This window comes from Macrotis lagotis, chromosome 1 (genome assembly GCF_037893015.1).
Source record: "Macrotis lagotis isolate mMagLag1 chromosome 1, bilby.v1.9.chrom.fasta, whole genome shotgun sequence".
In the NCBI taxonomy this organism is placed as follows: Eukaryota; Metazoa; Chordata; class Mammalia; order Peramelemorphia; family Peramelidae; genus Macrotis; species Macrotis lagotis.
The window spans coordinates 583993596-584281953 of NC_133658.1; the positions used below are offsets into that span (position 1 = coordinate 583993596).

General features: G+C 37.2%; 2 protein-coding genes across 4 annotated transcripts in view; both read right to left on the minus strand.

The window, feature by feature from the left end:
- Window positions 1-11706, minus strand: part of RAB6B (RAB6B, member RAS oncogene family) — a 168709-nt gene extending 157003 nt beyond the window's left edge. Inside the window, exon 1 of the mRNA XM_074214802.1 lies at window positions 11414-11706. Within this exon, the coding sequence (XP_074070903.1) occupies window positions 11414-11483 (70 nt within the window). The 5' untranslated portion in view covers window positions 11484-11706. The remainder of the gene's footprint in view (window positions 1-11413) is intronic.
- Window positions 11707-55373: 43667 nt separating this feature from the next.
- SLCO2A1 (solute carrier organic anion transporter family member 2A1) lies at window positions 55374-210723 on the minus strand. Of its 3 annotated transcripts, none has more exons than XM_074214804.1 (14): window positions 210205-210716; window positions 135086-135223; window positions 127954-128116; window positions 96299-96523; window positions 91868-91966; window positions 88662-88798; window positions 86393-86471; window positions 85224-85388; window positions 81720-81909; window positions 76846-77011; window positions 74946-75112; window positions 69460-69524; window positions 59192-59315; window positions 55374-55616 (listed from the first exon to the last, which is right to left on the minus strand). In XM_074214804.1, the coding sequence occupies exons 1-14, from the start codon at window positions 210286-210288 to the stop codon at window positions 55496-55498; spliced, it is 1923 nt and encodes a 640-aa protein (XP_074070905.1). In that variant the 5' UTR covers window positions 210289-210716; the 3' UTR covers window positions 55374-55495. The 3 variants fall into 3 exon arrangements, with proteins under 3 accessions (XP_074070905.1, XP_074070906.1, XP_074070907.1); XM_074214805.1 differs by lacking the exon at window positions 210205-210716 and adding an exon at window positions 137822-138221; XM_074214806.1 differs by lacking the exon at window positions 55374-55616 and adding an exon at window positions 62715-62762 and having other exon boundaries at window positions 59232-59315; window positions 210205-210723.
- Between the last annotated feature and the right edge of the window lie 77635 nt (window positions 210724-288358).

A 288358-nucleotide genomic window follows, 5' to 3' on the forward strand; every position in this document is an offset into this window, starting at 1 on the left:
GGCAAACCTCTCCATTATCTTTGCCAAAAAAATCCCATGAACAGCCTTTAAATGCTATGGTCCACAGATCACAAAGATTTTGACATGACTGAAGATTCAAAAATAACAGACCTTCCAAAGGTCAAATCCCTCTGAAGATAGTACCATCCATTTCCCAGGATCCTCCCATATTTTGATAATGGCTATTTAGTACAGAGTGGAACTATTATCCATAGTCTTTTTACTTTCTTTCCTATGTGGGAAGATTGCCTTCTCTTAGATTTTTTTCAATTAGGACTTCTGTTCATGAAAATGAACACTGTCATTGTGCTAACCTCACTGCATCCCTTTTGGGTAGGGAGTAGAGTAGTAGAAGTAGTCATAGAAGGAAAAGGGTCACAATAAAATACTGAAAAAATACACAGACAAGAACAGAAATAAATTCAAAAGGGGACAAGGACAAACAAGGCAATGTTCTTACTGATTTAAATTTAATACATTTTAAAAAAACAAACTGAACATATTAAATATTTCTCACATATGATCTTTTTATGTATAAGGAATGCTCAAGTTTATTGTTGAAGTTAATAATTTTTTAAAAACTACACTTTTAAAAAAATCCTAGCCATTACCATCTCATATAGTTTCTAAAACCAAATTTTTGCCTTCCTCCAAATTAATTATACTAAAGGCATATCTGTAAATCCAAATTTTGTATATTTTAAAAAATGACAATTTTTTCCTTCTTAAAAGAAACATCATTTTCCTGGGAAAGTCATGATTATATCTCGGGATCCTTAATTTTCATATACCTTCTGCCTCTTCACATAGGCAATTGGTTTGACTTTATAGATTTGGTTTTCTGTTCATTTCCTCCTACATACTGTGCCTACAATTTGGATAAGCTGCCACCAGAAAGAGAGCAGGGTTTTCATTACCCAGTCTTATGAGCTAAGCATCCACCAACATTTCTAATTGAAAAATATAGATTAACATTCTCTTCAACTCAATTACACTTTTTCTCTATAAAAGGAACTTTTAATTAAGACACTATGACATCAATATTAACTAATCACGAATTATTACAAGTTTAAAAGGTGATATACAATTCAGAGGAAATTCTAAAAGCAATCTGGAAATATTAAGAGTAGAAATACAAACACTGAGGTATAATTAGATATCTAGATGCTCCTTAATAGTTATGAATCTAAATTCTCTTTCCCTCTACTGCTTTAAACAGAAGTCTCTCTTCTGTGGTATTTCAAGTCTCAAAGTCTCCAGGAACAGAATTAAATTTCCCCTGTAGCCTTTCTTTCAGCCCTAATAAGAGGGCCTTGCCTTTGATTACTTTCAGTTAATTCCAGAAAAAAACCATTCCCTAAACACTGATTTGGGACTCCTGCATCTTCCTTCCAAAGTCTTAAACAGAAAGAAAAAAGAAAAAAAAAGATTATGACGTCTTATGCCTTTATAGTTATCAATGTGACATTCCTATGGCCATTTTTTTCCAGTCAGATTTTCCTAAATTTGAACATTTCTCTTAAACTTAGGTTAACACTTTGAGGTCCCTAAATGTTGTTATTCCTTATCTCAATCAAATGAGTTGATTTGACTGACTACAGCCATGTCAGAATAGGATATGTTAGTACTCTGTAGAATACTACTTTCTGTTAAGGGATAGAGAGTTAGAAAAACCAAACCCAAATGAAAAATTAACTTTTTTAAAAGTTCCTTTAAAGACATCCCCAAAAAACTGAAGATAGGACAATATTTTCTATTATCAGATTCATGCCATATCCCTCCCCCTCAATTCTGAAAAGCTGAGTTACTTAATGAAATGCTGCAAAATTTCTAAATCAACCAAACTGTTTGTGTGAAAGACCACCTAAAAAGATAATGTGGATATTTTCACTCTGGATACCTGTCAGCATCTACCTTTCATGAATTTTACTGTTCTACCTGTAAATGTTTTAACTTCTTTAATATTCTGTCTGGTATTTATCCACTTTTGAGAAGGCAAAGATATTTGTTCATCTGTCCATCCATCCAACTATCTATCCAACCATTTAGTATCTGTGTACACAGTATTTAATATCTGTGTACACAATACTCTCCTAAGAAGGATACAACGATGTACAATACAAGCCCTGATTCTCAAGGAGTATAAAATATAGTCTAGTGCAGGAATTCCTAACTTTTTTGGTGATGAACTCTTGTGAAATCTACACACCCCTTTCCAGAATAATATATTTTAAAGCATAAAATCAAATATATAGAATTGCAAAGAAAAAAGCAATTTTACTGTATATATTGCATTGTACCAATTTATATTCAAGCATATTGAAATACAGTTATCAAAATGTTTTTAAAAAGTTCATTTTCCTAGGATTAAAACCCCCAGCTCTATTAGCATGAACTGATTTTAATGTAACCAAAGAAAACTTACAACATAGTTGTCTGACATTTAACTATACACATAATTGTTATTTTGTTATGCAGTAATTTTAAGTGGTAAGCAATTCATGTTAAATAGGCACCATATGACTATAATTAGTTTTACTTTTACATAGACAAACCACATTTTCTTCTTGCTTTGTCTGTTTTCTACTATCACAATGTCAGTTTCCCCTAATACCAGGTACAGTTTAATTTTCATAGCACACACATTAAAATGTAAAGTTCTTTTGTCTTCCCAAAAGTCACTGTTGTCTGGGTACATCCTTCTATCCTCCCAACACCTCTTCATACCACCCAAAAAGCTTCAATGATGAGGGCTCTGGACCACCAACTACAGCTTAGAAAAAGCCTGAAACTAGAAGTTCCCAACAATAGGCCCCCAACAAACAAAATTAAATTCTTTAGTTCAGACACACTTACTACCTTGTTGACCTTGGACGAATCACTTTACCCTATTTGCCTCTGTTTCCTCATCTGTAAAATAAACCAAAGATAGAAATGGCAAATACTCCAGTCTATTTGCCAAAAAAAGCCCAAAAGGGATCTTGGAGAGTCAGATTTGACTGAAACAAATCAACAACATCCAAAGCCAAGCCAGTTCCATTCTTCTCTTCCACAAACCCATCCTCCTTAGGAAAGTCTTCCTGAGTCTCTCTAAATTAAGAAGGTGGTAATGGAAAGAGCACTAACTCTGAGGTCAAAGGGCTTTGGTTCAAATCCTACCTCAGATCATTATTACCAATAGGCAAATCCCTCAACTTCCTCAGTTCTCTCATCTTAAAAACTGGGTTGGGGGGGGGCGTTTCTGGAGTCCTTCTGAGATCTATATCAATGGTCTTTCAACCAAAACAGACTTGAGTCCTAAAATAATCAGATTTCAAGGTAAAGGGAGGATTTTTGTCCTCTCTCTCACCCACAAACTATGTAATCAACTGAAACTTAAAGTATTACAATGCAAATGAGATTCTTTTCTTTCTTGAGGCAGAGTTAGACAGCAGTGCCTAAAGTGGGGAGGTGAGAGCAACATTCAAAGCTTCAAAAAGAGCCATGGAACAGAAGCAGTTGGTTAGAGAGCAAACTCAATTTTTTTCCTAACACTTTTTTTTATCAAACTTGTTAAGATTCTCTTTGAGTGAAAGAGAAGCATTGAAGAAAGATTATATGGAACATATAGCAACTTATATAGTTTATAGGGTATATTGAATCTAGCTCTTTTTGATGATAATCATTTTCTAGGTCAAAAAAACACAAGGGGAAAAGTCTGAAAAGCTAAGCTGCACTGTAACACTTATTGTCATTTAGTATTGACATTGTTTTACAATATGTCAATTAATGAGATCAACAACAATCTAAAAGGGTTCAGCCTAACAATCCATACCAGAAAAACCAAGTGGATGAAAAATGCTTCTTGTCAAGACTAATATGCAGTTTGATGAACAGGTAATTCAGCTGGTACATCAGCATATGTCTTGGACAAACATTACCTATGGACTATACTCTGAATACAGAACTTATTGGGAGGGAAAAAGCAGACTGCGTTTAATTTGGAAAATTGTAGAGGCTTTTGACAATCCCAAAACATTTCCTTAAAAAAAAACTTTTTCAGCATCAGTTTTCTATTGCTGATTTTATATGACTATGAATCTGGGAACATCACAATCTCTGATGAATCAAGAATCTAAATTAAAGCACAATGGAAAGACATTTATTGAGTGTAACTATATCAAATTATGTACCATAAATGCATATAATATATTGTCCAGGAAAAATGCAATGAGAAAGGGAGGTGGACCTGGACATATATTGAAATCAAGGGATAACAGGGAGATGTTGCACTGGGAGAATGTTAAAAGATCTTGAAGAAGCCCTCCAGCCCACTTGATAGATTCTTTAAGGAGAATTTATGAGGAGACATGGACAAAAATCACAAAGAATAAAAGATTTGAATGAATTATGATCCACACCAGTGGTGTTTAATAAAAACAGATCCCTGTAGATATAATGAAGACTATCCTTTTGGTGATAACCAATTCTTCTCTTCCACCAAGAACTAAACACAGAGACATAAATATAAGGAGAGGATGAATTTGGGTTAGGTTCATGCAGAACTTCCCAATCATGAAGAGGTCAAAGTACAGTGAAATGGGTTTTTAAAGGAAACACTTTCCTTCTGGGAAGTTCTTAAAAATCAGCAGAGTCATCATCATCTATTGGGATTCTGTCGACAAATTAGTATGGTTTAGACATAGCCATTCCTTAAGGCTCAGGGACTGATTGACTGACCTCTAAGGCCAAAGATAAGAAAGTGTTTCTATCCTTCAAAGTTAACTTTACAATAGCATCTTCATCATACATAGTCCCATTCTCTAGGAATCTTCAAATTTGTCTTTGGACATACTCTTGTCCTGCTCCAATGGAGAAAATGGACAAAGAAATGAAATCTTTCCCCATTTTATATAAAGAGCAACTGAGATATAGAGAAAAAATTTCTAACTTTCAGATCAAATGGATACTGAGTAGGATCAATACTAAAATGGTCTGTCTTTTAAAAATGGTTTTAAATATTATTGATAGTCTCAAAATAAAAAAACAGAAAATAAGAGAAGAGTTCATTCTTGATCCAAAATTGACCTCTTTCCATTATTTTGCTACCCACCTCATCAATCAGTTGATATTTATTAGATATTTATTTTGTACCTTGGCACTGTATTAGATGGTGAAAAAATAAATACTGAAATCAAACCCTCCTGATCCTGAGGAAGGAGGAGAGGAGTATATTATCTCCTGGAGGAGACAATATACAAACATATTTAGCTAGAAGAAGAGATGAAAAATAACTACAAAGTATTTTGAAGGAGAGAGACACTACCACCTGGGAGATCAGGAAAGGATTCATTCATGTAAGGGGTAGCATGTGAACTGAGATTTGAAATGCTCATCAGAAATTCTGAGAAAATTGTTTTTCCTATATGATAGTGAGCCTCATTCAGACATGATTAGACACCAAATTCCAAATATTCTCAAAAAACCAAACCAATGTATTCACTATATTCAAGAGTGTTTATGAGTTTGACCTCAAAGAGAGAAAAGACAAATTAAAACTTTGAGTAAGTAGATGTTACAAAGTCATATATCATTCATTCCTTACCAAATGACAATAACTGCCAAATTGTGAGCTCCATGAAGATGGGATCCTATTTCATTTTTATTTGCCCAACACAGTTCATTGCATTTAGGAAGTAGACATTTAATAAACATCGATTGAATGAATGACTTAATGTTAACCAAACAATGGCGAATACCATTACCTATTTGGAGGCACATACCATGTGAATGGCATCTAGGTGGCTCAGTCGATAAAGAGTCTGGACCTGGAGACAGGAGGATCCGAGTTCAAATTTGGCCTCAGATACTTACTAGCTATGTTAAGTTCTGAGATGGGCAAGTCATCTAACCCTGTTTTTAGATGTTTCCTGATCTACAAAATGAGCTGGAGAAGGAAATGGCAAACCAATGCAATATCTTTGCCAAGAAATGCCCAGATGGGGTTGCAAAGAATCTGATAAGACTAAAATCACTCAACACCACCACCGCTATGAGAATGGCTAATTTGATCCCTCTCTTCAAAGCAGTTCATTATATTCATTGCCAATCATTTCCTTAGTCCTTGTTGACCTGATTTTCTTTAGGAATGCAACAAGCCAGTGATAGATAATCCACATGGTTTTAGCCAGATTCTGAATCTGTATCTGTCTTGACTCTCTCTCATGATGTAGCAATTAAGCTATTTGTTTCCATCCTTGGTTTTGAGACAAATAAAACGAAATCTTCATGCTGCCATTTTGGTTTCACCACTTCCAAAGTACCTCTTCTTGCCAGTTATACTTAAATGAGTGGAGAGCAAAATTGGCCATTAGCTGTTCCCTTTTCCCCTCTGGAAATCACATGATTACCCTGCCCCTAACTGAAAGAAGGGTTCTTTGGGGTTCCCCTCTGTCTGAGGTGAATCTTGGTTCCTCTTTTTTTCAATCTCCTTGTCCTATAACCTATTACAAACAGGGAAATGGATATTCCTCTATCTACATTTTGTATGTAGATAGGGTTTACATACTATCTCCTCCGTTAGACTGTAAGCACCTTGAGAATAGTGATTGTGTTCTACTTTTATTTGAATCCCCAGTGTTTAGGATAGAGTTTAGCACATAGTTGTCGACAGCTACTATTAAGCATTTCATTAATAACTCAATACATCTGATTATCTTAGTCATTCTGGGCTTGATCGTCCATTTGGATTATCTACTTCCTTGATTGTTCCTCTTCCTCCCAGTTATTCATGGATCAAAACAAACATTCTATAAGAAGGAGTTTAAAATAGTTGACCAAAATAGAAAATTTTGTGACCTGTGGATTTCTGGTCTCCTTCATTAGGGCCAATCATGAACATCAATTGAATTTAACAAACATTTATTGATCTCCCATTGTGGACAAGACAAGATGAATAAATGAGATCTATTTATAATAAATGGAATGACTTTTTCTCCATTTGCTTCACAAACAGGAAGGCACCAGATTACACAGAGAACAGAAAAAAGTCAAGCTCACATGGATATCAATTTGCCCAACAAGTATATTCTTCACTAAATAGTGGATAAATAATTTGTCTGTCAATAGAATCCTATTTCCTAATGATAAACATGATTATTTCTGCATGTATGGTTATTACAGCTTTAAAACAAAAAGGGATCTTAGAGATTATCACTTCAACTCCACCTCATTTTATAGATTAGGAGGTTTAAGGAAGGTTAAAGGGATGGGGGAAGGGGAAGAAGCAAGCATTTATTGAGTACCTACTATGTGCCAGACATTTTATAAATATCTCATTTGATCCTCACAACAATCTTGGGAGATAGGAAAATAGTTAATAATGGGAATTATTCCCCATTTTACAGATGAGGAAACTGAAGCAGACAGAAATTAAGAGATTTGTCTGGAGTTGAGGGCAGATTGGAACTCAGGTCTCCCACACTCCAGGGTTAACGCTCTATCCTTTGCCACCTTAGCTACTTTGTTCAAAGCATTATAGGAAATAAGTATTCAAACCTGAATCCTAAGACAGAAAATATTGACTTACACTTAGTCTATATATATAGACTAATGTGTATAAGATGGTCACTATATAATGTAATATATATTCCATTATTTTTATTATGGAAAATTAGAATATGTCTAGAATAGAGAATTTAAGACCTGGGAGAGTTCTTAGAGATCCTCCTTAATTTTGCATATGTGGCATCCCATATCTGGAATGCCCTCCCTCCAAAAGCCTACCCAGGGAATTCCTGTTTCCTTCTGAACATTGCTCAGGTACCCCTTCCTAATGAGTCCTTTGCTGGTGCTCCATTTGTTTGTGATTGTTTCCTCCTGCCATTATTTTTCTATTACTTTGTATATTCTTTGTATTTATATGTTTATATATGTGTGTATTTATATGTGTATATATATATACACACATTATATAGACATAATTGTACATTCAGATATATACATGTAAATATGTGTGTATGTATACTCTTTTGAGGTTAGATATTATTTTAGCAATTTATTTTTTTTACCCTTATGCCTAGCACAGTATCTTGTACATAGTAGGCACTTAACAATTTATTTTGAATTCAACCGAATTACTGGAATGAGAGACTGGGTGACTTACTCAAAGTCATACAGCTATTTAGTAGTATAGCCAGAACTATACTTCTAGATTTGGGGTCTCTGGGCTCTCAGTTCTGTATTTTCTCCAATACCCAATTTCTTTATTTACATTTCTGTGAGCTCTTTTTTGTCAGCCAAATATTAACATGTAAAAGAATTAAAGAAACCATTTTAAGGCACACCAATATTGAAAGAGGGCTTTTGAAATGGAAATAATCTTTTTTTTTAATTTTGTTAATTTGATCAATTTTCTTAAGACCTGGTGGTTGTACCTTGTCCTGGGGTGTGAGTTATGCCCTAAAAGGAGAATTCTTTAAAAAATTGTATTACTTTTTAAAATAAGTTTTCTTAATTGAAAAACTTATCTTTTCAATCATTTTTCCTACCTGTTTTCTCTTAATTTCTCTTTAGTTTTCCATCTCTCACTTATGAATTTTCTAATCTTTCCTACCTCTCTTAGACTCTGTGCTTTTCCCAAGTCAAGGTCACCTTTTAAAGACCCCAGAATTTGGTACCAGCTAGTGAGTCACCTGAATGGGAATTGGAAGATCTGGATACTAGTGCTGGTTCTGTTCACTTATCCTTGTGACCTGGGGCAAGTCACCTTTTTTGGGCCTCATTTTCTTTATCTGTAAAATAAGGGAGTTGGATTGAATACTCTTTCAAGGTCCTTACCCAGTTTATCCTCAATAATCAGTGATCTAAGTAGTTTACAAAGCTTCCACTCAAGCTATGGAATGATGAAATAAGATGAAGATTTTTTTTCAAACTCAGACTAAAAGCCCTTTCCCCTTAGGATATTTCTGCTGCAATATATGTTCATAGGACCATCTTTAGAGTTGGAATTCTCTGTAATTTAACTCCTACATTTTACAGATAAGGAAACTGAGGTTCAGGAAGAGTGACTTGCCCAAGGTTGTCAAGATAGCTGGGTAAGGTTTTGAGCCCACATTCTTTGACTTCTAAAACAGCACTCTTCCCCCAGCAGCACATCACCTCCTTTATACATATGGAAACTCCCCGTCCTCTGAACAACCTAGAACATGGATCCCAGGTAAATAGAATAGATCTCAAGCTGGAAAGAACCTATATACTTACTTCCAATCAGAGAAAAAGAAAGACCAACTCAGTGAAAATGTTATCTGAGTGAAGATGAAAAATTCCACTAATGGAGTTCCTGTCCCTCTGGCAGATGAGTTCTCCCTTAGAAATATCAAATTAAGCCCAAGGAGAAAACACCCAAGTCTTCTATTGATAGCATTTGTAACCATCTCCTGAGTTTCAGTTCCCGGCCTGTGCTCAGACTTTAAATGCATCCAGGAAGCTGAGAGGATAGCAGTCTCTCAGCCCTAAGGCCGCAGACCGCCACACCCACTCTCGGAGCTGTCAGTGTGCTTGGTCCCTCACACAGGCTCAAAATACCAAACAATGTTATCTATGAAGAAGAAAATGGGATCCCTATAAGGATAAGAGTGATACTGGTGATAAGATGTGGAGTTCTGGGAAAGGTTGGGGGTGAGAGTCCCATCTTTTCACATAGTTCATGGATGCTCTTAGCTGAAAGGGGACCACTGGCTCTGTCATGAACAGGACTCTAGCTTGTTTCTTATAAAAGCAACTATACCCTAACATCCAGTTCCCAAATGCTGTGGGCCCTTCACATTCCTTTCTCTGATGTCAAAAACCAAATCAGAAATCAAACTAAGCACTCATCCTACCCATAGCTCCCCCTCCAAAAGGGTCCTAAAAGATCAGAGATGGAGAGAAATACAGAGGTCCACCAGCTTTACCTCTGCAATTTACAGATGAGGAAGGAGGCCCAGAGAGGTTAAGTTACCCAAGGTCACACAGCTAATAGGACCCAGGAGTAGAACCCAAGGGTCCCTAAATCTCAGCCCACTTTCTACACACCCTCAGTCCCCCCCCCAATACCTCTTGCTCCCTTTCTCCTTCTTGTGTCTCCTGAAACTGCCCTTGTCATCCTCCAACAGAAAATTGGCTCTTATAGGCCAAGAGCCAAAGAGAGGGGCAGCCCCTCCTGTGGCACAGCAGGCAAGAGAAGCAGCAGATTCAGCTGGTCATCTCTAGACAGGTCTGGTCCATGGGTTGCTTCCTTCTCTTTTGCCCTCCCAGCCCCCTCCCCTGGAGATGTTTTCTTCTCTGTTATTTATGATGAGAGGTGGCAGGGAGGAATGACATGCTCACACACTTGGTGGAAGGACCAGGGTGTGTCTCCTCTCTCCTTTCTTTGCAGAACCAGAGCAGCACAAATCTCTTGGGAGCACTCTGATTCTCCCCACCTGATGCCCCCTCCCACCCCCCACCCCCCAAAACCCCTCTTCTCCTCCTGCCTTCCTCAGGGCACCTCTAGCCAGAAGCCTGACAGGTAAGAAACAATAAATCTCATCGTCATCACCTAAGGACCCCCCCCCTTCAACCCCCAGAAACAAACACAAGGCTAGGAGAGATGGCCAGTACTACTATGCCCAATCTGAGGTGAGATAGGCAAGAGATTAATGTTGAAGCTACTTCCTCAAACCCCGGTCTCTCCAATCTTCCTGACGGAACAGAAAGATTAGCAAGTTTCTAGGGGTTCCCCCACCTCTTTCCCTGAAACCAATTTTGGCTGGGGTGATATGTGGGGGTGGGAGTGAGGGTGTTAATATTCTTCTCCTTCCCCCTTTTCTCCCATGCCTTGGAGAGCCACGCTTGAGATCCCGGCGGCGCCTGGCCCTGGGGTGGCGGTGCCCCCTCTCCACGTCGGGGCACATCATCAGGCATTTTCGCCTAAGACGCGTCGCCCTCCCCCCATCTTTCCCTTCCCCACACCCCCCAAAGCGGTCCGGGTGCGCCCTGAGCCCAAGCCCTAGAGGCTGGATAAAAGGGATGGGGCTGCCCCAAGCCCACTCCCTTCGGGGTCCCAGCCCAGCCGGTTCCAGAGCGCTCGCAGCCCAAGCTGCCGCACTGTGCAGAGCGGTCAGCAGACCCGGAGTCCATTTCCAGCCTCCAGCCTCCAGCCCTACCAGCCCCCGGCCCTGCCGGCCCCCATCTCCCTGGCCACCCTCGTGCCCGGGGGCCACTCTGAGCGTTTTCTTTCCTTTGTGTATGGGCAGAGGGGGGCTAGGGTGAGGTGCCGGGTGGGGGGAAGTGGGGCCCAAGGGTGAAGGAAGGTGTGCATCACAACTGCAGGGAGGTAGAGGGATGGAAGGTAGAGAATTCAAAGTGGCACCAGACTTCGCTTCCAGCCCTGGTACCTAAGCCGGGTACTCACCGCTTTGCTCCCCCAGGAAGACCAATTTGAATTTTCTCAATGGGTTCCCAAAATCTCCTCCAGCGGACATGGTGTTGGCTCTGGGGTGAAGGGAGAGGAGGAGAAGGAGTAAAAGAGAAGGACTGTGAAGAAGAGGAAAGGAAAGAGGAGGAGGAAGAGGAGGAGGAGGAGGAGGAGGAGGAGGAGGAGGAGGAGGAGGAGGAGGAGGAGGAGGAGGAGGAGGAGGAGGAGGAGGAGGAGGATGAAGAAGAGAGGGAGGCTACGATCTGGAAGGGGGAAGGGCTGGCTGCAAGCGTTCCTGGCTCTGCAGCTTCCCCCTGGTCCCCTGACTCCGGCTGCGTTTTGGAAGGAGGAGGAGGAAGAGGAGGAGGAAGGGCGGAGGAGGATGCGGAGGACGACCCGGGATGCCGCCGGCACGGGCTGCGGGGCTGGGAGGCAGGGCGCGGCGTCCGGAGCGCCGACGGCCAGAGCAGAGGGATGGGGATGCTGAGGCAGTGTGATCTCGGCGAGCCGGGGGCTGGAGCTGCTCCCCTCCCCTCCTCCAGCGCCTGCGCCCTGTCGGTTCTCTCCCATCCTCTCTGATGTCATGCAGGACCGACAAGCCAATGCAGTGCTGCAGGGAGGCTTTGCCTAATGCATCTGAAAGGAGCAGAGGATGGCTGGGTCACTGTCTCCCCAGCCGCCCCTGCTGCCGCCCCTGCTGCCCCCTCTGCTAGAGGGGGCAGGCAGCACGCCTCGGACCTCCGAGCCAGCAGGCTGCCCTGATGCTTCGCCTCCTCACCCCTTTACTGCCTTGCTGCCACCCTCCCCCTTTGGAACCCAGGAAAGCAGCAGAGAGTGGGAGAGAGATATTTATTTCCGACAATGTCAAGCTAAATCTATCTGCATTACTCCAGATCAAAGGGGAAGAAACCCATGAATTAGACACCAATATACACCACAGCTGAGTCCATCTAGGAGAGAAAATGGAGAGAGAGAGAGAGAGAGAGAGAGAGAGAGAGAGAGAGAGAGAGAGAGAGAGAGAGAGAGAGAGAGAGACTGAGGGGAAGAGGTCATTCCTTCTCCTTTTAGATATCTCCAACCTCCACCCTTTTCTCCACACAATGCTGAGGAAAGATAAGGTCACTAGTTAGGAGTATACTGTACAACCTCAAAACCAGAAAACATTTTCATTTGAATCTCAAATAGAGTCACTGGGATGTATGAAAAGTAGGAGGAAGCTAAAAGCTATAAATTCAGTAATACTCAACTCCACCACCCTACAATGTGGCTCACACAAAATTCTATCATCTTTTAGAAAATAATTGGAGTTGGGGTTTCTGAATCCCAGAGTCCAGGTTCTGAGAACTCAAAAGATGATATAGTCCTCTGTCTCTTGCAGCCAAAAGAAATGTTCCCAACCCTTCCCAGAGAGAGAAGAGACAGTGTTTGTCTTTCAAGGTCCCTAGAGGAGATTAAAACGTCTTCTTGGATTGTCAGTTCCAGTGACTGATGGGCCATCATTTCTCAGAAGATACTTCCCCTTGCGTCCTGAATCTCTCCTCACCACCCTGTTCTTTAATATCCTGCTTTCTCAGGAGCATTGAAAGCCTCCAGCAAAACAATCCAGGTTTGGGCAGAAGAAATTAACAAAAGGAATAAGAGACTCCTCTGGCAGAATTTTCTCCCCATCCTAAATTGCTTGGCCTGTTCTTTCTCAGAGTTCCTTCCAGAATATAACACACAGATCAATGAGCTAGAGTAAGAGTATTGAGAGTAATTTTTCATCTGCTCAAGGGGAGGTACCAAGCAACATCCAATATGAACTGATAGGTGTTGACTTTGATGAAATAATATTGTCACCCCTCTCCTTCCTACTTCTGTGTCAGGAGTCTTGTGCCTCCTCAAAGGGACATAATGTTTTTACAGTGTCCCTAAACCTTCTTACTGCAGAAGAAATACTTTCAGATTTCAATGGATCTGGGATATCATCAGTGTAAAAATTCTCTCTGTCAGAGCAGGTTTCTTACTTTCTTATTCTCATTGTCTCCCATAAATTTCCCCTAAAAAGATTCCCATTATATGCTATAGGTCTTCAGGTGTTTTGAACTGGTTTTGTGTTATAGAACTTTTGGGCAGTCTGGTAAAGCCTAAATCTTCTCAGCATTAGGTTTTTAGATGCATAAAATAAAATGCATAGGATTGCCAAAAGAAACAATTCTATGGAAATATAGTTATCAAAATATTTTCAAAAATCCAGTTTATGGACATTCAGGTTAAGAACTGCTCTAGACATTTTTTCTTTCATGTTTCTTGGATAACAATGGAAAACAATTGTTCCACTATTGCCTGTTACTTAAGACACACATGACTATCCCATCCCTCATCTGATCACACAGTTCTTCAATAATATGCCTTTGTGGTACTTGATCAGAAATTGTCTTTGGAAATAGGTTCAACCCACTTGCATACACCATACATCTCTCCATAGCCCTTTGAGTTAACCTGAAATTTTGATTGTTGGTCCAATATCCACAATTATGTACCATTGCCAGTAGAACATGAAGTCTGCTTGTTTGTTCTTTAAAAATTGGTCTTTGAGTCAGGAAGCTGCTTGGGATTGTTAATAATCTGTTCTGTTCATTTTTCACTCAAGTTGCATCTTTAGCAAGCACTTAGTAAACACCTACTATTCACCAAAGATTGTGCTAAGCACTAGACCATTTAATTTTAAGGCAAATATCCTTTGAGAAATCGTGAATTTCATAGAGAAAGCTCCAATAATATTCTGAAGTTTGATGTTATCTGTAAATTGAGCATCTGGAGGAATTCACTATCCTTTGGAATCACTTTTATATTTGGACATTGAACTGAAAGATTGAGTGGACAAGTGATGAGAAACTTTGGTAAGCATATGTCTTCCTGCATTATGCCTCTAAGAGAGTTAGGGAACAAAGTTATCCCCATGATGGCATTTATTAAAGAATCTTTTATGATCATAATGTACACATGAGAAATTCTTTGCTGAATAGAATAATTTTTATTGTGACCAACAAACAATAAATGCAAGAGAACCTTGTATATTTTGTCCCTTTCTGTCAGTTATGTGACTATAACATGTGATCTGAAAGAGTATCATCTGTGAAAGCCTGACTATTCCTCTCATATTTTCATCAAAGATAAACTTGATATATGTTCTTCATTCTCATAAACATTTTATAAAGATGAGAAAGTGGGAATATAGGTCAGGAGTTATTGATGTTTTCTCTTTCACCTTTTTTTTAAAAAAAAAATAGTAATGTTCATGATTTTTTACTCTCTTTCTTTTGGTATCTTCTCCTCCCTGATATATCTTATAAAATAACTTCTCAATGCAATCAAGATTCTATCACTTCCAAATGTGAATTTGTTCTGTGTGTACTTGGTCTGTCCCAGCTAATCTTTTCAACTTTACTTTCTAAAGTGAAATTTCAATTTCTTTATATATTGCACCAGGCACAAGGACAGTAGGATCCAAATATGGTGAATCCTCTGTCTTTGATGGGGGGGAATGGTGTTATAGAAATACTGGGAGCTTTCTTCTATTTTCTATTGGTTTCATGTTCTCCTAGTTTCATCCATCAGTGATTTGGGGATGATATGGTTCACTTGAGTCTTTTAGGCTAATCTTGTTTTTCAAAATAGACTAATTTTCACTTTCATGACTTTTCATTGCTTTATAAGGGTATGAAATTCATAATCATCTGCTAACCTTCAGAGTGTTTTCCAAAAGAACCTTTTGCTAATATTCTCTTTGACTGCTACCTCTTTTCACTTGGCAAAAGGGCTGTTTGTTGGACAAAGTAGTTTAAGAACTCTTTGGACTTCTCATTGTGGTGACTTTTTTATGTTTTAACTTTTTGAGGAAGTGATGATAATCAAGTTAGTACCTTTGCCTTTTTCCATTTTCCATTCATTCATTCACTCATTCATTAACAAGTATTTATTAAGTACATATACTCCTGTGGATGCTAAATTCAATCCACCTAACTTTCAGTTATTCTGTTTCAGGTCCAAATAACTGCCCATCTGTAGTTATACCACAAATATACATACTGATATATTAATCCAATGGAATGATCATCTAACTACAGATCATGATCTGAATAACAGACATTTTTATCTAAGCCAAAAAAGTGGTAGAGAAATGCATGGTAGGTACCAGTAAAATGCAGCATGTTTTCAGTGACTTTTGTGTTCCAACTGACCTATACTGAAAATTTAGCATAATTTTCAAAGGAAAAAAATCATTAAAAGATTTCAGAACTCTGATGACCAACTTCAGAGTTGGTACAGCATTCTTCTCGTCTTTTGTCAAAAAAAAGGTGGGGGGACTATTAATATAAAATAATGCATACATTTTTCAAACATTGCCATTGTGCTAATTACATTTGCTTAACTGCATTTTTAATACAAGGGATGATTATTTTTTAAAATCAAAAATATACTTTTTATTTTATTTATTTTATATTTTGGTAATTTTTTCAGCATTCATTCATTTGCAAATTTATAAGTTACATATTTTTCTAACACCCTCCCTTCCCTTTCCCCTCCCCTAGATGGCAAGCAGTCTGATAAAAGTTGTACATATACATTTCTGTTTAATATATTTACATATTTGACATTTGTATAAGAGGAATTAGGACTAAGGGAAAGGAAAGAAAACATGAAATAGGAAGGAAAAGCATATTTTAAAAAGTGAGGACAATATAGATTCAGATTTGGTAGGGTTTTTTTTGGTTGTTTTTCTGTCCCTGGATCTGAATGGTATTGTTCGTAACAGGTCTCCCTGGATTGTCCTTATTTTCTGAACTTCTGAGAGGAACAGTTGTCCATCATAGTTGATCAGCTCACAATGTTGTTGCTAATGTGTACAGTATTCTCTTGGTTCTGCTCCCTTCATTCAGTTTTAATTCATGTAATTCTTTCCCGATTTCTCTAAAGTTTGACTACTCATGCTTTCTTTTTTTTTTTATTACTTTAACTTTATTTTATTTCATTTTTTTAGGATTTTGCAAGGCAAATGGGGTTAAGTGGCTTGCCCAAGGCCACACAGCTAGGTAATTATTAAGTGTCTGAGGTCGGATTTGAACTCAGGTACTCCTTACTCCAGGGCCAGTGCTCTATCCACTGTGCCACCTAGCTGCCCCTATTCATGCTTTCTTATAGAACAATAGACCATATTCATATATCATAATCTGTTCAGTTGTTCCCCAATTGATGAGTATCCCTTCAATTCCCAATTCTTTGTCACTACAAAAAGGGCTACTATAAATATTTTTGAATTGTGGGATATTTCCCAATATTTATGATTTCTTTTAATATAAGCCTAGAATTGGTATTGCTAGGTCAAAGGGTATGATAAGTTCTATTGCTCTTTGGGCATAGTTCTAGATTGCTTTTGAGAATGGTTGGATCAGTTCACAACTCCACCAACAATGCATTAATGTCCCAATTTTTCCACATCTTCTCAACACTGATCATTTTCCTTTTTTGTCATCTTAGTCAAGCTGAAAGGTATGAGGTGCTATCTCATAGTTATTTTAATTTGTATTTATCTAATCAATAATGATTTAGAATATGTTTTCATATGACTATATATAGCTTTAATTTCTCCATATGAAAACTTCCTGTTCATATCCTTTAACCATTTATCACTTGGGGAATGACTTGTATTTTTATAAATTTGATTCAGTTCTTCATATATTTTGAAAATAAGACCTTTATCAGAAACACTATGAAAATTATTTTCCAGATATGTTTTCCTTCTAATTTTTGCTGCATTGATTTTATTAGTGCAAAAGTCTTTTAATTTTTTTATAGTCAAAATCATCCATTTTTGCAATTTATAATATTCTCTATTTCTTGTGGGCAATAAATTTCTCCCCTTTTCAAAGATCTGATAGTATTTCTTGATCTCTTAATTGGTCTATGATATTGCCCTTTATGTCTAAATGCTGTACCTATTTTGACCTTATTTTAGTGGATTGAGGTCTAGTTTTTGTCATACTATTTTTCAGTTTTCCCAGCAGTTTTTGGTTGAAAAGTAAGTTCTTTAATACTTTTAGGTTTGTCAAACAGTAGATTACTGTAGTAATTTACTACTGTTCCTTTGTACCTATTCTAATCCACTGGTTCATTACTCTATTTCTTAACCAGTATCAGGCAGCTTTGATGACTGCCATTTTATAGTATAGTTTTAAATCTGGTACAGCTAGACCACCTCCCTTTGCATTTTTTCCTTCAGTCCCTTAATATTCTTAATCTTTTCCAGCTGAATATTGTTACCATTTTTCTAGCTCTATCCTTTGCATAAACCTTAGAATAATTAGTAATTTTTATCTCCCATATTCTTTTTTGTTATTGTTGTTTTTGGAAGGCAGTGGAGTTAAGTGAATTGCTCAGGGTCACACAGCTAGGTAATTATTAAGTGTCTGATACTCAATTTGAACTCAAGTCCTCTTGACTCCAGGTCTGGTGCTTTATCCTAGCTGCCCCTTTTTCTAGCTCAGTAAAATAGTTTTTTGGTTGTTTGATTGGTATGACACAGAATAAGTAATTTACTTTGGATAGAATTGTCATTTTTATTATATTAGCTCAGTTTACCATGAGCAGTCATGTTTTTCCAATTGTTTCAACCTGATTTTATTTGTATGAAAGTATTTTATAATTGTATTCATACAGTTTCTGACTTTGTCTTGGGAGGTAGATTCCCAAGTATTTTATATTGTTTACAGTTACTTTAAGTAGAATTTCTCTATCTCAAGGAATGACTCTAATGGAGGGGCATGTTGTATGAAGGAGTAATAATTGGGAAATCAGTAATGAAAGGAAATAAAGTATTTCTTTAAATAAAATTCATAAGGGATGTTATTGAGGAAAAATATATTACCTATAAAAGAAGTCATGCTAATTGTGTTGTGCTAGTTCAGGATAACAGATAGATAGTCTGAGTCCTATGTTGTATCATCTAAATGTAAAAAGACCTGGAGAACACACCCAGCATATTGATAGGAACCTCTAGGGGAGAATTATAGAAGGATATGGATAAGAATTCCACAGAACCAGAAGTCACAGTTGTTTTGTGGTCTGTACCACAGATACAATACCATTACTTCCATCAAATGAGATATTGGTATTGAACCATTGATGAAGGAGTTAATGATTTTTTAGGTTACTCTCCTCCTAAGGGAATTAATTTTTTTTAAGGAAGAAGACAAATTAATACAAAGGAATAAGCATATAATGGTAGAATTTCAGCAACCAGGTAACCTAGCTGTTTAGGAGTACAAGAGGAGAGAAAACTTTCCAGCAAACCAAAATCAAAATACCTACTCTTTTTTAAAATTTATTTTTATTAAAGATATTATTTGAGTTTTACAATTTCCCCCCAATCTTGCTTCCCTCCCCCCATCCCACGGAAAGCACTCTGTCAGTCTTTATTTTGTTTCCATGTTGTACCTTGATCCAAATTGGGTGTGATGAGAGAGAAATCATATCCTTAAAGAAGAGAAGTCTCAGAGGTAACAAGATCAGATAATAAGATATCTGGTTTTTTTTTCTAAATTAAAGGGAATAGTCCTTGCACTTTGTTCAAATTCCACAGCTCCTTATCTGGATACAGATGGCACTCTCCTTTGCAGACAGCACAAAATTGTTCCTGATTGTTGCACTGATGGAATGAGTGAGTTCTTCAAGGTTGAATATCACTCCCATGTTGCTGTTAGGGTGTACAATATTTTTCTGGTTCTGCTCATCTCACTCAGCATCAGTTCATGCAAATCCCTCCAGGCTTCCCTGAAATCCTGTCCCTCTAATAGAACAATAGTGTTCCATGACATACATATACCACAGTTTGCTAAGCCATTCTCCAATTGAAGGACATTTACTTGATTTCCAATTCTTTGCCAAAATACCTACTCTTAAAACTGATTCTTGGGGCAGCTAGGTGGTGCAGTGGATAGAGTACCAGCCCTGGAGTCAAGAGTACCTGGGTTCAAATTGGGTCTCAGACACTTAATAATTACCTAGCTGTGTGGCCTTGGGCAAGCCACTTAACCCCATTGCCTTGCAAAAAAAAAACTAAAAAAAAACCCAACGGATTTTTTTATCTTCACTTGTATCAAATACTCTGTTCAGCTCTGGGTATCGCAATTTTAGAAGAAAATTAACAACTTAGAGTGAGTGCAGGAGAGGATAGATAGGTAGACAGATAGACAGACAAATACATAAGATAGATAGATAGATAGATAGATAGATAGATAGATAGATAGATAGATAGATAGATAGATAGAGATAGATGAATAGATGATGAATGGATGGATGGATAGAATGAGATAGACATAGCTAGATAGACATTTCCTTCCTCCTATTGAACAATTGCTCAAAAATCAAATGTAAAACTCTTAGAACAAATTTATCTATATGTATATATATATATATATAATATATATGTATGTATGTCAGCAAAAGAAATTTCCACATTATTCATGTTCAAAATATGTTTTTAATCTATATTTTAAGTTCATCACCTCTCTGGCAGGAGATGAGTGGCATATTTCATCTTTAATCCTTTGAACTTGCGACTTCTCTTTGCATTGATCAGGGTTCTAAAATCTTTCAAAATTATTTTTCTCTCTAATATATGATCATGCTATGTTCATTTCTCTCTTCATTATTTCATATAAGTCTTCCTAGGTTCTTCTAAAATAGTCTTGTTCATCATTTCTTATAGTTCAAAAGTATTCTAATATATTCTAATAGTTTGTTTAGCCATTCTCCAGTTGATGAGCACCCTCTTATTTTCCAGTACTTTATCGTCATGAAAATGATTGCTATAAATAATAATCTATCTATCTAATTCTATATATATGTATATCTGTATATACATATATGTATATACAGATATATATGTATATATATAATATATATGTATATATGAAATCTTCTTCTTTCTTTAATTTCCTTAGAATATAGGTCCAGAACTCACACAGTTAGGTCACAGGATATGGCCAATTTAATAACTTTATGGGCATAACGCCAAATTGTTTTCCAAAATGACTGGACCAATTCACAGCTTCAGTAACAGTACGTAAGTGTACTTGTTTTTCTGCAGTCCATCCAACATTTGTCATTTTCTTCATTTGTCATCTTTGCCCAGGGATGGGCAGGAGGTCGAACCTCAGAGTTGTTTTAATTTACATTTAGTTAATTATTAGTGCTTTGGAGCATTTTTAATATAATTATCAACAGCTTGGATTCTTCCTTTCAAAGCTGTCTGTTTATATTCTCAGGCTATTTATCTACTGAAAAAAATTACATTTTAATGAGACAAATCAATATATAAAGGGGTCCTGTAAATGGGAAGAAGAGGGAGTAAAGGGTACCTGCATGGGGGCATTATGAAGAGATTGTAGAGGCCTGAACCGCATCAAAATAAGGTAAAAGTTCATTTTTAGAGAAACTTGGATGATTAGAGGACTTGAAATGACAATCTATAATCATAAGTATAAACAATGAGTTGATTGACAATACTAGATTGGAAGGATGGTTTTAGATGTTTAGACTGGGAAAAAAAAACTAAAGATGGGACATGCTGTTTAGTTGTTTTCAGTCACATCCAATGAACTCTTTGTGACTCCATTTGGGATTTTCTTGGCAAAGATACTGGAACAGTTTTCCATTTCCTTCTCAGCTCATTTTACGGATAAAAGACCTGTGAGGAAAAGTTAAATGACTCCTTCAGGGTCACACAGCTAGAAAGTGTCTGAGGCTGGATTTGAAGTTAAGAAGATGAATCTACCTAACAGGTTAAAATAATGTTTGTGTTTCATTCTCGAAGAATGACATTAGGGAAATGATGCCATGACAAGCATATGAATTGGATCTGAGTGAGGGAGGTTGTGCTAAATCACCAGCTTCTGTTTCTCCTCCACAACCATCTGACCAGATATGAATGAGAACAACTGGAGATGGCCCTGAATGGGAAACCATCAGGGTTAAGTGACTTGCTCAGGGTCACACAGCTAGTAAGAGTCCAGTGTCTGAGGCTGGATTTGAACTTCCATTCTCATGACTCCAAGGTCTGTGATCTGTCCACTGTGCCACCTACCTGCCCATTAGGGTAAAATCCTAGAAAAGTGAAGTGGCAAGAAAATTATATGCAGAAGAGGATCCATTGGTATGAACCTAAAATGTGACCAACTGTGAAAAGATTGATAACAAAGGAAGACTCCAGAAATAGATAGAAATAGGTTTCATTATCTTAGAGACAAAACCGGAAGGCATCCAAGAGCTGCTTGCCTTTGTTGACAGGAACCTATCCATGGCTACTAAATGTACCCAAACATGGAGCACTGAGGGAAGTTAAATGATTTCTTACAATCTTCTTACTAGCATATGGCTTGAACTCCTTGAAAAATATTTCAAATCATAATCATAGTTGAAAGATATCACAGTGATTATCTAACTTGACTCAGAAAAGAATCCCCATTATAACATACCTGACAAGAATTCATCCAACCTTTACCAGATGAAGGGGGAGCACAAATAAAGATCTCAACCATTTTGCATTAGTCTAATTCTTACAATTATTTTCCTGATAGCAAGCACATGCTTGTTTCTTTGTAACTTATACTCATTGATCCTGGTGTTGCTCTTTGAGGTTCAAGAAAAGCAATCCCTCTGTTCACTCTTCCACCAGGCAGCCAATCAAGTTTTTGAAGACAGCTACCCTGTCCCCCTTTGAATCTTCTCTTCTTCAGGCTAAACATCACAAGTTCCTTCAACTAATTTACACGTGACATAGACCCAAAGTTCTTTCTCATTCTGGCTGCGTCTCTTAGAAGATATCCAGTTTAGCAATGTGCTTCCAATATCTGGCATCATACTCTTTACTTGCTAATCACTTTGCACATCATTTCCCCCCTTCCAATTTCTTTGCTTTCAATGTCCAACAGTAAGAATCTATGATCTTTTGATCTTCAGTTTCTTGTCCAAGACTTTGTAATCATTATCAATACTTCCTGGCTTTTATTTTAAAAGTATCATTTGTGTCCATGTGAATAGTTAGAGACTAGTAGTCATCTTTTTTTTGACAAGACTTTGAAGGTGTTCTCTAATGTTTTGAAAGCATGCTCCAGGAAAACAATAGACTTTTCTTTTATTGTATCAGGTTGATAAATAATTACTACAGTTTTACCTGAGCAGGATGACACCAGTCACTATTATTCTTTTCTTTATCCTCTGGATAGATCTATAGATATCCTCTGGAAGATCTATTATCTGATAGATTTTGTTGCTTAATCATTTCTTGGAGGACAAGGAACTGCTTTGCCCCAATTTCATTGTATTTAATCACCTGGAGTGTGAAGAGACATCCCTGAGACTTTCTACCTTCTTAGATAAGAGACTAGGTTATGCCTAGACCTTGGAGTGCTGTAGTAGTAATGCATACATCACATATGCAATGCAAGTCATTAAAAATGTTGCATATTCTTCATACTGATTAAGATCTTAGTTTATTTTTTAAATGCACAACTAGATGACCCAGTGAACAGAGTACTAGGACTGGCGTCAGAAAGACTTGAGTTCAAATGCAACCCCAGATGCTTCCTAACTGTGTGACCCTGGGCAAGTCCCTTAACCCTGTTTACCTCAGTTTTCTCATCTGTAAAATAAGCTGGAGAAGGAAATGTTAGACCATTCCAGGGTGTTTGCCAAGAAAACCCCAAATGGTTAACGGAGAGTAGAACATGACTAAACAACAACAAATTATTTTTAATTATATATGTGGTTACATAGCACCTTAAAAGGTACTTTGAGACCTTCACAACCTCTTAACAATATGATAGGCCTATCCAAATTTCTTTGATTTATGTCAAAATTATACTTTCTTTTCCTTTTCTTATTAACAATCATTAATTGAATGTTTATTATGTATCAGGCACTATGTAAAGTTTAGGAAATAAAAAAATGAAAAAATACTCCTGGTCTTTAAAGTATATGCATTCTAGTTGGGGGAGACAACACATAATATACAAGATACAGAGAATATATGGAAGGCAACAATGGAGGGGAAAGTATATATGAGGGACCAGGAAAGGTCCCTTGCAGAAAACAACATTTGAGATGAGTCTTGAAGGGAGCCATGGATTCTAAAAGGCATGGGGGGCAGCCAATGGAAAGAGAGAGATGTGCTTTGGGGAAAATAGGTAGGCCAAGAAAGCTGGATAATAAAGTACATTTTCTTGCATCAAGATGCAAGAAAACTGAAAAAGTAGCAAAGTGCCGGGTTGTGAGGTTTTAAATTCCAAAGAAATTTATATTTGATCCTGGAGATAGTGAAGGATGACTAGAATCTATTAAATGAACATGGTCAGAAGTGAACTGTAGGAAAATCATTTTGGCAGTAGTATGGAGGATGAATTGGAATGGGGAGGGACTTGACATAGAAAAGTTAATTAGGAAGCTATTGAATAGCATAGGTGAATGATGATAAGAGCCTGGGATGATGTGTGGCAATGGGAGAGAGGGAAATAAATACAAGAGATGTAATAAAGGTAGAAATGACAAGATTTGGCAGTTTACTGGCTTTAATCTTACATTTATTTAATGGATTTGTTATTATCACCAGCTAACTTTGCAAATTTTTAACTTATGTTTTCTTCCTTATTTTACCTTGCCAACTACCTTCTGATTTTTATTCTCTCTGAATCCTATGGATCTTTACTTCCTTTTTCTTTTATTCTCCTTCCTCCTCCTTCAGTTAAAATTCTTCCCCTCTACCTTATCCTCAAATTCTCCTAAATTTCTCTTCCTCAAAATTCAATCTCTGACCTTCTTCACAAATTCAACTTCCCCCTCAAAAAATACATTCACATTTTTTCCTCCCTTTATTCACCTTAAGTCCATGTCTCCTTCACTGTTATTTTTCCTCAACTTTCTTTCATAAAGGTCAGAAATAGAAACCAATTTTCTTTTATATTCTGTCAGTTCAAAGATTGTTCTTGGTAAAGAAATAAGTAAAGTAAGAGTTGAACAGTCTTGGTTTCTCTCTATTATTCATTATCATTGTACTTTCTGCTCTGAATAGTGCATCTATCCCTTCTTTGATCTTTTTTCTTGCTCTCAACATGACTTTTTAAAAAGCTCTCTTTGTTGTCCTTAACATTCATTACTAGCTTTTTGCTCATTCTGAAGTTTCAGCACTTCTATTATTATTCATACATTTTTATAGTGATTTTGACAATTGGTTTAATAATAAATCCTTCCTCAAAGGCCCCTGGTGGCAGAACCCCACAGTGTAGTAAAAGCCTGTTTAGCCTTAACAGTTAGCCAAAAGTGCTAGCAACAAATAAAATACAGACATGAGGATCTCATTTTCCAACATATACAAAGAGAAAGGAATATTTTCCAGTGATCAACAGAGAAAATTCTGTGCTTGTGTTCCTGACACTTACTAGGAAAAGTTATCTGTGCCCAAACTACAAGTGAAATTTCCTACCAGAAAGAGGAACTCCAAAAGAGTCATGTCTTTTGAGACCATGAATTATTTCTCACAAGATGTTTTCAAGCAAAGGTTTGAGAATCACTTGTTGGATATTTTGTAGAGGGGTTTTTGATAGCTACACATTGGATGAGATGTCCTGTGAGATTCCTTCAAATTCTTAAATTCATGATAGTGAATGGTCTGTAAGAATACTTCTCCACTCTTGAGACTGAAAGAATGGAAGAACAACTTAGAAGAAATAGAAAACAAAGGAAAATGAAATTGAAGTGACAAAAGAGAATTCTAACTTGTGTCATTGAGAATTAGTGAGATAAGTGAGATAAGAGATATGATAACAAAGAGTGGAACATGATTAAACAACAACAAATTATTTTTAATTATATTTGTGTTTACACATCACCTTTAAGGGTGCTTTGAGACCTTCATAGACTCTTAACAATATGATAGGCATAGCCAAATCCAAGAATTGGTGGGATACGACTTATGACTGAAATGTATCAATAGAACAGTGCACTTCATCCAAAAAGAATTCACTGGGTACAAAAAATACAGAAGATACATATGAGGAAATTCATGAACTGAATGGAACTATCACAGAAAAGAGCATTTGGTTGAAGGGAAAAAGAGAAGTAATATTGTGGTATGAGTATCCTAAAGATTCCCTGGCCAGAAAGAAATAATGAATGATGAGTAAACCAATAATCTTGACTTATATTCTGCAATGTATTGTTAAAGGAATATTTATAGCCAAAAAAGAAAACTGATCCCAAAGAACCATCATGGTTCCACCAAAAATAGGCATGTCATATTAAATCCCTTTCCTTTTTAACAAAGTTACTAGAGTAAGGTCAAAGTAATTCTATTAAACTAAATTTTAGCTAAGTATTTGACAAAGCCTTTCATATTTTTCTCTTGGATAAGATGGAGAGATACAAGTTAGAAGACAATAGTGCAGTTTGCTGGATTTGGAACAGGTTGAAGGACTGTACCCAAAGGATAATCAATGCTAGCTCAATGTCAAACAAGACAATGGTAATGTGCACTAGGGATCTGACCTTGTTAGAAGCCATCTAATATAATTCCCTTCCCTCTTTTATTTGCAACCTCAAAACTCTTCTACATCATTATCTTTTCTCTGCTACTTCACTCCTAAGATATAATCGTCAAATCAATTGCCCTACTTTTTCATTTGCTTCTATGACTTCCCTTCATCCTCTGTAGTGTGATCCTTCCAAAAGTCCATTATCTTGATCATCTCCAATCACATATTATCCATATGTGCTGTCCATAAATATGTGAAGACTTCATTACTCCTTTGGGAAAAAACCTTTAGATTGAGACTGTTTTCTCAAGTTATTATCCCTTTATCTCAGTGGCTTCCAAACTTTTTTGGAGATGATCAGTTTATATGAGTGTAAATTATATGTATTCATCATAATGCTAACATATAATGCTAAAAATATAGATAAAATAGAAATCTCAAAGGATGAGATAAAATGAGATAACCATTCAAAATATTTTATTTGTTAATGGCATGCAATTTTTTGCTTTAATTAAATTATAACTAGTAATAGTTTAATAAGAGCAATGTAATTGTGCTTCATTATTTTTATACATATGTATTTATTTTTTGTTTTTGCAAGGCAGTGGTGTTCATTGACTCGCCCAAGGTCACACAGCTAGGTAATTAGAAAGTATCTGAGGCCTATTTGAACTCAGGTCCTCCTGATTCCAGGACCAGTACTCTATCCACTGCGCCACCTAGTGTGCTTTATTATTTTTTTTAAAAAAATTTGTTTTTTTAAAAAAGTTGTTTGTTTTGATTCTTGGTTTGAATGGCTAAATTAACTGAAAATGAATCTCACCAAGATTACTAGAGTCAAATGGGAAAAGTAGACAATTGTGGCTGTACTTTCTAAATGACGATTCTCATTTTTCAATCTCATCTACCTATTATGAAAAAAATTTGTGCTAGTAAACTTACATTTTTTGTGACCATAACTTGTTTTTTGTACACTAATCAGACATATTTTCATATTTCTAACTAATGTGCCTAAAACCCACCAAAATCTAGTGTTTGGAAGATCTTTAAACAGGTTAGAAAATTTTTGCCCTGGTTTTTTAAATATGTAGAGATTAGGCTTTTTTTGATAGGTGAAATGCATACACATAATTTTCACCAAAAAAGCTTAATTTTTAAGATGTCTTGCTAATTAATCATGATGGCTTTATAATCTTCTTAGTTAATATCTCAAGCACAAATATACATTTAGAGATAGTTCATTGTTAACAATAGTGGGTGTAAATCCATAATAATCTTGTTGATAATTTTGAATTATTTTGTCTGACCTTGTCAGATCTTAATAACTTGACATTGTTTTTATTTCATACTATGAGTGACAAAGAGACTGAACTAAGAGAGACATCTTTATCATTATCTTACTATTCATTTGTTCTCATTGTCAATATTATCTTTAATCTAAGGTTATTTTTTAAACCACTTGTCTATTTTGTGACCATTAGTTTATTCAAAACTAGTCAAAACAATCTGTAAATCCACTTAGCTGGGTGCATATAAACTATAATTACACGTGATTTAATATCTACTTGATAGGACATCTCCAGTGAAGTATCCTTATCCCAGGGATCTCTTTTAGTCCCTAGATGATTTAATATTTTTAACAATGGCTTGGATAAAGATCTATATGGCAAAGATCATATTTGCAGATGACAGAAAACTAGAAAGGGCAGCTAACATTCTAGATAACAGAATCAGCAACCAAGAAGATCATGACAATATACAATTTTGGGCCAAAAAGACTAAGATGAAATTTAATAGGAATGAATCTCAAGTCTCACACTTGGATTCAAATAATCAGCTTCCTAAACATTATTTGGTTTCATTGGTCTATGAACTCAATATGAATCAACATTATACTATGGAAACGGTCAAAGTTAATGCATTCATACTTTAAAGCAAATATAATGTCCAGGATTAATGTTGTAATCATTCTTTTGTACTTTGCCGTGGTAAAAATGCATCTAGAGTATTATGTACAGCTTCGAACACCATATTTTAGGAAAGACCACAATAGTAAATTGGAGAGTACCAAGGAGTGTATCCATGATGCTGTAGTGCTTTGACTCCATTCTACATGAGAATGTATTTAAGTAATTAGTCTCATTTATTTAAATAGAGGAGTCTTGTTGAAGAAATTGTAACTTTCTCCAAGTTTTGTGATTCCAGTATTCAAAAACTACTGAGGCTACCTAATTGCCTCTAGGATAAGGGGGGAAAAAAGCAAACCACCTCCTCAACTTGGTCTTTAAAAAGCCTCCCACAACTTGGCTCTTACCTACCTTTAGAAATTGACAACTCATCATTTTTCTTCATGGAAACCAGATAGATCATTGTAAATTAATCAGACTTTTCAGTATTATTTTAATGTACATTATCGTAGTCATTTTCCATAGTATTCTCCTGATTTTGCTTACTACACTCTGTTTCAATTCATACAAGTTTTCTTATGCTTCTCTGAACCATTCATATCCAACAAAGAATATTTATTTTATTCAGTATTTAGTTGTATCTTTGTACCATAATCCTCATGTGTGTTTTTAGAATACAGTTGAGTCATATATCACAATTTGTCCAACCATTCCATGACATAAAAGATAGTTATATTTTGTCAAGAAAAAATTAGTGATATGAATATTTTGGTATACTTGGGTGGATGAGGGGTGTGTGTGTGTGTGTGTGTGTGTGTGTGTGTGTGAGATAGTAATTGCTTTTGAGAAAAATGCTACAGTCTCTGTAATTGTTTGATTGAAGATAAGTAGGTCCTTTCCTTAAAAAAAATTATTAATCCTGATCTGTTTTCTTTATTCTTAGCCTCTCTTTTCTTTCCCTTTCTATCTTTGATTGTGATTTTTCTTTCGCTTTAGGTAAACAACCCAATCAGAGAAAAATTTATTATAAGTCATTTATTCTTGTTAAAACAAATCATTGGTCTGGCTCCATCTGAAACTGTAGACTTCATTGTACATCTTTAGTCCACCACCTTTCTGTCAAGAGTTTTGTAGCTGTGCTTTATCATCACTCCTCAGAAAACACCCTTGCTCACTGAAGTAATCAGGGTTATTTTTCTTTATAATATTGTTATTATATAAATTGCTCTTTCTGTTCTAGACGCATCACTCTACATAAGTTCATACAAGTCTACCCAGGTATCTAGAAAACTGTTCATTTTATCATTTTTTATGCACAAAATTACATTCATAAATCATAATTTGTTTAGCCAATTACCTATTGATGGGCACCCCTTTGGTTTCTAATATTTTTCTACCACAAAAAGAGACTCTATAAGTAGTTTGTTCATATATTCTTGGTCCCTTTACTCTTTCTTTCATCTCTTGGCAGTTATCATCCTTGTAATGGTATTGCTGGGTCAAAGGACATGCCCAATTTAGGGACTTTTGGCTCATAGCTCCAAATTGCTTTCCAGAGTAACTGAACAAATTCATATCCCCATCTAATACTCAATCTTACAAACTCTTGTCCCTACCTCTACTCATCTATATCCTCCCTGACTGTTGGTCAGGTTCTCTCCCTTACCTCTCAAATCTTCACTCAATTCCTGCTGTTTCTTCTATTTAAAAAGAGATATCTTCTTTATGTTTCCAGAGAATCTGGTATAATTTCAATTTGTATTTAAATTCTTGCATCACAACATATTGGTATGGTATTGATAACTATTGGGTTAGTACATTAGTGCATATATCTTGTCACTACAGATGGACCATGAGCTGGGCCTAGATTTGAATAACAAGAGGCTAGTGGCTTGAATTGTATTTGGGAAATTGTGTAGAACTAACAATAATTTCAACCTATTATCTATTGCCAAAATCTATTTTTAAACATTCCCATGATATTCTCCTATGACACTATATGGTTGTTAATCATGCAGCAATCTGATCTTAAATATGTCACCAATTCAGGAAACCCAAAGGCTACAGTGGGGAAAAATAGACTGAAATACATTACCAATAAGTATTTGCTTGCATACACGGTATAAAAGAAATTGCATCAAAGACATGTTGATCAAGATAAGTCAGTCACGTAGCCAACACTATACCCAAATACTGTACCCATATGGGCAAAATATTAAAAGCCACAAACTTTTTTCTAATTTGTTGGGCAAATACTCTAGGAAAAGTTTCTGGAAAAGAATGCTATTGTGATATAAGAAATAATACAAGGGACAGTTTAAGAGAATTCTAGGAAGACATATCAACTGACACAGAATGAAGTGAATAGAACCAGATGAACAATTTATGCATTAACAAGAATATTTAAAAAAAAATACTTTGAAAGACTTAAGAATTCTGATTAACCATGATTCCAGAAGAATGACCAATCACTTCCTGACAGAGAGGTTATAGATTTAAGATGTAAAATGAGACTTATATTTTCAGATATAACTCATGTGGGAGCTTGTTTTATTTTACCATGTAATTTTATTTGACTGAAAAGATTCAGAGACAAACAAAAAAAGGATATTGTTTGTCTCTTAACCTTTCCAGTTTGCGAGAGAGAAAATAAATGAATTTTAGTACAAAGGGTAAAATAACAAAAATTACAGAACAAAAAAAATTCCTATGGAAGGACATGAATAAGATTCATTCAGGATGAGAAGGTATGGATGAACTGTTAACTATACCAGTTGAAGAAATATTCACACTAATAAGGTAATGGATTTGTCATAACATTAAAATAATCCTTTATATATGACAGCCTCAATATATCTTTATTATTCTGGTATCTAGAGCTATAGAAATCCTTAGAAGTCATAGCCCTGTTACCCATGTTATTTCTACCTATAATTATGAACATAAAAATGTCATTGGACTATAACTTCTTTATTATTTGAGAAAAATATGCTTTATATTTCCCAACTGCTTTCTTGCATTCTTCTAAGATGATCCAATATTGATGATTTTGATAATTAGAATGGATGCTCTCTAAAGTCTTCTCTAGTCCTAAAACTATGGTACTATTTGGTTCTATTGATCTATGGGAGACATTACCCCCAGCACACTCAGAGGTAACTAATTACATTCCTTCATGTCAATCCAATATGAAAAAAATAATAAACCTATAGTGTTGAGAACCAGATCAAGGGCCTGGGCTATTAACAACTGAAGCATGTTTAGGAATCTATACCTTATTATCTATCAGGTATCAGGCAGGGTCATAACAAAGGGAGTGATTGCAGAACAGCTAGTTAGATAGCAAGTTTAAGGTGTGGTTCATGGCAGAAAGAAGGCAAAGTGTTCTAATTCATTGACTTAAGGAGGGAAAAAAATCTATAAATTGAGGCTTTTCAGTACTCTAGATATCCCCATGGGAACTGAGTTGTTTTGAAGGAGATAGTAACCCAAGTCTACTTTCCTGTGATTGCCCCTTAAAAGGAACTCACTGTTTATTAAAGGGATCTTACCTAGTAATGTTGTTGTAGTTTGTTGTTCCAAGTTATGAATTCCATGTCTCTGCAGATGCTTGGTGAATCAGTGCCATCTGGTCATACTCTCCTTCTCTTTATTACTCTGGCTTTAGTAACAGATCTACTGATTGGACAAGACAAGGGCGTTTGGCTTATTTAGCACCATAAGTGGCTAGGGAACTAGAGATGCCAAACCAGCTGAGCCTACCTAACCTTTGAACATCTGGAAGAGCCTCAGCAAATGGAGAGAGAAAGTAGGTCCTGAAAGCAGGATCAGCCAAATTGAGACCATAAGAGGTTAGATGAGAAAAAAGGAGCAAAAAGACTGAGTTGTTTTGCTGATGGGACTAATCATAATTTGGCCTAAATTTAGAAGATCTAAGGTTATGTTCACATACACAAAGTGAAGTAAGAAATTGAAACAATATCTAACTAATTTAGATCTGAATTACGGACTGAAATTGATGTAAATAAAAGTGACTTTCTTTCCTTCCCTTCCCTTCTTCCTTTCCTAATTTTTTATTATTTCCCTTAAGAGTCTACATCTTTTATCTTAAACATAATTTTTAAGAAATCCAGCTCTGCTCTATCAGTTATCTCCTTCTTGGATTGGTTTAGTACTAAATCTATTAAATAATTCAAGCAGTATCATCATTTTTATTAAATTTTTGTGGTCAGTCACATACATTGGATATTCCTCCAGTCATTTAAATTATTCTTTATTTCTTTTTAGACTATGCTGTAATTATATTTATATGTAATCCATGAATATTCCTTAGTAGATTGACTTCCAGATATCTTGTACATTTTTGTGGTTATTTCAAATGGTACTTCCTTTTCTATTATGTCCTCCTGGATTTTATTATTGCTTTACAGAAATTATGTTAATATTTGTGTTTCTTTTGTGCTCTATTACTTTACTGAAATTATTGGTTTCTTTGTTTATTCTCTGATATTTTTCTGTGCAAACCATCAAATAAGAAATAAGAACAGTTTTATCTCTTCTTTGTCTGTTTTTATAATTTCTTTCTCTTGTTTTATTGTTATCATTAGCATTTCTAGAATGATATCAAATAGCAATGGGAAAGGGGGACATTCTTGCATAAATCCTAAATTTATTGGGAAAATTTCTAATCTTTTTCATTGTGTATAAAGCTAACTTTTGGTTTTAGGTATATACTTTTTAATCACATTAAAAAAAGATTCTTCTATGTTGATTCCAGTTCTATATCTTTGATCCTATGGTCTATTCTTTCCTCATTCCCCCAAAATGATTTCATCTCCTACTTTATGGAGAAAACTGAGGGCATGTGAACTCCCTCAACTCTCTTCGTTCACTCCGGTAAGCTTCTCAATGTCTTCTTCTATTCTCCCTTATAGTCTCTAAGGAAGAGGTAGTCGTTCTCTTTGCTAAAATTAACCCTTATACTCTTAAAATTAACCCTTAACTCTATATCATCTGCTTCTGCCTTCTTTATGGTCTTGTTCTATTAATAATTTATTTCTCATACATCTTCAGTCTTTTCCTCTCTACTGCCACTGTCACCTCATTATATATACATATATATAAATATATGCACATATATACATACATACACACATATATTTTTATATATATACACACACACATTTCTAGATATAGATATATACACTGTGTTTTGGACAATCCAAAAGTCACTTAAATTATCTGCATATGAGATGGAAAACTATTTGTGGGATTTGCTTCAAATGAAATAGTGGAAAATGATCAATTTCTCCATCTCTCTTCCTCAGCTCAGAATGCATCCATCCCTCTTCCTTCTTCTAAATTCATAATGTGTGGATTCAGAGTCACTCACAAGTTTAGATTCAGCCTAAAATGGATTCAAGGCAATTCATACAGGATCCTTACTTTGGCCTTGGATGGGGGTCAATTATGGGATGGAAAAAAGAATGAAATAGTCAAGTACATCCCTAAGAGCTCTTCATTCAAAATATAAATCTTTATAACCCTATTGCTAAGCTTAGTCATTATAATTATATAACATTCATTTCACAGTATTGTTTTTATGTTTATATTGTTGCAGTCATTGTGTATGTTGTTTTCCTAATTCTACCCTCTGTATCAATTCATATAACTCTCCTCAAATTTCCCTGAATCACTGGAGTTCTCTTTGATTTTTCTCTCTGTTACTCTGAATATCAAATTAGTTACCAAATCCCATTGATTCTATAGCCACAGTATCTCTTGAACTCTTTCCTTACACTCTATTATTTCTGCTAATTTAGGTACTTCTCTTTCTAACCTAGATTACTGAAATTGTCTCCTGACTGGTTTTCTAATTTCAAGCCATTCTCTTTACATAACACTGCCTGAATGATCTTTCATATAAATATAGGATCTCTGAATTAGAAAGGACCATAGGGTTCATTTGGTATTACACATGCCCAACAGAAACTTTTTCCATAGCATCTCTTCTCAAGTTTAACTTTCCAGCCTCATTTCACATTACCTGCCCTTCACATACTTTATGTCCCATCAAAATTTTACCATTTTCTATCCTTTCTTCTCATCCTGGTCTCTCCCATTTTTCTGCTGTTGCCCACATCATTCCCTCATATCTGGAATGCAAATTTCCCACTGTCTCTCCATATGTTGAAGCTTTTTCCTTTCTTCAGGGTAAAATTTAAGACCTACCTCTTCCATGAAAATGATTTTGATTCCTCATGTGAAACAAGACCTCTCTTTCCTCAAATTTTTTGTGGCATTTTGCCTGGATCTCTTTTTGGCACTTGTCACACTCTCTCATCAAACATAGTTAATTTTATAATTGAAAATAGTCCATGAGATTGTAAGCTCTATACGAATAGTATCTGCATTATACCCATCTTTGTATTCCTGGATTCTGGCAGTGTCTTGAACACAGAAGATGGCTAATAGGTCTTTGTCTTTTGAAAGGTAATGGTAATATTATTGAAAAGAAAACTCACATTTTAGTCATGCTTTGAATTTGTTATATCATTTTGCAGGTGAGGAAAGCACATACAGGAGATTAATTTGTCCAGTACTTCCTGAAAAGTCATCTTATTCTTTGTAATCAAATATTTTGTTGACAGAAGCTATATCTTAGGTTTCTGTATTCTAAAATGGAAGTGAAATGAAGAGCTCTTAGGGAAGTACTTGTTTCATTCTTTTTCCATTCCATCCCTGATCCCCAGCCAAAGTCGAAGTAAGGATGCTGAACCCAAAGAAGTGAGATGGCCAGCTATGAATTTTGGGGAATACATTTTATTACCAATAACTATGTGGGGATACTTCCTTAAAGCATGTAGCCCCGAGTGTCCAGAGAACAAGGCTTTTATAGTATTGGGGGGGGGGGGTATTGTGAGCAAGCAGGATACAGAAGCAGAGATAGCAGTTAGATATATTTCCTTATTGGACAGATAATTACTAAATAGAAAGAATCCTGTAATCCTAGGCCTCTTACAGGCTTAGGACGTGTGGAATGTGATGTGCTATAGGTCCAGCTACATCTGGGGAATGGGGAGATAATCACGGGAAGAGTCAGGAATTTTCAGACACAGCAAAAGGACCAGGTATATAAGAACATTTCTTAAGTCCAAGATAGGTTCTGTGACCCACCCCCCACATCTGTGCCTTATCAGTATGTTTCCAGACCTAAAAGTCAAATTCATATTTCTAAGGAGAATCCAAAAAATATCAAGGACCCCTTTTACATGAATATTAATGTACTTCAGGATGAGATCTCTAGGATCTATTTTAGGCTTAATCTAAACTTGTGGGCAACTTTGAATCCATCCATTATGAATTTAGAATGAGGAAGAGGGATGGAGGCAGAAGGATGGAGAAATTGGCCAGTTTCCACTGTTTCATTTGAAGTAAATCTCACAAATAGTCTGCCATCCCATATGCAGATAATATAATTGACTTTTGGATTGTCCAAAACAATTCCTTTCTCTTAGCTGTATAATTCAATTTGAGTTAATAAACATTTACTAAGCACCTGCTATATATATATGGGACACTTTCCCATTTACCAAGTATATAAAAAAATTAAAAAGTCCTTACCTAAAAGGAGTTTACATTGGGAAAAGAAAGGGAGAAGAAATACAATATATATGCAGAGAAGTAAACACAATGAACGCACAATGATAGAAATTAAATTCCAGAGAAAAGGTGGAGTGGAGGCAAATTAGAGAAGATAGTGCTGAGGAAGTGATTCCTGAGCTGTGCTTTGCAAGAACTCAGGGATTTTGTGAGGTAAAAATGAGAATGCCAAAAGATGTCTATAAAATAATGTGGTTAAAACAACATTTCTCATCCACTGAAAACCTACTTAGACCTGAATGGGAGCTCCATCCCTAGAAGAAGCCTCAGACAGAAAAGGAAGCTTGATCAGACAGAACCCTGGAAATAGTACCATATTCCCCACCCACCCAAATAAGACTGGTTCTTAGATTAATTTTTGCTCCAAAAAATGCATCAGGGTTTGTTTTCAGGAGATATCTGATCAACAGTCATTCCTGTGAGAATCATTATTTGATTTATTCTTCTCTCTGCAGGAAGCTCTTCATGTCTTTAGCTCAGTAAGGGCTGGCTGAATCCCAGACTAGCAGACCGTTTTGGCCATCTTGCAAAACAAGGGGCAGAATTAAATTGATCCACTTTCTTATATAACCGTTTGTGCGTACCAGACTTTTTTGGTTTCAAGAACACAAATGCCTGAAATAAGTTCAATTTTACCTTTCTTGCTCTTAGTGATGATTAGAGGTGGGGGTTTCTTTGCACCTAGACATTATCAAATGCTTATATTATTCCTGCCATGTGTCTGTATCGCAATTGGTCATTTGGCAATAAGTTTCAAATTCATATATTTACATGGGCATTTACCTTTGGATATTTACAAATTCTAAATTATCATTTATATTATCATTTATTTTAAGTATTAATATTAATTAAATTATTTGTTTATTTTTAACTATATTTTTTTTTATAATTTTGTCATTTGATATGTCCCTTGTGTGTTGCAACTGATATACTAAATGCATCCTCTGGCTGACAAACTTAGCTGGGGCTTATTTGGGGGACACAACTTTTCTTACCAGCACCCTGAAAAAAATCAAGCTAGGGTATATTTTCTGGTTAGTTTCAGGGAAATATAGAGAGGAGTTCCATCTTTGTCTGAAGCAGGGTTAGAGGTCATGAAGAGGGTTATGCTCCCCACATTTCCTTTTGGACCTGTTATCAGTAGGAAGGAGACATTTGGTGAACACTAATTATGAGTCAGACAATGCGCTAAGTGACAAGATGACAAGATAATAAGCAAAAGGAGAGCCAGTTCTTTCCCTTTAGGGAATGATTCCTAGATCCTTCCTTTAAAAAAACGGAAAAGCTGAAAGGAATTCTCCAATGGAACAAGGGCTCTATGGGGCAAAGGGATGTTCCAGGATGAGATCAAAGGGAATAAGGGAACTTCCATGGGAGAAAAATTGGAGACAGAAGCAGTCACAAGAGGAATGAGGCAGTCTTCATCTCAGGAGGGTAACTTTTTTGTAGGCTAGTCTTTAGAGAGAGAAGCAATAGTTTACCCTTAGGTGAGATCATTCTCTCCTAGATGAGATTTCATCTTACTCTTGAGTCCCCTGATTGCCTTATTCATTATTAAGTGTTGAGCTGGAGGGAAGCAGAGCTGATTGAGATTAAACTGTTACCCTCCCAACCTAGGTTGGATTATTCTTCTTCAAAACAGCCAGAAAAAGTATCTGTCATCTTTATGTGTATATATATCAGCTAGATGAAACTGTGTATAGAGTGCTGAGCCTGGACTCAGAAAGACTCATCTTCCTGAGTTCAAATTAGGTCTGAGATCCTTACTGGCTGTGTGACCTTGGGCAAGTTGTTAACCCTGTTTGCCTCAATTTTCTTATCTGTAAAATGAATGGGGAAGGAAATGGTAAAACCTCCCAATGTCCCAAGGGGACCACAAAACATTGGACGCAACTGAACAATAACATAATATCTGATGTTTAATAGATAGGTATAATTTTGCCCCCAGTATCTTTCTCTCTCTCTCTTTTGTTTAACTGATATTTTATTTTTCCAAATACATGTTATGAAAGTTTTTCAACATTCATCCATATATATATATGTATATTTTTAAGTTACAAAATTTCCTTCCACCTTCCCTTCCCACCCCTTTCCCCTCAGCAGTGAACAGTCAGGTTAATATTGTACATATACCTTGTGTTAAACGTGTTTACTGATCAGTCATATTCAGTATGAGAAAATAGGATAAAGGGAGAGAAATATATGGGATATTTTTTAAAAAGTGAATGTAGTGTTCACCAGATTCTGAAGGCTTTTGTTTTGTTTTGTTTTTCTTCCTCTGGATGGGGATAGCATTGTCCATAGCCAGTCTAATAGGATTGCCCTAACTCTTTGGACTGTTGAGAGGAGCTGTGTCCACCAAGGTTGATTATCTCACAATGCTGATGTTAATGTGTACATTTTTCTCTTAGCATCAGATCCCATAATTCATTCCATGCTTCTCTAGAGTCCAACCATTTATGGTTCCTTATAGAAAATTAGTATTCCATAATATTTATATGCCATAACTTGTTTAGCCACTCACCAATTGATGGGCATTCCTTCAATCTCCAATTCTTTGCCACTACAAAAAGAACTGCTGTGAATATTTTGTAACATGTAGGACTTTTCCTATTATTTTTTATGATTTCTTCTGGATATAGGCCTAGAATTTGGAATAACTGGGTCAAAGGGAATGAACAGTTTTTATTGCTCTTTGGTTTCATATTGTTCTCCAGAATGGTTGGGTGAGTTCACAACTCCACTTAGCAATGCATTAATGTTCCTATCCCCCCACAGCTTCTCCAATATTGATCATTTCCCCTTGTCATCTTAGCCAATCAGATAGGCATGAGATGATAGCCTCATAGTTGTTTTAATTTGCATTTCTCTAATCAATAATGATTTAGAACATTTTTTTCATATGTTTATATATAGTTTTAATTTCTTCCTTTGAAAATTGTCTGGTTATATTCTTTGACCATTTATCAATTGGGAATGACTTGGAACCTTATAAATTTGATGCAATTCTTCATATATTTTAGAAATGAGATTTTCCCCAGTTTTCTGCTTTCCTTCTGATTTTGGCACCATTGATTTTATTAGTGCAAAAAATTTTTAATTTAATATAGTCAAAATCATTCATTTTGCAGTCATAAATTTGTCCCCTTTCCAAGAATATTTTTTGTTCTATTAATTTATCTATTATGTCGCCCTTTATGTCTAAATCCTATATGCATTTTGACCTTATTTTGGTATAGGGTGTGAGATGTGGGTCTATGCATAGTTTTTGCCATACTATTTTCCAGTTTTTGCAACAATTTTTGTCAAATAGTGAGCTGATGTCTTTGGTTTTGTCAAACAGTAGATTACTGTAGTCATTTACTACTATTTTTTTAAACCTATCCTAATCCACTGATCCATTTACTCTATTTCTTAACCAGTACCAGTACCATAGTTTTGAAATCTGCCACTTTATAGGATAGTTTCAGATATGGTAGAACCAGGTCATCTTCCTTTACATTTTTTTCATCCGTTCCTTTGCTATTCTTGACCTTTTTTTTTGCTCCAGATGAATTTTTTTACTATTTTTCCTAGCTCTGTTAAATAGTTATTTGGTACTTTGATTGCTATGACACTGAATAAATAAATTTATTTGGGTAAAATTGTTATTTTTATTATATTAGCTTGACTGAACCTGAGCAATTAACATTTTTTCCAGTTATTTAGATCTGACTTTATTTCGGTGAGAAGTACTTTATAATTGTGTTCATATAGTTTCTGAGTTTGTCTTGGGAAATAGATTCCCAAGTATTTAATGTTGTCTACAGTTGCTTTAAATGGAATTTCTCTATCTCTTGCTCTTGGGTTTTGTTCTTCATATATAGAAATGCTGATGATTTATGTGGGTTTATTTTATATCCTGCTACTTTGCTGAATTTGTTGTTTCCGGGAGTTTTTAAGATGATTTTCTGGGTTTTCTAAGTATACCATCATATCATCTGCAAAGAGTGAAAGCTTTGCTTCCTCATTGCCAATTCTGATTCTTTTGATTTCTTTTTTCTTCTCTTATTGGTAAAGTTAACATTTCTAATACTACATTGAACAGTAATAGTGATAATGGGCATCCCTTGATCTTATTGGAAATGCTCCGAGTTTATCCCCATTACATATGATATTTGTTGATGGTTTTAGATAGATAATACTTATTTTAAGGAAAACTCCATTTATTCCTAAACTTTCTAGTGTTTTTAATAGGGATGGATGTTATATTTTATCAAAGGCTTTTCCAGCATTTGTTGAGATAATCATATGATTTCTGTTGGTTTGGCTATTGATATGTTCAATTATGTTGAGTTTTTTCCTAATATTGAACCATCCCTTCCTACCTGGTAGAAATCCTACCTGATCATGGTTGTATTTTCCTAGTAACAACTTGCTGCAGTCTCACTGCTAAAATTTTATTTAAGATTTTTGCATCAATGTTCATTAGGGAGATTGGCCTTTAATTTTCTTTGTCTGTTTTAGTTCTTACTGGTTAAGGTATCAGCTCCATGTTAGTGTCATAAAAGGAATCTGGCAGAACTCCTTCTTCTCCTATTTTTTAAAAATAGTTTATGTAGAATAGGAATTAATTGTTCCTTAAATATTTGGTAGAATTCACTTGTAAATCCCTCTGAACCTGGAGATTTTTTCCCTTAGGGATTTATTGATGGCTTCTTCAGGTTCTTTTTCCTGAAGTGGAGTTATTTGAGTATGTTACTTTGTCTTCTGTTAATCTGGGCAGTTTATATTTTGTAAATATTCATCCTTTTCACTCAAGTTATCGAATGTATTGCTCTGCAAAGTAGCTCCAAATTATCTCTTTCATTTTCTCCTCATCAGTGGTTAGTTTACCATATTCATTTTTGATACTTTGTAATTTTATTATCTTCTTTTTTAATTAGATTAACCAAATGCTTATCTATTTTATTGACTTTTTCATAAAACCAACTCTTAGTTTTATTTATGAGATCAATGGTTTTCTTGCTTACAATTTTATTAATCTCTCCCTTGATTTTCTTTTTTTTTTTAAATTTAGGAGCGGGGATCCCCCAATCACAGTTATTCTCCTACTCTTAACAAAGGTTGTTGATACAAGTCTGGATGTTGATGCAAGTCTGGGTTCCCATGATCCTAAAGTCTTTCTGTAAGAGTAAGTAACCTTGAAGTAATCTTGACAGAAGGTGAAAATTCAAAAAAAAAACCCCAAATACAAGAGGATAGATGGCATTCTAAAAGTGGAAGACAGTTTATCCAAAGGTCCAGGAATAAGTCATTTAGTATAAGGTTTGGAAATCATAATTAGACCAGTTTAGCTGGAATACAGATTGCATAAATGGGAGTTTTATAAATTAAGTCTGAAGTGGTAGACAGGGAAGTCAGAATATGGAGGGTTTAAAATGCCTATCAAATATGGGGATGAGACAAATAGTTGTTGAATGAGTGGGAGTACTGGTTAACATGTGGGATGTTGGGGTGGCTCCATCAGGTTCCAAATAGATCACAAGAGACTAGAGTAATGGGAAAAAAATTAATAAAACAAACTTTGATAGACAAATATTCTGTGCTTAGGTTAAAAAAAACAACAATTGAGCAAGTACATGATGGAGGGAGATACTTTTAGATAGCAGTTAATAAAACAAAACAAAAAAACTCAGGGAGTTTTAATATCCTGAAGTCTCAATATCAATATTGTGACATAGCAACCAAAAAGGCTTTTGCAATAATATGCATTAATAGAAATATAGTGTCCAGAATGAAGGAGGTGAGTATCTTGTGATATCCTGATCAGACAGTTTCTGGATTATTGTGTTCAGTTCTGGGGCTACATTTAATAAGTATATCAACAAATGGAATCATGTCCTAGGGAAAGCAACCAGTTATAGGAAATAATGATATTTAACTTGAAGATAACCCTTGAAGAAATTAAAGTGGAGACAAAAGAACATGAATCCAGTCTTCTTTGAAAGAGAAAGTCTATGTGGGTTCTGCTTGGCCTCTCAGACTGGAACTAAAACCAATGGATGGACATTCTTGATCACAAGACACAGGAAGGTAGATATTCCACATTGATGATTATGATGTTTGTCCTTCATTCTCTAAGAAGACCAGGACCTCAGGGAAGTGATGCCACAACAAGCTAGTGAATTGAATTTCAAAGAGGAATTGCTATGCTAGGTCTCACTTTTTCTTCCTGAACCATCTGGATGCAAGGCAATTAGAGTTAAGTGACTTGCCCAAGGTCACATAGCTGGTAAATGTTAACTGTCTGAGGTCACATTTGAATTCAGTTCCTCCTGATTCCAGGACTAGTATTCTGTTCATTGTAATATCCCACATTAAAGAAGGACTCAATAATTAGGACTTTTTGTGAAGTTTCTCATCAACAGAAGTCATTAAGTAGAATCCAAATGCCACCTGACCTGCTATTGTAGAATGGATCAATAGTTTAGGTAAAGATTGACCAAGTCATGAATGAAACTCCATTACAGTAAGCTTGATCAATTTTATTTGGTTTAGAAAAATATGATGTTGGGCAAAGCAACCTCATATAATAGTTGATTTCAAAGAAATAGTCAGATGGTTTCACTGGAACAATGTCATAAATTCCAAGACAACTATGTGTTGGTCTATAAAAGATTTGGAAATTCTTTACAGTGGCCTGGGCACTCAGGAGTATGCTGGAATCATCTCAAATTGATTTGGGAGGACCAGTTGTTAATTTTCAATGTGGTAACAGCAATAATACAATGATGATCAACTGTGAAAGATTTAACTACTCTAATCAATACAGTGATTTATGACAATTCCAAAGGACCTATGATGAAAAATGTTATTCCTCTTCAAAGGAGACTTCCACAGAGAGAGTTGATGAAGTCAGGGTGCAGATTGAAATTCATTTTTTCACTTTGTTTTCCCTTCCTTTCCCTCCCTCCCTCCCTTCCTTCCTTCCTCCCTTCCTTCCTTTTTTGCAACATAGTTAGTATGGAAATTTTTTTAAGACTTCACATGTAAAAAGGGTACCATACATATTGCCTACTTTCTCAGTGCATGGGGGAGGGATTGGATGGAGGAACAGAATTTGGAACTCACAATTTTAGAAATACAAATAAGTAAATTGATGAAAGAAAAATTTTGAAAAATCATGAGCATTTGCATCTCAGAAATCAGTGAACCTCAAATCAGAACTTGACTGGTTTTGTTACTTGTTTAGACTTATGGTGAAGGAAAAAGTTAATAATACAGGTTAAACTTAAAAATGTGTTGTGTCTGTGAAAAGCCCCTTCCATCTACTCCAATGCCTTCATTTGAAAGAGAAGACAGAAATACAGAGAAGTGGCTCGCCTAAGAGCATATACATGGAAATAAGAATTAAGGGTATGATTTGAACTCATGTCTTTTGCCTTTAGAAGAAAGCATACTTTCCTATCTCTAATAAACAATCAAGGCTCTAGAACTCAGAGAGCCAAGAGGATCTCTTCAGAGTAAGGATTAGACTTGAGAAAATGTTGAGTAGGACATTACTGCTCACTTCCAAGGAGATCTAGCCCAGGGGTTCTTCACTTTTATTGTGTCACAGACTCCCTTAGGCAGTCTCATGAACCAGTCTATAGACTCTTCTGAGAAGAATGTTTTTAAATGCATGAAATAAAATAGACAAGCCAATTATACTAAAATAGTCAAAAAATTTCTTAAAAGTTCACAGGTTCTTGGAGGCAGCTAGGTAGTACAGTGGATAGAGTACCAGCCCTGGAGTCAGAAGGACCTGAGTTCAAATCCAACCTTATGGTCGGGGAGAGTAGGGGAGAGACCCAATCTCTCAGATGCTTAATAATTACCTAGCTGTGTGACCATGGGCAAGTCACTTAACCCAACATTGCCTTGCAAAAATTAAAAAAATAAAATAAAGTAATTTTTAAAAGTTCACAGGTCCTCAGATTAAAAGTCCCTGAAAAGTGAAAAGAAATCACTGCCTTTGGGAAGGTTTTGATCATGGGTTTTGCTCCAAGTTAATTCGGGAATAATTGGAGGTACATAGGATTGGAGGAAAATTTGATAGCATCATGATTCTTTTCCTAGAGAGCATTTGGTTTTTGTCACAACTACTTCATAGGGATATTAATTGTCAGGATTAGTGATCATATTAATAAGTGTAGAGTAATGAAAGCACTGCTGGACCAGAAAAGAGAAATCCAAGTTCAAATTCTGTCTCTGATTGTAAGTTCCTTAAGGGCAGGGGCAGTCTTTTTTTTTTTCTTTTTCTATCCTCCGCCCTTAGCAAAGTGGCTGGTATATTTTGATTGAATTATTGATAATTATGTGACTTTATCTCTGGACTTTAGTATAAATTGGAAACACCAAGGTTAAAGTACCTTCCTCACAGGGCTGTTTTGAAGATCTGTAAAAAAATTTTAAATGCTGAAGGCTGGCTCTAAATGTTAGTAGTATGAAGCTGTGGCTATCTCACAACTTTGGGCAGATATTCCTATAGTAGAATATTAGCTAGAGCAGACCTATGCTAGAAATGATCCCCACTTTAGATCTTTCCAGGGATGTTTCTGCCGGATTTGGAGGTTCAATAAATTAGAATTAGCACAAGAAACTGCTTTAGAATTGACCTTCAAATTCCTGCCCTGTGATTCAGGACAATGCAAAGCAGTGATGCTTAGAAAGGTAAATCCTGCCATCTAGTGGCAGCTTGCTGAGATGCCTAGAAACCATCTAATTCAAACCCCTCTTACAGATAAGCAAATTAACCACAATTTATTTACTAGCTGTATGACTTAGGGCAAGACACTTCACTCTATTTGCCTCAGTTTCTTCAGCTGTAAAATGAACTGGAGAAAGAAATAACAGACCAGTATCTTTGCCAAGAAAACCCCAAATGAAGTCACGAAAAGCCAGACATGATTGAAATGAATGAACAAGAGTAAAGCCCAGACTTTTCTTAAGGTGACATGACACAGAGAGTTAAGTATCATAGGCAGAATAGGAATACAAATCTCTTGACTTTACAATCATTCTCTAACTTGCATTGACTTCTACACAACTTTCACTTAAATTAGGGATTCTTAACCTTTTTTATATATTATAAACCCCTTTGGAAATTTGGTGAAGTTATTTGAACTCCTTTCAGAATAGTTTCTAAATGTATAAAATGCAAAGGTTACAAATTAATTCTATTGAAATACAGTTATCAAGTAGTGATATTCACTAATAGAGGAATGGACCTAAAGTCAGGAGCAACTGAGTTCAAATGGGACCTCAGATACTCAGTAGCTGTGTGATTCTGGAGAAGTTTCTTGCCTCAAAAGAAAGGAAAACAGTAAGCAATTTTTAAAAATACAAGATCAGAGGTCAGATTTGATTAAAAATAAGCAACTTAAAGGGGCATCATTGAAAGTTGGACCTGTATATCTCTAATTCAAACAAACTGAAAATTTTAAAGTTCCTTCCTGCTCATGTCTGAGGAGCTTAGCATTCAAAACTGGAAAGGACCCAGATATTATTTAGTATATTCCTTCTCATTTTTCAACTGAGGAACCTGAAGTCTAGGGAATTGAAATAACTTTCTTGAAATCATAGGAAATAAAGAGAATCAGAATCAAGTCATGAGATCATAGATCTAAGGCTGTAAGGAAACTAGATTATCTAGTCTAGTCTAACCCTTTTCATTTTATGAAGGAAGAAACTCAGGCTTTGGAGGCTAAATGATTTGCCCAGTATTGTATATGCAATATACAGTGGAAGTATAGTATGAATCTCACTGTCCCTTCCCTGTCTTCTCTATTACTGCCTTTTTCAGGTGTCATATTTGCTTACAATGACTTTTTTTTAAGAAGATAGAGAGGAAGTAGGAAGACCATTTTGAAAGCATTCATTAAACAAGGGGAAAGTTTTCATTTGGAGGCTGGTGAGCAGATGAAAAAATAAATGAGTTAAAGCTGCAGCGAAAAAAATTTAGGTTAAAGCCCAAGATGGGTTTCCAAGAGATGACATGGAGTCCTGCCCTGGGTAACATTTAAAGTCTACCAGGCCACCATCTGGGATAGCTTAGGTGGAGCAGAGGCCATGTTTCATTTCAATTAACTTAGTAGAAAGCCAAAACAGTCTGTTAACCACTTCCAGTTTCTCTCCAATCATGTAATGGATTGGGGGAGGAGGTGCAAGACAAGGCCCTGACTTATAAATGGGCTTGACTCCAAAAGTTCATTTGTAAGTCAGTTCTTTGGAACTCAGTCAGCATTTTCTTATAATAACACTGTTATATGAAGTGATCAGGTTCCTAACTGACCCTCTAGAATCCAATTTAACTCTCATCTGGCATGGAATTTTAGTTTAAGTCTATCTAATGGAAAAGAATAATGGTTTTGTAGTCTAGAGGACTGAGTTCAAATCCTTGTTCAGAATAAGGTAGATTTAGAGCTGGAGGGACTCTCTTCATTTTGCATAATATGAAACTGAGGCAGAGAAAGTTTAAGTGACTTGCCTAGGGTCATGCATCTAGTAAGTATCTGGGGTAGAATCTGAACCTAGGTCTTCCTGGATCCAAGGACAACTTCCTTCACAATGTTATACTACTTCTCAAGGAATACTTACTATTATGACCAAGAGCAAGTCGACTGAGTAATAAGAGCCAACCACAGGATATGCATGGGGATCAGTTTGCTCTCCGGCCCATTCTAGAAGCGCACATATGCTTTGGCCCTTTGCTTTGAACATGAGTGACCAGGGGATAGTGCTTGGTACCTGGTCCCTCTGAGTAGAGGAGAAAGTGTTATAAAGGACTTTCATGAGCCAGAGGAGTCACTCCCTCAAACTATAAATAAGGGAAAGAGGAGAAAAGTTCCCTTCTCTTTCTATGAAACTTCTTTGATGGATCAAATCCAATTCCAGATCTCCTTTAGACTCAGACTTATGGGGGCGGCTAGGCTGTGCAATGGATAGAGCACTGACCCTGGAGTCAGGAGTACCTGAGTTCAAATCCAACCTCAGACACTTAGTAATTACCCAGCTCTGTGGCCTTGGGCAAGCCACTTAATCCTATTGCCTTGCAAAAACCCTAAAAAAAAAAAAAAGACTTAGACTTATGAAAAGAAGTTAGGTCATCACCTGGCTTGCACATGACAGCTGGAACACATGCTAGTCTTTGTCACTTGTAACTAGACCTCAAGTCCCTGACTGCCCCTTCTTTTTCTTTATCTATAAAATAGTTAGGAGGAGGGAGAGGAATCGTGGGGCTATTATGAAAATTGTAATTATAAGCTGTTGTTACTAGGATTAATAACTAGAAGGAATTTTAAAAATTATCTGAGTTCTTATTGTACACCCTAACAGCACCATGGGGGGACGATCAACCCTGATGGACTTGCTCATTCCATCCATGCAACAATTCTGGGGTATCTGAGAAAAAATTGTAGAGTTTGAACAAAGACTAAAGACTATTAGCTTTAATTTAGGAAAGAAATCCATTATCTTACTATGTAATTTTGCTATCTTTTATACTTTGTTTCTCTTCCTTAAGGATATGATTTCCCTCTCATCACATTCAACTCAGATCCTTGTATACCATGGAAACAATGTAAAGACTAACAGACTGCCTTCTGTGGGGGCTGGGGGGAGGGAAGCAAGAATAGGGGGAAAATTGTAAAACTCAAAATAAATACAATCTTTTGTTTTTTAGGTTTTTGCAAGGCAAATGGGGTTAAATGGCTTGCCCAAGGCCACACAGCTAGGTAATTATTAAGTGTCTGAGACCAGATTTGAACTCAGGTACTCCTGACTCCAAGGCTGGTGTTTTATCCACTACGCCACCTAGCCACCCCTACAATCTTTCTTAAAAAAAAAAAAAAAAGATTATCTGAGTTCTTAATGAAGGAGGAAACTGAGGTATAGAATGCCTCACATAGGGAGTAAATGGCAGTGATAAGCTTTTAATCCAGATTCCCCTTCACCTCACATCCAGTGCTCTTAGCATTATATCACACTTGTACTGAATGATCATATGCCGCAGGCCTGAGATGGGGGAAGATGGGATAGGAGAGGGTAAGGAACTAGAGTTGAGAGTTTAGGAGGGAAGGAATAAGGATGAAGAGTGGGGATGGTGAAGCATATGCCTGAGTCTCTGGTGTGGAAGGAAGCAAGATCTAGAAGGAGGATCCAAGAGCAAAAAGGAATGATTGGGTTTCCTCATCTTCCTTCCTTTTTCATCTCCACAGTGACCACCTGAAGCTATTTCAGAGGGAAAGTGGAAAGGACAGGAAGAGGAACATATAGGATTATCACTTTAGAGCTAAAAAGGAGTGAAGAACTTGTTTAGTTCAGTCCTTTCATTTTACTGATGAGGAATTTTACTGTGTCATTTCAGCCTTGTCCAATTCTTCATGACCCCATTTTGTTTTGATTTTTTGGCAGACATACTGGAATGGTTTGCCATTTCCTTCTCCAGCTTATTTTACAGATGAGGAAACCGAGGCACAGAAGATTAAATGACTTGCCCAAGGCCCAGATAGTAAGTATCTGAGGCCAGATTTGAACTCAGGAAGATGAATCTGGTACTCCATCTACTGTGCTACCCAGATGCCTCCCTGATAAAGAACTAAGGTCTAAGATGTTAAATAGACTTGCCCAGGTTACACAGGAAGTAAGTAGCAGAGTCAGGATTTGAAATTCAGCATGTAGGTCCACTGTTAACTCTTGCCCCTGTTCTGAGTTAGAGTCATTTGTACCCATCCCTATCCAATTCCAAATCCAAGGTTTTCCCCAATCTACCAGATGAGAGTGGGTAGGCCAATCCCTGGCTTCTCTCAAGGAGAAGGGAGAAAATTGTCCTTGAGAATTCAACAATATGGTTCAGTTCATTCTGATGAATATTTATTAAATGTCTATGATATTTGAGGTACCATGCTAACTAAGAACAAAAACAAAACAAAAGCCCGTCACCTTACCAGTTTAAATTCTTCCTGGGTCATATGGCCTGTATACAAATAAGTGTAATGCAAGATAATTTGAGGAGGTACAGACAGAATTATCTGAATTTTTCTATCTGAACATCATAAAAACCATGGATTAGATTTGTGACTTGAGAGGCCTCCTTAGAGCAGAGGATGGATCCTAAAATATAGAGTGGGGGGTGAGTGTGAGTAGCAAAGATATCTTCCTTTGCTTGGGATTCCAGTATAATGGTCCCATGGGCAGAAACCTAGGGATACCATAAGGCAAAGACAGGGGAAATGGTTCCAGGAGAGAAGAAGCCAACCATATGGTGTCTTACTACTTTAATTAATTATTCTGGGTGCAAAATAAGGTTAATTGCTTTTTTATACTTAACACCTAAGAAAATTGATTAGGAGGTTAGGGTGGAATGGTAATTCCTAAATCAAAGTGGGGTGTGGAGCTGAAAGAAGGTTTGAAGTCAACTCTTTTACAACTCTAAAATATCATGAAATAATGCTAGAGCCAGAGAGAATTTTAGGGTTCTATCTCACAAAGGAAGATTCATCTTACTGAATTTGAATTTGAACTTAGGTGTAGTCCAAAGGGATTCAGATGCTATGAACTTCTTAATGTTGTGTTTTGATCAATTCAATCAGGGTTAAGTGACTTGCCCAAGGCCATACAACTAGAAAGTGTCTCAGTTTGGATTTGAACTGGAATCCCCCCCCCACTCCAGAATTCTAACCTATATACAATGCAATAACCATTGTACCAGCTAGCTACCCCCAAATGCCATCAACTTATTGATTGGCTTAGAGAGAAGAGAATTTAGCGACCCCCTCTTCCCCCTCGATCTGGTCCTTTTTTTTTTTTTAGTTTTTTTGCAAGGCAATGGGGTTAAGTGGCTTGCCCAAGGCCACACAGGTAGATAATTAAGTGTCTGAATCTGGATTTGAACTCAGGTCCTCCTGACTGCAGGGCCGGTGCTTTATGCACTGCGCCACCTAGCCGCCCCTGGTCCTTTTCTTTTTATGGAGAAGAAAACAGAAGAGCAGAATCAGTGTCAAAGCAGGGACAACATCTCAGGTCTCCTCTCTCCTGGGTCAGTTCTCTTACAATCAAGTTTTTGAAATTCGACTTTCTTAGGCAAGGATATTCCCAAACACAGCTCCTGTTCTCATGAATCAGAACAAGCAGGTGAGTACGAAGAGAAGGATCCTTCTGGCATGTCCTTGCTGAGTTCACCCAACCCAACTCGCCAAACTTTCCTGGTCTTAGCTGTGGGCCAGGGATCCACTGACCCAGCATGTCCTCCCTGTTCTTCTTGCCCAGGGCAACAGAAACACTTGATGGTACCTTGGGTTCCAGCCCCACCTGTGGTTAAGAAGAGGCTTCCTGTGACCTCTGCCCTTACTCCCCCTCACCCAGAGAACTCAGCCCCAAAGCTGGAACCTCCATGATGGGACAAACATGCTGACCTTGAACTTGGGAGGCTTGTATTTGAATCCTGACTTGCCATTTATTTCCTTTATGACTGAATCCTTTCCATATTTGAGAAAAAGGAAACATGAGAGGTTCTCCTTGGGTCACAGCCAAGATTCCTTTACCTTTTCCTTTCTTTTCTCTTTTTGTTTTTGGGGTTTTGTTTTTGCTCTTTAGTCTTCCTTTTTCCTTCTATCTCTTTCCTTCAACTGACTATAATATACTTTCGTTTTTTAGTTTTTGCAAGGCAATGGGGTTGCGACTTGCCCAAAGCCATACAATCAAGTAAGTATTAAGTATCGGGTCTGTGCTCTCTATCCACTGTGCTACCTAGCTGCCCTAATATAGATACTTTTGTTCTTCATTCACATTTGGCTCTTTGTGACTCCATTTGGGGTTTTCTTGGCAAAGATGCTGGAGTGGTTGGACATTTCCTTCTCCAGTTCATTTTACAGATGAGGAAACTAAGGCAAGCAGGGTTAAGTGACATAATTACTTGACCCCAGGGATGCACTGAAAACCTTTTGTCCAAAAAACAGCCTATCCAAGTTCAGACAGGCTTATTACCAGGTTGACTTCTGGGTAATGACCCTTTTTGGAATTAGTATCTCTTGAAGAAATCTTCAACAAAGACAAAAAGACCTTGAAATCCACATCAATGAAATGGTGTACTCATTATCAGTCAATGTCCCAATCCGTCAAGTGTTGAAATCTTAATATTATTCATCATTATATTGCTTAGACAGTGATATGAACTCGATAAGATGAGACCCCTTTTAACTCAAAGAGATATGTAGATAAAAGATAGCTAGAAAATTAATGGAATTTTGTCAATCCTTTTATTTAGCCTTATTTTCATGTTGCTAAAAGAATTCCATCAACCCCTGTGTTTAACCTCTTGTGACCTATTCCTGGTTGATGAATTCAAAGATGATTGGGGATTGCTTACCAGATTAGAAAATGAAATTCCCTTTGTCTACCTAATTTATGATTACATAGCCCTTAATAGCTAAGGGCTATATGACTATTTATTGGACTATTGTTTGGATAGAGTCATCCTTCTGGGACCTATTAAACATACAGCTTCATTTCCACTGACCAACTTAAGATGATTGCACACTAAGTGGCAGAGAAGTAGTTAAATGTGACTCTTTGTATGTTTCTGATATGAGTGATTACATCCACATGTATTATATATATATTATTCTGTAAACACTTCAGTTCAACCCACTGAGAATGAGGATTTATCTAAGTTCCTGAAACCTAACTCCCCAAAGTATTTCATGTTCTCATTTATTAATTAAAAAACTAATGAAATGCACAGCTTATATTTCTCTTGGAAATATAACTGACTGTAGAATAAATTTCTTTATATTTGTGCAGTGCTTAATTATTTTTTTCCTCACCAGTGAAAAGTTTCCCATCTCAATCTCATTAGGATGTCTTTCTTAGCAGGATTTTCTACCATATTAGTTTCTGAGTAAAGGCATCCAGGAAACTAATTTCACAAGTTAGAAGTCATTTTTCCTACATCCCCACTGCTTTTTTGAAACTCTTGGAGACATTTTCAGATGACGCTAGGGAGTGAAACTCAAACCAATGTTAGTGTTCTTTCATCAGTAGTATGGATCAAAACTGTGGGAAGGAGTTTTAAATTATTGACAAAGGATCAACTGATTAGTTGATAAACCCTGAGAGCCTACTATGTACTCAGGCTTGCTGAGGTATTTGGATTAATTATGGATTTCATTTTTTCCTGATCCCCTTGGCAACAGACCACTGAGAATAATTGGATTGTGAAAACCTCAAGATATCTAGAACTCCTTGGGCAATGAATTGCTTTGGATAGCCAAGTTTTCTGGATGTCTCATTCTCCCTTAGGAGGACCAGAGGGTTTTCATTTTAATTTTGGATGGAAATTTTTCTAAACTATATTGCAGACATCCCTGCCTTGTTAAACATAGTGTACTAAATCTGTTTCAGCTTTAATGGCTCAGGGTCATCATTATGAATATCAAATGTTGAATTGTGTTCAAATAAAAATATACTTAGAAATTGGGGATGGGGAAGGGCAAAGGTGTAGAGGAGAAGCTATTTGGTTCTAAGATATGTCTAGGCTGCTGGTTTTTAGCATTTGTAAGTGCTAAACCTAAAAACAAATATAAATTTTATCTGCTTTTCTCTTTTCAATAACAAATATGAATCTCCCCATTGTATCAAGGGTTAACATCCTAGAGGAGTAAGATTTCACATGCTTTGTGGAGGTCTTTAACATAACTGATAAGGCAGAAAGGTTCTCGAGTTGGGAGGAGACATTCCTCTGGGTATGCCCTCCTGGACATGTCTGATATAGAGTTCCATCCCAAGTGCTCCCTTGATGGACAAGTCAGAAGCAACTTTTTCAGATCCTGCCTCCTGTTAGTGGAATTGTATAAGAATCCCTTTCCAAAACTCCATTTTGAGTCTGATTTTCCAGCCAGGCATGCCTGCATAATCATCAAGCTTAGAGAAATTTATTAAGTGCATATGTTAACCTAATTTTGTTATTCTTTCTTGAGATCAAACTCCAGAGGCTAATGTTTGTCCCTTGTTAGGACAAACATAGGGGATTAGTACCATCTTTAATTTTTTATTAAGACCAAATTCATGGAGGCCATCAGTGGTTTTCTATTTATTCCTTTTCTTTCAGCAGTCTAGCATAGATGATAGTGTGAGAACTGAAGGCAGGGAGATTTGAGTGTAAATCTGGCCTCAGACCCTTATTAGCTTTATGATCCTGGGTAGATCACTTTATCCTGTGTGTTTTCTCAACTATAAAATGAGAATAATTACAGTACTTGTTTCCCAGAGTTGTTGGGATGATCAAATGAAATAATGTTTATAAAGCACCTTGCAAACCTTAAAGTGTTATAAAAATGCTAGCTATTATTTCTTTGTGTATCAGTAGATCTGCCTATAGCAGTCCATTTGTTCTCCCTTGAAATTTGCTGGTTTTTTAAATCTGCTATCACCTTGGAAACTAGATGACTAGGCTTATTAGAACACAGTGTAAAGTATGAGTAAATCATCTTTAAGTGGGATTCTGAGGAAAGGTCATAGACTTTATTGCACAGACAATGATTTTGGTAATCCTTGAGACTTTTTCTTTTTCTTTTTAAATTTACTTCCCATCCATGATTGCTTTTTTGGCTAAGATAATGAAGTTGTCAGTTGCCTGAATTCTAGATAAGTGACATATTACAGTCCTTGACTCAATGAGCATTTTATACTCAAGTCAGGGAAGTGTTTTCTTTCCTCCTATCTCCAACAAATGCTGTCATGTCTATTATTTCTTTTTTATTTTCATGTCATTCTAGTGAGATATATTTTTATATCCATTTTACAGAGAGGTTAAGTAGGGATGCATTCAACATGTTCCAGTGGCAACAGTCATTCTAGAACCAACCCAACAAATCTAGTGGGAGAGGATAAGCATCTATTGTTCTCTCATTGCTTTTAGCCTCTATCAAGGACAATGACATTTGTAAATTCATTCATATGATAGAAATTAGGTCCAATAAAACCCAAGTGGATTTTGTGCCTATTTTTAAAATTATATTTGGAGGATTCCTAGAATGCGATAAACAGATAATACATTATACAACTAACAATAAAATAATATCATTCATAAAGGTATAGAGAAGGGGAATTTGCTACCAATTTTTTCAGTATTTTTGATAATTTTCTTTATCTGCTGAAGGCAGCAGACAGGGGAGTTAAGTTAAATCAAAACAGAAAAACAGAGGTCATCTGCAGAACTAATTACTATCCCTCAAATCTGTGACTTCTGCTCTTCACCCTGGTGATGATGAAAGATATCCTTTTATCCTAATTCTAAATCTCTATCTAACCTTGAGTATTTATTTTTCTCATACTCATGTATAGTAGGAAGCCTTCCAATTCTGCATAGCACAAATAAGATAGACATGGTTTTAAACATGTTTATAATTACAGATATGCTTGAAGATAAGTATAGTTAGGTCCCAATGCCAGTGAGGGTGACATATCTACTAATATACAGTTTGTGGGTGCAAACTTTCTTTTAAGGCTCCTGCCTTTTGAGGTTACTGACCTCCAACACATCACTTCCTTCATTAACATCTCATATTTGCTCCATTTCTTTCTTCATTTTTCTTTGCAGCCTGATGTTTGGGAAGAAAATCCTTTGCATTGCAGATTCAACTCTCTGCCCTGGTCCAAAGGAAATCTGAAAGATCCTAGCTCCTCTGAAATAGGACTTTATGAGTGTGTTCTCCCTTCTCCTTTCAATCCAGAGGAGCGTTAGCTTCTTCCAAATGAAAATAGGATTGGAATGAACTGAAGTGACAGGTGGGGGAGGGCAGGGGAGGGAAACCAAATAGTTCTGCTTCCCTTCACATCTTCACCACAATAAGGCCTCATTCTTTGGTTTGAGGTGAATCCCCAGAACATCAGACACAAAAACCACAAAAAATACAAAATTGACCTTGACATTAACATTTCATATTTGGACAATCTATCATGGAGGATGTCTGCTTCTGATGCATTCCATCAGTGAGAATGATGAGGGAGAAGTGATTAGCATGAATTCCATTTCCTGCAAGTTTCTAAAATGACCTCTATTAGGGTCTCTTAGAGTGCCTCTTAGAGGCATTTTAAGACAAAATTTTTGAGGGACCTTTCCTTCTTGGGCACCTGGTTGGATTGGCTAAAATCAGGAGGATGTAAAATCACTGAGAATTTTTTCTACAGAGCAGTGGAGGTTCCAAAATAGCAAGAGGATGAGAGGGGCTGGCATCAGGTCCCTCTGCACCCACTTGCTCCTAGTTCCATCCATGGTCCCCCAACTCAACTTCCTTTCTCTTTCTCACTTTCCTGAGGGTGTCTCAAGTACCTACAACAGCCAAAATATTAAGTCCTAAGTGATTATTTGCAAAGAATCAATACATTCCTTTATCTCTTTCAGAAAGGGAAATAACCACCCTGTGTCACCAACAAAGTGCTTCTAGCCCAGAAAGAAAATCAGTATTCTGTATCTTAGAAAGCTAGAGTCTCAGATTGTGCCATATGTTGCAATTCCCTTCTTTGAGGGGCCAAATTCTATTTCTCTGGATATCAGCATGTCCAAGAATAAAGTTCCAGTCAAATCCTGAGAAATGACTGGTTGACAGGCACTCTACTGAGGTGAGAGTTCTGAATAAGGGACTAACCTTTGACTCCATATCCCATGGAAACTGGAGAATCCTTGCCCAAGGGTTATATGGCAGTACAGATCAGATACACATTTATAGAGCTCAGTTAAGTAGAACACGTTTTTGAAAAAATAAAGAATGGCCAGTTTTTCTTCTCTCTTTCCCAGCCACAAAAAAGAAAAATGATTTATTACCTTTAATAAATGACAGTTTGGGGGGGGCTTGGGGTTGGGAGGGGGGAGGTAACTTGCAGTCCTGTTCTTCTGGAGGTCACAGCTGAGTAAATGAAGAATGCTAAATCAGTCCAGATGCTTTTTCTTGTACGTTATACTCTTTATTTTTCTTCACCTTCCAGCTGATGAAGATGAGCAACAGTAAGCCTAAGGCTTTGTAGCCCATCTGCAGTCCCAAGTAACTGCCAAGAGAAAAGAGAAAAGGTCATTAGAGGAAAAGGTTCTCTGCTTTTATGGAAAGTCTTTTTCACTAGTCCCTTAGACTAATTAAATAGACTTAGAGACTATTTAATCCAAACTTTATCACAGTTAAGGAAACCAAAGATCAGAAAGGTTCAATCAGTCACTTAGGTAGAAAATGGCAACATTGACATTATAATGATAATAGCACCTATATTGCCTTTTAGAGTTGGCAAAATATATCATTTTATTTGATGTTCACAACCTGTAAGGCAGGTCATTTTATAGATAGAGAAAGTGAGATTGCAAGAGGTTAAATAATATCATTATCGTCATCATCATCATCATCATCACATTACTTCTGTAGCACTTTAAGGTTTACAAAATACTTTGCAAATATTTCATCTTATCCTGACAGCAAACCTGGTATTGTCATTATTATTATTATTATTATTATTATTATTATTATTATTATTATAGATGGAGAAACTGAGACTGTCAGAGGTTAAGTGATGTTGTCATCAACATATTATTTCTATAGCACTTTAAAGTTTACAAAAATCTCATCTTATTCTGACAGCAAATCTGGAATGAGGGTATCGTTAATTTTTCCCTCTGTAGATGAAGAAACTGAAGCATGGGTATGAAAAAGATAAAATGTTTTACCCAGTGTCACATACCAAATACAAAACTCTTTTCTAATGCACCCTACAGTGTCCTTAGAAGGTTACTGCTAACAAAACAATGCTGAAAGTTCCAGAGGACATCATCAGGCCAGGCTTATATGGAAATAAGTAATCTAATCTCCCAAATGGTCTTTATTCCTAAAATCAGTAGATTTTTTTTATTATTATTATTTCAGACTCTAAAGGTAATGACTTTTCATCTGCATATTTAGCTCTTGTCCCTGAACTTTAGGATCATAGGATCATGGGGACTTCAGTACTATCTAGTCCAATTCCTTCCTTTTAACTCCATCACCTCTTCCCTACTTTCCTTCAGAGTCCTTTATGACCCTCAGTGAGTGAAATAAAGTGGAAGGATAGCAAGACTTCATCAAGTTCCCCAAGTGCTGTCAAGAATAGCCCAAATAATCATATTACTGGACTTTATCTTGTAATCTTCAGGACTGGCCAGGGTGAAAAATAGAAGCAGCATTGAAAAGGAATCAAGATGGGGGTGGCCAGGTGGCACAGCAGATAGAGCACCAGCCCTGGAGTCAGAAGTCCCTGAGTTCAAATCTGACCTCAGACACATAATAATTACCTAGCTGTGTGACCTTGGGCCACTTAACCCCATTGCCTTGCAAAAAAAACCTAAAAAAAAAAAGAATGCATTCAATTTTGGAGGCATCTAGGTGGCACAGTGGATAAAGCACCAGCCCTGGAGTCAGGAGTACCTGGGTTCAAATCCGGTCTTAGACATTTAATAATTACCTAGCTGTGTGGCCTTGAGCAAGCCACTTAACACCATTTGCTTTGCAAAAACCTAAAAAAAAAAGGGAATCAAGAGACAGGTATTCAGTCTTGCCTCTTCTACTTATGATTGTGTATGGTTTGGAAAAGATCATTTCCCCTGGCTGGCTTCAATTTATCTACTTGTAAAGTAAGGGGATTGGACTGGATGTTTTCCAATGTCTCTTCCAGTTTGAACAAAAGATAATTCCTATGGAAGCCATTTTTTTCTCTATGTCCTTAAAAGTGTGTGTTTTGAAGTTCAGTTTCATAGTTCAAAAATACTGATTAAAGGGAGAAACCACTGTGGAGAATCTTATCACCACTATCTTTAGTTGTTGACTAAATGTCACCAATAGGTAGTTGGGGAAGCAATTCTTCTTCATCCCCTCCCTGACCACTGATCCTGCTTCCAGCTCAGCCCAACAACTTCCTCTTCCAGGGTAGACAAGCCAGCCTAGATCATGAGGGAGACAGGAGACAGAATTTTCTAGGCAAGTCGAGCCACCTCCATCACCACCACCTTGACTATCATATCTCCTCAGACCCTGATGGAGATGGCCCAGCATCCTGAGCCCAAGAGCCTTGACAATGCTTCCAATCATCATCTAGGAAGCAATCTCTGTGGTGATATAACCCAACAATTGCTCTTACAGATACTGTGACCACAGCTTCTGAAGACCCAGAGAAGAAAGTTCTACTCTCCAAGTCATTGGCACTGTCAAACGACTGATAACAGAAAAGGATATGATTTCATCAGTTAAAATGACCTTAAAGAAAAGTCATGACCATCTTGTCTGCCACTGTAACTGCTGTTCCTATCTACAGAATGAAAGGGATTGGTCCAGATGACCTCTGACCTATGATTCTATAATCCTCTCCTTCCCTTCGCTAAACCCTAAGGACAGTGAGACTTTTTCATCTGACTTCCAGTTGAAACTTTCCATATATCTTGTCTCCCACTATAATGGGAGATCTTCAAGAGAAGGGATTGTATTACTTTGCCCACAGTGAACATTTAATAAGTGGCTTATTCAAGGAAGTTAGGTGGGGATATGAAAAGGACACTGAACCTGAAGTTAGAAACATTCCTGCTCCTGAGTTCAAATCTGGCCTCAGACACTTATCAGCAGTATGACTCTGGGCAAGTCATTTAACCTTGTTAGACTCAGTTTCTTCATCTGTAAAATGAGCTGAAGAAGAAAATAGCAGACCACTCCATTATCTTTGTGAGGATACAAATTGGGTCACAAAGAGTCAAATACAACTGAAATTATATATCACAAGAACAAAAAAGTGTTTTATTTATTCAAAAAAAGAGAAAGTTTTAAAGTGGGTGCACTGGGGATGTCTTATAAGCTAGTTTTTCAGTCTAACAGCTTTGGAACCTGAAAAGATTAGCACTAGCTTCTCCATATCTTTAGGATGTTCTCACTCATCCCTGAATGAATAGATTTTTTTCTTTGCTTTCCACAGAAACAGGGCAAGAGATCAGAATAACCTTCTACAATGCTGCTTTCAAAATACATTTTTCTCTTGCCTCCTCCTTTCTCCTCTCTCCTTTTGCCTATGGAATAGAGGAAAGAAGACTTGAGTTCAAATCTTTTCTCAGATTTACTAGCTGTATGACTTTAGGCAAGTCACCTAATCTCTCTTAGCCTTAGTTTTCTCACCTATAAAAAAAATCTATGATTCTATAGTCCTTCCCTCTTTTTTCTGAATCTAAACTAAAAACAGAAATAAAAAAAAATCAAGCAAAGGCAGATTCATTTTCTTTAGGCCTGAGGCAGATGATAATGCTATGGATAGAGTACTGGACCTGGAGTCAGGAAGATTTCAGTTTAAATCTGGCCTTAGCTGTGTGACCCTGGGAAGTCACTTCACCTCTGCCTGTCTCAGTTTCTTTAACTACAAAATGGGGATCAGAATCCCTTTATAGGGTTGTTGTGAGGATCACATGAGATAATATTTGTAAATTATTATCAGGCACAGTGCCTGACCAAATAGTAGAATCAATATAAATGTGTATTCCCTCCCCACCCTCTACTTGTAGATATGCAATAGGCACATCTGGAAAAATTCTTCCCCACACCATCCTGTAGGCATCCCTCCATTTCTATCACCTGCTGCGAAAAGAGTCGTTGTCATAATAAATGCAGGCCCCTTTCTTTCCTGAGCACAATGTGTTCCACCGGATGCAGGAGTAATCAATAGTAAGGCCATACAGGGCTGGAGAGGGTAACCAGGCTGTCAGAAAACAAGAAAAGAAAAAAAAAAATTCAGAAAACTAGAAAATCCCAAGTTAAATATTTGCTGCAAGAGGTGAGGAATCTTGGCAGCCCTGGCTGTCCTAGGGGACTTCTAAATGTTGTAGTCACTTTGTAGAACATTCTTTTTCTTTAAAGGGAAAACTCGACAGAAATCCCATCAGAGAATGGCTCTTTTTCCCCAAGGGGATCTCTTTAAAGACAAGTATCTTTTCATGAATTGTGGTTTCCTCTTGAAACAGAAGAAAGGAACAGATCAGGGTCACATTCATTCATTCATTCAACACAGTGAGTCTTGGAAGTTGGGTCAAGTGCCAGTCGAAAGATATGAAAACATTGTTAAGAGTCACACTTGCAGCAAATGGGATTTGCACAGACCCTATCTGGCCAGGAACTCAAACCCTTTCTGAAACCTTCCTGCACCTGTTGTAAGACTGGGAAGGGGGCAAGACTACATCTTCCTGTTTTACTGATAGTCACTGGGGTGTTTAAAGGGTTCCAGGAGAATTAGGAAGAGAACAGAACTCATCAACTTTGAATCACAGAATTCTGGAACATAAGGGCAGGGAAGGACCTCAGAAATCATTTAAGTCGATTCTCTCATTTTACAGATGAGTAAAATGAGGCTCAGAGAGATGAAATGACTTATTCAGACAGAACCTATGTCTCTTGCTCCCTTGGTTCAGTGATCTTCCTGTAATATTACACTGGAGAATTATTTTGTATTCACTCTGTAGATACAGAGTTTTGCAAAAGTCTTAATGCTTTAGCATTGTTTTTTTTATTTTTTAGGGGGAAGTCAGTTTTTGCATTATGTCACTGGGATACCCCCATATTTACAGACTAATCATAAGGTAATAGGCTTAAAACTTCACTGAGACTTTGGGGATGCCCAATATTTTTTTATATGCATATATGTGTACATTGTGTTTCCCTTAATAGAATATAGGCTCCTTGAAGGTAGGAGACTGTTATATTTCTCTTTGTAGATTCAGGAACTAGCACACTGCTTAGCATATAGCAGGTACTTAAGATTGATTTTGTAGACAGATGACATCTGAGGTAGCTTTGGTTAGTTAATTCAATGATAAGTATATATATATATATATATATATATATATATATATAATATTAAAATATAAAGTGTCTAGCACAGAATAAAGTTGGAAACTTGAATTAATGGAAAACTGTGGCTAAATTATAAAGAATACAGAAAGCGCCTTCCCTTCCCCTTTTAGTGATGAAACAACATGCAAATTAGTATTCTTTAAAATATATAACACTGAGATAGTTATATGGTTGTGTCCAGCCAGAGGACTGAGAGCTCTATTAAATTGTCCTAAACAGAACTAAATAGATCAGATGTAATTAGAGAAAGTTGCTCCATGACTGATTTAAGAATTTATAAGAAGCCAATTCTTCCCTTTGCCCATCCCCCACACTACCATACTCACTACCATATTTTCTAGGAGAGGGAAATTAGCATGAAAAGAGAATCATAATCTCTACTTTGCTCCATTTGAAACTAAGTCCAGATGGAAAAAATTTCTATCAGTATGCACTAGGAGGTAATTTTAAACCTGCCCAAGTTTAAAAATACTGGGCATTTTTATATGTTAGACCCAAATTGCATTCTTTGGCGATGAGTACAATCCTGCCAAGCCTTAACTTTATAACTTTGGCCATTTTGAGTGATCTTAGCTCAAATTTAGAGGGAAAAAGAAAGAAAAAACATAAAAAACAAACTTTCCAAATAAACCTTTCTGTAGTCACAGAAAAGGTCATTTTGTTTTTCAAGTTCATTGGAGGTAGCAAGGACTCAACAGATTTAGCTCAAATTTAAGCTTTCTTTTAAGTTATTTCAAGAATGGAAAGTTTCAGTCTCCACAGGGAGATTTTGGATAAAGTTTAATTGAATGAAAACAAGAAGTTGTAATGAGAGCAGGTCTTCTGCTATTCTGATGGTTCTTTTCACCCTAAACCATATACAATGTGCATTTTATTTTGGTCTGAGAAGGTAAGAAACAAACTAATTGACCCATGAGACTAAGGAGAAGACAAAAATGTAATGATATAGAAAGAACCCTGGATTCCAAAACACTGCGTCATTCCTAATTGCTTCAATTTTCCCAACAAGTCCTAAGAAAATGATCTTTCCTTCCTATTCTCCTTAGGTAGTCCTTTCTTTGTCTTTTTTTCTGATCCTTGAAGATACTGTCTCATATGGCCCTTCTGTTAATATCATAAAAGATTTCACCTTTTACTGTTGAGAGAAGATTGAGACCATTTAGTTTAAACTCCCTCAAAAACTTCCATCTTTTCATTATCCCTACATTGATCCTCTCTTTCCTTCCAGACTTAGAGTAGGTTTTTTCCCTACTCTAAAACTACTCCCTTCTCTCTAGACACCATCCCTTTTACTTGTCCTATGACCTCATTCTCATTATCATTCCCTCTTTATCTAGAATCTTCAGTCTTCCTTTGCAGGGGCTCCTCTATGTCTTCAAGCATATTTACTGTCTTTGAAAACTTCCAGCACCTAAGATAGAACCTTGCACAAAGTAGAATCTTAGAAAATATGTCTTGAATTAATTTGGCTTGATCCCGTCTTGCTTTTTATGGCCAAACTTCTTGAACTGGTATGGCCTACATCCCTACTACTTTTACTTTCTATCCATCTATTCCTTGCTTAACTGGATGCAAGTTCTAACCTTCTTACCCTTATTTCTATCTTAAGTACTATTTTAAAGTTTTATAAGTGACCTTCTTACCAAATCTTAAGGTTTTTCTTAGATTCTATTCTCCATGTGGTACAGTAGAAAGAGTAGAAAAAAACCTGGATTTGAATCCCTGCTCTCCATTTACTACCTGTGTGATTTGGGCAAATTATTATTAATAAGCTTCAGTTTTATTATATGTAAAAAACAGGACATTGGACTTGATCAGTGGTGTCAACCTCAAATAGAAATAGATCCCTGTGGATGGTATATTGACTTAGAAGACCACAAATTAACATTATCTATGTTGTATTGTATTTTTATTTATTTTTTTTATACATTTCCCAATTACATATTAATCTGTTCAGAGCTGCACTTGGGAGTGGGTTATGAGTTTAAGACCTTTGAACTAAATGGCCTCTAAGACTCTTCTAAACTTAAAATCTATGATTCTATGGATTATCATTGGTAGTATGACCACCTTCCACATTGTCAAATGAAATTATTCTCCTCCTTGATTTTTAATTTGATATTTTTTTAATGTTTAAGCCTAGTTGTGGTATAACTGGGTCAAATGATATGCATATTTCTGGGTATCATTCAAATTGTTTTCCAGAATGACTAGACAAATTCATATCTTTGCTAACAGGACACTAGCATACCTGTTTTCCCACAATCCCTCTTTTGTCATCTTTGCTGTAAGATGATAGCTGTAAGATGAAATTTCAGAGTTGTTATAATTTGCATTTCTCTAATTATGAGTGATTTAGATCATTTTCTAAATAATTATTTCATAATAATTATTTCCATATCATTATTCCATGTAACAATAATTGAGAGTTTACCTGTCTTCCTTTGAAAACTGTTTAAATACACAAACATTTGTCTACTGAGCTTTCGTGGTTTCCCACAATTCAATATTTTCTGGTTTTCCTCCTCTCTCTGACTATTCATTTCTGTCAATTTTTCTTCTACCTCTACTTTCTTCTGTTATCTACAAATATCTCCCTAGGGTAGTATGGGTATCTGTCCTCACTCTTGAGCTTTTGCTTTTCCTCCATATTCTATCCCTCAATATATTTCTAAAATTTCAACTGTCTTAATATTAATGACATCCTAAAGACACCTAAATCTCTATCTCCAGTCCTAAACATTCACCTCTCTCCCAATCCTTGACAACTAGTTTGCCAACAGAACATTTCCATATAATGTACCACCTTACTGACATGTACCAAATTGGTCCGTTTTTTTTTTTTAGGTTTTTTGCAAGGCAAACAGGGTTAAGTGGCTTGCCCAAGGCCACACAGCTAGGTAATTATGAAGTGTCTGAGACCGGATTTGAACCCAGGAACTCCTGACTCCTGGGCCGGTGCTTTATGCACTGCGCCACCTAGCCGCCCCAACATGTACCAAATTGAACTTCCCATACCAATTACATTTTCAGATTGTCCCATTTCTTATAGGGTTTCATACTATTCTTGTACTCTCCCCTACCTGGAATGCTACCCTTTCTCATCTTCCTCCCCTGCTTCTCTAGCTTCCTTTAAGTCCCAGTTCCCAATTCTTGTTAATTCTAGTGCCTTCCTTTTGTTATTTTAGATTTATCCAGTGTATATCTTATTTGCACATTTGCATGCTGTCTTCCCCATGAAATTGTGAGGTACTCAAGGGCAGGAATTTTCTTTTTTTCCTTTTTTTTAAATCCCCACTGTTTAGTGCAGTGCCTAAGACATTGTAGGTGCTTAATAAAAGCACCAGGTTAGAAATTTCATCATCTTTGAACTCTGTCCTCCTGACTGGAGTTATATCACCACCTAGTTGCCCACATATAAATAGTCAATAAATTAAAGATATTAAATGAAATAGGTGATAATCTTTAAGAGCATAAATTACCAAAATTCAGATGAAAATAAATTGATAAGTACAAGTAATTCCTCCCACCAAAACAATTCTCCTCCAAATGGGTTCATGAGAGAATTTTTTAGCATTCCAAACCTTATAGCCCCTGTATTACATAAATTATTCACAAATATGGAGGATCAGCTTAGATTCAATGTTCATAATTTAGAGCTAGAAGCAACCTCAGGGATTCTTGTCAATTTTATACTTTTTAAATTAACAACAAAAAGATAATTTTAACTCTTAATTATAGTGCCTCTTTTAAAAATCTTGAATTCTGATTTGATTTTTTCTCTTTTAAAAAATTCATCTTGGGGCAGCTAGGTGGCGCAGTGGATAGAGCACCGGCCCTGGAGTCAGGAGTACCTGAGTTCAAATCCGGTTTCAGACACTTAATAATTACCTAGCTGTGTGGCCTTGGGCAAGCCACTTAACCCCATTTGCCTTGAAAAAACCTAAACCCCCCCAAAAAAATTCATCTACCTTCTTTAGTGATGATTAGTAGTGAGAGATTTAAAGTATATATATATATATATATATATATATATATATATATATATATATGTATATATTTTAAAGTTCTGATTATTCAGACTATCTGGAACTCTTCCCTAACTGCTTCAAGGGATCTTTTTGATTTGGAGGTTTTGTTCATAAATTCTTTGAGGTTTTGTTGATTTTTGAAAGATCTTCTTCTGCCTTCTAATGATATGCTAAAACTTGCAGTTTTATATGCTAAAACTTTTGAGTTCTAATCCTATGCCTTTAAGATTAGAGTATATTTTTGTCTAGTTTTTGTCTTTCTCATATTGTAATTGAGATGTCTGATGATATTCCAATTCTTTTTATGGGCCATTTCTCTTTTCCTTGCACTTAAAAAAGTCATACTTGCCTTTATAATTTTGAAATTTAATAATTATTTGCTTTGGAGACTTACACTAAAGATTATTTCTCTATATTGAAGGCCAATAAATTCTTTGAACTTGCAAAGTAGTGCCTATTCTTGTCCATTCTGAAAAGTTTTCTCTAATTAGTTCCCCAAATATAGTTTCTGCTTTTTTTCTGTCTTCAAACTTCCCTGGGAGCTCAATGCCTACAGTTCAAACATCTCATTCTATCTTCCAAGTATTTTATTTTGCCCTGTATATTCATTAGTTTCTTTTAAATTTCTTTTATATTCTATGCTTATTCTTTAGTTGATTTTATCATCCATTAAGCTTTGTTTGATTAAATTTATTCTGCCCTTTGTTACTTCTATTGATGTTTTAAGTAATTATATTACTTTCTATTTTTTACACAAAATTGTCCTTTTATCTCTTCCCATGTATCCCCCTTCTACCAATAGAGCCTTCATTTAATATATTCATTAACTGATTTAATTTCTTCTTTGTGTTTCTTCCAGTATTCTTTAGCATATACTTCGGTAGAAATTGTATTCCTAGCATCTTTTGTGTTATAGAATATTTCATGTCATTGTGGTTTTTTTCCCTTTGAGTTTCTCTTATCCATTAAGTTTTCATTTTTATTTTCCTTGCATGAAGGATTTCTCTCTTTCATATTCCATTTTTTCTTTCAGTCTCTGTTTCCTCTCTATTTCCCCTTTCCTTTCCTTCACCTTCCTATTCCTCTCTTTCCCGAACTACTCAGAGAGTAGTTCTCTGTCTGTCTCCCCCCTTCCTCTCCCCCCCCCCCCCCAGAAAGAGTAGTTAGGTATTTTTGATACACCTTGTAGGCTTCTCCCTCAGGGGTCTGTACATTGACTCTCTATCACCTTTTCACTCTTTCCAAGTTTGGTCCTCTTTCCTCCCAGGTCAGCAACAGACGTGGAAGTTGTTGTTTCTCTTGAGCAACTGCTAGATCTCACTGAATTCTACTCTAACTTTTGTGTTTATTTCCCAATTATTTTATCCTCTATGGTAGAGGAATCAGACATGGCTTGGGGACCACATGTAGACTGCAGTGTTCCAGGATGTAGCCAGCACCAGATGAAATTTAATATCTAGCTGATTTTAATGTGTTGATGTGCTAATAAAAAAGAAACACATAACATGTGTGGTTCTCTAAGACACTGCACAGTTCTCAGGGATCCTTATGGATGATTTAGTGGCCCCCTTTTCTATGTGAATTTGATAGCACTGATCTAGACAATTCTTCTAATATTATGAGTTTTAACCTTTCTCAAGACAAACTATCTTGCATCTGCCAAAATAGACACAAGAACTATATAAACAAAAATATGAAATGCTTTTTCATACAAATAAAGTCATTCTAAATAATTGAAGTGACATTTATTGTTCATGGGAAAGTAAAAGCAAAATACTTTTTTTAAGACTATCTTCCCTAATTTATTTATTCAATGTCATCCCAGTTAAATTACTAAAAAATTATTGTACTTGTTAGAAAACAAATAACAAAACTCATTTGGAAGAACAAAAGATCAGGAACTTCAAAGTAACTAGAGGGAAAAAGATGTAAAGGAAGTAGACTCAGCAATATCAGACAAGGTATATAAGATGTTGAAGTCTAAAATAAATCATTTCAATTATTTTAAGTTAAAACTTATGTTTTACTTTGATTCAGAACCATGGGTTTTTCCTCCATCACACTATCTACCAATGTTTGTGTCTTCTTACTGGCTCTTCCCCTTGCCTCGGATTCTTTCCTCCCTTCCTTATGTCTCCTGGCTTACTTTAAGACTCACCTCCAATCCCACCTGTTCATCCTTTGCTGATAGGACATTCTCTCTGAGATCGCCACAGTCATTTACTTTATCAATATTTTGTTTCTCTATGGATATTTACAAGCTTTTCCCCTCATTAGAATGTAAGTTCCTTGAGGACAGGCACTGTGCTTCCTTTCTTTGATTTCCCAGTTCTTGATACAATGAATTTTAGATATTAAGTACTTAAGTGACTAAAAATTCTTCCCTTCCCCTAACTTATTTCTGGAATCTTTCTTGCAAGAAACTTTCAGTTTCCTTAGAGTCTAGCTTTCCCGGATTTCAGAAATGGGATTCAGTCATATGGTCTTGCTAGAACAGAAGCTTCAAGCATATGGCAATATACTGCCCACAACTCTCCAGATTAAAATCTAATTGGGAAATAATTAACAAAATAAACAAAATACAATAGACCACAAATAATGTGCTTTTCTTAGTCAAGATGCTACTAGATCCTTATTTGTAATTTATGTGTCCTTCCCTCCTACACCTTTTTTATTTGAATTTTTCATCCCTGCGCTAGAGATCCAATCCATCTCCATGACTGCTGAACCTTCTACATATTCAAGTTGCCTTTGGAAGCAAGGGCCAATGCCCAATTCAGCAGGGCCAGTCATCAAACTGGAAATAACAATGAAGGTCTGTGTAAGAATGTACCAAATCCAGGGAGCAGCATTCTTATACAACCATCATGGATCTTTTCTCCTTCAGGATCCTGAAGAGCATCATGCACTGGAGACACCCCTAGAAGTCCCTACCCTTCCCTGTCCTGCTTCAAAGTTGTCAGACAGTGTTGCAGTTAGGGATATCCTTTCCTAGCTATCTCTATTTTCTACTTCCCTTGCCATTCTCCCACCCTTAGGTTTCCTAAATTAAATCACATAGCTTCCCTTGTGTGAGTGAAAATGTGACAAAAAAAAGGCTACGGTTTTGGCTGCTTTAAGTCTTCTCTAAGGTGTTCATTAATCTTCAGAACCCTTGCATTCAAGTAGAACAGCTTTGTTCAGGGTGATTGCAAAAATGCATCTAGCAGAGACATTCTGAGAAGAACCTGTCCCTAAAGGATCCTTATGACTGAGCATAGGACTGCCTGTGATTGCTGCAGTGTCTTGAGGCACTGGGCTCTGGAGGATAGCTTTGGCAGCAAGTTGAAGATGCAGAATCCAGCTTGGAGGGCTATTGTGGGGGGGTGCTTCTATTGGTTTGATAAATTAAGTTCTTATGCAAAGTTTAATGCTTATCAAAGAAATAGGAAATGGTTTCTCTCTTGATGCCTTTTCAATGAATTTCACCCTAGACTGCTACCTGTATTGTTGATTCAGACTCAGTATGGTTTCCACTTTTCTGTCATACCCCTTCCTCTGTCATTGATCATAATCATTCCAGCCTGTTTGTCCTTTCTCTAGAGATATTTGTAGGATGGAGAAGTAGCATGGGATAGCAGAAAGGGCATCCAGTTTAGAGCCAGGGGATAAAGGTTCACATAATAGTTGTAGTCTGTGAGACAAGTCCCTCAGCTTCATAATAATGGGCATAATACCTGGCCCAGTTACATCTCAAAAATATAGTAGGGCCCTACTGAGATAAAATATATCAGATACTTTGTAACCATATACTATGACCCTCTTCTCTCAAATCAATCTTCAATGGTTGCCTCTTGTCTCCAGGATCAAATATGGAACCATCTATTTGGCTTTTATTTATTCATTTATTTAAATGTTTGTTTTATTTTTAATTTATGGAATAAAATAAACATTTTCATAACACAGTATAATTAAAAAAAGATTACACATGAAACTGAAAATCTTTTTAAACCTGTCATAACTGAGCCCTTTTGTATCTTTCTTATATCTTATTTGTCAGTCATTTTTTTAGTCATATTTGATTCTTTTAGATCCCACTGGGGTTTTCTTGGCAAAGATACTAGAGTAGTTTGTCATTTCCTTCTCCAGCTCATTTTACAGATGAGGCAACTGAGCCAAAGAGGGTTAAGGGACTTGCCCAGGGTCACACAGCTTATAAGTGTCTGAGTCTAGGTTTGAACTCAGGTCCTTCTGATTTCAGGCCTAGCACTCTATTTATTCCACTGCACCATCTATCTGTCTATCTATCTATGTCTATGTCTATGCCTAAATCTTACATCCTCACCATATATTGCAATTCCATGACACTGACCTCCTTCTTATTCTCCATATACAAAATATTGTCTCCCAAAGTTCAATCATTTTCCCTACAGATTCCATATACCTGGAATTGCTTCCTACCTTATTTCTGACACCTGGCTTCCCTGACTTCCCTCCAGTATCAGTTAAAGTCTTATCTTTTGCAAAAAAGAAAAAAATCTTTCTCTTTTTTATTTACTAACCTTAATAAAAATGATTGTTAATTACCCCAAAATTATATCTCTCGGACTTTTCACTCATCATAGCAATAACCTTCAATGCTAATGCTTCCCCTCTGAGGATCATCTCCAATTAATCCTATATATCCTTTGTTTACATGTTGTCTCCTATGAGCTCCTTTTCTTTTTTTTTTTGTAATTACTAGTGCTTGCCTAGTGGCTTGTACAAAGTAGACTAATGACTAACTGACATGTTAAGAATGGGGCATTCAGGCAGCTAAGTGGCACAGAGAATAGAGCATTGGTCCTGTAGTCAGGAGGACCTGAGTTCAAATGTTACCTCAGACATTTAATAATTACCTAGCTGTGTGACCTTGCAAAAGTCACTTAACCCTATTACCTTGCCCCCCAAAAAACCTCCAAAAGAATGGGGTACTCAGGTACTTACCCAACAACCTCATCATCAAGAACTGGACACCTATAGCAAATGACTTTTCTTCCTGATTCACCACCCTATGGAGGAAATCAAGAGTTAGGCCTGGTAAAAATATAGGTGAGTGTCTAGGGCTGCTATCACACAAGTCAGAACTGGCCTCTCTATAGTAAACTCTGCCAAAGAAGTTTGCAACAGGACATTGTTTTATTAGAGCCTTTTCTTACTCTATCATGACCCAGGCAGAATTTCCTTTGGGAAAAAAAATACATAGGGAAAAGGAAAGATAAAAACCACCCATTTAAAGTAGCTGCTCTGAACAATGTTGTTCAGTTGTCTGACTTCTTGACCCCATTTGGGTTTTCTTGGTAAAGGTACTTGGAGTGGTTTGCCATTTTCTTTTCCAGCTCATTTTACATATGAGGAAACCAGAGCAAAAGGAGTTAAGTGACTTGCCCAGGGTCACACAGATTTTTGAGGCCAGATCTGAACTCAGGTTTACCTGATTCCAGGCCAGGCAATCTATTCACTCTGCCACCAAATTGCCTGAGCTACATACACCAAAAAGATGTTGTGAGGCTCTAATTAGATAAAATAAGTCAAATATTTTGTAACAATAAACTGTAACTCCCCCTCTCACTTCAGTAAACTGAAGTGTCTCATTTTCACATCTAGGAGCAAATATAAAAATTATCTATTTCATATCTAAAACACATATAAATATCTACATCTTACCCAGAGAATAAGGCAGCAATTCCCATAATGTTTTGTCATCTATATTTGTCATGATGAAAGTAGAATACTCTTTCCCTACCAATAGATTTTTAACTACCTGATTTATGATGACTCAGAAGCTGTCTCTTCTTCCAAATCCTATGTTTTTTTCCTTGCTTTATAAGGGCAGGAACTCTTTAATATTCTTTTCTTAAATAAATTAATGTAAAAATGCATAAATAAATAAATGGACAAATGAATGAATGAATGAACCTCATCAGACTCATACAGTGGAAAGAGTTATAGATTTGGAGAATCTGGATTGGAATCTCAGCTTCATCACCTTACTCATGAGGTCCTATAAAAGTTAGCTAACCTCCCTGAGTCCCCATTATCTTTCCAGAAAATATGGAGATTGGACTAAATTAATTTTAAGGTCCTGTATAACTCTAAATGTACAATTCAATGATCCCCTAACATAATCACAGCTCCTGTATTTTGAGAATTAAAGATCTTTAGTGTGAACTAGTTAAAATAAAGCTCATTTAAGACTGTGCATGTGAATGTCCATGGAGGACAAGGATAAAAGGATTCCCCCAGATACTCCTCAAACATCATTTAAACAATTAATTTTATCCTTCCTGCCCCTATTAAATATTTATGGAAGTGCTAACCCTTGGTAAAATGGATTAATTTGGGATTTCACTCTTCTATCTACCTTTCAAGGGAGTTTCTGGCAAGATGGGAAACTGAGACCATCAGGGTTGTTGTTTGTCCTTCATTGTCAAAAACATCCATGACATTAGGAAAATGATGCCATGACATACAAGTGAGAGGCCATTAGGATAAAAGTAGGTACAGTGTACATAAATCTTTGGGTAGGATCTGACTATATATGTTTATTTATTTGGAAAAAGGGAGAGCTAAAAAGCAGAGAAAAGGGCCATGCAAAAGTTTTGTGTGATTTTCTGAGGGGCAGAACTAGAATCAATGAGCAGAAATCATGGTGGGACTGGAGAGTTCAATTCAAAATAAGGAAGAACTTTCTAGCCAATTAAGTTCCAAAGGGAGGAGAGAGCGGCAGTGTGACATTGTAAGATGGACAGCTGGTTTTGGAGACCTTGGTTTTAATTCTGCCTCAGGTATGTACTGACTGTATGAGTAAATCACTTAATCTCTCAAAGACCATAAACTGAAGAGAAGGGGCTGATTCTCATTGGTAGAGAAAGTCACTCACCTGGAGTTCCTAGTAGAGAGATTACTAGTACAGTCACAAAATAGCAATGAAAATGGGAGGTTCTGCTTAGTAAGATAATGAAGTTTCTCTTCATTGAAGTTATCCAAGAATATTGAGGGATTCAAGGAATCATGGTGTAGTGGAGAGAGAACCTCTCTTAGGAGCAGGGAGATGTGAGTCTGAGTTTCACATCTTATATGTATTGCCTTCTCCCATTATCTCCTCCACCCCAGTCTCACAGAAGGTGGTGACCTCTTTCTCCTTTTCAAGAAAACCCCTCTACATGTACAAGTGGTCCTATCTTTCTGAGGATGAACTATCTATCTCAGGACGATCTATCTCTTCTTCTCCCCCCTCCCCCTCCCCCTCCCCCTCCCCCAGCAAATTGCCCTTCTCTAGCATCCTTGTAATTCTTGCTTATTCAGTCAAGGCTCCATAGACAACACTGTTCATGGGGTTTTCTTAGCAAAGATACGGGAATGGTTTACAATTTTCTCCTCCAGTTCATCTGACAAATGGATAAATTGAGGCAAACAGGGTTAAATGACTTGTCCAGGGTCATACCACTATAAGTGTCTAGGGCCAAATTTGAACTCAGGTCTTTCTGACTCCAGGTCTAGCATTCTATCCACTGTGCCACCTTAACTGCCTTATTCCCTATTCTCAATTGCCCTTATCATCCCTATTCTCTCACTTCAATCATTCCTTTCTGGTGACTTCTCTTCAATCTATAAACATGCTCACATCTACTCCATGACCAAAAATCCCTCTCAGCTGATCTTGTTAATCATGCATAGTCTCTTCTCCTATTCCATTCTATCCCACTAGCATTGCATATCTCTTTTCCCTTTTGTAACTAAACTAAGCTACAGTTGGCACTTCCACTTCTGACTTCATCACACCACTAAAACTTCTTTCTCCAAAATCATTGATGATTCTTTATTGCCAAATCAAATGGCTTTTTCTCAGTCCTCAGCCTTTTGGACTTCTCTACAGCCCAAGAAGTAGTGGGTTGATTACCCCTTTCTCCTTGATACTCTACATTCTGGGGGGCGGGGGGGTCCAAAAGTCTTAGCATATTGACATTAAACCGAATTCAGACTTTTAGTGATATATATATCTAAAAGAAGTTAAATCATTCACTTTCAATCTTGTTAGAGACCTGTTAGAAATGTTGTAGAGTAAGAATAACAATAGCTAGGTGGTGCAGTGGATAAAGCACCGGCCCTGGAGTCAGGAGTACCTGGGTTCAAATCCAGTCTCAGACACTTAATGATTACCTAGCTGTGTGGCCTTGGGCAAGCCACTTACCCCCATTTGGCTTGCCAAAATCTAAAAAAAAATAAATAAATAACAATAGCTAGCAAATATCAACTCATCTGCTACTCACAACAACCCTAGGAAATAGATACCATTATTATCTTAATTTTACAGATGAAGAAACTGAGACAAATAGAAGCTAAGTGATTTGCCAAGGGTCACCTACAGCTAATAAGTATCTGGGGGAGGTCTTCCTGACTCCAGGTCCAGTATCTCCTTCCCCTGAGCTACTTCACTGCCTCTGGCAAACTAGTTTAACTCTAAACTCCCTCCTACCTCTAAGAGCAATGAGTTTGTACTTTATTGAAAAGGAGTGGCAGATTATTAGAGAAAACTAACTGTCCACTTTAGCATAGTAGATTTTGATTATGAAGCTGGAATAAAGGGCCAAGTAGGAATCAGAGAAACTATCCACTCTGGTAGCTTTCCAAGAAACATTGAGAGGCTGTTGAATCACAAAACAGAATGCCAAAACCATATGGACCAGAGGGATCCTTTTTTAGACAAACCATTTTATAGATGAGCAAACTGAGGGCCATAGATATGAAATGACAGGTCACACAAATACTAAGTAACACAGTCCAATTGTGTTCTCAAAAACTTCCATCTTTATCCTGGGAAGAAAAAGGACCTAGTCTCTTTTGATTAGAGAAGAAAATCTAAATATTGGGAAATTTAAGGGAGGTTAAAAAAAAGCATTCTATCCACTGTGCTACCCTAACTGACCCCTATTATCCCTATTTGCTCAATCCCAATAAGTTATTTTGGAATTATTGCTAAGGAACTGAGCAAAGGAAGAAAGGCATTAGGAAGAAACTGAGTTGTTTGAACTAGGACGAGGTCACTCCAGGGTCATCCCCTGGAAAACAGCATTTTAGAAGCATTTTAATGCCAACCGAAACCTGACGCCTTTCCCCTTTTTTTTGTCTTTGGCTGGACTGTTGGTTTTCTTGCTTAAGGATTTAATGTTCATTCTTCTCACGAGTTGGGCTCAAGAGGCCTCACCCTGAGGTTATTTCCGGATTTTCTTTACCTCTCTGGTTTGGGTTACAGTTCTCCTGTCTCTAAGTTTCTCTATGGATTGATCTGTTCTTTCAGCTGCATCTTCCCCTCCCTCTCCCCTTTTCCCTTCTGCCCAGTCACCATCAGTTTAGGACTTTCACCTTTTCTTTCTCCTTAAGTACTGAATCCTCACATCCAATTTATTTGCCAGAGAATCATTTCATTTTTTTAAATACTTAACCCCACACACCTCTCAATCAAAAGACCTGAGGCTAGAGACCAGATGAAATTCTGTTTTGTTGTTGTGTCTATCTCTTCCAGATCCCATATGGAGTTTTCTAGGCAAAAATAAGAGAGTGATTTGCCATTTCCTATTATGGTTCCTTTTGCATTTGGGGAAGCAGGGTTAAGTGACTTAACCAGCATCACCCAACTATTTAAGTGTCTGAGGATAGATTTGAACTCAGGAAGTCCAGTGCTCTGTCCACTGTGCCAGCTAACTGTCCTGAGATTCTGCTTTAGGTATAGTCAAAGAGAAGAATGACTGAGAAGGAGCATGGTGGAGTGAACAGAGGGCTAGGCTTTACAGAAACGAAGATCTGGTTCAAATTCTATCTTTTACTTGAAAAGTAAAAGTGTGTGACAATGGGTATTTCTTAATTATCCTCAATCTTAGGTAGCTCTCTAAGATGTATTTATAAAGGCAAAGCTGGATTGGAATCTCTGTTATGGTAACAAAGATCATCATTTCACAGATGAGTAAAATGAGGTCCAGGACCAGGTGGAATAGTGGTTCAGAGTCCTGTATGTGGAAATATGAAGACCTGAGTTCAAATCCTGCCTTTGATACTTACTGGCTAGTAATCCTGGACAATTCCCTTAAATTCTTTTAGCCTCAGTTTCCTCTTCATGAAAATAGGGATGTCAACCCCTATCTCAAAGTGCTCTTTTGAGGATTAAATGTGCTAACATTTGTAAAATGCTTTGTGAAACAAATATATTATATAAGTTAGCTATTAGTGCTCTTTCCCATAGCATTAACCCAGTATCAGGACAGAACTTTGGATAAACAAGGAAAAGAAGGAAAAAAAGAGAGAAAATAAAAAGTAAGAAGAAGTGCAAAGAAAGGACAAGGAAGGACAAGAAAACTTTCAAAACTCTTTCACTGGGAAAAAAATAAAAAATAGAATAAAATAACATTTTTAAAAAAGCTTTCAGGTTCACTTACCTCAAGACCATCATGTAGAGAGGATTGTGGGAAACACAGGCAATCAAGGAGACCAAGGAGATGAGGAAGATGGTGGGGAGGAGGAAGTAAGCACAGGGCATTGGACATGATCCTGTCTTGGCTGAAGAGTTATCACCCAGGATACAGGTGCAGTTGAAATAATTTATCTATTGCATTGATAAGGGCAAAAGGTGAATTTTTTAATTAATTCAATCAATATTAAGTACAGGACTTACAAAGAAAGTAAAAAAAAACAGTCTCTGCTTTCAGAGAATTCACAGTCTAAGGGGAGACAAAATTCAACTAAGGCCTGGATGATTTCATTGTATCTGTCAATCAAAAGCTTTTCTTTTTAGATTTTTGCAAGGCAAATGGGGTTAAGTGGCTTGCCCAAGGCCACACAGCTAGGTAATTATTGTCTGAGACTGGATTTGAACCCAGGTACTCCTGACTCCAGGGCCGGTGCTCTATCTACTGGGCCACCTAGCCGTCCATTCAAAAGCTTTTTTACATAGCTTTTTCTACCAAACTGACCCAAGAGATAGGGTCTAATAAAGTCAGGGATACCACAAGACATTAAATTACTGGGTTCTTGTCAATTCCAGGGGCTAAGCACTATTTTGTTGGAGTTAAGGGCATTTGGGAATATCTTGGAAGGGAGGTTATTGTGCAGACAGAGCCAGAGAAAAAATTGCACTCTTATGAAAGAAGGAATAGAAGAAAGAAAGAAGGAAGGAAGAAAGGAAGGGGAGGAAAGAAGAAAGAGAGGATTAAAGGGTAGAAAGGAGAAGAGAGAAAAGAAGGGGAAAGGGAAGAAAGTAGGAGGGAGCAAGGAAGGAAGGTAGCGTGGGAGGAAGGAAAGAAGGAAGGAAAGAGGGAAGGGGAGGAAGGAAAGAAGGAAAGATGGAAGAGATGAAAGGAAGGAGGGGAGGAGAAAAAGAAGGAAGGAAGGAGGGAATGAAGGAAAGAAGAGATGGAATGAAGGAGGGAAAGAAGGAAGAAAAGGAAGAAAGGGAGGGAGGGGGAATTGAGAAAAGAGAGAGAAGGAAAAAAGAAGAAAGGAAGGAAGGAAGCATTAATTAAGCACTTACAATGTACCAGACACTGCGCTGAGAACTTTGCAGATATGGAGTCATTTTGTGCTATTACCAATCCTGGGGGGATATTATACTTGAGGGAACTAAAGCAGCAGAGGTTGGGTGACTTGCCCAGGATCACACAGCTAATTAAAGTGTCTGAGGTCAGATTTGAAATCCAGTCTTCCTGACTCTAGGTCCAGGAGTCTCTTCATCTAGCTGCCTTATGCATAATAGGAAAAGCATTAGATCTGGCACATCGATAGATCTAGGTTTAAACTCTTCCACTGGTTATTTAAATTAAATAAACCATTTTATTTCTGTGAGTCTCATTTTTTTTTTCCACAGCAAATCCCATAGCAATAACAGTACTAGTGGATAGAAAATCAGACCTAGAAACAGGAAGATCTGTAGTCAAGTCTTGTTCTAGCAAAAAAACAGCAAAAAACTAGGCTGAATCATTTAGCTTCCCAGAGTCCTGAACTACTAAGACAAGAAGTTGCAAAGAACCTGAATATATAATTTGGTAGATGTAACTGAATCTTTAGAAATTCATCTTCTAGGGGCAACTAGGTGGTACAATAGATAGAGACCTGACCCTGGAGTCAGGAGGACATGAGTTCAAATCCAACCTGAGACAGTTACTAGCTGTGTGACCCAGGTGAAGTCACTTAACACCAATTGTATCAAAAAAAAAGTTCCCTCTACCAATGAAATCTTAGTTCCAATTCCATTCTGAGTTATTGTCTTTGCAGTGAGCTCTAAAGCCTGATAGAAGTCTAAGGTGTTATCACAGTCTGCCTAGAATCTATGCTATTCCTTACCTGTGGTTTTGAATTCACCAAGCTGATGTTGAAGTTCATACAACCAGCATGACAGGGGGAAATGTACTCAATCCCATTGGATCCACAGACGGGGTGGAAGATAGAATCAGGACATGAACAATTCTTACGACATTCTAGCGGTCCACGATTTATAGAACTTGGTGTGCTGCCAATAAAACAGGAAATACGGCATAAAACAGAGCAAAACAAAACAAAGCACCCAACAATTCACTCTCCATTGCCCCTACCAATAAAAAAAAATCTTGCCCTTTGTATGTTCTCAGCCTGCCTAATATCCCTGTCTCTGTTTGTCTTGGGTGGTTGCCATACTGGGTTCTGTCCAATTCAGAGGTAGCCTAGCAGAGTGGAGAGAGCCCTGGATTTGAAATTGGGAAGATGTAAATTCAGGCATTTATGAAGAAGATAATGCTGGGAAAGTCAGTGAAACTCTATGTGCCTCAGTTTCCTTATCTGTAAAAAGAAGTTGAACCTGATGATCTCTTAGGTCCTTCTCAGCTCCAAATCATACATGGACAATGAATATGCTACTAGTTCTTTGTACTCGCCTTCATTCTTGTTCAGTACCACTACATTTATATCTCATTGTGTATCTATCCCTAACTGAATAGCCCTACAGGATTGGAAAACACCCAAGAGTCCATGGAAGAGAAGACAGAGTCCCAAATAATTGTGATCTTGAAATGGTAGCTTCAATATACATGCATACACAGATGTTGTTTTATACATCTATCTGTCTGTCTGTCTGTTTGTCTGTCTGTCTAGTATCTATCCATTTATTGCTCTGTCCAAGGGAAGCTAGATGGTATGGTGAATAAAGCACTGGCCCTGGAGTCAAGAAGGCTGAGTTCAAATCTGGCCTGAGACACTTGACACTTAATACTACTTGACCTTGGGCAAGTCTCTTAACCCTGATTGTCTCATATCCAGGGCCATCTCAAGTTGTCCTGATTCATACGTGACCACTGGATCCAGATGGCTTTGGAGGAGAAAGTGAGGCAAGTGACTAAACACAGCAACACAGCGCCCTCTCACTCAAATCCAATTCAGGTGCATAGTATGGCCCCTCTCTGATGTAATGGTCTTTTTCAAGAATAAAGGACAAATATCAGCTTTATCATCATCCTCATCAAAACAATCATTTACCTTATCTATCTGCTTCATCTCTCTGTCTTCTATCCAACTCTATCATCTTTCTATCTATCTATCTGTTTCTAACCATCTATGTATCTATCTTCTATCATCTTTCAAATTATTTTCAATTTTATTTATCTTGGGCATGAGTATTTCTATATTTGTCCTATCTTTATATTAGAAATTATGAATTCCAATCTGTAGTGTAACCAGTAGCTAATTCATTGCTTTCTGGGGAGAGTAGAGGTAAATGGTGACAGAGAAGTATGATAGCTTTAATTACTATTCACCTGCTCTACCAGGGAAAGTATGGAATACATGCCAAACATGATGCCCCGTGATAAAATATTGGGTTATATCAGTGAGTATTCCCACTAATTTTTAAGATACGTGCAGATACATGTATACTAAGTGGTCTTTTCTTTCTTTACCATATTCTAAACTCCCTTGGTGGAAAAACAGTGAAAAGAGCCTAAAGAACCCCAGCATGTTGGGGTGTATCCAAATTATCTTTGTAACATAATAGTAGGACTCAATAGTTTGGCTCACAGTGGGAAATTGTGGAATATTATGGACAAATAACAAAGAATGCTGATTCCATTCATTTGATCTGCCTCATATTTCTTATCAAGAACAGTGAGATAGTAAGCTCTAAGGACTTATCAGTGAGATGGCAGGCAATAAAGGACTCTGAGCATATAGCAGGCTCTCAATAAATACATTCTGAATTGAATACTTGTTGAATTAGAACAGTGTAAAACACAGGAGACAGTATAGAAGGAGCACTGTTTTAGGAACGGGAACTGGATTCAAATATTACCTTTGATTTTTACTGACTGAATAAACTTGGGCAAATTACTTAACCTTACTAAACCTTAGTTTCTAAATCTTTTAAATAAGTAGTTAAGTCTAAAAGGCCTAAGAGGAACTTATAGCTCTATAACTAGTGTCCTAATCTTTGACATAGAATATCCAATCAGAGGTGTCAAACTCAAGGTCTGAAGGTTGAATTCTCTCCTTCCCATCCTGCCCACCCTCAATGAATCAGCCAAATTAAAATGTAATTTGTTGTTGTTATTGTTCAGTCATGTCCAACTCTTCATGACCCCCCATTTGGGATTTTCTTGGCAAAGAAGCTAGAGTAGTTTGACATTTCATTTTCAAGAGAATTTTACAGATGAGGAACTGTAAATTTTTGTAAATCTCATTGTCCAAAATGTACTTGGGAAATGTTTAATAAAATAAACAAAAAATATAATGAAATATAGATAATGTTAATTTGTGGCTTTTTAGGTCAAAATAAAATCTATAATAATTCTTTTCTACTTGAGTTTGACAACACTGTATCAAATGGTTCTGTACAAATATGATATTCTGATTTCATAGAAATTTCATTGGAATTTTTATGGAGTTTCATGGAAATGGAAATATTTAATTCAACAAGTTTGTATGTACAGAGTATATACTATATATATATATATATATATATGTGTGTGTGTGTGTGTGTGTGTGTGTGTGTATACACACACACAGTATATACTGTGTTAGGTACTGGAAAAGATAAAAACATTAGATAAAACGATTATTTACTCAATTAGATATTATCAGTTGAAAATTAAAATGCAAAGTAATATCTAAATGTACAAAAAGGGTGAGGAAAAAAATAAACCCATGCTATATGAGTCCTAGTAAACAGTTAGGTAGCACAAATGAATAGAGTACTAGGGTCATGAAGAGTTATACATGACTGAAATGACTGAACAACAACACATATGAGTCTAGATAATAGAAAAGTCATGACTGTCTTAGGAAGGGAAAAATCAAGGTAGACCATGGGAGTGGTCACATTTGAACTATGCTTCTAAAGGCAGCATGGTACAGTGAGGGGAAAAAAATCAATCACTCCAGAGTCAGAGGAACTGGATTCGAATTCTCCCTCTGATAATACTTCCATATCCTTGAGCAAGTCATTTAATCTTCCTGGGTCTTGGTTTCCTCATCTATAAAAATGAGAATATTAGATTAGATGGCCTTTGAGATCCCTTCCTCCTTTAAATCTGCAACCCTGTGACTGTGGTAAGAATTCTGCAGGTAAGAAGGAAGAAGGACAATCAGGAGGACATTCTTTGTGATTCTGTATGGGGTTTTCTTGGCAAAATAGTTTGCCATTTCCTTCTTCAGTTAATATTAAAGATAATGAAAGTAAGACAAACAGGGTTAAAGTGACAGGGTCACACTGCTAGGAAGTGTCAGAACTCAGACACCAGACCAAACTCTATCCAATGAACCACCTAGCTACTTCTGTCTGGTACATAGTAAGTGCTTAATTAATGTTTAATAATTGCTGAATAATTGTGCCAAGGTGAACAAGTTGATCCCATCAGAGCTCAGATGATATGGCCATAGAAAAGATAAACTCTGAGAGAAGCTAAGTTTCCTTGGTTTGCTCCAACCAAGTCACTCTGACTCTGGGTTGAGAAAGATCATTAATATGGATCTGGGAAGGACCTTTCAGGTCTCTGAGTTCTACTTTTCATTTTCACAGATAAGCAAATTGAGACCCTGAGGGATCTGTCATATAGCTAGTTAGAAAATATCCAAGGAATGATCGAAACTTAGGTCTTCTTGCCTACAAAATCAATATTCAGATCGCACTGTTGCCCTAAATTGGAATATAAGAAACATTAAGCTCCTCACTCTTCATATTCCTCTGTCTTCCCAAGTTTGGAAGAACTCTTAACTGGAGAGCAACAAGGATCCTTCTAAATCTAATCTATGAGTCAGATATATATACTAAGTTTCCTTATGTTAGTACAGCACTTCTCAAACTTTTGAATCATAGGATCTCTTACACTCTTAAAACTAATTAAGATTGAGAGCTCTCAAGGAGCTTTTTGTTCATGTGAACTATATCTAGTAATATTTTACTATAGCATAAATTGAAATGCATAACTTTTTTAAATGTTTACATATTAATTCATTGCTAACAAACCAATTATGTAGACATATAAAAACACACTTTTATAAAAATAATCTGTTCCCCCAAAAAGGATCTATGAGAATAGCAGCATTGTTTTACATATTTTTATAAACAATTTGGCTTAAATAGAATACAGCTGGAGAAGTAACTGCTTCTATATTCAATATGCTGTTATATGGTGCTTTGGTTGAAGTATTTGAAGAAAATTCAGCCTCACACAGATCTCACAGAAGAGTCTTAAAGATTTCCAGAGTCCTGGAGTCTACACTCTAGAGAATCATGTGTAACATTAACTAAATTCAAAACATAACTAAATCAGTGCTTGATAAATACTTGCTGAACTGATCACTGCTTTTATTGAGTGTCTGTGATATTTTCTGACCTATTTCAAGATGTTTGTCTCATTGCTTCTCAATTACCTAAAGTTATTCTCATCAGCACTGGGCTTAGACTAAATAAAAATTCTTTCTGGTTTCTGTCTGTCAATACTTCCCAGGAATCTGTTTATTAAGTTGAGGCATTCTGTTTTTAAAACAGAAGAGCAACATTGACTGCTAGTAGTACACTGTGGGCACCAGATTCTTTTTTTAACCCTACAATAGTTCAAGGTTAAAGGACAAAGAAAAAGAAAAAGTAAAGAGAAGAAAAAAGAATACAAAAACATGGCACAGTGGAAGGAGAGTTGGACCTAAAGTCAGATAGAGTCTCCTTTTTCTCTGATTCCTTATTTCTCTGATGTTACCTTATTGAGTTAACCTCCTCAATGGTTGGTGTAGAGCAGCCCATGAAGAACAAAGGAAGACAGAGTAACATGGATAGAGTAATAATGAATGTAGCCACACGGGGGATAACTTGAAGGGAGAATACAAAGCGCTTCATAAGGATGCCCCCAAATAGCATCCCCAAGGCAGCTGCTGGGAGATTCACAGAACCTGTGGATAAAAAATGACAACAATTATATTGACAATAATCCTTTCACATGAATATAGGAGAGAAAAATGTAGTGTGATGAGGAAGTTGAAATTAAAATCAAGAAGATCATTAGTTCTCATACCAATGAAATCACAAATCTAGTATACCTATTTTAAAGATGAAGAAATTGAGGGTAAGATAGTCTAAAGGATTTGCTTGTCCACAGACACATGGCTGGTAAGTTTCTTTCTTTGCTCGAAATTTTATTTTATTTTTTGGAGGCAATCTGCATTAATTTGTTCAGGATCACACAGCTAGTGTGTGTCTGAGGCAGGATTCAAACTCGTGTTTTTCTGACTCCAATTTTTATGCATCATCCACTATACTTTGTTGTTTTTTAATCTTGCAGACATGTCTGACTCTTCACGACCCCATTACATGACAGGCCCTTCTATCTTCCACCATCTCTCAAAGTCTGCCCAAATTCATGTTTGGTTGCTTCCATTATACTATCTATCCATCTCCTCCTCTGCTGTCAGTCCCCTTTTTTCTTTTGCCTTCTATTTTTGCTAACCTCAGGGACTTTTCCCATGGGTCCTGTCTTCTCATTAAGCTTCAACTTCAACTTTGACATCTGACTCTAGCTGTCCTATAAAGGGTCCTTAATCCAGAATATAAAGGCAGGAGTGAAGAGGAGTCAGAGAAACAACAACTAAGTCCCTTGCTCCAATCATTACAGAAATCTCTAAGCCAAAATAGATTTTTATTCAGTTGTCTATTTAAGGGTTAAGGTATCACTACTTGTAGTTTTATAATGTTTGTATTGCTTGAGGTATTCAGTAAAATGTGTTTGTCAATTCCTTTGAGTGGGAAGTTTCCTGAGGACAAGGATTTTTTTTATATATCTCTCTACTGTCATCCCACCATACTAATCATAAATCAATCAATTCCAACCGCAAAAGAGTCACAACCACTGCCTAATAATGCAAATCACTTGCATTAGAATCACACATTTTTAAGTTACAGGGGAGCTTTAATTATTGGGTTCAAAGTGTGTTTTGATCCTCAGAAAAGCCATTTATCATATCATATCTCACTTTTCTCTACGCAGTTGAACTTGTTAACTTCCAAGATTTCTTACAGTGCTAAATCTAAAAGACCACCTCCATCTTACAGATGAAGGTACAAACAAATTGAGGTGAAACAGTTTTGTACAAATGCCTACCAAGTAGCCCAGATACAGATAGAACCTGGTCTTTTAACTCAGAAGCATTTATTTCGCTGTCAGTTGGCTGGCGAGAGTGTTTTTGAGTCTTTGGAAGTGCTGGTTTTGTCACAGTTTTGAAAGATTTTGTACAAACAGAACTAATGCAGTTAAAATTAGAAAGGAGATGGCAAAATGGAGGGGGGGAAATCTTTGCATTAAGTTTCTCTGACAAAGATCTAATGTCCAAGATATAAAAGGAACTGATTCAAATATATGAGAGTAAATGTCATTCTCCAGTAGATAAATGATCAAAGGCTGTGAACTGGCAGTTTTTCAAAGGAAGAAATCCAAGCTATCAACAACCATATGAAAAATGTTCCAAATCACTACTTGCCTGGCTTCCTTTAAATCTCAACTAAAATCCCTTCTTTTTAAAAAAAAAGACTTTCCTAACCCCCCCCTTAAATATATATTTTACTTCTGCTAATTTTTCCTATTTATTCTGTATTTAGCTTATTTTGTATATATTTGGGTATTGTCTCCCCCATTAGACTACAGGCTCCTTGAAAGCAGGGCCTGTCTTTTAGCTCTTTTTGTTATCCTCATTCTCCACACAGTTTCTGGAAATAAATGTTAATTGAATGATTAAAACACTAATTAAGAAAAATACAATCTAAGACCACTCTGAATTTCTACCTCACCTCCATCAGATTGGTAAAAAGTGATAATCATCAGAAGAGTTGTAGGAAAACAGGAACATTATTACACTATAGGAAGTAGTCATTTGGTCTAGCTATTCTAGAGAGCAATTCCGAGTTACACTAAGCTAGGGGTTTCCCTTTGACCCAGTGATGCTAATACCAGGTCTGTAAAGAGATCAAGTGAGCAGAAGGAACTATATTTACAGATATATTTAGAACAGTTCTTTTCACAGTGGCATAGACCTGAAAACTAAAAAGTGCCTGTCAGCTGTGGAATAGCTAAACAAATTATAGTTGATAGATATTATGAATGGTGTCAGACAAACCTTGGAAGACTGGTCTGGAATGATCCAGACTTAAGTGAGTGGAACCCAGAGATTAATTTAGAGTATAAATTGATTTATTGTATAAATTTTATATATTAACAACATTGTAAGGAGGAAAAAAGCATTGAAAACTCAAGAACTCTAATCAGTACAGTGACCAACCATGATACCAAAGAGATGGTGATTCTATACACTAGCTTTCTACCTCCTCCTGACCCAGAGGTAATAAACTCAAGGCAAAGAATAAGATAGATATTTTCAGCCATGGTCAAAGTAAGGATTTGTTTTGCTTGACTATGCTTATCTGATACAAGTGGTTTTTTCTCTTTCTTTCAAATAGAGCTGGGTGGGGTATAATTGGACTTGGAATGAGGAGATAGCAATGAATTTACCAAAATGGAAAGAAAATGTAAGAGAAGATGGTCATTGAAGTATTTTAAATAATGCATAATAGAGAACAGAATGAAGGTCAGTAGGAAACAAACAGGACAGTTTTAGAGATAACATGCTGAATGGATTATATGTTTAAAAAGAAAAGCAAGCTAGTCATAAATCAGATTTGCGGCTTCATGTTTGGTTCTGTTTTTCTGTTCTGCTTTGTATATGGAAGTGCTCATCATATTTAATGTTGGTTAATTTAGGAATTTTTAAAAATTACAAAAGAAATGTCAATGTAACAAAGAGTGAGCAATGTTTTGCCAGTTCTAAATTATATCCCATCTTCCCCTGTGATTGTTCCAAAGGTCATATGCCGTTTGAATTCTAATGGATGCCCAGTCTTTCTGAGGGCCATGAGGTGGGGAGGAAGCCTCCTTATAACCTCCTCCCTGACAGGAAAAGGAAACCTCTTAGACTTAAGACTTCTGACTAGAAACAGTTAGGGTCCCAGAGTCTGTCTGGCCCAGACCTTTCCTGATTGTTGACTAGGAAAGAGGTACTTAAAGTTCTTTCCTCTCAGAAATTCCTCACCCTCATTTTTTTTCCCCCTTAATGTGTCATTTCATATTTTCAGTGTTTTATCAGTCCCTTGTTCTGGAGCCCCCTCCCTCAGACTCAAGGACCATTTCCCAGTTCTTGGAACCATACTTTTTGGAACTCACCAATGAGAAAGTTGGCATAGGCTAAAGTGGTGCCGTATTGTTTCTCCAGGAATTTATTGAGGAAAGTAGAGAGGCCAGCGATGACTGAGGAGAAGGTGCACTGTGTCAGGACCACCAAGACAAAGAGGGGATTCGTCAGAAGTCTCATGAAAATGCGGGGAAATCCTGAGAACAAACATACATTTATGGCAGATCCCAATCTCTCAAATGAAGAGTTTTTTTTAACTTTACAAATAAGACTAAGAAGAGAGAGGCTGTGGGATCTGTTAGGCAGCATACTGATCTCAAAGTCAGGAGAACCTATATTCAAATCTTCTGACACCTTCTGATTGTATAACTTGGATATATTATTTAACTCTCTGTCTCCAAGTAACTTTCTAAGACTAAAAGATACAACACAGAGATCTGTATTGGTGAAGGGAATTCTCTCATCAGGAGTTCCCTGCATCACAAAATTCTCAGAACCCATTCTGCCTCCCTCCACCAAAAACTAAAATCTAAAAGGTATATTTTATCCTTCTTCTTCCATCTTCCATAGAGCATGTCATTATCTCTTTGAAATGGCAAACTTTTCTATTCAAGAATAAGAAATTGAGACACAGAGTAGTTTAATTATTCAGCCAAAATCAAAAAAATTCATGTTCAGAATTATGTGGGATTTAAAAGAAGTCAAGTCACAGACAAATAATATCGATAACTGACATAGAAACAGGTCTCATGGAACTGAAACTGTCTGTCCTTCTTCAGCTATTAAGTAGATGGTGCTGCTCCTTATTACAGCAGGGTAAAACGTATGAGGTAGATGGACTGAACTAATTTTTGACAGGCCAGATGAATTTGAATTTCTCTGCAGGTTTGGGCTTGAATCTAGGTCTCCTGGTTCCCCATTGAAGACTTTTTCCCATGGAATCAAAACAGCTTCCAGAAAAAAGAATCCTTCACCTGAGTTACATGGTTTCTATTGGCTTAGGAATCTGGGGTATCAGCAAGGGGGATTTTCAGACCACCTGCCATTATTTGCTCCACCACATCTTAAAACAGTAAATTCTCAGATCCCTCCAATTCTCAAATTAAGGAGTCCCCCTCCTGCCATCCCACACTCCACTATCCCCAAGCCCATTCCACTGAATGCACTAGAAAATGAAACTGAAGAGCAAGAGATTTTTTACGTTTAATGAAATCTGCCATGGTGATTTTGGGCTTGTTTTCCTCCATCCTCTTCATCTCATCTGATAAAGTGATGGATATCTGATGAGTAAAGAGAAAATTTTTAAGTGTTGATCAGCTCCCTAGTCTCCTCCAGAGTTGACCACTTAAGTCAGGTGGGATGGCTCTATCCTAAGGCTTCCTACCCCCAAACATCATTTCTCCTGGCCACCCAAGATTCTCACCTTAAACAAACAACAATTTTAATGGATGATTCACTTCACTTAACATTTATCATGGCAGTATTTTAATGCCTCACTCCAGTTACATAAGACACCAAGCTGATGAGTCAAAGGATGACAATTTACATATTATTTCACAACAAATCTGCATGTAAAATGCCTAAATCAGAGGTGTACTCATAAATATTTAACAACCAGCTCTATGAAAACCATGCTAAAGTTTTTTAAAAGTTTAATTTGCAGTATTAACATTTTCTCTATCATTTTATATCTAGATAATCAATAAAAGAATAAACTAAGTCCTTGATTTGTAACTTTTGATAATTTCAGAGGTGTAAATCCTTACAATAAAAATTTAACAATCAGCTCTCTAGCCTCTGTGAGTCAACTCTATTATACTACTGGAATATAATCTCCCATTAGCCCATTTCTCTTCTATCTTTCATGACTTCACTTTTTCATAGGAAAAATTCCATGATCTTTTAGCTTCTGTGATACCATGTTCTCTAAGTGCACTGTATTTGAATTCTCTTTTGTTCCCTTGGTCTTTGTGCTCAGTCTCTCTCTCTCTTTCTCCTTCTCTTCCCTCTCTGTCTTTATGTTTTTCTTCACCTCTCTATCTCTATCTCTATCTTTCCCTCTATCTCTCGTTCTCTTCCTTTCACCTCATTAATACCTTTTCATCTTGATAATGATTAGTAGCTTTCTCAAGGTTCTGTCCTAGGTTCTCTTTCCACTCTCCCCTTACCAATTTCATTGCTCACCTACATGGCTTTAATTATCAACTGGACTGATAACTCTCAAATTCATTCTTTAGCCCCAACCTTTACCCTTTTTCTATTCTCCTACCTCTGGAAACCTACAGGGGACTTGAAGGTACATGAGACTCTGAGGGTCCAAAAAAGGAGCTTATCACCTCTCCTACCTCTCCTCCTTTTCCTCCGCCCCCCCTCCATGTCCTTCCAGTCTTCCTCACTAGACTCATGACCTTGGGTTATCATCCTTCCTCTTCTTTATCCTCAGTGTTATTAATTAATCCTTCCAGTCCTTCTACTGTGTCCTCTGGATGCCTCCTTTGTAACCATGTTTCCAATCACTATAAGAACCTCATTAGATCATGGTTGGATTCAATTTAATTCAATAAATATTTAAGTGCCTACTATGTGCTAAGACTGGATTAAGACCATAATCTAGGATTTCAGCTTCCAAATTCTTTCAACTCAAGTATGGATTACAGAACACTAATAAAGTAATCTATCCCAAATGCCATTTTTCTCACATTGATCTTTCTCAAAAACCTTCGAGTCCTCTGTGGCTTAAAATGGGACTAAGTTTAAACTCAGATGGAAATTCAAGGACCTCCACCAATAACTCTTTCTTTCCAGCCTCATTCTAATTATTCCCCAAAAGACATCCCAAGTGGGAATATCTGTTAAGTATTCTCCACATCCAATCCACTAAAGCTCATGCTGTCTTTTGGTTCTCTAATGTCCTCTTCTTTCTCTATGAATTCACTGCTACCATTCTTTTTCAGCCAGAGTTCTGGCTCAGCACTCTGAAGGAGCCTTGATTAACCTATCAACTTATTGTCATGACCAAAATCAGTTCTTCCTTCAATGTGATCTGATTTAAAGGATAATGGATAATACTCTGCCCCAAAGACACAGATTTCTATATGTCACAAAAGTCTGTTTCTTCCTCTCTAAAAAGAAGGTGTTGGACCAGATGATCTTTGAGGTCACTTTCAGCTCTGGTCTTCCATGATTTTGTTTGTTACCCTTATTGGTTTTGCCTCTCTGGGAGTGGGGAAAACATTTTGTAATTAACATTTTAGTTTAAATTAGTTTATAATGAGCCTGAAAGGAACCTTAAAGGTGATCTATAAAGTCTTGACTTACTCATTTTACAAAGAATGAAACTGAGACCCAGAGGGAGCACTTGACTTGTCCAAGGTCACATAAGACAACTAGTGGTAACCCAAGATTCAGAACTCAGTTCTTTTGGCTCACCAGTCCCTTGGAGAAATAGGTACAGACTCTAAGAATCTTACCTGCTCTTTTCTGTGCATGTTTCGTGGGAAGAAAAAAAATGGAAAAGATGTGATGACCAAGCATCCTGAGGAGATGAGGAGGCCTAGCCACCAGGCTCCAATCCATCGAGGATCTCCCGGGTTCAAATCTACAGAAGCTGGAGAGAAGCAAAAATAACAATAAAAATAATCATGACAATGTTGACGATGTGTAACTAACATTTACACAGTGCCTTAAGATTTTTGTAAAGCATTTTATAAGTGATAACTCATTTGATCCCAATAATAACCTTGTGAGGTAATTGAGATAGGTCATCTCCATTTTACAGATAAGGAAACTGATGTTAAATGACTTGCCCAAGCCAGCTAAGGCAGGATTCAAACTCAGGTCATCTTATCTCCAAGTACTATACTTCTAATCACTTCTATCCACCTAAGAAACTCATTGTTCCTACCTGATTTAGAAAGAAATCCTTCTCCCAAATGCTTCCTCAATTTAGACTATTAGATTCATGAAAGAGAAAAAAGCTTCCTAGGTTTGTATTTTAACTTGAAAAATGAGGCTGTGAGAGGAGGTAGCAAAGTGGAAAGAACACTAAATCTGGAGCTGAGGGACTTGAGTTCTTCTGGTACTTACTACATCCATGACCTTGACTTATTCTACCTAGGTTCTACTTCTCTTGGCAGTAAAGTGATGAACTTGAAGTAGCTGACTTTTCAGGGCCTTTCTAGGGGAAGTTATGATCCCAAGATCTGCTCTCACTACTCTTAGAAGTCATCTGGGTCAACCCCTTCATTTTATAGATAAGGAATCCATGACCCAAAAAAGATGAGAGGATTTGTTCTTGGTTACAGGAGTAAAAAAGTATCAGAAGCAGGATATGAGTCAAGATCTGAAATCTCTGAGTTCAAATCTACTTCTCTTTCCATTGAATCATACTATGTCTCATTTACAGAAAGAAGAAAAAAAGACTATTACATGTTATGTGACAGATGCTGAACTAAGCCAGTTTTTTCCCAAATATCTTATTTCATCCTCACAGTAACCTTGGGAGGTAGTAGCTATTGTTATCTCCCTTTTGCAGCTGAGGAAATTGAGGTTGAGTGATTTGCCCTGGGTTTTGAACTCACATTCAGTTCATGAACCCAGACTCAGGTCACCTACCAGCCTGAAGCATTGTATTGAAGCACTGTCTATAGGACATAAACATTTCCCCTTTATCTGAGCAGGGACCTTGAATTCTTTTCTCTTCCAAATTCTGATGCCAGGAAAGGCAATGCTTCATCATCAGACTAAATAGCTACCCTTCCCGTCACACTTCTCTAAAGAAAGAGCATTTGCCATATTATTTAGGATCTTTGAGGGCAACTAAGACTGGGGTCTTCTTTGTGGCCATTTTCACCAGTCTCAGATTCCAGTTACCCAAGTCCTCCCTGTATGCACCTGTATGTTGTGAATAAATCAGGTGATGTTGCCTGAGAGAGTAGAGGGAAGAGAAAGGAAGGAAACAAGAGAGAAGAGGAAGAATTAGAAGGAGAGAGGGAAGAAAACAAAGGAGGAGGGAAGGAGAGAGGAAAGGAAAGAAGGTAGGGAGAGGGAAAGAGGGAAGAAAAGAAGGAAAGAAGGAAGAGAAAAAAGAATGAGAGAGGGAAGAAAAGGAGGTAGGAAAGGAGAGAGAGAAAGAAAAAGGGGAGAGTCTCAGAAATACATCTATTAGCTGAGCTACAGGGAGTCTCAATTTTTTACTTCTCTGTTTTCTACGGAGATCAATTACTTTTCTTGTCAAGCCCCAAAGAGAAATGAGCCTGGAGTCTTTCTGACTAAATGAGGGAAGCACCAGTTAATTGAAGAGGTTGTATAGATTGAATACTTATCCTCTTCTAATTCCTAGGAGGGGATTGACTTCTCTCTGTCCAGTAAATTCTATAATAACTAGGCAAATCAGCCCCGAGATTGATGGCCCCTGTGGGAGGAGAAAATCCATCAGCTCCTTAGAACTTGTGAGAAGTCTTGTCCTTAAATTCTCAAAAGAGCATGGGTAGAACTGTTTTCCCTGCCTTGTCATGAATGTTTATGAGATTACATTCAGATAAAGATTTATAGCTCAAAAAGGACATTCTCTCCATTCTCTTATGACAACTAGGTGGCTAAGTGGGTAGAACCCTGGACCTGAAGTTAAGGAGATATGAGTTCAAATTTGGCATCAGACACTGTAACCCTGGGGAAATCATCTGCCTCAGTTTCCTCAACAGTAAAATGAAGGTAATAGCAGTAACTACTCCCAGGGTTTTGATGAAGATTAAATGAGATATTTGTAAAATACTTTATAAACTTCTTTTATTGTTATTCAGTTGTTTCAATTATGTCTGATTCATGGTGATCCCTTGTTGGATTTTCTTGACAAATATACTAAAGTGGCTTGCCATTTGCTTCTCCAAGTCATTTCACAGATGAGAAAACTGAGGCAGAGACAAGTAAGTGATTTGTCCAAGGTTACACAGCTAATGTTCAAGGTCAGATTAGAACACACTAAGATTCGTCTTCCTGATTCCAAGACCAGTGCTTTATATACTGTGTCAATTAGTTACCTTTTGCAAACCTTAAAATACTACATAAATATCTATTTTGTGCTTCTCATAGCAACCAGGGATGGGGGGTGCATGGTATAGATTTTTATCTTAATCATTTTGTTACTGAGAAAACTGAGGTTCCAAGATGTTAAAGAATTCACTCAAGGTTTCATGGCTGTGAAGTACTTAATGCATTCTTCTTATGAAGATGGGAAGCATGAGAGGTTTGGGATTGGAATTCCCTAGTGATCACCATAATCTCCAAACTGAGAGGCAGCTCAGAGGTGTGGATAGAGGGTCAAACGTGGAGTCAGCAAGAAATTGGAGCAACATATCTCAACACCAAGATCCAGAAACAGGAAGAACTGAGTTTGCATCCCTACTTCAAATGTGCACACAAGGTCACTATTGTGACCTTGGACCATTTAACCTTTCCCAGGCCCAGTTTCCTCATCTATAAAATGGAGACATAGCACCTCTCTCCAAGATTGCCGTAAGAATCAAATGAGATGATTTGTATACAGTTAATTTTAAAAATCTATATAAATATTTACTAGTCCTATTGTTATAACTCATGTTGTTTAGAGTTTGGAGAAATGACTATGAAATGAAAGTATGCAGTGAAATCCTTTACAGATGATTGCCATTCGACTTACCCATATTGACCCTTCCATAATCAACAAAGATTTGTAAGACAACCGACCCCAGCAGGTACCCAAAAGCTGGTCCAAACACAGCAATGGCAAATAAAATTGCTGAAGAAAAAAGAGGAAAATATTAAGTCATGTATTTCACAGAAGGATCCAATCAGAGGAGCAGAGTACAATAAGAATTTAACTTTTCCATCCAAAGGGAAGCAATTATTCAACAATGAAAAAAGAACAAATCGGTCTTAATCCCATGGGCTCTTAGTGTTGGAAGGGACCTCATCAAGGTCAGTCCCTTACCTCAGGCATGACTCTTTCAGCAAAATTACCAACTAGGCATCATTTAGCTTTGGATAGAGGGGTAGTACTTACTACTGGTTAATCTACATGGGGCTAGTGCTGATTGTAAAAGAAGCTTGTTCTTATGTTGAGCTAAAATGTTCCTTGCTGAAATTTCTACCATCAAACAGAGCAAACTTAAACCCTAATTCAAAGTAATTGATTGAAAAACATGCATTTTGTTATAAAGATCTTAATTTTCAAAAACCAAAATTTTTCTTTGCAATTTTTTTTCAATTCTTCATTTATCCCTTCATTTTTCTTTGTCTGTGGAAACTAGGCCACCCAAGTTATTGGTCATTACTTAACTGGGAGAAGTTGCCAGGGGAAGGTGTGGAATTTCTGTGCATCATTCCTTACTAACTTCTATACCACACAGATGGATGTACTGTGCACATTCAAATCTAGGCTATACTTTACACTCCCCTCCTGGCCACCCATGTTGCCACTGCCATTAAATACCAAGAGTAAATAAGACCACCTAAAGACAGACAAGTGAGGGAACTGTGTTTTTTTTCCTTTTAAGGTGTACAGAATAGTGCCTAGCCTAGAGTCAGGAAGACTTATTTTTCTAAGTTCAAATCTGGTCTCAGACACTTACTAGTGACCCTGGGTAAGTCACTTAATCCTGTTTACTCCAGTTTGAGCTGGAGAAGAAAATGGCAAAATGCTCCAGTATCTTTGCCAAGAAAACCCCAAAGAAGTCACAAAAAGTTGGACATGACTGAAAAATGACTGAACAACATTAATTATTATTACACAGTGGAAAAATTTACCATTTTTATATATAGTGATTTAAGTTTTACAAGTTTTTTATTTATTTTTATTGACTTTTTACAAGACAATGGTTTAAGTGACTTGCCCAAGGTCAGCTAGGAAATTATTGAGTGTCTGAGACCAGATTTGACCTCAGGTCCTCCTGACTCCAGAGACAGTGCTCTATTCACTAGGCTAACTAGCTGCCCCTACAAATGGGTTTCTTATAATAATACATTAAGATAGGAGGAACTACTTGATTTGGTGGATAGAACATTGACCTTGGAGTCAGGAGGATGAGTTTGTTTCCAAGCTCACACAATTGATACTAATTAGGTGTGTGTTTCTGGGAAAGTCACTAAACCCTGATTGTCTCTCATTCAGGGCCATCTCCAGTCATCCTGATTGATACCTGGCCACTGGACTCAGATGGCTCTAGAGGAGAAAGTGAGACTGGTGACTTAGCACAACCTCCCCCTCACTCAAATTCAATTCATGTGCTTGTCCTGGTATCACCTCCCTGATGTCATGGTCTTCTTCAAGAACGAAGGACAAACATTATTATTACTGTAAGGTAAGTAGTCCTAGTATTATTGTTCTCATTTTAAGGATGAGGACACTTCAACTCTAATAAGTTAAGCTCCTATTCAATAACTCTGGTGTCTCTGTCAAATCTAAAATCTTCTGTTTGGTTTTTAAAGTATTTCATAACTTGACCCCTTTCTAGTCTTTAAATCTCCCTTACATCCCTCCTGGTCTCTATGTATTGATCTCCTTGACGCTCCTTGAACAAGATGCTCCATTTTCTATCTCTAGGCATTTTTGTTGACTGTCCTCAAGCCTGGAATTCTCTCTCCTCATCTCCTCCTCTTGGCGTCTTTCAAGTCTCAACTAAAAATTCCACCTTCTACAACAAAGGTAGGGAACCTTTTTTCTGCTAAGGGCCATTTGGATATTCATAACATCATTTGTGGGCTATATTTGGTCAAACATTTAATTAATCCACCCCAAAAAAACTTCTAGATTTATGGAATTTCGAGTCTCACCTTCAGTTTCCCTTGCCTGTCAGACCAATACAGCCAGTGGGTCAGAGATTCTCCACCTTGTTCTACAATAAGCCTTTCCCAAATACTCTTAATGCTAATTCTTTTCCTTTAACAATTTTCTCCAATTTCTTCTGTATATAGCTTATTTATATATTAATTGTTTAAATGTCTTCTTCAGTAGTCAATGAGCTCCTTGAGGTCAGGGACTTTTCTTTTGCCTTTGTTTCCAGAATTTAGCACGGTGACTAGCTAATAGTAAGCACTTAACAAATGATTGTTGACTTAATTGACTTATCTCAAGTGACAGGTCCCAGAAAGTGTCTCCTGTGGAATTAGAATATAGTTCTCTGCTGGTGTGTGGTTAGATTTGTCTAGTCTAGGGGACAAGGGACAAAAGGCCATGACTTTAGCATCTCACAAAATGCTTTGAACAAAACAGGTTTTTAATAAATGCTGGATCAGTTTGAAATAGATTAGTTTCTAAACCACTAATCAATCAACCAGTGGATGTTTATTAAATATCTATTCTCTGTCAGATACTATCTGAGTCTCTAGAGCTACAAGTTCAGAGTGAAGCAATCCCTACTTATAAGACATTAACATTCTAATAGGCAAGACCAGTACATATAAAAATATGTGTAGATTAGATATGAAGTTAATAAATTCATATATTTTATATTTGTACACACAAAGTAATTAAAGACAGGGTAGTTTTGGAGGGGAAAACACTATTATTTGGGGAATGAGAAAAGGCATCATGCACAAAATGGCCCTTGGGCTAAATCTTAAAGGAAGAAAAAGACTGTGGCAGAGCTAAGGAGAGAGTTGCACTCTAGTTATATGGGCCACCCAATGCAAAGGCATAAAGATAAAAGATAGAGTGCTATTCAGAATAGAGAGGAGGGCAATTTAGCTTCCAACATTGAAAGCATTAAGTCTTTAAGCCTGGGCTCCTACAACTGTTGTTCTTAGAATGAGAAAGGAGGAAATAATACAAAAGGAACAATTAGGAAAACCTTCCCTAAAGCTGTTTATTCTTGTCTGTTCCTTCCCTTGGATGTGCACCATGGTTTCTCAGAGAGCAAAATAGAGGACAAGGTCTAACTCGCCCAGGGATTGGCTGCCAGGATGGTGTTGATCCCCAAGACCAATTCCCATTATATAAATGTAATCATTCTGATGTAATAAGAGTAGCCTATGCCAGAGAGAACAGTCATTGCGACATTTTTAAATGGCTAGGCAGGAAGTATGTCCATGGGAAATGGAAACCACAAAGATCCTAAGGGGCACATCCTTGGTGGCAACAGAATAATTCATGTGCCTGTAATATGGTGATGACAGTAGTCTGGTTAGCATCTGCCCTCCTCAGCAGTGTAGAGTTAGATGAGCTCCTGGGATAAATTTATCAGAGTGGAGAGAGAATAGGGAGTGTAAAAAAAAAAGGAGGAAAAGATTAAGGAAGGCCAACTGATATTTCAGTTAGATATCAGTCATTAGGTAATTTGAGGGTCTTTTTTTGGATTGTTTTTAGTAGACCTATGATTTCATTGGCATAGGAAATTGCCGGTGAAGAATTTCCTCCATCAGTTCAAACTAACTAGTAATTTTGGGATGTGACCAAGAGGTTAAATGACTAGTCCAGGATCATGCAGTCAGCTTGTGTCATAGATAGAACTTGAACCCAGATCTTAATGACTTAAGGCTATCCACTATGCCGCTCTGTCTCTCTAACATCAGGGTCTTTAAAGTTGTAATGGAACATGCATGAAAAGAACTTGGATTTTCAAAAGCTAGGACTGAAATAGGTCACAAAATAACCGAAGGACCCTGTCATTGAGGAATCTCACCTGTGAATTTTCTAAGTCATGGCCTTCTTCACATCATGGCAAACTGTCAACTTTATAAACATGATGCTGAAAGGAACCTCTCAGGTGATTCTTTATTTTATTTTTCTACTTCTAGGTAAGCACAGATTACATGGTTCATAGACCCTTAAAGCTAGAATAGATTTTGGAGCTAAATTAGTACAACTCACTTAATTGTCATGTCGGGAAATGAGGCTGCGTGGTTCAGTAGTTTGCCTCAATTTTTACTAAACTACTTTAGTGAAAGGAATTTCTATTTGGCAAATTACCCAGATTTCTCATTTTCAGGTACCCAGGTGTCACTTGAGACAGTATACTTAGCAAATATCTACTCAAAAGACAAACCATGAAGGCAATTAAAGGTTTAACATAACAACAATTTGAACATCTTCACATTCCAAGGTCTTCCTATTTTCTTCTTGGATGATACTTACAAATGTATAAAGGTGAGTTATTTGGTTCAGCAAAATCATCCACATAGGAGATACCAAAAGGTTGAATGGGGACTGTCCCAATGCCAGCCAATAGTTGAGCTACCACCATCAGGCCCCACATGCTACTGGTCTCCTTCCTGGTATCTTGAAAAACATTCTGACACTTATCTGGAACAAGGTCCGGCCTATTCTTATAGCAGATATCCTGGATTTGGCTGCTGTTTCCTGCAATGATAACGCATCAAATCATTATAACACCACCAGTTATCCTCAAAGATGGCATCACCCAGTTCCTGCTCAGAAATGGTCACCCCTAAGGACAAACATATTGGCAAATTATTAGTCCTTGAAGAAGAGAGATTCTAATAACTGATGTCTTTTCTTTGGTCAAAAGAAAGGCAAAATTCATACAATTAATAAATCATGTTATACATTTTCAAATGAGGTCAATATGGTATTTTGTTTTGCTTGGCTTTGCATATTTGTTAATTAAAAAAATAATTTTTAAAAAATGTCATGTACACATTTCTCAGATAAAGGTCTCATTTTTAAATATATAGGAAACGGAGCTAAATTTATAAATATAACAGCCATCCTCCAATTGATAAATGGGCAAAAATACAAACAGTCAGCTTTCAGAAAAAAAAAGAAATCAAAGTTATTAATCATCACTAGAAAAAAATGTTCTAAATCACTACTGATAATAAAAATTCAAATTAAATACTTCTAATTTCTTACTTCTAACTTCTCAGATTGGCTAAAAAAGGAAAATGACAAATGCTAGAAGGGATGTGGAAAAAATTAGGACACTAATGCATTGTTGGTACAATTGTGAGCTAGTCAAACCATTCAGAAGAACAATTTAGAACTAAGTGCAAAGACTATAAAACTACTAGGTATATATTCCAAAGATTTTTTTAAAATAAAGAAAAAAGATCTATTTGCACAAAAAATTTTATTGTAACTCTTTTTGTAGTGGCAAAGTAAGGGAAATTGAGGCAATGTCCATCAATTAGAGTATGGCTAAATAAAATATGTGATATGATTGTGAGAGAATACTATTGGAATTTTTTTTGTGTTTTTTTGCTGGTCAATGGGGTTAAGTGACTTGTCCAAGGTCACAGAGTTAGGCAATTAGTAAGTATCTGAGCCTGGATTTGAACTCAGGTACTCCTGATTCCAGGTCTGGTGCTCTAATATTATTGGATTTTAAGAAATGATGAGGGGCGGCTAGGTGGCACAGTGGATAAAGTACTGGCCCTGGAGTCAGGAGTACCTGGGTTCAAATCCAGTCTCAGACACTTAATAATTACCTAGCTGTGTGGCCTTGGGCAAGCCACTTACCCCATTTGCCTTGAAAAATCCTAAAAAAAAAAAAAAGAAAAAGAAAAAAGAAATGAGCAAGATGATTTCAGAGAAATCTGGTAAAACTTATATGAACAGATGCCAAATGAGAGCTGAACCAGAACATTATATGCAGTAACAGCAATTTGTATGATGATCAATTATGAAAGAATTATGAAAAGCATGGTTAACCTGATCAAGACAATGATTTAGAACAATTCCAAAGGACCCATGATGAAAATACTATGCACTATGATTTCTCTCTCATCACACTCAATTTGGATCAATGTACAACATGGAAACAATATAAAGACTGACAAATTGCTTTCTGCGGTAGGGTGGGGGTGGGGGAGGGAAGTGAGATTGGGGGGAAAATTGTAAAACTCAAAATAAATAAAATCTTTAAAAAAGAAAAAAATAAACAATTCTTCATGTATATAAAAAAAGAAAATACTATCCACCTCCAGAGAGAAAGAAGTGATAAACTCTGAATGTAATTTGAAGCATACCTTAAAAAAAATTGGGGGCAGTTGGTGGCATAATGAATAGAGTACCAGCCTTGGGGTCAGGAGGACCTTAGTTCAAATGTGGCCACAGACAGACAATAATTGCCTAGCTGTGTGACCTTGGGCAAGTCACTTAACCCCATTGCCTTAAATTTAAAAAAAAACACCTTTCTTCATTATTATTGTTTTATTTTGTTGTATTTTCTTTTGCAACAAGGATGATTTGGAAATATGTTTTGCTTGATCTCACAAGTATAGGAAAAATCAAATTGATTGCCTTCTCAAGGACTGGGGAGAAGTGAGGAGGGAGAGAATTTGGAACTCAAATCTTTTTAAATGATTATTTTAAAAATTTTTTACATATAATTGGGAAATATCTCATGAAATAAATGAAAATAATTTTTAAAACTGTCATAGAATAGTCGCTTTGAGATCTCCAGGAATATAAATCAAGTTATGTAACTGCAAGGTTTTAAATAACATAGAGACCTCACAGACAGAATGACTCATAGAAGACGGATACCAGGCAACATGTGCACTGCCAATCCACTTTGGGATCCTCATCTTTATCTTAAGTTACACATAAAACTGCTCCCAGAAAGTGGACTTTTCAGGTATAACTTGACTGCCAGATGGTTCGCAGCTCTAAGGAGCTGGGATTCATATGCTGTGATGGAGGGAAGGAGGGAGCTAGACCGTCAGAAAGAAGTACCAATCAACCAAGAGCAAAACATTTAAGAAATAAACAGAAGAGAACAGAAAGAAATTCAGGAGACAGAGACAACAAGCAGGGCAATGTTTTTACTACTATGTTAAGTTTATTGTATACTTAAAAAAACAAGCTTTATAACAGAGTTATAATTTTGTATGCAATATTCTTTTTATCTTATTCTATGCATGTGCAAATGTTCATGTTTATCATGCTAATGATGAAAATATTAAAAATTAAATATCCACAAGGACTTTTAAAAAAATGTACCACTCATGAATAGGTAAAATGAAGTTAAATAGGAGATCTGGTAGGGAATACACATTTTATAGAACAACTAATATGTGGCAAGTACTTTCTTAATCCCTTTTTTATAATATTTGAAAATATTTGTAAAATATAAATATCTACAAACATTTGATCCTCACATCAACCTTTGAAGGTGGTGATGTTGTTGATCTGTTTTCAGGTGTGTCCAACTCTTCCTTTTGGGGTTTTCTTGGCAAAAGAGACTAGAATGGTTTGCCATTTCTTCTCCAGCTCATTTCACAGAGGAAGAAACTGAGGCAAACAGAACTAAGAGAACTGGCCAGGGTCACAGTTAAGTGTCTGAGACCAGATTCGAACTCAGAGAGAAGTCTTTCTGATTCCAGAACTCCTCTCTCCCCTACCTACCTTTGAAGACAGATGCTGTGGTTATATTCATTTTACAGCTGAGGCAATGAGGTAAGCAGAGGTCCAGTGGCTTGCCAAAAGTCATATAGCTAAGTGGATTCTGAGGTTGGACAGGTCTGATGGTCTATCTACCGTGCCACCAGCTGTCAAATTAGCAGAAAGCCTTTAGAATTAGCAATAATCCATTGCTCTCTGCATATGCTTCCCAATCCCCTAGGTAAAGGGCTTTGGTCTAACCAGCCTGTTTCACAAGGCAGACAGGTAACACTGACTATAGAGTAGCTAAATTCAAGGTCTATCAGTCTTACTGATAGAATATGAGCATCTCAAGGGCAGGGATTCTTTCACATTTTTGTGTTTGTATCTCTGGTAGTTAGCAGAATGATTGTACTTAATACATGACTGTTGATGGACTAACTATAGTCCAAGGAGGCACTGGATGAATCAAGTTGGGGTTTTCACTCTTTCCAGTCTGGAACAATGGAAATTGAATTCAGAAAGTGAATCCTGCCCCTTTTACTTCTATCTGCAGGATGCTGGGCAATTCACTTAAGATCTCTTCATCTGCAAAATGAGGGTGTTGGTCTCTAAGAGCCTTTCTAGTTCTAAAGCTAAGATCCTGCCATTTGGTTTTTTCATCCTGGGCTCATCAGTTTTCTGGGACCTTTCTGCAAGTGGAAGAGCTGGGATTTAAACTCAATGGTCTGTTTCTAAATTCTTTACTCTCGATTTTCTCCTGTTTCCTTCCCCTTTTGGGAGACCTTATAAATGTGAATTAAATTGAACAGAATTGAATTAGATTTTAGTGAATTGCCTTATGGAACAAGGTGAGAGAAGAGGACTTCTACCTTTTGGGGAAAGTAACTGGAATCTCTGGTCCTACTGTAAGAAAGATTGTGTGTGTGTGTGTGTGTGTGTGTGTGTGTGTGTGTGTGTGTGTACACACACATCTAGAGTATATACTATAAATACATATTATAAATATATGTATACAGATTACACATATACTATATAAATAAATGTGTTTAGGTATATACATATATGTAGCCACAAACATATTACATATATATTACATTATATTATATAGGTGTGAACATAAATACACATACACATATTTTAGGTTTATATATCATATAATATGTATATATGCATATATACAGTATATAAGTGGTATTTATATATTTATGTAATATATTATTTAATCATACATTTATATATCATATATCATAAGTGTATGCACATATACCACTACGTATATAATATATGCAAATTTTTATACTTATTTATATATATTTAATATTATGTGTATATAACTGCACATATACATATTTGCACACATATATTTATGTATACCTCAATAATATATATAACATATAGACAACACATATTTATAAATGTATATATAATACTAAAACATATCTTTATATAATATTACATATATAAATTATATGTGTTATTTCTTGACAAGACCATTATTAGCAATGGATAGAGCACTGACCCTGAAGTCAGGAGCACCTGAGTTCAAATTTGACCTCATATACTTAATACTTGCTTAGCTGAGTGACTACAGACAAGTTAATTAACCCCATTCATTGCCTTGAAAAAAAATCCAAAAAGAAGATTTAAAAATTATTTTCTTCATAATAATAGTCTTGGGAGAAAGGGATTATTATCTCCAGTTTTCATAGGTGAGTCCCAAAGAAATCTTGCCCAGGGTCACTAAGTTGGGTACTCCATATACAGGGTCAGAACAAGAGATTTCTGTTCTACCTTCTCATTTTTCTAAGAAAATTAAGTTCAAGCAAGCTTCCTGGCATTTCTTTTCCCCTAATTCCATCAGAGCAGCTTTCACAGGAGAAAGTACAGAGGAGTAATCAAGGTAGAGGAAGGAGCAGAGCATATGTATCTTTTAAGATGCATCCATAAATCCTTATAGGACCACTGGAATGTTAACCCTGGAAGAGGCCTTAGATGTCATCTCAGACAGCTCTCTCAAAACTGAGGTTACATCCTCTTAAATTTCAGACCCAGCCTTTTCTGGGTAGTCTCCTGCATTAACTGTATAGCCTGGAGGCTCATTCCGACAGTTGACAGGAATCTGGCCTGAATGAAGATAGCTGCATCAGCCCCTCTGTTTTTAATTCGATCCCATCTTAAACAATCAGCATTGTTGATGGTACTCCTCTGGGCTGTGGTCTTTGAGGAGTTTTTGTTTCCATTTCCTTCCCTTTTAAAAAAAATGTTTTTCTTCATTGCAATGGAAACGGCTGACATACAATTTCTTGTTCCATAAGGCAATTCACTAAATTCTAATTCAATTCAATTCAATTTAATTCACATTTATAAGACCTCCCAAAAGGGGAAGGAAACATGATAAAATGGAAAGAGTAAAGAATTTAGAAACAGATGACTGTGGTTTAAATCCCACTTCTGCCACTTGTAGAAAGGTCCCACTAACTATGACTATGAGTAAATCATTTGACTCTTCTTAGTTTTGTTTTCTGTCAAATGGGAGAGATGGACCAGCTGACCCTCTTCCAGTTTCTCTTAGGATCCTAAGAAGCTACTATATATGTTCCTGAATCTCTTTGACTTTGATTAAACATCTTCTGTGGTCAAAGTACTATGCTAGCCATTGTAGAGTATAAACCACTGATCTTGTCTTCAAGTGTCTTATACTCAAGGAGGAGAACTATAGTCCAAATCAAATAGAGTCAATCATTAAGCAAGGACTTATTAATAAGGACTTGGGATACAAAGAAAGGCAAAAAAACCAGTCCCTGTCTTCAAAGAATTTTCAGTCTGCTGGAGGAAGACAACTATGTACAAACAAAGAATAAACAGGATAAATAGGAAATTGTTTTGTCCTTTGTTTTTGAAGAAGACCAATGACATAGAATGATGTCTTGATTTCCATATAAACTGCATTTTAAATGAGGCAGAGCGGCACAAAGTGATTAACCTCATTCTCTCTTCCAGTCAACAAAGTCCAATGACAGGACAAAAATCAACACAACTGGTGATGTCCCAGGATGCAACTGATAACCTTGGTATCTTCTATGTCTGACCCATCCCATCTCTAAACTCTCCACAGACACCTTCAAGGGATTGGAACAAATTTTTCTCATCCATCCAGAAATAATAACCAAAGGGAAGGCAATGCCATTAAGAGGGATTAGAAAAGACTTCCTGAAGAAGGTAAAATTTTATCTGACTCTAGAAGAAATCCAGGGATGCCAGGAGACAGAAGTGAGGGAGAGTCTTTCAGGCATGGAAAACAACAAGTGAAAACACCTGGAGAAAAGAGTGGTTGGTTGGTTGGTTGGTTGGTTGTTTTTTGCAGGAATGTCAAGGAAGTCAGTGTCCTGCACAGAGGAGAATGTGGAGAGAATGTAAGGTGGTAACTTAACCAGTCTCAGAATCCAAATGACAGGACATGAGTTCAAGTCCTAAATCTTCATCATATTGGATGTGAGACCTGAAAAACTCACTGAACATCACAGTGAGCTGGCTAGTTAAGATGATAAATTACTTATCTGCCCTGGTAATGGGAATTTCCTCTCTTTACCAATGAAATCACTCATCTAATCTAATGCTTACAAATCAGAGTAGCAGGTGCACAGAACAGGTACAAACAAAATACTCTCAAAGACCAGAAAGGTCATACAGCTAATAAGTGTCTGAGGCCAGATTTGAACTGAGGAAGATGTGTCTTCCTGGTTCCAGGTCTGGCACTCTATCCACTGTGCCACCTACCAACAAGTAATCCAGTTTTTAACAAATCACCAGCAGATCATCCCAAGCTTACAATCAGCTGACAACTGACCAAATAAAGGAAGGTAGGTCCTTGTTGCACCTGCTTCATGCCTGTTAGTTTGATTTTTAATTCATCTTTAGATGAAGTTGATTAATTGATGCTAAATTTGATAAACTGTGAAAAGGCAACAGGCTACACCATTGCATTGATTATTAGTTTTGTTTGCTATCTTGAAACAAGATGGTTGCCAATATATTAGGATTTAATTTAACAGATTTCAATGAAATGTGCAAGGCAGACAGAGAATATAGAGAAATGTCAGGGCACTAACTTGGGTCTGCAATTCTCAGAAGGCACCTGATGCTGGCATTAATAAATAGAGGTTAAGATTTTGTAGGAACTTGGACTATGATGTGTTTATATCTTTATGAAACTTGTAAAATAATGCTTTCTTATTAAGACTAAGGCACAGGACTAGCATGAAAAAGTTGTTCAGACTTTCTATACCTATTCCCCTCTTACAAGCAATGTCTTCTACCACCTTGGTTTTGGGGTAAGACTATGAAAGTTTGTTTATCTACTTTTTATCTGCAACTAATAGATTCCACCCAAATTTGTAATGCTTTCCATAAGTATTCCATAAATAAAAAAGAGGTTCTAAGTACTTCTCTCTTCTCTTTTCCTATCTTCTCCCCTCCCCCATTCTTCTTTTCATTCCTTCTCCCCTTATTTTCTCTCTTCCCTACTTCCCTTTTCCTCCCCTCTTTTTTTCTTTCCTGTTTTCTCCTTTCATCTTTTCTCCCCTACTATCCATTCCTTTTCTTTCCTCCTGACTTCTCTCTCCTCTTCTCCCAACCTTTTCTGTTCTCTTCTCCCTATCCTTTCTTCCCCTCTTCTTTTTCATTTCCTTCTCATATTTCCCTTCAGCTTATCTATCCTCTACTATCCATTCTCCTCTTCCTCCTCACACCTCTTCCCTCTTCACCTTAACCTTGAGATTACACTTCTCTCTCTCTCTCTCTCTCTCTCTCTCTCTCTCTCTCACACACACACACACACACATATCTTCTCTGTTCCCTGCATATAGGCAGGATCTATGATGATTTGATCTTTTAAAAAAAATCATTGGCAAGGAAATAAAAATAATATGCACTTGTCTGATGAGAAGATATCTGTACTAGATACCATTATTTAGAACCTGGTTATTAATCCCATACTAACTGGTATAAGTTTGAGCACTAAGCCAGTTGGTAGTTTCTCTCTCTCTCTCTTCTTTTTTTTTTTTTTTTTTTTTTTAGTTTTTTGCAAGGCAATGGAGTTAAGTGGCTTGTCCACGGTCACACACAGCTAAGCAATTATTAAGTGTCTGAGACTGGATTTGAACTCAGGTATTCCTGACTCCAGGGCCGGTAATCTATCCACTGTGCTACCTAGCTGCCCTAGTAGCTTCTCTTTCATCCAGTAAAATGTGAATACATACATTTATACATATACAAATAAATAAAAAATAATAAAAATACTAACTGGTAATCAGATAGCCCTAATGGCTGAGAGCACTGGACCTGTAGTCAGGAAGGCCCAAGTTTGAACCTTGACTCAGACATCCACTAATGGAATAACTCTGAGCAAATAATTTAAAAATCTCAGACAAAATTTTCTCATCTGTAAAATAGAGATAATAATGACCCCTAATTTATATGGTTGTTAGAATGATCAAATGACATAAAGTATGCGAAATGTTTTACAAAGCTTAAAGCATTAGGTAAATGTGAGTTGTTATTCAAAAAAGGTTATGAAGATTGAGGTAAAAATGTATACAATCCAGCATGAGTGCATAACATGCAAGATGTAGGCATTATAAAGGGGCAACTAGGTGATGCAATGGATCTGCAGTTACAAAGATTCATCATCTTTTCATGTTCAAATTTGGTCTCCAACACTTAATAGCTGTGGTCCCTGGGCAAGTCACTTAACTCTGTTTGCCTCTGTTTACTCATCTATTAAATGATCTGTGGCAAAAGTTGGAAGAAGAGGAAAAAGGGAGTCAGGAGAAAAGGAAAGGAATAGATAGTAGAGGAGAAAAGATTAAAGAAGACAGGAAAGAAGAAAAGGAGGGAAGGAAAGGGAAGTGGGGAAGAGAAAAAGAAAATAAGGGGAAAAGGGACGAAAAGAAGAATGAGGGAAGAAGATAGGAAGAAAGAAGAGAGAATAAAGAGGAAAGGGAAAGGAGGTGGGGAAGAGAGAAAATAAGGGGAGAAAGAATGAGAAGAATAATGGGGGAGGGGAGAAGAAAGGAGAGAAGTACTTAGAACCCTCTTTTTACTTATGATCACTACTCCAGTGTCTTTACAAGACACTCCCCCTGCCCACTGGGCTTACAAAAGAGCTAAAAAATGAACAACAAAAAGTGTTATAAAGGGAAAGTCTTCAGAACAATGGGACACCTCTTTCACTCTCAATTGCTAACTCTCCCTCCTCACAATTACTTTATATTTACTTTGTACATTTTTAAAATGTACTTATCTATGATTTAAAAAAAATTACTTTTCCTAATAGAATAAAAAATCCTTAGGCAAGAATTTTCAGATTTATATCTTTGTTTATAGATGAAACAAACACTGAAAATAGGGAATCGGGAAATCAGAATTCTGAAACCTTCCTTTGCTTTCCATTTATTGTTGGCCTTGAACAAATCACCTGACCTTTCATTTATAAAACTGCCTTATCTATAATATAAGGAGGTTGTACTTGATGACAGTGAAGGTCCCATTCAACTCTGGAAGGGGTGGGGGGGATAGGACTGAAAGAGAGAGCATCATAATATTTAGGTTTTTTATTAGGTCTGGTTCAAGGGGTTAGATTTCCCTGACTCTTGTTGTTTTACTAAATTCACATTTATTAAAACACTGTTGCTGACTTGCAGTTGCAAATTTAATTTTGTGGGACATTTTATGGTCATGAAAACCCATAAAAATGCTGACCAGGTTATTAAGACTACACTGGCCTGTAGCCATGGGGCAAGAGTCCATGCACGAGGGAGTAATGCCACAGAAATCATCCGGTGACTGCATTAAATGGTCAGGATTGGGTATGGTCCAGGGAAGCAAAAGTCTAGGGACCACTAACATTCTACAGCATCCAGAGACATAAGGGAGATAAAACTCTTTCTTAGAGGTTTTTGGTTGTTGGTTTATTTTAATTGAACAAAATATATCCAAATCTTCTGGTTTCTTTTTTTTTTTAACTCTGTTTTGCTTTGTTCACAAACCCCCCTCAAATGGCTTTCATGTCAAACTTCATTTACAAAACACAAACCAATCTTCAAACCAGCCCACCCAGTCCCAGAGCTGACATGAGGTGAAGGGGAGGACCAACCGAATGGACATCAAAGCTTCAGCTGCCATCACCTGTGGGATGCTACTTGCTGCCAGGGAACAACCTCGAGTTGTATCAGAAGTGGCTTGAGAATCAAGGCCAAAAGAACATGTTGGGGTTGTGGGTGTGACATAGCAACAGGAAATGAGTAGGGCTCACTAAGCCTTTTCTTAAGGAGGAATGGATCTTTGTTTTTGTCTTCAGCTCACATACACAATGAGCAATTTCAAAGTATCAGGAGATAACTTGGTGTACAGAAGAGAGCCTCAGATATGGAGTAGGAAGACTTGAGTTCAAATACAGACCCTACTATTTAAAGTCTGCTTGACTTTGGGAAAGTCACTTCATTGCATTTCCTCATCTGTGAAATGAGACTCTTTTCAAAATTGAATCTACTTTCCTCTGATCTCTAGGTAGCTTTTAGTTCGAGATCCTAGGATCTTACATAGAAGACTAACATGTCTCTCCTCTCTCCCTTTTTATTCTTACTGCCAATGTCTCGGTTCTGGTTCTTCTTACCCCACTTAGTTTCATATAACAACAACCAAATAGCTTCCTAATTTGTCTCCCTAACTCCAGTCTTTTCCCTTTCCACTCTATTCTTCCCTCTTTTGTCGGAGTAATCTTTCCAAGACATGGTCTTAATGGGTGACCCTCTCATCTAAAAACCTGCAGTGGATTCCAAGTGCCTACTAATAAAATACAGAATTTCAAGACGCTCCACAATCTAATTCTAAAAATGAAGAAACAAAAGTCAAGGGACAGGGGTGGCTAGGTGGTGCAGTGGATAGAGCATCAGCCCTGGAGTCAGAAGTACCTGAGTTCAAATCTGGCCTCAGACACTTAATAATTACCTAGCTGTGTGGCCTTGGGCATACTAATTACCTAGCTGTGTGGCCTTGGGCAAGCCATTTAACCCCATTGCCTTGCAAACAAATGAAAAAAAATCTAAAAAAAAAGTCAAGGGAGGTTAGATGACTTTTCTATGGGTAGCTAGGTGGATCAAGCACCAGAGGCTAGAGTCAGGAAAACCTGAGTTCAAATGTGACATCAGAGACTTACCCTGGGCAAGTCCCTTAACCTTACTTGCCTCAGTTTCCTCCTCTGTTAAAATGAACTGGAGAAGGAAATGACAAACCACTCCAGTATCTTTATTAAGAAAACCCCAAATAGGATCATAAAGAGTCAGACTTGACCGAAAAATGATTAAAAATTCCTGATCAAAAGATATACAAGTATCTAGTGTCAGAGGTGGGATTCTCTTCAGTCTTCTTTCATCTATGTTATTACTTGCAATTTTCCAATTTGTTCCCTCATCATGGTTGAAACATACTCCTCTCTGGCCCAAACACACATCCATTAAAAATTTTTCTTTCAAGGTTCTGTAAACCACTTTGCTAGAAGTGATCTCCCCTCACTTTTCTTATGCTGTTCTGTTTGACCTCTCCTATGCAATTCATCACCATCATCACTTTAAGGTTTGCCAAGCACCTTTCAAATATTATACTTACAACTCTACAAGTTGAGTGTCAATTTAATTCCCAAGATGGGAAAACTTAGAAGTTAAATGACTTGCCCAAGGCCACTCAGCTTGTAATCACGCTGTAACCTCGTGTATATTTTTCATTCTATGTAGTAAACTCCTTGAGGTTAGGAACCTGTTTTCTGTTTCATGTGCCCAGCTACTAAGAACAATAAGATTCCCTTAATAAATGATATTTGACATAAATTAAATTAAATATCATATTAAAGTACTGTGGGCTGAGGTCCATCCCTTGGGCATTCTAGCTTTGCCATCATCTATGTTTTTTTTTTTAAATAGCCAAATCTAGGACAATCTATTATTTAAGTTTTTACTGTTTCCTTGTACTCTAGCTAGGGATTCCCCATGAAATGAATTATTTGGCAAATATAGGATGCTGTGAGAAAAAAATTAAAGCATAGTCTGTTTAGATAGTTCAAAAGTTCATAGTATTATTGTTACCAAACTGACTTTGGTGACAGGAAGAAGTGAATTCAAATCCTGCTTCTGATGCATAGTAACTCCAAGATGGTTGGGGTGAATCATAGTGTCTCAGTATCCCCAAACAACTTTCTTAATGTCACTGATTGAGGGAACTTCCACACTGAGCAGACCTTACATTACTAAATCATAGTCCCATAAAAACCCTAGTCCATAAAAGATAGCCCATTTAGTTCAGGTAAGTGAGGTGGAAGTAGAATGCAGAATACAGAGGAGGAGGGTAAATAGTTGCCCCTCAAGACAAATTTGGATCTGGTTTCTCCTTCTATTGTGTAGAGGTAGTCTTTCTTACATTTACTAGGGTCCCTATGAGCTGCCATAGTATATATGGTGTTTCTCAGGGAAAGTCTAAACTGGAAGAAGGAAACCCAGCTAATTAACACATGGGACACCATGACAACTGACTTGATGAATAACAGTATCCAGATCTTCTACCAAAGAACATGGGCCATTGACTCCTTTGGACTTCCTAGAATCCCCAGAAACACATTTCCATCTCCATCCATTGAAGATTGGAAATGGTTTTCCCGCCTACTGAATTGCTTTGTGGAAAGTCCATTGGAGTTTCTGGTATTCCCCAACTCCCCTAATCCTAAGAAGGTACCCATAGACTGAGATTTCCAAGGCAATTTGTATACATGTTGGGGAAGGTTTGGGAGAGGGACAAGAGGCCCTTGTGTGAATATGAGAATCTGTTTCTCATCTTCACCAGGAGGGAACTTCTGGAAGACTTTGGGTTCATCAGAGTACATTCTTTCTCTGCCTAATACAAACTAGGCTCTGGGTTAGACCCAATTTTCACAAAGCTGTGAAATGCTAACATGAAACAGGCCAGGACCTTTCCCCTCCTTTAGCTCCCCCAGCCCCACGCCTAGCTGAGAGTGAGTCAACTCTGACTCACTGTGGATCCTAAAATGTTGAATTTCAATTAAACCTCTAGGACCTTTTTGCTGCTTTTGTACACATATGATGGTGAATCATGAATGAACATCTTATATAGAATGGATACAAGAAAGCATCTCTGGTCATAGTGGGCCCCAGTCAGCTTATATAGAGTCCCCAAGGTCATTAAGTTTATAGACAACCTCCCACATCTTTTCTCTGAGTCACTGTCATCCATCTCCTAAGCTGAACCACAGCCTGGAGGGCAACATGGAAGAAAGGAGGAAGGAAGAGAGTCTATAGCAGAGAGAATGATCACATAGATGAAGGAAAAAGAGAGACTAAGGGTAGAATGCAAAGAAATGAGCCTTCATCTTTGTAGGGAGAGTTGAGTGAGAGAAAATAAAGGGTGAGGAACAAAATGCTTATTCAGATATTCTTGAGTGAAAGGAATTCCTGGTCTGGAAACTCTCTACTGATATAGCTATGATACTTACCTGTAACTTTCCTGAGACATGGAGAGGTCAAATAGCTTGCTTGTTATCATGTCAAGGAGTCTTGAACCCAGCTCTCTCTATTTTTATCAATATTATCTCCTATTCTTAACGTCTAGGTACTCTTTGCAGGTATACCTCTCATACTATAAGGTAGTTAATTGGGGCAGCTGGGTGGTACAGGGGATAGGCAAGAAGATCTAAATACAAATCCAAACTCTCATACTATGGGGCCCTAAACAAATGACTTCACCTCTGTCTGCCTCAGTTTCCTCATCTGTAATGGAGATAATAATAGTACCTATAGTACCTATATCCCTAGTTGTTGAGTGTGCTTAGCACAGTGCCTGGACCATGAGTGTTTAATATATATATATATATATATATATATATATATATATATATATATATATATATATATATACGTGTGTGTATGTATAAATATATATTTATACGTATACATGTCTATATGTAGTTACTATTATTATTATTAATTAGATGGAAAGTCATACAATGCTGAGATGAAATAAATTCTTAAATATGTTAGAGAATTCAGATGTTTGGTATTCAATGCCCTTCACAACTTCTAGTCTTCACACCTTTCCAATCTTCTCACCCCTTTCCTCTCTGACACAACCTTTCAATCCAGTGACACTGGTGTCCAGAATGTCCAGTGAACAAGATGCTCTATCTCTCGGCTCCAGGCATTTTTTCTAGCCATCTCTTATACCTGGAAAACTCTCCCTCCTCCACACTGACTCCCTGGCTTCTTTTAAGTTCCAAAATCCTACTTTGTACTGGAAGCCTTCCTCAATCACTTGATTCTAGTGCCTTCCCTCTGTTAATTATCTCCTATTTATCCTCTAGGTAGCTTGCTTTGGATATATGTTTGCATCTTGTCTTCATTAGATTGTAAGCTCCTTGTGGCCAGGGACTATCTTTTGCCTCTTTTTTTGTATGCTAGTACTTAGATCATATTAGTGCCCATAGCAGGCATCAATAAATTGTTATTGACTGATTTGCATACATGCTGCCCCATTCTTGGTGCCCCCTCATACTTCCTAGAGAGTATAGAGGGAACCATCATGGATTTTGGTATCCCTACCCTGTGGTTACTGTTCCCTGTGATTGTATCATTCCCAGGGTTTTACTAAGGGGAGAATTTAGAAGTGGGAGAGAGAGTGGGGGTGGGGAGGAGAGAGAGAGAGAGAGAGAGAGAGAGAGAGAGAGAGAGAGAGAGAGAGTTGTATAGAAACTTTCAAATGTCCAAGTCCCAAAGGGTAAGTACCATGCAATAAAAAGATATGAAAAAGATATTGCTGCTTCCTGCTGTGTTCTTTCCTATAATGGCAAAAATGCCAAGTCCAGGATCATCAATACTCTTGGGAGTCTATTTTAAAATGATTTTGTTCTCTAATGTCCATTTCCTAATTCTTCTAAATTGTCCTCCTTAAAAGATCTTCCTGTAAAAACTAGTAACACCTACAAGTCAACCTAGTGTGGGCAAATCTTAAACTACAGACAAGTTGTTTCCCAAATGTGTGCTTATAGAGCAATTGACATTTTGGAACTCTGTTTTCCCATAATATCACTGTAATGAGCGGGAGCTCATACACAAAAGCCAATTTTACCAAAATGACCTAATGATACTATTTCAGCTAGACCTCATTGCCACATATACTGCCTTTTCTGTGGACAAAAGAATTTTGATTCTCACTCAGGAAAATCTTTCTTCTTAATAAAAGACTGTCTTTTAGAAGTGCGATAGGAAGGAAGAAATAAGAGTCATAGTAATCCTAAGTACTCTAACTTGTTAATTCTCAAAACTTTTATTAACACAGAGAATTGATGAAAAGTAGCAGAAATACCAAAAGATTAGGTAAATGTCTAATTTCAAAACAGTTAGAAGAGTAGATTTCATTTCTGAAAGATTAGAAAAGAAATGATTTCTCCTAACAGAGGTGATGGACTCAAGATGCAAAATGAGACATATTTTTTTGGATATAACTAATTTACAAGGGTTTTATAGATTTCATTTATGGATAAATAATACCCTTGACTCATGGAGTTTTCTTTTTTCTTTTCTATTGGGATAGGGGAAGGAAGAATGAGGGAAAAATTCTTTCTAGTTAAAAAAAAAAAGAAAAAAAATTGTGAAAAGACCAAAGAGGAAAAGAAAATGTTTATTTTTAGAATTAGCATGCTAAACATATATTTATTTACTTCCTTTTTAATATGAGTTATACTTGTTAACAAGTTTGCATTTATCTGTTTTAAATTCCTTCTTTTAAAAAAATTTTCTTTTTTTTGTTTGTTTTACATAACATTCATTTCTAGGAATCTCTCCCTCCCTCCCACCTTAAGGTTGAATCCTCCATTATGACAAAGAAAAATAATTTTAGCAAAAGTAATCACTGTAGTGACCTGACAAATTATGCATCATTATATAAAAGTTGTCTCTCACCTTTTTAGAACAATGGGAGAAGGTGTATATATTCTTGTATATTTTCCAGAAAATTAACTGTTTATAATTATAGACATAATGAATCTTAAATTTTGCAATTTTTAGGGTCACACAGCTAGTAATTATCTGTAATCATATGTGAACTCAGGTTCCCTTGACTGTACCACCTAGCTGCCCCAGCAAGATTTTTGACAAGATTTCTTGATACTTCTGGAGAGGAGCCAAGATGGCACCACAAAGCTAACCTGCTCCCAGACCTTTTCCCTACCAAAGATAAATGAAGCCTCTACTCTTGACATTCACACTACAGATCCCACCAAGAAAAAGAGAAGATTCAAAGAAGTTTTCAACTGTAGACATCATGGAAGGTCTTCAGTGAAGGTGTGTCTCTTTGGGGGAAAAGGGGAAATAAAGTCCAGGAGGTGGGAGAGTGGGAAAGCCAGCAGAGGGCTTTGAGCCACAGGGCAATCCCAATAGCTTAATAATAACAAAGGTCCCAGCAGTTGAGATAGCAAGCAGCAGGGAGGATCCCAATCCTAAACAAAGTCTGAACCCTGAAAACACCAGGGTAAAAGACTGGACTGGGTGGGGAACAAGATTTCTCATAATATCCTTATGGACCAGATATAACATGGCATGTGGAAATTGTAAAGTGATTAGAATCAAAGAACACAGACTCAACTTTCCACTCTATCATTCTCTGAGACACACAAATTATCCCAAGTAGTCAGTGGAATCCTCAGGTTCTAAGTCCTCCATGCTAGCAATGATCAAATGTTCTCAGATAACACCAAGACTCACATTTACATAGCAATTTACTTGTGAAACAGATGGTATAAATATTATCCTCAATTTATAGATAAGAAAATCAAGGCCAAGTAACTTTTCCTAGGTCATCCAGTTAGTAAATGTGAAATCCAAATCATCTGAATGAGATCCAATGCCCTTTTCACTATAACAACATAATAATCTTGGACCATTGTCCCAAGCTATCTATGGGGAGAAACAGAGGCTCCTCTTTGCAAATACCTTCAGATATCCTTTTAAAATTGTAGAAAATGGAATAATAACTATTCCCCATATCACTGAAAAGCTATTTATGGGAACCAAAACTGCATACAATGTATAAATTTCAAAGGAATCAATGACTTCATTTTTCAAATCATATTTTAATTTCAGCTGACCGGATAATCACAAATTCCCTTTTGGGGAAATGAACCTACCCTTTGGCCATTTTTCATAATGTCTCCCTCAAAATTTCTGGGGTATCCTTTATCTTTTCTTCAAATCCAGTTGCTTGAGTATAATGGGTGCCTCTTCTCCCTGAAGTGAGATTTGAACGCAGGACTAATTCTAAGTTTATTGTTCTATCTATCTCACCAAACTGCCTCTTAGAGAATTTTTTTTGAATCTTTTACAAGTAGATAAAACTCTCTTACATGCCTGCATATTTTTGGAGTCTGTTTTTACCCTTTTCTATTAAACATACCATAGAAAACCTGATGTTTTTCTATCATCTTTTTCTTAGTATTTTGTATCTTTTTTCATCAAATGTGAACTTAAAAATTTCCACATTGAATCTAATTACACTAAGTCCTCAAACTTTTTTTTAGTTCTTGCTATTTTTTCCTTTTTTCCTTGTGGGCAATTGAAACAGTCTGATTAATAATAACATCCATATGTTTAATTCTTTTCACTGCTGTCTATTTCCTCCCCTTCAGAGGTTGAATAAACCTAATCCAACAAGGTCGTGTTGCACTGAAGAAACCTCTTTCTTGGGCAGAAAATTTACTACAAAGAACTCCTGTATCTTTACCTCAGTTAGAAGAATTCTGGAATCTCAGAGTTGAAAGTGACCTCAGTGTCCAACCCCTAGTTGAACAAGACACTTTTTACAACTTTGCTACCAACTGGTCATCCAGAATTTGCATGAAGATCTTCAATGAGGCATAATTCATTATTTCCTAAGGCAGCCCTTTTATTTTGGATAATTCTAATTATGTCTGCTGGGCAGTGCAGTGGATAGAGTGCTAGACTTTGAATTTGGGAGGATCCGAGTTTAAATCTGGCCCCAGAAACTTCCTAGCTGTGTAACCCTATGCTAGTCATTTAACCCTGTTTGACTCAGTTTCCTTGTTTATTGGAGAAGGAAATGACTGAACAACAACAATTATGATGACTATTTCCTTCATGAGCCTAAATTTTTCTTTTTGCATCTTCCCCCATTGTTCCTCATTTTGTCTACTTAAATCCTAGTAGAAGTCAACTCCTTTAAAGACTTAAAGACAGTTCCCCTTCTCCCCCTGAATCTTCTTCATAAATATCCCCAGTTCCTTTGACTGGTTCTTATATGATCCAGAGTCCTTTCACCCTCCTGGTACCCCTTCTCTTATTTGTCTCTAACTTAACAATCTTTCCCATCATGTACCCATAGCTGAACATAGATGTGAATATATTAAAGCAAAATAAAATGGGACTATTGCCTCCATATGCCTTGAAGTTAGGTCTCTCAGAGAAGGCCAAGATCACATTATCATTTATATAACAATCATGGTACCTACCAAGTTTCTAGCAAGACCTTAATTGGTGGCTAGAATTATATTTCAGAAGCTTGCTTTTTTTCACAGACAAACAAAAAAATAAATAACCTTATAATGAATATGGAACTCATAATACTCTGGAGAACTCACCCAACAAACTATACTAGAACTAGACCATGATCATAGATGGGACTGCTTTCTACAACAACCCAGTATAATGTTGATCCATAAAGAAATGACCATGGTTTTAATAGATATCACTATTGTAAATACTTATAATCTCCAAATTACATTGGACAAAAAATTTCACAATGTAGAAACAAAGTACAAGACATCAAAATCAAGTGGGAGCAAGAAGAGGTGAATATCCTCCTTTTTGTCAGTGGAATTTTTTTTAACCAAGGATGTTTTCAGGCAGCATACAAAACAGTGCCATCCAAGAGGGGAAACAAAAGGTTATTCATGGACCACAATCCATATGAACTCAATGAACATTAAGTCAGCAAAGAAGAATTGTGTAAATTACTGAGTCAATCAGATTTATTTACAGGGGCTCATTAGAGTGACCTAAGCTAAGTAGTGCAGATGGTATGATGCCTTGAAGCAGTATGGTTCAATGAATGAACATTGGTTTTAGGATCAGAGGATTTAGGTTGAAATCCAATCTTTGTCATTTATTACCCATGGAGCCTTGGACAAGTCACTTAGCTTCCCTAGAACATAGTCTCTCTAAATCTATAAAATGAGAGGAGTGAATTAGGTAGTCTATAAAGTTCCTTCCAGTTCTAGATTTACATTATGATTCTCTGATACTTAGAAAATTCTAGATGACAGATTCATAATCTTTTGTGGAATCACTTTTGTGGGCACTTTTGGCTCATGACTCTAAATCATGAATCAGTTCTCTGAGCTAATCCAATGTGAATTTCTATTTTTTAGGCAACTTTATCCATTAAAACAATAGAATCACAGATTGCAAATCACTTCTAATCAAGTTCCACCCATGACTTCAGAGTCTGGTTAGATCCATGGCTCACCTTCTCAGAATGATAGTTTTAATGGCACATAATTTTATTCATATACATAGGCAAAAAAATTTAATGGCATAAAATGGAAATATAGCTATCAAAAAAGTTATTTTTAAGTTCTCAGATCCCAGGTTAAGAACTTGGTCTAGTGGTCACACAGCTAGTACATGATCATAGGAAGTGCAATCTGGACAAATCCAAACTATGCATGAATCAATTCTCAGAGCTAAGTTGAATTTCTATTTCATAGGTAACTTTAAGCATTAAAACAACAGGATCACAGATCACAAATCTCTACTAAGAGGCTCATACATGACGTCCTAAACTATTTCTCTGCTGCCTTCTCATGCTCTCAACAAGAAGACCTATGTGATTTGTTTAAGACCACAAGGAAGCAAGGGGCAGAACCAGGTGCTGATCTCAGTTCTTGTGACTTCAGGTTCAGCTGGTGTTAAAAACAAAGTTAGAAGGGGCAGATTGGTTTATTAGTTAGAGGCAGAAAGTTCTGATTTCAAACCTTACTTTCCCTATCATCTGTGTGACCCTAGCAAGTTGAAGCTCAATTTTCACCTTAAAGCAAAAAAAAAAAAAAAAAATAGCACTTCACCTGGTGTTATAAGGAGCAAATAAAAAATTGTATTTTAAGTGTGTTTAAAAAATAATCTTAGATATGTCAACTAGTAGTAGAAGGAGTATTAAATCACTATTATTGATATTAATCTACCCACCTCCAGTCAGAGGTAATGTACCTGGAATAAAAATTGAGGCTTTTTTTTTTTTTTACAAAGTTAATGCAGGAATTTGCCTTGCTTCACCATACAAGTTTGCATAGTTTTGTTTTTCTTGTTTTCTCACTGTGGAGGTTGGGGAGTTGAGAAGGAAAAAAATTCAGAGCTGAAAATAAAATTGAATTTAAAAAAATTATTATTAATGTCAATCACAAATTTAAATAGAGTGAACTCAGGGCTGGAAATCTGAGGAGAGGGATTCTATGCCAATGATAACTTCTATTACTTATGTGATTTTTGGCAAATTAAAGTTTCTCTACTCTTACCCACCAAACAGGCATTATTTGACATCAACATTTTCATTCCCTCCAAAGTTTAGATTAAGATAATTCTCCCTAGGGATGTTCTGAGGATAGAATGGGAACCTGCATGAAAAATAGGTTCACAGTATCAAAGAAGACAAAATTGAAAATTTTTTTTAATGATCTGGGCCAATTGTTTTCATTTTACAGATAAGAGAAACTGAGCTCCAGAGAACATATGTGATATGTGATGATGATGATGATAAACATTTATTTAATGCTTTAAAGTTTACACAGAACTTTGCAAATATTGTCTCATTTTATCCTCACAATATCCTTGAGAGGCAGGTGCTACTATTATCTTCATTTTACAGATGAGGAAACTGGGACAGAAGGAAGTTAATGACTTACCCAGGGTCTCCCAGCTGGTAAACATCAGAGGGAGGATTTGAATGACAGCACACAGTGCATCTAAACCCTAGTTGCCTATGATTAGTACAGATAATAATGGAACCAGATTCTAAGTTTCTTGGTGAAAGATAAAGAATTATTGAGTTGTATAGTAACATTTCTTCTGTTGCTTCCCTTTACTAATTTCTAAATTTCCCACAAAATAAAATCTTTGGCACTGTGTGCTGCTGTTTAGCCTAGACAGATTCACAGGGCTTCCTGCCTATGTCTCATCCATTGTCTCTCAGTGCAGATTTTCCTCAAGTTTTGGTCTTTAGACCTTTTTATAGATCACAACCCAACATAACAGATTAACTAATTTCAAAAGTCTTTTCTCTTATCTCCTACAATAAACTGGTAATGTTGACTGGCTTCCTGTCCAAGGAAACTTTTTCATATATTTTGGATACTTAGATACCACTCTGAAATTTTATTAGGTGAGTTGGACCTGTGAAAATTTCCCAAATATTTCTTTCTTGGCTTATTTTCAATATTAGCAATCATTTTTTCAAAAAACAAGATCTTCCTTATTTCTGGAATGTCCACACCCCTTTAAATATTTGGTTATCATGACTTTTCCATTTATTCTCCTGGGGTGACTTTGCTTCTCAGGGAAACAGATGGGAATTTAACAAAAGATAATTATTTCTGTGAATGATATTAATGAGTGATAAATTTCTTATCCCCAGAATCACTAGTGACTTTATGGACATCAGATCAATAAGCATTAATGAGACAGCTACTATGTGCCAAGTCCTATACTAAGAAAGACAAAAAAACAGGGCCTGCTGTCAAGAACTCACAATCTAATGGGGGGGCTGGGGGAGGGGAAGATGGCATACAATGAGTTATGCACATACAAGACTGCTTGCATAAAGTGGGGTTATATTTTGAGACTTGAAGACAGGAAAGCCAGAAGATAGAGGCTGAGAAGGGAAAGAGTGGCAGGCATGGGGTATAGTTGGTGGAATTGGGCAGTCAGTACACATGGATAACCTATATTGACTTGCTGGCCTTCTCTATGGGCAGGGGTGGGGGGTGGGGGATGCATGAGAAGAAAGGAGAAAATTTGGAACCCAAAGTTTAAAATGAATGTTAAAATTGTTTTTACATGTAACTGGGGAAAAATAAAATACTAAATAAGCTATTAAAATTATTGCAAAATGTTAAAAATAAAAAAACGGTCAGATGGAATGTTTTACTTGGGGATCTTACACAAGGTTACGTGCATACTTAGAGTTTTGAGTCTCAATATGGGAACATTTATAGATGTTCAGATGAAATGGGAGAGACAACTTGGCTTAATAGACAGAAAACTATCTTCTGTGAGGTCAGGAAGACCTGAATCTAAGTCTTCCCTCAGAAGCAGAGGGGCCATATTATTGTTGTTCTATAATTTTTTCAGTTGAGTTTTATTCTTCATGACTCCATTTGGGATTTTCTGGACAAAAATACTAGAATGATTGGCCATTTCCTTCTCCAGTTCATTTTACAGATGGGGAAACTGAGGCAAACAGGGTTAAGTGACTTGTCCAAGGTCACACAGCTATAAAGTGTCTGAAGCCATATTTGAACTCAGGAAGATGAGTCTTCCTGACTCAAGGTCAGGTACTCTTCCTTCTGTGTCACCTAGCTATACCCCAAGGGTCATGTTCCCTTGGACAAGTCACAAATTCTTGTACTCTAGGCATTTCTCTAAGACTCTAAATGGCAACTGAGATGCTATCTGCTTTTGAAAAGGGGAGTTTTCACACTAAGGAGTTTCATAAACTGATGAAGGTACAGATAATATAAAAAGAAAGGAAAAAAAAACAAAATAAAACATGTGAAAGGAAGATCCAGGTCTAGACGGAGAAGAGAAGGGTATTAAGATATTTAAGCCATTTTCCTTATAACCAGAGAGTAAAGAGACAATTTGAAGACCATTTACAAGCAAAGAGTCTACAGAAGGTGTGCCTTTGATAAATGTTTGTTGTTCAAATTTGTTAAATGAGCAAACTTTGTAGTCGTGATCATTATTTCTTTCAAATAATATTCTGAAAATGGTTAATTCCACATTTAATTCCAAGATGACAGTCTTCTAGAGAAGGCAATATCTCCTACTTTAAGAGAATAATGGGGGAGGGAGAGCAGCTGGTTAGCACAGTGAATGGAACATTGGCCCCGGGGTCAGGAGGATCTGAGTTCAAATCCAACCTCAGACACTTAATAATTACCTAGCAGTGTGACCTTGGGCAAATCATTTAACCCCACTGTCTTGCAAAAACAGAGAGAGAGAGAGAATGAGAATGAATGAGAATACTGGGGACAGCTATATAAGTGGAGGAGTGGCTAGAGCATCAGCTCTGAAGTCAAGAGTACTTGAGTTCAAATCCAGTCTCAGATACTTACTAGCTGTTTGACCCTGGACAAGTCACTTAACTTTAATTACTTCCAAAAATAGGAAGTACTAAAAGAGCACTGACAACAATAATAATTTGAATTTATTTTAATCATTTTAATAATAACTTGTACATGAAATATTTTAAGATCTTACAAAAAACGTTCCCCATAAGAATACTATATGATGGGCTCAAAGGGTCTAGCTCTAACTTCTATATCTCTGAGCTTTAGTAACCTTATCAGTAAAATTGAGAAACTCTTTTTAGCTCTTTAAATCTGCCAACAAATTATTGATAGAATGTAAAACATTCTGTCAATGGGAGCTGTTGATATCACAAAGTGGCACTCCTATCAGATATTGCCTTGGATGGCTTCTGCAGATGCATGGCATTCTGTATAAATTCCCTTTTGAATGAATTTGAATTTTCTGTGAACCCTACCCTCCACTTCTGTAGATACCACAGTTAGTCACTGTCCTTTTCTTTCTCCATTCCCAAATTTCAAGGAACTAGAAAATCCTCTGATCAGAAATCTTAATGTAGAGTCCATGACCTGGTTTTGTTTGTTTGTTTGTTTTGGGTTTGTTCATTTTTTTTAATAGATAATTATATTCCAATATAATTAATTTCCTTTATAATTCTGTGTATTTTATTTTATACATTTGGAAATATTATTCTGATAAGGAGTTCATGGTCTTAACTAAACTGCCAAAGAGGTCTAGGACACAAATAATTTAATAACCCCTGCTCTATGTATGCTCTCAGAAAAACATGGGACAACTTATATGAATTGATGCAAAGGGAAGTGGGCAGAAAGAGGAGAACAGTGTACACAGTAACAATAATATTGTATGATGAAGAACTGTGAATGACAGTCTCAGAAAAATGATGATCCAAGACAATTCCAAAGGCCTTATGGTGAAAGTGACTATTCATCTCCAGAGAAAGAACTGGAAACAACTCTGAATAAGAGTTGAAGATAGTTTTTCTTTTCTCTGTTTTTCTTGGGGCTTTTATCTTTTTATTTTTCAACATGACTTACATGGAAATGTGTTTTGTATGACTATACATGTATATTCCATGACAAATTGCTTACTTTCTCAATGGGGAAAAGAAAGAGGGAGAGAATTTGTAACTCAGCATTTGAAAAATAATATTAAAATGATTTTTACATATAATTGGGAAAAATAAAATGTTAGATTAAAATTTTTAGAATTGCTTTAGACTAATACCTGAATACCCCTCTGGGAGCAGTCCAATTGCTACTCAGAACTTTGGTTTCTAGGAATAACTCTCTTCCTCTGTGGAAGACCAACCTACCCTATTGTTAGAATTATGTAATGTTTGATACAAACCAAGCTAGACCAGCTATTTTGATTTGTGTTTCCTTAGTGAAATCATGCCTGCTTTCACTACCTCCTAAAGACCTCCTGTAGAAATGGGGAGCTTAGTTCAGAACAAGAAGAGACCTAAGACATAAAATGCAGAGAATTTCCCTCCTGGGTGGGCTGAAGTTAATGTACCATTCCTGGATGAGAAGTCAAGTAATTGTTTTCAGAAGACCTTCCTACAAAGATTGTGTATTGGAAAGAAAATGAGAAAATGATGTGGGTTCATCATAACCTAGGAACCCAGTTCAAATTAAAAATGGAATTTTAGGCAGGGAAATGTGGTGCTGTGTGACTGAGATGGACCTATTTAGCTACCTGGCAGAATGGGTCTTCATGCTCCTAATTTCCTTGAAGAACTTTAACATGTTCTTTAGTGAACAGAAGGCTACGCTTGAGAGTCTGTCCTGCCTTATGAGCTCATGACCCTGATTAAGTCATTTAATATCTCTTAGTCTCAGTTTTCTCATGTGTAAAAATAGAAATAATAATAGTATGTACTTCATGGGGCTGTCATGAGGACCAAATAAGGTAATATATGTAAAGTGCTTTGCAAATCTTAAAGCATTGTATAAATCCTAACTATGATAAATGTCGACTAATTATTAAATAATTTAATTTCATACTGATAGTAATGATAATAATGAAAATAATTAGGAGGGGTGAGGAAAAAAGAGGAAGGAGAAGAAAAAGAAGGAAAAGAATAAAGAAAAGCAGGAGAAGAAGAAAGAGAGGAAGAGAATAAGGAGGGGGAATGGGGAGAGGGAGGAGAAGGGTTAGACATAACAATTCAGAGAAAAAGAGAATTTCATCCACCTTCATTTTCCATAGGCTCCTTATCACCTTCAGGAACTATTTAGTTGTTATGCACTGTTAGGCAGATCAGAGTTTTAAGGTATCACCTTCTTCAAAAACTCAGCCCTTTTGCATTTTGAAGATTTCTTCTGCATCCTTATTGAAAACTTTCTTTGGTATAGTGAAAAGAGCAGTGGAATGGGAGTCAGAGGCCCTGAGTTCTAATCATCACCTATGTGACTTTGTGCAAGCTACTAACCTGTTGTGTCATGTGTTCCAGGCTAAGAGCTATGAAAGGTTAACACAGAAATAGTTATGTGCTTTAACGAGCAAGATGTACTTCATAGCTTAGATAAGGGAGTAGCTGCATGTCTGAGCTAAGGAGGTGTATTCCCAGGCTCAGATAGATAGCGCATTCTGAGATAATTACCTTCTGCACTCTTTATCAAATCACTGTTTGGTTCTCAAAACAATTTTCACTCTGTTTATCAAAACACTGTTTGGTTCTGAAAACAATTACCTAAGACATACACAAGGTATGCATGTGAAAAAAATTCTTGCTAAAACACTTATGTAATTGGTTAAGTAAATGTAGAGTATAAAAGTATGTATCCTGTGATCAATAAATGAACCAGCTTATACATCATATTGATGTCAGCCTGAGTTCCCTCCGCTGGACTCAACACTAACCTGTCTGGACCGTAGCTTACTTATATGTAAAATAAATCTAGGTTTCCTATGATCAACTTTAGGAAAACTACCTTCAACTTAAAACAGAAAGAAATTAATTTCATTCTCATATCAATTATCTTCTCCATATAATCAATATTCTCTCCTGAATTAGGATTATGAGATATGATTAGCATTCTACACCTGCTACTAATCACATAAGCAATAGCCCATCTCACAATTTCCCCATACAAAAATTATCTTTCTATATACTTTCTATACTAGAATATCTCTCCTAAAGTCATCCCCTAATGACTCAACAACATAGTCTGTGATCCTAGATGATGATGACAATGATAATTATGATGATAATAAAAATAATAAGTAATAATACTGTTGTTGATGTTCAGTCATTTTAGTGACTCCATTTCATGATCCCATTTGAGGTTTTCTTGGTAAAGCTATTGGAGTGTTTTGTCATTTCCTTCTTCATCTTGTTTTACAAATGAGAAAAATGAGACAAAGACAAAGGGTTAAGTGACTTTCCCAGGATCTAGTAAGTGTCTGAGGCCAGAAATGAGTCTTCCTGACTCCAAGTCTACCCACTGGCCACTAGCTGCCCCATTACTAATTGTATGACCATGGACAAGTCACTAATCATCTTAGTGCCTTAGACAAATCCTTACAGAGAAGGTCCCAACCTACAGCAGTGGAAGGTGACTCAGGAGCTCCCAATAATAATGAAATGCCAGGTCTAGTGCCTATTCCTGTCCATTTTCTGTTTTCATATCATCTTCATTACTGAAGATATCCTTCCCCTCCTCTTACCTAGTTCAACATCCCTTGCTAACAAAAGAAAAAAGAAAGAAAAAAAGCATGTGGGATGATGAATTCCTGAGAGCATAGTAAACCCTGAAGCTGACCTCCCTAATTGGAAGGATTGTGATCTATATTGAGGCCACTGGTGTGTGAGTATGGGAGGAGGACCCAATATAGAACCTTTGATGCACAGTATACCAACTAGAGCATGGCCAGGTGTGCTAGTGAAGCATTCTCATTGGCCCTTCCCAAAAAGTACATCAAGATCTCCCCAATCCAGCCCACCCTCCTCTTAGTTATCAAAATGATCTTCCCAAAGCCCAGGCCTGACCACATCACTCCTTTACTCAATAAACCCCCATCACCTTCAGGATCAAACATAAAATCTTCTGTTTAACAATCAAAACCCTTAATAATCTGCCTTTCTCCTGACTTTTTCAGTCTTCTTGCATCTTACACTTTGCTATACATACTAAGTCTAGTAGCACTAGCCTCCTTACTGTTCCTTGGACAAGACATTCAATCCTCCATTTTCTGGCCATTGTCATTGGTTGTACTCATTCCTGGGATATTCTCTCTCCTCACCTCCACTTCCTGGATTCCTTCAAGTCCCAATTAAAATTATAGCTTCTGCAGGAAATCTTTCCCCATCCCTAGGTATTGTAATGCCTTCCTTTGAGATGATTTCCAATTTTATATAGTTATTTGCATGTTTCTCCCCTATTAGACTGTGAGATTGTCTTTCATCTTTTTTGGGTACCCACATTTCCTGTTGCATAATCATTGATTGTGAACCAACAAAGAACCAGGGATGGAATCTTGTGTCTTTAAATATTTCTCACTACATATCTCCAAGGCTCAGTCTAGTATCAATCAAACAAGGGATTTGGGCTCAATTATCTCTCAGGTCTCTCAAAGTGCTAACATCTTAGATTGCTGCATAGTTCTACAACCTTGTCCTAGAATAAAAACATATTATACATTGCTTTGGAGAAGTCTAAAATCCTCTGTTGCAGGGTACTGGTTTATTCTTTGAGTGATGCCCTGACGTTCAAGATCTGATCAGAATCATAGGATTTAAAGTTATAAGGGAACTTAAAGGTTATCTAACCATATGATCATAGATTTAGAGCCAGAAGGAACATAAAAAGTCATCTGGTCCAGCCCTCTCATTTCACAGATAAGGATCTGAGGTCCAGGGTGATCAAGTCACTTGCCAAAAGCAAAGAGTAATAAGGGGGGAAAAGGTTAGGGTCAAACCCAAACCCTTTGAAACCAAACCCATTTTAAAATTACTATAACCATTTCAAATTTACTACTGCTACACCATCATTTTTCTTATAAGGTACTTGGTCTGAGTCCACACTCAATGTTCTGGTGATTATTCATAACCTATATAGAAGGTTCTTTCTACCAAGATAGAATAGGATTTGACATTTGGAAGGAAGAGATTTTTTTTCCTTTTTAAATGATTTATTGATGCTCTCTTCTATGATCACTTACCAACACTATCTCTCCTTGTCACTTACAACCCTTCTTTACAAGACACAAGTATAATCGAGTAAAACATATCAACATTTCTACCATACCTTCAAGTGTATGTCTTTTTCCATAAGGGCAGCTAGGTGGTGCAGTGGATAGTCAAGAGGACAGGAGTTCAAATCCGACCTCAGACACGACTCTTACTAGCTGTGTGATCTTGGGCAAGTTATTTAACCCTGATTGCCTCACATCCAGGGCTATCTCCAGTTGTCCTGATTCATATCTGACCACTGGACCCAGATGACTCTGGAGGAGGAAGTGAGGCTGGTGATTTAGCACAGCATCTCCTCACTCAAATCCTATTAATGTGCTTGTCATGGTATCATCTTCCTGATGGGGTGGTCTTCTTTAAAAAGGAAGGACAATAGTTTTATGCTTTCTTCCATACTCCTAGCTCCCACATCTCTACTGAGGAATACCTCGCTAGAAATACTTTGAAAATATGATGGGACACCAATACTATCATTTTACAGATGAAGAAATGAAGGGGGAAAAATTTTGCCTGAGGCTGTTCAACTAGTTGACTTTAGAATCAGTAATGAAACCTAGCTCCATACAATTCTGAACTTTGCCCTGTGTGTCATTTAGCTCTGGGGACTTCACATAATTTATTTATGGGTCTCTAAATCTAGCTACCTCTAGGCTTTTATTGCAGACACTAACAAACAATGTTGACATCAAAGAACAATAGAGACTAAAGCAATAGTTCACATTTCCATAGGGTTTTACCCCTAATAAGAGTCAAAAAACCAGGTTCAAATATTATCTCTATTAGATGGTGTAGCGTATAGAACACTAGACATGGAGTCAGGAAGACCTGAGTTCAAATCCAACCTCAGACACTGAGTATCCCTGGGTGAGTCATTTAACTTCTATTTCCTCAACTGTAAAATGGGGATAATAATAGAACCTACCCCTCAGGTCTGTTGTAGGGATCAAATTAGGTAATACTTATAAATCATTTAATTCAGTAAGTGACACACTTAGTAGGTATTATGTACTACTTATGTACTTATTATTTACTAACTATAATGACCTTAGGCAAATCGCCTAAACTTTGTGAGTCTCAGTTTCCTCATTTATAAAAATAGGAGGTTGAACTAAATAGCATCTGAGATCCTTTCCATCTCTAACTCTATGATCCTCTACCCTTGCCACATGACAACCTTTGCAGGCCGATAGAACTCAACTCATCCTCCCCTATAGGAGTGTCTGGATGGGACTCTCCCCTTACAGATCAGTAAAATTAAGACAGAAAACTTAAAGTGCCTTGCTCAGGAGCAGAGCTGGCAAATGTCAGAAACAGAATTTGAACCAGGACTTCCTGAATGCAAGTAGGTACTCTACCCATCATACTGCAGCGTCTCAATGGTAGACAGTAGAAACATTATTATTATTATCACTTTACGGATGAGTAAACTGAATCTCAAAAAGGATAGCCTAGCTAGGTAAGTAATAGATCCCCATGACTCCAAATTCAGTATTTTTTATTATTTTTTTTTTGCATTAGGGAATAGACATATGGACAAGACCTGGGATTTCAGTGATATAAGGAACTCTCTAGTGAAGAAACACCTACAAACACAGGACAGTCAGCACCCTTTAAGCCACTTATAGCCATAGAGAGCACAGAGAACTTCTACCACTTGCCCAAGGGGTGACATGACTAAACTGTGTCAGAGACAGGATTTGAATTCAATTTTTCCTGATTTTGAGACCAACTCTCTTTATCCTCTACATTAGGAGTTCTTGACATTTCTTTTTGTGTATAACAGACCTCTTTGGAAGCTTAATAAATCCCATGAGGCGGCTAGGTGGTGTAGTGGAAGGTGGCTAGGTGGCGTAGTGGATGGAGCACCAGCCCTGGAGTCAGGAGTACCTGAGTTCAAATCCTGCCTCAGACACTTAATAATGGGGGCGGCTAGGTGGCATAGTGGATAAAGCATCGGCCTTGGAGTCAGGAGTACCTGGGTTCAAATCCAGTCTCAGACACTTAATAATTACCTAGCTGTGTGGCCTTGGGCAAGCCACTTAACCCCATTTGCCTTGAAAAAAAAAAACCTAAAAAAAAAAAATCCCATGAACTCCTTCACAGAATGATTTTAAATGCATAAAACTAAATACACAGGGTAACAAATAATATAATCAATTTTTTCATTTTTCTTTTTAAATTCATTTTAAACTTAAATATATAAAGACAAAAAAGCCTATTTCCATGTACACAGCACAACAAAAAAAGAAAATTCAGGTACTCGACTCCAGGGCTGGTGTTCTATTCACTGTGCTACCTAGTCACCCCCACACTATTTACTTAAAAAAAAATCCTATATAATAATTAGCACACATTGTTTTCAAAGCTATTCTGCTTTTTATATTTCCTTCCAAATTTTTTATTTTCTGCTGTGTACTTTTTACTTTTTTCCTTCTCTTACCCCTCAGAGATAATTACTATTACATCAAAATATTTTTAAAAACAAAATTCAGAATCCATGTCTTTATACTATGCTGCCTTTTGTCCTTTCCACTACACAAGATAAATCTAGAACTTGAAAGAATAAAAAAGTCAGCTCATGAAGAAGCTGGAAGTGGTATTCAGTCCTTTTTTTGATTGACTTTCATATGCATTTTCTGGACCTGAAATAAATCATTTTTAAAAATCAGTTTCTCTTTAAGAAAGGATGAGAATTCTCACTGTTCTAGTGGGACTAGAGCTTGTTTCCACGAGAGATGGGCATCATACATCTCTGGGATAGATTTGGGAGTTTGAGGGGGGAAGTTACTTACCCCTAATAATATGGGTATACTGGTATGGCTCTGAGAGGAAGTGTGGGAGGGTGAGAAGGAAAGCCCCTGTGGCCAGCAGGAGACCCCCAATGCCAATGAGTCGGGGACGGTGAACACGGCTGCCAAAATAACTGACGAAGATGATGAGGATAGCGTTACTGATCTGTGGATGAGAGTAGAGAGCATCATGTGAGATTGGAGCCACCAGGGCTTAGGTAATCCAAAAGGAGAGATCTCCTTATCTCTTCTCCAAAGAAGGTGTCACTTCTGAGGTCAATTAATCAATACATCCACTAGTATGGATTGGTACTTAGTATGTATATGGGGGATACAATGAAAAACAAAAAACAGTGCCTGCTTTCAAGTAGTTTACATTTTAATAGGGGACACAAGATTTATAGAAATAAAGACAAAATAGTAGAGAACATTTATATAATGTTCAGCCAGTTAGGTGGCACAGTGGATAAAGGGTTGGCCTCGAGTCAGAAAGATTCATCTTCTTGAGTTCAAATATGACCTCAGATACATCCTAGTCATATGCCCTAGGTAAGGCACTTAACTCTGTCTCAGTTTCCTCAGCTGTCAAGCAAGCTGTAAAAGGAAATGGCAAACCACTACGGTATCTTTGCCAAGAAAACACCAAATGGGGCTATGAAGAGTCAGACAGGACTGAAAAGACTGACCAAGAGCAGAGAACATTTATTTTGGGCCAGTTACCATATTAAGTCCTTTACAATGACTATTTCATTTGATTCTCAAAACAAGCCTGGGAGGTAGGTGCTACTTTTTTCCTCTTTTTTAAAGAGGACAAGACTGAGGCAAACAGAAGTTAAGTGACTTGCTCAGAGTCAGACAACTAGTGTCTAAGGCTGAATTTTCACTCAGTTCTTCCTGACTCCAGGTCCAGTGCTATATCCATTGCGATAGCTAGCTGCCCAGATAGAAGACAACCTTAGGCAGGGAGGCACTGACTCTGGTAGAGCAGGAAAGGTCTCCCGCAGAAAAGAGCATTTGATCTGAATCTTGAAGGAAACCAAGGATTTTAAAAAGCAGAGGTGAGGGGGCGGAGCCAAGATGGCAGTTATGAAGGCAGCATTTCCCTGGAACTCCTTTCCCCAAAACTCCAAAAGCCAACAAATGATGACTCTAGCCAAAATTTAGAGGGTCAGAACCCATAGAAAGACTGAGTGATACATTTCCCTAGTCCAAGATAACTTAGAATTTTCATGGGATGAACTGATGCTGAGCGAGATGAGCAGAACCAGAAAAACACTGTACACCCTAACAGCAACATGGGGGTGATGATCAACCTTGATGGATTTGCTCATTCCATCAGTGCGACAATCAGGGACAATTTTGGGCTGTCTGTGGTGGAGAATACCATCTGTATCCAGATAAAGAACCATGGAGTTTGAACAAAGTTCAAGGACTATTCCCTTTAATTTAGGGGAAAAAAACATATCTTATTGTCTGAACTTGTTATCTCATATTTTTTGTTTCTTCCTTAAGGATATGATTTCTCTCTCATCACACACAATTTGGGTCAATGTACAACATGGAAACAAAATAAAGACTGACAAATTGCTTTCTATGGTGGGGGGGGTAGTAAGATTGGGGGGAAAATTGTTAAACTCAAAATAAATAAAATCTTTAATTAAAAAAAGACATTCCATGGGAAATGTGTATTTCACCAGAACTGGGAGTTGGAAAAAGCCCCGGGTCTCAACACAGCCTGGAAACAGCTTGACGGGGAGGGGAGAGAATTCTATTACACCAGAATGAGTGTGGAGTGAGGGAGCACAGGCCACAGAACCTGCAGTGAGAATCTGGAGAAAGCAGCCTGCACCCCCAGAGCACAGCCTACAGAAGGTAAGGGGGTCAGGGAAGACTGCAGAAATTTCTCTGCTCTCCCTTGAGGTAGGACTCTGCTGTTTGCCCACACTCAGATCCAGGTTGCAGTTTGGACTTCCATACTAAGATAATCAAGCAGGACACTTCCTTACAACTCCAGGGCAGAGGGAAGTGCTGTGGTCATCTACATATCAAAGCACATGCAAAAGAGCATAAGACCTTGGAGGAGTAAAAAAACCCCAAAGTTTGGAAGTGCTGTAAATTAGGCTGAGGAAATGAGTAAACAACAAAAAGAAGAATCTGACCATAGAGAATTACTTTAGTCCCATGGAAGATCAAAACACATACTCAGATGACAACAAAATCGAAACTTCCACATCCAAAACCTCCAAGAGAAATAGAAAATGGGCTCAGACTATGGATGAGCTCAAAAAAAGACTTTGAAAAGCAATTAAGGGAGGTGGAGGAAAAATTGGGAGGAGAAATGAGAGCACTGCAGAAAAACCATGAAAACCAAATCAACAGATTGGTGAAAGATATATACAAAAAAAATACTGAAGAAAATAATATGTTAAAAACCAGTTTAGGCCAAATGGAAAAAGCAAAACAAAACACAAATGAGGAGAAGAATGTCTTAAAAAGGAGATAAAAAAAGTTCTCTGAAGAAAATAACTTCTTCAAATGCAGACTAGAAGCAAAGGAAGCTGTTGACTTTGCAAGAAATCAGGAAGAAATAAAACTCTTCCAAAAAAAGCCAAAAATTAGAAGAAAATGTGAAATATCTCATTGGAAAAACAACCAACCTCAAAAACATATCCAATAGAAATAATTTAAAAATTATTGGGCTACCTGAAAGTCACAAGCAAGAAAAGAGCTTAGATTTCATTTTTCAAAAAATAATACAGCAAAATTGCTCCAAGACCCTAGAAGCATAGGTAAAATAGAAATTGAGGGAATTCACTGGTCACCTCCTGAAAGAGATCCCAAAAGAAAAACTTCCAAGAATATTATAACCAAATTTTAAAAAACCCAAATCAAAGAGAAAATTCTAAAAGCTGCCAGAAACAAACAATTCAACTACTGAGGCTCCATAGTCAGGATTATACAGGATCTGGCAACATCTACATTAAGAGCTTGTAGGGATTGGAATATAATATTCTGGAAGGCAAAAGATCTTGGTTTACAACCAAGAATCAACTACCCAGCAAAATTGAACATCCTCTTTCAAGGGAAAAGATAGACTTTCAATGAAACAGGGGACTTTCAAACTCTCCTATTGAAACAACCAGAGCTAAACAGAAAGTTTGATCTGTAAGTACAGGACTCAGGTGAACAATAGAGGGTAGATGAGAAGGACTAACTTAATGATACTGAACTGCTTGTGTGGGAAGAAGATATTGATAACTCATATGAACATTCTCATTTATAAGAGCTGTTAGAAGGAGCATATATATATATATATATATATATATATATATATAAATATATATACAGGACACAGGAAAGAATGAAATATAATGGTATAATATAGTAAAAAGATGGACTCAATGAAGTGATAAAGGAAAGTACTGGGAGGAAGGGAAAGGAGATGAAGAAGAAGCTAAGAAATTTCACATAAGAGTCAAGAAAACGTTTTTTTAATGGAGTGGAACAAGGCAAGGAAAGGGGGAATGAGTGAGCCTTCATTCTCATCAGAAATGGCTCAGAGAGAAAATAACATACATACTTAATAGGGTGAGGAAATTTATCTTACCCTAGAGAAAAATGAGAAGAAAGGAATGGGATAAGGGGGAATGAGGGGAGGGAAGTGGGGAATAGGTGATAGAAGAGAGGGAAGATTGAGGGAGAGGGTACTCAGATACAACACACTTTTGGACAGGGCTAGGATAAAAGGGGAGAGAAAATAGAATAAATGAGTATAGGGAGGAATAGAGTAGAGGTACAGCTAGTAATAGTAACTGAGGGAAAAATATTGGAGCAACTTCTCTGGTGGACTTATGATAAAGAAAGCAACTCACCCAAGAGATAGAGCCATTTGGAATCTGAATAGAGACTAAAGTACATTTTTTTTCTCTTACTATTCTTGAGGTTTCTCATCTTCGGGGGGGGGGGGTATTTACTCATAACAAAATTATTGTAATAGTAATAATATTTTTTTTTTAGTTTTTGCAAGGCAATGGGGTTAAGTGGCTTGCCCAAGGCCACACAGCTAGGTAATTATTAAGGGTCTGAGGCCGGATTTGAACTCAGGTACTCCTGACTCCAGGGCCAGTGCTCTATCCACTGTGCCACCTAGCTGCCCCTAATAGTAATAATTTAAATTAAAGTTCGCTTGCAAAAATAAGAAGCAGAGGTAAGAAAAGAGGACATTCTAGGGACAAGGAACATTCAATACAAAGGCTTGGAGGTAGGAAATGGCATTTCAAGTAAAATATTCTGAGAATATTTCCACAAAATGGAAATAATACAACAGATTTATTTACTACAAGAAAGGGTTCTGGAATGGAGAATCAAGAGTAATGAGTCAATGGAAAATGTTTATGATGTGAAAAAAGAAAGGAACAGCAATAAAACATTGAAAAAGAAACGAGCAAAACACAAATAAGTTCTTGAAATAAAACCTTGACCTAGAACTCCAAAACCCAGCCCCTGCTCATATATCTCTTCACTTTACAAAGAGTATGTTTCAGCCTCAAAGAAACTCTCAGAAACTAATGATTTGTAGCCTAAACAACTGACATATCTTCTTATAACTTTGAGAAAAACTTGGGACAAAAGCTGGAAAATCTCCATTCATCAAGTAGTAGAGGAAAAAAAAAAGCAAACCAAAAAACCCAACCCTGGGTTTGAATCCTGATTCTGCTATTGTTATCAGAGTGACTAGAGAAAAGACTTTATCTGTAAGATAATGAAGTTGGATAACATTGGCAAAGATGACAAGAAAGAAAAATCACAAATGCTGATGAGGTTTCAGGTGAACAGGAACACTAATGAACTGTTGGTAGAGCAGTAAATCAATTCAATAATTTTGGAAGGAAATTTGGAGTTGAGCCCCAAAATTTATTAAAATATGCATACTTTTTGATCCAATGACATTTCTACTAGGCCACTATTCCCAAGGAATTCAAAGAGAGAGAAAAAGATCCCATATATATTAGAATGTTTATAATATCACTTTTTGCTATAGCAAAAAAAGTAGAAACTGACAACATGTCCATCAACTGGAAAATAGTTGAACAAGTTGTAGCATGTGACTGTAATGGAACGTTATTCCACAAGAAATGATTAAAGGTCTTCTTTCACAATATGACTAATATGGAAATATGTTAAAGACAATTGTACATGTACAGTCCATATCAGATTGTGCACTGCCATGGGGAGGGGGAAGGGAAAAGAGGATGGTAGAAAAATATGGAACTCAAAAGTTTGCAAAAGTATGAATGTTGAAAACTAGCTTTGTAACTGAAAAAATAAAAAAAATTAAAAAGAAATTATTAAAGGGATAGTTTCAGAGAAACCTAGGAAGGCTTTTGTGAACTGATATAATGATTTTAAGAGATCAGGAAAATAATTATAAAATAACAACAATGTAAAAAATTTTAAAAGACATGAGAAATTGAAGACTCAAAAATTGAAGAATCAAAAGACATTGAAATAATTAGCCATATTTCCAGATAAAAGACAAAGAAGCATGCTTCTCACTTTCTAACAGTTAATGAACTTAAAATGCAAAATAAAATGAATAATGCTTTGCTTTGCACATTTGTTCCTCAAGTTTTGTTTTTTCTTTTATTTATTGGAGGAAATGGAAGGGATAGGAGGAATAACAATAGTTCACCCATCTCTTTCTTCTACCCATCTGAAAAGAGGAGAATGAAATGAAGATCAGAAAAAAAAAATTACAGGAAAACAGACCAGCTAAACATGAACAGAAGATGAAAGCTACATGTTGAATTTATTATATGTTTTAAAAAGAAAAGCAATTTTTATTATAGACCTAAAAAGAAAAAGGATGATGGAAGAGACAGTTTGTTGAAAGAGGAAGAACAATGGGTTTTTCCAAAAAAAGAAAAGAGAGAAATAAAGGAATGTTATAGAAGTACTTTTTAAAGTACAAAGAAGAGACAGAATGAAACACAGACAAGCTAAAAAGGGACACAGGGGAAAGTAAAGTTTTATACTTTAAAAGAAAAGGAGGGTAAGGGTGACAGAATTGGAAAGAACAGTAAATAGAAGGAAACACTGATAAACTGGATAATTTTGAAAGTTATATGTTGATACTGTTAGTAGGTCTATACCCCAATGAAATCAAAGAAAAAGAAAAAGGCCCTATATGTACAACTATATATCTATATATCTCTATGTCTATCTATTTTCAGCTCTTTTTGTGGTGACAAAGAATTGAGGGAATACCCATCAATTGGGGAGTAGCTGAACTCTCATATCAATGAATGGGGAGGAGCTAGATGAAAGGAGAACTCAACATTTTAAAAATTCAATGTCACAATAAAGTATAATTATTTTTTTAAATAATGTATGATGAATTTAATATGTATTTTAAAGAAAAAGTAAGGGGAAGGAATCTGGGTAGAGGATAAAGGATAGTCACAGGATTGCCCTACCCCCAAACAGAGAAGAAAATAAAGAAAATAGCATCATGGAGGCATGATTTTAAAATGCACATATTCAAAAAGACAGAAAGAAGTACAAACCAGACTGCTTTGAAAGTTGCATGTTAAATTAATTCCAAATTTAAGAGAAAAATCAAGCTGCATTTGATAGAAATTTCATGTGCATACTTTTTTCTGACCTACTTTGCGCATAAAAAGCTCATTTTATATGGTTTGTTAAATTTATAATAAAACAAATAAAGTAAATTTCCTTTCCAATTGTATTTAAAAAGGAAGAAAAACAAAAATGAAGTGGAACAGTTGATCATGGAATCATGAAATCATTGGTAAAGCATTGTATTTGAATCTGACTCTACTACTTATGATATGATCTTTTCACCTTCCTGGACCTCAATTTCCCTGTCTATAAAGTGAGGTGATTAGATTATATGTCCTGTGAGGTCCCTTCTAGCTCAAGAGATATAATAATTCTCTAAGCTCCTTTCCAGTTCTAATATTCTTGCCAGCATTCCTTAGAAACTATAGTCAATGCATCCATATGAGCTATCTAATGGGACAGAGCATCATCCATGTCCCCATCCCCAAGTATCTCCCCTTCCCTCCAACTCAGCTCCTCCCCCCTAGGAAATCCAAGATAAGTGGCTACTTACCTCATGTAAACTGGAGATAAAGCCAGAAGAAGAGCTGGAGAGGCCAAAGCGCTTCTCAATGGTGGTGAGGCTGCTCTTGAAATAGGCACTATAGAGGAGCTGACACAATTGTAGGAGCCCTTGACAGAGCACAAACACCTGCCAGAGACAGAATATACAACAATCAGTAAGTCACTCCCATTCTTGAGCAATTCCATCCTCAGTTTCCTCTGACTCTGGGCTTCCTCCTCCACCTTGGACAGAGACCTGATCTAGGAGTCCAGAATTATCTGGGGCTGCTCCCAGCTCCACCAATAACCCTCTAAGTGTTCATTTAACTCTCCTGAATTTGGTTTTCCTCACCTGTAAGAAGTGAGTCTAGTTTAGCAGACCTTTCAATTCTCTTCAAGGTCTAAATACTGTTATATCTACTGTCCCATTGAAAAGGTCAAGTATCCTGGGTGTGATTCAGTGATCTTTGAAAGACCCAGAAGAGAGACATTAAAATGACTATTAATCCACAAAGAAAAGTTGGCAGAATTGAAGTTCTATAAGAAGACAACAAGCATTTTTTTATAAAACAAACCTTTATTAAAAATAACATATAATAAACTGGATCTTTAGCCTGACATGAGTGCAGTAGCAACAAATTTTTTTTTCTCCTTCAAATTTAAGATCTGGGTTTTTTGGAATGTACAAAAAAAGTCAGTTTTAGTAAATTTGTAATGGTTTGACACCATGGTTATTTTTATTTTTCTTGTGTATGTGTGTTGGGGAGAGGGAGAGAACTATGGTGAATTTTATTTATTGCTGCTTAAATAAATTACCAGACACAGTTCAGAGATATGGTGGATCCAAGAATACAAAGTTTTTGTGATGAGGTATCAAAGGGATAAGTTAAAATACAAAAACTTTGGAATTTTAGAAGTGTTAAAAAAGTAATTGAGAGTCACATTTTTATTGTCAGTCTGCCATGTTTTCAGTAATTTGTACAAACTTTTCAGGATTGCACAAAGCTGAGATTAATCTCTTAAGGAGAATTTGAATGAGTGTTTTTAAGCAGATATAAATTATGTACCTTTCCTTTTCCCCCATTGCTCAATATAAATATTGATGTTTTATAGGAACTTTTAAAAATTGGCATGGTTCCAACTGCCATTTTGGACAGTCCAACTCCAGATGCTGCTTTTGAGATGTGCAAGTTACCTGACTAGTTTTTGAAAATGGTCCATAGGTAGATGTTAACATTTTAGGAACATTTTTTAAAATTAATAAACATATTTATGTTAATGCATCAACTAAAATATGACATAACTTCGGAACTTTAATTTAGTTAAAGGAAATATATCAAAGTGATTTAAAATACCTGACTTCATGGTTCAGAGTGCTGGGAGTGTGTGTGTTTGTGTGTGGGTGTGGGTATGGGCATTTCAAAATGGAAATAAGTTGTCTTAAATAGTGAAACAAATAAAATGGCCTTGAGATTTGAGATTTTTTTCTTTACTAACTCTGTGTAAGAGACTGAGTTAGTTGAATTAAGATACTTACAGCCTTAACTACAATTCCAGTGCCTAGCACAGTGCTCTGCATACATTAGGCACTCAGAAAGTGATTAGCAAATTGAATTTCTTGGCTTTTGTCAGTAAGACAACCCTTTTTATTTAATATGTATGAGTGATTTATTTCTCACAAGCATGACTAAAATCAAAGTAAGTGGAGCCCTGAACTTTTGAAATTCCTTCAGAGTTCAGAAACCTTTGGATCCACCATTATCTTATTGCTAGAAATGCACTGATAATGTAAAACATAATTTAAGTGATACAATGTCATACATTTTTACTGTGTATTTTAAAGAAATATCAATAGTCCAGTTTCTTTGTATGACTCTCAGAAGAAACACATCATATTGTTTTCTGGACACATTAAATTTGATGTAAGGAAAAAGTGTATAATAAAGGGATATCAATTAAAAAAATTTTAATAAAAAAATAACATATAACAAATCTCAACAAAAAGTTAAATGAGAAATAACAAAATACATCAACTCTAAGAGCCAAACTATTTATATTTTGATAAAAGGTTTAAAATATATGCATGTTAATAAAAGAATAACAATAATATTTCATTTTGTCTGTGCCTTTCTTGGATTCCCTGGTGCCTTTCTAGAATAGAATAAAAAAACCTAACAAGGTACCAGAAAATTAGGTGAGTAATTAGGGTAGAGTTGAGATGATCTCTGGAATCCAAGGCTAAGGCACCACATTTAATCACCCTGGAAATCTCAGATGCCCAAACTGATTCTCCCAGCTCCATTTGTGGCAGCAGGAACATTATTCCCAACCCATCATATTCTGAGCAGGGGTCCTTAACCCCTTTATGAGCCTTGAATCTCTTTGGCAGTTTGCTGAAGCTTATGACCCCCTTATAAGAATTATGTTTTTAAGTTTATAAGTTAAAATACATGAATTTAGAAAGGAAACCTATTACATTGAAATACAGTTACCAAAATATTTTGAAAGAATGTAAAGTTCATGGATTCCAGGTTAAGAATTCCTGATTTAAGGGGTCCAGATCACCACTAATGATCCCTTGGGCAATATTAATCTTCCAAGGAAAGGAGGTTTTGTGGGAGAAGATAGGAAAGTGATTCCATTTTGTAATTTGATAATTCTCTTTCAATTATTTCAGAACTGGCATCTCAAATGAACTAATTAGTACTATATTCTCATGTTCTTTTATTCCAAAGCTTAGCCTCACTCCTCCAGCACTCCTCATTCCAAGTAATAGAGTCAAAGCCAAGATTCCATATTGCCTCTCCCACTTTGACAAGGTCAACACTTGGAGTGTCCAGTTCTGGGCATGATATGCCTTCACAAGTGGCCATTCCTGTCAGGTAATAGGACAAAAAAAAAGAATTTCAGTCCCATGAAGGAGTAGGAATAAACATTTATATGGTGCCTAATACATTCCAGGCACTCTACTAAATCTTTGTAAATATCTCATTTAATCTTTACAACAACTCTGGGAGATAGGAGCTGTTATTATCCCCAGTTTACAGCTGGAAACAAAGTTAAACAGAGGTTAAGTGACTTGCCCAACTAGTCAGTGAGGTCTGATTTGAACTCAGGCCTTCCTGACTTCAGTTGCAGTGCTAAAGCCATAGTGCAACCTAGTTGCTTCCATGATCTTTATAATGCCCTAACAATTTCAAACCAATTTGTTTTAAGATACTTTCAGCATCTCCCTACCTTAATCCTTGATTTCCCCTCCATATTAAGGTATCAACTTAAAATTTTTTTAAATTATATTTTATTTTTTAATGAATAGAAATCTAATTTTTCCTCCTATCATCACCATCCTCCCAGAAATAAGGAAGGAAGGAAGGAAGGAAGGAAGGAAGGAAGGGAGGGAGGGAGGGAGGGAGGGAGGGAGGGAGGAAGGAAGGAAGGAAGGAAGGAAGGAAGGAAGGAAGGAAGGAAGGAAGGAAGGAAGGAAGGAATATGACTCATTTTGTAACCTGAATCCATCATCTTTCTGTGCAGAGGTAGACAACATGTTTAAGCATTGGCTCATGGAATCATGGTGACTTTGTCTTTAAAATTGTTTTTACAATATTGATATTATAGTATAAATTGTTCTATTCCTGCTCATTTCACTTTGTCTCAGTTTATATAAATCTTTCCATGTCTCTTTGAAATCATCTACTTCCTCATCTATCTCAGCACATTTAATCATCACAATTCATTCACTCATTGATGGCATCCCTTAACTTTCAGCTTGTTTGTTTGGGGTTTTTTTGATACCACAAAGAGAGCTACTATTAATAGCTTTCTACCAATACCTCACCCACCTTCCTTTCCACTGTAGCTTAGGAGCAAAGCAAAACTGATTACTCTTGGGTAGATCTCCATGTTCCTCTTATTCTTAACACTGGTCCAAATTTCAGCTCTGTCACTTACTACCTGGGTGACCTTGGGCAAGTCATCTAACTTATTTGGGCCCAATTAGAATAATTTAAGTTCAGATGGATCTGGAGATATATAGAACAGGACACAGGACACTTAGGTGAAGAGATAACTTCAGAGAAAAGGTTGACTAGATGGATGGACACTCAATAAATATAGATCCATATACCCTGAATTTTTGCCTAGGACACTGGTCGTGACCACAATAGAATAAGAGAGGTTACAAAGGTCAACATCCTGATCCTTTGTTTCTCTTTCAGGATACCTAATCGATAACCAGCATCATTTACATGAAAACTGAAAATTTCCTAGAGGCAGCTTTGTGACATAGTCAATAGAGTGCTAGACCTATAGGCAGGAAGGCCTGAAGTTCAAATCCTGTCTCAGACAATTAATAGTTGTGTGACTAGCAAAATCATTTATCCTCTGTCTGCCTCAGTTTCATCTTCTGTAAAGGGACAGCTAGATGGTACAGTAAATAGAACACCAGCTCTGGAATCAGGAATACCCAGGTTCAAATTGACACTTAACTAGTTATGTGCCCCCGGGCAAGTCACTTATCCCTGATTGCCTTGCATCCAGGATCATCTCCAGTTTCCTTATCCATGTTTGACTACTGGACTCCAAATGCCTCTGGAGGAGAAAGTGAGGCTGGTGATTTAGCACAACTCCCCTTTACTCACATTCAATTCATGTGCTTGTCATGGCATCAACCCCCGATGTTGTAGTCTTCTTCAAGAATGCAGGGGGAAAGGGGGCGGCTAGGTGGCACAGAGGGGCAGCTAGGTGGTGCAGTGGATAGAGCACCGACCTTGGAATCAGGAGTACCTAGGTTCAAATCTGACCTCAGACACTTAATAATTACCTAGCTGTGTGGCCTTGGGAAAGCCACTTAACCCCATTTGCCTTGCAAAAAAAAAAAAAAAACCCTAAAAAAAACACTCTTGCTCATAGGTCATAAAGTTCACTTTCCTCTTTCTGATAAGATACCAGATCAACCCTTCCTAAGTCCCTTCCATCTCAACTCTTTCTCATGCATGTAAGTTCTTGCCACCAAAGTCCTTGGCACTCTTAAATAGTCTAACATCAGAAATGAATGTGATTTTTTTTAAGTTAAATGACATCAAAGAAGAGGCATTACCATTTGTTTTGCTGCTGCACCCTATGAACCATGGGAACTTTCCATTTGACCTGTAACTGAAACGACCTCCATGTGTTGCTTTCCCATAGTAAAATGAGCATCTTAAGAACAGGAGCTGTCTTCAGTTCTATTTCTATCTCCAGTGCTTTGCACAATAAGTGCTTAATAAAAATTCATTCATTCCTGTACACCAGGGAACTCATAACCTGACTGGATCAGTCCCTTTGAAACCTAAAAAAGGAGACTCTAAGACCAGTCCAAGAACATGGCCAAGAGACAAGACTTTCCTCCATTCCAATGTATATAATGTCCTTAAAACCTTCCTGACTCTAGAAGGAAAACAGAAGCTGTTGCAGGGAAGCAAAATCTTTGGAGGAGTAACAAGTGAAGAGTAAGCAGGAGAATATGATAAAGTATGTGTATCCTGTGGTGAGGGGGGAAAAGTTTGTATTGGAAATGGTAGGAGAAAACAAAAGTATAACCATGGCTCTGGATGGGGAGCTTCTGAACTCTTTGTCACTCTATTCAACTCCAGGTTCCAGTACCTCAGAGACATTAGTCTTTTTGTATAGCAGGGTAAGGGTAAATAATGGAAAACAGAATTAAGGAGAGATACAGAAAAAGGAGAAAGAGACAAAGAAACAGAAAGTGAGAGAGAAAGAAAAAGCATAAACAAATCAAAGAGAGTATATACAATGTGAGTGTATTTCAGACTGAAAAATAGAATGTGTGATTATAAATCTTTAGAAGCACTCTGACCACTGCAGAGGCAGGAAACTCCACCCAAGCAAATGCTTCTGTTTTTCTGACCTTATAGACCTGACTTCTGTTAGAATTGGATCTAGGATCTAACTCTGTCTGCAATCCTGAAAAACCACAATGCCATACAGAATAAATACAAGGTAATTAGAGAGGATGTGATTGTCCTTCAGTTTGAAAGAAGACCAAAATAACATCACTAGGTGATGTCTTTTGACTCATGGATAAATTGGATTTATGTGAGGCAAAGTTGCAGTTATTAACCTCACTCTGTCTTTCAAAGAGTCATCAAAGTCAAGATGACTGATGATGGTCATAGATGCAGTAAAAGACATCTTCAATGCCTAATCAATCTCTTAACTCTCCATAGTTCCTACTTTAACTGCCTTCATGATCTTTGGAACAAATTGTTCTTATTTACCCATTGCATTGGGAAAGTCTTTGCATGCTTGGGGTAACCATCCTTCCCACTCACTGATGTTTGAAACTCCTTACTTATCCTCAATTTGGTTTGGCTCGACTGCTGAAACAATTTACGGGGGGGGGGGGGGCATCGCTGAATACACTACAGCTTCTTTGGAGTCAGAGGTGAGAGTTGGGTGAATCAGGTAGACACCAAAGATGAATCAGCATCCTTGAAAAGGGCTCAGCAACCATCACAGTAGAGATATTTGTCCTCCTGAACACCTGAACACCCCTGGAGAAGTATGCACTACACAGGCGAGATTCTTTTAGTACTAAGGGACCTATTTAAACCACAATCTTTTGGCTATCTTTACTGGTCAATTCTGAAACCTAGAGAAATAATGGCTAGCACTGGTGAGTATGCACACACAGACTAGGAACTCTGAGTACTGAGGAATCCTATTGGACTGAGTTTAAATCATAAGCCCACCCTTCTCTCCACCAACAGGTATCACACTTATTTTAAGACTAGGACAGGAGAACATATGGAAATAACTTATTACATAAGGTCTTTTGGACACTGCTAACCTTTCCCATCTCCATGTATCATTCAATAATAGAAAATGATCTGTGAAGACATCCTACTGTGTCAGGCAATGAAAACATTTGAACTTAGGACCAAGATTCTTCACTAAGTTCTACTTAATAAACCCTAAGGAGTCAACCGAAAGCTGGTTGAAACAATTAAATATCAGCAAAGTTGTAGGATATAAAATAAATATGCATAAATCATCAACATTTCCATACAACAGCAATAAAATACAGCAGGAAGAGATAGAAAAACATAATTGAAAAGATGTAATAAACTCTTTAAAATGAAACAAAATTCTTATGCATCTATCTGCCAAGATATACAAAAATATTTAATACAAGCTACAATTTACAGAAATAAAGACAAACTTAAGTAAATGGAGAAGTATTCATTGCTAATGGGTAGGATGAATCCCAAAGTAGCAAATTTCTTTTTAGATTACTTTATAGAATGAGAAAACATTAACAAAGCTCAAGTTGACTCTATATCCATTGTTGGAATCATTATGTGTGTATTATTCATTTGACTCTGCTTTCCTTAGTCTTATCATTTCATACAACTTTGCCATGTTTCTCTGCATTTTGCATATTCATCATTCCCTGTGGTATACTAGTGTCCTATTAATTAATATACAATAATTTATTCAGCTATTTCCCAATTATTGGGCACATATTTAGTTTCCAGGGCAGTTAGGTGGCAAAATGGTTAGATGCCTAGAGTCAAAAAGACATCTTCCTGAGTTCAAACCTGACCCCAGACATTTACTAGCTATGTTATCCTGGACAAATCATTTAATCTTGTTGACCTCAGTTTCCTCATCTGTAAAATGAGTTGGAGAAGGAAATGGCAAACCATTGCAGTATTTAAGAAAATCCAAAATAGGGTCATAAAGAGTCAGATATGACTGAAATAGCACAACAATATTTGGTCTCCACATTTTGCTATCACAACTAATAATGTTATGAGTATTTTTATACATATGAGTCTTTTCTTGCTATCAAAAATTCTCTTGGGATATTGTCTCAGGAGGAGGAACCATTTAGGAACTTTTCTCTCATGATCCCAAATTTGTTTTCTAGAATTGTTGAACTAATTCACTTAAGTATCATCAGTGCCTTTAAATTTGTTTTAATTTAAAAAAAAAATCTATCCATGACTTTTCTTTTTACACAACCTTCATTTCCAAATGACAGCATAAAAAGAAAGAAGCAGGAAAAGCAATTAAGCAAAAGCTACTGAATATATAAACTCTTCTGACTCTCTATGGGATATTTCCCCTTCTTGTAGTTCCCCCACCTCCACCAAGAAGGGTTAAAGTTTTCTGTCTCAACTCTTCTCCTGGACTGTTTGATCATTATAATTGTCAAAATATATAAGTATAGAGCTGAAAGCGATCTTAAAAGTCATCCAAGTCAACCCTCTCATTTTACAGATGAGGAAACTGAGGAACAGAGAAGTTAAGTGATTCTGAAGCAGAATCTTTCTGACTCCAAGCCCAGTATCTTATCCTTTATGCCACCTTGTTGCTTCTTTTACACATTTGGTTTCATTAATTTGTTGTTTCTTCCATATACTTTATTGTATTTGTTATATATCATGTTTTTGCTGTTTTTATTTCACAGCATCATTTCATTAGTCTTCCTATGTTTCTCTGAATTTTTTATTTTATTTCTTATAGAACAATAATATTCCATTACATTCTAGTCACACAACTTGGTTAGTCATTCTGCAAACAAATCTACTTTCTAAAAAATTTCTTTGTCATCACAAAAAGTGCACCTATTAATAGTTTGCTCTATCTGGGACCTAGCTTGAGTCTCTGACCCTCCTTGGAAATATACATACCAAGGGGATCTCTGGAAAGAGAATGTACCTTTCTCTTCAGGGCCCTTCCACTCTGAATTTTTTCATTATTTATCCTTCTCCTTTTCTCCTTTTCTTTTCTTCCCTTTCCTTTCTTCCTCTGTATCTTTTTTCTTCCCCTTCTTTTTTTCCTCTCAGCTCTTAAGTTCAATTCCAATTATCCACACCTACTCCATTCATATCATCAGCCTGATCCTGAATTAACAAGAATGTCTAACAACCACCAACTTTACCAAAATTTGTGGTTAAAGTAGGTGGAGTGGGAGAGAATTGCCTGTCCCAGATTCTTTAACTGAAAGGTACATCTTGTACCAACATTGTTTGGAAATGAGTCTGATGTCTTGACATTTACAGTTAAGACCAGAATTCTTACTCTCCCCAACTCCCCCCCCACACACACACACACACTTGAGATTTCCTGGATGACTTTCTATCCCAGCCCGGAACCTTCTCTCTTTGGGCAAGGTGAGGCAACCTGAGTCTCTTCAGGTCCTGAAGCATTCCAGGGCTATAGTAAACTTGGCAGCATCTTGAAATCCCCAAGCATCAACTTGGTAAGACAGCTAGAAAGCAGGAATGTGGTTTGGGGGCAAGGAAGGGCAAGTAAAGAGACAACAAGCTCCCAAAGTTTTGTAGCCATTTTCCTGGCACAGCACCACAAGTCACAGGGGAAGGTTTCATCTTCTTGGCAAAGACTTTTGATCATCTTCTCTGAAGATTATGTGGAATTATATGCTTCAAAAAAGTTTATGTCTTACATGAAGTAGGAAGATTTTATATTGAGAAATTACTCAATCAGCATGTATTACCTGAAGGTCTGTTCAGAATGGAGAGTGAACCTATCACTACCCTAGAAACTGACTTGGGGAAGATAAAGGCAGAAAGGAGAAGGGAGAATAACAGAACTGAGATTGTTGCATTTTGGTAGCAAAAATCAGGTTTACTGGGTGGATAAATACCAATAATAATCCATAAATTACCTTCATTTAATGATGGAAAAGTTTTTAGAGAAGATAGAATTACAGGAAGTTTTAAGAATGAAATGGAAAATGGGAATTACTTATTAAGTGTGAAGCACTGTGCTAAGAGCTGGGGTACAAATAGAAAACTGAGACAGCTTTTACTCTCAAGGAGCTCATATTCCAGTTGAGGGAAACAACCCATAAAGAAGAGATCATCTTCATAACAGATGGAAAGACCAAGTGGTGCTCAGGCAGGGAAGATGGCAGGATAGATGCCAAGACACAGAGTTCATTGAGGCATAATGATAGGCTAGATGGTCCTCTACCAAGAAGAGTGGATTCAAGGGTTAGAACAGAGTGGGCTATGTCTCTAGCTGAGATGGAAAGAGATGGGGGTGGGTCAGCTTCCATCTGGTAGTGAAAGAAGAAAGAGAATGATGAATGGGGAGCATACTTCTGAACAGTAGGCCAACAAAGAGAATAAATCATCAACCTCCTATAATGACTAGGCTGTGTCAATACCTTACACCTGGGACTCTAAAATTATTTTCTGAAGATATCTGAAATTAAGAAGCCCTATTCTCAGTCTTCTGAGAACATGCTTCCTAGAACCATGCAAGTCAATTCTGCTTGAATTTGGGTTCACATTTACCAAGTCATTTCTATTGGAACTGGCTGTCTACATATGAGAGAAAGGATCTTTTCTCTAGCATGTGCTCCCCATCTGGCAAAGAGCAACTGTATGGTATTGAATTCAAATTCCAACTTTTCCATGGTGTGATCTTGGTCTAGCTAGTTTCCTTCTCTGCATGTCAAGTAGAAAATAAGGAGGTTAGTCTAGGTGTTCCCTATGCAATGACTCTTAAAGGGAAATGACTTGATCAAAGCTATACATTAAAGGGCAGGTGAATATTTAGGAGATAGAGCACTGGGCCTGAAGTCAGGAAGATCTGAGTTCAAATCCAACCTCAGATACTTGCTTTGTGACCCTGGGAAAGTGACTTAAATTTGTTTTCCTCAGTTTCCTCATTTATAAAAATGAGCTGGAGAAGGGAATGGCAAACCATTCCAGTCTTTGCCAAGAAAATCCAAAACTGAAAACAATTGAACAGCTTCCTGATTTCAAGGTTAGCATTCTATCACTATGTCATGTTCTCTCTCATCCCTAATTTCATCTGCTTTCCACAAAGCCCTCTAATTCTCAGCAGCCAAAGACAGAATCATGCAGGACTGGACCATCTGGATGTGAACACCCTTATTTATTTCCAACTTCAAGAAAAGGATCTCTTGGACAAATCAGTTTGAGAACATTGGGTCTTAGTTTACTCATCCATAAAATGAAAGGATCATATAAAATAATTTGTTAGGTCCCTTCTAGTGCCAACATTCTTTAGCTCCATTGACATTTAGCCATTTATCTTCCCTGTTCTCTTAGAAGGAAACTTCTTAAACTAAACCCTCCGCCCTTTTCTCTTTAAACATTCTTTTAAGGGGTGGGGGGCTAGGTGGCACAGTGGATAAAGCACCGGCCCTGGAATCAGGAGTACCTGGGTTCAAATCTGGTCTCAGACACTTAATAATTACCTTAGCTATGTGGATTTGGGCAAGCCACTTAACCCCATTTGCCTTGCAAAAAAAAAAAAAAACTAAACTAAAAAAAACCCCATTCTTTTCATTTTAAATTAAAAAAAAAAATTCCTATAATCCCTAAATCTTCAAATGAAATAAATAAGTACTTTTTAGAAAAGCATTTTTTATTTTTTCCTTCTCAAACATCTTCAATTTCTCCTTTCTGTCTGTCTCCAAATAAGCATTATCTCCCTCATCTTCAAAAGTTAAAAAAATGAACAAACTTAACTAGTCTTCCTCCTCTCTTGGTTGTTGATGTCTGCTGCTTTTTTGCTCATTTTCTCAGACTTTGGTTTCCATCACTCTCCTGAAAATGCTTTTTGTTAGGTATTAAGTTTCTTCTTAGTCCTTTAAAGACCCTTATCTCAGCTTTATACTCCTTGTCCTCCCAGGAGCAATGAAATGCTGTTAAATACTTCCTTTATGAGAATCTCTCTTCTTTCCAACTAAAGACCTAACAAGGGACAGGGATTAAAAAAGATAAAGTGATAATTTGTATTATAAAAAATTTTAAAGGTTTTTTTTGTACAACTTAAACTAAAACAATTCAAATTAGAAAGGAAACATTTGCAATTAATTTTTCTGAAAAGTTCTTATATTCAAGATATATAAGGAACTGATTCAAATTCAGTGTGTTCAAAAGTCTTAGTGCAATTTTAAATAATTAAAGTTTAAATAGTTTTGAGTAGTTTTAAGCTATGAAAGCTTAAGGGCAGATAGGTGTTGCAGTGGATAGAATGCTGAACCTAAAGGGCTGAGTTCAAATTCGACCTTTGTTTGCCTCTGTTTCCTCACCTGTAAAATGAGTTGGAGAAGGAAATGGCAAACTATTCCAGCAACTCTGCCAAGAAAAACCCAAATGAGGTCGCCAAGAGTCTGACATGACTGAAACAAATGTGAAGAGGATTAGGTAAAGAAATAAAGGATAGATGATAATTTAATTAGGAAGATCTGAAAAAATGATAGAACAGTGTCAACCTTGAAGCAAGGTAGCTTGTTTCAAGTTTCTTTCTGAGTCACTAGTGTAATGCAACATTTGTAAGTGAGGTTTAAATTAGAACCAAGACTTTTGGGACATTTGGTGGATAAGAATAAGAGATATTTCCCAAGAGACAAAGAACAACAAATATAAAGGTTATTTAGACAGAATAAAAAGTTCAAGACACATGAAAAATCACTAATAATTAGAAAAATGCACATTAAAACAATTCTGCCACTGACCTCACATCCATCTGACTGACAAAGACAAGAATAGAAGATGGCAAGTGTAAGAAGGGCAGACAAAAGGAAAGTGAATAGAATTCAGAGAAAAATTCATATTGACAACAATATCATAAAAACAAATAACTTTGATTTAGGAACTCCAAACAATTCAGTGACCAGCCGATTCCACAGCTTTCATGAAGATGGACTCCAGGTACAAATTGAGGCTTGAGGAATATAATTTTTTAGATATAGCTAATGCAGAATTTTTTTTTTGTTTTTCTTACTTTCTCAATGGAGGGGGAGGTAGGAAAGAAAAAATTCAGAAATGAAAATAAAATTGAATTTAATCAATAAATAAATATATTTTGTTAAGTATCTGAATCATAGACATAGAACTGGAAGGGATTCCAGCAGTCATATAGTCTAACTCTTTCATTTTACAAATGAGGAAACTGAGACCCAGGGAGGTTAAGTGATTTATCTAATAGAACATCAGTACATTTCAGAGGGAGGATTTGAACCCAAAACTTCTAACTCCAGAGTCAATGTTTTGTTTTTGTTTTTTCTTACTGACCTGATTTTACTCTTTTAGCTTGTAGATACACACAGTTATGATCATTCTTCATGATCATGATGAGACAAAAAAATACAGGGAAACCAAAAGATATGGGAGAGTATCATGTAATATAAAAACACTGGATTTGTGGTCAGGTTAGCTTAGTTTTTGAAACGGAACACATTTGTCTAGATAGCATCTGATTACAGCCAAATATAGTGACACAATCAACTCCCATATCTTATATACTTCTCTTAATAAAGCTTGAGATACATTTTTAGTCTTTTGCTTGACTCATCCCTTCCAATTCATTGAGCATGCAGATTACTACAATACACACACACACCAGAGCTTTTTTCATATGATTATTTCTAGCCAGTTTTTGTTTCATGTATTCATGTAGTGTATTTTTAAATTGATCAAAATTAGATATTTTATATTTATCCCTTTTACATTTCATTGAATTAAATTTGGTCCATAATTCTTTCTTATCAAGAATTCTTGATATTCTAATTTTGTCATCTAGTATACTAGAAAGTGCTTTCAAGATGTGTCAACTGCAAGTTTGATAATCATGTTTCCTAAGTTTGATTCACATTATTTTAAAAAATGTTGGATTAGATTAGTGACTAAGACAGAAACTTGAAGCAAGTCACCTTGCTTCAGGATTGACATTGATCTATCATTTTTCAGATTTTTCTAATTAAATTATCATCTATCCTTTATTTCTTTATGTAAATCAAATGAGATAATGGATATAGAGTATTTTCTAAGTTTAAAAGTAGTTTCAATATCACTTAGTATTAAGTTAAAAATTTGTAGTCAAAAAAATGCAAAGCACTTTAAAGATTACAAAACACTATATAGATACAAGTTTTATTATTTATCTTAGAGTAAACAGACATGGTTTCAAGTCTCAAATCAAGTAATATTAGGTGTGTGACCCTAGACCCTTTACAATTATTGTTCCACTCTTTTTCACTGGTTTATAAGTTTTTATGAACCCATTTGGTGTTTTCTTGGCAAAGCTTTTCCATTTTCTTCTCCAACTCATTATACAGATGAGGAAACTGAGGTAAACAGGGTGAAGTGACTTGCCAGAGGTCACACAGTTAATAAGTGTCTGAGGTCAGATTTGGCTCATCAGAAGATGAGTTTTTCTGATTCCAAGCCTAGCAATCTAGACATTGTGCCATCCTAACTGTCCTTGGGACCAAGCAAAAAGTTTACCCCCTCTTATATATGTTGTATTCAAATATTGATAATTATTATGAACTTCCCCTCCCCCCCACATACATACATACATACATACATATATTTAAGCTTCACCAAGCTATATCAGTTCTTTAACTGGTTTAGCTTTCCTTTAACATGTTCCTCACATGCCATGGACTAAAGTCCCTTTCTCCATTCTGGTTTCACTTCTCTAGATTCTCTCTGGTTTATCAATGGCACCCAGAAATAAACACAATGCTCCAAATCCAGTGCTTTTATCTCAATGTTCTTTCCAGCCTGAAACAACCCAAAGTCAACATTCAATTTCTACAAACATTTCTTAATACCTACTCTTGACTAGCTTATGATAGCTAAATCTGCAGATGTACAATTATAAAGTAAATGTGTCATACATACCCTTAACCCCCCAGAGTAGGCACCCAGCAAAGCTTGTTCATTAGCTGGTTGACTGGGGAATTGAAGGATGTGTGTGCTGAAAAAGAATGGAAGCAACACCAACCAGTCAAATGAATCTTAAAACAGCTTCATGCCCTGAATTGGTCCTGTATTAATGCCCTAGGAACACTAATAAGGCAGAGTGGAGAGAATGGTATAGAAAACCAGTCATCGGCTCAGACTTCTCTGACCGTGGCCCAGCTAAGGCTGGCTGTTCTTTTATCTCTCTCTCTCTCTCTCTCTCTCTCTCTCTCTCTCTCTCTCTCTCTCTCTCTCTCTCTCTCCCTCGTCCTTCCTTATGTCCTGTAACCTTTTTTAATAAATTTTTGTTTTATTTCCACCTGTGCTTTCCTGAGTCTAAATAATGATTCCTCATAGGCATAACCGAACCTAAGTAGCCAGTGGCAGCCAACAAAAGGATTCTCTCTACACAGACTGGGAAGTTGGATTGAGCTCCATAGCACTGTCCTTAGCTCCATGAGCAACAACTGAATTATGATTTTTTTCTGAATCTCTTATACCAAATGGCAGCCTGGAACATTCTTGGTTCTCTTTAGTGCTCAAACCACCTGATGCTCTGGTTTATAAGCTATATAGCTCCAAGACCAGTCTCTACAGGATGCCAACCAGCTGTGTCAGCCAATCATTTCCTGGACCCTGCCTCAACGAAGCCCTCACTGTAATACATTCATCTCCAAATGGACTCTGAAAGGCCCAGAAGACTGGTCCTAATATGACTGAGGTGGGAATGATGCAGGGAAGGAGGAAGAGAATTTGAATGTAACAGAATTTGGGTAGACATGTAAATTGACTCTTGGGATATAAATTGACTTGAAGTAGAGAATTATGATTGTAACAGAAATAATTATAATCTTGGGTGGGGACCCCTCCCCATTCTTAAAGTACCATTGTTTAATGTAAAATTTGTACCCTATCTCCTTGGGTTTTACTCTCTACCTAATTCTAGGTCAAGTATAGGGGAAGGGAGTTCACCTTTTGCCCTCTGGATGAGAGGCAAGATATAAAAACCTGAACTGAACTCAAGTTCAGGGCTGGTTCAGTCTTCCCTGACCATGGCCCAGTCAAGGATGCTTGGCTGTTCTCTCTCTCTCTCTTGTTCTCTCTCTCTCTCTCTCTCTCTCTCTCTCTCCCTTCTTTATGTCTTATAACCTTTTTAATAAATTTTCATTTTATTTCCAAAAAAGAAAACCAGTCATCTTGAATTGCCACTGGACTTTAATGACGGAGAGTGGGGTGAGGACTCCCTTTAAACCAATTGATAAGTAAATCAAGACATCATGCCATGATGTCATTGGTTCTCTTTGAAAACAAAGGATGAAGTAATGAACAGGGAGAGATACCACCAAGAGAACTTTGTTATCTCATATAAAAAGTAATTCATTCTATTCTGGCCAGAAACTCTGATAATCTTCCCCTTCCAGACTGATATTTTTTTTTGTGAAGGCAAACTAGGTCATTTTCTGCCTTAATTTTTGCCTATCACTGAATGGGTAATGACCTAGGAAAATTGAGACCAGGGAATGACCTTAGCTTAAAAAGACCAAATTTTCCCACTGTAACTAGTGCCATCTCCAGTTGTCCTGATTTATATCTTGCCACTGGACTTTGATGAGGAGTGAAGCAGATGACTTTGTGCAGCTTGGCCTCACTTAAATCCAATTCACTTGCAAGATGAGACATCACCCTACTGATGCCATTGATCCTCTTTGAGAATGAGGATGAACAATAACAATAACAAAAATTACAAGGAAGAGATGGAATACTACAAGATAGAACAGAGTACAAGATGGAAAGCAGTAGAGAGAAAGTAAACTACCTTTTTGAGAAGGAAATACTCGAAATGAGAAGATAGTAAGGGAAACCTGGTAGGATTGAGTGTGTTTTTTTAAAATATTTGTTTGTTTTTGTAGAGTTCTTATCTGGTCAAGCAGATCCATGCATTAGGGGGAGGGAAATAAGAGCTTTGATGATCTGGTATACAAATCAAACTTTGTACCTATACATGCTTGAAGCCTATGGGGGAAGGGGTATGCCTGGAGAAACAGTAGATAGTTAATAGTCAAGCTTCTACTCAAGGAAAAAAAGGCTGACTTGGACCTTATTTCAGCAGATGACTCAGAGCACAGCTCCATCCTTTAGTAAGTAAGGGAGACTACTGAGGTCTTTATACCTAGAAATACAACCACCTTGTGAACATTTATAGTGAGTTATTTCATTTGGAAAAGTCACCAAGCAGACATCCTTAAAGAGGAGTCATTGAAGATTTATCAAATATACTATGTCAATAGAATAATTCTATTTGAGTTTTTCATTTGAGGATAATAAAAATCTTTTTGTATCACTTTCATCACTTCCAGATCTTTCCTTCAAACATAAACTGCCTAATGATCTTCCCCACTTCTCCTAATCCTCATGAAATCTGAATGATGACACTGAATATGCCTTTGATTTGCTTAGCATTTTTTTCATTTAGGAAGTCAAAAAAGTTGCTTGCATTATCTCAATAATCCTTTGAGAATTAATAGACTGGAAAGGGCAAAGAAATGTCATTTGGACCATCTAGATCTTTCCCCTGCCTCTAGGCAGAATTGTACCTAACCCTAAACTAGTCTTAAACATCTCCAGAGAGGAACATTGCAAAAGGTCTCTGAAGAAATGAATTCAATTTTTAATAATGTAATACACCTATCTAACACTACATCTTTCTGCTAAAGATAAGCAAACCCATTTTTTTCTCTGTTTGGTTCTACTGAAGATAAATAGAATAGATGCTGCCCTTTAATTGTAATAACCAACACCCTAGATCAAGCTTTTCCTTTTGTGTTGAATAAGAAAGTGACTGAGCCAAGATTTGGCTCTATCCTTCCCATTCACTAAATGAGATTTTCTCATCTGGTCATTACATCTCAAACACAGGAAGCCTGACCTGACAAAGGTGGTTTCACTAAGTCCTCAACTCCTGCTAGTTCTGGTACATGCTTCTTTTGATCTCCAATACCCTTCATTCATTCCGATTCTCTGATTGTCCACTCACTAGATCAATAGTAAGGTAGGTCTTTCTATCTTGCATGTACCTGTTTATTCATGGTGTTGCTTTCTCCATTAAGAGATAAGCTTCTTGAGGGAAGGGACTATTTTTGCCTTTCTTTACCCAGAGAGAAGGAGAAAGAGAGATTTACATATAGATCAATAGAAAGCATTGACATGACATTGTGAGGTTTGCATAGCACTTTATATATTATCTCAGTAGATCCTTACAACAACCCTGGTAGATTTTAATTTTATCATCTGCATTTTACAGATGAGGAAACTGAGGCTGAGACAAGTTGAATGAATTGCTCAGTCATAAAGACAATTAAGTATCTGAGGCCAAATTCAAACTCAGAACTTTCTGACTCAAGTCCAACATATCTATTGTGCCACCCCAGTGGCTCAGAGAGAGCAAAAGAGACAGAGAGAAGAGAGGGATAGAAAAAAGAAGAAATATATAGATACATAAAAAGGTACATATATTGATATATACCTTCATACATGCATGGATAAATAGGATAGATACATCACATAGCATGTTGGTCGATGTTTAACAATGATTCTCAAGGGGGGAAAATGCATACAAGACATTCTTTTAAGTTTCATCAACATTATTCACAATTTTTCTCATCACTTTCTTAAGTCAAGAATGTTAATCAACAAAACAACAAATTAAGTACTTATTTATAGCATTTGCTGGTTTTTGAGACATAAGTATTCATATTGAAAATTTAACAGTCTGCTCCCTGAAGCCCTAGAGCTGGTTCCAGCACATACCTGGATACATCAATGATTAGATAAATAAATAAATGGAAAGATACACAGACCCATGCAGCTATAATATTAATATACAAGATATATACATAGACATATAAATACATACATAGATCTAAATACACATTCAAATATATATATATATACATACATATATATATATATATATATATATATATACATGCATTATGCACAATTAAAAGACATGTTCAAGGGACAAGGAATGTAACTCTGTGGAGATTTCTTGCTCCATTTTTTGAAATGTTAGAACAATGTGGAGAGTCCCGGAAGAGAAGAACCTTGGGGATGACGTCTTTCAAGAGACTAGAAAGGGAGGAGACACTGATCCATGCCCCTGCTCCCACCTTAGATAGAGAAGGGAAGGAAGTCATCTGCATCCTGAAGGGGAAGAGATCACCCTGCAGGGCTTTTGATCTATAATAAGCTGGTCCTTTACCCTTATTTTCTTGGGGAGGGGACTTGGGATCCACACTGGGCCCCTTTCACTCTCAATGTAGAAAGCTCTTTTAAGGCACTATACAGGAAATCAAATATTTTCCCAACCCAGGAAGAACAGCACACAAGATAAAGCCCAGAGATCTCTAACAGTACATTTAGGTTCAAAGCAAGAGGCAGAAGCAGTGCTAATAATAATCATTAGGGGCCTTTGATAAGGGTAGGTCCTACTGTGGCCTTGAAAACATCAGATCAGAACAATCTGTCTGGGGCTTTGCTTGTGAGATCTGATTGAGCAGAAATCTAGGCTAGGCTAACTGAAGAACCCTAAAAATAGGATCCACACCTTTCTCTGGAAAAATTGAAGCACAGTTCTGCCTTCAGGGCAAGGGGTTGTACCAGGTAATCTTGAGTTCCCTTCTGTCTCTCTCAAGCTGATCTCTTGCTGGTTCCAATTCTTCCCCTGGGTTCCTTATCCCACCCCACTCCCCAACCCCATTTCCCCTTCTTGATTTTGCAGTCTTTGCACTGACTTGCCTCTTCCTCATTCTCCTCTCCCTCTCCTATATCCCTAGTCTAGAATGCTCCCCCAACACATCTCCATCTCTTGGAATCCTTGGCTTCTTCCAAGACTCAACTCAAGTGCTACCTTTGCCAAGAATCCTTCCAGGTTCCCCCATTTTCTAGTATTACCTAAAGCTACATTCCAACTATTTTGTGTCTTGTGCAGTCTAAAATAAATGTACATATGCTGTCTCCACATTAGAATCTAAAAATATATGCATATATGCTGTTTCCACATTCCAATGATGTTTTGTCCTTCATTTTAAAGAGGATCAATGGCATCAGGGGTTGATGTTCTGATTCAAATGAATTAGATTTAAGTGAGGAGAGATACAAAGTCATTACTCTCCTTTTCTCTTCCAGAATCTTAGAAGTAGCAGGACACAAGTCAAGACAAATGGTGATGGTCTGGGAGGCAGTGTCTAAGACCTTGGTGTCTTAGAGTCTGACCAAGCTCTAAGCACTCCACAAAAGTACCTTCATGGCTGTTTAGACAGTGTTCTCATCCACTCACTCCACAGAGGGAAGTTTTAACAAACTTGGGGAAGACACCCCTTGTAATTCACCAGGGGGGTTGAGCCTGTCAGTTCCCCTCAAACTGTCTGACAAGACAGTTTTCTTGAGCTGTGGCCGATGCTCATGCTAGTTTCTGGGAGTCACAGGTGAGTTGAATGAAGGTAGATACCAAAGATGGAGGAGCAGCCCTGAAAAGGGCTTGGCAAGCCTTCACCCCAGAGGTGCTAGTCCTCCCTGAGCATCCCATAAACATCCCCCCCCACTTATTAGGATATGAGTGATTTGAAGTCAGGGACTATTCATGTCTTTCTTTGTATCCCCAGAACTTAGCACAGAATTTAGCACAAATTAAATTCTGGTTACATGGATGGTTATTGATGCACTGATCAATTGATTAATCTCAGACCTAGGACCCCATTTTGGTAATTCATAATTTGGATCTTACCCCTTTGAACCACTTAACACTGAGTGTAGTGTCTATGATCTCACTTGATTTCCATTTATTGTTTTTTGGGGTTTTTTTTAGTTTTTGCAAGGCAAAGGGGTTAAGTGGCTGGCCCAAGGTCACACAGCTAGGTAATTATTAAGTGTCTGAGACCAGATTTGAACTCAGGTACTCCTGACTTCAGGGCAGGTGTTCTATCCACTGTGCCACCTAGCTGCCCCGATGATTTCCATTTATATAAATTATATCCCAAATGTAAGCTCCCCAAGGACAGAACTGTTTTTGCTTTTGCTTTGTATCTCTAGCATTGGATATAGCGTCTGGCACATAGGAAGGGCATATTTATGCTGGCTGATTTCTAGTTTGCACCCCAAACCCCTTTAACATAATAAGTCTTATTCTGATGCATCTTTTTTGAATACAACAAAAGAAAAGAAAAAGCCACCCAGTTCTTGGATCTAAGAGAACTACTTCTATAAAGGAGTAGATGAAGATGCCTTTGGAGATATTCAGTTTCAATGTAGTCAGAGATGTAACAGAAATAAAAACAATTGGGTCTGCTAGGTGGCACAGTGGATAAAGCACCGGCCCTGGAGTCAGGAATACCTGGGTTCAAATACAGTCTCAGACACTTAATAATTACCTAGCTGTGTGGCCTTGGGCCAGCCACTTAACCCCATTTGCCTTGCAAAAAAAAAAAAAAAAACTTAAAAAAAGAAATAAAAGCAGTCCCAAAATTTAGGAAACCACCCTTAAAAAAAAGTTTTTTAGGAAAGAAAAATCCCAGTTCCCTTCAGGACATAGAATGCCAGAATACTGAATAGCTCAATTCTTCCTTTTTCCTCAAGTCACAAGGGCAGGAAGAATAGTCTTTGTTTTGCAAAGATGGAAACAGACTAGAAAACGAGAAGGGAGGAGAGGAGAGGAGATTCACTGTAGGTGATTGGCCGTACCTCAAGTCCTACATCTCTCATCCCACTGCTTTCTTCCTTTTCTCTGTTTGACACCTTTTCATGTTGGACTTTTAATTAAAGTATCGTCATATTAGAATTAAAACCAGATTCCAGTTGCTGCCTCTGTTGCTTATCACCCATTTGGCCTTGATCATATTATTGGAACTTTCTGTGCTCAAGCAAGTTACAGATCTAAATTCATCACTATCACTATCACTGGATTCATTCAGGGTAAAACAGAGAAGTCCAAGTTTTGGAGATGACTCTGTGTTGGAATGGAAGGAACATTAGGCAGGGTATCAGGAAATATGGGTTCTAGGCTTGGCTCTGTCCTTAATAATCACAAGCCTTGGGAAATCACTCCAATTCAAAGGGTCATGGGATAGGGATGGATTTGAATATCACAAGTTTTCTAGCTTAGGGACTGTGCTTTCCCTCCCACTTTTTCTATGTTCTTTTCTCTTGGCAAGTTCAAGAGAAAGTTACCATGTCCCAAAAGTATCTTCTGAAACTGCTACTGGAAAGGAACTGATAAAGTTTTGGGCAATCTTCAGCCTCATTGACTTAACAAGGATGTAAAAGAAACAAAATCAGTCCCAAATAGGGAAACCTCATTTAAAAAAATTTTCAGAAAAGCAAATTCCAGTTCCATTTAGGGATTATTGAAAAGGTTCAAATCTTTCCTTTTCCTTATAGCTCAGATAGCAGGGAGAATAGTCTCAAGACTCCCAAGAGAAGAAATGAAATGACACTAAAGTATCAATTTGATGAAAATTATCTGAACAAATCCCCTTACAAAAATTCCCATTTTTTTCCAAGTAACAATGCCAACTGCTGGAGTTTGGAGAATCTAAGGTGGTAAGAGTAATTTTTAAGCTAAGGTATATGGATGCACCCCAAAGGGCAAAATGATTAATTTTAAAATATGTAAGTAAACTTGTAATCATTAAATCAATTGTTTGTTACATGATAAGGTACTGTATGATATATTACCACTATGGTGGTAATATAAATTCCTACCCTTAAGAAGTTTAAAGAACTACAACTCATGTATACATATATATGATCACACACATATATTATGTATGTATATTCATATATATATATATATATATAGAAAATATAGAAAAGCAATTCATTAGTTTGTCTACATATATAAATAGGTGAACTTTGTTACTCATCTTGAATCTTTCCTGGAGACAAATACTAAGCATTTTATAATCCCAATCTTGGAAGAGAGGTGGTAGATTAAATTTGCAGAATGAAACATGCATTTTCATGTGGGAATTTGTTTTGTTTGATTATATGTATCTGTTATAAGGGAAAGTTTTCACTTAGGGAGGCAATTATTAGGGGAATTGAAAAGGTAATGATAGTGACGTGAAAAAAGAAAGAAAATAAAATCAATAAAACATTTGAAACACAGAAGAAAGCAAAAGGAATTTGAGGAGACATAGACAGTTTTGTTACTTCTGTGTTAAATTTAATGTGAAGGTGAGAATCAGATCTTTGATTTCATCTGAAGGAAGCAAGGAAACTTTCTCTGTAACTTAAGAGTTTTAGAGAAATAACTGGAAGACAGGCTAAATCATTTACTCAAGGTCATAGTAGGTCAGAAAGGGAACATGGATGCAGCCCTCCTGCCTCTAAGGCCAGATCTCTATGCACTGTCATGATACTTTAATAAATCAAGTCAATAGCATTTATTATGTCTATTATGTGATAAGCACTAGAGATAGGTGATAAGTGCTAGAGATAAAATTTAAAAGGGCAAAATAAAATAAAAACAGTCTCTGCCCTTTAAAGCTCACAGTCTAATGGGAAACATACAAACAATGATATGCAAACAAACAATATATAAGGTCAATTGGAAAGAATCAGTGGAGGGAAGGCCTTAGAATTAAGTAGGATCAGGAAAGAGTTCTTGAAGAACAGGGATGGGGAATCTTTTTTCTGCGAAAAGGTCATTTGGATATTTATAGCATCATTCACCAATTATATTTGATCAAACATCAAACAAGCTCCTAGATTTAATGAATTTTGAGTCCTGCCTGTAGTTGCTGGCAATGATTTTGCAGGCCTTTTATGACCACCACCCCCACCATAGGATATTCCCTGCCCTTGTTGTAGGTGGGATTTGGGGGGGGCTGTTTGTTTTACAAGGTAATAGGGTTAAGTGACTTGCCCAAGGTCACACAGCTAGGTAATTATTAAGTATCTGAAGCTGCATTTGAATTCAGGTCCTCCTGATTCCGGGAGCCAGTACTCAATACACTGTGCCACCTAGCTACCCTGTAGGTGGGATTACAGGCTTAGAAGAGAGTCAGCAAAAATGCAGAATCAGAAGATGAAATATCTTATGTAAAGAAGACCAGCATCACTGGATTGAAGAGAACATGGGGATGAGAGAGAAGGTGTAAGAATACTGGTGACTAGGAAGGACTTAGGTTATGAAGGGCTCTAAAGGTCAGATTACTGAATATGGAATGGGGAGGAAGAAGTCAAGAATGACTGACTAAAAGCCTCCTCTCAGTCACCAGGAGAAGACGGTACCATGGACAGAACTAGAGACCTTCAACAGAGTTCAATTCAGTTAGAACAGCTGTTGAAACAAACAACCCCTTTCCTTATAGTGAAGACTATATCTTATCTTATCTAAACTTTACTCCCAATACCTATCACCAGACTTTGTACACAGTAAACACCTAATGCTGAATCACATTGAAACATCTAGTCTATATTTGGAGATAAAGATTTGGGACCCAGAAAGCAATGAAGAGAAGGCATTGTTCAAAGCATGTATCCTGACAGGACTTGCTTTTGAGAGGTCATCTGACCCAAGCCTTTCATGAAGAAGCTAGAATAGTTGATGAGTTTGGGGCAGCTATGCACAGTAGATAGAGCACTAATCTTGGAGTCAGGAGGACCTGAGTTCAAATCCAACCTCAGACACTTACTAATTGTGTGACCCTAAGAAGTCAATTAACCACAATTGCCTCCCCCCCCCAAAAAAAGAGAGTAGATGAGATCAATAAAGAAGACTCAAGGATGGGGGAGGGGGAAGGGGGAAAGGGAACCAGCATTTATTAAGGGCCTATGACATGCCAGGTTCTCTGCTATGTGCTTTATAAATAATAGTTCATTTGACAATTGAAAAGAGGACAAAAGAGAAATGTTTAGGGCTTACCTACATATTGACTCCTGGAGGAAAAAGAGAAGCCAGTCAGAAAAAACAAACATTCAGAAAAGTAAGGTCAAGAAAGGCACAGAAAGGGCTAGACAAATTTAATTTACCACATGCTTACATCCCTTACATTCCTTTATTATCTACTGTTCCACCTCACTGCCCATAAATAATATTAATATGTGGCTTTCTAAGTCAATATGTGCCCACAAGGATGTGCATAATTCCATTTTCATTTGAGTCTGACACTTCTAGAGTGTAGAGTGGGGTATTCTATGCAAAATTGATAAAAAATACCACAATATCAATTCCTAACATTAAAGTGAATTATTGATCTGGGTCTTTTAGGACAGTAAACTGCATCTATTTCAGGCAGCTTTTGTTTCAGCAACCCAGTCTTGGGCTAATTCTTTGGTCTAAAATTATCTGACAGGATTGGGAATCAAGAATGATTTTTAAATCGATCTCTTTGACTAGCAATGATTGGAGAAATTCTCCATTCCTTTCTCTCCCCATCTCCCAGACTCTGTTTCTGACCACGGAGGTAGAATAGGGAGAAGAGATGGTCCCTTCCATAAAGAAATTTACAATCAAAAGAGGGAAGAACCTTGGGTATAATAAGTTCAGGCTCAGTCATTGATTAGTTGTGTGACATTGGGCAAGACTTTATGCCTTTGTACTGTCTGTCCCTCATTATTGAAATGTACACCCATCTCACCACCCTCCCCAAATATCTTTCCTTTGCTTCCTAACTCAACTTAGGCTCCATCTTCTAATATAGAAAGCCTTTCCTGATCTCCTGGATATCATAGCTCCCCAACATTATCTTGTACACATTCTGTATTTACTTTTATATAATCATGGTCCCTCCCCAGACAGAATGTAAATTCCATGAGGTTAAGGACCATTTAATTTCTGTGATTTGTATTTCTAGCACCTAGCATAGTGGTAGATGCATAATAAATACTTGATTTATTGATTGACTAATTGAGGAGATGATATTGGAGCTGGTCATTGAAGAAGAAAGACTTCAAGAGGTCATATAGAGTGATTAAAAAAAAGAAAGAAATAGTAGATGGTGAGAATGAAGAGAAGGGAATCCCAGGCAAAGGAGTAGTGTGACCAGTGGCATCAGATATTTGGTGTATTTTGACCAGATTGAAGCTGGATGCTTCTTTCTATTTACTTGTAATTTCTTCCTAACCTTTTTCCTTTTTTTCAGAGTTTCTATTGAGGTCACAGTGATCTCTGGGGAAAACATTAAAAAAAAAAAGCAGACGCCAGACCGGGGTCTCCCCAAGCCACAGACATGCTCACATGCAGAGACATGCACTGTTACACAGAGAGATACTTTCCATAATCCCCTCTTAATCACCTTGACATTTTCCTTCAGAAAGGCTGGGCATTCATAACCATGGGCTGTTTACACAAGACAGTTGATTCTCTTCCAAGCCACACTTGACTCTAAAATAGAGAAACCAGCCCTGGGGAAAGCTTTCACACTCAACTCTGCTTGCCAACTCTTGCAGACCTTTAGCATTCATAGGATAGCATATTTGCAAAGGATGAAGTAAAAATTTGATTGAATACTCAGTTTTTGTTGTCTCCACCAAAGAAAAATGTTAACTTCAATGGTTGGCTTACTTTCTGCCTATGGTTGCAGCTAAATGGAAGAGTAGATCGAAAGCAGTTCTGGAGTCAGGAAGATCTTAGTTCAAATCCAGCCTCAGATAGTTACTAGCTGTATTAATTTATTTATCTCAATTTCCTCAACTGTAAAATTTAGAAAATAATTCCCAGGGTTGTTATGAAGATCAAATGAAATAAAATGTGCAAAACTGAATTCCTAGCATGTTGTTCTTGTTTTTGGTAGTGGTGATGGTGATGTTGGTGATAATGTGGTTGTTGAGTTCAATTCTTGGTGATTTCATTTGGGGTTTTCTTGGCAGAGATATTGGAGTGGTTTGCCATTTCCTTCTTCAGGAAGGGAATTGAAAAAAGTGAAGTGACTTGTCCAGGGTCATACAGCTAGAAAGTATCTGAAATTCAGGTGTAAACTCAAGTCTTCCTAACTTCAGGTCCAGCACTCCAATCACTATGCCAGCTAGCTAGCTTGGCACATTGTAGATGCCTAATGAATGCTTCCTTCTTTCCTCCTCCCTCCCTTTTGTTTTGTTCTTTCTTTTCTTCCTTCTTACAGGATTTATATCTGTAGTAGACTAAGAATAGACTCAACATTGGCACAGAGGTGAAAACTGTAAACAAAGAGCTAGAAGATTCAGGGTTCTAATCCAGCAATGTCTCCACTTAGCTGCATTGGTTTTGTATACTGAGCCACTGTAAAGTGGTGGGTCTGGACAAGATAATCTTTTTGGGCTCCTTTCATTTCTGAAATGTCATGATTTTGGGTAACCTGAGCACAGAATGAATCTTCCCTATCTAGTCCTTTGTCTCTCAAAAAATAAAGTCAGATAACTCTATGCTGTGGGTTATCATTGGCTATCATTGTGTGTCTTATAGAAAAGTCCCTTTCTGCTTCCTGGCTTTCTCTGTCCATGGATGGCAGATATTGTAAATTGTCAAAGTGTAAAATAATAATTTGTATAGCCTTTTTAGGTTTACAAAGCACTATTCAGATATTATTCTGTGTGATTTTGACAGATTTATGAGATAGGTCTTATCAGTATTACTCTAGAAGTGAGTTAATAGAGGCTCAGAGATTAAATGATTTGTAATAAATTAATTACTTAATTACTTATTAATTGAAATGGCAAGTCACACAAATTGTATCAATTTCAAAATATAGCTCCTTTCCCCCTACTTCAAGTCTTGCACACTTTACACTGGACCATACTACCTCTTACAGAGTCACTATGAAGCTGTGATTTTCTTGAATTGTACAGAACTCCTGTAACCATAGTTGCCTATTACTTCTGGTCTTATAGAGAAGAGATTCAGCAACATTTCCATGGGCATTTTCATATGCTGGTCTTTCTGACTCCAAGGCTAGACCTCAATCTACTATATTGATAAATACCATTGCTAGTGATATGAAAGTAATCTTATTCTCATTTTACAGATGAAGAAATGGAAACTCAGAGAAAGGTTCTGTAACAATGCTGAGACCAAAATGGCAGGTTGGTTATCTGATTTATGGCCCTTCATTCTTTCTATTGTACCACACATTCATGATGTAAGTTTTGTAGCACTTAATTCAGATCTTCTGCAAATTAACTCTTAAGTAGACATTTGATGAGCATAATTTGACCCAAATAGGAGCCCTTTTTTGGTTCCTGAAATATCTTCTGAGTGAGGAGGTTCAGTGGGTCAGACAAGGAGCTTTGGAAAGTGAGGGGTTAATAGAGCCCATACTGCCTTACACTGAAGGGCTCTTCCCTAAAACCTTCACATTGTTGGGTCCCTATCACTATTTAAATTTATCTTCATTTTTGGCTTGGAGACTAACCAGATTCTCCCTGACAGATGACAGCCTCTAATCTCTTCCACCCCCTCCTATCTTATCTTCTCTACCATTTTTGAATTTTAATTTGTTTAGCTAACCCAGATCCCTCCCCACCCACTTCAACCACCCCCTAGCACATAACTTTGTATATATCAGAGATTCCCCATAAATATTTGTCAAGTTGACTAATGGGACTCCCTAACAAGTAATTCTCTGCTTTGGTCCTCAGTCACTTCCATCTTTCTTTGACTTCAATTCAACTAAGTCAATTCAATTCAATTAAGAAAACAAGTTCCTCATGTGTAATGACTTGTGCTAAATGAGGAAGAGAAGGAAAGAAGATGGAAATGGAGATGAAGATGGATTTTTTTTTAACAGTCCAATGCTTATCCTGGCATATAAAAAAGACATAAAATTGGTATCTTTAAACTTTAAAAAAATATATTTTTATAACAGTATAATAATTGGTTGATGGGTTCTTGTCCTTCATTATTGTAGAAGATCAAAATGACATCACTATGTTTGAGACAAATTACAATAGTCCAACTGTGGTTGATTAGACCAACTGGTTCAATATAATTAGTTACTTCCTTCATAATGCTAAATATTTTATTTTATTCATTTAAAAACATTTTGAGAAGTAATCTTCACCAGATTGCCAAGGGGTCCATCCCACAAACAAGGTTAAGAACACAGAAAAGCAATAGGGAAATAGAATAGAATAATGGAAAGAGAATGTAATATGACAGACAGGGGACATGGGAGGTATAGATGGATAACTGCTATAAAGTAGAATGTTATATAGGATCCAAGAAGTGTCCTAGCAAAGTACATTAACAAATTCTAAATCATCTGGAATAACAAAAAGTCAAGAATATCAACGGAATTGATGAAAAATAAATGCAAAGAAAGGTGGCTGGCCTAGCTGTTCCAGATCTGAAACTATTATAAAACAGCTGTCATCAAAACTGCCTAATAGTGAATAAGAAATAGAGAAGTGGATCAGTGGATTGGATGAGTTACAAAAGAAACAGTAGTAAAAGACTACACTAATCTACTGTTTGATAAGTCCAAAGACATTAACTTCTTGGATAAGAACTCATTATTTGGCAAGAACTGCCAGAAAACTGGAAAATAGTATGGCAAAAACTAGGCATAGACCCACATCTCACACCCTTTACCAAAATAACATGGAAATGGGTAAAGGATTTAGACATGAAGCATGATACCATTGACAAATTAACAGATCAAGAAATACTCTATCTGTTGGATCTATAGAAAGGGGAGAAATTTATGACCAAACAAGAAATAGAGAAAATTAAAAAACTGCAAAATGGATTATTTTGACTATATTAAATTAGAAGATTCTTGCGCAAATAAAGCCAATGCAGCCAAGATTAGAAGGAATACAGAAAGCTGGGAAATAATTTTCACAGCTAGTGCTTCTGATAAAAGACTCATTTCTAAAACATAAATGGAACTCAACCAAATTTAAAAGATTATAAGTCATTCTCCAATCGATAAATCAAATGATATGAACAGGCACTTTTCAAACAAAGAAATTAAAGTTATTTATAGTCATGTGAAAAAATGCTTCAAATCATTATTGATTACAGACATGCAGAATTAAAACAACTATGAGGTACCATCTTATACCTATCAAATTGGCCAAGATGATAACAAAGGAAAATGATCGATATTGGAAACAATGTTGGAAAATTGGGACATTAATGCACTATTGGGGAGTTGTGAACTGATCCAGCCATTCTGGAGAAGAATCAGGAACTATGCAGAAGCAATAAAACTGATCATAACTTTTTAATCAGGTAATACCAATACTAAGACTATATGCCAAATAAATCATAAAAACATGGGGAAAGTCTCACATGTTCAAAAATATTTATAACAGTTCTTTTTGTAATGGTAAAGAATTAGAAATTGAGGGGATCCCCATCAATTGGGGTATGGCTGAACAAGTTATAGAATATGAATGTTAGAGAATGCTATTATTCTTTGAAAAAATCATGAATGGATGGACTTTAGAGAAGTATGGAAAGACTTGCATGAACTGATGCTAAGTGAAGTGAGCAGAGTCAATTGAACAGTGTACATATTAGCAACATTGTGAGATGATCAATTGTGATGGATACAGCTCCTCTCAGAAGTTAAGAGATCTCAACCCTAAAAGACCTGCTATGGACAATGCCATTCACTTCCAGAGGGGGGAAAACTATGTAGCCTGAATGCATACTATGTTCACTTTTAGAAAAACTTCTTTTATGATTTTTTCCTTCCTTCTTCATGCTTTTTTTTTCTTTCCCATTGGTTCTAATTCCTCTTTCACAACATGACTAATATATAAATATGTTAAATATGAATGTATATGGTCAACTTTTATCAGACTGTTCACTGTCATTGGTGGCAGAGGAGTACAGAAGGGAAAGGGGTAGAAAACTATGGATCACATAAATTTTTAAATAAATGAATGCTGAAAAACTATCATTGTATGTAATTGGAAAAATAAAATACAATTTCATTTTTAAAAAATAGAAAGTGAAGGATTGAAAGGGGGCATACTGCCTTAGACAAAAAGGCCCTTCCCTCAAACTTTCACAGGGTTGGTCCCTTATCGCTCTTTAAATTTATCTTCCTTTTCAGCTTGGAGGCTAACCAGATTCTCCCTGCCAGATGACAATCTCTAATCTCCCTCCCATCTTATCTTTTCTACCCTTTTTGAACTTTAATTTACCTAACTATCCCAGATCTCTCCCCATCTATTCCTACTACCCCCCCAATAGCTTTGTACAGCAGAGATTCCCCATAACCATTTATTAACAAGTCATGGGACTTCTTAACAAGTGATACCCTGCTTTGGTCTTCAGCCACTTCCACCTTTCTTTGACTTCAATTCAATTAAGACAATTTTAAGAAAACAAGTCCCTACTAGGTGCAAAGGCTTGTGCTAAATGAAGAAGAGAAGAAAAGGAGATGGAAATGGATTTTTTTTAATAGTTCAGTGCTTATCCTCAAAAAAAAAAAACCCATATAAATCTGAGGTTTTTAAACTTATTTTTTAAAAATATTTTTATAGGGGTTGGAACCAAGACGTCATCATGAAGGCAGCATTTCCTGGGAACTCCTTCCCCAAAAAACTTCAAAAGTCAACAAATTATGACTCTAGCCAGAATTTAGAGGGGCAGAACCCACAGAAAGAGTGAGTGATACATTTTCCCAGTCCAAGATAACTTAGAAGTTAGAAAACACTTCAGGAAAGGTGTGTTTCACCAGGACTGGGAGTTGGGAAAAGGCCTGGTTGCAGTACAGCCTGGGAACAGCTTGAAGGGGCAGGGAGAGAATTCTGCTACACTAGAATGAGTGTGAAGTAAGGAGCACAGGTTGAAGAATCTGCAGTGAGAATCGGGAGAAACCAGCCTGCACCTCCAGAGCAGCCCACAGATGGTAAGGGGATCAGAGGAGATTGCAGAAATTTCTCTGCTCTCCCTTGGAGCAGGACTCTGCTGTTTGCCCACACTCAGATCCAGGTTGCAGTTTGAGCTTCCATACCTAAGATAGTCAAGCAGGACACCTCCTTACAACTCCAGGGCAGAGGGGAGTGCTGTGGTCATCTACATATCAAAGTACAGGCAAGAGAGCATAAGACTTTGGAAGACTAAAGGACCCAATGGGGTGTCCCAACCACAGAAAATTATTTTAGTCCCATGGAAGATCAAAACACATACTGCGCCACCTAGCCGCCCCGAGTTATTTTCTTCAGAGAGCTTTTTTTTATCTCCTTTTAAAGGCATTCTACTCCTCATTTGCCTTTTGTTTTGCTTTTTCCATTTGGCCTAAACTGGTTTTTTACATATTATTTTCTTAAGTTTTTTTTGTATTTCTTTCAGCCAGGTGTTGATTTGTTTTTCATGATTTTTTCTGCATTGCTCTCATTTCTCCTCCCAATTTTTCCTCCACCTCCCTTAATTGCTTTTCAAAGTCTTTTTTGAGCTCATCCATAGTGTGAGCCCATTTTCTATTTCTCTTGGAGGTTTTGGATACAGAAGCTTTGATTTTATTTTTCATCATCTGAGTATGTATTTTGGTACTCTGTGGGACCAAAGTAATTTTCTATGGCCTGATTGGTTGCACATTTCCTCAGCCCATGACTGATTCCAAAACTCCCAAATCAAAGAAAAAATTCTAAAAGCTGCCAGAAACAAACGATTCAACTACTGAGGCTCCATAGTCAGGATTACACAGGATTTGGCAGCATCTACATTAAAGGCTCAAAGGGATTGGAATATGATATTCTGGAAGGCAAAAGATCTTGGTTTACCACCAAGAATCAAGAGGATGTTCTTTCAGGGGAAAAGATGGACTTTCAATGAAATAGGGGACTTTCAAACTTTCCTAGTGAAACAACCAGAACTGAACAGAAAGTTTGATCTCCAAGTACAGGACTCTTGTGAACCATAGAGGGGGGTGGATGAGAAGGACTAATTATGAGGAACTTAATGATATTGAACTGTTTGTATTCCTGCATAGGAAGAAGATATTGATGACTCATATGAACTTTCTTATTTATAAGAGCTGTTAGAAGGAGCATATATAGACAGGGCATAGGAAGGAGCAGAATATAATGGTACAATACAGTAAAGATGGAGTCAATGGGTGATAAAACAAAGTAGTGGGAGGACGGGAAAGGAGATGAAGAAGAAGCTAAAAAATTTCACATAAGAGTCAAGAAAAAGCTTTTTCAATGGAGTAGAAAGGGGCAAGGCAAGGGGGAACAAGTGAGCCTTCATTCTCATCAGAAATGGCTCAGAGAGGAAATAACATACACACTTAATAGGGTGAGGAAATCTATCTTACCCTAGAGGAAAAATGAGAAGAAAGGGATGGGAATAGGGGAAATGTGGGGAGGAAAGAGGGGAATAGGTGATAGAAGAGAGGGAAGATTGTGGGGGAGGGTACTCAGATACAACACACTTTTGGACAGGGCCAGGATAAAAGGAGGGGGGGGGGAGAGAGAGAGAGAGAGAGAGAGAGAAGAGAGAGAGAGAGAGAGAGAGAGAGAGAGAGAGAGAGAGAGAGAGAGAGAGAATAGAATAAATGAGAGCAGGAAGGAATAGAGTGGAGGGAAATACAGATAGTAAAAGCAACTGTGGGGAAAATATTGAAGCAACTTCTCTGATGGACTTATGATAAACAAAGCAACTCACCCCAGAGACAGAGCCATTTGAATCTGAACACAGACTGAAGTACATTTTTTTTCCTCTCACTCACTGTTCTTGAGGTTTCTCATCTTCTTGGGGGGGGGGGGGTTATATTTACTCTTATAACAAAATTATTGTAAATCTAGATCCTTCACTGAAAAAAACATTTTTATGATTACACTTCAATATGATTAGTTCCCTTTGCAGTGCTAAATATTTTATTTTATTTATCTAAAAACATTTTGAAAACCAGATTGCCAAGGGGGTCCATTCCACAGACAAGGTTAAGAACACTTGTATGTAGTGAAACAATATGGAAATAGGTTAGAGTAATGGAAAGAGAGTATGATATGATAGATAGGAGACAAGGGAGATGCAGATGGATAACTGTTGTAAAGTAAGATATTATAGGAGCCAAGAAGTGTCCTAGCAAAGTACTTTAACAAATTCTGATTCATCTGGAGCTTCAAAAGGTCAAGAATATCAAGGGAATTGATGGAGAAAAATGCTAAGGGAGGTAGTCTAGCTGTTCCAGATCTAAAACTATATTATAAAACAGCAGTCACCAAAACTGCCTAATTATAGATAAGAAATGGATCAGTGGATCAGTGGATTGGATAAGGTACAAAAGAAACAATAGTAAATTTGTATTCTACTGTTTGATAAAAACAAAAGACTATCTAGCTTCTGGGACAAAAACTCACTATTTGACCAAAACTGCTGGGAAAACTGGGAAATAGTATGGCAAAAACTAGGCATGGAGCCACATACCAAAAATAAGGTGGAAATGGGCACAGAACTTAGACATAAAGGGTGATATCATAGACCAATTAAAAGATAAAGAAATTATCTGACAAATCTATGGAAAGGGGAGAAATTTAGGACCAAACAAGAAATAGAGAATGCAAAGGAAAGTATACTATACTTACTTTTTAAAACTTCCTTTAAGTTTTTTCTTTCTTTCTCATGGTTTTTTCCCCATTTAGTTCTAATTCCTCTTTTTTAACATAGTTAATATGGAACTGTGTAAATCACAACTGTCCATGTACAACTTTCCCAGATATTTTGCTGTCAAGAGGAAGGGGGAGGGGAGGAAGGATGGTAGAAAAATTGTGGAACTCATAAACTTGCAAAGGGATGAATGCTCTAAATTACCTTTGCATGTAATTAGAAAAATAAAATAAAGAGTCAAAAAATGGATGAGGAAAGTTAAAGAAACTAAATTTGTAAAAAAATCACATAACAGAAAAATATTATTCAATTGTATTGCAGCAAAGTGATAAGGAAGAAAAAATAAGTCTGATTGGGGGGAGATTATTTTTACCTAAAGCACAGGGAGGACTTCATGAAGGAAGTGGCATCTGAACTATTAAGTTGGTTTTCCTTCCCCCAGTCATGAGCTTCTTCAACCTATCCTCTACCCAGATAACAAATTGATATTCCTAAAACACAGTTCCAATCAGCTCATCCCTTTTTCAGTGGTAATCTACTGAGACTAGGACAAAATATAAACTTCTGTGACTTTCAAAGCCCATCCCAATATACCTACAATCTCTCTCTCAAGGCTTATTGCATGCATGTCTCCTTCACATTCTCTGTGTCATACACAGACTGATTTATTTACCACTTCTTATGCCCAACATTCCATCTCCCATCTCTCATACCTAGAATGCATTTTTTCCTCCCCTCTACCTTAGAAGATCTCTAGCTTCCTGCAATTCTCACCTTCATCCTACCAGATATAAGAAGTCAATCTGGATATCTCCTGTTTTTAACTCCCTCAAATTACTTTGTGGTGACTTGAAACATTTTTTTTTATATTTTCTTATCTATATACATGCTGTTTCCATTTATAATAGAAGTTTCTAGAGGACAGGAACTATTTCATATTTGTCTTTGTAGCCCTGGTGCTCAGCAAATGTTTAGTTCAGAGATTGTTCATTCTTCATTCTTGAAGAGGACCAATAGCATCACGATAGTGATGTCTTGACTTGCAAGTGAATTGGATTTCAATGAAGCAAGACTGTACAAAGTTATCTGCCTCATTCCCTCCTCTAGTCATCTGGATCCATAATAGGCACTTAATAAATACTTGTTGAATTGAATTTGGTCTTTGGAGAAGAAAACATTTCCCAGAGGTAGCTACAAAGAAGGAGTTAAACTGGTATGATGGTAATTCTCCTCCCTTGTGAACCATCAGTAATGCCACTCTCAGGTCAGACTTATAGAATCCAAAGCATGAATGAGACTCCAGGGTGAGGTATCTCAGTGTATACACTTAGATTTAAATGGCACTTAAGGTTTGCTAAGCACTTTTTTTTACAACCACTTTGAGAGGTAGCTATCATAATTAATAATGTCTCTATTTCAGGGTAAACTATTAGAGCTGAAGTGATATTTATAAAGTACTCAGAAAAACTAAGCAATTTTCTCCATCATCACAGTAAGTGACTGATGCCCAAACCAGTTTCTTTCCACTTCATGGACAGTCACTGGGATAAAAATTCACTCTCAGAATTCAGCTTCATTTAGCTTAGTCAAATCTTAAAAACTTGATTCTCTTTTTTTTTCTTTAGGATTTTGCAAGGCAATGGGGTTAAGTGGCTTGCCCAAAGCCACACAGCTAGGCAATTATTAAGTGTCTGAGGCAGGATTTGAACACAGGTACTCCTGACTCCAGGGCTGGTGCTCTATCCACTGCACTACCTAGCTGCCCAAAAACAATTCTTAAAGTGAGTTTCAAGAAAACAAAGTTCTAGACCCAGTTTGACTTCAATTTACCATGTGACTTTAGACAAGTCATCACAACCTTTGGACCCCAATTGTTTTTGGGTGCAAAATAAGAAAGCATTGGATTACATGATCTCTAATATACAGTTCTTAAAGGTTCTTGACATACAACTATTTGGAAGTGCTATTCAATACTAGGCAAGCCACTTTTCTTTTGTGGGACTGCATTTTTTCAGTCTATGAGAAGGAAGGGATAACTAAGATTCTCTCCAACTGTAAAGAATCCATGAGACTTCTTTAATTCTGAATTGCTCTGTCCAAACCCATGAATCCAATTCTTTCTGACCTAGGGTTCTCTCTGCCTTGTCTTCCAGGAAAAAAAAAATGCCTTGTTCTATTTATTAGTCTTATCCAGCCCCAGTCTTCACTCCTCTTACTCCTGTCTCCAAGGAGATAATCTCCCTTCTTTCTGAGTTTTCAAATACTGTATCAACCCCAATTCAGGGCCCTAATCTCCAACCTCAGATTCAATTCCCCTACACTTTTCTGGTCTGCCCAACCCACTCACTTATCATTGCTTCCCTTCTCCTCTGGCCTCCAGCCTTCTAATCGTCTCTTGCTGTTTTCTTCTGCAGTCCCAGAAGCCTGGATTCAAACCTGTCAGCTATCAAACCATGAGTCTTCCAATTAATACTGCAACCATTATAAATTAGCATTTACCAACATACATTTGCATAAAATGTAATTAACCATCTATGTGTCCTTGGGTAAGTCTCTTTCCCTCAGTCTTATTTATCATCTATGAATTGAGGGAATTAGCCTAGATGGTCTCCAAGGTTCTTCGAAAGTTTATCAGCCTAGTACTCCTCTTTATAAGGCATCACATAATGGAGGGGAAATTCCTGGTGTTGGGACTAATACCCTTCCCCTCATTAATGACTAATTGAGGACCTCAGGTGGGTTCTCTTTAGTCATTTCTTACATTTGCTCATAAACAGAAAGACAACCAGGTATGGTGAATAGTGTTCTGCTTCTAGGATAAGAAAAGCCTGGATTTGAATCAACACCTCTGACATGTAATATGTCTGAAGCTAAATGACAGTCTCTTGGAGCCTCAGACTAGTCTCTAAAACTAGTGCTAGACTTTGGAGTCATGGAGACCTGAGTTCAAATCTGCTTCTAACACTTCCAAAGCTATCTAAGGGCAAGTCATCACTGCTCTAAGCCTCAAGCTCCCCTAATACCAAGGTGCCTGGTGGTACTGTGGGGTGTTGGATCTCAGGTCAAGAAAACCTGAATTCAAATCCAGCCTCAGACATACAACTAGATATTGCTTGTCCTTCTTTTTATCTATCTATCTATCTATCTATCTATCTATCTATCTATCTATCTGTCTATCTATGGCAATGGAGTTAAGTGACTTGCCCAAGATCACACAGCTAGGTAATTATTAAGTCCAATTTGAACTCAGATCCTCCTGACTCCAGGGCTGGTGCTCTATCCACTGCAACACCTAGCCGCCCTTGTCTTTCCTTTCAAAGAAGACCAATGACATCTTGACTTGAACCAGTGACATCATAGGTGAGGTCTTGGTTCAGATTTGAATTTGCATTTAAGTGAAAAACAATTATATAATGTCATCAGCCTCACTTTTTCTTCCAGAGTCATCAAAAACCAGTGGCAAGGGTGGCTAGGTGGCTCAGTGGATAGATTACCAGCCCTGGAGTCAGGAGTACCTGAGTTCAAATCCGGCCTCAGACACTTAATAATTACCTAGCTATGTGGCCTTGGGCAAGCCACTTAATCCCATTGCCTTGCAAAAACTTAAAAAAAAAATTAGTGGCAAGATAAAAATCAAGACAACTGGCAATAACTCACTTTGCAGAGGATGACTTTGGAGTCTTCAATGTCTGATCAAGCTCTGAGCCTGCTTCAGTCACCTTCATGGCCATTGAAACAAATTGTTCTCATCCAGTCCATCCACTCAGGCTTGAGGAAGACATCCTCCTAACTCACCAATGGGTTTAAAGCCTATCAATTACCCTCAAGCTGATGTAGTCCATCTGCTGAGATGATTTACTGGAGTATGGACCTGATTGTCCTTCATTCTCAAAGAAGACCATGACATCGAGGAGGTGATGCCATGACAAGCCCATGAATTGGATTGCGGGGGGTGGTGGGGCACTGTGCTAGGTCACCAACCTCTCTTTCTCCTCCAGGACTGGGGTCCAGTGGCCAGATATGATTCAGGACAAATGGAAATGGCCCTGAACGGGAGGTAGTCAGGGTTAAGTGATTTGCCTAAGGTGATACAGCTAGTAAGTGTCAGTGTCTGCGGCCAAATCTGAACTCAGATCCTCCTGATTCCAGGGCTGGTGGACTACCCTCTACACCACCTAGCTGACCTCAAGGAGTTAGAGGTAAGAACTAGGTAAAGGTGGACACCAAAGGGGGATGAGCCTCTTGAAAAGGACCCAGGAAACCCTCCCACCAAAGGTGCTTGGTCCTCTTTAAATATTTCATACACCTTAAGGAAACATATACTCAACAAGTTATTAACCACTGTTGTCTCAATTTCTTCAATTGTATATGGAGGTAATAGTACCGACCTCTCAGGGTTGTCCTGAGGATCAAATGGGATAACATTAATCAACTGTCTACAATTGATGTTATAGCTTGGTTGGTGGAGGGAGTCCCCACAACTGCAAAATCTCAGGTCTTTGACTCCTGATGCTAAGAGCTGAATGTGCCTTCAGTAGTGAATCATTGTCACCTCCTTTATTAAAGAACAGAGGCTGCAAAGTAGCTCACTGATCTCTTCAGCACTTACCCTCGATCATGGCAAAGTCTACTTCCTCTGGTCAAACCATCAGCAATGATTTATGAAGTGCTTATTATGAGCTAGGCTCTGTTATTGCAGTTGGAAGCAAAGTCCCTTCTTTCAAGGTGTTTACACTCTACTGAGAGTGAAACAGGATGGACACAGATCAATAACTATAAAATTCATGTCACGTAATTAGAAGGTACTTGATGTGTGACTCTCGTAGTCAAGGGAATTATGAAAGGCTTCCCTGAAGAAATAGCATTTAAGTTGAACTTTAAAAGGAGATGATGGTCAGAAAAGAGGGTATTCCAAGGATGCAGGATAGCCTGGTAAATTCAGAGATGGAAGATGGGGTGTCTCGTGGGAAGAAAGGGGAAGGGAATAAACATTTCTATGACCTTTTCTATGTTTAGAAAAAACACTGAGATTATCTCACTTGATGCTTACAAAAACTGTCAGGGTTCTTCACCCCATTTTATAATTTAGGAAACTGATACAAATAGCAATTAAGTGACTGGTTCAGAATAACACAGCTAGTAAGTGTCTAAGATGGGCTTTGAACTCATGTCTTCCATTCTCTAATGCTATAACCTAGAAAGAACAAGTGAGCTAGGTAAGATGAACCACAGTGTCTGAAGGGAAATAACCTATTAAGTCAGGAAATAATGTATTAAGTGAGGAAAAGTAGATTGGGATCAAACGACAAAGATATTTGCCTTCTCTCCTAGAGTCAAGAGGGAACCACAGGCACTTTTTGGGCAAGGAAGTAATTCAGGTTAGAGCTTGCTTTAGAACATCACTTTAGCAGCTGTGTGGAAGACAGATTGGAGAAAGAAAAAAGTGGAGTCAGAGTAGCCAATTATGAGGCTAACACAATAAACCAGGTGTGAGAAGACCAGAAAATTCCTATTTCCTCTACATCAGAGTTTAGTCTTCCCTAAAAAACCTCAAAGCTTTCCCTGGGAAAGAGGTAAGAAAGAGTTAAGTACCTCTCTTGTCAGAGTTTCTTGGTTACCCAAAAGGGCAAAAAGGACCATGCATGTAGAATTGGAGGCCTTTTGATTTGGTAGATATTTGAAGACCATTTGAATCACCACACTCCTGCCCTGTTTTCCAGATGTGTTTCCATATGAAGACAAGAGCATCATATCTACAGGAGCTAAGTGCCCCGTCCACTGGTTGTATATCCTAGATTAGGACAAAGTAAATCTGCTTTTATTGACTGTTCAGTGACTTATTTTTGTCTCCAAAGTCTTCTCTGACCTATTCTGACTTCTGGTTTTCAAATCAAAGAATGCGGGCTCAAACTCAAGTTCTTATTCTGTTCTTAGGAAACTATAGTTTTTTCTTTCTCTTTTTTGGGGGGATCATCAGTTTCTTTCAATAAAGGAATGAATTAACTGATTTCAAAGGCCTTTTCTATTTCATTCATGACTGAGGGATTTTTCTCATACTTAACAGAAGGATCAAGCATAAGCAAAAAGAAGCAAAATTAATGCTTTTTGCAGATAACAATGATATAATTAGATAATCCTAAAGATACAACCAAAATTTGAATTGAAACAATGCATAACTCTAGCAACATGGCAGGATATAAAATAAGCCTACATAAATAATCAGGTTTTCTGTATATGTTATCAGCAAAATAAGTTCCATTCAAAATAATTATAGAATATATGAAATATTTAGTAGAAACCTTTTCCAATTCATTCTACAGATGAGGAACTGAGCCTCACTTTGCTTCAGCTAGTTCAATGTTTAGAGTTGTATTATTTTACAATGCCTATTTGTTACAAGGATGGAAGAAAGAATTTGGAGAAAAGAAGAGGTAAGAATAAGGATAATGATGTGTTGCCCCTCCACAAAAAAGAAAAGAGCATCGACAAAACAATTATTATTAAGTTTTTTTTTCATTCACAGAAGACAGCAAAAAGAAGTTCAGGAGATAAAAATAGTACGATAGCTTTTGAAAGAAGTATTAAATGTATTATATACTTTAGAAAACAAAATATACCTAAAGATTTATAGTTTGATATATGATCTTTCTGTTCTTTAAATATGGAAATATGTATGTATACTGATGTTTGGAAAGTTCAGAAAGACAAAAATTAAAATTATCCAAAGGTACTTCTTTATTTTTCCTTCAGATAATTTTAATGTTTTTGTCTTTCTGAATCTTCAGACATCAATATACATGCATATTTCCATATTTAAAGAACAAAGAAAGATTATATTTAAAATATGAAACTTTATTTTCTAAAATATATATAAAAAAGAAATACTCTATCTGTAAATAGACTAAGCTTAGGTACTTATATTTCTTTAAATTTCTAATCTGATTCTAATTTATGCATCATTTTGTTTATACTTAGTAGTTAGAAATTAACTGACTAATCCTTTATCATGTAGTTTATTTTTATAGAAAAAAATTTAAATTTACTAGAATTTTATGCCAATTTTGCTTTTGACCTTAGGTATTCATGTCTACTGAATGCTTAGCAATTACAAAATATGGCAAGAATGTGAATGATGTCAATAAAGATATGAATGAAATAATGATAAAGCAGAGCATGTTGAACAGTCTGTCCTCATGGACTTCAACTATATAAAAATTGGGAAGGAGGGAAAGTGCAGCCTCATTACTTAAAGTTCTCTACCATATAATGCAGTTAAGTCATGATACAGGGAAGAGTATATGTCAAAACTTATAAGGTGATTGAAAATAAATAAAACAGGAAGACTATGTAAAACCTAATTATGTACAAAAGCATTACCTTAATGATTAATTTGGAGTCTGTATGGGGTGAAATTTAATGAGTACTCATACCATGTTTTAAATGCAAAATAAACTTTTTCCAGACTCATGCAACCAAAGGCAACATAGAAGTTACTGTATTGTTTGGTGAAACCTTAAAAGTTCCTAAAGGTAACTCCGTAAATCTCATTCATGCATTCAAAGATTTATCACGGATCCATAGAGTACAAGGGACATGCAGAAAATTCCCATATTTATATATCCATCCCTAGTCTCTCTCCTGAGCTCCAACAGTACAGCATCAATTGTCTGCTGAACATATTAAAAATACTTGCTTCATGGGCATCTTGAATCCAACAAGTTCAAAGCAACTCATCAGCCTTCTTCAAAATCTTCCCCTCCTTCTAACCTACCTTTTTCTTTTACAACTCTAACATTCTTCAGGTGTCCAGATTCACAACCTCAGAGTCATCTTCCACCCCTTTCTCTTTCATATTCAATCAGTTGTCAAGTCTTTTGGATTCTGCCCATTGTATATAAAAACTTGAGACATGGTTTCTAGGTAATTAATAATTTTATTAGTTATGCTAATGAATAATAAAAGGAGTCAATTGGCACCCTTATGGATCCCACTAAATGCTTATATGCCCTTGGAAGGGTGTTTCTGAGGGTGCCAATCAATTCTTATAGTATAATGATAGAACAGATGTTATAATGATAAGTGTACTTATTCTATTTTTTTTTAGGTTTTTGCAAGGCAATGGAGTTAAGTGATCTGCCCAAGGCCACACAGCTAGGTAATTATTAAGTGTCTGAAGCTTTGAACTCAGGTCCTCCTGACTCCAGGGTCGGTGCTCTATCCACTGTACCACCTAGCCACCCCAGTGTACCTATTCTATTGATCACTCTTGCTCTGATCAACAATTGCCTCTCTATATTTCAAAAATACAAAAATGTTAACAAGGATAAAACTTCCGGAAAACTTTTGGAAGTCAAATACGTGATACCATAAATGTTTTTATGGCAAGCCAACCATAAAACAAGAGAAATGTTTGTCCCAAGAAGTTCAGACATACTCCTTTCTCTTGATCTTGGGTTTTTTGTACCCTCTTCTCTCATCATTTGCTTCAAGAGTATATATTCATGGTCTGGTAAAACTTGTTACATTTTGTGTTGAAACAAAATTTTATTAAACAAAGTTTAATCAACCATCATAAGCCAGGAAAATCACTTTTTTAACTCCTCTTCCCATCACTAAGCAATTTAACAAGCAATAATTAAGTGCCTATTGTGTGTATGGAGATATGCACAGAGACAGAGTTTACTCTAACCCAATCAATCCTCTCACAGTACTTAAAAATCTAATAAAAGAATGAAACAGACCATAACTGCATCAAAAATGATGTGACGGCATTTTAGAAAACTGAGAAATAAAACTGTAATATGGGACTGGACTTTGACTCCAAAGATATCTGAATATAAGCATATTTCAAAAATGAGATCACTTTGAAATTAAAAAAATAACCTACAAATAGGAAAAGACACTGAAAATTATATAGTTACTATATTTTTTAAAAATATCATGAAAGTAACTTTTTCATTTCTTTCTATTTAAATGTAATGGTTTTTTTTTTTTTTTTTTTGCAAGGCAATGGGGTTAAGTGGCTTGCCAAAGGCCACAGAGCTAGGTAATTATTAAGTGCCTGAGGCTGGATTTGAACTCAGGTACTCCTGACTCCAGGACCAGTGTGTTATCCACTGCGCCACCTAGCTGCCTCCTAAATGTAATGATTTTTATCTAACATTAATTTTTTCATCTTTACTGCATGCATCTACAATCATATTTAGATTTTTAAATAAGTCAGCTTTCAGAAGATAGTATAGTCAATATAGTCAGTCAATATGGTAATATAAAATAATTTTTCCCCAATTTTTCAGAAATGTCTATTCCTCTCCAACCTATCCCTCCTTCCCCCCAGGGCTTACTTTCTATATATGGCCACATGTTTTTAGAAAAAATAATATTGCTTTTCCCTATATCTGATAATCTCTGCACTCAAAAATGAAAGCTAGAGAAAAATAGAGAAGATTGGGCAGCTAGGTGGCGCAGTAGATAAAGCACGGGCCCTGGAGTCAGGAGTACCTGGGTTCAAATCTAGTCTCAGACACTTAATAATTACCTATCTGTGTGGCCTTGGGCAAGTCACTTAACCCCATTGCCTAGCAAAAACCTAAAAAAAACTACAGAAGACTATATGGGGTACATGATTTCAATGACATGCTTCTGTTTCCATTTTGCATCTGTTTGATTTTTTTCTCAGCTTTATCCAACTTCCTTCTTCCCCTCTCCCATCTTTCCTTGTTCTGTCTTCTATCCTCCTAGTGCTGTTCCATAGAGGCTGATATAAAAGTAGGTCAAGAAAAACAGAATGCCCCCATTTCTCATTCTAATGATTTACCTGGTTTCCTTCCAGTCCCTGCTAAAATCCCACCTTCCCAGGCCTAGTGCCTTCCCTTTGAGATTTCATTCAATTCAATCTGCATATAACTTGTACCTACAGAGTTGTGTGTATGTTATTTCCCCACTCACTAGAATGTGAGCCCCTTGGGATCAGGGACTGCCTTTTTTTTTTCTTTATGTTTTCAGTACTCACTTAAAACAGTATCTGGCACATAATAAATGCTTATTTACTTGATGAATTTCTGGAAATGGAAGCAGTAAGATTAAGACAAGAACAAGTAATTAAGGGCATAAGTACTGGTAATAAAGTGGTGCAGTGGAGATAGAGCATCGGACTCAGAGTCAGGAAGACTCATCTTCCTAAATACAATTCTGGCCTCAGATATTTATGAGCTGTGTGACCCTGACAAGTCACTTAACCCTGTTTGCCTCAGTTTCCTCAACTGTAAAATGAACTGGAGAGGGAAATAATAAAAGCACTCCAGTATCTTTGCCAAGAAATCCTTAAATGGGGTCATGAAAAGTCAGACACAACTGAAATGATTGAATAATAATACCTGGCAAGGAACAGACAGTTTCATCCCTCTCTGTAGATATGTCAACAATGGATAAAAGTAACAAAAAAACTGCTTGAGACAATTTAGATCTTTAGTAAAGTAGCAGGACCCAAAATAAATCCCCCCAAAGCATCAGCATTTCTAGATAGCCATAACAAAATCTAGGAGGAAAATAGAAATAGAAATTCCCTTCAAAATAACTACAAAGTAAATAAAATATCTGGGAGTCAATCTACCAAGACCAATTCAAGTAATATAAATACAATTACAAAATGCTTCAAAAAAATTTAAAAAACAATTTGAGAGATATTAGTTGTTTATGGTTGAGATAGCCAACATAAGGAAAAATGACAAGGATACCTAAATTAACTTATCAATTTAATGCCATGGTAATTCAAGAATCAAGGAATTATTTTTTTAGGCAAAATAATAACAAAATTCATTGGGAAGATTAAAAAGGTCTAAAATCTTAAGGATAAAAAATATGGAAGAGAAATAAGAGCAAAAAGGGAATAGGAATAGATATCAAATTATATTACAAATCAGTAATCATAAAATCTAGTTAATGCTAATTAAAAATTAGTAAGGCAGATCAATAGAAAAGACTAGATAAGCAAGAATCTGAAAAATTCAAACTCAGTAAATAAGTGAACACAAACTACTTGGGGAAGGGCTCCTTATTTGACAAAAATTTCTGATAAAAAAAAAGTATATTCAGACTAGCATCTTAAATATACTACAGTAAGTTCCAACCAGGCAGCAAAATGTTATCTAACTTGAAATTAGGAAGATTTATTTTTGTAGGTTCAAATCCAGCCCACAACACTTAGTAGTTGTATGACCTTGGACAAATCCCTTAACCAATTGCCTCAGTTCCTAAATCTGGGAAATAAGCTAGAGAAGGAAATGGCAAACTACCTTGGTATCTTTGCCAAGAAAACTCTAAAACAGAATCATAAAAGTTGAACATGACTGAAAAATGACAACAAAAATTCCAAATGAATATTCAACTTTATTATAAAAGTCACATCATATGAAAAAATGAATAAAATAAAATAAAATAAAATAAAAAATAAACCACATGTGTGGTTTTGTTTTGCCTGACTATATTTATTTTTTAAATAAATTTTTTGTGGAAGAAGGGAAAGGTGGAAGTGGAGGAGAAATAATGATATAAATATTGATGTTTCCTCCCCCCCCCAAAAAAAAAGAAAGAAAAGGGAAGTTTCAGTGAAAATATTTTTTTTTAAAAACTCCACCACTTGCCCATAAAGAAAACAGAAAGGGGGCAGCTAGGTGGTGTAGTGGGTAAAGCACCAGCCCTGGAGTCAGGAGTACCTGGGTTCAAATCTGGTCTCAGACACTTAATAATTACCTAGCTGTGTGGCCTTGGGCAAGCCACTTAACCCCGTTTGCCTTACAAAAACCTAAAAAAAAAAAAACAGAAAGAAGCTCAAAATGAGATACAGTCAAGACAGGTAGAATTGGTATTACCATGCAAATACACAGAGAAAAATAGATATTAAACAAGTTGTAGTCAAGAAATTCACAAGCAATTCTCTTATTATGTGCTTCATATATGGAAACATTGATGTTTATCAATGTTTGTCAAGTTCATAAAATATAAAATGACAAGAGAAGATGATGCAGCAGAGGGAAAGCTAGAGATGGAAATGGTGAACAGCCTGCTTGGGGGCTAGAGAAATTCTCAGTTCTGAGATGAAAGTGGGAGATCCGTAAAAAGAATCACTTTGGCAGCAAGAAGATAGAAGTTATCAATTTAACTGAAATCTATAGGCACTATTTCTTTTCAGAGTGGATAGCCATCCCTACATTCCAACCTGGACAGGAAAATGGAAACTGGAAACTTTTGTGGAAATGCCAAGGTACCAGGTAACTGCGGGTCCATTTTTGTCCTTTTCAATACAAGAAAATAGGGTGTGTGTGTGTGTGTGTATGTTTGTCTGTGTCTGTATGTTTCTGTGTGTGTGTGTATTTGTTTTGTTTCAGCAATCAAAAAAACACACTTTCCCAGTTCCCACACCCTTTAGGGTTCCAGCTCTTTACCTCAGGGGTCAGGCAAATGGGTGTCACCTGATACTAATCTCTCCGATTGACCAGAAGAGGTCATTCGGTTATAAAAGTCCTTTTCTCCACCATAAAATGTCTAATCTAAGCACAGGAAATAAAAACAACAGTAGACACCAGGGAAAATTAAGAACACTTTTGAGATTACTTTTATTTACTTCACTTTTTATCTCTGAGTTATTAATACCATGAGAAATAACATCTACTATTCCTCCCAGAATATTTTCTACTTTCAAAGTGACCTGAAACTGATATCAAAGCTCATAACCACCTCTGCTCAAGAGAGACATACATACATACATACATATATACATACATACATACATACATATATACATAGTTTCCCCTGTTAGGTAGGATAGTAGATAGGCTGCTAGATTTGGAGTCAAGAAGACCTGGGATCAAATTCTGCCTCCTCTAGCTGCATGTCTCTAAATCACTTAATCTCAGTTTTCTCCTTCATAAAATGAGAATAATAACAGCACCTTCCTCCCAAAAGATTAAAATGAGATCATATTTGTAAAGTGCTTTGAATACTTAAAAGTACTATATAAATGTTAACTATCATCATTAGCGTCAAAATGATGTTAATACTAATAATTATTATTAACCATAATAATAATTCTCATATTTAGACAGGTCTCATCTTTACACAAATATCCCCCTACTGCCCTATCCTACCCTCCCCTTTCTCCTGGGACTTTGTTTTTATGCTCTGAAATATCTACTCCTTCTATTTTTTCCTACTGCAAGTGTCAATATTGACTTGTTTCCAGATGTTGACTCTTATTTCTTATCAGAGACCACAGACATAGGATTTCCTTCTCAGAAATCCCAGCTATCATCCTCTGTTGACTCTGCTAAACTACACTCTTCTCTCAGACATGTCATTAACCAAGGAACCTAAATTCCTGATTGCTAATGTCCTGCTAAATCATCATTTAACACAAAAATCATTTCTCACCCCAGTTAACTAGCTTCTTTTGATTCTGTAAACAGTAGGACAGTATCAGGGCTCCAGATGTGAACTACAAGATTATGAAAGACAATGTGGTAGAGAGAAAAAGATCAGAAGACCAGGGCTCTGCTGCTTACTAACTGGATAATGTCCAAATTAGACAATTTACCTCACCTCCTCAATTTTCTCCTCTGCAAAATGGAGAAGGAATATCAATCTCCCTTGCCTGCTCCTAATGTTGGGAAAATTAAATGCAACTATAGTTGAGAGCATTTTGCAAACCAAAAGTTCTATACAAATATCATAATAATTCCTTAATTAAATAAGGACTGTAGTTTGCTGAAACTGTATATTCATTATCTCATTTGAGCCACACAAGATAAAGTCCAGGACAAGGGCAGGTGCTACCTATCTTATTTCCACTATTGTTTGGTCATGTCTAACTCTTCTAGACCCTGTGGACCATACTGTCCATGGGGTTTTCTTGGCAAAGATATTGGAATGGTTTGCCATTCCCTTCTCCAGTGAATTAAACCAAACAGAGATTAAGTGACTTGCTCAGGGTCACACAGCTAGTGGTGTGTGAGGTCACATTTGAACTCAAATCTTCCTAACTCCAGGCCAAGCTGCTCTATCCACTGAGCCAGGTAGCTGCCTCCCATTATGTTGATTGTAAAAATGAATATTTGGGGTTCCAGGGAGGAAATACTTTCAACCAAAACAGATAGACATATTTTGGCAATTTATGGTCTTTGAAAATAATCCAGAGGTTAAAAGATTTGTTTAGAATCACACAGTCATTTTGGGTCAGAGGCAAGACATGAATTCAGGTCTTCCTCACAGTGGCCAGATAAACTTACATAATAGATATTGTTGTGCAATAAATGAAAATAAGCTTTAATATCACACAAAGCAAGTGACACTCTAATGTCTTTGGTCACTTAAAATAAATTAAAAAACAAAAAATAACTAGTATAGCAAATGTTTATGATAAATAGTATGAACTGCAAAGCATTTTACAATGAATTCTCTCATCTGATTCTCCTAACAATTGTATATGATAGACAATAATATTATTCTCATTTTACAGATGAGAAAAAATGCACCTGAGGGAACTTAAGTGACTTGCTCAGAGTCAACACTGTTAATAGGAATCTGAAACATAATTCAAAGTTCAGCTTCCTGACCCTAAGTCCCACACTTTCCAGGATGTCGCCTACCATCCCTCAGTTGTCAATTTTAAAGCCTTCCTAGATTCACTGAAGCATTTTTTTCTCCCCTTAAACTATCAAAATCATATGTTGTTATTGTTTAAAATTTCTTCTTTCTTGGATTTTCAGTTCAGAACTCCAAAAAAATGACTCAGAGTCAGGAGGACATTGTACAGTGGAGAGGAACAGAGAATCCTTATCTTCCCTGCATTCTAAAACTCATCTGATATTATAATAATCCAAGCTGCAAGCAAGTACCAACAAAACCTGGAAAGGAAATCGTTATCTTATTCAGAGGACCAGGTTTTGAAATGTGGACTAAGACAGTACTATGGAAGGAGCTCTGCATGAAGAGCCAGGAGACCCTGGGGGAACATGGTTGGGGAATGTTCAACTAGTCACATTCTCTCCCTTTTCCTGGTTTTTCCCTAGTTTTCCAAACTAGTAAAATGAGGGGGCTGGACTCTTATCTCTTCCAATTTTGATTTTCCCTGAGGTTAAAATAGCATTAGATATGGCCTAAGTTCTCTTTGGAATTTGCCCTGGGCTCGGGACGAATCTTCCTTTGCCTAACAGTCAAATTGAAAAATGTAATCCATACTATGAACTCCTACCCAGTCTTGCTGCTTCCTCTACCTAAGCTGTTTCAGGGAAGGGTGCTGTGTAAATAGTACCTTGTTAATTTTTCTCCAGTTTTTCAATGGCTATCATTCCCCAAACCATTTTCCTTTTTTTGCTTTTTGAATGCAACTTCAGAAAGATATAGATTGGTCCACCAAATACTCATCCCCTTTGCAAATAGCAAACTCAGGATCCAAACTTTCTGGATGAGGTTGACAATTAGCATCTTTGAGGGCAGTGACAGATTAGCTAGGTAAATACTTTGTTCTTATACACTTTGAGCCCTGGCACATGATTGTAAACAAATTCACCTTTTTATCAGTCCCCTAGGGAAATATAGTTGCAGGCCCAAAGGAAAAGTACAAAAGAATGTGGTCATTTGCTAGAAATAGGTTATATTGCATAATGAAAATTCTATAATTAGGGGTGAATCTTATTCTAAATGGGGAATAGTTTATTGTCTGAGAAATTTTTAAATGTGTACGGGAATGAAGGTAAACATACATTCCAACTGGGCTTCACTGAGCTGGTAGAACTTCTTTCCCCTACTCTTTCAGTACTCCTTGTTCAATTCACCAACTAACTCCCCACCTAAGAAAGGAACATGACACCTTCCTACTGGTCTCAGGCTTGCCAGGGTTCCTAGATATGGATGTTCAAGACCTAAACTTCTAGTAAACTCAGCCCATCAGGGCCCTTTCTAATGCCCAAATAAGTGGTTTAGGGTTAATTAATTCAATTCAACAAATATTAATTAAGCATTTAGTTAGGAGCCAGACCCTTCACTAGATGCCCCAGAGGAAACAAGGACTGTAACATAATGATCCCAATTCTCAATAAGCTTTCTTTCTACCAATATATATACAAACAAGTAAATGAAAAAGTCATTTAAAGTTTTTTTCTTTTTTCTGAAGAAAGAATTAGAGAGAGGAAAAATAGTTGCTTATTCATTGGGAAAAATTTTAATTTAAAAAAAAGGAAAGAGATCGTTTAGGTTATCTCCCCCCTCCCCTTTAAAAGTCACATGGAAATTTTAGCATCATAGTCAGAAGACTGGCCAAGAATTTTTAATCACCACAAAAAGCAAAATCCATTTCTCAAAGGATGATAGTATCTAGAGTTGGGTGGAACTTTAGAAGTAGTCTAATCCTGCTTCTACATTTCACTGAGGGAAAAATAAGGCCTAGAAGAAAAAAATGATTTCCCAGGATCCTAAAACTAATAATTTAGAGAGCTGAGATTAGAGCTGGGAAGTTGGATGAAACATTCAGGGTTCTTTTCACTATACCAGTGAAAATTCTACTGCTAAGACTATATCCTTACAGAAATATATAATGAACTCTGCAATGAGTATAGTTTATTGTATTTAACAATTTTATATCTTCCAGGACTGGAAATAAATCCCTGCTAAATAGGAATAGCTGGATAAAGCTTTTTAAAATTCTCCCTCCCATTAAGAAGATCTGAACCTGTCTGAAGGTATGAATTTCAAGCCCTAAGAGCGGAGGCACCCTACTCCAGGTACAGCTAGAATATGTTGTCAAATTCTAGGTGTCCAATTTAAGGAAGAATATTGCTCCAAAGCAGCTAGGTGGTACAGCCATTCAAGAATCAGGAAGACCTGAGTTCAAATCAGACCTCAGGCACTTACTAGCTGTGTGAGTATAACTTGACTCTCTTTGCCTCAGTTTCCTCATCTGTCAAATTAGCTGAAGAAGGAAGTGGTAAGATACTCCAGTATCTTTATCAAGAAAAACCTAAATGGGATCACAGAGAGTCCATGTGACTGAAAAACAATAGAATAATAACACTTTACTCCAGAGAGGGGCACTAAAATGGTGAGGGAAGTTAAAAATATGCCACAGGAGATTTGATGAAGGAACTAAGATGTTTAGTTTGCAGAAGACTCAAGGGAAGATGTGATTATCTTTAAATTCAGCTCAATCCAACAAAAATTTCTTCTCTGCCAGACATTGTGTTAGGATATAAACAAAATTGTCTCTGCCCCAGAGGAAGTTACATTTAAATACTTGAGGGTTTGTCAGATGGAAGGGGGGATAAGACTTTGTTCTCTTTGGTCCCCAAGGGCAATCTAGTACCAGTGGGAGGAAGTTATTGGAGAAGGTTTAACATAAGAAAAAAATTTCCTCTTGGTTAGAACTGAACAAAACCAAGACAGGGTACTTCTTTAGGATGTTCCCCATCTATAGGTCATCAAGGGGAGGCTGAGCTGAGAATGAATTTCTATTCAGTCTTAAGTAGTCCTAGATCTCTGAGATCTCCTCTGACTCTGAGAGTCTAGGATTGTACATGCAAGTTCAGAAGTGCCCTCTTAACAAATCCTGGTAGTCGTTCTTGGGAAAAATCCCCAAAAACCCAATCCCCAAGAAGATGAAAGTTAAGATGGACATTTGTTTCATGGGAAAATATCCCTTTACTTTCTGTGACATTTTTCTGACTTTTCTCAAAGCAAAGGCTGTGACTGGGCATATTTTGCAAGGTGGCCTAGTAGATAAAGTTCAGGGTCTGAGATCAGAAAGACTCAGCTTCCTAAATTCAAATCTGGCATTGGACACTTCCTAGCTGATTGACCCTGGGCAAGTCACTTAACTCTGTACTGTAACTATTCATCTGCAGAATTAATAGAAGAAAAAGCAAACCACTTCAGGACCTTTGTCAAGAAAACTCAAAAATGGGGTGCCAAAGAGATGGACATAATTGAAAAACAACTTAAAATAATGATAAAATATAATGCACTCTGGACTAGGTATAAACTACAGTAATCTTAGAAAGAATATCTTAGCATCAGAAAGCGCATATTAACATGAGAAGGGGTAGCCTTGTTTGTCATCATCTTTTCAAACTTAATTTCAGCTAACCCCTTTCTCCTTCCCAAAGAAAATCAAAGTCCTGCCTAGAAGAAAAGGTGAGAGAGATAGGAGGAAGGGACAATCTCACTACTCAGCTCAGATATCTCCCCATCTTGTGATTCTGGCAAGTTGAAATAGAGAAAACTATAATCACAAGTCTTTTTTATAAAATGCTTCAAGGCTCACAAAGGCTTTCTTCACAACACAGTGAAAGCTGCAAACTTGAGGAAGAGGTAAAAGCTGAGCCAATGCAGAGAGCATGGACCTCTTGAGGAATGGGGGTACAACAGAGGGACAGCCTATCCTGAAAGCAAGATGAGACACTTGAAACATATTGCACCTTGGAAGCATGATCTCACCCGCTTGTTACAGGCTGTTCTCTCCAGGTTCCAGAGAGCCCTGAACAACATCACCGCCAGCTGCCAACAATCCTCATTTCAGACTGAAATTAAACTTTTAAAAATAGTGACAGTCATGGTTAAACAAACTGTAAGATGTGAATGGAATGGAATATTACTAAGTTATAAAAATAATGAATATAAAGTATTCAGAAAAGCTTGGGAAGACTCACATGAACTGATGCAGAGGAACCAGAACCAGGAAAACAATATGCACAAAGACAATGACAGTGGGGTAGAGGGCACCCAAGGAGTGATGTCTGTTACAAAGGGCATATGATTAGAAGTGGAGAAATTTGAGTTTTAGTACTAATGGAGACAGGAAGACCTGAGTTTGAATTATTCCTCAGAAACTTACTAGTCTTGTGACCCATGGACAAGTCACTTACTCTTTTACAGCCTTAGTCTCCTCATTTGTCAACTGGGTTCTACTAATAGCAGCTACATTGCAGGGTTGTTTGAGGATCAAATAAGAGAACAAATGCAAAATGCTTTGCAAACATTAAAGCATTTTGAAAATGTTAGCTTATATAGATAGGGGTAGCTAGGCAGTGAACTGAATAGAGTACTGAACCTGAAGTCAAAAAGACCTGATATCAGACTTTGGCTATATGACCCTGGATATGTCACTTGATCTGTTTGTCTCGATATTTCCATCTGTAAATTTAGGATAACAATAGCCCTTCCTTGCAAGGTCGTTGTGAGGATCAAATGAAGTAATAATTATGAAATGCTTAGTACAGTGGCTAGTATATAGTAAGTTTTATATAAATGTTATTATTATTATCATCATCTTCATCATCATCATCATCATTATTTTTATTAAACCTTGGGCAAGTCTCAAAATCACTAATGACTTATGTAATGACTGAGGTAAATCATCTCCCCTACCACTCCTTAGAGATCATAAAGAAACAGAGGACAAGAGTGATCGATGAGATCACAGACTTGAAATTCTCCAGACTTCTCCAGGGGATCCCATTGTTGCTGGTACTTTCACCAATGGTGAAGAGAGCAGTGCAACCATGCGTTCCCATTCAATGGCACTTTCATGCATTTCCTCCTATAAAAACCTTGCCAAGGATCTACCCAACCTGCTGATGGGGCTTCCTCTACTTTTCATTCATACTGTGTGAAGACAAATTGGAGCATCGCCCAAAAGCCCTCCCTTTTACTAGAGGACAACTCATCTTTTTTTTCACCCCAAGAAACAAAGAAAAATAAAGTTGAAATCGCTTTGGAAGATATTACAAAGAGTGTTCAAATATCAGATCTCTGATCTTTCCTTTATTAAGAAACCAAAGATTAAAAAGAAAACAGAGTTCTAATCTTCTCTAATTCTACATAGATATGCACACAAACACACCCAAAAACATTGTTTGAATAGCAGCAATAGATCATTTATTTAGCTTTCTCTGGTTTCTTTGAATCAGGGATTTTCCATCTTTTCCTGTCCTTATCATTTTTGAAAGTTTGTTTTCACAACTATTTTATGATTCTAAACTCCCTGCCTCTCCCTCTCATACATACTCTAAAGTTAAAGTTATAGGAATCTGTTCTTTGCAAATAATTCAGCAAAACTAGCAGGACAGCAGTTAAACATGACCATTTTTTTAAAAAGCTAGTGCTCTGAGGCATCCATTTCACCCAAGATTCCTAAACTTTCCCCCCAAATGCCAGTTTCTTCCTCATTCTGGAGTCCAAATGTCCTAAAACAAAGACAGGGCAGGAGAGAGTGGACATTGTTGATACAGTGCAGGCATGAATCACCTTGACCCAGCTGCCTGGAAAGTTACCATAATGTCAGGGGGATTGGTGCTAGATAAGGCAAAATAACAATTCTTAGTAAAGATATAAGATGCTATTTCAGTAAGATTAAAAACTCTGACACAGGCCTTCTGTGCTTTCTGTGCTAGAAGTTACATTATCCCAAGGACTCATTTATAAATACCCCAGATGTATCTGCTTGCTATTTCCCCCAACTACATCAAAAAGGATAAGCTGTACAGTATCATCACCAAGAAGATATTCTACCAATCTTTGTGCTCTCTAATTCTGGTAGAGAAATATAGTAAGGCCACCAATAAAGGAAATGTTCAAGGTGTGGAATGGTAAAAGCTGGGGGCGGGGTTTGCATGCATCTCTTGAATCTATTGGTTCTGAGAAAATATTGGGCAGGTAGGGGGTTCAGTGGATAGAACACAGAGCTTAAAGACAGGAAGATCTGATTTCAAATCTAAGTTCAGACACTTAGTAGTTGGGTGACCCTGGGCAAGTCATTTAACCCTATTTGCCTCAGTTTTCTCATATATAATGAGCTGAAGAAGAAAATGACCAACCACTCCAGTATCTTTGCCAGGAACAACCCAAATGGGATTACAAAGAGTCAGGTATACCTCAAATGACTGAACAAGAACACAAAATGACTTTCTTTTTCAATGGGGAGAGGTAGGTGGGCAAGAGCAAGTAAAATTTAGTGAATTAAAAAAATTCATTTTAATTAATAAAATAAAGAAAATAGCCATTGGATTTGTTGATAAGCCACAATTCCTTTTGGAAACAGCAGTTTCAGGGAAGGCATGGGTACAGAAACAGGGTAACTGGGTAGTAAGTAGGAGAAAAGGTAGCAGATTCAGAGTTCTTGTAAGAAAATGAGGTAAAATAGGGTGAGACCAGGAAGAAATAAAACAGCAAATTGGACCAGGCTCCCTTAGCCACTTGTTTTCTGTCATTTCCCATTAAGTTACCTTTCATTAAACACTGGAGCTAGAAGACATCTAAGAGATTGTCAAGTATAATCTTCTTATATTACAAATGAGATAACTGAGACCCACAGAATTGAAGGGTATTATCCAAGATCATATTACACATTTGAAAAATTCAACCTCCAAAGGAAAGATAGAATGAGACAGAGACAGAGGGGAAAGAAGTACAGGAGGGGGAGGAAGGAAAAGGAAGAGAAAAGGGGAGGATGGGAAAAGGGGAGAGGAGAAGAGGAGGGAAGAAGAAGAAAGATGGAGAAGAGGAGGAAATAAAAGGGGAAGGAATGAGAGGAAAGGAGAGGAAAAGAAAGAGAAGGGAAGAGAAGGAGGGAAAGGAAGAGGGAGAAGAGGAGGGGAAGGGAGACAAGTAAGAGTGACCCTCTTAGTAATCTAGTGAACCTGAATTAGGAGCAGAAAATACTGTTTTTAAGACTGCCCTAATATAACAGTTATTTGGATGAATTGCCTCCATCATCTGATTTCCTAGGAGGTAGCTTATTCACTCAACAAGATCTGACCCATTTTTGGAGTTGAAACCTGGGATCCCAAATAGTAACTATACTTTGAGATCTCAATAGGAAAATAGGGAGGAGGAGGAGGAGGAGCAGGGAAATAGAAAACTTTAAAAAAAAAGTCTTTCAATGAACACATTTCCATAGACTTCAGTCCTGGATTAATCAATTTCTTTCTGTGTGTGTCTGACTCTCCTGTTCTTCCTCTCTCCTCTCTCTCCTTCATCATCTTCCTTCTTCTTCTTCTTCATCATCATCTTCTTCCTTCTTTTTCTCCTCCTCCTCCTCTTCCTCCTTCTTTTCTTCTTCTTCGTCTTCTCTCTCTCTCTCTCTCTCTCTCTCTCTCTCTCTCTCTCTCTCTCTCTCTCTCTCTCTCTCTCCCCCCTCCCCAATTTCCAAACTACTTGAAATGGAAGATTTGACCTATTGTGTTTTGGACATGGGTGGTTGGTCCCTTCTTAAGCTATCTGACAGTTCTCCACTCTTAAGAGCTCACCATATTGATGAGTAAAAGCCAAATTTGGAGTAGTAGCCATCTGTCAGCACACTGCATGCTTAAGAGGTCCAGCAACCTACTTGGTGAACTGGAATTACAGGCATGTTTCATTGCACTCAGCCCTAAGCCCTTTCCTCTTAAATTCATACTGGCATAACCCCACCTTTGTTGTTTTCAGCAAAAAACAAAAATGATTTTATGGAGGTATGGGAGACAGTTCACTCTCTAGGGATATTATTGTCAATGGGCAAACTGCCAATGCTGTTACAGTGGATTCTCCAACTATACTCTGGGGTGTGGTCACAGCACCTTTAATATATCAATAATGCACTCAAATTCTATTGCACAGTGAAGTTATGGCAAAATGCCATTACCTCTTTGGGTGAGGTAAGTCAATCCATCTCTCCAGTTGTTTTCAAATGAGAACGAAGGTAGGAAAATCATCAAAATAACTCTTTTCTACATAAACTGTCTTCTTCATCATCATAAAGGTATCACTTGTAAAAAAAAGATTAAATAATAGAAAACAAGACTTAAAGTATGTTATTTGCTTTGATAAAATTTAATTATATAATGTATGATTAACATCTTTATTTTAGAAATTTAATTAATAATAAAGATAAGTTTAATTGGCCTCCTATTTAAAGTTAATATAGATTAGGAAATATTGGAAGAACCTGTAATTTCATCAGCATGGGGAAGAAATGATCTTTGACTTATTTTAAAAATGCTGGGAAGCTTCCTGAGGTCTCCCCTCCCCCCTCCTCACAGAAATTAAGTAAATTGTACAAGATCTTAGAGCTATTAAGTATCTGAGAAGAGGGCAGTTAGGTGGCAGAGTAAATAGTGTACTGGACCTGAAGTCAGGAAGACTCATCTTCCAGAGTTCAAATGTGCCCTTACACACTTAAGGGACTCTGGACAAGTCACTTAAACCTCAGTAGGCCTCTATTCCCTGATCTGGAAAATAGCAAACCTTTCCAGTATTTTTGTCAAGAAAACTCCCAAAGGAGTCACAGAGTCCAACATGAGTGAATGAACTCAACAACAAGAAAAATCTGAGTATTTAAACATAAGTCCTCCTGTTTGAAGTCTAGCAATCTATATTGGAAACGATGCTCCTGTAAACATATACATTATTTTTTTTAATTTATTTTTTATTCTCATTTTGTACAAATTTTTTTTTACATTAATAAAATATACTTGTTTACAAGTAAACAAAATACCCCTCCCACCATGAATATAGATAGACTTGCTTGGTTGAAAAAGTAAAGGGGAGAGAAAAAAAATTAAAATTAAAAAAATAATAGTAATAATTGTAGGTATGGCCAGGTGGCGCAATGGACGAAGCACCAGCCCTGGAGCCACGAGCACCCGAGCCCATATCCAACCTCATAAACCTAATAGTCACCCAGCCGTGTGACATGCAAGCCAACCAATCCCCACTGCCCTGCAAAAACCAAAAAGAAGGAAAAAAAAGACCCAAAATAAAATAAAATAGTAATAATAGTAGGGGTGGCTGGGTAGTGGACAGAACATTGGCCCTTGAGCCAGGAGCACCTGGGTCCGAATCCAGCCCCAGACACCCAAAGATCACCCTGCTATGTGGCCCCAGGCAGGCCACCCAGCCCCACTTGCCCTGCACCCTCCCCAAATAATCATAACAAAAAATGTGCTTCAGTCTTTGTTCCAACACCAACAACTCTGTCACGGATGGATCACATTCTTTATGATAAGTCCATCACAAAAGTTGCTTCCATATTTCTCCAATGTTTCCATTGCTGATCGCAACTCCCTCCTTTCTTATTTCTCCACTACCATGTACTATATTTTCTCTCTCCTTTCACTATGACTCTGCTGTAGGGTCACTGAGTGGCTCAGCAGACAGATCCCTGGTCCTGGGGCCAAGAAGCCCTGAGCCCCAAAACCACCCTTTGGCCCAGAATCCACCTGGCCCTGTGGTCCTGGGCAGGCCATCCAATCCCAGCCCCTTGCAAGAAGTAAAAAAGAGAATGTGTTATATCTGACCACTCTCCTCCCATGGCCCATCCTCTTCTCCTTTATTCACTTCCCCACCCCTTCCCCCTGCTCCCTGCTCCTTCTCACTCCAGTTGTCTATACCCCATTGAGTATATTTGCTGTTTCCTCTCCTAGCCATCTCTGATGAGAGCAAAGGTTCCCTCATTCCCCCTTGCCTCCCCACTTCCATATCATTGCAATAGCTCATTGTAATAAAAAAAATCTTATTACATGAAATATCTTGGACTATTCCCCCTCTCCTTTTTCCCTCTCCCATTCCACTTCCCTTTTTTTCCTATTGACTCCATTTTTACACCATATTTTATCTTCCAATTCAGCTTTCTCCTGTGCTTCAACTATAAAATCTCCCTCTACCTGCTCTATTAACTGAGATGGTTCATATGAATATTATCAGTATCATTTTTCTATACATTCAGTTCATCCTCATTAAGTCCCTCATATTTCCCCCCTCTCCTCCAATCTCTATGCTTCACCTGAGTCCTGTATCTGAAGATCAAACCTTCTGTTCAGCTCTGGCCATTCCAAGAGGAACCTTTGAAATTCCCCTGGTTCATTGAAAGTCCATCTTTTTCCCTGGAAGAGGACATTCAGCCTTGCTGGGTAGTTCATTCTTGGCTGCATTCTAAGCTCTTTTGCCTTCCGGTATATTGTATTCCAAGCCCTATGAGCTTCCACTGTAGTTGCTGCTAAGTCCTGTGTGATCCTGACTGCAGCTCCACGATATTTGAACTGTGGATGTGAACTTCTGGCTGCTTGTAATATTTTCTCTTTGACTTGAGAGTTCTGGAACTTGGCTATAATATTCCTGGGGGTTGGTTTTTTGGGATCTCTTTCTCGGGGGGATCAGTGGATTCTCTCCATTTCTATTTTGCCCTCTGCTTCTAGAATAGCAGGGCAATTTTCCTGTAGTAATTCTTTGAAAATGATGTCAAGGCTCTTTTCCTGATCATGACTTTCAGGTATTCCAATAATTTTCAAATTATCTTTCCTAAGTCTGTTTTCCATATCAGTTGTTTTTTCAATGAGATATTTCACATTTTCTTCTAATTTTTCATTTTTTTGGTTTTGAAGTATTGATTCCTGATTTCTGGTAAATTCATCAATCTCCCTGAATTCTATTCTTTGTCTGAAGGATTTGTTCTCCTCAGAGAGTTTTCTTATCTCTTTTTCCATCTGGCCAATTTTGCTTTTTAAAGCATTCTTCTCCTCAATAACTTTTTGAACTGTTTTGTCCATTTGACCTAAGCTGGTTTTTAGCATGCTATTTTCTTCAGCATTTTTTTGGATTTCCTTGACTAAGCTGCTGACTTCATTTTCATGTTTTTCCTGAATCTCTCTCTTTTCTTTTCCCACTTTTTCTTCCAACTCCCTCATTTGATTTTCAAAGTCTTTTTTGAGCTCTGTCATAGCCTGAGCCCAATTTCTGTTTTTCTTGGAGTCTTCAGATGCAGGAGCTTGTGCTTCCTCATCTTCAGACTGAGTATTTTGATCCTTCTTGGGCTCATTTGCAAAATATTTCTCAATGGTCTTCCTCTTATTTCTTTGCTTGTTCATTTTCCCAGCCTAAGCCTGAGCTTTTGGGACACTGCCACAAGGGTCTCAGTGTGTGAGGTTCTGTCCTCCCTCCTGGTCTGTGAATGACCATAAGCGCCCCCCCTCTGCCACGGGGCCAAGGTGTGGGGGGCCTGCTGTTGTATGGGGGGGCCTAGACTGCTATCAGGATCTGAATGTGGTCAGAGCCCCAGAGTCCTGTTCCAGGGGCAGAGGACAGAACTCGGCAGTCTCTCTCTCTTCACTCCCCTCCCTCAGCTCAATGGGCTCATGCCCTGGGGGCTCCTGCTTACCCTCCTGCTCCACCTGCTTCTGTTTCCGGGTCTAGCCTGTGGAAAGACCAAGCTGCTTGCTGTGTGCCCTGAGGGCTGGGCTCCATGTGCTTGCTCTGGCAGAGGTCCCCCGCTGTTCCCCCACTTTGTGCCCGGTGCTCCCCAGGGTGCAGCTCAGGAGACTCTCCCGCTGCTGTGAGCCGTGGCTCCTAGTGCCCTGGGGCTGTCTCCAGGAGGCTGAAGTTCTTTCGCTCTGGCGGGCCACCCCTCTGGCTGGCTGCCCCTCCGACCCCAGAGAGCAGAGCCTTTCTGCCCTTTTCAGGTTACCTTGAGTAGGAGAACTGCCTCACTGGGTCCCTTTTGTGGGTTCTGTCTCTCGAAAGTTTAATTAGAGTCCTTAGTTTATGAGTTTTATCAGAGAGCTCCTAAGACTCCATCCCTTCATGTCACCATCTTGGTTCCGCCCTCTACATTTTTTTTTTAAAATAAGATCCTGACCGCAATATGAGCCATGAGCCTAGAGTGATTCTTTCCACAACATTGTATCTGGTTGTCAAAACTCAAATCTAAATTAAGTTCTATTTTTTTTTTTTTTAGTTTAAAGAAAAAGGAACCCAACAAAAGAGAAGTATCAAGGAAACTAGTAAAAAAAAAAAGTCCATCTCCAGAATCACTCTCTGTGCTTCTACCTTCTCTTTGAGCACAGCTAAATGAATGGTACAGTGGAAAGTATGGAGTCAGGAGAACCTGAGTTAAAATCTAACTTAAGACAATTACTAACTCAGAGACCTTGGGCAAGTCACTTATCACTGTTTACCTGTTTTCTCATCTATAAAATGATCTAGAGAAGGAAATGGCAAACCATAGGAGCATCATTACCAAGAATACCCCAAATGGGGTCATGAAGAGTCAGACATGACTGAAACAACTCAACAACAACAAATCTTCCCCTTGGCAACCCCCCTCTCCAAGATGATTAATGCCTTCATATAGTATTCTGGTTTCCCTGATTCTCCCATTTTGATGTCCTTAAAAGGCAGAGTGCCCATATTCTAGACATTTCCTGACCCCTCTACTCACTCTCCTCAGTCACAATGAATAAAATTCCAATTCTTCAGGGCCCACCTCATCTGCCAAACTAATTCTGACCTAAGATTTGAATGTGGTTGAATGTAATCCTTCCAGAATTATTTCACCAGAGATTTCCTTACCTTACTCCAACATTTCTAAAAACTTATCTGGTCATGGAACATTTCAAGGATTGACAGAACCCACAAATACTGCAGTGGGGGTGAGGGTGGGGTGGCATTGGTAAGTCTAGTGGTATTTAATGTCTTTAGAGTAAAAGGAACTAGGGAAAATTAGGGACCAAAAAAGAGGAAATTAAACCCATTTCATACTTTGAAAAATGTCAGCCATAAGTGTTTTAATGCAATTTTGCTTTTCATACTTAAAAGATTCAAATATTCAAAGATCTCTGTGATCCCATGATAGAAATATTTCATTCAATGATGTAGATCATGGCCTAACCATATGCACCCTTGGGTGCAATTACCTTGGGTAATTATCATCCACATTCTATACTCCAAAATTCCCCATAATTAGGTCTACCTGACTTGTTGAGGGCCTTCTCAATTTATGTCAACAACCTAATTATACTGAAGGAACATCCAAGCTGTCCAACAATAATAATTCCTTGCTCTTGCCATAAAATCATCCCATCTTCATTTTAACCCACACATTTCTTTGATTTCAAAGAAATTTAATATGTTAGAAAGGGCAAATGGCTAGCATCAATATTCTCCCATAGGATTCCTTTTCCCATAACCTAGAACATCCAGGTCCTCCAGAGCTGAGTCTGGGGAAAACTATCTTACTGCAAAGGTTAAATTCAATAACCTGAATACTTTCAACACCATCAGAAAGTTAGTAAAGACATTTTTTTCTGTAAGAGGAGAATCAATCTCATATTACCAAGTAGGCAGTTCCATATTTGACAGAGGTAGACAGTGGTATCAACTTATTATTATTTGAATCCCATAAACCAAGATAAACATTTATTCAACATCAAAAATGCATTTAATTTCATTCGTTAAATATTTATTGAGCCCCTACCATGTACAGAGGGATATATAAAAGATAAATAAGACCCAGTATTTGCCCTCAAGGAACTTAAATTTTAAAAATACCCTTTAAAAAAGTTTCCATATATCCACTTCTTTCCCTTCTTCCTTCCCTCCCATTTCCTTCTTTCCTTCCTTCCTTTCTCCCCTCTCCCTCACATATACCTTCCCTCTCTACCTCTCTACTCCCTCTCTGCCTCCCTCCCTCCCTTCGTTCCTTCCTTCCTTCTGTCCTTCCTGCTTCCCTTTCTCCTTCTCTTCCTCTCTCCCAATTCTTATTCTTCCTTACAAGTATTCTTCATCACTATATAATAAAAGGAGCCTCCAGACAGTTCTGTAAATAACTCCATGCCATTTAACTCTAAAGTATTTTCGTTCAACTCATTTATAGAATCCCAGAATCCTTATCTAAAAAAGTTCCAAAGATTCCATCTCCTCTATTCTTCTCCTTCCAGGCATTTAGGATACATTTAATGCTTCCCAAATATCAGTATGCATCAGAGATAAAAGCTTCACTTACATTGAGGTAGTGGGAAGTGGGGAAACTATGACCAAACCTCTTTATTCTCTCCTAGCAAGGTACAGATCCAAGCTTAAGACCTTAATGAACCTGATTTTAGGATTCAGAGTTAGAAAAACCACTTAGTTCAATCTCACTATTTTTTCCAGACAAAGAGCCAGAGATCCAAAGATTTTAGGGGATATTAGCAAGGCTCCACAGAAGCAATTAAGTAGTGGGCCTAAGATTGGAGTCTTTCTTCTTTTTTTAATTCTCAATTACATGAAAAAGTAATTTTTTAGCATTCATTTTTTTTTAAGATTTGGAATTTCAAAATCTTTCCCCTCTCTTCTTCTTCTTCTTCTTTTTTTTTTTTTAGTTTTTGCAAGGAAAATGGGGTTAAGTGGCTTGCCCAAGGCCACACGGCTAGGTAATTATTAAGTGTCTGAGACCGGATTTGAACCCAGGTACTCCTGACTCCAAGGCTGGTGCTTTATCCAGTACGCCACCTAGCCACCCCTCCCCTCTCTTCTTGACAAGAAATTTGATATAGATTATACATATGCAGACATCCAAAGCATATTTCTATATCAGTCATGTTGCAAAAGAGAGCAGACCAAAAAAAACCCAGAAACTAAAATTTAACAAGTATACTTTGATCTGCATTTAGACTCCATCAATTCTTTCTCTAGAGGTAGATGGCATTTTTCATCATAAAAATATATCCTTTGGCATTGTCTTTGATCACTGTATTTCTGAGAAAAGATAAGTCATTCATAGTTGATCATCATATAATATTGCTGTTATTGTAAACAATTTTCTGGTTCTTTGCTTACCTTACTTTACATCAGTTCATATAAGTCTTCCCAGGTTTTTCTGAAAGCATCCTGCTCATCATATCTTTTTTTTGTTTGTTTTTAGTTTTTGCAAGGCAATGGGGTTAAGTGGCTTGCCCAAGGCCACACAGTTACGTAATTCTTAAGTGTCTGAGGCTGGATTTGAACTCAGGTACTCTTGACTCCAGAACTGGTGCTCTATCCACTGTGCCACGTAACTGCCCCCATCATATCTTATAATTACAACAGTATTCCAACACAATTATATATCATAACTTGTTCAATTATTCCCAAACTGATGGTCATCCCCTCATTTTCCAATATTTTGCCACTGCAAGAAAGGCTACTATGAATACTTTTGCACATGCAGTTATTTTTCCCTATTTTGCTATCTCTTTGGGATACAGACCTACTAGTGGTATTGTATTGCTGGATCAAACTATATATGGCTTGGTTGCCCTTTGAGCATAGTTCCAAATTGCTCTCCAGAATGGTTGGATCAATTGACAACTCCACTAACAATGCATGCGTCCCAGTTTTCCTATATCCCATCCAGGAATTGTTTTCCTTTTCTGTCACATTAATCAATCTGATAGAACCTATATCTACTTATTTCAAAACTAGAAGAGATTCCAAAGTGACTTCTAATACACTATCTTTGGTGTCCTTCTGACCATATTTATTTAGGGATTTTTGGTTGCAAGCTGATCATTTTTTGTTAGACAACTTATCTACTAAGGAGCTCTAAAATTTTGTACTTAGCAGTTGCTTTGAGTCTGTTGTTCAGTCATTCAGTCATATTCAACTGTTCATGATCCCATGAACATTAGTTCCTTTTATCCTCTTACTAACTCTCCAATTCTGTCCTCGTTCAAGTGCATTGTTTCCATGACACTAGCTATCTACCTCTTTCTCTGCCATTTGCTTCTCCTTTAGTCAACTAAACACATCTGCAGCTAGGCTTCCTTTAGGCTTTGACCCAGATGCTTCATGAGCTCTGGAGCTACTTGAATCAGACACCTTTTGACTTGAGGGGCTCATCTTTTTTTTATTTTATAAATATTTTATTTGTTTTCCAATTATATACAATAGTAGCTTCTACCTATAATTTTTTGGTAAGATTTTGAATTTTGTACTTTTCCCTCCACCCTCCCTTCCATCCTCCCTCTCTCCCCATAGAAGGCAATGTAATAATCTTTACATTTGTTTCCATGCTGTGCATTGATCAAAGTTGAATGTGTTGAGAGAAAAAACATATTTGAGGGGCTCATCTTGTGATCTCATCTCTTTTATCATTTTGATATTATCCATGGAGGTTTTGTGGCAAAGATTCTGGAGTCGTTTGCCATATCTTTCTCCAGTGGATCACTTTTTATCAGAACTCTTTTTAACTATGACCTGTCCATCTTAGATAACCCTGTAATGGCATTGAACTATGCAAGCCTCTCCAGTAGTAGTGAACCAGAAGAGGACAGGTCAGAAGATTCTAATCCCAGGCTTACCATTTACTAGCTATGTGGCAGCATTCATAATATTTTCAATTCTCTACCACCCCACCACATCCCATGGTTTTCTTCATCTAAGAAAAGGAAACAATCCTAAGTAACTAAGTAATTTCAAGGAAAACTCTAAGGAGATTTTGAAATATAACCTTCTATTATAATTGAATTAGACAATCCAAACTTAGAAGAAACTCCCAGTGGTTGTTTGGCGCATTTTCCTGCCTCTGGGTAGAATCATCTCTTTCTCAAACAAATAAACATCTACCTTCTTCCTAGAGAAGTAGAGTCCATAATTTTCTTTGGTAGTCTGAGTGTTGTACAGCTTTTGTTTTCTGGAAGTTTATCCCAGATAACAATGCAGTTTACACAGATTCTCTTGTTACATTGTCCAAAAAGAGAGAACACAACTTGTTACCATCTTCTCTGGCCCTTCCTATATTCAATCTTCTGTATTCCAAGATAAGCAATCCTAATTGCTTCAACTTTGGAAGTTTATATGAGTGAAACAGAGTGAGAAAATGGAAAGCAGATAGATTCATTACTAGTGTATTAAGGTTTTAGGAAGGTCAAGGACAGACCATCCTGCCTCCTCAGGAGACTTGCAAGTAAGAGCCAGGATTAGAATTTATTTTCCTGACTGGGCCCATATATCCTGTGAGCTTCCTCAAATTCTGGGTTCCTTTTGTGTTGTTTGTCCTTGACTATAGTGTTCCATAAGAGTTGACTGTTGTAGATTTGCAACAGAGTAAACCAGTCTGTCTCTGCTAGATTCTAGTGGTCCATAAACACTCCCCCATACACATGCACTTACTCAAGGAATGATTCAGAAGGCCTACTTCACTTGTAGTTAATATGAAAATACTTTTTCATATGAAAGTCCCACCCCAGCCAAATAGAAGATCATCACTGATCATTCAGTCATTCAACCAAGTATTTATTGAGTAGCTACTATACACATGCAAGCTGAAGGAGTATGGCGTTACTTTTTTCATCATCCAAAAGGCACAAGGTGACTAACATCCTTGGCAAAGAAGAAATGAACCATGGGAAGAACCCAAGACAAATCGGATAGATTGTAAAAGCCCATACTCATAATTCTTGAGTGAGTTGGATCCTCCTGGTATTGGTTTATTCTTCCCTTCCAATCACCTCTGAATCAAAGCTGTATGGATGACAGCCCCTCCCCCTATGAGATCTCTGATTTCTGGATGTTACCAACAAATCCTGTCAAAGGAAAATGGAAAATCAGAAGCAGCTGTATTGCATTTCCTCTTCAGTATATGAAGAGTACGTCTCAGCCAGAAGCTAGTCATTGCCCTCACCTTCCTCCACTACAACCCTGGACTTCTCCCCTTGGTCCTTTGCCTTTCTGGGAACACAGCCTCCCTCCACAACTAGGCCATCTCTATATCATGAGATACTTTTGTGTTAGACTTCAGTTCTCCTTTATGTGTTTTATTACCCAATTATAATATAAGCTTCTTGAGGGTAGGGATTATCTCGCTTGCTTATATTTTTATTCTATGTGCTTAGGGGAAGAGAAAAAGAAGGGAATAAGTCTTTATATTGCATATGTTTGTGTATGCCAAACTTTTTAAAAAATATTTCATGGGATTCTCACCATAGTCCTGTGAGCTATTCCAATATCCTGTTCCTATTCCAATTTTATAGTTGAGAAAACAGAAGCTTAGCGACTTGTCCAGGATCATACTTGTAGTGAGCATCTAAGGCTGGATTTGAACTCAGGTCTTCCTGACTCCAGGTCCAGTACTCTATCCACTGTGTTACAAGCTGCCTGTATTAGTACAGTGTCATGCTAGATGCATATCAAGCACCTAGTAAAAAGCTTTATCTATTTTTCTATCTTCATATCCTTTTAATGCATATATTATGGTCTATTTCATATAATCTTCTTCATATTCATTCTCTTTACTTCCATAGCCATCAAGTCCCATCACCTCCCTCCTAGACCAGTAGTTATCAAACTCAAATATAAACAGATCCCTGGGAGCCACATATTCACTTTTAATTTAGTTGTTTCAGTCATGTCCTACTCTTCATGACTCCAGTTGGGGTCTTCTTGGCAAAAACACTGGAGTGGTTTGCCATTCCTTCTCCAGATCATTTCTTAGATGAGAAAACTGAGGCAAAGAAGATTAAGTTATTTGCAAGGACCTGGGAATTGATTCTGAGACATGGGAGAAGTTGGCATAAGATGGCCCAGCATGGCATTCCTCTATCAAAGAAGGAGCCATGTTCTACAGGCAAAGCAGAATTCATTGCAGTAGTTCAAAAGAAACAAACTTCACAGATTTAGAGACATCTCCACTCCAAATGTTTATATGGACCATTTGTGCTGAAACTATGGTGGAGTCTTTCATATTGGTCTGATCAAGCACAATCAGACACACTGTACCTTGACCCTGACATAGTAATGTCATTTTGGTCCTCTTTGAGCATGAAAGACAGCAACCAACCAAGTGTCTGAGACCACATTTGAACTCAGGAAGATGGGTCTTCCTGACTCTGATTTAGAAATCCATAAGTTAACATCATCTGTTTTGTCTTGTATTTTCATTTATTTATTTATTTATTTATTTATTTATTTATTTATTTACATTATTTATTGGGAAATATTCAACATTTCCCAGTTATATATTAATCTGATTTGGGAAGCACTTGTCATGAGTTTGACACCTCTGAGCTAGACTATTATAATAATCAAGGAAGTATTTAACCTACCTCTAGTCTCATTCTTGTTTCAGCTGCCAAAGTGATTTTACAAAAATGTAAGTGTAAACATGTTACTCCAACCAAATCAATAAAATTTAATGGTATCCTATTACACCTGAAATATAAAGTTTTCTGTTTTACATTTAACGTCTTTCACAGCATAACCCCTTCCTAAATTTCCACTGATTCTTTACTCTCCTCTCTAAAGTTTCCAATCTAAGCACATTGACCTGCTTCCTTTTCCTTAATCATTATAATATTCTATCTCCCCACCATGCCTTCCCACTGGCATCATTTGTGAAGGAAGATAGCATATATAGTTAAGCCCATTCTAATGGAAATTCTGTAAAAAATGCCTCCTCAAGAATTCAGTTGACTTTCAAGTTGAGAGCCAGGATTAGAATTTATTTTCCTGACCAAGAAATTGCCAGACAGAATTCCAAGGATATTCATTCAAGATAAAACATTGATTTAAATCTTGGGTCCCTGAGTCAATTAATTCTCAGGGATAGTATCAATACATCTGGAAGGAAAAACCAATCTATATTACATAGTAAGAAGGATATTACATCTGCCAAAATATACCTTTATCATGGAAGAGGAAAATTTAAGTAGAGATGGAATGCTTATCTCAGGTTAAACTACAAATCAACAGTGGAATGTAGACCACAATAGAGATCTCACTCTGGAATTATAATGGTAGTAGCATCATAAGAATAATACAAAAATTTTTATGAACACAATTGTTATAGAAACCTTCTTACTAAACAAGTATACCAGTGGACTGTTGGTACAGATATGAATTGGGTTAGTCATTCTGGAAAACAATTTGGAATTATGTTCCCAGTGTTACTAAATTGTACATACTCTTTGACCCCAGTTGTACCATTTTACTATGTCTATTTTCAATTGTACCTGATTCCATATATGGTTTTTCTTGGCAGAAATACTAGAGGATTTGCCATTTCCTTCACCAAGTCATTTTTCAGATGAGGAAACTGGGTCAAAACAGGGTAAAGTGACTTGCTCAGGGTTACTCAGCTAGTAAGTGTCTTAGGACAGATTTGAACTAAGGAAGATGAATCTTCCTGACTTCAAAGCTCTTGATCCACCCTACTACTAGCTGACTATACCCCCAAGGAAATTAGAGAAAAAGGAAAAAGACTCCTATGAACAAAAGTATTTATAGAAACTCTTTTCATAGTATTTAAAAAATTTGGAAATGAAGGGGATATCCTCCTATTGGGGAATAGATAAACAAATTGTGGTGTATTAATATAATGGACTATTATTGTTTCATGAGAAATGACAAAATGCCCAGTTTCAGAAAAAAGTGGAAAGGCCCTAATGGACTGATATAGAGAGAAAAATGAGCAGAAGGAGAATAATTTATATAATGGCAACATTATAGAGAAGTACAATTTTGAAAGACTTAATGGCTCTAATTTATGCAAGACCTTGTGATACCAAAGATAGGAGTTATACAGCAAGTTATACAGTTCAGGAGTGGGGCTTGGAACCAGAAATTTATATACATTATCTATTTTGATCCTACACAGTCTTTGCTCTTATTTTGACCTCTACTAAGGTCAATAAGGTCAATAGAGCTCAATAGAGGTCTGATGCTTAATAATCAGGATGTTGAAGAAGAGAGGGAAGGAAGGAAGGAGGGCAGCAGTGATGGCAGCCAGAAGCCAGAAAGGGCCATCATCTCATATGGAGCAACTGAAGAGAGGAGCTGGCAGGCTGATCTGCCTCAGTTTTTTAATCTGCAAAGTAAGATTATTATTAACAACTACCAGATTGGGGCGGCTAGGTGGCATAGTGGATAAAGCACTCCTTGGAGTCAGGAGTACCTAGGTTCAAATCCAGTCTCAGACACTTAATAATTACCTAGCTGTGTGGCCTTGGGCAAGCCACTTAACCCCATTTGCCTTGCAAAAACCTCATAAAAAAAAAAACAAACAACTACCAGATTAAATCAGATGTTGCAAAGTGATCTGTAAATGTCAGTCATCATTATTAGTGACTGATGTGAGAGGGACAGCTGGAAGGTTAGTGTCATAGTCAACATTTGTACTTTATTTGTGAAGCACTTTATATACATTATCTATTTTGATCTTGCACAGTCTTTTCTCTTATTTTGACCTCTGCTAAGGTCAATAATAAAGATGTTCACTCTGTATTGTTAAGTGGCTGGCAGACTTGGGGAGTATTTTCTTTTTTCCTCTGGTTTATCTAAGACTTTTTAAAAAATATTTTATTTTGTCTAATTTTGTGAACAGATAATTTTCAGCATTCATCCTTTTTTTTTTGCAAGGCAATGGGGTTAAGTGGCTTGCCCAAAGCCACACAGCTAGACAATTATTGTGTCTGAGGCCGGATTTGAACTCAAGTACTCCTGACTCTAGGGCTGGTGCTCTATCCACTGCGCCACCTAGCTGCCCCCAGCATTCATCCTTTTGACAGTTTTTGAGTTCCACATTTTTCTACCACCCTCTATTCCCTGCCCCCTCCCTATGGCATTGAACAACCTGATATAGGTTGGACATGTACAATTCCGTTTAACATATTTCCATTATGAAAGAAGAATTAGAACTAAGGGAGGAAAAAAAGAAAAATCATAAAGGAAATTTTAAAATGTGAACAAATATGCTGTGCTCCAAATTCAGACTCCATAGTTTTTTCCCTCTGGGTGTGGAGAAAACTATTAGAGTTGCCATTGACTGCTGAGAGGAGCTGTATCCTTCATAGCTAATCATCTCACAGTGTTGCTGCTAAGGTGTAAAATGTCCTCCAGGTTCTGTATCATCACTAAGCATCAGTTCATACAAATCTCTCCAGGTTTTTCTAATGTCTGCCTGCTCATGATTTCTTACAATACAATAGTACTACATCTCATTCAAATACCATAACTTGTTCAGCCATTGGGGAACATTTTCATGAATATTCCCACGAGTTATTATTCCCCCTTTCCAACATAGGCGAGGCATCAAATTCAGAGGCAGGAGGATATAGTGGACCCAGGGTCAAGAAGTCATATGGCCTAATCATTCTTCAAATACTTAATAGCTCTGTGATCCTGGACAATTCATTTAAACTCTACCTCATTTTCCTCATCTGTAAAAGGAAAGTGTTGGACTCAATGACTTTGAATGCCATATTAGCTCCGAATCCTTTTGTGTTAGACACAGAGATCTGAGAGATTATACAATCTGACCTTCTCCTTTTATGGTCCAGAATGGATGGAATTGCAGATGAAAGGGATATCCTCCTACTGGGGGAGTAGTAATAGCATGGTTTGTTTGTGTACAAGGAGGGAGGGGAGAAGGCAAAAAAGGGGAGGGGGATGCAGAAATCGAATTGGTCCTATTCATCTGTTGAGCAAATTTAATCTGAATGGTTATTTTAGGTTGATTGGGAGAGGGGGGAATGGGAATCCTAAAGGGATAATCCATGAGCACTTCTTCCCAAAATAATCTCCATCCCATATAGGGCAAACAATAGAATTGGGGTCTAGAACAAACAATAGAATTGGGACCTAGTTTTGGGAGGTGCCAAGTGGAAAAAGTGCTTCTCCCAGGACCCTAGGTTTTCAAATTCTCAGTCCAGGAGTTGAGCTTGGAGCCTAAGTTTACATCAAATGCCCTATGGTCTCCTCTCTCCATAAACTTGAAGGCTAGGAAAAACAGAATCTCAGAACGTGAGTCAAAAGGAACTTTACAATGGCTATCCTACTTTAATATAGCTGGTTATTCAAAAACTGGTCTCTGGAATGCCAGGGCCTGAGTTCAAATTCCAATGTTGATGTTTACTACCTGGTTGACTTTGATAAAATCACTCAAACTTTCTGAGCCTCAGGGTCCTCATAGGCAAAATGAAGCAAGTGGATCACAAAGCCAATGAGGTCTTACTTAATTCTATGACATTCAATGAAAGGGGCTCCTGCTCCGTAAATATTCTAGTGTGATTTTTTATTGTTGTTGAGTCATTTCAGGCATGTCCCACTCTTCATGACCCCATTTGGGATTTTCTTGGTAAAGAAATTGGAATGATTTGCTGTTCCCTTCTCCGGCTCATTTTAAGAATGAGGAAGCTGAGGCAAAGTGAGGTTTACATAGGATCACACGGCTAGTTTCTGAAGTGAGATTTGAGCTCAGAAAGATGAGTCTTCCTGACTTCAGGCCCAGTGTCTATCCTCTATGCCATCTAACTGTCCCACAAAGAAAACATGATGAATACATTGGTGTTCATGCCTTTCAGTCATGCCTGATCCTATTTGAGGTTTTCTTGGCAAGATTACTACAATAGTTTGTCATTTCCTTCTCCAGATCATTTTATGGATGTGAAAACAACTTACCCAGGGTCATACTTTCCTAGGGAATAGAAATTTTCTTTTTCAGAGTTTAAAAACCTTTCCACCCAAGGAAGTTTTCTATATTCAATATCTAATCAAAATCTATCCTACTTCAGTTTAAGAAATTCCCACTGCCCTCTCTCGACAGCAAAAAATAAAGTAAATATACTCACCTCTTACAAATTCACACTTTAACTTTCTCTCTGTCAAGATATGTAATCCCCTCTAATTTTAAAATCTTAGCATTTCTAATGATCTCTTCTGAACCCTTTCCAAATCCCATTTAAATTGTGGAGCCAGGAAACTAGGCACAGTGTGCTTGTACAGGTCTGACCAGTCCTGAATAAAGTTGAAGGATTAACTCAGAGTTGTTCCATGCTTCCTTTCATCATTTTTATGCACTGTATCCCCAATCATATTTGTTTCAATAGTTTTATTGTATTTTCTGTTCAATAGTTTGGAACATGATTCTCTATGACCCCAGGATCTTTTTCTGACCATTAGTAAAATTAAAATCTCATCTGCCCTTGTGTAATCTCTTTTTCCTCCTAAAGTAGGGTAATTGTTTTGTCCAGTGAAATTCAGTGTGTTTTTCATAATCTTTCTAATGTATACATGAAGAATAATCTGAATCTTCATCCTCATTCTGTTCTCCAGAAGGACAGCTTAGTTTCTATTTAAGGAGTATGCTAAATTTTTAGATCAAAGTCCTGTGGTACATGAGCTGGATTCTAGTTCTGACTCTCTTTCTATAGGACTATTTTTAACCTTATTAAAGAATGGAATCCCTTCTTTGTGCTTGCATTTTCCCAACTGTAAAAATAATTCTATCTTATTCTCATCCCCTGCAACAAGTAAAAAGCTTTTCTCCTTCTTCTTGGAACCCTTATAGACCTTGAAAGTTCAACTGCAGTGTTCCCACCTATCTGAGGCCTTTGCTGATCCCAGCCTCTGTTAGGGTCACTTTTCCCTGCTGCCCAATCACTTTGTATATATTTTATGTTCTTATCATCTACATATATGCTTAATTGTCTATGGAATTTACATCCCTTCCAGTAGGTTGATTGGTTTAGGACAGGGATTTGTTTTTATTTTTATCTTTGTAGCATGAGTGTCTATAACAGTATCTGTCATATTGTAAGAGCCTAATACCTGTGCCTATTTGCCATCTTTTCTCTGAAAAGCAAAAACTGGCAGAAGATTAGTGAAAGGTAGTCTTGGAAAAATGACTACACAATCCCTAATAAGACACCTCATCATTAACCTATCTTTATCTTCAAGATAGAAACACCTGCAAAACTTTTTCCCAACATTCTAAATTTCTGAACAGCGGGTTTTTTTTTCTATTGTGACTGAATTCTAAATGTTCCAAGAAAAAGTTAAAGTGTGTCCTATACCAAGTCACAATCTGATAAGAGGAAATTCTCAACAATGGAAACTGACAACAGGAGGACTGGGAAGGTAGGAAGTTAGTGGGGAAGAACACTTCCCCATGAAAGAGATAAGCAAAGGATGTATGAGAATGAACCCCTGTGTCAACTATGAAGAGATATAGTCTCAAGAGACTTCAAAAAAGGGTTTTTTTAAAAAAGATTTTTGCAGGTAAATGGGATTAAGTGGCTTGCCCAGGGCCACACAGCTAGGTAATTATTAAGTGGCTGAGGTCGGATTTGAACTCAGGTACTCCTGCTCTAGCCACCCCTCAAAAAAGTTTTTAACCCTCTTCCAACTAAGAATGAGCATTAATAATTGGAAGTTCTTTAATACATTCCTCAAAATGTTTGGAAATCTCACAGGCAATTTCAAATTTATTTTTCTTTTAAAAAGAAAAAAATAAATTGATAGCTTTTGTTTTTAAACAACTTTCCTTTCCAAATGTATCCCCCTCTCCCTTCCCCACCTCAGGGGGGCTGTGCTTTGTTTTAAGAAAAGAAAGAAGAAAGGAAGGAAGGAAAGACAGTTCAGCAAAACTAACATATCCATGTTATCTCGGGCTAAGTCTAGGTTCCACACAGTAGCTTCTCACCTCCTGCAAATAAAGGAGGGAAGTTTCCAAATATTTTCAAGAATGAAATTACTATTAGCAATTCATTACTAATTGTACTAGTGAAAAAGTGACCTTTTTATTTAGTCTCTGCCCTGGGGACACAGCATGAACTGCTATCCTTCGTTTTCATGGGATCATAGGTTCCATAGGTCCCATCGTCCAATCTTCTCATTATACAGTTAAATTAGCAACTGAAAGACATTCTAGTTTCCAAGAAACAGAGGTGGGATTCGAACCCCGCAGAACCCCTGTACCAACATTACTTTCCCTCCAATTGCTGCTCCCAAAGAAATACACGTGAGTTTCCACAACAAGGTGAAAATACTCGAATACCCTTGGATTCCAATTTAACAAACAAATAATCAAATCTCTTCACTGCCAAGTGTGGCGGGCCTCCACAACAAGGGCCTCCCAGCCACTCGCCCGGCAGCTGTTGGCCAAAAAGATAGAGCTTTGGATTCTTTACCAGGAGAGCAATGACATTTTTGAAAGGAGCTCCGGGCAAGCTAACTGTCCCTGGATGCCGGGACTTGCTCGGGGAGCTAAGCCAGGAAAGATAGCGCCCTCACCTTTATGTTGCCAAAGATGACCCGATGACACCTGGTGAGAGGGTTCCAGTCCCGACGTTTGCTTTGCTCAGGTAGGAGATCCATCCTCAGGCTTCAGGACTAGGGGAAAAGTGCTCGGACAGAGCTGGCGGGCGGACGAGGCCCCCTCCTATCCCCCCTACCTTCTCTCCTCCAGCTGCTGGTCCACTCTCCCCAAACTCAGTGGGCTTGTGGGTCCGGGGAGGAGCGCAGAGTCATCTCCGCTCGGAGTGGGGCTAGGGGAGGAAGGGGCCAGGAGCCCAGCGGCTCTCCCCGGCTGGCCAGGAGGTCCGGGGGCTGTCCAAGTGTGGGACAGGGAGCGGATGGCCCCAGTGGGGGGGGGGGTGGCTGAGTGGATGAGTGAGTGAGCGAGTGAGTGAGGAGGTGAAAGTTTTTATAAGTCAGAACTCCGAGGCTGATGATGAAACTTTTCCTCCTCCCTCTTTCTCATTGTGTATAAAAGGAACTTTAACGACGCAGAGAATCTATTCGGCACCCATCCTGGGTGACGCACACGCCCCTCCCACTCCCAAGCAGGTGTGATTCAGTTTCTGTCCCTTTGCTCTAACCCACGGTCACACCAGGTCCCAAGGAGCAGAGAAATCGGGGCTCCCGAGCTGGGTTTTCCGCGGGGTGGGGGAACTATAAACACCTCACTTTGTGGGAAGAATAAGTCAGGAGAGGGAGCGCTGCAATGTTTGGTTATAAAGACCTTCTTGGATGATTTAAAAAAAATGTTTTCATTCAAAAGTGTCAAATTGGTAAGAGGAAAAAGAGACAGGGAATGGGGCAGGGAAGAATGAGCCCTCACCCCTCCCCAGCCGAGATTTACAGAGATTTCCTTGCTTTCTTTCGTCTCTGCTTGTTTTCACTTGCAGCAAACCTGAATTTGTAAAGTTCCGGAGTTAGTCTCTCTCTCGGAGATCTCCCCGGGCTTTTGTTTGTGCGGAACACTGATTTATATTTGACCTGTTCCGTGCTCACGAGAGGACGGGATGGGGGTGAGGAGGATCTACAGAATAGATTCAAGTAAGGGAGGGGATAGACTTGAGGTTTCTGAAAAGGAGCCAGAATTCTATCTGAATAGTTTGTAAAATGTCAGACTGGCCCCTCTGAGGGCCTGCAGCCTCCACACTGGGAGCAGAGCTAGGGAGACAAATGAAAACAGAATGGCTAGCCTCCTTGCTGGCTCACAAGCCCCTAGTACCCTTTTCTCAAAGCTAGAGCCAGAATGTTTATCTCTTCTCCAATGTGTTTGCTACTAAGTTACTGAACACAGAGAAAAGAAAGGAAATATCTTGAGGTCAAGAAAATCTTAGGGAAAAATTGTTGCAATTTTAAAATCCAGACTTTGATTTATTTCTCTTAGGCATCCCCAGGTCCCACAAGGTTTCTCTACAGAAACATTAGTCTTTCCCCATCTTTCTGAGCAAAGAAAAAGCGAACTTCAGTTTATTACTAAAATACCCCAGCTTCTCAAAGTCTCTTTGCTTCTCTCTTTTTTTTCTCTCCCCCTTCTAAGTCTGCCTCCCTTTTTTTTCTGTCTTTTTTCTCTGTCTCGTTCTTTGGCTGGATATTTATCTAATCTCTAGCTCTCTCACACACATCAAACATAAAAGCAAATAGGCAGGATTAAGCAAGTTCATTTGTGAATTTGTAAACCTCAATGTTTGATTTCTTTGGGGGGAGGGGGAGTGACATGCTAAGCTAGTCTAGCAAACATATCCATCAGTTTTCTAGTCACAAGATAAATTTGTGAAATCTTAATTTTCTTCAGATTTATAAAGAACTGAAAACTCTAGTAGTTGTCCTCCATTCTCAGAGTAACCTTGGATTCTTAATAAGAGGTCTGTGACTGAATTTCAGCAGTATGTGAACTTGGATGGGAAAAAATCATGATTTTCACTAATCTTTAACTGAAATTTAATATTTCTTTCCATTATTTAAAAATATTACTCAAATAAGAGAACCATTGGTTTCACCAAATTACCAAAGGCATCTCTAAGAAGCCTAGCTCTAGAAAGATCATCTAAGGACAGACTTGAGTCTTGACAAGGCAATTGAGAAGTAATCTTACTTCTGAAGAACCTCAGTAGAAGATTTTATCACCACTACAAGAAGTGTAGTATGGAGTGTTTGGAAGGGAGACAGGAGTTCAAATTCTGACTGCCATTTACAGCTTAAGTCATTTTGGACAAATGACAACCTCTCTAAGACTGTTTTCTCATCTCTAAAATGATGGGATTGAACTAAGCTAAATATGATTTCCCCCTAACTGGTTCTCAGGATGTCTCAATGTCACAAAGTTGTTCCTTCAACTCTCTTGAGAAGAAAAATAAAAGACATAATTTTGAAGGACTGTTGTTATAGCTAAACAAGACCCCTCTGTTCCTCCAGCAAATCTTTTTCCTTAGTTTGTTTGTAGACTTGGGACTAGAACCACAGCTAAGCAAAGAATACTATTCTCCTCCATGTACCTGCACTGCATTTCTGCCTTTATCATGTCTATCTGTCAAGAGAAAGCCTCCCAGGATTTGTCTGGTGCCATATTGCAATCTTGAGTGGAAAAAATCTTCTTGTCTCCTACTTACAAAGTTAATAGATTTTGTTTATTACATAAATAACAACTCTTAGAGCTGCTAGAAGAATCATGGATGATATAAGGAGAGAAAGCTGAAAGAATTAGAAAGGGTACAACTCTGCCTCAGAACCATACTGGATTTAAGAGCCTACCAAGTAACTGACCCTTTCAGGGTCTCTAATAATTAATTCTCAGAGCAGGTGCTGATTTGCATTGGTAGAAGAAATTTCTTCACTGGACCCAAGTCCACCCATACTGGTGAGTCTTGAGCAGGACTTGCTGACTCCAACACTCTCAAGTGTCAGCTGGGTAGTGAAGTAGATAGAACACTGAGCCTGGAGTCAGGAAGACTCATCTGACCTCAGACACTAACTAGCTGTGTGACTCTGTACAATTTCTTCATCTTGTTTGCCTCAGTTGCCTTTTCTGCAAAATGAATTGGAGAAAGAAATGGCAAACCTCCAATGGGGTACAAAGATTAGAACACAATCAAAAATGATTGAACAACAACAAATATTTCCAAGTAGTGCCTGAACCAAATTAAAGTATAATTGGGAAATATTTCACAAAATAAATAAAATGCTATAAAACATAAATATGATAGTATGTGATTTTTAAAGTCAGTATACACTTTTAAGACCTCTTGGCAAGTTCAAGACAGTCTTCCCCTATAAAAAAGGGTAGTTGGATGAATAAATGAATAAATTTGGTAGGAATTATGTTGGTGGGGATTTTTTATGCAGTTTGGTGACTTCATTTCTATTGGTGACACCACTGCCTTAGACCAATGAAATCCTCAGTTCAGTTAAAAAAAATTAGTGATTTCATTTATCACTGTCTGGTAGAAGCTTATCTTGATACTATTAACTATCAGCACTCACTCTCAAACTATTTTATATTTAATTTTGTATATATTTGTATTTATTCACTTTATATTTATTCGGCATATCCAGGTTTATGTATTTATCTCCCTCTCCCTTAAAATGTGAGCTCCTTACACCCCAAAACCTAGAACCATATAGATAGAATAAGTGCTTTTCTAAATGCTTGTACCTCAGTTGGGTGATATTTAGTTATTTTCAATCAGATGAGGTAAGTAGCAAAAGTGTCATCACCCTTTTGTAGTTCATTTGTTTCAGTTGTGACTGACTGTTCATGATTCCATTTGGAGTTCTCTTGGCAAAGATACTACAGTGGTTTGCTATTTCCTTCTCCAACTCATTTTACAAATAAGGACCTGCAGCAAACAGAGTTAAGTGACTTGCCCAGGGTTGCATAGCTAGTACATGCCTGAGGTTGGATTTGAGCTCATGAAGAGGAGTCTTCGGATTCCAAGTGAAGTGTTCTATCTGCTGTACCATCTAGCTGATCTTTTTTTTCAGATAAGGAGATTGAGGATCAAAAATCTAGAGCTCAAAGAAATTCCAATCACCACCAAGAATACCGTCATTTTTAAAATGAGAAAATTGGAGGCCAGGGATGCTAATTGATTTATCAAAAGTCAGAGAGGTCTTGAAAATCGGAGGTAGAATTTGAACCCAGGTTCTCTGACTGAAACTTTTTCACCTCAACCACTCCAGGAAATCACCCAGTATCCCTTTATCTTCTTTTTTTTAGGTTTTTGCAAGGCAATGGGGTTAAGTGGCTTGCCCAAGGCCACACAGCTAGGTAATTATTAAGTGTCTGAGGCCAGATTTGAACTCAGATACTCCTGACTCCAGAACCAGTGCTCTATCCACTGGTCCACCTAGCTGCCCTCAGTATCCTTTATCTTGTTAAATGGAGGCTCAACCCAGCTTTGGAGCTTCAGTCCCTCTCTCTATGAGCCTTTTTGTATCTTCAAAGGCCTTAACTCTCCCACAACCTTCTTTTTTTCTAAACTCAATAAACCCAACTCTCAGAACCTAGTTCTCTGTTCTTTTCTACTTCTCCACCTATGCCTTAGGCTTCACTCTTCTGACTCCATCCAAGTTATTCATATCTTCATGGTCTGAACTAGAAATAAAACACTAATAAAAGGCCAACCAATGTTTAGAGACCTCCACCCATCATTGTCTTTAAACCCTTCTGTCATCTTTGGGGTATTAATCACTGTCCTTTTTTGCTCCCTTAAGTATTTACAAACTTAAACTTTCCTTCAAAAGCCAGTGCCTTGAAAATAAGCTAAGAATGGTCATTGCCTTTTTACCACATGTCTGATGTCCTCATTCACAGATCCACCTTCATGCTGAGCCCCTGAGCTGGCCCGTGGCCACCTGTACACACTTATACACACAGCAGCTGATAAAAGCATACTCCTGCCTGTGCTTATTGCATAAGAAATACATACACTTAATTTAAATATCTTTGTGCAATAAGATATTAACATTGGCTGCTGAGGGCTTTTTGAGGGGCTGGTACCAGCATTCCCCCCCCAATCTCTCTTTCATGTTTTCTCTCTCTCTCTCCCTCCATTGACTGCTCTAGGTCCATGAACCTCTGAGAGAGACCAGACAGCTGCCCTCTGACTTGTTAATCAATGAGGGTTGATTATTATTAAGGGAAACAACAACAAATTCTTCCATGACATTATTCGAATTTTCTTTTTTATCTCTATCAAAATAAGAACTGACCTAGAGCTTCAGTTCTAGTCTGTACCAGGGCTTTGCAAGTTGTCCGGGGTGCAAAGATGAAATCAAGCAGACTGTGTCCTCCAGAGGCTTCTCATCAGGCCACTGACTGCTGGAGAATGTGGCCCTTTCCACATCCTCTTGTATAGCCTATAGGCATAAAAAGTCTGATTTGAGGATAAGGAAACTAATCTTCCAAAGAAATGAAAGAGAAAATCAACCTGTGCCTCTTAACTTGGATGAGGATATCAATTCCCTCACTGCCTCTGGATAGACTATGTTCTCTCTCCTCTGAATTCCTGTAGTTCAGTTACTAGCAAAAACTAATCTGCTTCTCCACCCTTATAGCGGTTATGCACTGAACCTGTGATTTCATTGATATAGAAAACTCACCAATGGGGGAACTCCCTTCACCCATGTAGTTTTTGCATTGTCTCTGAAACTTATTTCAGAATTGTCTAAACTGAGAATATAGCAGGTTCACTTAACCAGAGATGAGGTCTTCCTGTCTCTTTATTTATTATAGCACAAATCTCTTTTTGTGTGTCTCTTTCTCCCTCCCCTCCCCCCTTGCCCTCCCCTCCTCTCCCCTTCCTCCTCATCTCCTGTCCCCCTACCTTCTCCTCTCCTCCTTCTCTCCATCCTCTCCTTCTCCCTTTCTCTCTCTCCCTCTCAGGTAACTGTTATTTGTATCTTGAATCCCCTTCTAGATCACAAGCTTCCTGAGGGAAGGTATGGTATTGTGCATCATCTCTGGATTCATAAAGGCCTAGAATAAGACTTCAGTAAATATTTGTTTAATGTTCAGAAGAAGTTAGAGGGCACAGTGAATAGAACTCTGGTGCTGGAGTCAGGAAGATCTGAGATCAAGTATAGTCTCAGACACTAGCTGTGTGACCCTGGGCAAGTCACTCAACCCTGTTTGCCTCAGCTTCTCATTTGTAAAAGAGCTGGAGAAAGAAATGGGAAACTAATATCTTTGCCAAGAAAAATCTCAAATGGGATAATGAAGAATTGGACATGACTGAAGAGATTGAACAACTACAAAGGAGAAATAATATTTAAGTTCTAACTGCTTGCAATTGTTCTCCCTTAATGGGGATGGAGTGTACCTTATTTCCCCTAGAATAATACTATTAAGGGAGATGGATATTTCTCTAGGATAATACTCCACTCTCTTTGAGGAGAGGAGAATAGCGGGCTTACTGTCCCAATCTATTGTTTTCTCTTCTAGTAGAAGAAGGATCCAAAGAACATCTATTCATAGGTATGGAAATACATAACCTACATGGACAACACATAACCTTCCACTGGTTAGCATCTGCTCCATAAATTATGTCTTTATATAGTTTCCTAGGCCATTGAGAGGTAAATTGATTTGCCCATGGTCACTCAATTTATTTTTCAGAGGCAGAACATTAATCCATCTCTTCCTAGATTTGAGGGGAAGAGAGGGGAAGAGAGGAAAGGAACTCTTGGAAAACTTGCTTAAGGCAGAAATGGAGAACAGTGAACTTAATGACCACAATATCATAATGGAAGACAACTTTGAAAGACTTCAGAATTCTGATTAAAACCAATCATGATGTCTGGACACTGATGATAAGGCATGCTTTCATTTCTTGGAAGAATCTCAATGGGCTGGAGGTATGGAATCAGACCTACATTTTCAGACATAACAATTGTGTTAGAGAAGAAACTGAATGAGAAATGGAAGAAGTTGGAAATAAAAGAAAGGAATCCTATAAAACTTTTTTTTAAAGGAAGAAAACAAAGTTCAAAAGAAAATAAAAATAGGGTAATTTTGTGACTACCTTATTAAATTTTATACACATTTTTAAAAAAGAACAAAAGTTCATGGCTTCTTTCTCTTTTGTTGCTCTTGTTCTGAAGTGTTTGTGCTTGCTGATGTTTGCTAAGTTCATAATAAAAAAGTAAATTCCTTTTAAACTGGGGGAGGGGGAAGGGGAAGGAAGAGCCCACTTAAGGCCTCTTCCTTCTGGATGGCATGTCATTACTATCCCCTTTGAACACAAAGGACAGCACATTCTGTCCTTAATTTTGGTGAAGGGAAAGGGATACATGATAATCTCTGGGATTCTTTACTACTCTAAGAATATATGTGGGGAGAAATATTTTTGAGAGTGATTAGAAAACTCCAGTTTTTTGTAGTAATATTTTGTATTAATAGGGTTTTTTATTCATTATTTGTGACAAGCTATGAAGTCTTCCTCATCCTTAAGATTGAGGGACTGAACTATGGAGGTATTCAATGGAAAAAACACTGTTTTTAGAGACAAGGGATGTAGGTTTTTGAGCCTGTGACCCAAACTTAAGTCCCTTTCAGTTCTTCCACTCTATAACAGTGCTGTGTATTTGATTGGTATTTTTTTTTGACTAGGCAATGAGGCTGAATGACTTGCCCAAGGCCACACAACTAGATAATTATTAAGTGTCTGAGACCAAATTTGAACTCAGATCCTCCTGATTCCAGGGTTGGTGCTCTATCCACTGTGCCACCTAGCTGCCCCACGAGTAATATTGTGCAATGATCATCTATAATTGACTTAACTCTTCTCAACAAAACCATCCAAGACAGTTCAGAAAGACATATAATAGAAAAGGTTACACACAACCAAGGGAAGAACCAATTGCAGATTGAATCATACTGTTCTCACTTTTTTTTGTTTCTTTCATAGTATTCCCTTTTGTCCTATTTCTTCTTGCACAACATGACTAATGTGGAAGCATGTTTTACATAATTTTTATATATAATCTATATAGGATTGTTTTCCATCTTGGTGAAGGAGGAGGTGAGGGAGGGAGGGAAAAAAGTTTGGAATTCAAAATCTTTCAAAAAATGAATGCTGGAATTGTCTTTACAATGTAATTGGAAAAAATAAAAAATATTGTTAAATGAAAAAATTTCAACTAAACTGTTTCTTGGGCAGAGTCACCATTAGATCTATATTCAAAGTTCTGTCTTGGTAGAACTTTACCAGAGTTTGCATTCCACTGAGTTCTCATTTGAGAACCCAGGGTAACCTCAAAGGCCCACCCATTAAAGCAGGACTTTATGAGTGGAGAATCATTTACTTCCTACTTTTATCCTTCTGCCCTTTGTTTTCCTCTTGCTCTTACAATCCTTTGCTTATTTCCCTCATTGTCTTTTCTCTTTAGAGGTTTCTCTGGAGCCTTCTCTCAATCCTAGTATCTCCTCACTTCCTTGATGTCAACTCTTATCTACTCCCATTAGTGGTAATTGAATATAGTTGAATATAGTTCTTTCCTTATTTCAACTTTTCATATTCAGTATTTCTTTCTCTGTGTCCTGTGGATCAGATTCAGTTTCCTTTTCCCTAGGTTAACCTCCATTAAAATTCATGGAGATGGATGTTTTGATTTTACCATCTTTACCTCTTCAGTTCAAATTTTTCCCCCATGAATGGATCAGTTGAGTGATCTTTCACTTTAACCAATGTTTTTTTAACTCACATTGTCTTTTCTCCTCTAACCTATTGGTGTAGTTGATAGGGTATTGACTCTGGGGTCAAAGAAATGGAAGTCATAATTCTGTCTTTTCTTGGATACTATTTATGTCACCAACAATCATTTACCCTCTTGAACCTCAGTTTCTTCACCTGTAAAATGAGACTGTTGAACTAGAAACCCCATGGGATCCCTTCTCCCTCAAAACTGGTGATTCTAGTGCAGTGATTACCAATCTTTCTTCAATGACACTTTAGCTCAACAAAGGAAGTAAGAGAGGGGAGTCATGATGCTATGACATTTAGAAAATCAAGAATGTAACCTGTAAGAGAAAAATTAGGGGGTGGAAGTGCTAGAAGCAAGGCATCTTATACAGGATAAAAAGTCAAAGAAGCTATCCCTAAGACTTACTTGGTCCAAAGGACTAAGGCTCTAGCTCTTGATGCAGTTTCTTGGTTGCCACTGCCCTGCAATCTTCTGGCCAGATGTGTTTCTGTATGAAGATGAAGAAAATTTGTGTCTGCCTAAACCACTGCTCTATTCTTATAGAATATCCTTTCCATGCAACTGTTCAGGAAACCTTTTGTAAATGTTAGATAATTAATTCCAATCTCAAGTTGTACCATTGGATCACCCTGAGGGCTTAGACTAAAAGATAATTTGGAAAGGATAATTGTCTTCCAATATTCAAAGAGTAGTCTTAAGATGGTAATATTACACTTACTCTGTATAACTTCAGAGGATAGAACTATGACCAAAGAGTGGAAGAAAAAAAATGTCATGTTTTTCCTTAATTTAATAGAGAATTTTATCCTTGAGAAGTAGGGAGTTCCATCCCTGGGGCTCTTCTGTAAGAAACTGAGTGACTACTTGTCAAAAATATAGGTGGGCAGGAAAAAATAACAGAAGGAACACTGAGTAGAACTTTTTTGTCATTGCTCAATCATTTCTGTTGTGTCTGTCTCTCAGTGACCCCTTTTGGGGTTTTCTTAGCAAAGATGCTGGAGTAGTTTGCCATTTTCTTCTCCAGCTCATTTTACAGACAGAGGGATTCGACTTGCCCAGGGTCATTCAGCTAATGACAGTCTGAAATCAGATTTGAACTCAGTAAGATGAATCTTCCTGATTCCAAGTACTCTATGTACTATGCCACCTTAGCTGCTCCAAATAAAACTTATTATATAAGTTTAAATGATGGCTCTGACATTTGGTAACTTTGTTATCCTAAGTAATAACTTAGGTCTTATTTTCCTCATCCTAACATAGCACAAAGGAATGGGGGCAAATTGTTCCTGAAGACCCTCCTAGCTCTACCATTCTAAAATTCTTTAAGTAGAATTTCCACAAGTAACAGAAAGAGGCAGTTACCATTGTGCCAGATGGCAGCACAATAAAGGACAAAGGGAAGTTCTTTCATTTCACAGAGAGCATGCTATATTATCCACACAGGCTAAAATCATGTCCCAATAACTAAGTTGGGATGGAAAGAGGGGGTTAACATTATTCAGAGAAGCCAACTGTCCTTAGCCTGGGCTAATGGAACTGATGAAATTGTGGATTCACTGGGGATGGGTAGTGGGACCTTTCACTTAATCAAGACTTTTCAAACCTTTGTTTCTTTGCCTATAAATAATACAAAATAGTCTAGTGGGCAGGACATTTCTCTAACTCCTACATAAAATGACAGATTCAGAGCAGAAAAGTAAGTTAGAGGTCATGGAATTCAATTTCTTTATTTTAAAGATGAGGAACCTGTAAGATTCCTGAAGAGAATGTATTTGACTAAGCTCACAGAGCTCCTTAGTCTCTGAGTCTGGATTCAAAACCAGTTCTTTAGGACTTGGAGATAAGAACACCACATACTTCCCAATACTTAGTGTTTATTTTTTATTTATTCTACATTTTCTTAAATACATGAATGTTGTCTTCTCCAATAAACTGTAAGCTCCATAAGGGCAGGGTCTGTTCCATTTTGTTCTTTGTTTTCCCCTTGTCTCCTACGGTACCTCAAACATTATAGATGCTTAATGCCTACTGATAGATGTATCTGAAGTGGACTATGGTAATCACCAGGTTCTTCCACAAAACATCAATGCTTTGAAAGTCTCAATATCTCTGAATAATCCATCTCCTAATTAGAATTCTGACCTCTGTTTCTGTGTCCAAGCTATGACTAGTGACCTTTTTTCACTTTGGCTAAAAATTATTGGAGCAAACAGTAGAAGTGAGAGAGTACAGAGGAAGAGGTCAGTCTGATTGTAGGTGCTATTATGACATGAGAGGGAAAGAAACCACAAATGACCCAAATACTACCTCTCTTATCTACATTTCTCTATATTCCTACTTCTTTTTTCTTGTCTCTCCTTTGACTCGTTTTTCTAGCCTTCCCCATATCTTTCCTCTTCCTCCTTTGCTTTCTCATCCCTCTCTTCCTCTCTCCATTTTTTCCCTAAAAATTCATTCTATTTCTCCCTCCCTTTTCCTCTTTCTCTCTTTTCCTTCCTTTCTCCCTCCTATAGATTTACCATCTCTATAATGATGATTCTCTACCTACACTGCTCCAATCTCTCTCCTGATCTCCAATCTCACTTCTTCAACTACCTTTCAAACATCTCAAATTGGATATCCAGTAGACATCTTAACTCAAAATGTCTAAAATGGAATTATCTTTTCCCCATACCTTTTCTCCTTTCCTAATTTCCCTATCACTGCAGAGAGCAACAGCATCCTTTTAGTCCCACAGGTTCATAAACAAGGAGTCTTCCTGGATTCCTCACTTTCTTACCTCTCATATCTAATTTGTTGCCAAAGCTTGTTGAGTTTGCCTTTGCTACATCTCTGAATATGCTCCTTCCTTCCTCCTTGCCTCACTTCCTTTTTCCCCCTCCCTTCCTTCCTTCTTTCCTCCTTTCCTCTGTTCTTTTCTCTTTCCTTTCTTCCCTTCCATTGGCCAAAAAATGCCTAACAATAACTTCTTCACTCCCTATAAAGTGATTATAAAATGTAAAGCATAACCTTTTGTCGCTCTTACTCCGATTGTTATCTTGATTTCATCAACTGGACTGGGATAGGGAATTAATGGATAGGGTATCCTCCATACTACACATAAATATAATGGAATATTACTGATTTTTAAAAAAAGAAATATGAAAAATTCAGAGAAGCTTGGGAAAACATACATACTGATGCAGGTACTGTTATAATGATCAAACTTTGTTTTGGAAAAATGTAGACAGGTAGGAGCATCCCTGTATTTAAAAAAAATAAATTACAAATCCCTTTATTTAAAATATTTTTTATTTAAAATGTATGTATATTTATACATATGTATATGTATATGTATATATATATGTATATATATCTTCCAGTATGTAGCATTCCTTCTTTTATTGATTTTAAGCACAGGGCCACTGGTCAGTACTGAGGATTACACATTAACCTGAGAATCTGTGCTGAGCAATTACATTTTTGATATCTATTCAGCTTTTCAAGCCCTGCCCTATGGACCCACACCCCTTTGATTACATCACTTCTTAAGTCCAATAAGAAAATATGCCTTTTCTTAAACAGAAAAATCTCTTCCTCTCTCTCTTTAATATGTGCAGATACTTATAGCCTATACAGAAGACCACAGCAGCTATGATTTCAGATTGATTAATAAGATTTCCTGTGCTTTAACCTATGTATATTTGAGTCATAGAAATATTAGACAACAACTCAGTTCCCTGTCATTCTGTAAACAAGTACTGAACACCTCTGGAGGTGTGGCCCTGTACCAGGTACTCTGTAGGAAATGGTTCAGTACTTTTTTCCCATTCACTGTTGTGGGAAAAATAAAGTTGAAACTCCTTTATCTGGCATTCAATGCTCTTCCATCAACCTTTGAATATTTACATATAGTGTCAACCCCTACTTACTTTATATTGTGGCCAAAATGGAATTGTTTTTATTGTATATGTTTTCCTTCCTCTCTTTGTTGGCTTTGTTACAATCTGGCTTCCAAGGTCATTATTCCACTAAAATGTTTCTCTCCAAAGTAACTAGTGCTCTCTTAATATCCAAAATCATGGCTTTTTCTCATTCTCTAGAACCACTGACATGATTCATCAATCTCTTCTCCTTGATCCTCTCTTCTCTCTAGGTTTTTGTGACACTTGGTTCACATTCTACTATCAGAATGAGCCTTTGTTGGATCTTCCTCCAGATAATCTCCTCTGACCATAGGTGTCCCTCAGCCTTCTATCCCAAATTTTTTCTTCTCCTTCTACTTTACCTAGTGTCATCAGCTCCCATGGACTGAATTACCATCTCTATACTGATGATTTTCAAATCTACCAATCCTGTCCCAATCTCTTTCCTGATCTATCTTGCATCTCCTATTGCCTTTCTGACATCTCAAGCTGAACATTTAGTAGACTCTTTAAACTCAGCATGTCCAAAATGGAACTTGTTATCTTTTCCCCTAAACCCTCTCTCCTTTTCTTATTTACCCATTACTGTAGAGGGCAACAGCATTCTTTCAGTCCCTCAGGTTCATAACCTAGGAGTCATACTAGATTCCTCACTATCTCTCACCCTCATAATTTGTTGCTGAAACTTGTCAATTTTACCTTTGCAACACCTCTTGAGTACTTCCCCTTCTCTCCTCTGACACGGCCACCACTTGAACACAGCTACACTCATCACCTTACGTCTGAACTATTACAATAACCTGATGATGGGTCTGCCTGCCTCAGTTCTCTCTCCATTTCAATCCATCATTCCATTCCATGTGATTTTCCTAAAGGACAGTCTAACCGTAACTACTCAAGTGGCTCTCTATCACCATTAAGATCAAATACAAAATCGTCTGACATTCAAAGTCTGCAGCCTCTTAACTATCTAGTCTTCTTACACCTTACTCCCCACCATGTACTCCAGTATAATGAAATCCAGTGACATTGATCTCCTGGATGTTCCACAAATCACTCCAATTTTTCTGTCTCCAATGTCTGAAATGCTCTCCCTCCTCATCTCCACCTCTGTCTTTCCTTGATGCCAATTCACCTCCCCCTGAAAGCATTTCCCAACCTCTCTTAATTCTCAATCTTTCTCTCTTTTAATGATTTTCTTTTTGTCTTGTGTGTGGCTTATTTTTACTTATTTGTGTGCTCATTGTCTCCCTCATTAGACTGTAAACATTTGAGGGGAAGGGTAGTTTTTTATCTCTTTTTTTTTGCATTTTCAGAATTTGGCATAGTGACTGATACAGAGTGGGTGCTAAAATGTTTTATTTTTTTAAATAAACAAATGTTTTATTGACTGTGTGTCTGGTATATCTTTCTCCTCCTCCTCCTCACTTCCCCAAATTCCCTCATCTGAAAACATTAAAATTCTACCCATCCTTCAAGACTGTACTCAAACAAATAAAGATACTTGACTTTGGAGTCAGACTTCAGTTCAAATCCAGCATTGTCCATTATTACTTGTGTGACTCACTCAACCTCCTCAGGCTTCAATTTTCTTACACACCTCTCTCTTCCTAATAGAGAAGTAATGAAGTTAAAATAAGAGACAGAGACAGAGAGAAACAGACATACAGAGACACAGAGAGAGAGAGAGAGACTGAGAGATGGAGTCAGAAGACTAGTGAGAGAGAAGAGAGGAGACAGAGAGAGAGAGAGAGAGAGAGAGAGAGAGAGAGAGAGAGATTGATTTGGGGTCTACAGCAATGTGGGAATTTGTTTTTATTAGATTATGTATGTTTATAACATTGTTTCTTTTTATTTTTTAGTTATTCAATGGGGGGAGAGAGGGGAGATTGTATGATGAACAGATAATAAATATGTGTAAAAATAAATCAATAAATGCATTTACAATACATTTTTTTAGATTTTTCAAGGCAATGGGGTTAAGTGGCTTGCCCAAGGCCACACAGCTAGGTAATTATTAAGTGTCTGATTCCAGATTTGAACTCAAGTACTCCTGACTCCAGGGCCGGTGCTTTATCCACTGTGCCACCTAGCCGCCCCGAATGCAGTTTTAAAACAAAATGAGGACCAGGGCAGCTTGATGGCACATGGGATAAAGCATTGGGCTTGGAGTCAGGAAGAACTGAGTTCAAATCCAGCTCCAGATATTTACTAGTTGTATGTCCCTAGGCAAGTCATTTCAGTTTTGTCTGCTTCGATTCCCTCAATTCTAAAATGAGGGTGATAATAGCAAACACCTCTTAGGGTTATTGTGAGGATTAAATTAGATAATATCTATAAAGAACTTACCTATGTGTCTGGCACATAGTAGACACTTAAATCCTTATTTCCTCCCTCCCTTCCTTCCTTCTTCCTTCCCTTCATCCCTTCTTTCCTTTCTTCTTTTCTTCCTGGGGTAACTTCTAATAGTAGATCTATGCTGTGGATCTAGATCAATGATACTCCCCAAAAATCTTCTCTGATTTTCCTTCAATAAAGTACTTTTTTAAATTACATAAGAAAACAAAAAGTATAGAAGCTACTTCGTTAAATTATACTTTTTAAAAATGTACATAACATTTCCTGATTCTGGTCAACCACATGTAATAGTTTGGCATCTAGTCATGTTGGATATGATGTCCCCATGCATGAGACTAAGAGTTGAAGGACAATGGAAGTATAAGATGATGGAGTAAGCCATAACTGGCAGCTGAGTCATTGAAATAAAGGCTCAGCGAACTTCTCAGAAGCAAGGACCTTTGAAGCTTATTCTCTTTCTTTTAATCTTCAGGTGGCATCATGTAACTCTAAGACTTCCACTGAGGGCTGGGGATATGGCCTGGACCTTCTCCATGGCAACCATTCTCATAGAGAACCTAGAGGAGGGGAACTGCTCCAGACCAACTTGAGGCTGAATTCTGACTTCTTTTCCAACTTTCTATGTTTTGTTTCCAGAAAGTGAATGAACAGCACCCTTAAGATGGATGTGTTCAAACCTAAACATTCTTTGGGTTTGAGAAGTCTGTATGTCCATCTGGCACAGGTGACTGGTGGCGAGGAGAATTTTGTCATCAAAGAAGATGACCGGGGGCAACTAGGTGGCACAGTGGATAAAGCACCAGCCCTGGAGTCAGGAGTACCTGGGTTCAAATCCGGTCTCAGACACTTAATAATTACCTAGCTGTGTGGCCTTGGGCAAACTACTTAATCCCATTTGCCTTGCAAAAAAAAAAAAAAAAACCTAAAAAAAAAAAAAGATGACCAGCAACAAGGGGATGACTAAGAATTACTTGTACAGTGCAGAAGTAAGGTGAAATGGGACCATAGTTTGTGGTTTCTTTCTGCTGAGATGAAAGTATCAACCTCCTTAACAATAGTCACAAATCTGATTACTTAATTTTGTTTTAAGTTATTCTATCAATGTCTGTTATGAGACTTGAATCTTTTAGCATTTACTTTGTGTGTAGGGAATAAATTCCTCTTCAGTACCATATATTGTGAATTGATTACTTCTTTTCATGAGCCACAACTTAAGCAATTTTCCTCCCTGGGCAGCTAGTACAGGGACATAAGCCAAAGAAAGGGAAGTCAAACCCTTTTTACTAGAAACTAGGTAACCTTGGGACTGAATCCAGTTAGACCACATATGTGAGTCCAGAAAGAAAGGATCTTAAATGAGAGGAAATTAGTATTATGTGCTAATTTCTTAGCCTTCTTTTTCTCTTTCCCATAGCAATTCGTTCAAGTTTTCAGTTTTTTAAAATATGATCTCCCTTGTCATTCTTTATAAATTGAAATGTTTTTATTTGTTAATTGTTAAATTCACAATTAAAAAAAAATTTTCTCCAATTCAACAAATGTATAGTAATGAAGACCTAATTTAAACTAGTCATAGGAGGATGGTAGAAGGGTTGGGTATGAAAGACATTCCAAAAAGAAGAATGAATAGAACTTAGTGATTATAACTAGAGGATAAAAGAAGAGGGAAAGAAAAAGTTCATTTAGACCCATGGACCTTTAAAGGTCCATGATGATCACCTAGCAGTCCCAACCCTCCTCCCTAAGAAGCCCTAATTGGAGATAAGCCAGGACAAAATGTGAAGCAATCCACTTCCACACTAGGAAAGAAGGCAGCTCAAGATGGTCTGGAGGCCCTAGCTATCATAAGAAAAAGAGACAGAATAGCAGCCAACTATAGGTGACTCTGGGGTCCAAACACAATAGGAGACAAGGCTAAAAACTGCTCCCATCTTGGAAGCCCAGCTACTGTGGGAGACATGACAAGATCGTCATCCAAGAAGCAAGGACCTGAACAGATAATTATTGCAAAAGGCCTCATCAGAGTCACTGAACACAAGTTCAAATTAGGTCTACCCACCCCTACCACCCAGGATTATACTAGTGGAATTTGACCTAAGAGCAATCCTCCAATACAGTCTGTAAATATGAGCAAACAGATGAAAACATGAGTAAACAGATCAAGGTTGACCTGAGAAAAGCCCAAGGAATAAACCAGAAGAAGACAATAACTACACTATGAGTTCAAGTAAAGATTCAGAGAAAAAAATGTCATGGCTCAAAGGACTGTAAATTTATCTAGGAGAATGAATCAAGAGACACAAAATGTCACAAGTTTGGAGAAAAAAATACAAGAAGAATTAATATTTATCTTACCAAGAACTAATCCTCTGAAAATTAGAATGGGTAAAACAAAAGTCAGTGACTGCATGAGATAACAAGAAATACTAAAATAAAATTAGAAGACTGAAAAGAGAGGAAAATATAAGATATTATGAAAAATTACTGATCTGGAAAACTGATAAAATAAAGATAATATAAGAATTTATGAGCCTACCTGAAAACCATGACCCCCCTCCCCCCAAAAAAGCTGTGATACCATATTTCAAGTCATCATATTTGAAAAATACTCAGATCTCTTGGAACTAGAGGACAAAATGAAGAATGAAAGAGCTCACTGATCACTTCTACAAAAGATTTTCTACATGAAAACAAGTAGAAATGTTATAACCCAAATATCAAGCTTCCAGATCAAAGAAAACAAAATGCATCAATCAAAAAAACTTTTTTGGTCCATCTCTTTGATTTCTTGGATTTCAATTTAATGAGAAATCTCTCTGCCAAGAACTTTATTTTTTTTTAAATCTCAGCTAATCTGAGACAGGATAATTTTTTATATTATTTAGCTTCCATGATTAACATGAATATTGGGTTGTTTGCCTGATTTCCAACTATAGTATTATTATTATTGTTATTATTATTATTAGGGCTACTAAAATAAATGCTGCCAAACCCCAGGTGGGAAGGGACAATTTTAACTACTAAATGAACCCTCCATTTCTTTCATATTCTTTCTTTTTTTGACAAGTTTATGAAAATGTAAGATTAGGATAATAAAGTAGTCATCATAACATGATTTCAGCAAAATATTTGATAAAATTTCTCACCATTCCAGTTCCTCCACTCAATTATCAAACTGATTTTCCTAAAGCACAGATATGACCATATCATATCCCTTTTAAGAAAACTCTGGTGACTTCCTATTACTTCCAGGATCAAATATAAAATCTTCTATTTAACTTTTAAAACCATTCATTACCTGGCCATTTTTTATCTTTGTAGTCATCCCACAACTCACTCCCCTTCCTCTCCTACACATACTCAATCTTCTTTTAAGTCCTAATCAAAATCCCATCTTCTACAAGAAGTCTTTCCTAACCCCTCTTAATTCTACTGCCTTCTTTTTCTTAATAATTTTCTTGAAGGTGAACACTGTCTTTTGTCTCTTTTCTCTGCAGGGTTTAGACCAGGGTTTAGAACTTGTTAAGTATTTATTGGCTAAATCACTGTAATTCTTTGACACTTCTTGCCATTTTCACTGATTGTCCTTGACACCTGGAATATTCTTTCATTTCTACTTCCTGTCTTCCCAGGCTTCCTTCAACTTTCAGCTTTCTGCAAACTTTCCCTAGCCCTACTTAATCTTGGTTTCCCTCTGAGACTGTTTTATGTGTGTGTATATTTATAAAATATATGTATATGTATATACGTGTATGTAGATATGTATACATCCCTCTATTTGTATCTTAGTTTTACATAATTGCTTCTTACTGTCTCCCCAGTTATAATGTAAGCCTCTTGATTGCAGAGACCATTTATACCATTTTTAATATATCTCCAGTGCCTAACACATTGTTGCTGTTGCTAATATTGGCCCTTTGTAGTCAAAGAGGATCAATGACATGATGATGCTGGGATCAAGGTACAATGTGTTTAACTGTGACTGATCAATCCCATAGGAACTTAGAAGGTTCTACCACAAGTCTGGCACAAACTGTCCATATGAACACAAAGCATCATGGATGCAGCATCACAGCAAGCACTATCATTTAAGAGATTGACACCTTTTAGGTGCTTATTGTAAATGCTTATTGATTTGAACACAAAAATGGAAAGAGGTGGTTTGTCTTTAGTGGAATGCCCCAGGGATCTGTCCTTATATCTGTTCAATGTTTTAAAATTAGTGACCTGATTGAAAGCTAGATGACAAGCCTATCAAAAATGCATGTAACATAGAGTTGAGAAGTTACATGATAGATTAGAATGTTGAGTGAAATGTAATAAGGTGAAATTTAACATAGATAAATGGTGAGTCAATTATGCAAGTAGAGGAAATGCAGGAATAAAAGCACCATTCCTTTGAAGAAGATTTGGAATTTTTAATGAGCTTCAAGCTTAATATGTGTCAATTCAGTGATATGAAAACAAAACAAACTCAGGTGGCATAAGGGAAGCTAAATATCCAGAATGGAGATATTGATAGTGCTACTATACTGTATCCTGGTCAGTTCATATCATTATTATCATATCATTATTCATCTTTTAGTAGCACATTGGAAAAAAACATTGACAATTTGAAAAAAAATTCAGAAGGGAGTGATCAATTACACATGAAGACTAGAAACCATGACATAAGAGGATTGATTGGAGGAATCAGAGAAGTTTAACCAGCAGAACTCACTTAGAAGAACATGGGAGTTGTCTTCACATATTTGTGGGACTGTCCTTTGGAAAACAGTTAGGTTATACAGTAAATAGAGTATTGAACTAAGTCAGAAGGACCTGAATTCAAATCCAGCCTCCTAGCTTTATGACTTTGGAAAAGTCACTTAACCTTTGTTTGCCTATAGATAGATTGTGCACTGGAAAAGGAAATGTCAAACCACTCCATTATTTTTACCAAGAAAACTTCCCAGAAGAAGACTATGAGGTTACAAAGAACTGAACATGATTGAACAACAGCATAACATTTGGGGGAGTTAGAAGACACAGTGAATAGAGCACTAAGTCTGGAGTCAGGAAGGCTCATCTTCATGACTTCAAATCTAGTCTTGGACACTTAATAGATGTGTGACCCTAGTCACTAATGCTGTTTGTCTCAGTTTCTTCATTTGTAGAGTGAGCTCTAAAAGGAAATGGCAAAACTACTCCAATATCTTTGCCAAAAAAAATAACTCAAACAGGGTCACAAAAAGTTTGAAACAAATGAACAGCTAAACAACCTTTGGAAGAAGAATTGGACATGTTCACATTGGTCCTAGAGGGCTAGAATAAGACCATTCTAGAGAAACTGTAATAAGAGAACTTTCAGTTTGATATGTGGAACCAGACTGTGACAGTGAAAACACTGAAGAGTGAAATAGACTGCCTCAGGATAAATGAATGCATGGACAAATGATGGATGAAGGAAAAAATATATATTAAGTGCTTATTTCATATTACATACTGGAGATGCAAACACAAAAAATGAAGCATTCTTTCCCTCAAGAAGATAATATCCTTATTGAGGAGAGGGAGAGAAAAATAGGAACTTGTGATTTTACTGGTATAGGATACTGACTTGTATTATAAGGAGTCTAGGTAGTAGTGGCTAGAGTGCCAGACAGACCTGGAGTCAGGAAGACTCGAGTTCAAATGTATCCTGCCCTATTAACTGTGTGACCTTAGGTCAATCACTTGACTTTTGTCTGCCTCAGTTTCCTCAACTATAAAATACAAATAATAATAATGCCTATCTCACAGGGTCATCATGAGGATACAATGAAGAAATGTTTGTAGAAGTGTATGGCACGGTATATGACTCTATAAAAATGCTTAATCTTAATCTCATAGCAGAGCCAGTGCCAGGCCAGTTGACCCCATAGCACCAATGCTACAAAACTCCAAACTGCTGGTGGTGGGACCAAAGGACTAAGGAACAGAGGGAGAAGGACAGATTACCAGGCCAAACATATGGAGACTGTGTAGCACTCCATCAAGCTGGAGGAAAAGACCACAGCCTCCAGGTGGGGTGATTTCTGGCACCCCAATAAAATCACAGTAAAAGACACTTTGGGTAGAGACCCAGGCTGGTGAACTATAACTTGTCCAGGGAAGAAGGAGGCTGAGAAGTTTAGAGATCAATCTCTAAGAAAACCACAATCAGAGGGGAGAGAATCAGAAAATAAGATGGGGAAATAAAGATTGAAATTACCAAAGATTTCAGAAAGAAGAAAACTACAAGACCTTGAACATAAACAAATAAATCAATGGGGAAAATAATAAGAACAGAAGAAAATATGCCCTCCAGATCTAATAAATGAGTTCAGTCATCTATGAAGAAATACTGAAAAATGAAAGAAAACAATCCAACATTTGATGAGACAAAGGACTGGGTGGAATGTGAGAAGACACACTGTTCCTGAGTGATTTAAAAGAGAAATGGGAAATATGAGAGTACAGTTTATGTTTTGCACAGTACAAATAATGGGTAGAATAGAAAGACTGGAATCTGCAATGACAAGCCTCATCAAAGAAACAAATGAGAGAACAATACATTAGAAAAGCAATTACACAGAAATGAAAGACAATCTAGAAGAAGAGATGCAAAAAACCAATAACGTTGAAAGTAGATGTGATTACTATGCAGGAAAAACATTCTGACCTCAAGGACAGGTTATGCAGAGATAATTTAAGGATTATTGATCTCTCATTAATACTACAAAGAGGAGGGAAAGGAGAATGAAGAGGGGAAGGAGGAAGAAGAGGAGGAAGAGGAGAAAAGAGGGAGGGGAGGAGGAGAAGAAGAATAAGGAAGAAGAAAACTTCCTAGAATTTCCAAACAAAGAAAATGAAATACCAATGAAAAGAATTCACAGACATCCTCCAGAAAAAACAAACAAACAAAAAACCCAAGGTGAAAAACTTCAAGACATGTAGCTGTTCAATTTAACAATTTGATTCAGAAACCAAAAAGTTCTTTAAGACATCAAGAGCAAAAACTTCAAATACAAAGGAAAGGATATTCAAATAACAAGACTATTCTAGCCCACTAGAACATGTAAAAGGAAATGGAATAATGTGTTCCAGAGAGCAATGGAACTCAGGATGCAGGCAAGCTAGACAACTTATCCTGCAAATCTGAGCTTAACCATGCATGAAAACAGATGAATATTCAATCCTAAAGGTATTTGAAAAATTTTTAGAAAGAAAATCAGAAGTGAGCATATTATTTGCTTCTCAAACACCCCAAACAGTAGGATTGCAGGAGGGAATAAATGTAGCATCCAAGGACAGCAACAGTAACAGAGTACCAACAAAAGACCAGTAAGAAACTTTTTTTCTAAATATACTCAAAGAGACAGGGTGAAGGCAGAAGTGTGGACATGGGGCATTATATAAAGAACTTCATCACACCCTGCCTATAGCTGAATCAGTGTTTTTGTTTTTCTTTTTGTGGGACTGCATTATAACATGGGAGGGTATATAAAAGGGAAGTTGAGGAGCAGGGAGATAAAAAATATATATATGTATATTATGTACCAGGGTCAAATTAAAAGGTGGCACTGAGGAAAGGATGATCCCTGTAGTCTCAGAAAGAACAGAATGGGTGGGGAAGAGGGAGAGAGGACTGAAAAGGGCGAGGGAAGGAAGGATACCTTATTTTGGCAGTGGAAGGAGATTCTGCTGATGAAGGCTACCATGGGTGAAGAGAGATGATCTGTTTAGGGAGAGGGAGACCTTATGCTTGGTGCGGCCTGGGAGATTGGTGCTTAAAAAAGGCTGCTCATCAAGTGAACAATTGGCAGCCGGGAGAATGGTATATATAACATGGATTTAGGGAAGAAAGATTTTAAGGCAAATGAGGAAAGAAGGGAAACTGGGGAGATATATATGTTAGTGACTGGTTGCATAGTCATTGTCATTGTGGGGGAGGACCTCCACTATGGGTCAATGTCCTCTCTGATGCCTGCAATATTTGACTTTGTTCTGGTAGTGAGACACAATGGAAAGGGGAAATCCATGGTTTTCAAAGCAATGATAGAAATCATCTAGGGGGAGAGTCTAGAGCAGATCTATCAGAAATTTTACTTATATGAGGAATACAGAAAAAAAGATTCAAGGCAATTATAAGGGTCATGAATCATAGAATGAAACACAGAAAGAGGATGATAATGAGGAAAGCAAGAGAAATCTCTTTGGTAAAAATGAAATTTTAGAAACTAATGAATAGAGTACATGAAGGGGAAGACAGGAAAAAAGGATCTCTCTGAGACAGAAAAAAGAGGTGAAGAAATATTTATAAATCTATAAAAGCAGGAGAGAAAAAAGAGCTAGTAGGCAAAACCTCAAAGGGAAAGTTGTAATAAATGAGAGGAAGGGATCAGGGATGAATGGAAGTGAGCCAATGGGAAGAAAGACACTTTTGTAAAAAAAAGATTAAGATTCTGCTATTTGCAGCTGAAGAGGGGGAAAGATAATTGTATAAATATTTATTCCTTTCTGAGAAAATTTCCCTCTGACAATGCAAATTGTACCTTTTCTGACTCTGTAAAGTCTTAGCTTTGCCTAGACCAGAACACAAATTACATATTATAAATGCATATTACAAATTCAGGATTTGAATCCAGATTTCCATGACTTTGAGGTGTCAACTGTCTATCCACAACTATGCCTGGTTGCCTCTCTTTTGTGGGGGAAAAACATAAAGGAGACTGATGGCCCCTGTTGAGTGTTTGGGTTTGGGAAGTCATAGGTTTGGTGAGGGAGGGGAGCTATAAAAATTTGAAGATGAGCCTTTTCCAGGAGCAGTGGAAGTCTATTTGATTATGTTTTCTCTAACACTTTAATATTTTCAAAATGGTTTTCTTACAATCACCTTATAACACAGCCCTGGAGTCAGGAGGATATGAGTTCAAATCCAACTTTAGACATTTGGCAGTTAATATTTGTGTGACCCTGAACAAATCATTTAACCCTGATTGCCTTGCATCCAGGGCCATCTCCAATTGTTCTGATTCATATCTGGCCACTGGACCCAGATGACTCCAGAATAGAAAAGTGAGGCTGGTGACTTTGCACAGCACCCTCTTATTCACATCCAATTCATGTACATGCCATGGCATCACCTCCCTGATGCCATAGTCTTCTTTGAGAACAAAAGATAAATGACAAGATAATTAGTGTAAATAATCTTGTGCTTCTTTTTATATATAAGAAGACTTTAAAAAGTTACTTGCTCAGAGTCACACAGCTGTTACATTTTAGAGCCAAAACTCCCAGGTTGGGATGTTCTTAGAGTAAAGCTAGTAAAGTTTTAAAATGCCCCAAGACTTTTGGGACATCCCAGATATAATTTAATTTGAACTCCTCTCAACAACTCCATAAAATATGGACTTCTTCATTTTAAAGATGAGGAAATTGAAGTGAAGTGAATTGTCCATGATCATATAGTAAACGTCAGAGACAGGATTGAACACAGGCCTTCCTGATTTCAAGTCCAAACTGTTCCTCTTCATTGAAAGGGGTTTTTGGTTTGTTTGTTTTTTTGGTTCACTTTTTTGTTTTAGAGTCTGGATGTTTATTTGATGGGGATATTGTGGAAGAGAATTTTCTATTTCAGATGAATGTTGAACAAAATGATCTTTAAAGTCCCTGCCAGTTTCTGGGAGTTAAAAATTGAACATCCTTTTCTTTGTGATGTGTTTGTCTCCATGGTTGTTTGAAGACGATTTGAAGACTTGCTTTCTTAATCAGTTATGATTCTATCACTTTTTCAGTTTCCTTTGTTAATCCTGGAGCTAATTCAATGACAGTCACTTCCAGATTAGACAGGTCAGTAGGGTTTCCCCCACATGAAAGATTCCAGCCTTGAAAAGGAAGTGGAATGAAAACATTTTAATGTATATAAACAGGGACAGAGATCAGCTTATATAAAAGACAATGGAACTCTACAGTGTGGAATCTCTAAACTACCAGCTTACATCATCAGCTCCTTCCTCTACATCAGGGAGTTATACACTTTTTTTGTGTCATGGGCTCTTCTAATAGTTTAGTGAAGCCTGTAAACCTCTTCTCAGAATAATGAATTTTGTTCTGTTTTCAATTTTTATTTGGTTTTGGGGTGGTTTTTTTTTTTGAGCATGGGTCTCTCTATCTGATCCAGGCTGGAAGGCCACTCATGAACCTACTGATCTCAATAAAAGTTCTGACCTGCCTTGTTTCTGACCTGAGTTAGTACGCTCTTCCTTAGGCAGCCTACTGGCCCCTTGCTCCCTGGGATCTGCCATATTAGTGCTAGCCTTTTGATGCTAGCACTAATGCCATCTGATTGGCATTAATTCAACTGAAGTTCAGAACTTCCAAACTCACATGATCTTAGTCATGCCAATAGCATGTATTTAAGGTGTGTACCACCACATCTCACCTGAGTAAGGTTTAAAAATGCATAAAATAAAAATACCAAGGATGACTAAATTAATTATATTCAAATATTATACACATATATGTATGTATGTATGAATGTATGTATATAAGTATACAGATTGCTGTATTAAGAATCCCTTTGATACACTCTTCGCATGAGAGAAAAAGAATGCTTGGCTTTGCCTCTCTCCACTTTCCATATGTCTGCAGTTTTTCACAGAGCTGAGCTAAGTTGATTATATGTAAACAGGATGAAGGGGGTGCATAAGGGAATTATTGTTGATATTAATTGTGGAGTATGTGTGTTTCTATGTGTATGAGAGAGAAATTGGTAAGATGGGAGTTGAGTTTCCTTGTGTTATGGTTGATGGAAACTTGATACATGGTTTGGTAAACACTGGAATAAAATGGGAATCAGTGTGTTTCAGAAAAGCCTAAACTAGGTTTGATTGCTAAATGCAACCATGCTTTAAAGCCCATAGAGTACATTATGGGATAATGTATCCCTGCTGGAGGATCTATGAAGGAATCTTGGACTCTTGTCAGACTGCAGTGAGATCTCAGTCCTTTATCAGTCTTTGTTTCCAGGTTCCCTACTTTCTCAGATTCTCAGGTGCCACTATCTTTGGATATCTGTAAAACAAGCTCCTCACCTTTGCAGTGCTACCTCTCAGAAGGCATGGCTTTGAAAACAAACTCTCCTTCACTATGAAGAATCCATCCAGCTGGCCACTAGAGAGAGTGGAGAAAGCCATGGGTGGATCACTCAACAAAGCAAATATTAAATGTCCTGGCCACTGAGTTTCAGCTAGAGCAACAGAGCTCCTTGAAGATGTTCCAGAATTCTACAAGGAATGACTAGCAGTGTGGAAACTTACCAGGTCTACCTGTCACACAAATACACACACATACACACACATACAAACACATATACATACACACACACCCCTCAACATTAAAGCTTTCAGTGTAGCACAACACAGTGTTTGATGCATAGTGGGTACTTCATAAATGTTTATTAATTGATTGATGTAATAAGAACGACTGAAATTTAGATCATTTTAAGGAAAACTTTGCACATACTACCTCACTGGAACTTCACAACAATTCTGTGAGGCACGTATCACAAGTATTACTATTACAATAATATACACTGCAGATAAGGAAATTGAGGTCAGATGGCTTTTCCAGAGTCATACAATGAGTACCAGAGAGAGTATTTAAATCTAGGTCTTACAGATTTCAAGTCTATGGCACACTAAATTATTACAAGTTTGAGGAGTTAAGTCCCTAAACTATAGTGGTGACAGTGAGTGGGAGATGAGTTGATTAAGTGCCTACTAAGAGATTAAATTCTGGAGGAGGGGGACAGGGAATACATACCCACATAAATATTTAAAAATATAAAACAAATTCAAGATAACTTGAAGGAGAAGTGGAAAGACAATAGTCTTAGCAGCAGGGTAGATCAAGAACATAGGTCTCATGAAATAAGCTAAGTTAGCGATCCTGAGTGGTGGAGGTGAAGAGGGTATATTAGGGGTGGGGGACAGCCTATGAAAAGGCATTAAAAGGGAGCTGGAGTGTCCAGTGTGAGGGAAGTCAGTCTGATTTGACCTTAGACTTCGGGGAGAGGAATGCTCTATTATAAGGCTGGAAAGGTATGTTGGCGCCACATCATAAAGGCTTTAGACATTTTGAAGGATGAGCTGGCAGGATGCTGTGACTGATTAAACACAAAGGGTAATGGAGATGGAAAAGTCAAGGATGACTCCAAGATTTTCAAACTTAGGAAACAGGAAAAATGCCAGGAGTGTTAATCTCTGAGAGGATGCTATGAAATCTCTTGTGATGATGCTTTGAGGCTGAACCATACTCAAGTACTCAAGTCCTATTTAGAACAAGAGTCCTTATCTTTTGTATTAAGAATACTTGGACTCTCATTGGCAGCTAAATGGTCCAGTGAATCAAGTGCAGGCCTGAAGTCAGGAAGACCTAAATTCAAATATGATCTCAGACACTTATTGGCTGTAGGACCCTGGGCATGTCACTTAACCCTATCTGATTCATTTTCTCATCTGCAAAATGAGCTGGAGAAGGAAATAGCAAACCACTCCAATATCTTTGCTAAGAAATCCCCAAATGGGGGCAGCTAGGTGGTTCAGTGGATAGATTACCGGCCCTGAAGTCAGGAGTACCTGAGTTCAAATCTGGCCTCAGACACTTAATAATTACCTAGCTGTGTGGCCTTGGGCAAGACACTTAACCCCATTGCCTTGTAAAAACAACTAAACAAAAAAAAAAGAAAAGAAAAAGAAATCCCCAAATGGAGTCACAAAGAGTTGGACATGATAGAAATAGCTGAAGAACAAAAACAACTTGTTAGCAATCTAGTAAAGCCTAGGAGCTTTCTGAAATAGTGTAGCTAAACCCATAGAACATATAGAATTACAAAAGAAGTCAATTAAAATATAAAAATTCATGGTTTCGTATTAAGAATCCATAACTCAGAAGATTTAAAATTTCTATTTATTTCAGGAATGGCTAGCCAGTGAAAATGCATGGAGTCAGAAGGTGGAGTATCTTGTGTAAAAGCAACATAAAGATCAGTGTCGTTGGAATGCAAAATATGTAGGAGGTCTCTCTGTTTCTAAGACTAATTCTCAGTAGATAGAACACCTGCCCTGGAGTTAGGAGGACCTGAGTTCAAATCTGTCCTCAGACACTTAATAATTACCTAGCTGTGTGGCCTTGGGCAAGCCACTTAACCCCATTTGCCTTGCAAAAACCTAAAAAAAAAAAAGAAAAGAAAAAGAAACAAAAGAAACAAAACTATGTAACCTTAGACAAATCACTGATTGCTTCACATCCAGGGCCATTTCCAATTGTCCTGATTCATATCTAGTCACTAGACCCAGATGATTCTGGATGAGAAAGTGAAGCTGGTGATTTAGTACAGCACTCTCTCCCTCCAATCCAATTCACATGCATGTCATGGCATCACCTCCTTAATGTCATGTTCCTCTTCAAGAATGAAGGATAAACAACAACAAACATCTTAAATACAAATATATATATATATATATATATATATATATATATTCTATTTAAGAAGCAGTATAGAATAGTAGAGTGGTCTTTGATACCAAGAACTGGGTTTATGTCTTCCATATGACTGATACTGTGTGTCCCTGGGCAAGTCACAACCTTTCAGTACTCTGGACAGTTCTCTAGGATTATGAAGAAAAAAGCATCAAACTGAGGCTGATAGAGGATATTTATTCATCTCAGAGTCCCTATACTAATGAAATCATAGATACAGTCCTATACATGCGCATGTGTACATATGTATATTTATATCTGTGCAGAAAGATTCTTTTCCCAGGTTTGCTACTACTTTGCTCCGTTACCTTAACTAGAATATTATAGAACAGTAAATCTAATCTCTACCACTTCTCTCTGTTTTCTCCTCTTGTAAAATGAGAGGGTTGGACTAAGTTTTCCAAATTTCTGTATTGTTCTAACATATTATCACAGTTAGATATAACCTTGGAAACCACAGCATGTTTCTTGGAAACCACAGCATGTTCCTTCACAAAGTGTAAGGTTGTTTGATTTCATTGATTTTGAAGTTATTGAGATAACATATAATAGTAAGTTCCATATAATTATACATAATACTGACATGTTTATATAGCTATTTCAAATATTAAAAGGATTATTAATAATAATGCTTAGTATTAATATCATTAGTTCAAGTCCTATTATCTCATTGGTGTGGGGACTCTCCCATAGGATGAGTCTTTAACTCTAGTTTTAGAGAGAAGCCTGGGCCTCTGGGAGACTGAGATATTTCTTAAGGACACAAAGATAATATAAGTCAGAGGTAGAACTATATAAGCCCATGTTTTTCTGACTCTAAATAATGCTCTTTAGCCACCAAATCATGCTACTTTTCATTTCATATGTATTGTTTAATTTGGCCCTCATAAATTATTCTCTATTATTCTGTTTTACAGATGAGGAAATTAAATAACACAGCCAAGGTTATATGGTAATTAAATGACAAAAATTGGAAGGCAAACCCTGGGCTCCTGATTCCAGAACCATTGTTCTTCCTTCCTTTAAATCATAGTCATATCAGTCAATGAACAAACATTTATTAACTGCTTTCTATGTACCTGTGGTAAGGGGTATAAAAAAAGTAAAAACATCCTTGCCCTCAGAAGCTCACATTTTAACAAAATTTCTCTGCAACAGAGCATCAAAATAAGACCCTTCTCAAATGTTGGAATTCCATTACATCTTGTATATTTTTTCATATAGAAGAATTGATAGTGAAACCTTCCAATGAAAATCAATCTGAAGTAGGTTGAATGGTGGTGGAAAGTTGAGATTTTCCAATATATTCCACTTCTTCCTTATTTGGCTTCCCATAGAATATGTGAAAGTGAAAGGATCAGGAAATAAAATTGAAACTAACTGCTCTCATTCCTTTCATGAAGGACAAGGCAAACTTCTCAACCAATCAGTAGTTTGTCACTAGCCTGACCTTTGAAATGCAAGTCAGAATCACGTGCTAGGTCATCATCTGCTTCCTTTCTCCTTTCATCTCATATTCAATCAACCCTGATCCCTGCATAGAGAAAGGCAACTGTTGTCCATCCATAGCCTTCCACAGGGGACAATTACCACCTTACCCAGAGGTTTGAACTACCCAGCTATTAGGAGGGCACCAACTCATGGTATGATGACTCACTTCTAGACACATTCATCCACACACATGTGTTCATGAACACTAACACTCACCCACATACATATACACAGGTGCACACAACCTGTTTGACTCTGACCCTTTCAGCCTTCTTGACTTTACGGCTCTGTGGGAACAGATACTGTTGTTTATTCTCTAGGAGGGACTAACCTTACTGTACTCTGCCCTGGAAAGGCCATCACTGAGGGTGGGGGAGAGGGAGGGGATGGAGACTGAATTGGGGTGGAGTGGAACTAATTCCTTTATACCCCTTTTACCCATTTGTAGATTGTCAAACTGTATCAGCCCAGTTTATTTAGTCACTTGAATTCCTCCACTTCCTGGGGATTAATTAGAAAGCTCTCTTTGTTTCATAGGAATATAAAATTTATAGCTAAAAGAAATTTAATAGCTTACTAGACCTAATACCTTCTCCTGACCCACTTCTTTCTGCTTAGTAAGGGGGCTTAGTGAGGAATAGTGACTTGCTTCAAGTGACTTTCAAGTCATGCTGGGCTCTAAGCCCTTGACTCCAAATTCAGTCCTCTTTCCATTCCACTATCCTAATTCCTTCCATAGTAATAAGTGACAATCTTTATAAAAATATGTTTACCTTTGTAATAATAATCAAAATAGTGAGCATTTATATATTGCTTTAATTTTTGCAAAGTGCTATGCTTATGTTATCTCATTTGATCCTCAAAACCACCCTGAGAGACAGTCGCTCTCTCTATTGTATAGAAGAAATAGTGAGCTTGTCACCTGCTCAGCATCACTGTTCCCTTGTGTCTGAGGCAAAATTTGAACTCAGATCTTCTTCATTTCCTGGGGCTCCCATAATATCCATTATATCCCTTAGCTAACTGAGTAGCTTGGAAATCTAGCACTTGTAAGTACAGTAGTGAGAGCAGGATTGAATTTGTCTTACCCCCAAGATCATTATTTTGAATAAAAATAGCATAATTCCCCCCTCACCTCCCCCTCCCCCAAAAAAGTACTTATAGAAGGTTGATTATGTGGTGACCTACAGGAAGCTCCCTGGAAGTTGGGAGATTTTTTTCCCTTTTGTCTGTTCACAAATGAAATCCCAAAGCTCTCTTTATTTCTTTTTGATTAGCTTCCTTCTCCTAAAAGGAAAACACAACCAAAAAACCCACACCCAAACAAAAAGACATCTACATGGAATTTGATTCCAACTAAGTAACACTTTACTTATAAGCAGGAGGATAAGACAACAGATCATGGTCCTTAGTAGGGTGACCCAACTGCTTCATGTTTTCCTGACCTCTCAGAAGGCTTCAGATGGCCATCTGTCCTGGAGTTCCCATCCCAGTACTCAGCATACTCCACTCTATATTTACAAAAGAAAATGAAAAGGATTTGTAAATGAATTCAAACCTTGTAATACAGTCATTAATTCTGCTCTAGAACTGTCTGAGAAAGACCATTCTGGTTTGAACTACAAAGATCTGTTAGAGGCCAAGTCAGTTTGCCTTTTAGCTGAGAGGGGAAACAGGCAGAGGAAAAGGAAAGATCCCCAATACTTCATAGAGAAGATTTGATTCCAATTGAATAGCTGCACTGAACAAGTGAGATCTATTCATTTTGCCTCCTTTATTCTGTCAACCAGTCGTCCCTTTGGATCTGAAATGCCTAATAGAAACAGTCAATCATAGAACTGCCTCAATTGGAGGAAATAAATTCTTCTCATTTCTGTCCTCCCACAACCTTTCCATTTATTTCCCACAAGTCCGTGAAGACTCAGGGTAGAATTCTGAAACAATGCCAGCAGAATTGAGGTAGAAATAACTTAGACTCATGGTCCTGAAAGTGGTGGGCATGGGGGGAGGAGAAGGGCAGGAGTACATCCAGAAACATTTTCTTAGAAAGGACTAGGTTTTGTGATCTCCTATTTTCCTTTTTTTTTTTTTTTAGAGTTTTGTTGGGGTTTTTTTTGCGAGGCAAATGGGGTTAAAGTGGCTTGCCCAAGGCCACACAGCTAGGTAATTATTGTCTGAGGCCGGATTTGAACCCAGGTACTCCTGACTCCAGGGCCGGTGCTTTATCCACTGTGCCACCTAGCCACCCCGATCTCCTATTTTCTTAACAAGAAGGAAATCCCATTGAACTTGACTCAAAAGAACAACTTGGGTTCAGATGAGGCAGTCCATTCAAGTCCACAAGCATTTCCTAATCATTTATAGGTATAGGACACTCTGTTAGGAGGTAAACAAAGATAAAATCAAACAGTACCTTTCCTAGTGGTTTATATTCTATTCAAGGGGTGTGAGGGGAACAGTGTAAACACATATAAACAAACAAACAAACAAATAAATAAATATGAGATAAATAAAAGTAAATTCTGGAGTGAGGGCACTGGTCTAATATGTAAGATGGTTGCTAACAAAAGAACAGGAATACTGGAAGACCAAATGGAGAAGGATAGGAACAATGGAGAGTTGAGAGTGAGATGGGATTAATATTGATATACCTAGTGGCAGATATATGGTAAAGTGGATAGAGTACTAGGCCTGGAAGCAGGAAGATTTGAGTTTGAATTCAGCAGACACTTACTAGTTAACTGTGTGACCCTGAACAAGTCACTTAACCTCTTTCTGCCTCAGTCACCCCAAGTGTAAAATGAGGGTAAGAGCAGTATCTACCTCCTAGGGTTGTTGTGAGGATCAAATGGGGTGATATTTGTAAAATACTTAAGACAGAACAGACACCTAAAAATGATTATTTCAGGCATTCATATGAATAGTTATAAGCAGAGTGGTCAAGAAGGGGACTTTGATTTGGGTAGTCTACATACAGCTTATAACCATACTTCAGCATAAAGCAATGAATGGAGCTTATCAAAACAATGAATTAAAACTTACGATTTGGAGTCAAATTCAGCCTCAGATACTCACTAGGAATGATCCTAAGCTAATCACTTAATGTCTCCCAGACTCAGTTTCCTCATTTGTAAAATAGCATTAAAAGTACTTATTTCACAGGAATATTGAGAAGATCAAATGAAATAACGTACAGAAGAGGGCATATGGTTTATTCCATAAGAACTGATCAATTTTCATTATTTTAGCATGATCTTAATTTTCAACAATTCCCCATTTTTAGTATTTAAAAAAATATTTGCCAAGAAATGTCTTGTTTTCTTCTGTTTCTTTCCTTTTCCATTTTTAAACCTTGCAAAAGAAAAAATGCAACAAGCTGTGACCAACAAAACTTTAGAACTTTGCAAAGAGGATTTAATTCATATTTTTAATAATTGCAGTCTAAATCACTTTAAAGCAATGACTCTATTTCCTAAGGAGGCAAGGGAGAGCTAATGGGGCCCTGGAGGTAACAAAGGAATAAAGGCAGGAGGAGACTAGCATCACTATGCCATAGCTTGGCTGAGAATCCAAACAGAGAGAAGGAAATTTACTTTTGATTGTCTTTCCTGATTGTCGGGAATGAGAATAATATTCTACTTCAGGAACTTTCATTGCATTACTCTTTAATGATTTACATGGGTAGGAAGTGATTTACTAACCTGAGGAGTCGGTAGTCCCAAACTTATGTTTGACCCCAACATCCCACATCTACTGAATTATGATTTCTCCAAGCATGGAGAATTCTCAAATTCTCAAAAATTCTCAAAAAAACCCCAAACAAACAACCAAAAAGTACAGTCATCAGACCCACCCACAGTGTGTGTCCTGACAGAAGACTTAGAGCTCCTTTGATGGAAAAAGGAGATATTGATTCCATAGCACTGGGGATTCTCCCAACTCTTTCCAAGAAATGCCAAGAATTTTCCCCTTGCAAGTTGCCAAAAGAAGAGGGGTAAGGGAAATAATTGGGTTTATGGCATCATATGACTGGAATAATGACACCCCACCCTTACCCTACCACAAAAATCTCATTATCTCAGAGGTTATCTCTTTCTTTTAGGGTTTTTTTTGGCAAGGCAATGGGGTTGAGTGACTTGCCCAAGGCCACACAGCTAGGTAATTATTAATTGTCTGAGGCCAGATTTGAACTCTGATGCTCCTGACCCAAGGCCGATGCTCTATCCACTGTACCACCTAGCCACCCCCAGGAGTTATCTCTTGATCATTTATCAGAATCATACAATCACATAGTTAAGACAACTTAGATTGTCCAACTCCCTCATTTTACAAATAAAGAGACCCACTTCATTCCCATATCCACCTTATTCTCCCTGAGCTCCCTTTAGCCCTTGCCCTTTCTCATACCCTGATCTCTAAGTAGAGGTGTGTTGGAACCAGTTAGAAATCTTTCAAAAAGCCTATTGTTAAATGATCTGTATGAGGATGTATACATCTCAGAAAACTGGACACAAATCAAGTCTTGTTGATTGAACTTAAAGGTGTGTCATACATTTTGGGAAAACCAGTTGTTAAACACTTACAAGGACATCTCTTCTTCTAAACTGTCATTTTCTTGCTGGGACATCAAAGATCATACGATTATAGAAGCAGATTTGTAAGAGACTTTTGGATATCATATGACTTTTCCTATTTGCAAAAATGGTGAGGAGGACTAGATAATATTTAAAGTTTATAGATAAGAAAAGTAGAACCCAGAGAGTTTAAATAAAGTGTCACCTAAGGTTACAGTGTTCAAAATTATTATTTGAACTCAAGTCCTTTTATTCTAAATCCTGTGATCCTCTTCTCTCTGGGAAGTGAGGGGGTTCATAACCTGGGGTCTATGAACTTGATTTTTAAGAAAAATGTACATAACTGCATTTCTATATATTTGGCTTCCTTTTTATTTTGTGTATTCTGTTTTAGATATTTAAAAACATCATCTTGGATGGGGCCATAAGCATCAACAGATTGCCAACAACTCAGAGTATTGGTTAAGAATCCCTGAAGAAGTGATCCAGTAAATGGACTGCTATCCTGGAGTCGGAAGGACCTGAGTTCAGAACCAGCCTCAATCATTTCTTACCTGTGTGACCCTGAGCAAGTCACTTAACCCTGTTTGCCTCATTTCTTTATCTGTAAAATGGCAAACCACTTCAGTATTTTTTACCAAGAAAACCTCCTGGACAGTATGGTTGTGATATTGTCCATAGGGTCATAGAGAATTAGACATGATTGAATGACTAAACAATAATAAGGGTTCCTTCCGGTTCTAATATTCTATTTTTTTTAATGCTGTGCAAAATGGTTAGAATGGAAGTGATTCAAATGTTATTCATCTGTGATGCCTTAGGGTAGTTCTCTGTAGCAGATCTATCAAAAGTAAGGAGAGGAATAATGGTGGCCTTTCATCTGGAATGGCATTGAGGAAAATTGTTAATTAGGTTTTTCCCCAATTTTGATTGCCCTATATCCCTTGTTTTGCCTGATCCTTTTTCCAGGCACTTCTTGCTAATGTACTTTATTCTCTGCACATACTGTCCCCAATTCAGTCCCTCTACTCTGCTCCCTATTACAGCCCCATACTGCCATGCAGACCTTTCCTATGGTGTTAATCCCACCTCACAACTCTAATTTTAGTTGCTTGTATCTTCTTACCTCATAGATGAGGACCTTTGTACTTTCTGGATCAAAAACTGGCTTAATCCAAGCTAATGTAAGAAGGTTAAAGGAAAACTCAACAGTATTCCCTCACAACACAAGCAACAGCCACATGCCCTCTTAGGGAAAGAAATGCCTTTGCTATAGGTGTCTAACTCCAAGGAACTGATTATAATAGTGACAATTTTAAGACTGGCAGAATCAAAAGACAATTCAATCACACACACACACACACACACACACACACACACAGAATCAAACTGGGTAGGAGACTGTTTGTTGTATTGAAGATGTAGTATGTAGAATGGACAGAACCATGAAGTCAGAAGATCTGAGTTCTAGTCCTTTCACTGATTCTAACTAGCTGTGCAATCTTAGAAAAATTACTTAGCTTTTTCTAGGTCTCATTTTTTCCATTTGCAAAAAATAATGAGTACTAGACAATATTTAAAGTTTAGACTAGTTAAGACTTGAGACATTCCCTATTCCTAATTCTTTAATATCTTATCCAGCTCTCTCACTTGGTTTGCTACAAGGATCAAATGAAAAGATTTATTTGCAAATGTCTGGTAAACTATGATGCCTTAGGTGTTATTAATTGTTAAATAAAAGTCTGTTCGAACTTGAAATTTGGTTCATATAAGGTGTTGCTGCTTTTTTTTTCTTTTCTAAAGGGGATATGGAGAGGTCTTCCTGTCTCCACCTAGGTCTTCCTGTTCCAACACAAACCAAATTGCAGACCAAAAAAAAAAAAAAATCTAAATTCTTGACCTCATATTATTTAATTCTCTTTAAAAGTCTGTATGGGGTGGTTTCTGGAAAGGAGGGTAGGATAGGGACTGTTAATCATGGAGATTGGGAGAAACTGAGATGGGAAAAATAGGATACAGAGAAAGAAAGGGAAGAAAGGAAAGGGAAAATAATAGGAGGCAAAAGAAGGAGGGAGAAGAGAAGAGAGGAAAAGAAGGAGCAGGAGAAAGAAAAGATGAACAAAGACAGGTGTAAGGGAAAGAAGGAGAAAAAGAAAGATAAGTTTTATAAAGTTTTTAAAATTTTTACAAAATAACACATTATAGAATAAAAGTTTTTCAAACTTGTAAAAATTTTGGGAAATTCAGTTCAACTCCCCATATATTTATTAAGGACTTAGTAGGTGTCATATACTCTGCTAGAGCTGAGGGAGATGCAAAAGTGAAGTAGTCTCAGCCCTCAAGGTGTTTGTCTTTTAATAAGGAATGTTTATCCAAATGAGATTATCATTCTTTCTCTTTCATTCCTAAATTTTACCTTTCCACTAAAAGATAATCAAATAATCTAGAAAAAAATAAACACAGGTTTGAGCCTTAAAGAGTAGATCTATGTAGCTAGGTGGATGGAATGCTGAGCCTAGAATCTGGAAGATTCATTTTTCTGAGTTCAAATCTGGCTTCAGATACTTCCTAGCTGTGTGACCCTGAGCAAAGTCATTTAACCCTCAGTTTCTTCATCTGTGAAATGAAATGGAGAAGAAAATGGTGAGCCACTCTAAAATCTTTTCCAGGAAAATCTCCAATGAGGTCACAAAGAATATGACACAACTGAAAAAAACAGCTAAACAACAATAAGAATTTGAGAAGTTAGTCTCAAAGTGGTTCCCTAAAGTACCACAGTCCCTTAGTCACGAAAATAGAAACTTGGTACCTAGAAGTACCTAGACCATTCTATTTCTTAGCATAAATTCTATATGATCAATAAAAAGTGATGATACAGTCCCACTGGTTTGAGGATCTTGCTTTTGAGGTGTCCCTCATTCTACACTTAACTGAACTCCAATGTTAGAGCAGGGGCAGGAAACATCAAACCAGAGATTCATATAAGGTTCACAAAATCATTTAGTTTGGCACTGCCAAGGCAATTGCAGATGGTTCTAGAAATTCAATAAATCTAGGAACTTTTTAGGGATGAATTAATTGAATGTTTGACCAAATATAGCAGGTTAATTTTCAAGTTTTGGCCCTTGCCAAAAAAAAAAAAAAGGGCCCACCCTTGGTTTTGATCGAATCAAAAATCTGCCTCCTTGTAACTTATACTTATCTTATGACTGCTCTACCTCCACAAAGGAAAAAGTCAAATCCCTTTTTCACATGAGAGATTTCTTTAGTTACTTGAAGAAAGCTTGTTTTCCCACAGTTTTCTCACATGCAGACAAAACTTCCCAAGTTGCTTCATCAGATCCTCACAGAAGATACCCTCAGATCTCTTTCACTTTCATCCCATATTCTTCTGAATGTGTTCAAATTTTGTTGCTGTCTTTCCTAAAATGTGCTGCCCTGAAGTGAACACAATATCCTGGATTTTACAGAGAGATACTTGAATAGACCGCTACACCTGACTCATTGCCTCCTCTTATAAACACATCTCTCCTTCCACCCTGCCCTTCCTCCCTACCCCTGCCATAGTCAAGCAGTGAATAATAAGACTTTTTATTTTTCCCACTCAATTTTTTCTCTGAGAAATTTGGAGATTCCTATGGTGATAAGTGTGGATTCAGTGAGATATTGTAAGTAAAACATGTAAAGGTAAAGTTCAAAGTGTTCTATAAATGGCAGTTTCTACTAATAGTGGTGATAGTGTTGTAGTCATAGCCATTGGTAGAGACTGGGAAGTAAAAGGAGAGAAGATAAAGAAAAAAAGTTGGAGTTTGATGATTCTTGTCCTCTTTTTGCATGAGAAAGTGGATAGAGATAAAGATTGGAGAAAACTTAAGACATTCTTACCTTGATTAATAAACTAGTAAAATGCAAAAAGAGAACAAGACCAAACACCTACATACTCCATTTAAACCATTAGAGAACACCAGGTTAAGACTTAGTTGGGGAGAGTCCTCCTCTCGAACAGAATTAATATTTTGAACAGTTAACATCTGTGAATATATATTTTTTTGGGGGGGGAGAAACAGTCACTTATTCTTTCATAATACTGTGTTCTTGGAAGAGGAAGTCAGTCTCAATCAAGTAAGTAGAGGTACCACATGCATATTTTCTCAGATTTTCTTGCTGGAGACTCTGAGTCTCTAAAACAAGAGTTAGAGAAAACCCTACAATCTCAGATGGTAGTACCAAAGATAAGGACACCTTTTTTTTTGTTGGGGGGAGGGTTTTGCAAGGTAGTGGAGTTAAGTGCTATGCCCAAGGTCACACAGCTAAGTATTAAGTGTCTAAGGTCAGATATGGACACTTTCTGACCCCTAGTTAATGCTTGTCATGCAAATTCCAGGATAAGTTGGTTAACCTCCCCCACCCCTTCACCCTATTTCTTCCCCAATATACCCTCTCCTTTCCCCACTCCCTACTTGTGATGATAACATTTTTGTCTCACTTGTCTCTGGAACAAATTACAAAATCTTTAAGATCAAAGATTTTTCTCTGAACTTTATGATCTTATTATGGTGTCATGTACCATATGAGTGATAATATAGCCTTATTGCCTGGATGGCTTTGTTGTTGGATGGTTTGCTGTGAATGCCCCTCCTGGACTATAGTCCAGAGAGCCCAGGAAAAGCTTGGCTGTGTGTATTCTAACAGAGACAATGAAATCACTTGGCCAAGATTTTGACTTCTTTAAAAATAATATTGAACTAAGCAGGAACATACATAGTCCTTGACTCTTTAACCTGATGACAGTGATTGGAGCTATTGTTCATTCTTTCCAACCCTGAAACACTTATAAAGCAATATGAATGGGGCTTGGGTGTGGGTATGTATGGGGAGGGGGGAAATAATGTCACAGGGTGGAGTGTCAGTGTGATAGAGGTGTGGCTTTCCTTCAAAATCAGTCCTAAGAGATTTGAATCTTCTCAAATTACATCCTCTTTGGGAGACAGACATTCCTTAATGAAGAGAGGAAGGCACCTACCATCAAGGTCAACAGCAAGAATAGAAACAGAGGAAATGTTGGTTCTTTTCTTTGTAGAGATAGATGATGACTTGCTACAAAGCACTTGAGGACCAAAGACTATGTTATTCCCAGAATTTGGCCTGAGCCAGGAAATCAAAAGCCATGTTATGGGGAATTTTTCAGTTGTTTTTGGATGTTCCTTTGGTCTATGCTTAGATTATCACCTGAACAAGGAGAACTTGGATGCAGTTCAGAGGAAAGACACAAAGCTCCTGAAAGCATTGGAAAATTAAAAAAAATAATAATTTCACCTCATACCCTTATCAAGATATATTTTAAATCATAGTGAAAACTATATGGCTTCCTCTAATATTCTCCTTCTCCAGTGTATCTGATGATATGGAGATGGCCTTGGGCTTTCAAAGGCCAAGAGACTACAAGCTCTGGCAGTCCCTATGCCAAGGAGCAGTCGAATCAAGTTGATGGAGTTCATCACCAGGTCGACTGGGGAGAAATATTTTTAGCCATAGCAACTCTTAAAGGTCATTTTCTAAATAACAGAGAATATAATGTTTTTGCCAGAGACAATATTGTCACCTAACTATCCCCATTAGATTGTGATCTCTTGGAGGGCAAGACCTTTGCCTTTCTTTGCATCCCCAAAACTTAGCACATAGTAAGGGCTTAACAAATGCTTATGGAATAGCTACACCCCCTAGCCCTTGTTGAAGCTACAGACCTTGAAGTACTGAAGTAGTAAGTCAGGACCTATGATGACATTAGTATAGAGAATTCCTGGGCAAGGAAATTCTCTCTACACAATCCCTAGAGCAATGGTATCAAATTCATTAGAAATGGGGGCCATTATATTCTACATAGTTTAATATTGACTTAACTTAAAAAACATAATGCTATTTTTCAGTTTTATAGTTTATAGTTTATTTATTTTTTTAATAAACCTCTATTACTTTTTTTCCTTTTTGAAAGGTAGTGGGGTTAATTGATTTGCCCAAGGTCACACAGCCAGGAAATTATTAAGCATTTGAGGTTCGATTTGAGCTCAGGTTCTCCTGACTCCAGGGCTGGTGCTCTATTCACTGTGCCACCTAGCTTCCCCTCCCAATTACTTTTTAAAAAATTTTTTTATTTTAGTTTTTGCAAGGCAGTGGGGTTAAGTGGTTTGCCCAAGGCCACACAGCTAGGTAATTAAGTGTCTGAAGCAGGATTTGAACTCAGGTACTCCTGATTCCAGGGCCAGTGTTCTATCCACTGGGTCCCCTAGCCCCACCCAATTACTTTTTAATTAGGTTCAGCAGCAGGCTATATGTTTGACATCTTTGGCCTGGAGCAGTGAGAAGTTAAGCGATATGTCCAGGGTCACACAGCACATAAGAGTCAGTTTAGACTTGAACTCAGTTCTGCTTGGTTCCAAGATCTTCTAACTGCTGTGACTTAATGATTTGTCCTTTGAAGATGTTTAATAAATATTGACTGGATTAAATTTGAAAGTGAGAGATTTCTGAATTATCAAGCCTGAAAAAGAGGCAACTGAGGGCAACCTAATCACTTAATAAAAGCATTTTTTGGAGCTAGTAACCGCTGTACTCTACAGGACCAGCACCTCTGGGGTGATGTTTGCCAAGCCCTTTTTGGGGCAGCTCACTCACCTTTGGTGCCCATTTTTCATCCAGCTCTTACCTGTGACTCCAAGAAACTCCAGATCTAACATTCTGTCATCTGCGTATGAGAGGAATGTACAAAATGGATTCACAGGTCAGGAGCCAATGTTTCTTAGACTTACCCACATTCTGGCAAACCATCTTGGCAAATGAACTAAACCAGGTTGAGGGTAATCAATAGACCTCAAACCTCTGGGTAATTTAGGGGAATTTCTACCTCAGGCATGTGTCCACTTCCCACATACTACAGAACAATTTGTTCCAGTGAGTGCAGTTTATTTCAATGACCGTGAAAGTGGCTGAACCTGGTGCTATGAAGAGTCTAGAGTCTAATCAGATATCAAAAACACCAGTCATCCACAGCATCCTGACTTGCCTTGACTTTTGTCCTTCCACTGGATTTTGATCACTCTCAAAGAAAGAATGAAGTAGCTCTGCCTCATTTAAATCCAACTGACAAGCAAGTCAAGACATCACCCATGATTTCATTGGTCCTCTTTGAAAAAGGATCAACAACACCATTCAACAAATACTTATTAAACCTACAGTGTCCTATAAATCTATAAACAACTATAATGTCCTAGATGCTGAAGACACAAAGACAAACAAAGCAGCTCTTGAGCTTACATTTCATTTGACTATTGGTCTTTATCAATACTGGAACTAATTAAGGTTAGACAGAGCTTTCTGTGGAGATGTTCAAGGTAAGGCTAAGTATTCATGTTTGGGATTAACTGCTTAGTTATGACCTTAGATCCCTCATTTGTCTATTGTGGAGGTTGGACTGACAAATTTCTATGGTTTCCCCCAACTCTTAACAGTCTCCAGTCCTATGTAAGAGAGGAATGTACAAGATGGATTCTTGGGATGCACATATATCTACTTCCAGTGTTCTGGAGAACATTGTTGCTTAGATTCTGGTTGTCCTTTCTCCCATGATCCTCACAGAAGCCTAGGATCATAGGTTTAGAGATATAAAAGAATTTAAAGTGACCCTGTTATTTTGAAGATGAGGAAAATAAGGCTCAGAAAAATGAAATAATTTGCCCAAGGTCAAACAGGAAAGAAGTAATAGAAAGAGATTCAAATCCAGGTCCTCTAAATCCTGATCTAACATTCTTTTCATTACACTTCTGCCATCATTCCTTGATAGCCTGGAGCATCTCATTTCTTCATGTTGACCTCCCAAGATAAAAAAGAAGAAAATATCCTTACGGTTGGTAGCATAAATATAAGGTGGTTGAGAGGAGGGAATGAATAAGTTCAAAAAACAAAAGTTATTTTTTGAGAGATTTCAATAAAAGGTCCTCCTCCTTCCTCTTCTTGAATGCTTTAAGCTAAATTGTTGTTAATACAGGAATGGGATCCAGTGAAGAACGTAGCATGTTTTTTTTTTCCTTTCAAAGAGCCATCCCATCATTCCCAGACCAGTTTTTGCCAACATCAGATAGAGACAAAGTGGGTATCTGCTTCCTAGTTGTTGGAAGGATACTGTTGACACTGTGGCACTAGGAGCTGGAAGATAAGTTCCCCATTGATGTCTCAAGTTCTATCAACATTTTTTTTAAAAAAATTTATTTATGGCAATGGAGTTAAGTGATTTACCCAAAGCCACACAGCTAGGTAATTATTAAGTGCCTGGGGCTGGATCTGAATTCAGGTCCTCCTGACTCCAGGGCCAGTTCTCTATCCACTGTCCCATTTAACTGCCCCTCCATCATCAATTATTTATTCTTCTGAGTTGAGAAGAGAGCAGGGACTGATGTATGTATGTATGTATTATGTATTATTACACATGTGGGCATATGCTTATATTTATATGTATGTATGTGTAACTGTGTGCATATCTATCTATCCATCTCTCTCTATATATAGATAAATATATAAATATCGATAGAGTATCTCAAGCACATAGTACAAGGCATGTCACATAGCAGGCACTTAATAAATGCTTTTGATTGACTGACCTCTCTAGGTTCCTCTTTCCTCTGAAATGTGAATATTCCTAAAAGGGGAATCACACATTAGGGATATCACAAATTACCTTTATGATATCTCAATACGAATGATTTTTTTTTCAATCATGCAAGCATTTACTGAGCATTTATGACATTCCCTTCCCTGAGTTGGAAAGCAAAAGCTAATGCTTCCACTTCTTCTGAGGGAAGCCCCCCCCCCTTAAACCTTAATTCAGATATAAAGAAACCAGTTATTTTTATTTTTATTTAATTTTTTAAAATTCATAATCAGTCTTATCTCTCTCCCATCACCCTTCCCTTTGAAAAAGAAAAACAAAAACCATCTAACAAATATACATAGTCAAGCAAAACAAATTCAGTGTGAATGAATTAATTAGCTCCTTCCTTCCCCACCCCCAACAGGAAAAGGTAGAACTGTGCTCAAGATCTGGACATCTAGGGGGAAGGGACACAGAAAAGGAAATGAATTTCAAAAGTTAATTATGAATTTTTTTCTCTTAAGGTTAATCCTCAGAGGAATTGGTTGTGGTGATTAGGGAGATTCCTTAGCATCTTTCATTTCATGCTTGCTGTGGACCAGGATATATAGTGGGAACTGGGGATACCTGAATCAATATCCACAAACACTTCCACAACAGCATCTGGGACTATGTTTTCCTTTTTTGTCTTTCAATTAATATTAACTGGGACTTGCTCACAGCTAAAAAGTTTAAGTACAAACCTGGGGAAGTTTGAGTGAACCTTGCCCTAGGTGGATTGACCTGAGAACCACCTGTGAGCCCTTTGAGTATGGAGACTATAAAAGTGGGGTTTTTTGACTTTTAGTGATGACAATCAATCTCCCTCTTTTCCCATTTCCATTCCCAGCCTCCTCCCCAGGAATTTCTTAAAGACAGACTTTAACTTCTTGGCACAAGCTTTCACCTTCCTGAATTTTTTTAACCACTTTGAGGACTGCTTTTCTCTGGGAATGCAGGTATATGCTTTTATTATGGGTAGTTTATTTGAACCCTCAGATTTTCATGTATCCCATGGACCACATAAGGAAACAAGACAGAATTGCTTCTTTAGGTGTAACACTGGAGAAAGGCAGGCAGAGGGTGTGGATAGAGGTAGAGTAGACCTGAGTTCAAATTTGTCCTCAGACATTTAATAATTACCTAGCTATGTGACCTCCAGCAAGTCACTTAACCCCATTGCCTTTCAAAAATGAGAAAGAAAGAGAGAGAGAGAGAGAGAGAGAGAGAGAGAGAGAGAGAGAGAGAGAGAAGCAAAAGTTCCCATGGTCTAGAGACTATTCTGCAGTAGTCTCTGGGATCTATATCTGACTCCAGAACTTCTCCAGAATTCTGATATCAAGTGTATCAAAAGAGATATAAAGTGATAACTGACATAAATTCAGTCCAAGAGCTACCTAGCTAACCTTTCCATAGCTAAACCCATATCACAACCCAAAAGTAGACCCTTAGATAAAACAATCTCTATGTAATACATAACTTTTTAATAATTAGAACTGTCTAAAAATCAAATGGATTGCCTCAGGTGACACTAATAGTAGCAGACATTAAAAGAGTGCTTACAAAGTACCTCAGAGTCATTATCTCATTTATTCCTCATCAACTCTGGAAGAAAGGTCTGCAGGTATTTCTCTTTTTATAGACAAGGAAACTATGACTCAGAGTCATTTAATGGCTTCCTCAGACCACATAACTAGTAAATGGGGAAGATTCTCTTGTGTGTTGGGTTCCCTCTCCCAGGAAATTTTCAAGTATAGACTAGATGAGCCCTTAAAGCAGCTAGGTGGAGTTGTAGACAGAGCTCTGAGTTCAAATTTATCCTCTGATTCTAGCTGGGTAGCCCTGGACAGGTCACTTAGCCACTCTTTGTCTTTGTTGTTTGGTTCTTTCAGTCATGTCTGACTCTTCTTTCTTGACCAAGATATATGTCCTTCTCCAGTTCATATTACAGATAAGGAAACTGAGGCAAATAGGGTTAAGTGACTTGCCCAGGGTCACATAGCTAGAAAGTGTCTGAGGTCAGATTTGAACTCAGGAAGATGAGTTTTTCTGACTCCAGGTCTATCATTTTATCCACTGTAGCCTTCTCTCTACCTAAGTTTCCTTAATTGTAAAATGGGGATAGCTTACTTCCCACAGTTGTTGCAAGGATCAAATAAGGACACATTTGCAAAGTGTTTGGCAAAGTCATGGCACACAGAAGGTTCTCAATAAAGATTTGTTTCCTTCCTTCATCTAATCTTTGTCATAGAGGGAATCTAAACATCAAGTAAGGTGTCAATTGATCAGAGGTGTCAAACAGGTGAGCATCATGGTGGCCCATAATATTCCCAATGCAGGAGGAACCAAATTAAAATGAACCTGGGAAATATTTAACAAAATATATGAAAATAATAAAACAAATAATATTACATTTTAAAACTAACAGTATGAGGCCAGTAAAGATACTGATGTATAATTTAGTGGCTCCTATTTCAATTGGAGTTTGATACCACTGGTCTAGATGCTTTCTATGGTCCCTACAGACTCCAAGATTTTCTAGGAAGCTCTGTGAGCAAATAAGAAAGTGGCTTCCAAAATTAGAGTTTCTCAATATTATCTGTGTCTGCTTTGCTTGTAGCCTGGGACTTCCTTTAAGCCTATTCTTTTTATTAGAAAATAGGGGATTATAACACTGAGCAACCCAGGAGACTGTGATTTTCCCTTAATAAATTGGCAAGTCAGACCAAACCAAGCTTTGTGATCATCTGTCAGCAAAGAGACAAATAGTTTAGGTATCTATGGCACTTTGAATGGAAGCTTTTGGAAATACAGAACATTTAATTAAGCAAGGGTGGTTGTCTTCCCTAGGTTGGCAAACAAAGCTAGGAGAATAGGGAACATTCCCCTAAAGAATTCCTGTGTTTGCTTGGACAAACATGTAAAATGATTGGACAGCTGTTGTGTCGGCCAACAAAAGCATTGAAGATTTTAAGTGCAAATTATTTCCCCAGAGGAACCAAGAGAAAATTGAGAACTGATGTGTGTTGGGCAAAATAAAAGCAGTGTATTGGAAATGCACTCTGGTGCAATGAGCAGTCAGCTTATGGGCAACTGCTGGGCCTATATCTAAAATAGATTTCCCACTCAGCAAGCCCCCCAAGACCCATGGGCCTTGCTTCCAGTTTTAGAGCTAACAAGAAAAAATGGATTTGTCCTTTTAATGAGTGATTATTCTTTCAATAAGATTAAAGCTCATTCAGGCACAACTAAATCCAATGGGGACTTCTACAAACTGCTTCTGTTCCCTTTGTCCTATTTGCTGTTGCCCTTCTTGGAATGTAACTTGGAAGCTTGAAGAAATGATATTTTCCACCCACCCTTAACTTATTCCACTACCCATCCCTCTAACCTGAATAGGGGAGGTTGGGTAGGGCAGGACAGGGTGGGGAAGGCATTCCGGTTCATTATAGTGGGGTGGAAACAGTTCAGGGAGTCAGGAGAGCTGAGTCTTGGACCTAGTTCTGCCCCTGACAAGCTATGCCAACTTATACAAATTACTGAACCTCCCAGGATCTCAGTTTCCTTATCTGTAAAATGAGGAATGTTGGATTGGAGTATTTTCTTTCAGCCTTACGTGTTCCAATGATCACCTCAGTCACCTTTTTCTAGGGGTAAAATCTCATTCAAAATTCGTTTTTGTGTCTTACTCTTCATGACCTCATGAAACCACAACTCATCAGGTCCTTCAGTCCTCTACTATCTTTCCATCTGTCTAAGTTCATGTTTGTTGTTTCCTTGACACCGTCTAGCCATCACATCCTTCTCCTTTTGCCTTCATTCTTTCCCACCATCAGAGTCTTTTCCAATGAGTCTTCATTATGTGACCAAACAATTTAAACTTCAGTATTTGACCTTCCAATGAATGACCTGAATTAATTTCTTTAGAGGCTAAAATAGCTTTTCTCTATTGGATTGTTTTTCTTCTTTTTTTAAATTAATTTTTATTAAAGATATTATTTGAGTTTTACAATTCCCCCCTCCCCCCACAATCTTACTCCCCCCCACACACAGAAGGCAATCTGTCAGTCTTTACTTTGTTTCCATGTTGTACCTTGATCCAAATTGGGTGTGATGACAGAGAAATCATATCCTTAGAGAAGAGACAAGAATTCTAAGAGGTAACAAGATCAGACAATAAGATATGTTTTTTTCCTAAATTAAAGGGAATAGCCCTTGAACTTTGTTCAAACTCCACAGCTCCTTATCTGGATACAGATGGTACTCTCCTTTGTAGACAGCCCAAAATTGTTCCCGATTGTTGCACTGATGGAATGAGCAAGTCCTTCAAGGTTGATCATCACCCCCATGTTGCCGTTAGGGTGTACAGTGTTTTTCTGGTTCTGCTCATCTCACTCAGCATCAGTTCATGCAAATCCCTCCAGGCTTCCCTGAAATCCCGTCCCTCCTGGTTTCTAATAGAACAATAATATTCCATGACATACATATACCACAGTTTGCTAAGCCATTCCCCAATGGAAGGACATTTACTTGATTTCCAATTCTTTGCCACCACAAACAGGGCTGCTATGAATATTTTTGTACAAGTAATGTTTTTACCCTTTTTCTTCATCTCTTCAGGATATAGACCCAGTAGTTGTATTGCTGGGTCAAGGATTGTTTTTCTTCTATGGGACTCAGTTTCTCATTTATAAAAATGAGACAGTAGGATGAGGTAAACTTGAAGGCCCCTTTCAACTCTAATAGTTTATGGTTAGGCTTAATTTATAATCCTCCTCAAAACAGACCTCACCAGCTCCTCATTCGCCTACTTTCTATGCCTCATGGGTTCGTAAACTTTCTTTGTGTGATGGATTCCTTGACAATCTGATGAAGCCTGTGGGTCTCTTCTCAAAATAATGTCTCTAAATGCCCAAAATTAGAGATAAAGAATTGCAAATATCTAATTATATTAAAATACAATTATTAAAAATAATATATATATATATATATATTTGGGCCCTGGAGTCACGTCAGAAAGATATGAGTTCAAATCTGACCTCAGACATCTAATAATTACCAGCTGTGTGACCTTGGGCAAATCACTTAAGCCATTGTCTTGTAAAAACCAAAATATATACATATATATATATATATATTTAAAATTATGGACCCCAGGTTAAATATTGTTCTCTAGGAGATATTATTGCAGGGAAATGACCAATAATTTGGAAATGAGGAGAGCAAGTTTCTTTCTCCCCCAATCCCCAGTTATCTCATTGTGTTTCTTAGGGATCCTTCCTGCACAACTCTCCTTCCACAACTTCTGATCTTGTCTTCTTCAAAATCCACCAGTCCTATATATCCACCCCATCTCCTCTGGACCTTGCTCTTTCAGAGGCATGGTTTGACTGTTAATGGCTGATAACATCTTAATGTTTAACACCTCTGAGATCATCTTTACATTTTAATAGTTCTAGAAAAATCACAGTTTGGTGCTTTAAAGGACCCAAAGGATCCAGTACAATTCAATTAAATTCAACAAGCATCTATTAAATAGCTTACTATGTATTCAACATTAAGGAAGCTGCTAGGAATACAAAATGAAAAGGAAAGTAGGCCCCATCCTCTAAGAACACATGTTCTCCCATACCCCATAGAATAGGGACTCTTTCAGATCAGTAGAGGAGTCTTTTTCCTGCCATCTCTGCAGAGGGGAAATTCTTTAAGCTACAGACTAGAGTGGACAATGTCCAAGGAACAGACTTTCCCTTGTTAATAGTTAGACCCAGAGTGGGAACAAGAGCACTATGAGTCTAATAGATTCTGTCTACTACACCCCACCCCCGGATCACTCCCACCTTTCTGTACTTGAAAAATCTGGTTAAAATTAGCAGGCTCTTTGAAGCTGGACAATGCTCATAGCAGGGTTAATTATAAATAATTCTTGAACTGACTTGAAGTAGAGAAAAGGTCATGAAGAACAACAATATGTAGCCTGGTCAAGGGGCAGCTAGATGGTTCAGAAGATAAAATTCTTAATATGGAGACAAGAAGACTCATCTTCCTGAGTTAAAATCCAGCCTCAGATTCTTACTAGCTATGTGACCCTGAATAAGTCACTTAACTTGCCTCACTGCTTGCCTCAGTTTCATATTTCCCTCAGGAAAATGAACTGGAGAAGGGAAAGGAAAACCTCCTTAACTTATTTGCCAAGAAAATTCCAAATGGGATCATGAAGAGTTAGACATAAGGGAGGGAGGGAGAGGAGTCCCACCACTGGGCTGCTGATAACAATTCAGTAAGCATTTGCAAAGATTTCCTCTGCCCTCCTGAACTTATCATCTAATAGGAGAAGGTAGATATAGGCACAAAGAGCAATAACACAAATTGTAAAGGAAGGAAAATGGAAAGGGGAGTAAGAAAGAGATGGAATTTTAGCAGGATCATGAAAAATGGGTAGGATATTAACAAATATAAAGAAGGAGACATTCTGGGCACAAGAAACAGTATAAGCAAAAGAATAAAGGTAGGAAAGCATAAGGTAGGGACTGGAAATGGTAAGAAGAATAATTGACATGGAGCAATAACATCTTTGGAGAATATTATATTTTCCAGGGGTAACTGAAAGAAATAAATCTAGAGAGAGATATGTTGAAATCATAATGTAGATCTTAAATGTCTACCTAAGCTTTGATTTTATTCTCCAAGGTCAATGATGCTTTGAACTAGAGAGTGACAATCAGGACTAAGTTTTAGAAAGATTAATCTGGGGCGGGGGGTGGCTAAGTGGCACAGTGGATAGAGCACTGGCCCAGGAGTCAGGGAGACCTGAGTTCAAATCCGACTTCAGACACTTAATAATTATCTAGCTGTGTGACCTTGAGCATGTCACTTAATCCCATTGCCTTGCAAAAAGAAAGAAAGATTAATCTGGTAGCTGTGAATTAGATGAGTTAAATAAAGGGTAGATTGAAGACAGGGTACCAAAAATGCTATCATAATAGTCCAGGAAATAACAGAAATATTTATGGCATATGAAAATAGAATATCATTTTGTTGTTTGGTCACATCCAACTCTTTGTAACCCCATTTTGGGTTTTCTTGGTAAAGATAAAGGAGTGATTTGCCATTTCTTTCCTTAGATCATTTGACAGATGAGGAAACTGAGGCAGAGTGAGGTGACTTGCCAGAGTCACATAGCTAGTAAGTGCCTGAGGTCAGATTTGAACTCAGAAAGATGAATCTTTCTAACTCCAGGTCCCGTGCTCTAGCCACTGCACCACATATTTGCCTCATAGGAAACGATGAATCTGAGGAGCTAAGAGCAACATGAGATCTCTTCTAAGAATTGAGAGAGAATAAAGAAATCAGAACCTCTTTCCCACCTTCCCCTCTTTCATATCCTCTAAGAAAACAATAAATGTAATAGCTAAAATAATATAAATAAATCCTAACAAGGTGGAATAGAGTGGATAGAGTACTAGAACTGGAGTCAGAAAGACTGGAGCTTAAATCCTACCTTGTACACTTTTGTTGTATGGTCATTCAGTTAAATGACTTGCCCGAGGTCACACAGCTAGTAAATATCAAGTGTCTGAGGCCAGATTTGAACTCAGGTACTCTTGACTCCAGAGTCAGTGTTCTATCCACTATGCCACCTAGCTGACCCTCCTCATACACTTATATGTTGTATGCCACTGGGCAAGTCACTTAAACGCCCCAAGTCTCTCTTTCCTCCTCATCCTGAGTTTTTCTCTGCCTCCTTTACCAAGAAACCCCAAATGGAGTCACAAAGATTTGGACGTGACCAAACAATAACAAAATTTTAACTTGTGTCTCAAATTATCTCTAAAAATAGTTTCCCTGGGAGGCTATATAGGGTGCAGAGAATTCAGTACTGGGCGATGGAAATTAATAAGGTAGGGTTATTCTGATGATCCAGTATGTAAAGAGTTTAAAGAATTGTGTAAATGTTAATTATTATGATTATCACAATGATCTCAAAGTAAATGTCATGATAGTTGAGGACAGATGGTAGGTAAAACATCCCTCTTCTCAGAAGCAAGCTAGGGGACAATGGAGGCGGCAGGGGGGGCGGGGAGCAAAGCTTGTGCTAACAGAATTGCCAATGATACCAGCTAGTTTTGCTTTGATTTTCTTTATTATAAGGAGTCTGTGGGAGAGGATCCATTGGGAAAGAACTGCAATGTCATAAAACAAAAGGCAATGATTAACTCTTTAAAAATAGTCCAAGAGTGAAGTGATGAAGACCCCCTACTACAGTGCTCCCAAAGATGCACAAGCAATTGGGGACTAGAATTGACAGGATAGTGGGGTCAGGGGAAGAGGGAGAGGAAAGAGTTAAGGATGACACTGATCTAACATACCTGAGTGGCAGGAGGTTGATACCAAGTAAAGATAAGCTATAACCTATAGAATCTTGCCCACCATAAACTTCACAGGCAAATTTGGGGTAACTAATCTGTTCCTCTACCTCTGGCACAATTGCACTGGAATAAGGTAAATTACAATTTACCATAAAAAGAACTTCCTATGGGGTGGAGGTATTGCATAAAGGCAATAAATAAGACAGAATCCCAGAGTTGGGGAGCGACCACAAGGGAGATAATAATAATCATAATAAACAAGTGAAAATGCTTTAATAACTTTTTAAGAGCTCATCCAATGAAATGTACTAGAGATAGATCTTTGTAAAGATAGACTTTTTTTTAGGTGAGATAGACTTTTATCACCTACTGAACTATTGTCCACAATCACCCAGCTTCAGTGATCCACAAAAACTGAAAAACAACATTTTTAGACCACGCTGCTGTAGCAAGTGTTCATAATATGAAAGCCACACCAAATGAAAAGCTTTCAAAGTATAGAGACCTAGTTGAGGAAATCAAAGCCACCTGGGAAGAAGGCAAAGGGTGCACAATCCCTGTGATCCTCTCTGCAAAAGGAAAACCTAGGGTGCTTCCCATAAGTTCATGGTGCATTAGCTTGCATTTTAATTCTTTTATTCAACTGCAAAAAAAGCAGTTATTTTCTCCATAGTCCATAGAACATTAAATATAAAAAAATCACATGATCTGTCCCAGGATCGTTTGCACTCATTTGAGAAAGATGAGAATGAGGTAATCATAACAATAACAATAATTTGTAAGGTGCCTAATGGTATGCAACAACCCCTTGAAGTTAGCAGCATAAAGTTTCTCTCATGTTTTAGATGAGGACACTGAAGGTCTAAGAGTTTGGGTCATTTAAGTTATATGTAACTATTTGTGACTCTATTTTGGGATTTGCTATTTCTTCTCCAGCTCATTTTATACATGAGGAACTGAGGCAAACAGGATTAAAAATAGGGATATACTGATAAATAACTAACAGGTTATAATTATTAATTATAATATTTTAATTGATTTAGATATATAATAAATTAATTATAATAATCAACACCTAGGCAGCTTGTTGCTGTGGATACAGCACCAGACCTGAAGTTAGAGTAGACTCATCTCCCTAAATTTCAATCTGACCTTAGACACTTATTAGTTGTGTGACCCTGGGCAAATCATCTGTCAACTGAGCTTGAGAAGGAAATGGCAAACCATTCTGATATCTTTGCCAAGAAAAGTCCAAATGGGGTCAAGAAAAATTAGAAATGACTGGGTTCTCTGGGGAAAACATGTATACCCAACATACTTTTAAATTAATATATATCTTTAATATTTTCTTAAGTCTAAACAACAAATAAAATTATAAATAATGACCCCAAATATAGCATTTGTTTATTTACCTGAAGTGTCAATGCTAACACTAAAATGCTTGGTTAAAGCTAACTCCTGAATATAAAATAAATGCAAAATAAATGCAAGATAGTTAGTTACACTGTTTTTAGTCCCACCATCCCTGATTTTGTTTTACAACACTTTCCTGTCTGAACATGGTCTTAGTGAAATATGAAAGTGTGGGATGTGTATTTCAGGAAAAGCATTGGCCTGCTTTTAGGAACATGTAGTGGAGGCAGTAATTGTCCCCTAGTTCCTTTGAAGATGGCCAGACTCTTTTTGTCACAAAAAAGGGGGAAGGGATTCTATATGAGCCTATCTTTGCTCAGTAATTATAGTGTCTTGGAAAATAAATATTGAATCTGTAATGACTCCGTAGTGTATTACACACACACACACACACACACACACACACACACACACACACATACACACACACACACACACACACACACACCACACACAACGACTGAGAATCCTAATTCATAGAAACAATTAAATGCAATTAAAACCCTGTGAGCAGGGTTAATAAAAGAATAAGATAGGTTTTTCCATAGAGTAGACCATAAAAAAATTTAACATCATTGAATGGAAATCAATTTAGAGGCTCTTGCTATTGAGGAGATCAATTATCTTTCACTGAGTCTTTGTCACTGATTTGAAAAATGTTTTCATATCCAAACCTCATTCATTTGATTTTGGGTCAGTAGGAAATATTCTCTCAACTGTCTCTTTCAAAGCAATTTGGACTTATTCCCAAAAGGTAATAAAACTGCATACTCTTTCATCCAACAATATCACTACTGGATCTATAACCTAAAGAGATCATGAAAAAGCATAAAAATCCCACAGGTTCAAAAATATTCATAGCATCTCTTTTCCTAGTGGCAGAGATTTGGAAATTGAGGGAATGCCCATCAATTGGGGAATGGATGAACAAATATATATGTGATGGAATACTATTGCTATATAAGAAATTATGAGGGATGGGATTTCAGAAAAGCCTGGAAAGACTTGCATAAAGTGATGCAGAGTAAAAGTAGCAGAAACAGAAGAACATTATACAGATTGACAATAACATGGGATCATGAACAACTATGATAGACTTATTTCAGCAGTATAATAATCAAAGATAATTTGAAAAGACTTTAAAAGATACCATCCACATCCAAAGAAGGAACTAAGGAGTTTAAATGAAGTCCAAAGTTTATTATATTCAATTTTTAAAAGTCATCTTATGTATTATATCACTTTTTTATTTTCAAATATTTTCTTCTGTTTGGATTTGATTCTTCTTTCACAACATGATCAATATGGATCTATTGTTTAGCATGGTTATAAATGTAGAGTCTATATTAGATTGCATTCTGTCAGGGAGGAGGAGGGAAAGAAGGGAGGGAGAAATATGTAAAACTCAAACCGTGCAAAAACTTGATTAAAAAATTTCTCTTGCATGTAGTTAGAAAAACAAATAAATAAAATATTAAAAAACTGTCTTTTTTTAATATTTCCATATACTTTATAATTCTCCTTCCCTTCCTTAAATGCTGTCTCTACCCACCTACCATTCTTTCTTCAAATTACACATTTTTTCCCTTAACACTAACTACTTTTGGATAACATGGTTATTTAACAAATTTTTTCTGAATTATACTACCCAAAATAGAAACATGTAATCTTATCTAATATCCTCTTTTTATAGTGAAGAAATAGAAATCTAGAGCAATTAAAGTGATTTCTACATGGTTGGGTAATAATTGGTAGCACCAGTATTTTGAACCCAGGTTCTCTACCTTAAAATCCAATTTTCTCTCCATTGCCCCATAATGTCCCCCCCCCCCCCCCCCCCCCCCCCCCCCCCCCCCCCCCCCCGCCTTTTAACTTACTCAGCCTCTACCCTAGTTCAAGCTCTCATGGCCTCTCCCTTAGACTATTGCAATAGTCTCCTTCAATGGTCTCCCATCCTTCAATCTCTTCTCTGTAATGACATTCTCTCTAATCTTCATTCTCTCTAACCTTAGCGACTATTCTCAATGTGGGAAGAGTTTCATTTAACCTCTCCTCAGAGCATTAAAGGGAAGGCAAAGATACTAAAGGCAATGTCTTCCAAAAATCTATTTCCAATTCTCTTTCCTTTTCCCTAGCAAGGTCTGCTAGTCTCAAGCTCATTAGCTCTATTTATCAGTCCATATTACTTACTCTTCTCTATATTTGGAAGCTGTGAAATATGTATCAATAAAATTTCTTGTAAAACATGTTTCATTCAAATTCTTTTTCTTCATCTCAAGTCTGAAGTTGGGTGAGAATCCCAGCAGTAAGGATAACCTACAGCTTTCTTCCTGTGTCAACCATTTCTTGTTTGTCTTTAGCCTTCTAGGAACATGCACAATGAAAAATTTCTTAGAAAAAATGGATTTCTCTTAAAAATAAATGGTGATGTAGAAAGCAAAATGAACTCTTAAAGGAAACAAGGATTGGAAAAACCAACTTGACTCTGTCTAGAGAGAATGAGAGGGAAGAAAGAAGAAGCAAAGTATGAGAGCATAGATTCACTAGCTCTATCTCTGCAGCACCATGGGTATAGTCTAGTCATTTGTCTGGCTAACAACTAATTCTAGGCCACACAATTTCAGTATTGGAGTTTAAGCATCCGACCTCTTCAATAAACTTTGAGGGCAAAGCTGCTTGTTTGTGAAGACTTTAGCAGGGATGAGGTACCTTTTCTCTTCCCTTTACAGCAACACTGACCTGTCAGAGCTCTCCATGTCCTTCTCTCAGCATACTTGTTCACTTCTCCCTTCTTAAGAGATGGTCTCTGTCAGATATAGTCATATCCTATTGCCCTTAAAAAAGAATGTGCACTTTCTGTCCTGACTTGTAAACATCAACTCCTTTGACAAAAGGATGCCCCTCCCCATATATATATGTATAAATATTAAAAAAAGATGACATTGATAGGACAGGGGTCTATAGAATCTAGAAAGACATAGGATGGGTAGCAGAGGCATGGGAATTCACTGTGTATAATATTTGGTAACCCCATTTGGCTTTTTCTTGATAGAGATACCAAGTGGTTTACTATTTCCTTCTCCAGATTATTTTACTCCAGGCAAACAGGGTGAAATGATCTCAGAAACATATGGTAAGTGTCTGAGGCCAGACTTGAACTCATGAAAAGGAGCTTTCCTAATTCCAAGTCCAATATTCTATCCACTGTGCTACCTAGCTGCCTAGAAAAAGATCTTGGAAACTAGAAGGAACAAGAAGGAAACAAAGAACATTTGCTATGGATATAGAGATTAGAGTAGGAAAAGTACCAGATTGTACCCTACACATTCATATTCTTAATGAAATTAGGAGGCATCGTTTTCAGCTGAAGGGCATTGTAGATGCTGAAATTTAAAGAATATATTCAAGTCTTGGAAGAATCTCTGTATTGAATATGATAAGAGAACAAATATGAATAAGCTCTCAGGGTTCTTTCTTCATACTTTGACTTCTCCCACTCTGCATTGTCCTGTGGAGCTATCACCATTTCTATGGTTACAAATCACACCTCATTTCAGATGATTTCAAGGTTACATTTCTAGACCTAACACTCTTCTGAGATGTAAATCTTTTCTGCCAGATATCTTCTTAGATGTTCTTTTTTCTTTTTCCCCTGAATTACAAGCAAAGATAGTTTTCCACATTCATTCTTTTGCAGATTTTTTTGAATTCCACATTTTTCTAGCCCCATCTCTTCCTTTCCCCCTCCCCATTAGCAGTAAGCAATCTGATACAGGTTGTGTTCAATTCTTTTGTCCATTTCCAATATTAGTGAGATTCATTAGTTGCCATCTCCCTATCTTCCTCCATGTTTGTATTCTCTTTTCATGCACCATAATTAAGAGAAATCTCCTACCTCTTGCTAACCACTTTGGAATTTATCTATCTTTATTCTGTGTGATCTAAGCGATCACACTTATTCACTTTTTCTCTTCTTAATCTACGTCCCTGCTCCAATCTTCCTCTTCTGCTTTCTCTCTTTTTTCCTCTCCCTTTTCCTGAGTTCTGTCTTTCCTTAACCTCAAAGAATAGACAATCCCTGCAACCCTGCAGGGTGGGTTCAGAAAGGGTAGGAAATTGGAGAGATTATACAATCAGAAGTAACTCAGACACCACAGTTTTAGGCCACCAATACTGCGGAAGTCCTTACTAGGGGAGGAAGGAAACATTCATAGTACATGGGTTTGAAGAAGGAGTAGGTGGTGGATAAATGCCATTTGGATACATTCCAGTCTTGGGGAAATGGGGATATCTTCCAAGACTAATTGGTGGGATTATATTGACTACTCCCCTCCACATATACTTCTCTCTCTCTAATCTCTTTCCTCTTCCCCAGCTCTTTTTTTCCCTTCATTCTCAACACTATCAATTCCTTTTCTTCCTTCCCCTCTTTCTCCTCTCTTCCTTTGCTTCTCTCCAAGAATCTTTTTCCTTCTGTAACTATGTGGAGACATGCCTCAAAAAGCTGTCCAAGCCATACGCATGACGTCAGAGTCTGTCAAACAACAGCTTAAAAATTGGCAGGTTGGAATGAGCAAATGTTCTCACCTTCATCCAAAGGGGAATACCATTCTTGGGCTGAGTCGGAACAGGCAGAGGAGATTAATAGGGGTGAGTACACAGGGACAGAAACTTCCTTAGTCTGATATAAAACTGTCTTTTAGAGAAGGCTCCTGGTCTTCAGAGACAGTTATTTAATTGAAATATTCTTGATCCAAGGACTCTCTCCCTGGGGAGGGGATTATAAAATTGTACTCAGGAATTATGACTTCTAAAGAAAGAGCAAAGGAAATGAGAATGGGAAGGGTGGGGAAATAAGGAACACTGACATGCGAAGATGGCAGTGATATGGTGCAAAAACAGGAGTGCAGATTAAATAAAAAGTAACACCAAGGACAAAGCAGCAGAAATTCAGAATTCATTTTCATTCAATAAATGGTACAAGTCTCTAAATACCATTGGTATGAAAATGATATAAATACACATACCTATGAACATACATATTTGCATAAACATATACATATTCATATGTGTGTGTGTATTGTGGCCCCTACCCTCAAGAAAGATGTTATTCAAGTCCCTCTTCTAACACTTAATTTCTGTGTGATCCTGGGCAAGTCATATAATCTCTTAGTGTTTCAGGATGTTCTTTAGGATAAGAAGTTTCAATGAAGCACAAATTTGGGGATAGAGACAATATGGGAATTTGTTTGACTTGACTGTGTATATTTGTTATAAGGGTTTTTGTTCTTTTAAATTGAGGGACAGTGGGAGAGAGGAAAAAATAAATGTTAATTTCAAAATAAATTAAAAAATTTTTAATCAACATATTTAAAAAAAAAAGATTATAAACATAGATTTCTGACTTTCAGTGGTTGAAGGAATTTCCTAACAAGGGGTCCTTTGTACCAATAAAATCATACATCTGCTTTTTTTTAAGAAAGAAAAAAGAAAAAGACAAAACCCTTAAGAGAAAAAAATTGTCGTCAAGAAGAAATGTGATAAGCTCCAAGGTACATAGTCATGTCTCCTCTCCCCTCCCCTACTCTCCCCTCCCTCCCCTCCCCTCTCCTCCCCTCCTCTCATTTCCTCTATCTTAGTTCAAGTCCTTCTTTATCTCTTGCCAGACTATTGAATTGGTCTCCTAAATAATTTCTTTAAAGTTTTGATACAGGCAGTTTCTAGATTGATTGTTCTAATAACAGATTTTATCATATCATCCTCACAAGCAAAAATTTGCAAAGGTTCTCTGCTACCTAAAAAGCTAAGCTTAAATTTCATATCTAAATATTTAAGGCCTACCACAATTTGGTTTCAAATATTTTCCCAGGCTTATCTCTCAGTACTCTCTTAAATGTATAGACAAGCTGTATTATTTGTTGTTCCCTGAAAATTTCTTTTAGGTTATTCCTTCTTCCCTCTATCTACTGAAATCCTTCATCTTTCAAGACTTATCTTCTTCTCAAAGCTTTTCTTGGTCTCCCTAACAAAATAAGACAGTTCCCTCCTTTTCCTATCTTGTACTTCTTACCATTCTTGTTTTAGAATTAATTTTATTTTACTCATTTTTTAAATTTTATATTTGTATTATATCTGTTGAATTTTAACCATCTTTGTAATCTCCAAATTGTCTTGTATATAGTAGATATTTAATGCATAGTTATTGAATTATATTAATTTCTATGAGACAAGAGATGTTTCCAATTGGTAGGCTTATGTTTGGGATTGGGGGCTTTTATTTTTATTGTTTTTTAAACTGAGTCTGTCTTCATTCACTCTCCCTCAGGTTCCTCTGACCCCATCAACCTTTTGAGGATGGCAGATAGTATAGGTAACTTTTTAGCCTTGGACTTGGGGACATGGGGATCCAGGGTATCAGTATGTATGGACGCTCAGTCTCCCTGTTGACTACCCAAGGATAGAGACTTCTGATTCTGTTACCTTCTTTTCCCAATTGGTTTCAAGTCCCAGCTCCTCTGATTTTTTTCCCCCCATCCTCAGGAGCCACAGAAAAGGGGAGGGGTTTGTTAGCCTGGCCCTGCCCTTAGATATCTCATAGCACTGAGGGGGCTAGGGTTTGACCAATAGTACTTAAACCAAACTCTTTGCTCCCTTTTTTCCCCTCTGCCAAGGCTGAAGGCAGGGATGAGGGCAGAGCCCCTGTTGGTGGGAGTAGGGAGGGAATGTCAGTTGTTGTTTGGTTCAGTTGTGTTCGATTCTCCCTGACCCTATTTGGGATTTTCTTGGCAAAGATACTACAGTATCTTTTTGGTGAAGAAACTGAGGCAAACAGGGTGATGTGACCCTCCCAGGGTCATACAGCTAGTAAGTGTCTGAGACCAGATTTGTACTCAGGAAAATGAGTCCTCCTGATTCCAAGACTAGTGTGCTATCCACTGTGTCACCTACTTGCCTACTTGCCCTCAGTACAGTAGTAAAGAGGTTCCAAAGAGGGACTTAGATCAGAGCAAAGGGGAGATGGATCAAGAACCCAGCTTAGGTGTCTGGGAAGGAAAGTATAGGGAGTAAGACTGGGGAAACTTCCACAGAAACACAGTCACAAAAAGGCTAAGCAGGCAAAGCTAGAACAAAGCATGCTGTCAATCAACATGATTAATGAACTGATTGATATTGTTGAACTTTCTTATTTTTTATTTTAAAACATCTTTGCTACAAGAGAGGTTCTATGGGTAAAGGAAGCCGGGAGGTACGGTGGAAAGAGCACGAGCTCTAGAATCAGAAGATTTTTCCAAGGGCTTCAGATCTCTCTTCTGCTATTTACTACATGGGTGACTTTGGGTAATTTATTTAGTCTCCCTGATTCTCAGTTTCCTCATCTGTAAAGTGAAAGTTCTTTCAAGCTCTTGCTCTCTGGTCCTATAAAAAGGCATGTTTAGGCATGAATTTGAGAGAAAAGGAAAATGCATCAATAAATCTTTTAAAATAAACAATTAATTCATTAAGAACAATATCCAATCGACCAGAAAAGTAAGGGTGACCTTGATAATGAACCAACACAAATGGGCCCCTATCCAAGAAAGAGTCTGACTATTATTGAGTTCAGAAATAAAGGAACAAGTACATACCTGATTGGAAGAGAAAACCAAGGAGGTAGGGAGGAAAGCATGTCACCCTTTCATTCTACAGTAGTAGAATATGCTCTCCTTGAGTTCAGGAACTGGTGTGTGTGTGTGTGTGTGTGTGTGTGTGTGTGTGTGTGTGTGTGTGTGTGTGTCTTAAATCTTAATAAAAATGAGTTAATAAAATAAATGAAATTGATCAGTATTTTTTGGTAAAGATAAACTCTTCAGCTTTGATGAATGCCTTTTGTCCACTTTCCTAAACTATGGAATGTGACGGAAATAATCCTTGGATTTAAAGCAGACAAGTCTCAAGGCTGAGTACTAGTTCTTATTAACCAAGTGACTGTGAGCAAAGCATCTATCATCTCTAAGCTTTCATTTTTTTATCTGTAAAAATGAGGATACTAATACTATTTAGAATCAAGTGAGATAAGGAATGTGAAAGGAATTTGTAAGCTGAAAAGTCTATATAAATGGTAGATACTGTTACTTTAACCAGTGAGAGATGCAACCCATTGAAGATACTTTTAATTTATCTCTTCTTGGGTAATATCAGAGTCTTCATTAATGCTCACTGGACTCAACTCCAGTTCAATAGAAATAGGGAGGCACACATTTTGAGTCATAGAATCAGCATGAAGCAAGTTTGTCTTTGGAAAGCTAATCTTATAAGGATGAAGTGTACCAGATAGCAGGGGGTGATCCTGGGGCAAAGAAACAAACCAGATAGTGTATTAGAAGGGGAAAAGGCATTTTGACCGAAAAGAAAAATAGGCTGGACATGAAAGATGAATCTAAAAGGAAGATCAAAAGTTGTGTTGAAATTGAACAAACCCTGAACTTGGAATCACAGCACCTGAGCTCAAATCCCAATATCTGCATGGCCTTTGCCACATCACTTAACCTCCCTGGTCCTCAGTTTCTTCAGCTATAAAATGAGAGGGTCAGACTAAATGATCTCTAATTTTTTTTAGTGATGGACCTATATTTCTAGGAAGTATCTTGTTACATCTATATACAATTTCATTTGTAGCTCAGGACTGGAACTACTATTCTTGACCTTAGATTATAATCTAAGAACATATCATTATTGCTAAACCAACCATCTTGAAAAGGGAATCTCATTTGATTTAAGCCTCACTTTTCTTTGTCACATACATACACAAACCTTCACCAATGACCAGATCAATCTAAGGTATCCTTCTAAATAAGTGCAAAATAATGATAGCACCCTCCCAATCCAGTTTTTGTCAAATCTCCTTGTCCAAAGGAGAGTCAAAATGAATAAACAGAATGACACTAGGTTTCTCTGCTTCCATTTGACTTTTTTATGCCAATAGATTAAATCAGAACTCTGCATTGGGGGTGGGGAGGAAGGCAAGACAGGCAGGTAGAGACATCAAGGGCAAAGATTCTTTACCATTTTTGTGTCATAGACCTTTCTGACTGTCTGGTGAAGCCTATGGACTCCTTCTTAGAATCATATTCTTAAATTTAAAAAGCAAATTTTTTAGGATTACAAAAGTAACAAAGACTAAGGAAAATAAAGATTTAATGTTTTCCATCTATTCATTAAATCCCTGATCTACACGAAAGATGAATTAAATATTGATGAACATAGTCCCTGATTCTAAAGAAATGCTGCCAGCACCTGTATTTCGCCTTAACTGATCTCCTCATGCTTGGAGACTCTCCAAATGCAGTTAAAGTTGGCTCATCTCAGATGAGAACTTCCAGTTCCCTTTTTTCTAACCCAGAAGGCAATTGCAATCATTGGGCCATCTGGGATTGAGTATTGAATTTTTGAAAGCTGTTAACCATGCTACCTCATTTCCCTGGGACAATCTGAGACAGAGGAGGCAATGAAATGACCCAAAGATACATGTTGTTGGTGGGTAGTTCAGTGGTTAGAGCTTTGGAGTTGGTTAAGCTGAGTTCATATTTTACATTGTTTCTTCATCTATAAAATGGAGATAACACCTACTTCTCTAGGATGTGAGGAACAAGCAAAATAATGTATCAAGTGCACTGCAAATCTTTATATACTTTAAATACTAGTAATTATTACTCTAAGAGGTAGAGGAAGTTCCAGAGTCAGGAAGAGTTGAATTCAAATCCAGCCTCAGACACTTCCTAGCTGTGGGACCCTGGGCAAACCTTATTTGCCTCAGTTCTCCATATATAAATGAATTAGAGAAAGAAATGACAAACCACTCCAGTGTCTTTGCCAAGAAAACCCCAAATAAGGTCACAAATAGTGGGACTCAACCAAAAAATGATGACAACAACAACAACAAAAATGGAAGTCATAACAACACCTATCTCTCAGGGTTGTTGAGAAGATCAAATGAGATCAAATGAAAAGTACTTGGTACAGTGTATGGTACATAGTAGGTATTTAATGAATGTCTGCTCATTCCCCCAACCTTTCAAATATTGCTATTCTTTTTGTATTTTATCATCAAAAAACTCTGTGAAGAGGTTTCTTCCAAATAAGAAGTCTGAGGCTCGTCAGAATTTAAATGATTTGCGCGGGAGTCACAATTTGTGTGTGTCAGTCAAATTTGAACTGGATCCTCTTCTGATTCCTAGAACTGTGTTTCTTCTTCTTTTTTCTTTTCTCTTCTTTTTGCAAGGCAATGGGGTTAAGTGGCTTGCCCAAGGCCATACAGCTGGGTAATTATTAAGTGTCTGAGGTCGAATTTGAACCCAGGTCCTCCTGACTTCAGGGCTGGTGCTCTATCCACAGCACTACCTAGCTGCCCCCGAGAACTGTGCTTCTTAAATGCACCAAGTTGTCTCTGCAAAAAATGTAGCAATATCTTCTTTTTCATAATTGCTTCTTTTAGTCAGATAAACAGAATGCCAACCTTTTCAAAGGATTATTATTTAAGCTTGCCTTTTCCATTGATAGAAGGCAAAGAAATTAAGAATTGAGATAAATTGAAGCCTTAATCTAATATCCCTCAAAATAATAGACTAAACTTTAAGTGCAGTTTGAGGGAAAGAGAGAGAGTGAACTCAAAGTTAGTTACCAAGAGAACCCTGAGGCATATGTCAGTAAATTAGATCATTTTTAATAAATTTCAACAATTTTGTTAGATCACCAAGATCATATGGTTTTTAGACCTGAATAATATCATAATAATCATAATAATATTTCACATCTTCAAAGGACATTACAAATGTGATCTAATTTGATGCTTACTGTGACCCTTGACAAGTAACAACCAATGTCTGCCTCAATTTCTTCATTTGGAAAATCAGAATAATTGTACCTACTTCCCAGGGTTGTTGTGATCCTATTGTAATAGGATCATATTTGTAAGGCATCTTGAAAATCTTAAAGTACTATATCAGTGCTAACTATAAGAATCAATCAGTCAACTAGTACTTATTAAGCATCTCCTCGCTCCTAGGTACCATGCTAAGTCTTGGGGATTCAAAGAAAAGCAAAAAAAAAAAACAAAAAAAAACTCCCTGATCTCATCATCAGACTATGAGATAATTTATCATCACCACCATTTTACAAAACAGGGAACTGGAGAGAGAACAGAAAAGTGAAGTATTTTGCCTAAGTCACCCAGCTAGTGAAACTAAATTAGAATTTGAAGCAAAGTCTTCTAACTTCCCAACACATCATGCTGAAGAAATATAGCCAGAGATGAATGACTTTCAGGTCTGGTGGCTAGGTTTTGTTTATTGGTTTATTTATTTATTTATTTATTTTTGTCATGGAAAATGTACTAGAATAGAGTCTATTTCTGATCCAAGAAGAAACTCAGAGAACATTTGTGGTCATTCATTACTTAGAAAATGCTAAGTCATGCCAATCTTAAGAGAAATTTGCAATTCGTTGCTAGAATAAGTAGTTAAAGGAAACAAAGAAGATATAGCTATCTAATTCTTAAAAGGATACTGAATTGCATTATAGGAAGTGTGAGGGGAGAGTCATACTATGAAGTGGACAAGCATGAAAGGAACAGATTGTAGAGTGGGACTTTATGAGGATGGGAGTATCAGACTGGTCCCTAGCACAGTGTCTGAAATGTAATTGATATTTACTAATGTTGATTGATTGATTGATTTACTCAAGTGACCTGAATTATCCACTTATGTCTTCCATAATGAAGCATCATTACATCGAATGTTAGGAAGCTCTGGTAGTCTCCAATCCTGCCTCTGACATTCACTGACTATGGGATTGTGGTCAGTTCACTTTACATCTCTGAGTATCATTTCTCTCATCAGTATCTCAGGTTTTAACTCATACCTTTTCTCACAGGGTTATCATGAGACCCAATTAAGATAATATTTATAAAGCACTTTGCATATGTAAAATGCCACATAAATATATCTTATATTATGATCATCAGTAAATTTAAGGAGAAATTCTCACATTTTCTCTCATTCTCTGGAACATTCTCATTTTATAGAAGAGGAAACTGAGGCCCAGAAATGGTAAGAGAATTGTTCAAAGTAACAAAGAGAATTAGCAGCTTCCATGCCTCTCAATTCAAATATCCTTCTACAAATCAAAGACAATGAAATAATATCTTCCATCAGCCTTCATAGACCTTGCAAGTGTAAGCTCCTGAAGACTAGTTTGCTTTGCTTTATTTTGATATTGGACATCTATTTTGCACTTTACAATAATCAATAAATATCTATTAAACACTTACTGGTATTCAGACACTAGTGTTACATTGAATGTAAGAGGCAAAGAGAGGCAAAGATAGTCCTTGGTTTTAGGGAGCTTACAGGGAGCTAATGGAGAAGACAATAAGCAAACACATATGTACAAACAAGCCACATACAGGATTAATGGGGAATAATTAAAAAGGAGAGGCACTAGAATTAGGAGGGTTTGGAAAAGACTTCTCGTTGAAGATGAATTGAGACTTGAAGGAAGTCAAGGAGGCCATTAGTTGGAATGGAGAAGGGAGAGTGTTCCAGGTTTGGGGGACAATCAGAGAAAGTATTTGGAATCAAGAGATGGAGCATTCTTGTTCATGGAATAACCAGGATGGGATCCCTGGATTGAAGAAAATGTGTTAGAGAGTAAGATATAAGAAAGTTGGAAAGGAGGAAGGGAAGAAGAGGGATCAAGTACTAAGGGTTTATTGACAGGAAAGTATCACAATTGGACCTGCATCACATTACTGTACTTCATTTGCTGAAAATAAATATAAAGCATTCTCAAGGTCAATTAGAGCTTAAAAAGAAAGTGGGACAGATGAATATCATAGAATCTGAGCATTACACTAGTAGTCAAAAGAAAAATCAAAATAATGGGGTAAACTTCCAAATATATTTAATAGAAGGACATGAAAAGAATGAAATGGTATGAGTAGATTGTAATATGTGCCAGTGGAGGAATCCATCAAAGAATCTCATTTGATATTCCCAGTCTTTCTCTCTCAGAGAACTTGAGTTTAACTCTGGTTCTACTATTTACTGCCTTGATAGTCTACATCTTTCCTTCTTTTTCCTCATTCCTTTTCCCACCTCCTTGCTTTTGTACAGTATATCTCACATTCCAGGAATGCAGTCCTTCCTTTTTTCTTACTCTTAGACTCCTAGACTCCTAGTTTACTTCAAAGCTCAACTAAAATGCTGCCTTCTACATTTTGACTTTTCTTGATTCCCATTCTCAGCTGCTAGTTCCACCTTTCCAGAATTACTCTGTGTTTATTTGGCATATACTGAATATGTACTTATCCCTCACCATCATCTACCCCCTTGACAGCAAAGATTGCTTCATTTTGTCTACTGAGCACAGTGCTTCATATTCCCAGGACAATTACCTAGCACAGTACCTGGTCAGAGTAGGTATTTAATAAATGCTTGTTATTAAAGCCACTAGTTGTTGATGCTGTTGTTCAGTCATTTCAGACATATCTGACTCTTCATGACCCCATTTGGCCTTTATTTGGCAAAGATACAGGAATGGTTTGCCATTTCCTTATCCAATTCAATTAACAGCTGAGGAAACTGAGACAAAGTTAAGCCAGGATCACATAACTACTAAGTGTCTGAGGTCAGATTTGAACTCAGTAAGATAAGTCTTCCTGCTTCCAAGTCCAGCACTCTATCCACTGTGCCAATCCTTCAGATTATCTTTCATTTATCTGTGTTTCTTTGTTTTGGTTTTTGGTTTTTCTAAGGCAATGGGGTTAAATGACTTGCCCAAGGTCACATAGCTAATTATTAATTATTAAGTGTCTAGGGTCAAATTTGAACTCAGGTCCTCCTGACTTCAAGGCTAGTGCTCTATCCCCTGTGCCACCTAGCTTCCCCTGAACTTATTTATCTGTGTAAATATTATTTTTTTTACAAAAAAATGTAAACTCCTTGAGAAATAAAAAGGAATTCTTTATGATGTCTTTGTATCTCTGTCCCTATTCCATTTTCTCACATCTAGTAAGCATGTGTTAACTGTTAAATAAATGAATACAAAACCCAGAATAATTCACTCCAAGTCTTTGAGCCTCATATTTCTCTTTGTAAAATGAGGAGAATTGGACTGGACAGACTTTGAGTAGTGGCTTGCCTCTATATCAAAGTACCACAGTTTGCCAGACATTCTGTACACAATTGTATTAGAACCACTGTAATCGATGTTCTCTTTAATAGGGCTATTTCCAAGATAAGAAGGTGACTCATAGAGGACATGCTTTGCTGATTGGATCACAAGAATACTAAGTAAAATTCTCTCCTAAGGAACAAGTCTTTCCAAACCGCTCCATTTTCAGCAGATCATATGACCTCACAGTTCACCAAAACAATTTTGTTGACAGATGTTTGCTCTATCAACTCTAATCCTCAAAAATTCTCAGTATTATCACCTCTTCTATCCTTCTATGGGTAGAAAAAGTTACTTAACCCTCAGTTCTTCATATGAAAAATGGGACCACACTGGAGAAAAAATGGCAAACCAATCCAGGATCTTTGCCAAGAAAGCTATGGATTTTGTCCATGGTGTCATGAAGAGACAGACATAACTGAATAGCAAGTGCTAGGAGTGAGTTGTCATCAGTTGCCTTAGCCAAACTTCCTTAATTAGCAAATAAGGAAATTGGAAACTTGAGAGGGGAAATGACTTGTAATTATTTGTGGAACTGAGTCGAATGCATTCTTATTAATCTATCTAGGTCCAGGACTTGCTCTTTTTCATAGGTCTTACTTTGGACTAATCACATTCTAACTTGTTTCATAGTTATTTGAGCACTCGTTCATCACCAAATGATGTTTCCTTTGCCTAATGTACCTCCAAACTCTGTACTTGGGGTTGAGTGGTAGAATCAGGAAAAAAATCTCATGTAAAAGATGTGTAGAGTACTACCAAGATAGATGAGGAGGAGGAAAATTCATTGGAGGCATGGGGTGTCACAACTTATACAAAGGCAAGGAGGCAAGAGATGGAATGTTCTGTATAAGTAACTACAAGTACACCAGTTTGGATAGATTGAAGAATGGCATGAAGAGAAGCGATTTGAAATGTTTGTAGATTAGAAAGAAATTGTGAAGGTTACTACTGATAAGTGCAGGAATTTGTATTTGATTCTCAAGAAAATAGGGAGCCATTGAAGTTTACTGAGCAAGGGAATAGCATATTCAGACAAGGGTTTAGGAAAAACAAACTTGCGAAGGGTAGATGAGAGGAGGAGTAGACTAAGTCAGGGGAGATCACTTAAGAGAATCCAATAGTCTTACTGAAAGGTGTAGGTATCTAATTATATATAATCATAATACTAGGTTCTAACAGATAAAAAGTCAAGTAAAACATAATCTCTGCCCTTACAGAATGTATGTTCTAATGGGGTGATGAACCAGTGCTCAAATAACTATGAAACAAGTTAGAATGTGATTAGTCCAAAGTAGAACCTATGAAAAAAGAGCAAGTCCTGGGCCTAGATAGATTAATAAGGATACATTCGACTCAATTCCACAAATAATTACAAGTCATTTCCCCTCTCTAGGTTCCAATTTCCTTATTTGCTAATTAAGGAAGTTTGGCTAAGGCAACTGATGACAACTCACTCCTAGCACTTGTTATTCAGTTATGTCTGTCTCTTCATGACCCCATGGACAAAATCCTTAGCTTTCCTGGCAAAGATCCTGGATTGGTTTGCCATTTTTTTTTCCTCCAGTGTGGCCCCATTTTTCATATGAAGAACTGAGGGTTAAGTAACTTGCCCAGGGTCACACAGCTAGTAAGTTTTCTAAGGCTAGATTTGAATTCAGGCTTCCTGACTCTAGGTCCAACTAATCACTCTAGCTATCCTCTCCTAGCACTTAGCATACTGCAATGCAGATAAGATTCTATAATAAAGGCTAGAGATGCAAAGATGGAAACAACAACAATCAGGGATCTTTTTCTTCTAAAGGATCTTGTGACCTCATAGGTATAAACACTAAGACTGTAACACAAGTGAGAGGGTGGATTATGACCAGTAGAGATGAGAGTAGCCTAAGAATTGAGGAGGGCAGATCACTCCTCACTTGGAAGAGCAGGGGTGACTTCATAAAGAAGATTTCATCTAAGTTTTGCACAGAAGTATAGCAAGAGGGCAAGATCTAATTGGCAGGTCATCATTAGAATGTGAACTCCCTTGGGCTTTCTTTTTATCTCTAACTCACAGCATAGAATCTAATATATAATAGATGCTTAATAAATTCTAGTTAACATATAGACAGATATAGTAGAGGATAATATTGAATGGGAAAAAGGTAGCAGTACAGTTTGACTGAAATCTCGAGGATGTGCCGGGGAATAATGTTATGTGGGAAACATAAGTGGGTCAGTTTGGTTAAGAGTAGCACATATGAGGAAGAATAATATAGAGTTATTCTGGATAGATAGGGTGAAGTCAGGTGACAAAGGGTTTTAAAAGCCAAACAGAGGATTCTACCTGTCCCTGGAAGCAATAAGGAGCTTCTTGTGAAAAGGAAGGATGGGATTAGACATGTACTTTAGGCAGATCACATTGACATCCACGTGGAGAATGGACGGGAGTGGGAGGGTGGAACTAGGAGACAAGTAGAACAATTTGGAGGTTATTAAAAAAGTCCAGATGAGAAGTGCTGAGGGTATGAAGTAAGATGGCTATGATTTACAAGGGGACAAATGCTAAAGCTGTTGAGGAGGTACAATTGACAAGACTAAACAGATCATTTGATTAAATATGGAAGATAAATGAGACCAAGAGCCAAAAACGTTTCTAGGCTGTGAATGGGGATGACTAGGTAGATATAGGAACTATTTATAGAAATGGCTAAATAAAAAGAGATGATTTTGGGGGAAAGATGAGTTGTTTTTGAGTTTGCCAATCAGATATCCAAGTAAAGGTGTCTAGCATATTGTCAGTATAGACGGAGCTCAGGAAAGTGATGAGGCCTAGATTTGTAGATGGGAGTCCTCTGCATGGAGATAAAAGTTGAACCTACAGAAGTTAATGAAATCATTGAGAAAGAGTGTGGGGAGAGAGGAGAAGAGGACCCAAAACAGAGTCCTGTCATTGAGACTAGGTGAAGAAGAAGAGGACATTAAACCATCCTGCAAAGGAGACTGAGGTATGATCAAAAGAGGAAAACAGGAGAAAACATTGTCTGTCCTCCAAACCCCAAAATCAAAGGAATATCCAGGATTTGTAGATACTCAGCTGCTACAGAGAGGTCAAAAAAAAGTAGAGACTGAAAAAAGATGGGGATTTAACAACAAAGAGATCATAGGTAATCTTGGAGAGGGCCCATACTTCCCAAAGGAGGCGAATCTTTTTCATATAATAAACATACCTCCATAAAGTTGTATATGAAACATGTAAAATGAATCATAATAATTTATATTTTAATAAGGAAACTACAAGCCAAGCCAGTTACTCATAAGACAAAAACTTGCCTAAGAAGAACTTCATTAGCTTTGGAACTTGCTTCTTCCTTCTATATTATAATTCAAAAATGGTTTCTCTTCTGACCAGAAATTCTGATGTTCTGAAATTCCAAAAAAGAAAAGAAAAAAAAGGAAAGAAACAAAAGAAAAGAAGTCAAACTAGATCTCAGTTTTTACCTAACTTTAATATCTGAATGGGTGATGCCTCAGACATACACACTGAGATCTGGGAAAAACCTTAGATTAAAAAGACCAAGGTGTCCTACTGCAACTTGGGCTAAAGCTAGTCATTCCGACCTATGTTTTGCCGTTGGACTTAAATGACTCTGGAGGAGAGAGTGAGACTGGCACAGCTCTGTCTCACTTAAACCCAATTCACTTTCAAATCAAGACATCACCCCCCTGATGTTATTGGTCCTCTTCAAGAACAAAGGGCAGACAACAATAAGAAACATCAACAGTTCAAATACATAGGCTATTATAAAAATTCACTGTGTTGAGCCAGCATAAAATAACAATTAGAGCACTAGCATTTTCAAATAGCAACTTGGTATTTGAAGTCATCCTGTATCTATATGTGCTGTATCTTTCTGTGAAGAAAAGAATACAGAAACAAATAATCATTCCTATTTTAGCTTTCACAGTGATTCATTTACTTAAAGTAAAGGCCATCTGTCATTTAAAACTTGGTATATGGTTACAACACAATGACTTTGTCTTATTCCCTTCACCCAATTTTGAACAGCATAAAAATACCACATCCATCTTCCCTATGTTTCCTCTTTTTTTTGGTCCTGCTTTTCCTGTCATTCTTTCATGGGGTGGGAAGTATGTCTGGTGGAGTGGGGAGTGAGTGTCTTATGTCACAGTAAAGCCATGACATCCCAAGGACAAGGATGGAGTGTCCAAGGGCTGGGATGAAGTCAATGGTATTGTTATATATGAGATCTGGACAAGTCTCCCACTGGGCTGAGGGTGGCCAGCACATAGACTACTGATCTAATCTCAGACACTATTCTTCTGGAAGAATGTCTGAAATGCTTTAGATGTAACTGAAGAGCAAATGCATGGCAAGACTTCCTTTTGTGAGTGAGTGATTATGTTTGTCCAAATGCTAGTGATTTTGCCACAGAAAGTTCTTCCTGAGAACAATGCCCTATAATGGTGTCCCATGAGGTAACTTGTTAGTGCTGATCTGGCAGACAAAAAAAAATAAGAATAATTTTAAAATGATGTAGATATCATTTCATTATTTTTTTTTTAGGTTTTTGCAAGGCAAACAGGGTTAAGTGGCTTGCCCAAGGCCACACAGCTAGGTAATTATTAAGTGTCTGAGACCAGGTTTGAATCCAGGCACTCCTGACTCCAGGGCCGGTGCTTTATCCACTATGACACCTAGCCACCCCTAATGTAGATATTATTACAGACCTTTGTTCAGAACATTCACCAGATCTCCAAAGCCTTTTCATATCCTTCTTACCCGTTTCCCTTATTACTTTTGAAATTCTACCCACCTTTTAAGGCCTAGCTCCAATGCCACTTCATGAAGACTTCCCTGATCCCTGCCCCATTGCCTTAAGTTGGTAATGACCTTTTTCTTGAGACCTCAAGTCACATTTGGTGCATTTATATTGTATATTTACTATGTGTCGTTGTTACCATGTCGTTACCATATTAACATAGCAGATTTCTAATAAAGCTATTGATTGCTTCTATATCATCTATTAGTCTGCAATTAACATAAGATAGATACCTAGACACTGTGCACTGATTTGTTTAGTTTTGTTTTGCAGTTTGAAAAGGGTTTATGGTGTACTGACTGGGTAATTCCAAAAAGAAAAGGAAAAAAGAAATGAAAAGAAAAGAAAGAAAAGAAAAGAAATTGCAATCATTCTATCAGATAAAGTAAAAATAAAAATAAAAATTCATAATTCCTGATCAATCTTTGTATTTCCTCCAAGACCCATCATAGTCTCCATATGACAGTAGCTTAATAAATATTTGTTAAATTTGAGATATGTTCATAATAAGAGTCATTCCTTGATTTTTCATAGTTACAAGTAGAGCTTGGAGATAAGTGAAATGTAAATCCACAGATTACCCAGACAGTTCATTTAAATCAATGTTTTTACTTCTAGATTGAGTGTTCATTCATAGATGAATTAAGCATGAATTCAGCCTTTATTAACTACCTACTCTATAGAAAGAATTCCATTAAAATTGGTGGTAGAAATAAAGATGATAAAACACATAAAGATGATAAAAGACATAAAAAATGATAAAAAAAATTCCTCAGGCCTGAAGAATCTATAATTTATCAGTTTATCATGTACCATTGGTTGCCTTGTCTATGAATAAGGGAACTTAGCCCAGCCAATGAGAGTGAGATAAAATAGAATCTCTAAAGCTTATTATCATTGCTCAGATCTTCTATTTTGTTGTTCTCTGTATCCAAGTTCTAGAATAACAGGAACCACTCAAAGACCCCCACATACAGACATCCAGGGAAGACAAGTTTCCCAAGGACTCCTGTCTACCTTTCTTAGGAGGCTCTGGCAATCAGTTACCATAGAAAACACAGAAGGAAAGGTAGAACCATCACAACTAATCTGACTCTCTGATCCTTTAAATTTTATTTACCTGAACATCTCCTCTCATACTCTTTTAGAAATGATTTATGATATATACATGATGAAGAGGTATAGATATACTCCAACATTACTTTCCAGCCATGATCTCACCTAAATGTTCTCATTCTCTAATCCCAGGCCACTAGAGATTTTACAATTTTTAACTGGCAAAAGGTTTCAGCTATGTTCCTTCATGTCTTACATCTGTTGTTAAAATAGTCCAGCAAAATTAATAACCAAAAATAAAAGCAGAATATCACTATTAAAGAAATTCTGTGATAAATTCTATTGATAGACAATGCTTTTATTAGATAGAGAAGCCATTAATTAGAAGGTAAGACATTTTTATATGCTTACTTTGTGCCAGAAAAAGAGCCAATTTTTTAAAACTGTAGATCAAGGCTTGCGTAAATTGAGATGTTATAGGTATTTTAGGTTCATGAGAGATAGATGCAAGAAATATATTTAGTTCACACTTATAAAAAAAAGATTATTTCTATCCCCTTCACCCTTCCCTAAACATCACAAGAGATCATCACGTCTATCTTTCTTGTGTTTCTGTCTTTTTTGTCTAATGCATTAAGATAGAGACATAGAGATAAAGCCCACTGGGAACTCAGAAACTGAATGGGATGGCTAGTGTCCATTGCTCACCCTTAATTTCCTGTAGTTTCCTCATCCCATTGACCACAGATAGTCTGGGTAGCATCTCCAGGAAAGATGCCCAGAATGAACTTGGACAGCAATAACTCTTGTACTTGTACAGTATTTTGTGCTTTATAAAATGATCAAGAAGTAGAGAAGAGTACTAGATTTAGAACCAAGGAACCTTGATTTAAACAAACTAATCAACAAAACATTTATTAAGTGTCTACTATATTCCAGACTCCATTAAGCATAGGAGAAACAAAAGATTAAACATCCTACATTTTAGGAGCTCACATTCCACTTGTGCTGCTTACTACGTCATATTAGGTAAGCCATTTGATCCAAGTCTCAGTCTGCTTTCATCTCTAAATTCTATAATCCCAAATGCTATCATATATATCCTCTTCTTAGACCTTTACTAACCTCATGACATAGGCAGAGGAAATGGTATTTCTTTTTCTTAGATGAAAGGATGAAAGCACAAGGAGTTTAAATGGCTGTCTCTTGAGATAGCTATTGATTTAGATTGAGGATGGGAAGTAGAATTTCAAGGAAATACAATTTTCGTGCCACATGACCAGCAAGATAGAGAATAAGACACTTAACATATTCATTCAGTACTTCCTTCCCCACCAAACACCATGTTCTGAACTATGTGCTTGCAACAGAACTCTCCACTCTGACCACCCTCCTCCTCTCAGTGGAGTTTCAAACAGCAGAAATTTGCCATCAAAAGAATGGAGAAACAACAGGAAAAGGGACAAGACAAGCTTGTATGTTTGTGTGGCACTCCACTAAGCCTGAAGGGAAGAAACCAGCATCTATCTGGGGCTGGTTGGAATGAGAAATAATTTTCAGCAGAGATCAAGTCTTAAGAATTATAAATTGCCCAAGGTAAGAGTAGGCTGAATTGCTTTGAGATCTAGCCTTCAGGGAAACCATCATTAAAGTAGAAGGAGTCAAAAAAAGTGAACAGAGAGGAGAAATTAAAGAGAAAAGACAGACATTACCAAAGATCTCATGGGGAAGAAAACTCTGTTAAAGACCTTGAGCATATGAAAATAGATCAACAGGGAATTTATTAATAGAAGATCCAGGTCAGATAAAAGAGTTCGAGCAGGGGCAGCTAGGAGGTACAGTGAGTAGAGCACTGGCCATGGAGTCAGAAGGACAGAAACAAAAACAAAAGAGTTGAATAAATTTAAAGACAAAAGAAAATGGATCAATAACTGAATATGAAGAGGATTTTCTGGATTCCAGAGTCAGAAACCAAAGTAGAATGATTTTGAATGACTTAAAAGAGAAAAAAGAATTGTGAAATTGCCTGCACAGCAAAAATATTTGAAAGAATAGAAAAATTTGAATCTATGGTGGCAAGTTTCATCAAAGAAACAAGAGAATATCAGATTGGGAGTGAAATAGGCAGAAGTGAAGGACAATCTGGAAGACTGAGAATAATATAATAACAATTGCATTAGAAATATGATATCCATACTAGCAAAACATTGATCTCAAAAACAGAATTCATAGAGATACCTAAGATCAATATCTTAAAGATATTGGAGTCTTTAAGATATGCAACTTAGGTGTCTTTAAACTGAGCTCCTTATAGAGTCCTAAAGCTACCTTTTCACAATGTTTTTAGTTTGCTCTTGGCTCTTATCTATATATACTATTCCAGAAATAATGCTAAGATTACAATGAAAAGTCCAAAAGTCCAAATCCTCAAGTCCTTCAAAGTTCACAAAGTCATCCTCTCATTAAAAAAGTAAAGGAAAGAGATCTTTCTCCCATTCTCAATCAATTCCCTCTCGGGAATTTGTCTGGGATAATTTCTAACACTCACTTGCTAGATACTAAAATAATGTTTTATTCTAAACTAGATTACCATTTAATATAATGTTTTATTCAAAACTAGCTTACCATTTAATATAAATTACCTATAGGGCATGACTGAGTTTCTTCATTCACTTTATTTTAATTTTTTTAATTTAGTATTTAATTTTTCCCCATGTAAAAACAAATTTTAACATTCAAAACTTTGAGTTCCAAATTCTTTTCTGTCCTCCCTCCCCACTGTGCTCCTTGGAGAAAGGCTTATAATTCAACATGAGTTATGCATGTATAGTCAAGCAAAACATTTCTATAATAGTCATGTTGCAAAAAAAATCATTTAAAAAGCTTCAAGAACAATGAAAAAAGATTTTTTTAAAAAGTACGCTTCAATTTGTATTCAGACACCATCAGTTTTTTCTCTGAGGATGGACAGTATTTTTCATCATAAGTCCTTCAAACTTGTCTTGGATCATTGTATTGTTGTAAATAGCTGATTCATTTACAGCTTATTTGCTCTTACTTTGTACACAGCACATTTCTTTTTCTATCAGCTCATTTCTTTCCAAGTTATTCTCTTCAGTCACTTTTAAATACTTCTGTATAATTTAGCTCCATTTCACATAATAGCTTTCAAAGATTTCTTTGCACTTCCAATTTATTCAATTCAACTGATTGAATTATCAATTCACAATTGGTTGATATCTAGATCTTTTTTACATCTAGTTCATACTTCTAGTTCATTGACTGAATTAAGGTGTTCTCATCTGTCACCTTAAACTCTTTGTCTTTCTCTGCTTCTGGGTATCTCTGTCCTTTTTGCCTTCTTCCTTACTTCATTCCCTCATGTCTTTTCCTTTTCCTCTGCCCTCTTCACTTTCATATATTTCTTTTTAATTGAGTTCTCTGAAAAAAAAGTGGGTGCTCAATCAATGAGCACAAACTTATTAAGTATTTACTATGTTCAAAGTACTGGGGTTTCAAAGACAAAAGCAAAACAGGATTTTTTTTCCGAAGAAGCTTCTTTTCTAATGAAGAGATAATATGAATAAATGTAAATGCATAAGGAACATATACAAAATAAATGTGAACTAGTTAGGGAAAGGATGGATTGGCAGAGGAGGGACCAGAAAAGGGTTCACAAAGAAGGAGATACTTGAATTGAATTTGGAGGAGAATTGTGATTTCTAAGAGGAGAAAATAAGAAGAAAGTCAATTCCAGGCATTAGAGACAGCCTCTGCAAAGCTTGCAGATGGGAGATGGAACATTGTCTATTTGATGAAATGAGTAGAATACAACAGAATAAAATTGTGCATAGATATGTATATATGTGCATATATATGTATATGTATATATATATATACATATATATATATATATAAACACATACACACATACACACACACACACAGATACATATGTATATGATTGCTTGGTTCTTATCCTTCCTTAGCAAAGAAGACCGTAATGGCATCACTAACATTAGAGACAAATTACAGCATGTCCAACTGTGACTGATCAGAACAATATGAGCTTAGAATGCTCCACTACAGGTTGAACACAAACAGTCCATGTGAACACCTAGGGTGGTTACTTTAAACTTATACATCTCATAGTTCCTTTGAACTGCTTCATTTCTCTCTTGCTCATAGAGCATAGCACTCTCTCTTTCTCTGATGAGGGTACACCATGCTGAGTGGTCCTGTGCCAGGGTCTCCCATGCTGCACAATCAATTAAGAGACACTTTAAGGGTATCTCTGTATTACTTCTTCTGACTCCCCCCCCCCCTTTTGGCAAGCATGTTTGATATTTGAACAACATGGTCAACCCATCACAGTTACACTAAAGTAATATGTAAATGCTTGGCAATTTAGCTCAAGAAAGGACCTCATTGTCTGGTATCTTCTCCTGCCAGGTGATCTTCAGAATCTTCCTAAGAAAATATAAATGGAAGCAACTTAATTTCCTGGCATGAAGTGAGTAGACTTTCCAGTTTCACAGGCATACAGCAATGAGGTCAGCACAATGGCTCTATAGACCTTCAGTTTGGTAATCAGCCTAATACCACTTTTTGCTTACACTTTCTTCCAGAGCCTCCTAAATATTGAGCTACCTCTGGTAATTCATGTGTCAACCCCATTAACAATGCATGCCTCCCTGGAAAGTATACTTCCAAGATAAGTGAAATGATCCACAATATTCAAAACTCTTCCATTCACTGTAGCCAATGGTTTCTCATATGGGTGGTGTGTGCTGACTAATGGAGCATCAGTGTTTTCTTGATGTTAATTGTTAGACCAAAATGAACACAAGCAGCAGAGAATCGATCCATACTTTGTTGCATCTCAACTGCAGAGGCTGCACTGAAGGCACAGTCATCAGCAAACAGATCATACCACACCAACACTCCTTCTATTTTGGTCTTGGTTTGTAGCTTATTCAAGTTGAAGGCAATTATTAAGTATCTGAGGCTGGATTTGAACTCAGGT

Excerpts from the sequence above, each read along its gene's own strand:
- SLCO2A1 (XM_074214804.1), bottom strand. The coding sequence starts at position 210,288 with ATGGATCTCCTACCTGAGCAAAGCAAACGTCGGGACTGGAACCCTCTC. Across the intron at positions 69,525-74,945 it reads CTCTACATGATGGTCTTGAG|GGTGGTGAATCAGGAAGAAA; the intron begins GTAAGTGAACCT and ends TTTCCTCCATAG. Across the intron at positions 59,316-69,459 it reads CTTGATGATGAGGTTGTTGG|CCTGGTTACCCTCTCCAGCC; the intron begins GTAAGTACCTGA and ends GTTTTCTGACAG.